This window comes from Corvus hawaiiensis, chromosome 24 (assembly GCF_020740725.1).
Source record: "Corvus hawaiiensis isolate bCorHaw1 chromosome 24, bCorHaw1.pri.cur, whole genome shotgun sequence".
Classification (NCBI taxonomy): Eukaryota; Metazoa; Chordata; class Aves; order Passeriformes; family Corvidae; genus Corvus; species Corvus hawaiiensis.
The window spans coordinates 1-253,535 of record NC_063236.1 but is presented as its reverse complement, the minus strand read 5'-3'; the positions used below and the strand labels follow the sequence as shown (position 1 = coordinate 253,535).

At 61.0% G+C, this 253,535-nt stretch overlaps 19 protein-coding genes and 3 long non-coding RNA genes across 27 annotated transcripts; 10 read left to right on the top strand and 12 right to left on the bottom strand.

Annotated features, from left to right (window-relative positions):
* Positions 1-4,825: 4,825 nt before the first annotated feature.
* ATP5MC2 (ATP synthase membrane subunit c locus 2) lies at positions 4,826-20,669 on the top strand. The gene is made up of 6 exons (XM_048328307.1): positions 4,826-5,079; positions 18,759-18,915; positions 19,479-19,574; positions 19,954-20,031; positions 20,154-20,314; positions 20,429-20,669. Exons 1-6 carry the CDS (start codon positions 4,826-4,828, stop codon positions 20,541-20,543), a joined length of 861 nt encoding a protein of 286 aa, XP_048184264.1. The 3' UTR covers positions 20,544-20,669.
* A 1,151-nt stretch (positions 20,670-21,820) lies between these two features.
* LOC125337801 (cyclic AMP-dependent transcription factor ATF-7-like) lies at positions 21,821-69,437 on the top strand. The gene is given in 13 exon segments (XM_048327945.1): positions 21,821-21,906; positions 34,417-34,477; positions 51,984-52,080; positions 54,431-54,549; positions 57,167-57,301; positions 57,978-58,135; positions 58,876-58,945; positions 58,947-58,976; positions 60,258-60,371; positions 61,346-61,492; positions 62,281-62,478; positions 63,414-63,522; positions 65,824-69,437. Coding segments are annotated over 12 exon segments (1,446 nt in total). The 5' UTR covers positions 21,821-21,906; positions 34,417-34,429; the 3' UTR covers positions 66,045-69,437.
* Positions 53,435-58,760, bottom strand: LOC125337803. The gene is made up of 2 exons (XR_007208133.1): positions 58,359-58,760; positions 53,435-54,724 (listed from the first exon to the last, which is right to left on the bottom strand). It is a non-coding gene; the product is annotated as an uncharacterized LOC125337803 (long non-coding RNA).
* An 819-nt stretch (positions 69,438-70,256) lies between the features above and the next one.
* NPFF (neuropeptide FF-amide peptide precursor) lies at positions 70,257-71,086 on the top strand. Its single transcript, XM_048328306.1, has 3 exons — positions 70,257-70,348; positions 70,505-70,591; positions 70,881-71,086. Exons 1-3 carry the CDS (start codon positions 70,257-70,259, stop codon positions 70,996-70,998), a joined length of 297 nt encoding a protein of 98 aa, XP_048184263.1. The 3' UTR covers positions 70,999-71,086.
* Positions 71,087-71,179: 93 nt separating this feature from the next.
* On the bottom strand, positions 71,180-74,823 carry TARBP2 (TARBP2 subunit of RISC loading complex). The gene is made up of 9 exons (XM_048327946.1): positions 74,771-74,823; positions 73,928-74,097; positions 73,517-73,616; positions 73,072-73,155; positions 72,913-72,985; positions 72,289-72,406; positions 72,082-72,209; positions 71,651-71,840; positions 71,180-71,546 (listed from the first exon to the last, which is right to left on the bottom strand). Exons 1-9 carry the CDS (start codon positions 74,821-74,823, stop codon positions 71,389-71,391), a joined length of 1,074 nt encoding a protein of 357 aa, XP_048183903.1. The 3' UTR covers positions 71,180-71,388.
* Positions 74,824-76,286: 1,463 nt separating this feature from the next.
* MAP3K12 (mitogen-activated protein kinase kinase kinase 12) lies at positions 76,287-83,421 on the top strand. Its single transcript, XM_048328356.1, is given in 18 exon segments — positions 76,287-76,356; positions 77,680-77,945; positions 77,948-78,016; positions 78,272-78,455; positions 78,855-79,046; positions 79,614-79,660; positions 79,663-79,771; positions 80,027-80,069; positions 80,071-80,134; positions 80,137-80,185; positions 80,494-80,602; positions 80,784-80,893; positions 81,091-81,207; positions 81,447-81,584; positions 81,973-82,411; positions 82,611-82,681; positions 82,786-83,038; positions 83,249-83,421. Coding segments are annotated over 17 exon segments (2,343 nt in total). The 5' UTR covers positions 76,287-76,356; positions 77,680-77,689; the 3' UTR covers positions 83,342-83,421.
* A 559-nt stretch (positions 83,422-83,980) lies between these two features.
* PCBP2 (poly(rC) binding protein 2) lies at positions 83,981-98,374 on the bottom strand. Its single transcript, XM_048327866.1, is given in 18 exon segments — positions 83,981-84,545; positions 86,756-86,925; positions 87,455-87,507; positions 88,409-88,447; positions 88,894-88,966; positions 89,943-89,984; positions 90,829-90,894; positions 91,069-91,155; positions 92,575-92,649; positions 93,056-93,184; positions 93,769-93,849; positions 93,851-93,901; positions 95,126-95,188; positions 95,190-95,243; positions 95,533-95,565; positions 95,674-95,697; positions 96,021-96,138; positions 98,293-98,374. Coding segments are annotated over 17 exon segments (1,146 nt in total). The 5' UTR covers positions 96,090-96,138; positions 98,293-98,374; the 3' UTR covers positions 83,981-84,508.
* Positions 98,375-99,007: 633 nt separating this feature from the next.
* On the bottom strand, positions 99,008-99,529 carry LOC125337765. Its single transcript, XR_007208131.1, has 2 exons — positions 99,344-99,529; positions 99,008-99,260 (listed from the first exon to the last, which is right to left on the bottom strand). It is a non-coding gene; the product is annotated as an uncharacterized LOC125337765 (long non-coding RNA).
* A 161-nt stretch (positions 99,530-99,690) lies between these two features.
* On the bottom strand, positions 99,691-104,951 carry AMHR2 (anti-Mullerian hormone receptor type 2). Its single transcript, XM_048327865.1, is given in 20 exon segments — positions 99,691-99,814; positions 100,305-100,409; positions 100,411-100,464; positions 100,939-100,967; positions 100,970-101,074; positions 101,143-101,238; positions 101,241-101,289; positions 101,624-101,784; positions 101,917-101,998; positions 102,000-102,032; positions 102,412-102,537; positions 102,539-102,604; positions 102,606-102,641; positions 102,907-102,956; positions 102,959-103,015; positions 103,406-103,453; positions 103,456-103,485; positions 103,782-103,970; positions 104,386-104,552; positions 104,643-104,951. Coding segments are annotated over 20 exon segments (1,566 nt in total). The 5' UTR covers positions 104,651-104,951; the 3' UTR covers positions 99,691-99,739.
* Positions 104,952-107,906: 2,955 nt separating this feature from the next.
* On the bottom strand, positions 107,907-119,812 carry SP1 (Sp1 transcription factor). 2 transcript variants are annotated; one of them, XM_048328104.1, is made up of 6 exons: positions 119,778-119,812; positions 118,614-118,708; positions 116,517-118,014; positions 109,336-109,504; positions 108,720-108,919; positions 107,907-108,343 (listed from the first exon to the last, which is right to left on the bottom strand). In XM_048328104.1, the coding sequence occupies exons 1-6, from the start codon at positions 119,782-119,784 to the stop codon at positions 108,027-108,029; spliced, it is 2,286 nt and encodes a 761-aa protein (XP_048184061.1). In that variant the 5' UTR covers positions 119,785-119,812; the 3' UTR covers positions 107,907-108,026. The 2 variants fall into 2 exon arrangements, with proteins under 2 accessions (XP_048184061.1, XP_048184062.1); XM_048328105.1 differs by lacking the exon at positions 119,778-119,812 and adding an exon at positions 119,145-119,333.
* Positions 119,813-126,643: 6,831 nt separating this feature from the next.
* On the top strand, positions 126,644-129,884 carry SP7 (Sp7 transcription factor). Its single transcript, XM_048328140.1, has 2 exons — positions 126,644-126,740; positions 128,447-129,884. The coding sequence occupies exon 2, from the start codon at positions 128,523-128,525 to the stop codon at positions 129,510-129,512; it is 990 nt and encodes a 329-aa protein (XP_048184097.1). The 5' UTR covers positions 126,644-126,740; positions 128,447-128,522; the 3' UTR covers positions 129,513-129,884.
* A 2,221-nt stretch (positions 129,885-132,105) lies between these two features.
* Positions 132,106-138,559, top strand: AAAS (aladin WD repeat nucleoporin). Its single transcript, XM_048328098.1, is given in 19 exon segments — positions 132,106-132,173; positions 132,475-132,610; positions 132,921-132,992; positions 132,994-133,049; positions 133,124-133,179; positions 133,302-133,393; positions 133,683-133,729; positions 134,131-134,200; positions 134,202-134,230; positions 134,844-134,987; positions 135,105-135,225; positions 135,379-135,503; positions 135,693-135,753; positions 136,137-136,227; positions 136,615-136,708; positions 136,834-136,901; positions 137,006-137,087; positions 137,479-137,563; positions 138,308-138,559. Coding segments are annotated over 18 exon segments (1,551 nt in total). The 5' UTR covers positions 132,106-132,173; positions 132,475-132,487; the 3' UTR covers positions 138,443-138,559.
* Positions 134,026-142,289, bottom strand: MYG1 (MYG1 exonuclease). Of its 4 annotated transcripts, XR_007208149.1 has the most exons (8): positions 142,075-142,289; positions 141,625-141,737; positions 141,375-141,534; positions 141,072-141,221; positions 140,865-140,996; positions 140,462-140,643; positions 135,987-136,540; positions 134,026-135,570 (listed from the first exon to the last, which is right to left on the bottom strand). XR_007208149.1 is itself a non-coding variant. In XM_048328102.1 (7 exons), exons 1-7 carry the CDS (start codon positions 142,264-142,266, stop codon positions 136,384-136,386), a joined length of 1,086 nt encoding a protein of 361 aa, XP_048184059.1. In that variant the 5' UTR covers positions 142,267-142,289; the 3' UTR covers positions 134,026-136,383. The 4 variants fall into 4 exon arrangements, 3 of the variants coding, with proteins under 3 accessions (XP_048184059.1, XP_048184056.1, XP_048184058.1); XM_048328102.1 differs by having other exon boundaries at positions 134,026-136,540; XM_048328099.1 differs by lacking the exons at positions 134,026-135,570; positions 135,987-136,540 and adding an exon at positions 139,911-140,384.
* A 1,027-nt stretch (positions 142,290-143,316) lies between these two features.
* On the bottom strand, positions 143,317-157,296 carry VDR (vitamin D receptor). The gene is made up of 10 exons (XM_048328446.1): positions 157,217-157,296; positions 156,293-156,347; positions 150,734-150,884; positions 148,822-148,952; positions 146,390-146,574; positions 146,162-146,285; positions 145,591-145,762; positions 145,001-145,152; positions 144,608-144,724; positions 143,317-144,390 (listed from the first exon to the last, which is right to left on the bottom strand). The coding sequence occupies exons 3-10, from the start codon at positions 150,880-150,882 to the stop codon at positions 144,131-144,133; spliced, it is 1,290 nt and encodes a 429-aa protein (XP_048184403.1). The 5' UTR covers positions 150,883-150,884; positions 156,293-156,347; positions 157,217-157,296; the 3' UTR covers positions 143,317-144,130.
* Positions 157,297-160,665: 3,369 nt separating this feature from the next.
* Positions 160,666-164,209, top strand: TMEM106C (transmembrane protein 106C). Of its 2 annotated transcripts, none has more exons than XM_048328451.1 (8): positions 160,666-160,764; positions 161,240-161,462; positions 161,560-161,623; positions 161,990-162,149; positions 162,230-162,370; positions 162,517-162,566; positions 162,816-162,869; positions 163,208-164,209. In XM_048328451.1, exons 2-8 carry the CDS (start codon positions 161,270-161,272, stop codon positions 163,329-163,331), a joined length of 786 nt encoding a protein of 261 aa, XP_048184408.1. In that variant the 5' UTR covers positions 160,666-160,764; positions 161,240-161,269; the 3' UTR covers positions 163,332-164,209. The 2 variants fall into 2 exon arrangements, with proteins under 2 accessions (XP_048184408.1, XP_048184409.1); XM_048328452.1 differs by having other exon boundaries at positions 160,666-160,798.
* Positions 164,210-165,927: 1,718 nt separating this feature from the next.
* On the bottom strand, positions 165,928-185,111 carry LOC125337951 (collagen alpha-1(II) chain-like). The gene is given in 56 exon segments (XM_048328234.1): positions 165,928-166,619; positions 166,951-167,193; positions 167,929-168,116; positions 168,375-168,624; positions 168,626-168,664; positions 169,214-169,321; positions 169,597-169,650; positions 169,839-169,910; positions 169,912-169,947; positions 170,054-170,107; positions 170,448-170,555; positions 170,695-170,748; positions 170,928-171,035; positions 171,944-172,051; positions 172,132-172,293; positions 172,769-172,822; positions 172,914-172,967; positions 173,086-173,193; positions 173,283-173,336; positions 173,452-173,505; positions 173,610-173,663; positions 173,854-173,907; positions 173,996-174,103; positions 174,190-174,288; positions 174,472-174,516; positions 174,608-174,661; positions 174,797-174,850; positions 175,143-175,196; positions 175,345-175,398; positions 175,489-175,587; positions 175,672-175,725; positions 176,263-176,361; positions 176,468-176,521; positions 176,751-176,858; positions 177,449-177,502; positions 177,990-178,087; positions 178,633-178,678; positions 178,807-178,906; positions 178,985-179,038; positions 179,157-179,201; positions 179,309-179,362; positions 179,463-179,507; positions 179,685-179,738; positions 179,827-179,879; positions 179,972-180,026; positions 180,141-180,197; positions 180,287-180,341; positions 180,425-180,470; positions 180,724-180,801; positions 181,228-181,330; positions 181,538-181,591; positions 181,712-181,743; positions 181,858-181,890; positions 182,164-182,180; positions 183,007-183,207; positions 184,935-185,111. Coding segments are annotated over 56 exon segments (4,536 nt in total). The 5' UTR covers positions 185,092-185,111; the 3' UTR covers positions 165,928-166,472.
* An 8,134-nt stretch (positions 185,112-193,245) lies between these two features.
* SENP1 (SUMO specific peptidase 1) lies at positions 193,246-204,044 on the bottom strand. Its single transcript, XM_048327973.1, has 16 exons — positions 203,482-204,044; positions 202,640-202,712; positions 202,431-202,530; positions 201,905-202,040; positions 201,353-201,456; positions 200,741-200,976; positions 200,444-200,498; positions 200,237-200,275; positions 200,041-200,125; positions 199,313-199,465; positions 197,621-197,752; positions 196,956-197,159; positions 196,148-196,227; positions 195,664-195,748; positions 194,990-195,085; positions 193,246-194,511 (listed from the first exon to the last, which is right to left on the bottom strand). Exons 1-16 carry the CDS (start codon positions 203,539-203,541, stop codon positions 194,449-194,451), a joined length of 1,701 nt encoding a protein of 566 aa, XP_048183930.1. The 5' UTR covers positions 203,542-204,044; the 3' UTR covers positions 193,246-194,448.
* Positions 204,045-205,971: 1,927 nt separating this feature from the next.
* PFKM (phosphofructokinase, muscle) lies at positions 205,972-214,275 on the top strand. The gene is made up of 22 exons (XM_048327972.1): positions 205,972-206,180; positions 207,082-207,155; positions 207,247-207,324; positions 207,675-207,864; positions 208,389-208,554; positions 208,834-208,878; positions 208,964-209,072; positions 209,187-209,282; positions 209,386-209,478; positions 209,562-209,687; positions 209,895-209,959; positions 210,041-210,104; positions 210,538-210,684; positions 211,413-211,483; positions 211,561-211,648; positions 211,735-211,887; positions 212,300-212,464; positions 212,643-212,704; positions 213,066-213,177; positions 213,344-213,443; positions 213,710-213,815; positions 213,936-214,275. The coding sequence occupies exons 1-22, from the start codon at positions 206,090-206,092 to the stop codon at positions 214,081-214,083; spliced, it is 2,349 nt and encodes a 782-aa protein (XP_048183929.1). The 5' UTR covers positions 205,972-206,089; the 3' UTR covers positions 214,084-214,275.
* Positions 214,276-214,878: 603 nt separating this feature from the next.
* On the bottom strand, positions 214,879-217,463 carry ASB8 (ankyrin repeat and SOCS box containing 8). Its single transcript, XM_048327975.1, has 3 exons — positions 217,101-217,463; positions 216,460-216,564; positions 214,879-215,864 (listed from the first exon to the last, which is right to left on the bottom strand). Exons 1-3 carry the CDS (start codon positions 217,215-217,217, stop codon positions 215,232-215,234), a joined length of 855 nt encoding a protein of 284 aa, XP_048183932.1. The 5' UTR covers positions 217,218-217,463; the 3' UTR covers positions 214,879-215,231.
* Positions 217,464-217,890: 427 nt separating this feature from the next.
* Positions 217,891-222,709, bottom strand: RNF212B (ring finger protein 212B). The gene is made up of 12 exons (XM_048328210.1): positions 222,048-222,709; positions 220,734-220,877; positions 220,299-220,351; positions 220,110-220,184; positions 219,898-220,013; positions 219,551-219,599; positions 219,403-219,466; positions 219,251-219,293; positions 219,112-219,163; positions 218,986-219,034; positions 218,541-218,572; positions 217,891-218,028 (listed from the first exon to the last, which is right to left on the bottom strand). Exons 2-12 carry the CDS (start codon positions 220,831-220,833, stop codon positions 217,966-217,968), a joined length of 696 nt encoding a protein of 231 aa, XP_048184167.1. The 5' UTR covers positions 220,834-220,877; positions 222,048-222,709; the 3' UTR covers positions 217,891-217,965.
* A 465-nt stretch (positions 222,710-223,174) lies between these two features.
* LOC125337938 (zinc finger protein 629-like) lies at positions 223,175-227,592 on the top strand. Its single transcript, XM_048328209.1, has 4 exons — positions 223,175-223,429; positions 224,511-224,568; positions 225,092-225,184; positions 225,528-227,592. Exons 1-4 carry the CDS (start codon positions 223,202-223,204, stop codon positions 226,238-226,240), a joined length of 1,092 nt encoding a protein of 363 aa, XP_048184166.1. The 5' UTR covers positions 223,175-223,201; the 3' UTR covers positions 226,241-227,592.
* Positions 227,593-235,370: 7,778 nt separating this feature from the next.
* LOC125338027 lies at positions 235,371-236,702 on the top strand. The gene is made up of 4 exons (XR_007208167.1): positions 235,371-235,461; positions 236,343-236,352; positions 236,551-236,610; positions 236,661-236,702. It is a non-coding gene; the product is annotated as an uncharacterized LOC125338027 (long non-coding RNA).
* Positions 236,703-253,535: the final 16,833 nt, after the last annotated feature.

The window sequence follows — 253,535 nt, the reverse complement described above, 5'->3', positions numbered from 1 at the left end:
CGCCCTGCCCCGAATTCCACCACTCGCTGTCCCTGCAGCTCCTCCATCCTCCCCGCCGAGCGTCTCCCCCAGCTCCATGAAATCCCCAAAATCCCAAAATTCGGATTGCTGGGCACCGGCTCCCCCCATCCCGAGGGGAAAATCCTGCTCGGAGCCACCGCCGGCCTCTGGCGCTGCCCAGTGACGCAAGCCCAGTTTATTTGTGTGACAACAGAGCGGTGATTACAGTAATCAGCATAATTAGCAGCAGCCAATTACCGTAATAACACCGTGCCCGGTTCCAGGGGACTTTGGGAAAAAACAGGTTTATTCGGGATTTTGGAGAAACAAATCAAAAATTGCTCAGCCGGACGCGGCCCTGGGGAACAAAGAGCGGCTCCTCCCGGGGCTTTGGGGTCATCGGCATCTCCAAAAAAAACCTTATCCCAAAAACCTTCTCCAGGCTGGCCCGGAGAAAGGGAAAACGTGCGGGATAACCTGGAAAAAGCATTCCAGCAGCATTTCCTGATGGATGCGGGATGTGCCACGGGCAGGTGATGTTCCTCCAGCAGCCCCCGGCCACCGCGGGGAGGAAAACATTAGGAAAACATTCCTGAAAAGCGATTCCTGAACGCATTCCGGAGGGGTCGGCGCTGGGGAAGATGCTGCAGGAAGCTCCGGCAGCGGCGGCGGCGGCAGCCGGGATTTATGGCAGGATAATGACAGCAGTTAAAAATCTGCTTTGTCTCGTTCCCAACCCACGCCCTTCGTGCGCAGGGAAGCTTCTCCGGGCGGCTCGATCGGCTCCGGAGGCTCCTCAAGGCCGAGCAGCTCTGGAAGGGCTCAGCTCCTCCTCCAGGGGCTTCAGGCCGGGTTTTAAACCCAAAACTGGTCTGGAAAGAGGCGCTGGTGCTGCCACTTCTCGTCCCCCAACGGCCCCGTTTGGGATGAGAACGTCGCTGGCGCTGGGCCTCGTGTCCCTCCACGGAGCTGCGGGTGGAAAACCTCGGAAACGGCCTCGTCCCCCTTCAGCCACCCCAAAAATCCTCCTCTGCTCGTTCTCAGTCCCAACGCCGTGGCTCTGTGGGATCTGCAGGACAATCCCTCACGTTTCCCTAAATCCACAAAATCTCCATGCGCAGCCCCGATCCGGAGCCTGTTCCCATCCCATCTCCTGGCCTGGAGCACAACCCCAGCCTGGGCCTTGGGATTTTGGAAGGAATCCTTTTATAAACCCACTTTAGGACCATTTTCCCCCCAGCCCTAAGATTTTCAGCTGCGGGGCAGCGTTGAACGCGCCGCAAACGCGGCCAACCCCGACCCCTTCCAGCCTGCAGCGGCGGCTTCGCCCTGGATTCCCTGGCGAGGACTCTCTGGAAAGGCCCCAGAACGCCTCCATGAAGGATTTTCCCCTTCCCAAGGCTGGCTCAGCCCGGAGTTTATGGGTGGAGAGGGGATAATGAAAATAACACGAGCTGGCATCGTAAACGGGCGGGGAGCCGAGCACGGCTTGGAAGCAGCTGCGGGATGGGATCCCTGCGATCCCTGCAGTCCTCCCGGCCAGGCAAGTGCCAGGAATTATCCATAAATAATCCCCAGGCCTCCTCGCAGCAGGTTAATCCCCCATAAACACGGAGCGAGCCGGAGGAATAACCTGAGGATGGAAAACGCTCCGGTGGCCAAGCGAGAAGTTCTGGAGCCGTTGCCAATTTTGAGCTGCTGGGTCGTAAACAGTTCCTTGGATCGTCCCAGGGCTGCTTGGCCATGGAGAATTCCTGGTTCCACGTGGAACTGGGGCTGCTCAGGGGCATCTGATGGCTCGTGGGGGTCCCAAAATCCCATGGGACGCAGTGGGGAGGGGAAAGGGGAGCCCTGCTGGGAATGTGTGGCCCAGGACCCGTCCAGATGGACCAAAACTCGGGAATTCACCTCCCTCCAGCCCAGATTCCAGCCTGGGATGAGCCTCAGGAGGCACCAAGTTCATCCTTTGATCCCCAGCCCCCCGAATTACCCAGTAATGGTGAAGGGAGAGCAGAGGGGGCTCCAAATTCCCATTTTTTGGCAGCTTTGTGATGGAAACCCAGCCCTGGGTGCCCGGAGGTGCCTGAGGCATCCCCAGGATGAGAATTCCGGTCTCTCGTGTCCCACCTCCCGACGGGGTCACCCAGGACGCTCCAGTTCCTCCTCGTGGGAGCTGCCAAAACCCAGAGCGAGGCCTGTGGGGTCAGGATTCCCATCCAGGCCCTCTCGGCCGCTGGTTTCCTTTTGGAAGAGCCGCTGCCGGCGTCAGAGCCGGGCGGGGAGCGCGGGGAGGGCTCCGGGGGCCCAGGAAAGGCTGGGATGGGCCTCTGGAGGGAGGGAGGGGTTGCAGGATGAGCCCGGAGCGCTCTGCAGATGCTCAGCCGAGGCGTTCGCTCCCCACTCGTTCTCATTCGCTCCCCACTCGTCTCATTCGCTCCCCACTCGTTCTCATTCGCTCCATGGGACTCTTTCTTCTTTTTTTCCCCCCTTTTCCCTTCCCAGATGCTTTTTCCCTCCTCCTTCCCTCTCTCTCCCCCTTCCCAGGGATAACCCCCGGGAAATCCCAGCCCCACCCCAGGACCAAATTCCACCTCTAAATGTCGTGGAGGGGTGGAAAAAAATTCAAACCCCAAAGCCACAGCCCCACAAAATCCCCCAGAGGCCCCTCCCAGTTGTTCCTCCCCCATCCCAGTCCCCCCAGTTTGGGTGGGCTGCTCAGGGCAGGGGAGGCAGCACCAAGAGTTGAATTTTTTAAGGGAAACCCCCCCTGAATTTCTCCCACTCTGGGGCTGCTTTTCTGATCTAAAGCAAAGAACTTTGTAGGGAAAAAGCTCCGGGAAGGGAATAAAGGGTGGGAAAGCTCCATCCTTGGGATCGAGGGGGTTCTCCACAGGCAGGGAAGGGATGTGGGGCTGGAAAAGGGGCCTGGGGGCGGCTGGAAGGTGAGGATGACACCTGGGAAGGTCCCCAAAGCTTCAGCTGCAGCGGTGAGAAGGGGCCAGGCCGTTTTTCTCCTAAAACAAATATTGGGATTCAGCCCTGGTGGGGGGAGCCGGGCAGGGGGGGAGCTGAAAAAAACCCATTTTCTGTCCTGACATAATTCCTCCTTGTCAGCCCCACCAGGAGCTGCATTCCAGCACCGCCAGCCGAGGCAAACTTTCCCAAAATATCCCTTTCCAGAGGAATTATGGCTTTGGGGCTTCCTCTCCTGGGGGCAAAAGCCCCATTCCCTCCCCCGCTCCCTCCATCCCGAGCCAGCGGGGGAACGAAATCCGGGATGTTTTGCCCCAGGTTTCTGGAGTTTCAGCCAAGAGCAGCCGCGGCTCCGCGGGAGCCGAGCGTGGCCCCGTTCCAGCTCCCATGAATGGGATGTTTGGAAACCAGGCCGGATTTTTTTTTGAGGGATTCTGGAAGAGCAGCAGGAGGGGCGGGAGGGTTCAGGGATTGGGGTTTGGGGTTTTTTTTTTATTATTTTTTACGGGGCGCCTCTGACGTCGTTTATTTTAACAGGAGAAAAAGGGGGGAACAAAGGGCTGGGGAATGGGGTTTTCACACCGGTTTGTTGTGGCGTCACCCCAAAACTTCCAAGCTGGAGGCCTGGGCTAAGGAACGATGCTCAAACCTCCGAAATTCCATGGATTCGGCAGAGAAAAGGGAGGACCCCCGATGCTTCGGTGACCGCAGAGAACCCACACCCCACAGCCACCCCGCCGCCACCGGAGCCTCCTCTTCCAGCCGGGATGGTTCTGCCCTTCCCAGAGAGCTCCCTCGGCCCGATCCCGCCGGGATTAGCCCCAAATCTGCCCCGTTTTGCGTCATCCAGGGCTGGGGGATGACGGCAGCGCCAATTAGCGCTCACGCGCTCCCAATTAAACGCGGCGGCCGTTGCGAAACCAAACGAAATAAAACCCCAGATATCAAATTATCCGCGCTAATTGGCCGGCGAGAGGGTGTAAGAACGGGGCTTTTAAGCCGGTGTTAATCTCCGCCGCAGACAAAGTGTTTGTTTTGCCCCTTTTTTAGGGGTTTCATGGCTCCTCCCCGCTCCCGGCGGGTCCTGACGGGCAGAGCGAAGGGCGGGGGCCGTAAAACGGCGGCTGGGAATTGCGGAACCCAGCCCCGGCCTCTGGAGCGCCGGCGGCTGAGGCGGCAGGGCCGGGGATTTATTCAATGCTCCAGGGCCAGCCATCCATCCTTATCAGCGATCCTTATCAGCGATCCTTATCAGCGAGCCTTATCAGCGAGCCTTATCAGCGAGCCTTCTCACACCCCGGCCGCTCCTGCTCATGCCCAGGCGCTGTTTTAGCCCTTTAGGCCCCGTTTTGTCCCCTAAACCCACGTGAAACGCCCCATTCTCCGAGGTCAGGGATTTTTGGGGCCGTCCCAAAGCCCCATCGATCCCGCTGGGGTGAGGGACGAGGATGAGGAGCCGGCGGAAGGGACGCGCTGGGACAACCCCTGTGGTGTCCCCAGTGCCACCAAATCCGCGGTGGTGGCTCGTGGTCACCCATCTGAGGGGACACCAGCGCTGGGCAGAGCAGCCGGGGGTGACGCGTGGGGCGATGACCGTGGTGCCACCACATCTGTGCCAGCAACGCCCTCGGCGGTGGCAGAGAGGCCACCCAGAACCGCAGCTCGGCCTCCAGAGCCTCTCCAGGGTTGTTTTTTCTGGGAAAAAGAATTTAAAAGGGTGCACGGGGGGAGCTGGAGGGATCGGCGGGGTCCTGGGGGTGCTCGGAGCAGCCGGGATGACCCCACAGCTGACCCCAGCAGGTTCCCCCCCGGCCGCCGGGGGAGCCGGGAGCCGGCAGCAGCTGCCAGGAAAATGAAATCCATCGGCTTGGAGCCGCTCCAAGGCCTTGACAGGGCCAGCAGTGACAAGGCCAGATGGGCCCCGGCCAAGCGGCGAGGGCCGGAGCCCCGCGGGGACACCGCTGCCAGCGGCCCCGAGGGCAGCAGGGGAACGGGGGCGCTGGGAAACCCCTCCCCCGCAACGGGATTCGGCTTCCGACGTCCCCCAGGAGCAGGGCTGGTGGCCACCAGCGGGGGTGGTGGCACCGTGGCCACCACGGGGTGGAGGTGACAGAGAAAAGCCCCCAGAACTGGTCAGTCTGGGGTCATTGGGGAGGTTCGATCCAGGCTGGGCAGGAAGGGACATTGTCCAAGCTCCAGGCTGGGTGTCACCTCCCTGACCTTCTCCCTGGTTTCTGGGTAGGGACATCCTCCAGCTTGTCCCCCTGCAGGGGTGACATCGAAGCCACCGGAGCCACCCTGAGGGTCCTTGGTGGCTCCAGTCCAGCTCGAGGCTGGCAGCCCTGGGGAGAGGGGACCGTCCCCATCCTCGGCATCCCCATCCTGGAGGTCTTCATGTCCTGGTCACCTCCAGCAGTCCAGAGAGCGCTCGAGGTCCCCTGCAGCTGTCACTGCTGTCCCTGCCACCCCAGCTGAGCCCTGTCCCACTGGGACACCTGAAAGTGTCACCCAACAGCCCAAATTCGTCTCCAGGTGGGCGTGGAGGACCCAGAGGTCCCTTCCCACCTCCAGCTCATCTCCGTTGGCCTTCGAAGCTCCTGAGGCAGAGCCAGAGCGAGGGGAGACCCTCCCCGCTCCTCTGCCGGAGCCCCGTCCGCGTTCCGGAGCTGCCGCTCCCGGCCCCGATTCCCTTTTTATTGCCCTTTTTATGGGAACTCCCGCCCGGGCAGCGAGCGGAGCCTCCCGGCAGCGGCCGCGGCCGCTCCTTCCCCTGCCGAGCCCCTCCTGGCTGCGTGCGGGGTGAAGCTGGGGGGTGCCCCGTTTTTGGGGGGGCTCCCGGCTGGGATTCCCGCCTGGAATCGCTGCTGGGAGCGGCTGCGGAGCCGGCGGAGCCGCGGCCAAGCCGTCCTCATCTCCCCATCTAGTGACCGCGCCGCGCGTAGCAGCGCTGCTCCGCTCGGGATGCTCCCGAGCCCTTCCCGGGGCCAATCCGCACCGGGCGGGACGGGAAAGAAATCCCCGTCCTAAATCAAAATCCATCAGCGGAGCCGGAGAGCGGCGGCGGCCTCGGCGCTGCCCCCGGGGAGGCCTCGGCGGCCGCTCCGCTTCTCCTCGGCCTCCCCCGCCCGCTGATTTACGGCTCTCGCCACGCGGCCGAGCTCCCGGGAGGGCCCCGCTGCGGCCCCCGGGATCCCGGGGGGAAGCACAAAGGGGATTTTTTGGTGTTTTCTTTAATCCCTTTTTAATTTTTTATTGCTGCTTTTTTTGGCTTGAAAGAGCGAAAAAGGGAAAAAAACCGCAAACCAAACCAAACAAGAAATTTGCTTGGCTTGCGTGGGATTGTTTGGGATTCCTTGGGATTCCTTGGGATCGGTTTGGGATTGCTTCTGGATCTGAAGGGGGCAGCAGGGCCTGGGGATGCCCCCGCCGATCCTGGGCACCCCAAAAACTGGGTGACTCCTGATTTTAGGCTCTTTCACCCCAATTTTTCCCTTTGAGGACGATTTGGGGATTGAGGAACCGTTTTTGTTGTGTGTTGGTCGATCCTAACCCAACCCTCAGGCCTGGCTTCCCCACCCCAAACCACCAGGGCCTCAAAACCCCTTTTTTCCCCCCAAAACCCATCCTGGTCTCTCTTTCCAGCCCAATCCCATCCTCCCAAACCCCACAGGACATTTCCCCTTTTCCCCCCAGGGGCACGAAGGTTCCGCCTCTCTGGGTGATTCACAAATCCCGTTTCTCCCGACACTTCCATAACTTTCCCAACCTTTCCAGAGGCCAAACGCAGCCCATTAATTGTTTTCCGTGCAAATTGCAGCCAATTAAAGCTGAGGCAGAGTTTACTGGGAGGTGAGACGGACTCGCCGAGCGAAACCTGTTTGGGATTTCATCAGGGAATTAATTGCAGGCCGATGTGGGGGTGACTGGGGGCTGATTTGTATTGGGATTTCAGGGATTTTTTTCATTTTACTGCCAAAAAAAAGAGCGAATTCCAGCCCTTCTTTCCCTGCCCAATCCAAGGGGCTCCATCCCAGCTGCCCCAGGGTTCAGGGAGGATCCAGCTTGGGGCAGGCAGGGAAATTTGGCGCCGCTTTTGGCAGGAATTCTGGAAAAGTGGGAGCGAGGAGGGAGCTCCAAGGGAGGCGGAACCTCCCTGGCACATCCCTGAGCTCCACGTGCTGGGAACAAGCTCCGGCAGAGCCTCCCGGTGCCCGGCACGGAGCGCGAGGAGGAGCCTGCCCTTCCCTTCCCACCATCTGCTCCTGCTTTTTTTTGGCATCCTTTTCCTTTTGGCCTCCCGGTGGAGCTCGGGGAGAGGTTGGGGTGAAGGGGACAGGACTGGGGTGAGGTTTGGGGGGGTCCCGCAGGAGCAAATCCCGAGTGGGAATGTCCAGGGGTGTGGGGTTAAAGCCCAGCCTGGGATGTTCCCCCAGTGGGATTGGGATGTCCTGGAGCAAGGCCAGGGATCCCCCAGGGATCTGGGAGTGGCCAGAGCCACAGGAGCAAGGCCAGGGATGTTCCCCCAGGGATTTGGGAATGGTCAGAGCCACAGGAGCAAGGCCAGGGATCCCCCAGGGATCTGGGAATGGTCAGAGCCACAGGAGCAAGGCCAGGGATGTTCCCCCAGGGATTTGGGAATGGCCAGAGCCACAGGAGCAAGGCCAGGGATGTTCCCCCAGGGATTTGGGAATGGCCAGAGCCACAGGAGCAAGGCCAGGGATCCCCCAGGGATTTGGGAATGGCCAGAGCCACAGGAGCAAGGCCAGGGATCCCCCAGGGATTTAGGAATGGCCAGAGCCACAGGAGCAAGGCCAGGGATCCCCCAGGGATTTGGGAATGGCCAGAGCCACAGGAGCAAGGCCAGGGATCCCCCAGGGATTTGGGAATGGCCAGAGCCACAGGAGCAAGGCCAGGGATCCCCCAGGGATTTGGGAATGGCCAGAGCCACAGGAGCAAGGCCAGGGATCCCCCAGGGATCTGGGAATGGCCAGAGCCACAGGAGCAAGGCCAGGGATCCCCCAGGGATTTGGGAATGGCCAGAGCCACAGGAGCAAGGCCAGGGATCCCCCAGGGATTTGGGAATGGCCAGAGCCACAGGAGCAAGGCCAGGGATCCCCCAGGGATCTGGGAATGGCCAGAGCCACAGGAGCAAGGCCAAGCCTGGGATGCTCCAGGGGCGTGGGATGAAAGCCCATCCTGGGATATTCCCCCGCAGCAAAACCCAAGAGGATCCAGGGGCGTTCCTGCGGTGCCGGAGGAATTCCTGGGCCTCTCCTGTGGTGCCGGAGGAATTCCTGGGCATCTCCTGTGGTGCAAAACCAGGAGAGAAACGAGGACGCGAAAACCCCCGGGCAGAGCGACCCCGGCCCGGCCCGGTCCCGGCGCTGCTCCCTCGCCCTGGAAGGCGCTCCAAGGAGCCCAACCCCGGCCGGCAACGAGCCGGGACTCGCAGGGAGCCCAGGCAGGAGGCGGCCGCCCGAAAAACGCTCCCTGGAGAGGCAAAAGCCTCCCGGAGGGAGCGAATCCCGCAGCTCCCGCTCCCCCGAGCGCCCTCCCCGCCCACCGCCGCTCGTTTTCCTGGGGATCAGCAAATAAAATAGAATTAGTTGGGTTTTTTTCTGCTCCCTTTCCCTTTTTTGTTCCATTTCCACGCTGTCAGCACCGAGCCCGGCAGGGCCATTTCAATCTTTTTCATTTTCATTCCTCTCTCCCCTCCCCCCTCGCCGCCTTTCTCGTCTCTTCTCCGCCCAAAATGGGCGCTGCTGCTCCGCCAGCAGAGCGAGATTTGGGGGCGAGCAGAGGATTTTGTGGGGTTTGGCTCTTCCTGGCAGGATTTCGGCCCTGGGATTGTCCCCCTGGGTGCCAGCGCCTTTTGGGGCCGTTTCTCCCCCAGCGTGGGATCCCTGCGTCCCCATTCCGGGTCCCATTTCACCCCTAACCACCAATTTCCCCTTTAATCGCTTTTTGGACCCCAAAAAAAACCCCACTGCCCGCCCCGCCGCTGCCACCACGCATGGCCGCGAGTCCCCTTTTCCCACCCCCGGCGGGATAATGCCATTTTCCACCACATTATCGCCAAAAAACCCCCGCCCCCCCCCAATTTTCCCGCAGGATCCGCGTTTTCCACGCCCCCGTCTCGTTTCCTGCCGGGATTTATTCACCTGCGGCTCCCGGGGCTATTTATAGCCCGGGATATTTATAAACAGCCCGGCAGTGCTGGGAATGGGTCGAAAATCCCATAAAAAGGGGGAGATTTGCGAGCGGGATGCGGGGAAAGGGAGGGGAGACCCCCCCGGGGTGGGGGGAAAGGGGGAGCGGCACCTCCGGCCCGCGGGGATTTGGGGGCTCCGGCTGGAAAATGAGCGGTTCCCACCCAAAAATGCGCCCGAGGGTCGGGGTGGCTCCTGGGGCTGCTGAAAGCGGCGATGTGGCCACCAAAATGCTCCTTCCTGCAGGGTCCCAGCCCCAAAAGGGCGAATTTCCCCCCAAAAAGGACAATTTTCCCCCAAAAGGACACCCCAGTGAGTGGTGGCCGAGCCTACACTGGGAATGAGCCCAGAAGGGGCACAAAATGGGGCAATTCCAGGGATTTTGGGGATGGATCCAAGGGCTAGATTTGTGCCTTAATTACCCCTCCCCCAATCATATCAGGGGCATAAAACCCCCCGTGGGGGTCACAAAATGGGGCAAAACCCAGGAATTTTGGGGGGGAAAAAATACAGAGCAGTGCAGGGAGCCACTGGGAATTTCAGAGCAGGAAAAAAAGGGGGGGAAATCTGATTTTTTCCCCCATTTCTTTTAAATTTTATTCTTTTTCCCCTAAAGCAGCGGATTTCCAGCAGCTCCTCCCGGGAGGAATAAATAAAGCGGGAATGAAACCTGAGGGAAGGAACATTTCCTGACCTTTTCAAAGGCGATTAAAATCCCGCTGGAAACGGGGTTTTTAAGGAGAAGAATCCAGGCTTTGCATGGAAAAAAATGGAGAAAAAAAATCAGATTATTTTTTATTTTTTATTTTTCCCTTTGCCAGCTGCAGCAGCGCCACTTTATGGGGGAATCAATGGGATTTTGGGGGTGTTTGCACCTGCTGGAAATGGGGTTTTTGAGGAGGATAATCCAAGCTGTGCATGGGAAAAACGGAGAAAAAATCAGATTTTTTTTTTTAATTTTTTTTTCCTTTTTCCAGCTGCACTTTATGGGGGAATCAATGGGGTTTTGGGGGTGTTTGCACCTGCCGGTGGTAATTGGAGACAGAGTTTTCCCCAGTGGTTTTTTTGAGGCAATAAAGGGGTTTTGGGGGGGGGAGGAAATTCTGCCCGGTGGCTTTTTCTCTCCCATCCCCGCAGCCCTGCTCGGGTTTATGGAGCCTCTCTGCGGTGCTCATTACCAGCTCTGCTTTTGGGCTATTTTAACTTATATTTTTTATTTTATTGTTGGGTTTTGTGGCTTTTTTTTTTCCTTTCCTAGGTAATACCAGAAAAAAAAAAAAAGGAAAAAACAAGGGGAAAAAAAGGAAAAAAAATCCCATCCCGCAGCCCCCTTTGCCTGAAGGGATCCGATATAAAATCCGGAACAATTTGTCAGTTACAGCAGGAAATAAAAATGATGGATTGGAGGGCCAGGGCCAACCTCGGCAGAGGCTTTGGGAGGTGCTGGAATGGGGAAAAGATGGAGAAAAATCGCATTTTGGGGGGGATTTTGGGGCGATATTTGGGGATTTTGGGGGGATTTTTGGGATTTTGGGGGGATTTTTTCGGGGTTCGGGGGCGCAAAGGCGTTTGGGATGGGGATTTTTTAGGATGGGGAGAAGGAGAGGGAACGGAAGGAAGGAAGGAAGGGAGGGAGGAAGGGGAAAAAAGGGGGGGGAAAAAGATTTCTCCCTCCTTGGGCATCTCCTTCCTCCCTGGCCTCTCTCTTCTTCCCCTTGGCCTCTCCCTGTCCCCGTTCCCATCCCCTTCCTCCCCACCGAGGAGGGCCCTAAATACCGGCGCCGCTCCCCCCGCGCCGTCCCGGTGCTCCGCGGGCTCCGCTCCCGCGTGCAAACGGCGCCGTTATCCCGAACGGACCAACCCAGGCGCGGGGTTTTCAGATTTTTTTTTTGTATTATTTTTTCCCCCCCTCCCGTTGCCATGGAAACCTTCCCTCGGCTGCTCTTCCCCTTCCCGAGCATCGTTCCCGCCCGCCCGGGGGCTGCAGGGGACGAACGGGACGTGCCCCGCGCTGGGGGACACCTGGGGACAGCCGCGACACCGCGGGGGCCTCGGGGGTCCCTCGGGGGACAGCGGGGATTTGGGGGGATTTTTGGGGACAGGGGGGATTTGGGGGATTTTTGGGGACAGCGGGGATTTGGGGGGATTTTTGGGGACAGGGGGGATTTGGGGGATTTTTGGGGACAGCGGGGATTTGGGGGGATTTTTGGGGACAGGGGGGATTTGGGGGATTTGGGGGATTTTTGGGGACGGGGGGATTTGGGGCCGCGGCGATCCTGCAGCGTCCCGGGAGGATGAACTCCCCCCACCCAGGGACCATTCCTGCCTGAAAGTGGGAGACGGCGGCTCCCTGTTTTCCCTGTTTTTACCCCAAAACGAGTCTCCATTTCCCAGCTCGGCTTCCCGCCCTGCATTGCCCCAAATCCCGGTGTTCAGCCCCAAAAAGCGGCCGCGGAGGAGCTGCGGCGTCACCGGGCTCAGGTGGCCCCTCGGCCCCGTGGCCTCGATTTGGGATTTTTGGGAGCCTTTTCCAGCCCCAGATCGCCCCAAACAGCTCCGCTTTCCCCTTTTCCCCCGGAATCTCACCCGGAAAAGCCGGCAGGGAGCGGGGAGGGCCCGCGGGGAAACTGAGGCACGGCGGGGTCACCGCGGGGCAGAGCTGGTGGCTGAATTTGTCCCCTCCGTGTCCCCTCCGCCCCTCCCGCAGCCGCGCTGGTTTAATGGGCTGGAATGAGAATGAAAACGGAGCCGCTTTTATGGGATTCCTTCTCTTTTCCATATTCATTTTCCAGCGCTTTCCCCCCGTGCTTTTGTGGCCGCCGCGGGTGGAACGAATCCCCTTTCCCAGCTGCTTCCAGAGGCGGCTCCGGGGTGGCCGAGGGACCCCCCCCGGCAGCCGCTGAGCCCCCAAAATCCTGCCCTGGAACCCCAAAACCTGCCCCAAAATCCTGCCCAGGAACCCCAAAACCTGCCCCAAAATCCTGCCCTGGCAGGAACCCCAAAACCTCTGCCCTGGATTTGGGATGCCCCAACAGGGCCCTGGAGGTGGCAGGAGCGGGGGGACCGCCCCACTGCACCCCAAATTTCAGCTTTTTCTCCCCATCACGATCCTTTGCTGAGGGCTGAGCCGGCGATCTTTGGGGGTTTTTTTGGGGTTTGGTGGGATTTGGGAGTTTTTGGGAGCCCGGGGGGGCAGGGGGGTGGTCCCAGGGCCCTGCGCTCCTGGGCCAGCCCTGCGGGTGGAGCAATTGCCCCGAGAATGGGGATGGCCGGACCCGCCTCCCCCGGCCCCCTGTGGGGACAGAGCCAGGGCCGGGGGTGGCCCCTGCTCGCCCCGGGGTGTCCCCGGGTCCCCTGGGCCCTGCCACTTCCCTGGGGGACACCCGGGGGTGGCACAGCCGCGTCCCACGGCCCCGCACTGTCCTGGGGATCCCCGTGCCAGCCTGGAATGTCGCTGCCCACCCCATCCCGGCTCTGGCTCTCCCTGTCCCCACCGCATCCCATCCCATCAATCCCATCAATGCCATCCCTTCTCCCATCCCATCCCCCCCATTCTCTCCCCCCTTTTCCCACCCCCCTCTTCCGGCGGGGGGGATCCAAAGGGAGTCAAAATCCCCCGCCCGGTTTGGGTGAAAACCCTGCAGGAACGGGAAAGGCTCAAATCCCGGGGGCCGCGGGCGCTGCCGCGGCCGGAGAACAAAGGAACGGCGGAAAATATTGGGAGAAAAGAGGCGGAATTGGTTCCCCCCTCCCCCCCCGGGGGTCTTTTGTTGCGGGTTCGTGGCTGGGGGGGGCTGTGGCCATAAATCACAGAGGGGGGATTGGGAATTTGGGATTGGGAATTGGGGCTGCAGGATGGGCGGGTGCGGGAACTGGGGGGTCCCGGTGGAGCCCTCCCCGTGCCGGGGGCAGCCTCTGGCTCCTGACCCCACAGAAGGGGGGAAATTGGGGATTTGGGATCCTGCACGATCGGGGGCGGGGGTGGCGGCAAGGACCCCGCGTGTCCCCACGGGGCTCTGCGGGAGCGGGTGACCTTTCCCGCTGTCCCCCCGCCCTCCCCGCCGCGCTCCCAGGTTTTATTCCCATTTTTTTTATGTTTCCCTGCTCGCGCTGCGGGATTGGATTTTCCCGTCGCAGTGCAGGGGAGGGGGAGCGCCGAGCCCCCGCCCCCTGTCCCTTGTCCCCCCCGCTCCGCGGGGACCCCCAAACCTCCGCTGTCCCCAAAAATAAGGGGAGCTGCAGCTGGGATGCGATTTTGGGGGGAAAATACTGGGATTTGGGGTTCAGCGGGAGAAGGGATCGGAAATGGTGAGGGCGGCGCTGGGGACAGAGCTGGGGGGTCCTCACACCTCGCGCCGCGTTGGGGACTGTCCCCGTGTGTCCCCAAAGGGGTGGGGACACCAGTGCGGGGCCCCTGCGTGTCCCCAGGGGCGAGGGACTGTCCCCAAGGGTGTGGGATTGTCCCCAAGGCTGAGGGGCCATCCCCGTTCTGCAGAAATGTCCCTCACCCGCGGTCCCAGGTCCCAGACACCGTCCCAGCTCTGTGACATTGTCCCCAAGCCCCGCCGCCATCCCCGTGTCCCAGTCGCTGTCCCTCGTGCCAGGACGTGTCCCCAGCTCCAGGTCACCCCCCACGCCGCCAGCCCGGGCCCGGCTTTGTCCCCAGCCTGCGGGGTCACCCCAAAACCTCAGACACAGCCCAGAGATTGTCACAGCTGCGGGACATCCGACCCTGCCCCGCGCCTGGCTGTGTCCCCAAACCCCAGGTGCTGTCCCCAGCCGGGAGCTGGATGGCAGCGAGGGGCCGCAGGGTGACCAAAAAATCCCAGAAATCCCATTTTCCACACCAAAACCCCTCCGGAGAGCAGCGGGGGCAGCTCAGCCTCGCATCTGCCACCGGAAAATCCCATGGGATCAGCCAGGATTTTGTCCCCTTCCTGCCTGCCCCACTCAGGGGGACCAAACCAGGCCCTGAATTCCTAAAAATCCGCTGTCCCCTGGCCCTGGCACGGCCCCGGCGATCCCGGGCGACATCCACAATCCTGCGGCGCTGTCGGAGTAAATCTCCCGGCTCCTCCAGCAGCGCCGAGACCCCAATAAATATCTCCATTTCCCCTGTCCTGGAGGGAAGATCTGATCAGCTTTTAAATGTCAAACGTAAAGTAAAGTTTGTCATAAAAGAGCGTGTAAAAAAAAAAATGGGAAAAAAAAACCCAGGGAAAGAAAATCCCGCGCTGAGGCGGCCGGAGCCTAGCGCGGCCACGGCCAAGGGCACTGCTGGGTTCAGGTGACCCCATCGCACCCCAAAAAGACTCCACGGATCCCCCATTCCTGGGGCGAGAGACCCCCCAATAGTGGGGTGAGAGACCCCCCCTTCCTGGGATAAGAACCCCCCCCTCCTGGGATGATGAATCCCCCATTCCCGGGATAACAGGAACACTGACCCCTTTTTGGGGGCGTTTAAGGGCTTTTCCCCAGCACAGTTTACTGCACTCCCCACGGATAAATCCCACACATCCCCCCCCTTCCCCCGGCACCAAAACCCCCTAAATTCCCCCCAACCCCCCCCGATTTTTTCCCCCTCCCCTCCCGGCTTTCCAGCCCTGATTCCCGGCGCTTCCCAGCCTCCCATGACGCCATCCCGGGCTGAATCATGTCGCTCCGTGTCCTGCTGAAGCCGCGAGACACAACAGGGCCGGATTTATGGCCCGTGATTCACGCGTGGCACCGGCTCCGCACCCCCGGGGGGGCTGCGGCACCCACGGGGACCCCGAGGTCCCGGCGGCCACCCCGGGGTCGCGGTGGCCACGCGGGAAGCCGCTCCAGGCTGGAGCTGGGGGTGGGGGGCACCCCAGGGTGGGGTGTGGGGGGCTCGGGGGCTTTGGGGGCCCCGCTGCCACCGTGTCCCGCGGGCTGGTGCCACCCCGGGGCCCGCGGGCGGGTGACAGTCCCTGCACCGCCTGTCGCCGGCCCTGCGGGGGCGGGGGATCCCCCCGAGACCCCCAAAACCTCCCCCGCCCCTCGGGGGGCTCCGGCGGGAGGCGTCCGGCCCCGTCTCCATCCTGTCCCCATCGTGTCCCGTCCCCATCCCCGTCCCCATCCCCGTCCCCATCCCCGTCCCCATCCCTGTCCCCATCCCTGTCCCCTCTCGTCGCCACCTCATTAAGATGCAACGCGGGCGGCGACTGCGCCAGAGCCGGGACCGGGACTGGGAGCGGGGCCGGTGGGGCGGCCCCCCCACCCCGATACCCCCATCCCGGCAGCCCCCATCCCCTTCACCCCCCCTCAGGCACGCGCGCGCGTCCTCCCACCTTGAAACCCCCCCCAAATCCCACCCCCCCCCAGCCCCTCCGGACCCTCCCACCCCCCAAATTCCCATCAGTCCTCACCGCTCCCCACTCGTGCCTCAGTTTCCCCCAACCCCAAGGCTCCAAAAGTGAGGGACCCCCCCCTCAAACCCCCTCCAGCCCCCCCAGCCGCCGTCACGCGGCGGCGGCTCCGCCGCTCCCCCCATTAATCGCAAGGTCAAAGCCATTACGGGGACATTAAACCCATCAGCGCGCTCGGGGGGGCCTGGGGGGGGCCGGGGGGATCGGGGGGGCTCCTCGCCACCCCCCCTCCCCTGCCCAGCTCGGGTTTTGATTCGAGCCGCTCAGGGCAGCAAATGGAGCCGCGGCTGAAATGGGGAACGAAACAATAAAACGGGAAAAGGAGGGAAAAAAAAGACGGCAAAGGGGGGAGGGGAAGGGGGGAGGAGAGGCTGCAGGTGGGTTTGGGGGGGATGCGGGGGATTTGGAGGGGCTGAGGGATTCGGGGGGTTTGGAAGATCTTGGGGGGCTGAGGGATTCGGGGGGGCCGGGGGCGCAAGGGGGGGACCGGAGGGGGTCGCGGGGTTAAAAGGGGGATTGGGGGCGCTGGGAAGGGTGCGCGGCCCCCCTGGGCTTGGGGGCTCCCCACCTGCCCTTCCCCCCCCGCCTCTGCCGGAGCCTCCCCCAGTCCCGGCTCCTCGTTATTGATTTCCCGTTAATGGCAGTTAATTATCGCCCTGATTTAATTAATGGCCCTGACGGCTCCCGCAGCAGCGGCGCTGCCCAGAAAGCCGCGGCCGGGGGGCGGGGGACAGCACCCGGAGGGGGACGCTGAGCTCACGGGGGACACAGGAACCGGGGGGGGACACAGGATCCGGAGGGGGGGGACACTGCACCCGGAGGGGGGGACACTGCACCTGGGGGTGACACAGGGCCCTGGGAGGGGGGGACACTGCACCTGGGGGTGACACAGAGCCCGGGGGGGGGACACAGGACCCGGAGGGGGGGGACACTGCACCCGGAGGGGGGACACTGCACCTGGGGGTGACACAGGGCCCTGGGAGGGGGGGACACTGCACCTGGGGGTGACACAGGACCCGGGGGGGTGACACAAGACCCGGAGGGGGGGGACACTGCACCTGGGGGTGACACAGGGCCCTGGGAGGGGGGGACACTGCACCTGGGGGTGACACAGAGCCCGGGGGGGGGACACAGGACCCGGAGGGGGGGGGACACTGCACCCGGAGGGGGGACACTGCACCTGGGGGTGACACAGGACCCGGGGGGGGGACACAGGACCCGGAGGGGGGGGACACTGCACCTGGGGGTGACACAGGGCCCTGGGAGGGGGGGACACTGCACCTGGGGGTGACACAGGACCCGGAGGGGGGGGACACAGGGCCCGGGGGGGGACACTGTGTCCTCCCTGCACCGGTGGGGACACGGTGGGGACACGGTGGGGACACGGGGGCACAGTGGAGCCCCTGAGCTCGCACACAGGTGCACACACAGGAACACACGTGCACACTCACAGGCACAGCCACACTCACTCTCACGCACACGCTCACACACACACATGCTCGCTCACACACACATGCTCACTCACTCTCACACTCACGCTCACACACATGCTCACTCACTCTCACACTCACGCTCACACACACGCTCTCTCGCTCTCACACTCACTGTCACGCTCACATGCTCACACACTCACACTCCCTCACTTTCACTCACGCTCTCTCACTCACTCTCTTGCTCTCTCACTCTCACGCTCTCATGCTCTCACTCTCACACTCGCTGTCTCACTGTCACTCACTCACTCTCACTCTCACACTCACTCACCCTCGCTCTCTCTCACTCTCATGCTCTCACTCTCCCACTCCCTCACTCACTCACACTCACACTCGCTCACTCTCACTCTCACTCACTCACTCCTCACTCCACACTCCCCTCACTCACTCTCTCACACCACCCACTCCTCACACCCCTCACACACTCACACTCACTCACACCCACACTCACCTCTCACACCACCCCACACACCCCACACACCCACACACTCACACTCACACCACTCTCCACCCACCCTCACACTCACACACTCCTCACTCCACACACCTCACTCACACACACCACACCTCACTCACACTCTCACCACCCACACACTCTCACTCTCACCTCACACCCTCTCACACTCACTCTCACTCACACTCTCCACTCATCACTCTCACTCACACTCACTCTCACCACCACACTCACTCTCACTCACTCTCACCTCACTCACCACACTCACTCCCAACTCACTCACTCCCTCACTCTCACTCACCCACTCACACTCACCTCACTCTCTCTCACACTCACTCTCACTCACTCTCACTCACTCTCACTCTCACTCTCACTCTCACTCACTCTCACTCACTCTCACTCACTCTCACTCTCACTCTCACTCTCACTCTCACTCTCACTCTCACTCACTCTCACTCTCACTCACTCTCACTCTCACTCTCACTCTCACTCTCACTCACTCTCACTCTCACTCACTCTCACACTCACTCTCACTCTCACTCACTCTCACACTCACTCTCACTCTCACTCTCACTCATTCTCACTCTCACTCACTCTCACTCTCACTCTCACTCATTCTCACTCTCATTCTCACTCTTATTCTCACACTCATTCTCACTCACTCTCACTCTCACTCTCACTCTCACTCTCACTCACTCTCACTCTCACTCACTCTCACACTCACTCTCACTCTCACACTCACTCTCACTCTCACTCATTCTCACTCTCACTCACTCTCACTCTCACTCACTCTCACTCTCACTCTCACTCATTCTCACTCTCATTCTCACTCTTATTCTCACACTCATTCTCACTCACTCTCACACTCACTCTCACTCTCACTCTCACTCATTCTCACTCTCACTCACTCTCACTCTCACTCTCACTCATTCTCACTCTCACTCTCACTCTCACTCATTCTCACTCTCACTCACTCTCACTCTCACTCTCACTCTCACTCACTCTCACTCTCACTCACTCTCACACTCACTCTCACTCTCACACTCACTCTCACTCTCACTCATTCTCACTCTCACTCACTCTCACTCTCACTCACTCTCACTCTCACTCTCACTCATTCTCACTCTCATTCTCACTCTTATTCTCACACTCATTCTCACTCACTCTCACACTCACTCTCACTCTCACCCCCTCCCTCTCCCTCTCTCGCTCCCACGCGCGCGCACCTCCGCTCCCCCTTTTTCCCGCCAGAGGGCGCGCGCGGCTCCGCCCCGCCCCCGCGCTTTTCCGAGTCCTCCCGGCCGACAGGGGGCGCCGCGCGCAGCCCCGCAGCCTCCCCGGCCGCGCTGCCGGCCGCGCCTGCGCACACGGAGCGGCCGCGACCTGCCCGGCGGAGCCCGGTGAGAGGGGGCGGCCGGAGCGGCCTGGGGCGGGACAGAGCCCCGGGGGACACTGAGAGCCCTGGGGGGGGACAGAACCGCGAGAGAGGGCAGCGAGGGGATCCAGAGCCCTTCGGGACGGGAGGCGAGTGGAGCCCCCCGCGCTGTGGGTGGGGACAAGGCTGGTGCCGCCCCCTGAGGACCCGGCTGGGGGGATCCCCCTCTTTGGGGGGCACGTTCCCTCACGCGGCCTTTTGGGGTTTCCTCCCCAGTCCCCGCGTCCAGGGCTGGGGGTCCCCAGGCCGTGCCCCACCCCAGGCTGTGCCCGAGACCCCCAGGGCCCGTCTCGGACCAGGGGCCTTGGGATCTCCTGTCCCTCACCGGGGGGTGACACCCCCAGGACTTGAACCAGCCCCTCGATCCCTGACCCCAAAGTGCCACTGCCGGGAGGTGCCACCTGGGTGACAGCGACATGTCCTGCCCCTCCCGTGTGTCCCCATGTCCCCTGTGTGCCCCCAGGCCCGGGGTCACCCCTGGGGCCGGACCCCTCAGCCCTTCACGCCTGCTGCCTGTGTCCCCTCCAGCCGTGTCCCACGTGTGTCCCTCCAGCCGTGTCCCGCACGTGTCCCTCCGTCCTCGCCATGTTCACCTGTGCAAAGTTCGTCTCCGCTCCTGCGCTTGTGAGTAGTGACAGCCCCTCCCCTGCCCCCCCTGTCCCTTGGCGGGACGGGTGTGGGGGTGACGTGTGGCCCCTCGAGGCCACGGGGAGGTTTGGGGACACCTGGGGCAGGTTTGAGCTCCGGAAGGTGAGTGCTGGCCGGGGCTCGGGTGACAAAGCCTTCAGCACCCGCCGGGGTCACCAATCACCTTGAGGGGGACCCAGCGCTGGCAGTGACACCCCCGGGGGCTCACCGGGGTCCCCTGAATCGGGGGATGCCAGCACAGCCCCCCTGTCCAGGTGCTGCTCAGGGGACAGCCCGAAGGGCTCAGCGTGTCCGGGGGGTGGCAGCGGTGGCCCTTGGGGTGCCCCCCAGGCTGAGCTCTGTGTGTGCCCCACAGGTGAGGAGGAGCTCACGGGTGCTGGGCCACCCCCTCTCGGCCGCGGCGCTGAGCAGCCCCGAGGCCCGGCCGGAGCAGGTAACACGCCTGGGCTGGGGGTCAGTGTCCTGGGGAGTGACCGTGCCCCCCAGGGGGAAAACTGAGGCCCGGGAGGGGCTGGGGTGAGGTTAACTCCACCTTCCCCCTGAACGTTCCCCCAGGTGTGGCCGGGAGCCCCGCGGGCCCTGCGGACAAGCGCTGCCCACCGGGACATCGACACGGCCGCCAAGTTCATCGGCGCTGGCGCTGCCACCGTGGGGGTGGCTGGGTCCGGGGCCGGCATTGGCACTGTGTTTGGGAGCCTCATCATCGGCTACGCCAGGTCAGGGAGCTCTGGGGGGCACCAGGGGGCTTGGGGTGGGACCAGCGGGCTCTGAGGGGGGGACAGGGACCAGGGCTGGCCGTGGCCCCCTGACCCCAGCCCTGCTCCCCGCAGGAACCCCTCGCTCAAGCAGCAGCTCTTCTCCTACGCCATCCTGGGATTCGCCCTCTCTGAGGCCATGGGGCTCTTCTGCCTCATGGTGGCCTTCCTCATCCTCTTCGCCATGTGACAGAGCGGCTGGCGGTGACAGCGACGGAGCCGTGACCAGGGACGGTGGCCCCGTGCCTGGCCAGGAATGCCGGGGGAGCCTCGGCCCCACCGCGGCCAGGCAGGGAATAAAGACGGTTTGGTGACAGCTCTGAGCTCCTCGTGTCTCCTTGGTGGCCCTGTCCAGTGTCACCTGTCTGCAGCTGGATTTGTCCCCACAGGGTCACTCCGGGGAGGTGGCGGTGTCCCCTCTGAGCTGAGCCCGGCTGCCACTCGGAGCTCAGCCGTGTCCCCAAAGGGACGGGGACATCACTGATCCCCGGGAGCACCTGTGGCTGCCGCCCCGGCTGTCACCTCCATCCATCCATCCATCCATCCATCCATCCATCCATCCATCCATCCATCCATCCATCCCTGCCGGGACACCTCAGCCGGGAGGGGCTGCCGGGCTGTCCGGGGCCAGGAGCGGCCTTTGGGGTGTCCCAGGGACAGCTCCAGGCGTGTCCAGGTTTGGGGTGAGCCAGGGGACCGGGACCGGCCGTGTCCGGAGTGCTGCGGCGTCCAGGGTGTCCCGAGGGCCGTGTCCCGGCCGTGCCCCGGCCGTGCCCCGGGGGATGTGGGGTGTCCCGGGGGATGCGGGCTGTCCCGGGGGATGCGGTGTCCCGGGGGATGTGGTGTCCCGGGGGATGCGGGCTGTCCCCGGGGATGCGGTGTCCCGGGGGATGCGGGCTGTCCCGGGGGATGCGGGCTGTCCCGGGGGATGCGGGCTGTCCCGGGGGTCCCGGTGTCCCGGGGGATGCGGGCTGTCCCGGGGGTCGCGGGCTGTCCCGGGGGTCGCGGGCTGTCCCGGGGGATGCGGTGTCCCGGGGGATGCGGGCTGTCCCGGGGGATGCGGTGTCCCGGGGATGCGGTGTCCCGGGGGATGCGGGCTGTCCCGGGGGTCCCGGTGTCCCGGGGGATGCGGGCTGTCCCGGGGGTCGCGGGCTGTCCCGGGGGTCGCGGGCTGTCCCGGGGGATGCGGTGTCCCGGGGGTCGCGGTGTCCCGGGGGATGCGGGCTGTCCCGGGGGATGCGGGCTGTCCCGGGGGTCCCGGTGTCCCGGGGGATGCGGGCTGTCCCGGGGGTCGCGGGCTGTCCCGGGGGTCGCGGGCTGTCCCGGGGGTCCCGGGGGTCGCGGTGCCCCCGCAGCGCGCGGGGCCTCCTGGGCGGGGCCTTTGTTTGGCCACGCCCCGAGGGCGGTGACGGCCACGCCCCTGGAGCGTCCCATTGGCCGCCGCGCCGTTACCTCTCCGCGGGTCTCGCGAGAGCCTGGCGCGCGGGGCGGGGGGGCGGCGGGAGCCCCAGCGTGAGCGGCGCCAGCGCGAGGCCCCGGCCCGGCTCCCTCAGGTAACGGCGGCACCGGGACGGCGGGAGCGGAGCCTCCCCGAGCGCTTCCGCGGCGGGGGAGCCCCGGGGAGCTCCGGGGGCGGTGGGAGCCCGGGTCGGCCCCTCCCCCCACAACTCTCCCCGAGTTTTCGTGAGGCAGCGGCTCCGCCCGCCCCGCCCTCGCGCTGAGTGACAGCGCGTGCCGGCCAATCGCATCGCGCGCAGCCCTTGAGCGGCGGGCGCGGTGGCCAATGGTGGGCGAGGGGGCGCCGCTATGAGGCCAAGCCCCGCCCTCGGGGGCGGGGCCGAGGAGCAGCGAGGGGCCCGGGCGGTGCCGGGGGGCCCCGGGGGGGAGCCCCGGAATGGGGGGCTGGGGGTGCACGGGGGGCTGGAGGGGGTCAGGGCTGAGAGCCCCGGGGGGGAGCCCCGGAATGGGGGGCTGGGGGTGCACGGGGGGCTGGAGGGGGTCAGGGCTGAGAGCCCCGGGGGGAAAGCCCGGAATGGGGGGCTGGGGGTGCACGGGGGGCTGGAGGGGGTCAGGGCTGAGAGCTCCGGGGGGAAAGCCCGGAATGGGGGGCTGGGGGTGCACGGGGGGCTGGAGGGGGTCAGGGCTGAGAGCCCCGGGGGGAAAGCCCGGAATGGGGGCTGGGGGTGCACGGGGGGCTGGAGGGGGTCAGGGCTGAGAGCACTGGGCGGGAGAACCCCGGAATTTCGGGGGCAGTCAGCGGGATTGGGGGGCCTGGAGGGAGCTTAAGGCTGGGGGGTTCCTGGGGGATATGAGGGGGTGCAAATGTGCGGGGAGTTAAAGGGAGAAGGATTCTGGAGGTAAGCCCTGGAGCGGCAGGAGGAGTCCTGAGGGGCTTGGGGGGGGAAGCTTTGGAAGGCGAGAGGGAATTTGGGGGTGGGGGGTGTCTTTGGAGGCCGTGGATGGGCGAGACCCTTCAGTGTGCAGGGCATGGGGGGCCCTGAAGAGATGTGGGTGGCAGATATGAGACCTCAGAGGTTGGAGGAGCCTTGGGGGGGGTCCTGTGCGGAACCCCTGAGGTGCTGAGGAACCCCATTAGTTGGACTCCGTGCTCTGGGATGGGGAGGGGTCTGTGCTCGTGGCTCTGCTGGGGGGTCCGGAGGGGCTGTGGGTGCCCGGGGGGAGCGTTTGGGGAGCTGGGGGTCGGTGACTCTCCTGGTGCTGCGTGAAGGGAGCAGCAGGAAGGTGCACTCCTCAGGAACTGGTGCGTTTAAGGAGTTTGTTCTGAAGTCAGGGGTTAATTCCCGCCGGGAATTGAGGGCTCTGACTCTGAACCTGCACCTGCTCACCTCTCCTGGCACAGTGGGATCCGACTGGGAGCCGTTCCCGCTGCCAGGAGCCCCCCAGCCCTGCTGAGGGCAGGGATTGTCTGGCTCAGGTGTGACCACACGAACTCCTTGTTCACACTCAGTTCTCCCCGTTTGGTTCTTCCTGCCCCTTTCTCTGTCACTCTCCCCTCATTCCGCTGTCATCCCTGTGGAGGTGCCACCTCTTTCCCTGCCCAGGTCCCTCTAAGGACAGTGTTCCAGTTTGTTAATGGTGAAAGTGGCACCGGCTGCAGTGAACTTCCCAGTTTATTCTGCCTGCTGGGACTTTATTCCTCTGGGGATGATCCAGAGGGGTTCTCCAGCTCTTGGCAAAATGCTGCACAAATAATTGTCCCTAAAGCAGCTCTGGAGAGGAATCCAGCAGCAATTCCAGCTTGGTTGGGGGGTTTTTGTTGCGTTGGGGTTTTCTCAGCAGCGACCAAGAATAGCTGCAGTGTGTAAACGCGGGGGAGAAGTCTGTGGGAGGTGGGCTGAGCAGCCAGATTCCCGTTTGGAGAGCAGGGGCAGGGTTAACATCCTCTTTTCCTTGAAGGCAGTGCCACGTTCAGCTCCTGTGGCAGGAGAGGGGTGAGCCCTGCTCCAGTTCCTCTGTGGGCTGGAAAACCTCTCAGAAAAGGGTTTTAATGCTGGTCCTATAAATTGGTTGGGATTTGAGTTGGGAGTCAGTCTCCCCTCGGCCTATCTGCTTTGAGAAGCTGAAACCAGCCTTTTCCTATGGAAAAATTCCTGGGTTTGGGTGCCAGCCCTGGGTGATCCCGAGCTGTGGGACACTGGACACTTCTCCTGGGGTTGTGTCCACCCTCCTCACTGCTCCACGTGCAGTTATTTCCATCTTTTCCCGGGAAATCAGCCCCTCTCCAGCTGTTATCCGTGTTTTCCTGAATCTCTCCCAATCTGCCGACATCCCAGCTCAGGGCTGGACGGGGTTTGCAGCAGAGCCCTGGGGATCGGGAATTCCTTCCCTCTGCTCGGAGCAGGAGGAGGAAAGGGCTTCACACAAACTTTGGGAATGTGTCAAACCTCCCTCTTGAGATTCCTCTTTTGCTCTGACTCAGCCCTGCTCTGCCCAGGGCTCCTTTCTGATGTGAATTTCTGCTTTATTTCTGCTTTCTTGGGGTTCCTTATTTCCCGGTCTTCTCCAGTGATTCCCAGCAGGTCCCTGGGGTGCTCTGGGTTTGTTGGGGTGAGCTGCAGGTGTCAGGGGCACGCGGAGGTGCTGAGCCCACCTGGGCAGCGCAGGAGCCCTTTCTGCTCGGGGCAGTTCGGGAAGTGCCGTGGGACCCGTGGCACAGCTGGGAGCGACATGGCAAAGTAAAAGGACGTGGCTTAAAACCAATTCCAGCTTCTCACTCACGTCTTTATTCCCATTTCTTCCAAAATGGCTCGGAGCTGGGCCAGAGGATGGATAACGGGGATTTGGGATGGGAATCCCCTCGCTTTGGAAAATGGGGAAGTTGGAGAGGGGAAGCGCCCGCGGGGGTGGGGGACAGCCAGGGCTTCGGGATGGTGTCCAGATGACCTTTAGTGTCCATCCTGAGGAAGGGAATCCTCCTTCCCTCCTCCTGGGAGCTGCTCTCAGCATCCCAGGGATGAGGCAGCCGGAGGATTGGGAGCTGCTCTGTGCTGGAGCCGAGCTTGGAAGGGCTCCCTGGAACAGGCTTCGTGCCCACGGGGTGGTTTGTGTGTGCTGGGGAAGGATTCTGGCTTGGATTTGGCTTTGGACTCGTTTTCTGCTGCATCCCACGTGATGCTGCTGCGCCTCTGCTTGGATTTATTTATCCTTCGGACTTTCTTGGGGCCTTCTTTTTCTTTTTTTTTTCCTTCTTTTTTTTTTTCCTCCTTTTTTTTTCTATTCCCCTTCCTGGCACTGAGAATCGAGGCCAGATTTCCCAAACTGCTCTTCCCCCCTCATTCAGCACCGAGCTGTGCTGCAGTCAGGGAGGAAATGCTGCCAGAAAAGAAACCTTTTGGTGAGAGGCCTTCAGCAGCGGGGACCTGTTGCTTCCTGGAATTCATCAATTATTTTCTCCGCGTTCCAAGTGATCTTGGAATTCACAGTTTGGGCTCTCAGGGATTTTAGGATCGTGGGCGAGAAGGGTGGGTTCACCCAGTGGCCTGGGCTGCCGTGGGGAGCCAGAGGTGGTTTTTCCTTGGGCTTGGGGTGTGGGAGAAGCTGCTTGGAGAGACTAAAAATGGATTCAGTCAGCCCTCCCAGCGCAGCATTCCCAGCTTTTGTCTGGATTCCTGCTTGGAATCCTCAGTGGATCTCCTGGTTCTCTCAGTCCTTCACCGTCTCCACTTCTTCAAATCTGCTTGGCCCAGACCCAAAAAGTTCTGGCTTAACCCAGGTTCTATGTGGAGTTTGAGCCTGGCCCAGCTGTGCCTGTGCCCAGGTGAGCCGTGAGAGCTCCAGCGTTCCAGCAAGGAGCTCCAGCGTTCCCAGTGCCCAGCCCTGGAGGTCCCCACAGAGCTTGGTGCTCGCTCGCAGGTTTTCCCCCTCCCCAGAGCCGGGATTTACGGCGTCTTTGGCTGCAGTTAGGCTTGGCTCACGGGAGCTTGGCTCAATTCCTTGCTCTGAAGTTCCATTTCCTCCTTTTCCAGGAGCTTCTTTCCCCTCACCTGGGGCAGAGTCGGCCCTGCTGTGGGTTTGGGAAGCTCCCAAACCTTGTTGAGTTTGGAGCCCCGGGAATTCGGGGCCTGCCCCAGCCCCAGCACAGGGGGCTTCACCTGGGCTAAGCCCAGGTTTAAAGTGTGGGGTTTTTGGCTCATCCCCCTTCCCTCCAAGCTTGGCTTGAAGGATTGGGAATGGCCCAGGACGGAGCTGGGCCTGGGGAGCCTGGAGTGCTGATGGCTGTTCCACCCCGGGGGGGCCAAACAAAGCTCCTGTGCCCGTGCCCAGGGTTTCTCTGAGCTCCCTTTGTGGCCTAAAACCTTCAAAGCACCGAGTCCTCTGACTTTTTCCTCCCCTTCTCCCAAAAAAATGACATTTGAGCTCTTTCAGTGGTGCCTGGAGTTGAGGAGAGAGCGCAGCTGGGAAGGAGCGGGGTCTGCGAGGTCCTTCCCAAGCCAAAGCATTCCAGGATTCCGAGGCCGCCCCTTGGGGGGCTCGGGGTGCCCCTGCCAGCAGAGCCCTGCCCAGCCCTGTGCCGCTGGAGAGCGTTCCCAGCCCTGCCTGGCAGCTCCCTGGCTCTGCTTGGAACACCAGTCCCGCTCCGAGAGCTGCCCTTGGCACGGGGGGCTCGGCCGTGCCCCTGCCCCCGGTGCTGTGTGTGTTTGTGCCCGTGCCCCCACGCTGCCCCAGCCCCTGCAGCCGCGTCCAGAGGGGCCCCAGAGCCCGGCGCGGCTTTGGGTGGCTGCCCAAGCCCTCGCCTTGGTGCGAGGCAGCAGCGGGGCTTTAATCGCTTGTAGCAATTAATGGTGGTAATTAGCGAGAGTCGATTGCTTCTGGAGGTCCGGTTGGTGCTGGAGAGCCCGAAAAGTTTGGGGAATGAGGGTGAACTTCTGCTGTGAGGAGGGAGAGCTTTGCTAATGAATATAATTCATGTGAAGTTTTCTTCTCCCCTGTTGTGGTGGGATCTGCAGTCAGGCTCGGAAGCCCATCCCGCTCTTCCAGCTGTAGGAATATTCCCTTTTTTTTGTCCTGGTGTTGGTAGAACAGAGCTGGGTGAGGAGCAAAGGCAGATTGTCACTGAGGCGACAGCTGGGTGCCAGGATTCCTGGGGTTGATTAATTAATTAATTAATTTTAGGTCCTAAAAATGTGAGGGCAGAGCTGCAGCAGAGCATGGGGGCAGATGGAAAGTGTGGGAGCAGAGCTGGGGAAATTTATCCACAAATTCCATTGGGTTTTGGAGTTTTTCCATGGCAGAGCTCCCAGTCTCCTACCTGGAGTGTCCAGATCCGGGCTCAGACAGGACCAAATGGGGTTTTTGTCGGGAAGATCCCAAGTGTGGCAGTGGTTTAATGAGCAGGACCTTGTCTGGTGGGGGTGGTGAGGAATTCCCAAGGGATGCTCGCCCTCCCTGGGGATGCCTCTCACCTTCCCAGCCCACTTTGCTTTGTTTTCCCATTTTTTTTTGGCACCTCCCTGTTCCCAAACCCTGCAGGAGCCCCTTTAGGATGCTTGTCCTTCATCCCATAAAGCTTCACCTGAGTTACTGTGAAGTCCTGCCTAGGAAATCACGGCTGTGCTCCCCCCTGAAACACAGCTCCACTTGAACAACTCGCTGCAGCGCCTGGGATTTCTCTGGAAATCCTTCTGCTTGGAACATTTCTCGCTCCCCTCTGAGTTTTAGGGCTCGTGCATCAAACAGTAAAAGCACAGGAGCCTCCGAAAGCTGAATAAAGGAAAGTGCCCGGGCGGGATAATAACAGGTGGGACGGAATATTTTTATTTTATGGGGAGAGCAGTGTGGGGTCCCTGTCCCTCCCTGTCCTGCCCTGGCTCCATTATTTCAATTCATGGGCAGGGTTTTTATCTGTAGGTGCTCCTTTCCATCGAGGCTCTCCCGCTCCTCGCTCTGGGCAGCCCTGGCTTTGCTCTTCCCTTCCAACCATCCCCACACGTTTGCAGGGAAGATATGTTCCAGCTCAGCTCAGGGCTCTTATGCCTCGTTTGCAGCAGCTTTCATTGAAACAAGGGCTCTGAAGTGGCGAAATAATTTCAGGAAATGGGACTCCAGTTTCTGGGTCACTCAGGCATTTCCGAGGTAAAATACTGCGCTCTCCCAGGCTCGCCGTGGCTGTCTCGTAATTACCCGGGCTGGGTGAGGAGCAGTGGCTCTCAGAGGCTTTTCCTTCCTTCCTTAAAGCTGAATTATTTCCCCGTGCTGCCGTAGATCTCCGGCACAGCCCCAGCTGGATCTCCCCTAACGAAGGGGCTGCTGGGGCCGTGCGAGTCCCCTGCCTGGGCTCTGCTTTGCGTTCGACAGCACTCTGGCAGTGCCCCCTGTCCCAGGGCCGCTCTGGGGCCTCCTCTGTCCCTTCCCAGGAGGTTTGACCCTTTTCCCACAGCCCGTGGAATTACTCTGCAGCCCATTTGCTCCTGGGGGAGCCGAGGAGGAGCTTTGGGAGTCCCTTTGTGGAGTCACTTTAGGGCTGGACACGAGAGGTTCTGACAGGAGCCGTGCCACTCCAGGGCTGGTTTAAGGCACTTCCAAGCAAGCAGTGAGGGTTTTGCACGTCTGGCACCCCTGAGGTGATGCTGTCCTGGCTTTTTGGGGATCCTCTCCGAGCTTGAACACCCAGAAAGGTCCAGCCCCGACGGAAATGCTTGGACTTGGCTGAGGTTTCGCTGTAAACGACTCGTTAAATACTCTGTGGCTGGGGGGGGATTCGTTTCCAGCGAATTCCCTGCCAATATTCCAGTTTACACAGTTGGGTTTGCTTTGCTGTATCAAGCCCACGAAGCGTGAGGGTGTTGTGCCTCCCGAGCAGCTTTTGTAGCCCGGGCTCTCGGCCTCCTTTCCCACACGACAATTTTAAGCTCTTACAGCTTTTGGTTACAAAGCAAACACTCTCCCTCCTTCCCTCACACCCCAAAATAACTTGAAAGTCCGAGTTTAGGCCTCAGAGCCACCTTGGGGGGGCCTCTCCCTGCAAAACTGAAAGTCTTTCGCAATTTCCATGGGTGGATCCCAGCTGGGAGAGGCAGGGAGAGCTCTGGGCACCAGAGGGGCAGGACGGGCCCTGTGCCCGGTGGCTGCAGGCTCCAGATTCACTCTGAGCTGCGGCAGCAGTGGGAGTGAGGTGCCGAACGGGCTCTACAAAGCAGGTTCGACCCCCATTCCTGCTTTCCTCCTGGCTTTTTTAAGGAAGAGCTTGACCTGTTTGTTTTTCCCTCACTTGAGGATGGACCTCGGTGCTCCCAGGCTGGCACAGGGAGGGGATACCGAGCCCTGCCGAGGACAGGGCTCTCCCCACGCGTTCTCCGGGTGACCCTGCTGATCCCAACCCGTCCAGAGCGTGCTGGACATTCATCCCAAGGCTCAGGGAGCTCAGAGCTGGCCACGGCTGCACTCAGAAAAACAACAAGGAGCCTTTCCTGGCCCGGCCTCAAAGCGCTCTGCTTCCTTCCTCGCATTTTCAGTGGGAAATCTCGGACTATTTTGGAGAGCCTGGGGGCAGCGCCTCGTGCTTCCTCCTCCCGGGCTGGAAATGGCAGCCAGGGCTGCCTCCCCTCCCCTCCTGCTCGCCCAGGAGCAGTTCTGGGTTGGGATTGCCACCGGCCCCTCTCTCCTGCAGAGCCTGCCAGGGTTTGTGTGTTCTTCTGGAAGCCAGAGGGTTCTCCAGCCCCGATCTGCAGCCATCCATAATAATCTCGTTTATTGTGGCTTTCTCTGCTCTCCCCCTGCCCGTCCTGGGGCTGGGCCGGTGCCTCGAGCACCATTTGTGTTTGAATGGGTTTGTTTGTGCTGGGCTGGGGTTTGTGGAGCTGCTCCTGGCGCAGCTCCCGGGGCTCAGCAGAGTTCCCCAGATGGAGCTGGGATGGCCTGGCCTCTCGTTAGGCTCTGGGAATTAATCCCAGGGAGCTCAGGCTCGTCAAGACTTTAACTCCTGCCTCGGTTTTACCTTTTGCATTGAACTGGGTGAGGAAAGCAGCGATGGTTCTGTGGAGGAGGAGAGAAGGAGCTCCACGTGCCGGAGGTGCGGTGGAACCCGGGCTGGGATGAAGGCTGCTTGCTTTTTTGGGGGGAATCTGTGCGTAAAACCCCATTTCTGCCTTTGCTCCTGCTGTCAGCCAGGTGCTGCAGTTTTCCTACAGAGCCCCAGCCCTCCCTGGATCCTCCCCCCTCCCCGAGGACTCTCTGCCCTGTTTAGTGGCCTGGCAGGGTTTTGGTGCTGCCTCTTGGCACAGGCACCTCACCTGCAGCTGCACCTTTGCTTGGGCTTGCTGCTGCAGGCCTGAGGGCCGCGGGGTTTGTGCCTGGGCTGTTCCTTTCAGGGTGAAGCTGTGGGGATCCGCGCCGTGCCTGTCCTGCCAACATTCGGGGCCGTGGCACTGAACCGTCCCATCCCGGGTGCCTCCCTCACCCCGGAGCCCCTGTAGGGCCCTTTTTAGGGTGCTGGGTGGCACCAATTCCAGCACCAGCAGTTGTTTACCCAGTCCTGTGTCTGCCTTTCCCTCACTCTGCTGCCATGGGACCCAGACACTCGGCACCGTTGTCAAACCGATGCTGAAGTGTCTCCAGTTGTCCCTTTTGCTCCATCCAGGCTTTGGAAGCTGCAGGTCTGAAGGGTGAGGGAGCCGCGGGAGCCTTGCCTGGGACCTGAACAGCTCCAGGAGCTCCTGCCCAGAGGCTCGATGGTCGCTGCCTCCCCTCCTGCCCCTCTCTGCCCCTCTCCTGGGCACAGCCTGTCCCTTGGTGTCCCTCTCTCCAGCGATTTCCTTCCTCCTGACTCATTTTGCAGCTCATTCCCCACTCGCCGCTGCCCAGACCTCAGCCCAGGGACCCTGTCAGCAGCGTGCTTTTGTGCCTCTTCAGTCTGAGCCTATTTTTAGGAGGTGGCTCTCGCAGCTCTGCTGGTTTTGGTTCAGGGTTGGTGCAGCCCTCAGCTTTAATTTTGTGGTCACATTAATGTAAAGTTTATCCTCATGATTTACGAGTATAACCCAGAAATGTGGTGGTGCTGGTGGAGGAGAGAGGGCTGGAGAGGGATCCCTGCTGGAGAGGGATCAGTGCTGGCAAACCCAACCCAGAACAGTGTCTGCATCTCCCCGAGTGTTTTTTGGGATCCGGAGCATTCCTGCCCATCCTGCAAGGCCCAGATGCAAGAGTTGGGCACCAGCATTCCTGCAGCAGCAAGTCACGTGCCAGGACAACAATAGAGCCTTATTTTTAGAGCATTTTTCACCCCAGCTCTATCCCCAGCATTCAGCAGAGTTAAGGATCAGGAGTTTCTTCCAGCTTCACGCTGAGGTTTAAGGAGAAGGTGATTTTTCAGTTGTTTTTTTTTGTTTTTCATGGGGATTTGAGGTGATGTAGAAACCCAAGGGGTTTGCAGCAGGCAGCTGGACACAGGAGCGTGGGAGCCCCCAGGGGACGAGGGCCCGGCTGCTCCTGACTTTGGCACATTGGAAGAGACTCAGATTCCCAAATCCCGGCTTGAGATGCTTCCGCCCTCAGGTCCTTCTCTAATCCAGCTGGAACAGCTCCGTGGGAGCTTCAGCAGCACAAAACCCGATCCCAAAACGTGTGAGGGCGGGCCAGGGCTGGGGTGGTTGTGGTGAAGGTGTGGCAGTGGCTGTGGTGACACAGCTGAGGCCAGCCCAGGGTCAGAGTGTGACCCTTCCCGTGTCACCAGGCTGTCACCACCCACAGCTCCACCTCCACAAGGCTCAGTTCGGGGGTGTGTGGAGCATCTTGGGGGAAAAGCTCCAGAAGTGCCAAAGGGGCTTTGGGAATGTCATCCTGCTTCTCCTGCCCCTTCTTCCCAGACTGTTTCTGAGCGGAGTTTTTTCAGCTGGCTTCCAGGAGGTGCCAGCGGGGTGTCCTGGGGCCACCCGTTCGGGAAGGCCGCTCTGGAGCGTTGTCACGGGGCTCGTTCCTTCCCGGGGACTCCCAGGTTCCCCCGTGGAATGTCTGGCCCAGGACCACGGGCTCTGCTTCTCCTGCGGCTTCGTTAACACGGCTGGGCACCACTCGGGCTTCATGGGCCGAGGCACCGTGGGGACAGCGGCAGCTGCGCTGGCAGGATCCAGCTTGGGAAGGAGGGGGAATTTGGGTTATTGAGGTGGGAAGAGCAGCTCAGGGTAAACAGAGGCTCTGGTGGGCAGCAGGGGAAGGGCTCGGAGGGGGAGGGAAGGTTCTGGTTTTCCTTGGATCCTGGGCAGCCTCTCCCCGGCTCCAGCTCCTGCCCCAAGAGCCCTTTTAGGTGGGTAAAACTCAGATTTTGATTTCAGAGAAGCTGCTGCTGTGGGGAGGAGTTAGAGCTGCTGCAGCTGAAGGTGGGAAGGAGATGCGGAGGGGATCAGAAGGTCCCTTGGGCGTCTGAAACCACAGCAGACACACAGCTCCTGCTCTGGGGAAGGGGCTGCAGGAGAGGGGCTCTGAGGGGGCTGGGACACGCTCTGGGTCATTTCCAGCGAGCTCCAGGTGATCTTTGTGGGTCAGGAGAGGGAAGAATCCCCATCCAGGCCTGCTTTGGGTGAAAATTCCCCTCAGCTCCCCCAACCCTGTCAGGGCCGTGTGACCAATCTGTCTGTGCGTTTCCTCCTTCCCCGGCTGTGTCCAATACGCTAAAACCCATCAAAACAGTGAAATATCGTCCCAGGGCTGCCGGAAGAGGGCCGGGAACGTGCTCCTGGCATCCAATCAGCTCCTCACCCGGCCTCTTCTTAAGGGCGGAATTTATGGACGCAATTTATCCTGGCTAAATGTGACATAAATCTGAGCGCCCGTGTGGACGCACCACTCGTACTCTGCAGCCAGCCAGCAGCTGAACCTCGCTTCAGGGGGTGAGAGGATCCTCCTGGCGCTCCAGCTCAAGGAAACCGAGCTTTTTGCCCTGTGTTTTGTCCCGGTTCTGGTTTTTGTCCTGTCTGGGAGGCAGCCGAGGTGCCATGGCTTGCAGGATGGTTTTCCTGCTGCTTGAATTCCTCAGAGGGCTTTGGCAAAAGTGTAAATACGAGGCAGGGAGAGCGCGGAGTTCTCATGCTGGTGGTGAGGACAGGTCTGTGCCCTGTGTCACTTTTGGGGCTTTTCTGGGGCCGTTCCTGATGTTTGGGTGCCTTTGTTACCCCTGGCCAGGCAGGGGTTCGGCTGCCAGCCCGTGCCACTGGTGACAGGGACGTTTGTCCCCATTCCTGCTGGTGACACGGACGTTTATCCCAGTTCCTGCTGGTGACAGGAACGTTTATCCCCATTCCTGTTTGCATGGGCCCCGGGGTTTGGCTCCGTAAATCCAGACACAAACCCAGCCCCAGCCCAGCGCCAGGGACGTCTCTGCCTCTGTTCCTGTGGGATCACAGCTCCTCTCTCACCACCCTTTGGGTCTTGCTGCTGGGGCTGAGGGGAGGGAATTCCTCCTGCAGTAGGAAAATAACCAATTTTTCTCATTCTAAGCAGCTCATTGATCCCTTTTCCCTGGCAGCAGGAGGGGCCGCTCCTGCCGCTCCCCCAGCCGCATTCTTGGAGCTCTTTCTCACACAGCTCCTAAAAATACCAGCCCTCCCTCCCCACCCTCGGGGCTGCCAGTGCAGAACCCTTCTCCCCCCAAGCTCCTCGTCCCTTCCTGGCATTCCAGCATCTCCCAGCATCTCCTAGCTGGGAGCAGGAGGTGCTGGGAGCCCCACGGAGCAGCCCCGAGCATGTTCCCACAGCAACCCCCCGACCAGGGAGCATTTGCTTTATTAGAGCTTCTTAAAATGCTGCTGTAAAAGTATCAGTGGGTGGAGGGAGCCGTTATTTCTTGAATTCGAGGTTGGAGAGGGAGGGTTTGCTTTATTTACTCTTATTTTTTATTAATAAGAACGGCTTCACTTGTAGCATAATAGGAGTGAGTGTTTTGTTATCCTTGGCTGTAATCCGTGATAAACTGCCCCTGCCATCAGCCTTGTAGTTTACCCACTGGGGAGCCCGATTATTGCCTTGTAAAACGGAGCACCACTCCTATAATCCCTTAATTAATTAAATGACAAATTTTAGTTCTCTCCCATTGAAAATATAACCGGTGCAGAGAGAGGCCGTGGATTTATTTGACGGCGGCTCGCTCGCACTTTGTTTTCCTGCGGATTGCCACTGTCGCTGCTGATTTGTTTGTGCGCGGGGATCCTCGGCCTTGGCCAGGGGCTGGGGTCGATGATCCTCGTGGATCCCAGGATGTTCCCTGATCCTGTAAATACCCCGGGAGGGCAGATCAGGCCGTGCTGGGGGGGTTTTGCTGCCGCTCCTCCTCAGGGGCTGAGCGTTGTCCCCACCTTGCAGGAGGTGACACCGAGCTGCAGAAGCTCCCGTAACCCTCTGGGCTGTGCTGGGAGCCCAGGGAAGCTCCCACACCTTTCCAGGTTCCCTTCCAGCTGTAAAACCCCCCCAGTCCCTCCCAAATCCTAAACTGGGGCTGGAGTAATTCCTATCCCAGGGCTGATAAACGACATCCCAGCAGAGGGGCAGCTCCTGCTGGTGCTGGTGGGGATTTTTGGGCTCGCTTAACAATTTCTCTCCCCTTCTCTGCCCTCCAGGCTGCTGTGAAGGATGGGTGACGACAGGCCCTTCGTGTGCGGCGCCCCGGGCTGCGGACAGGTACGATCCCGCGGGATTTGGGCCCTTCTGTCCCGGAGCCAGAGCGCTCCAAGGCACCGTTCTGTGGGGTCCCAGGAGGCAGTCAGATCCCGGGATCTGCAGGGTGTAAATCCTGGTTGTGAACTCTGAGCTCTCAGCAAACCCTGCGTGGTTTGGGGGCTGATTGTTGTGACTCGACCTCCCCTGGGCCTGCTCCGCTAATTCCGCTCCCAGAGGATGGATCCAAACCCCTCCAGGGCAAGGAGGCTCCAGAGTTGCTCCTCTGGAGCAGCTGGGAATGTGACAGGTGATGGGCTGTGGTAAATGGTCCCCAAAACGCTATTTTGGGATGGGGCTTTTTCCGTACCCGTTGTGACTTTCTCCTCCCTGGAGCCCCTGTGGAGTTCTCTGGATGAGGGAGGTGAAGGAGGCACATCCTCCTCCAGTCACTCCCCCCCATCCCGTTTTCCTCTCATTTCCAGGGAAAACGGTGCCGGCCCAAAACTGAGCTCAGGGGCTCTCTGGCCCTTGGTACTGGGAGGAACTGGGGGATCAGGGAATTCCTGCTGATTTAATGGGATCTGCTGGAAGCTGGGGCTGCCCTGGAAGTGCAGCCCCGTGCAGAGCCCAGCAGGATTTGGGGTTGTTCCCAAATCCCTGTTCTGAAGCACTGGGACCTCAAAATGCCTTTTTTTGGGGGGAAATTGTGGCTCTGAGTCAGGTGTTGAGTAATGTGCTCACCCTGCTTTCCTGGCTGCAAAACTGGGATTGGTTTGGGAACGATAATCAATCCCAAGGCCCCTGTGTGTGTCCAGTTCTTCACTTTGTTTAATTCCTCCGTGCCTCCTGTGGGGCTTTAACTGAAATTAAAGAGAATTCTGCATCCCCAGGGAGCATCCTGTGAGGGATCCGTGCTGCTCTTTCTTTTCACAGCACAAAAATGAGTCAAAACCCTCATCTGGGAACTCCTGAGGACTTCAAACCCACATATTTAGGGTTTCCCAGCTTTCTGGTTGTTCTGGCAGGAGCCTCACCCAGATCCTTCCCTCCCCTCTTGCAGGTGAACTTCCTCCTTTTGCCTTTTTTTTTCTTTTTTTTTGGAGGCTGCTTTTTATCTGAAACTTCTTTGCCTGTGAAATTGTGCAGGCCATTTATAAAATGTATTAGCTGTGTTTGAGCACTTAATGGTGTGAGCCCTTCAATCACACGGCCCTAAAACCGGCTTCAAACAAGCAATTAAGGCAAACAACAATGTATTTAAATTTAATCTCCCACAATCTCCCACAAATGACATCTAAAGGTGGCTGCTTCCTCCTCTGGCTGTTCCAGCCTGCTGCTTATGGGTAATTCTGACAATTCTTCATGTTAATATGGAAATGCTGGAATCCTGGTAATTCCGAGCGGGATGATTCATGGGGATCCAGCCTGACCTCGCAGACGCTTTTCCCGGAACGTCCTTCAGGACAGAGCAGGGATGGGACGGGATGATCCAGCCCGGCTCGATGGGAAGCTCTTCCAGGGGTGGAGAATCCGCCACAGCCCTGGCTGAGGTGGTTCTGAGGGTGGTTAATGGGTTTTGCTGGTTGGGGGAAAAGTGGGGCCTGATTTCCAGGCTGGGGATGGAGTTTCTGTTTGTTTGTAGGGCAGAGGATGCCCCCCACGGAATTCCAGGTGTTTCCTGGATCAGGTCATCCCTTAAGAACCCACAGAGCTCCCACTGGAAATCCCAGTGTCTCCCCAGTGTGGGGCTTTGTCCCCTGTGCTGCACCTGAGCCCCACCCCGAAGGTTTCAGAGCCTTGCCAAGCCCTGCTCACCCCTCAGACCCCATCCTAAGCTGATCCTGGCTGAGCTGAGCTTCCTGGGTGTTCCTTGTTTTTGAGGGGTTTTGGTGCCACCTGAGCAAACTGGGACGGGTCCCTGGGTGTCCCTTCGGCGGGGACAGCGGGACAAGGTGCCCAGTCCCTTTTTTGCTCCCTGGAATTTGGGATCAGCCTCCTCCAACGCTCGCTGGGATGGGAGGAGGAGAGGGACTGGCAGAACCAAACAGAGCTCTGTGAAACCAGCACCGATTCCCCCTTCAGTGTAAAGTATAAAATCAAATTATTTTGCTTCCCATTTAATCCTTTGCTGCAGCAGCTGCTTCCATCCCTCTATATCCGACACCAGCCCCATCTCTGAGGCCTCAAACCCTTTTTCCTCCCTTTTTTCCCTGTTTCCATGCAGGAAAAGCTGCCGAGGGCAGCGAGGAGGGGGAGAGGGCACCCAGAATAGCCGAGCAGATCTGTGTGCGTGAGCCCCGCATGGCCGGGGCTGCAGCGGGCTGTAAACATGTTTGGGGTTGCCAGGGCTGCAGGGGGGGTTATTTTGGGATTCTCCCAGCTATCACTTCCCAGCAGCCGGGCCGGGCTGGCGCAGCTGACTCGGAACGTGCCGTGGAAAAAGGCTCCGCGGCCAAGGTCGCGTGTCCGGCGCCTTCCCCGCAAGGACAGGTGGCGAAGTTCCCCTTTTGCAGCCCCCTGAGCGGAGGGAGTGGAGCTGTCCCTGCCCCTGGAAGGGCAGGAGGGAGCTGGAGCAGGCCCTGGAGCTGGAATGCCCCGGGAAGGCGCAGAGGGATGCCTGGAGCGAGGATTCCCTTGAATCCGTGTGCTGAAATCGATCCGGGCTGGCGTGTGCTGCTCATCACCCTCCGGACTGCGGCCGCTCCCGGTGCTGAGGGGCAGGGAGGGCTGGGGCTGGGAGTGTTCCCCAGGTTTGGGCACTGGGACAGCCCCACCTCATTAATTAGGGAATTAAACCTTCAGCTGGCTCATTAGGACACCCAGAGCGCAGCTCTGGAGCCAGAGGGGGCTCCAGCTGTTGCCTCAGGAGCCACAGGGAAGTTTCTCCACTGGCTCCATCTCCTCCCTTGGAAAACGGCCTCAAACCCTCTCGGGGACCCAGCAGACACCAGCCCTGAAGGCTTTGGGATGCTCCAGGCTCTCCAAAGCACCCTTGTGGAGGAATATCCTCCTTGATGAAACTGCGTGGCCGCTCCTGCTGCCCAAAGTACCGGCAGGACCAGAATATTGGGTATATTTAACAGGGAGCACCGCTTGCCCGGCCCTCCCCTCCCTCCCTGCGCAGCATTTCCCTTTTACAGGGCACACAAATCATCCCTCCGGCCCTCATTCCAGAGCTCCAGTTATCCAGGCCATTTCCTCAGACAATCGTTTGCTGTTTAAAGCCCCTTCATTTACCAGTTCATCCCCCCGGACCCTCGCACGGAGGTGATGCCTTGAGCAGCATCCAGGAAAGGCCGAGCCCAGAACTTTGCACCGGGCCAGAAAATGATTTTTTTTTTTCCCCTTCTCGCAGGTTTATTGTATCCTCTTATCTTGTCATATAATAGAAATAATGTTTATGGCGTCCAGGCCTCAGCATCACTTGGCATTTAACCAACCTCAGAAGCAGTTTATTGCTGTGTGTACGCTGCTGCCACGACCATTATCCCTTAAATCTCCATTGCCCAGTAATGGATGAGGCCCCAAACGCTCCTGCCATTGGCTGAGCTGGGGTTTGGGGCTTGTATAATCCAAACCAATATGGATTATTCCCTGTGTAGGGCATGGGGGGGGGGGGGGAAGCATGGCCTTTCCCCTTCCCAAGCAGCGGGGAGTTCACCCTGTCACCACTCCAGCTGTGGGGCAGCACCGTGTCCCCATGGCCTTGGCTGCTCCGGGGTTTCCAGCCTGGGATTTCCAGTTTGGGATTCCCAGCTGTGGCTCCTGAGCTGTGCCTGTACCTGGTCCAGCTTCGTCCCACTGCCAGCAAGGGCCCAGTTCCCGCAGTGCCAGGGACGATCCTGGCCCTGGGAGCCGATCAGAGCACCCATGAGGGAGGACACCACGGTGCTCTTGGCTCCGGGACCCCCAGGTGACCCGGACCCCACTCCACCTTGGGCTGGGTGCTCCGTGTCCCCAGGGACCCAAGCCCAGTGCCCATCCCACCTGCAGCCCTGGGAGGTGCCCCAGGCAGTGCCAAACCTCCCCCCACAAGCCCCGAAGTCCCTCCCGAGCCGCGCTGCTGCCCCTCCCTGTGCCAGCCCAATGTTAACTCAAAAACAGTGGAATTTAACGGTGGAGCAGTGATAAAATCCTCCTTTTTTCTGTGCTGGGCCACAGCTCCCCCTCGGCCGCGCTTGGCATGCGGGGACACGTCGCAGCCGTGTCCCTACAGCACCCAGGTGGGTCTGGAGGCTGATCCATAAACCTCCCGCTCCGTTGTTGAAACCCAGGGAAAACCTGGAGCTCTGTGCTCAGGAATTCCTCGCTGCCCACCCCCGGCTCCTTCCCAGCTGCAGCTTTTTATTGGGAGCTGATGGAAAACCCTGCCAAGGACCATCTCGTGTCCAGGTCTCCCGTGATTTCCCAGGAATGCAGGTTTCAGAGTTAATTATTGATGGCAGCCCAAGGCCCAGGCAGCTGCAGGACCTGCACCGAGTGGCAGATGCTGCACGAAGCTCCCGGCCTTGCAGGGCCGGAATGGCTCCGCGCGGGAGCGGGGCTGGCTCTAGGAACTCTTCAGTTGTTGGCAGGAAAAGGAGGGAATTAATTTGAGCCGTAACTCCTGGACTGTCAGCAGAGCCCAATGATCTCTCCCACCTCTCGCCCAAGGTATTTTTGGAGGTGGGGAGGGGGAAGGCTAATTTTGAATAATAATAAGCTTGAGAAGGCATCTGAAACCAGTAAACGTTTATTTTTTACACTCCTATAACTTAAAAACGGCCAAACCAATTTAAACCAAATTGGATAATAAAAAATATTGCTCCTAGGCTGAGCCCCTGTTTGCCAAGTTCCAGCCTAGAATGAATTTTTATGGCCAAATTATAAACCCCCTAGAAATGAAGGTTTAAAATGGAAATGTTGACAGACCTTTAACTACAAAAGCACCGTAATAGAACTTCTTTTTTTCTAAAATGGTTGGTTTAAAATATAATTAAGACTTAAATATTATTTAATAGCAGCATTTCCTGTAAGTTAAAATCTTTATCATTCCTCTGGCTGGGGTTCCTTGGCAGTTCTTGGAACGCCGGCGCTGCTCTGCAGTGGGAGCACGTGTGGGCCACAGACCCTCGTCTGTCACGCGGAGACGGGGCCGGACAGCTTTCCAAATTCCGACCAGGAGCCCGGGTGCCAGAGGAGCCGCTGGCTTCCCGCGGATCCTGCGGCTCTGGAAGGCACCAGACCCGGATTTCAGTGCCCGTTCCCTGCAGGAAAAGGGGTCTGGTCCCCCCGGGCTGACCCAGCGGCGATGAGGAGCCGTGGGATCGCTGCCCTGGTGTTCCCAGCACTGCCCCAGCCTTCAGGGCTCTTGGGAAACCGGGATGAGCCGGGAACGAGCCGGGATGAGCTGGGATGAGCCGGGAAGCTCCGCGCCTCAGTGTCCTTGCAGGAAAGGCTTTTCTGCTGCAGAGCCCTCGCTGGGCTTCTCCCTGCTCCCTTCCCGAGGGATGCGCGGCTCCGTCCTGACCCCGTGCTGGCCTCCGGGCAGGGCAGGGTGGCCCCCCTGGCCTCAGGGTGTCACTGCCCTCAGGCTGGCTCTGCCCTCAGGGTGGCTCAGGATCGAGGGAAGGGGCCGGGCCCTTTCCTGCTGTGCCAGGGGGACGTGCAGACTCGGCAGCCGTAAATAATCTGGGGAGAGGGGCCGGGAGCCAGCATGGGGCTCCAGAGGAGCAGCCAGGGATGTGAGCGTGGGTCTGTGTGCGTGGGGTGCTCCTGGGCACTTCCCGAGGGCAGCAGGAGGAGCGTTCCCTGCCCTGGCTGCAGGAGAGCATCCCAGGCGAGCATCCCAACCCTGCACTCATGGCTGTTACTCAGGGCTTTACTCAGGGCTTACTATTCATCCTTGTGCCCCTCGAGCTGGGTTTGGAGCTCCTCAGACCCCGCCAGGTTTTGAATGATTTAAATTTCTGATTTATTTGGGGTTTGTATTTTTCTGCTGAGCCTCGCTGTTCTCAGTTAATGGGATGGTCTCCACTTTCCGCAGCAGCAGGGAATGAGGAGAGAGGGTTTCTCTTTTATTTTGGGAACATGATCAGGGCTGCAAAAATCCCTGCAGAAGGAGCTCGGATGTGCCCTCACAGGGGGTGGCTCCTTGTTTGGCTTTAAGGGACTTCGACACCCACGGAGTCTCTGCTGTGAGCGGAGTGAGCTGGGCCCAGCCCTCACCTGGAGCTCTGTCCCAGAAATGCAAATTGTGCTGCCAGGAGCTGAGCCAGGCTCGGGCACTTCTGGTGCTCGTGGGCTCGGGGGGGGGGGGAGCAGAAAACTGCTCTGAACCAAAGCTGGAGGCTGAGCATGGCTCGGAGCTGGGCCTGGGCTGGTTTCTGCCAGGGACTGCAGAACCTGCGTGTTATCCCCCCTAAAACCCATGGAAATGGGGCTCTGAGTGGGGGGGACGGGAGGTTGCTGGGGGAGGGAGGGAGGGGTCTTAAAGTGCAACCAAAGCTGCCACCAAAGCTGCCAAATCCTCAGGGTTGGAGCTTTTCCTCCCTCCTCTGAGCTGGGGGTGTTTTCCTGGCAAATACAATATTTCCCGATGTTAAACGCGGTATTTTGAAGTCAAGGCTGTTTGGTTTTGAAGCCCCGCTCGCTCCCTGCCCGCTGCTCTGAGACAATTGTAAATCCTTTTTATTTTACTGCGAGAACAAATCACTTATTCCTCGGAGCAGCAGCTCTGACAAAGACCTCGTTATCAGCATCATGGATATCCCAGAATCAGCATCGCAGCAGGGATAAGGCTGGGAAGGAAAAGGATTTATCCAGCCCTCAAAAGGTGCCTGAATTTGCAGGATTTTCTGTAAACTTCTTGTGTAAAACCCAGCCAAGCTGTCACTTAAGGATTAAAAAAACCCAAGCTGGAGGTGGGGGAATGTGTCTGGGATTTTATCCCCTTCCCCGGTGGTGTCGAGGGGTTCTGTGAGATGGAGAAGGACTCGAAGGTTTCCCTTTGGACCCCGCCCTGTGCCCTGGTTTTATTTCAACACCCAAATAATCGGGGGTTTAAATCCTGAGCCGCTTCCCTGCTCGGTCCCAGCCCAGCCTGGGCTCGGCACGGCTCCGGCAGCTGAAATCCTCCCTTTTTCTCCAAAGGATGCTTTGTTGGCTGGCGGAGGCCGCTCCGCCCCTCTGCGGCAGCCGCGGGATCCATGCGGCTCTCCCGGCGCTGGCAGCGGGAATACTGGGAACACTGGGAATGCTGGAGCACGGGCAAACAGGACGCAGCGTGTCCTGAGCACCCGGAGCCCGGAAATGTTGGGAGCAGGGTGGAAAACCACCTTTAATTCCTGTGTTTCTAGAGAAAGATGTGGGATTCCTACTAAGGCGATTTTTTTACACTTCGGGGCGTTCTGGGCTCACATTTTCCCCCTCAGTTTCTCGCTGCTCTGTGTGAGAACCTTCCTCAGGGTCGGGATTCGGGTCGGGCTGTTGAGGGTCGATACAGGGGGCATGGAAGCACCGGGAGCAGCGGGGTGGATGCTCCGGGCTGGCGATGCTCCTCCACAAAGGGCTGGGCATGGAGGGGTCAGCAGAGGGAAAAAAGCGCCTTTGGGGCTTTTTCTTAAAGAGCAGCCCCGGCGCGTCCCGAAGGCGGCGAGCGGGGTCAGCCCCGCGCGGGTTCGGGTTGAATTTTGGCCGAAGCACGTTCGCGGTGAGCGGCAGAAAAGCGAAACGCGGAGCAGGAGAGGCTGAGCTCGGCTCGGGCTCATCCCGCCCCTCTCAAACCTCCCTAAATCTCGGAGCAGCAGCGCGTGTTTAACACCTGCTCAAGCACCGCGGCTTCCGAGCACTCGGCCCAGCTGTCGAGCTCAAGTGATTTTTTTTTTTTTTTTCTTTTTTTATGCCGGATTAAAACAATAAAAACATTAAAGTTCTAAAATTCCCCCTGGGAATAAAGATGCAGACAATAAAGAATTGTGCGAGCAGGGCTGAGCTGGGCTGGGCTGGGCTGGGCTGGGCTGTGCTGGGGGAGCTCTGCGGCAGCGCAGGACGAGCTGCGGGCGCATCTCAGCGCTGCCGAACAAAACCCTCGGGCGGGGGACGGGCTGGGATCGCCCCTGGGGCACCGGCTGAGGGTTTTGGCCGCTTCCCTCCGGGATATTTATAAACGGGGAATGTGTGCGTGGCTGCGGTTTGAGGCGGGAGGCGGGGGCGTGGCGGGGGCCGGGGTGGCCAGGAGGGTTTATGGTCACCGGAATAATCGTCGGGAATTCAGAGCGTCAGCCCTGGCTGCTCAAACCCCCTCAGCATCGGCTGCGGACGGGGGTGAGCGGTTCCGTCTCCAAAACCCCTCATTTGTGAGAATAAGCACCCAAAGGAGGGCTCTAAGTGATGCAGGCCAGGCTTGAATGGAAGGAGCCGCCGATCCCGCGACGGCTCTGCCCTTCCCTTGCCTTCCCTTTTGTTGTGAGGCTCCCGCCTGTCCCCGCTGCTGCTGCTGCCGCAGAGTCACCGCGGGAGGGGTTCCCGGTGCCACGGAGCGCCCGGGACTCGGTGTGGGCCCTTCCCGGTGTCCTGGAGTGCCAGGGATTTGGGAATGAGCCCTTCCCAGCTCCCTGCAGTGCCCAGGACTCGGCTGTGAGCTCTCCCTGCCCCGCAGCACTGCTGCAGTTCCCTTCTAACCCTGCTCCTGAGCCAGCCTGCTCATTCCCCACGGGAATGCGCCCTGGCCCGTGGCTCCGTGGCCGGGGGAGGCGATTCCTGCCCGTGGTTTGGTGTTAGAACCTCTGTGCCTCTCTTGTCTCCTTGTCCGAGGCTCGGCTGGCGTTTGCTGCAAACCGCGACGTTCGCAGAGCTCCGGAGGAGAATTTCAATGCGTTTTGCTCCGTGTGAGATTTTATTACCTGCAGCCCGAAACGTGGGCGGGAAAAATGGCTCAGACCCCTTAAGGATGCGATTTTGGTGACCTTGGCTTTGTGTTTCCACATCACTGAATCCTCACCTCGCCCTGGGATGTGGGGGAAGCTGCTGGGAAAGGTTTTCCGGGCACTTGAAGATTTTATCTGCTCGGTTTTGTCGGGGGCTGCAGGGGGAAGGGTTTGGGGTAGCCAGGGGGGGATTTGGGAGCAAAGTGCAGCTGGGAGGCTCCAGCTTTTGTTCGGAATTTTGTCGGGATCATGTCAGTGTTTGCTCCCCGAGCCTCATCCATCACAGGGTCAGCTCCATCCTCCCGGTGTGAGTCCCCTCATGGAAAAAAATGGGATAAAGGCAAACAGCCTCTGCCACAAAAACCTGACCCCACTGGCTGGGAAAACTCAGTCCCTTCTGCAAACTGATTTTGGGGGAAGAAAGAGCAATCCAGGAGCTGCAGGATGGAGTCGGGCATGGGAGTGTGCTGGGAGAAGTCATAAATCTCCAGGGAGAAGAGGGTCACTGAGAACCTCATCAGGGTGGGAGCAGCAGCTCCGCGTTAATGTGCCCATAAATCCCCGTTCCGATAAAACAGGTGGCTCTTCCGAGAGGCAAAAAGAGGCAAACGCCGATTTTTTTCTGCTGCTGCTGCTCCTCTCCTTTTTTAAAAGCTTTAATTACCGCAGTGCTGACGGCTCGGTGCAGGCAGGAGTCGGGAATGCGGCTGGATGTGGGAAGCAGGGGCAGGGAAGGAGGGAAGGGAACTGCAGGTTGGCCAAAATCTCCAGGGGGAGGCACGAAAATGAGTTTTCATACACGGATTGAGGACGGCACTGCCGGAAAATTTTTGGTGCTTTGGAAATGAGGAAAATGAAGGGAACTGCTGCAGGGTGGGAAATGGAGCTCTGGGAAAAGGTCTGGGAGCTCCATAAATAGGGCTGGGTGAGGAGGGGTGTGAGGACAGGACTTGTTCAGGGACAGGGACACTTTCCACCACCCCAGGTTGGCCTGGGACACTTCCAGGGATGGGACAGCCACAGCTCCCCTGGGCAGCTCGGAGGGAATCCCCTGGGATTTCTGCAGCTCCTTTCCAGAATATCCCTGTTGTTCCCAAGGACCCACAAATCTCAGTTTGCCCCCCCTGATTTGTCCCTCTCCCCCGGTGATCTCCCACTCTTCAGGAATTCCCTCTCCCCATTTCTGGGCTGTGTTTAAGCCGTGCCCGGGATCCGTGGGTCGGCACTTCCCTGCAGCTTTTCCCTCCGTGCCACCGATTAAAGGGGACAAACCCCAAAGCTCTGAGTGACCTGAATTCTCTTTGCATTTGACCTGCTGCCCTTCCCAGGCAGCTGCTGCTGCTGCTGGAGCTTCCCCGGGAGATAAATCCACAAAAACCCCTTTTCCAGGCGATAAAGCCATCAGCGGCGGCTCGTGCTCTGTGAATGGGTGGGCACATTCCCAATACTGCGCTGAATTGAAGGAAATCACCATTCCAGGGCCCTAAAAAGCTGAATGGGGCCGTGGCATCCTCCGTGTGATTGTGGTGGCGTTCCAAGGTCAAGGCTGAGTCACGCTGGCGCTTCCAGCGCGCACAGGCAGAGCCGGATCCCCTTGGAGCCGAGTTTTGTGTTAGGATTTGTTTTAGGGTCGTTTTTCGGGGAGCTCTGAGACAATGGTGAGTGCGGGGGGGTGGTGTGGGGCCTCTTCCGAGGGGAGAGCCACCAGATGGAACCTCCCCTCCACCAGCCCTGGGGAAATGGGGTTGGGAATGGCCAGGAAGGGGCTGGACTGGAGCTGAGGGAGCGGCTGGAGTCCCTTTGCCTGGCGCGGCAGCTCCCACAGCACCACCCGAGCCCCTTGTCCTGTCACACTGCCCTGGGCATCCCAAATCCAGCCTTTGGCTCTGTCCTGCCTCAGTTTCCCTTTTGTCCTTTTCCCTTTCCATGGCTCAGGTGCCCTGTGGGCTGCAGGGCTCTGCCCTCACCCCGAATTCCCACTGAATTCCAGGATGCCAGCCTGGCACGGAGCAGGGAATCGGAGCAGCTCATCCCAGGGTCCCACCCGCTGCCAAAGCCTCTCCCGGCTGTGCCCCCTTTCCAGAGGCGTTTTCCAATCCCTCCGCAGCCTCCTGGGGCACGGAGATGCGGCAAATTCATGGACTCTGGTTCGGATTTAATTATTTTTACACTTCCATTCTTGTTCCTGGGCTGTGCAGGGACAAGAGTTTCCTGGCATTCTTTCGCTCGCACTCTAAATCCCTCTCGTTTGTTTGTTTGCTGGGGGATAAAACTCTGGGAAAAGCTCCTTCAGGAGCTGTCGGGTGTCCAGGACAGGAGGGTGACACTGAATGAGCAGCAGGGGACAGCAGGAAGAGCTGAAGCCTTAGAGGGGGATTTGATTTTATTTTTATTTTTTTCTCTTTTTTCACCCGGTCTTTTGCACCAGGGGCTCACGAGTCTCTCCCCACATGAGCAGCGTCCCCCGAAAACCCACCAGCAGCTGCATAATTCCCGATAATTCCTAATTTTCCTCCTGCAACGCCGCGGAACTGCTCGGCCCGGCCGCTCTCTTCCCTAGGGCAGGAATTCCGCTCATCCCGCGCCTTCTCCTCGGTCCCTGTGCCCGGAGCCCGCAGGAGAGCGCCGAGCTGCCGTGCCTTGGTTACTGGGCTGCGGTCGCTCCGCTCGCAGCGGCCCGGGAGGACGGAGGCTCCGCGGGGATCGGTGGCTGCCCAAGGTCACAGCGAGAAGCTGCGGCGCTGCGGGGACTCGAGCGGGGCTGCGGTGATGATTCCCATCCAGAGCCGGCGATCCCGAGGGACGCGCCGGGCTCGGGCTCTGGAGCCGCTGACGCTCCCGCGGCCGCTCCACCCCCTCGCTCACCCCGTTAATTACCGCGGGGCCTCTCCCCTTAATTCCTGTGGCAGCGGTAATTAATACACGGCTTTTAATCACCCGCGCTCGCGTCGAAAGGAAAGCGGCGCTTCAGAATGCTCCACCGTGTGGAAAGCGGGGATCGCTGCATTCCCGGGACCCGGCGCTGCTCGGGCTTTGTCCCCGCCGGCTTTTAGGGATCTGCTCCGTGGGATGGGCTCCGTCTCCCCCGAGCGGGGTCGGTGCCGCAGGAAACCCTCCCTGCTCTCACGCAGTGGAGATTTGGGAACCAGTTCGGGTTTGTATCCCTGTGATTCCAGCCCGGAGGCAATTGGGGCTGCAATTCCCGCAGCCCTCCCGGGGCTCCTGGGCTGTGTGCCCAGGACAAAGCGCGGCGCCGTTCCCGTCCCAGGTGTTCCATAGCCCATCTCCCCCATCTGCTCCTTCCCTCCCTGCGCCCCTCTCCCGAAGCCCAGACCTCGGGAGGCTCCTTGGCTTTGGTGGTGAATGGTGCCCAACAACCCGGGTCAAACCCCACCGGGATAACCCCGTTCCTGGCATTTCTGTCCCGGCTCTGCTCCGTGGTGTTCGTGTCTGCTCCCACCTGGGAGATCTGACTGAAATCCAAGGGGAAAATAAAAAAAGGGACGTGGAATCCGGAGTTTCTGGAGGATTCTGCCCCGGACGTCCTTGGCTCCTCACGTACTCAGCCAGATGGTTCCTTCCCCCCCTGCCCAAACACCTGCATTCCAGGAGGGGCGCGTGCCTCAGAAGCCCTTTGGGATAAGCGAAGCCATAGAAATGTAAATGAAATTATTTACTTACTCCCAGTTAAATGCTCTGCCCTTCTGGCCAAGGAGGATTGGTGGGATGGGATGGGAACCAGAACCCGCTTAACTCTTTGTGTAAATTGCAGGGAAGTTTGGGGAGTATCCTACCAAAAAGAAAAAAAATTCTGAGCAAACAAGAAAAAAAGGGGGGAAATCCCAGTTTTGGTGCTTTGCACAATGTTCTGTGGGGCTGCTGGGCCGGGGATTCCTCACCCAGGGCTGCCCAGAGTTTCTGATTATTATTCTTATTCCTCCCTTTTTTTTTAACACAAGGAAGGACCGGGAATCAATCACGGGGCAGCAGGGAGCAGGGTTTTAAAGGGAAAGGCAGAGCCACAGGGTCCCTGGAGTCGCCAGAGCCAAAAATAACATTTCAGGGTTTAAATCTCGCTGCAGTTTTAGCTGGGGGCAGCTGCAGGGGGGGAAATGGCACAAAATGCACCGAGGGCTCCCTCCCTGCAGCTGCCTGGAGCCTTCCAGGTTTCACGGAGCCAGAGGGAATTGGCTTTTCCTGCGGCCCGTGGCTCGGGAAAGGCACGGGATGCTCGGGGTTGTGCATCCCGGTGTGGAGCAGGACCCAGCAGAGCTGCCGGGAGTGTGGGGGGTCACCGCTCCCAGCTTTTCCTCTCCTGCAGCTTTTCCCTGGATTGTGAAAAACGACCCCGCTGTGGAGCCCGAGCTCTCCAAGCGCAATTCCCGGTCTGGTTTTCCTTCCTGAGCTGATCCTTCTAAACCTTCCCCCCTCATCCTTCATCCTCCATCAGGACTGGGGATCGGGAGCCGCTTCCCGTCCCTGCTCCAGCTGCTGCCGGCACCTTCCAGAAGCGCTCGGTGACCTCGGCTGCTGCGTGGAAAACAACCACGAGCTTCCCAAGCAGGCTCCGAGCTCCTCTGGAAGCTGCTGGGCACCACCGGGGACCCTCCGGGGGGAGACGGCTCCCAAATCTGCGCCTCTTGTCTCCCGTGCTGGTGGAAACGAGACAATCTGTCCGTGCGTTGTTGAATTCTCCCAAACCACCAAGTCTTTGCCGTGTTCCCTCCTCATCCCGACACCTCCCTTCCCATGGAAATGGGCCTCGGATAATTGTGATGTTCCCCCCGGCCTTTCCAGCCGTGAATCACTCCTGAATCGGGGCACTTTAGGCACATTAGCGAATTAATCCGCGCAGCCAGGGATGGAATTATCCCAGCATTGCTCAGCTGGGAGATGGGGGAGATGGAGCCAGCACCGGGGGTCACATCACTCACCCTGGGACAGCCACCCTGGGGTCCCCGGGGCACCCCGGCCCCGCCTGAGCTACCCCGCGCTTGTGCCGAGCAAGCAGGGGGTGTCTGTGCAGCCTGGAAAGGGGCAGGGAATGTCTCTGCAGCCTGGAAATCCATGGCATCCGAGGGATGGGCCGTGGGCAGCGGGCCGGGAGCAGGGAGGACCGGCCGGGATGGGGCCAGGAGGTCCAACCCCCCCAGGGCCATGGCCTTGCCCTCCTCCCGGCCCCGTGGGTGCCCTGCCCCTCACCCCGGCTGGGCCAGCAGAGCCAGGCAGATCCCAGGACATCCCCAGACTCTCACCCCAGGCTGTGGGGAGCACAAGGATGGATTTTGGAAGCGAAACCCGGACCCAGAGGGTGGCTGCTTTTAAAGCCGGTGCCTTTGAGCTCAGCTCGTGCATGCACTGCATCATTTCCCTCCCGCTCCGCAGTGCGGGCTGCTGCTGCTCTTTGTGTCCCTGTGGGCACGGTGACCCCAGTGCTGGCTGCCGCTGGTCCCTTTTGTGTCCCCACCGTGTCAGGAGTGTCCCGGTGGGCACGGTGACTCCAGCCCGGTGGGCACGGTGCCTCCAGTGCTGGAGTTAAGCCGGAGCAGCGGCTCAGGCTCCCCGGTGCTGACAGCTCGTTAATTCCGCCCCGTGATGAGCGTGGGGGAGGCAGCGTTGGCTCCTCGCCCTTCCAGCCCTCCAGGCTGTCCGGCAGGGGACGGGGCACGTTTGCGCTGCTGCAGCTACACCCAGGCTGTTTCACAGGGAGCTCTGGCCAGGGGAGGGGCTCGGTGATGGGCTCCGAGCAGCATCGGCAAGGTTAAAAACCAGCTGGAGCTGCCGGGAGAGCTCCTGCTCCAGGATCCCCCATCCGGCACCACCTGACCCCCCCCTCTGCACCAAACACAGATTCTCCAAAAATCAGGACGAACCCCGAGCAATCAACCCCTTGTTCCCCACATTGTGCTTGTTAAACTGCTGGAAAAATCCCCTCCTGTCCGCCTGGGGGTCCGGGCCTCAGCCCCGCTGCGCCGGTGGGTCCAGCTGGAAGCGCTGTGTGCCATTAAATGAGGACTTTGAGCCGAGCACATTTATCCGCGGAGCTGTCACAGCCCGGCGGGTGCCGAGCGCTGAGGGGCCCTCGGGTGCATCCAGCCCGAACCCCGAACCCCGACGGCCGCGGCGGCTCCGGCTCCGCAGGGCCCTCGCGCTGGGGAGGGAAAATGCCAAATTTAGGGCTGCAGGAGGCAGTTCCAGCCTTTTTCCCGGGTGGAAAACCCCGAGGGCCGGCTGGCAGCGCATTCACCCTGCTCCTGTCCCTCGCCCCAAAGACTTTACAGCCAACATCTTCTTTTTAATTCCGACACCCGCAAAATAGCAGCTGAAATAACCCTGCTGGATGTCAGCTGCTGATGGAAGGAGATTAAATATTAAAGCCAGTGCTGTGGCTTTAACTCATTCCATTTTTTTTCCCTACTCTTCCCCCCCTCGTCTCCCCCCTCTGCTTCCCCTCTCCGTGTAAAATGACATGATTTAGAACCCAAGTGCCAGACTCAGCCTCTGGGTTTCGGCGTTTGGAAATGTGTGGAGAAAGATATATTGTGTCTGTGAGCATTTCTGCGCAGGGAAGGAGAGAGCTCCCGAGCTGTGAGCCCACATAAAGATGTTAAATAGAGCTGTAACGCGCGCCCGATGCACCGAAAGTGCCAGGGAAAAAAAAAAAAAATTAGGGAAAAAAAAAAATCCGGCAATGAAGGAAAATGAAAGATTAAAATAAACCCGGCATTGGTGAGGCTGGGCTGGGGCTGCTGGGAGAGACACGACCCCGCTCTGCACCTCTCACTCTTCCCTGCCTGACCTAAAAATGCCGTTTCTTTAGCACAAAACGGAGTGGGAGAATTGGGAATTATCATCTTGTTCATTTTTTTCCCCCCCTTGTCTCTGGTGTTCAGGATTTCCGACGCCGCCCGCCTGCTAAATATTCATCCCAACCCCGCCGCTCCGCACAAAACCCGGTTTATTTCCCTCGGTTCACCCCATCCCACTGATGTCCCACCGCGGGCAGCCGAATCCTATAAAAAACAGGGATTTTGGGACAAAACCATGGAAAAATGTGGGTGTCCCTTCCCTTCCAGGGCCCTCCACCGGCGCTTTCCAGGGTGATGCGGAACCGGTGCTGCCCATTCTCCCTCGCTCGCTTTCCCTTTGTTCGGGAGCCTTTCGGGGGTCACCGGATTTGTAAAAGCTCCTTGGAAAAAAAGAGTTTATGGCGAGGCTGGAGCAGAGCGGAGGGATCGGAAGCTGCGGGGAGGAAAAAAGCCCAGATCAGGCAGATTTTGGCTGAACCGTCAAGAAATTTTATTTCAGGTTTATTTAAGGTTTAGTTACGGAGCGGAGCTGGGAAAGACGGAGCTCAGTCTGTGCCTGGAGTTCCACAGGCAAAAACCTCTTGGCTTTTCTCCCACCAGCTCTGATTTCTTTAAATTCGAACCCAAATTATGAGCGGCGGCCAAAGCACCTTGTGAGCGGTGCTTTGAAGGTCACTTTGTGTGCCCCCCTCGTCCTTGAGCCGAGGGGAGGAGGGGCTGGGTGTGGAGGGGCCCCATGGCTTGGTGTCCCCTGCCACCGAGGCATCGTCCCCTGCCACCGAGGCATCGTCCCCTGCCTCCGAGGCATCGTCCCCTGCCTCCGCTCAGCTCGGAAAACGCAGATTTATTTGCTAAAACAACAGAGCCATAAATAAAGCCGGGAAAAGGCCCGAAGTGGGGTGTCACGCTCGAGCAGCCCCACAGGAACAGGTGGCTCTGGGTGGGTTTGGGTTGGGATGCTCGGGAGAGGGAGGGGAGGAAGGGGAAAAGGGCAGGAATGCGCTGCTGCTGCTGCCGCTGCCGCTGCTGCAGCGCTTTTCTAGAAGCAGCCCGGTGCTGCTGGGTGCATAAAAATGCTGCGGTGCCGTGCCCCGGCCGCCGTTTGTCGCAGTCTATTAGGAGAGACGCAATCCATCCTCGGGCTTTATGGGGCTGTGCTTTAACCCCGTCCCTGCCTCGCTCCCCCTCTCCTCAGCCCTCCCTCCCTCCCTCCCTTTGTCTGCCTTTCCCGTCCCCAAAGCCAGCCCCAAAGCTCTCAAGGGGGATTTTTACCCTCCCCAAACCCTCCCTAAAGGCTGGGGTTTACCCTGCGCATCTCCCCGCGGGTGGAATTCTGGGGTGGGGGAGATGCTCCCCCTCCCACGCGGGGTCGGCTCCGTCCTCACTCCGTAAAAATTCCGGAGTAGTGTTGCCAGGCAGGGGCTGGCTCTGCCTCACCCCACACGGGAAAAGTTGCCCCAGTTGCACCAAATTCCCCGGCTCCTCAGCCAGCAACAAAGTGGGAATTTTGGAATTTAGAATTCCGAGCGGCGCGGATCTGCACTTCCATCGCTGCCGCCGCCTCGCTCCATCGCTAAAAAACCTGGATCAGTAGAAATCCTCGCCCCCCACCCTCCAGAACCCCCACTGAAGGCCTTTCCCTTGGCACCCTGTGCTCCCACCGCCCTTTCGCAGCCGCCCACCCCCTCCGGCCCCGCGGAGCCCTCGCGGCGATCGCGCTCCAGCCGCGTCTCCCCCCACGCCCAGCGCAGGACGGGCCCCGTAAAACACAAAATGCATTTATTCCCCATTTTCTAAATTGTTTCATTTCAGAGGTTCACAAACGAGGACCACCTGGCGGTTCATAAACACAAGCATGAGATGACATTGAAATTCGGCCCCGCTCGCACCGACTCCGTCATCATCGCAGGTATGTGCCCGGCCAGCGCCCGGCAAGATTGATGCCAGGGACCAGATGCACTGCAAAACCCATAAAACCTCCTGTGATCTGCATTTAATCAGGGCGAAGGAAAGCCAGAGGCTTCCAAGTTTTTTCTGTTTTTATGGTAGTATCAGGTTTTGTGGGGTTTGGGGGTTTTTTAAATTTCTTTTTTTTTTTTTTTTAAGCTCTCGCCCTTTTTTATTAAAGGCTGGAGGATTTATGGCCAGAAGGGCTTTCACGTTTCTGCTTTGAGGACGATGAACCAAACCTGACAAAGCAGCTTCCCCTCTCAGCCCAGGTGTCAATTTTCCTGAGCTTTTAGGAAGCTGCAGTTCATAAATTAAAGCCCCACCGAGCTCTGCCTTTGTAAAGCTGGGGGGGGAAGCCCAAACCCCACAGATTTTTGTCCGGCAGGTTCCAGAGTCCCTCCTGTCCCATTTGTGTCGCTGCTGGGTGAGGAGGCTGTTGCTGAGAGCAAGGAGAGGGGAAACGCTTCCTGAAGGGTTTTTAAGGGAAAACAAAGCTGCTGCAGGAGCCTGGCGCCTTTTTCCCAGTTTGTGTCCAGCCCAAAGGCGGCGTTGAAGCAGGGAATGGGAATGCAGCTGGTTTCTGGAGGGTTTGGAGTGAGCTGTGGCTGTGGGTAGGAAGCTGCTCCCAGGGAAGGGCTCTCGCAGAGGGAGAATTCATTCCCAGTGGGATCATTCCCAGTGGGATCATTCCCAGTGGGATCATTCCGTGGGAGTGAGGGTGAGGAGCTGGAGCAGGAGCTGACAGAAACTCAGATTCCTGATGGTCACTTTTGTTTGGGTGCAGCCCTTTGCAGACAGGGAGCACAGCAGGAGGGTCGGTGCTGCTGGATCCGTTCGGGGGCACGTGGGGGTGTGGGACAGAAATGGGGCCAAAATCCCCCGTGAGCCCCACAGCTCCCAGAGCCAGAATTCCTCTCCCTGGTGAGGCATGAGGGGATGGAGCACGTCAGGAACACAAGGAACAGGCTCCGGCCCCTCTCCCAGCTCCCCAGGGCTGGTTCTCAAGGGGCTGCTCTGGGGTGAAACACAAAAAACCCCAAACAAAGCCAATTTAACCATGGCCAGTTCAGGACCAGCTAAACCCCCCCAACGAGTGCGGGCCCAGCGTGTCTGGCACAGGGAGGGGGGTGTGAGGGCTATAAACCCCTACCGGCTTTGAGCACTGAGATCCGGGCCCGTTATTGCCTGAAATTCCATCTGTCCTGGGGTTGCTTTAAGCCACCATTTTGTCTCTGGGATTTCTTGTCCCTCCCCGCTCCCGAGGCCGTGTGGCCGGAGCAGGACCTGGCCGCGGCATAAAGAATCCTTCTTCTGGCAGCAGGGAGAGGGATTTTTGTGGGAACGGGCGCTTGTGGGCGAGGCAGGAGCTGCTGCAGTTCCTGGGGTTCGGCTTGGGGAGGGACAGGACCACAGAGGTTCCAGGCTTTGTTTGTGCCGCCGTGGAAATCTGTGTGGCTCGGAAGGGCATTGCTGAGCAGGGAATGATCCCAAACGAGCCCTGAAAGCTGTTAAACCCCTGGAAAAACAACCTCCTGCAGAGAGATTCGGTTGATGAAGTTCCTGGATTTTATGGATTGGGATCTGGGGGGAAGAGAAGGATGCCCAGAGGGGGATTTTGCTTCAGTGGCAAACGCAGCAGAGGGAGGGTTTGGAGTCTGGCTGCTTCGTGCAGGTCAGGCTGAATCATCCCAGGGATGCTCCTTGTGCTGGAAAATCCTGGTGTTTTTGTTCGGGATGGATCCTTTGGTGGGATTCCAGGCAGAATTCGAGGCTGGCTGGAGCAGGGAGGTTTCCTTGTGCTTTTATGGGCTGGGTGGTGGCCAGAGATATCCTGACTCACCGTGTTAATGTGGTGAACGGTCCCGAGGGGATGGCTGCGGGGGCTGTGAGCATTCCCAGGGAATCTGCCCGGGATTCTGGGATGGGAGCAGGCACGGGGAGGGAGAAGGCTCTGCCTGGCCTGGGGCTGCTCCCGTCAGTTGCTTTCTCCTCTCATCACTCCCCGTTTCTATGATCTCAGGGAGATCAGACTCCCGGTTTTCCGTCCTTGTCCAGCAGAACCCCGGGCTGGGAGGGACGGGAATTCCGCATCCTGGAATTCACAGAAATCCTCGTGCTCCAGTGATTATTTCCATAAACGCCAGAGAAACAAAACCAGCAAGAAGTGACTCTCCCCATTCCAAACTGTCACTTGCTGTCCCCAAGATGACACACATGTGTCCCAGGGCTCCCAGTGAAGGGCTGGGGTGGGTAAAGCGGGGTTTTTTGGGCTCTCCCTGAGCAATTCTTGGTGTTCCAACCCAAACCAGATCAGACTCCGACCCCGACTCGGTTCCTGAAGAACTGTGAGGAGGTGGGACTCTTCAACGAGCTGGCGAGTTCCTTCGAGCACGAGTTCAAGAAAGCTGCTGAGGATGATGAAAAAAAGGCAAGAGGCCAAGGCCTGGGGCTGTGACGGCATTGGGAGCAAACTGGGAGGACTGGGAGGGACTGGGGGCTGCTCTCATGAAAGGCACAGCCCTTGGGTAGAGCTTGCCTGCATGTGTGGGGCTTTATTTTTGTAACTCGGGTGACTTTGGCTGCTTTTCCCACTGGTCCGAGGCCTGCAGAGAGCAGATTTAATAGTTTATTATTCCTCTGGCTTTTCACTTCAGAGAAAAGGGGGAAAAATAGGGAGGAGAATACCCAAAATACCTCACACCTTGGGAAGGAGCCGCGGGACACTGGGAGCGCTCGGGATGGGAGCAAAATCCCCTTTGGAGCCTCCCCGAGGGCCGAGATCCAAAGGGACGATGCCTTTGAGGGGCAGCTACAGGGAAAGGAGCGGACCTTGGGCATTTCCAGCGCGTCTGGAGCGAGGAGTCTCATGGAAAAGAGCAGCTTTTCCTAACAAAGAGCTCTCTCCTCCGCCAGCGCCATCGATCCCGGCTGCCCCCGCAGCCCGGCGAGCGCCAGGGGCTGAAGGACAACGGGATCTCATCAGAAAGCAGCTAATTAAGGACATTTCCAACCCCCGCGCCCCTCCCCGTGCCGTGCCGGGCTCCGAGCAGCAGCAGATGCGTGCTGGGCTCTCAGCCTGGCACACACATTTACTAAATTGATGTATGTCCGTACATACGCTCGCAGTCAGCGGCGCTGCTCGGAAATAAACTGCGGGAGCCGAGCCGCGTAAATCTTCCCGAGATGGGGAACGGAGGAATTCAGAATTAAAACTGAAACCTGGCTTCCCACCCGCGGCCCCCCCTCGCCAATAACAGGCTCTTTAAACCGAAATTGATCTCTCTCATTGGTATGCGGCGGCTGCTCGCCGCTCCTGCCCTTTGTTCTGGAGGCGCAGGGAACGGGGAAGGGGCTGCAAGGAAGGAGCGGCCACCGGGGGTTTTCAGACGTGGAATTGCCGAGCAGCCCCGGGGAGACCACCCAGCTCCTGGGCCCTCCTAAGCCGCAGCCGCCGCTGCAGCCCCTGGTGTGCTCCTGGGATTGGCTTTAGAATGGTTCAGCCTAAATATTCCTAAATATTCCTAAATATTCCTAAGTATTCCTTGCGCGTGCAGCTCGGGGGGTGTCGGCAGTTAGGGAAAGGATTATCCCTCCTCAAACCCCCTGTGCAGGCGAGATCAGCTGGTCACTGCCCGGCCCTGGCCGGAGCTGAGCTTCCAGCATCCAGTTCTGCGTTTGTCCTCCCTTTTCCAAGGGTGGTCTCGCACCAGCGCCGTTAATTAAAAACACCGGCGCAGCGGGAGCTTCCCCGGAGGCGCTTTAAGCGGTTTGAAACTTTCCTGCATGTTAATCCCGGCTCCTTTGTAATTGCCGGAGCGGCGTCCGTGCTTTAAAAGGGCAGGTAAATGGTTATTGCTGCGCCTACCGCGAGCGGAGCGCCCGCGGAAACCGGGGAAGGGCAGAGGGGCTGCGGCTGCAGCCCCCCCTGGAACACCCCAAACTGAGGGGCTGGAACTTCACCCCATTCTAAAACATCCCAAGTGGAGGCCCTGGAGCTTCAGCCCCATAAGAGACCCCAAACTGAGGGGCTGGGGTCTCACTCTGCTCTAAACCATCCACCTTTACCCTTTTACTGCAGTTTTGCTTCCCTGGGAGGACTCCCAGAGCAGCAGGAGGAGGTTTAGGGGCGATGCCAGGACAGAGCGTCCGTGGCCAGGCAGGGAAGAGGAGCACTGGGATGGATGGATGGATGGATGGATGGATGGATGGATGGATGGATGGATAGAGCAGGGATGGATGGAGCAGGGATGGATGGAGAACAGGCTGGACAAGCAGCTGTCAGGGCTGATTTAGGGACAGTTTCTCCTCCTGGACAGGAGGAGGGACCGGGTGATGTGCAGGGTCTGCTGCAGCATCCTTGCTCTGCCACTCTCCCTGCTCTCTCCCTGCTCTTCCTCCCCCCCGGCCTGGGACGGGGACAGACCCCTCAGTTCAGTTGTCCCCTGGCCTTGTCCCCCTGCCCTTTCCCTGTCCCCTGCAGGTTGCTAACTGGTTCCACTGGGGCACGTGGCGCTGCTGGATCCCAGGGTGGTGGCAAGTGGCCAAGTCCAGGCATATGGTTGGGTTTTATTTTAATGGGGCGCTCATAGATATTTAATAACTTGCATGGCTCTTTGTTTGCTTTTGATAATCGGGTAATAAAATAATTCAGGCTGATTTATACAATGTTTTACAGCTCTTCTGTGAATGAAAGTGCCTCCTGTAACTCGCAGGCATTTGGCTTGGGTACCTGTTCTCCTTAGCAGGGCCCTTTTTATACCAAAAAATCACAGTAACAACCCACGGAGAAGTCGTGTGTGTTACTGAGAACCCACAAACTGCTGCCATCTGGGGCTGCCTGTTGTTCCTGGGCCTCCATCTCCGTTTGCCGGGGCTGGAGCAGCCCCACTCTCTGCCTCGGGCTCCCAGATGCTGCTTCAGTACAAATTAATAATAATAATTTGGCAAGAGCTCGGAGCTGGAGCCTCTTCCTCGGGGGCAGCAGCCGAACATTTTGCGAACAACGCGAGCTGATTGTCCTTTGCATCCGTGCCCGCTTCCCGCAGAGCTCCGGAGCCCTGGACATGTCCCTGCCCTCCACTCCGGACATCAAGATCAAGGAGGAGGAGCCGGTGGAGGTGGACTCGTCCCCGCCGGACAGCCCCGCGTCCCGGCCGCGCTCGCCCCAGCACAAGGACAAGGTGGGGCTGTCCTCAGGGGGGTGGTGGAGCCCCTTTGCCGTGTGGGGCCGAGTGTGGGGCCAGCGCCTGAGCTGGGCTTTGTGAGGCCTGAGCTGGGCTTTTTAGGGGTCTGAGTTGGGCTTTTTTTGAGGCCTGAATTGGGCTTTTTTGGGGCCTGAGCTGAGCTCTTTGAGGCCTGATTTTCCCCTGGTTTGAGAAAGAAAGACCAAAGCTGGTTGGCCAAAATCCACCTAAAATCTCCTGGAGGGTTTGACTGGTGCACAAAGCCTTGCTCTTCCTCCTGGGAATGCTGTCCCACACCAGAACATCTCCCAGCCCAGCTCCCCGTGTCCCTGGGGACCGGGCATTCACAGCAGCTGAGTCCGGGTGACAATTCCAACACCTGAGTGACATCCCAGCCCGAAATTCAGAGAGGGGAATTATCCAGAGTGGGAACTCCTGTGCCCTGCTCCCTGCACCGACATCGGGGGAATCAGGGAAGGGCAGAGGGGCTGGAGCTTCATCCTGAGCTGAGGGGCTGGAGCTTCACCCCTCCAAAACCGTGTCGCTTGGGTGACGTGCTCCCCTCAGCTTCCGTGACAGAGATGCTGGAATTTTTTCAGGCTCCAGGAGGAAGAGTCATGACGGTGATGATGAGCTGGTAATTAACAGCCCCATTTTGTGTTCTGCCCCGCAGGAGGGCCCCTCCAAGCCCGTGATCCTTTCCACGCCCACCCCCACCATCGTGCGGCCCGGCTCGCTGCCGCTGCACCTGGGCTACGACCCCCTGCACCCCACGCTGCCGTCCCCCACCTCCGTCATCACCCAGGCCCCCCCCTCCAACCGACAGCTGGGGTGAGTACGGGCAGGGAGCATTCCCTGGGGCAGGAATTTGATCCCTGAACAAATTCCCTGAGCGCCAGAAGCGGAGGAGCCGCCGCGGCTGCAGCAGGGGCTCCTCACGGCTCCTCACGCTCCGTCTGCAGCAGCACCGTGGGGTGGGAGTGCAGGAGGCAGGAACTAATTGTCCTGGAGTAAGGAAACGAGGCAGAACTCAGTGAAACGAAGCAAAACTCACCGTGGGGAGAGATGAAAGCGCTCCCTGAGCTCGGCACGGCGCTGGCTGGCGGCGCCTGGCAGAGCCCGGCGAGCGGCGGCGGCAGGGAATTGTCTGGAGCTGGAATGGCTCCGGGATTGTCTGGGGCAGCTGCGTGGTGCCCCTGAAGTGTCACCTCTGAGCCGCTGGCCTTGCCTCGGGGGCTGTTTGCCCTGGCACGGCTCAGGATCTGCTCCTGGTGGCCCATGGGGCTCCGGAGGCTGCGGTTCTCAGCTGCCAGGACCCTGAACAGAAGGGAAGGGGCCTGAGGATGCAGGATCAGGGATCACATCACCCGGAGCCCTCAGGAGGTGCCTGTTGAGCCCTGCCTGTGTTTGCTGTCAGGCTGCTCCCCCTCCCTCTCCCCTCTGGCCCCCCCCCTTCGTACCCTGCTCAGAAATGGGGAAACAAACCCAAATCCACCAACTGGATTCCGTTCCTGGGGCTGCTGGGCCTCCGTAAACCTGGAAGATAACCCAGGCATTGTTTGTTGCTGCAGGTCTCCCACCGGCTCCCTCCCGCTCGTCGTGCAGCTCGCCAACGGCCAGACCATGCCCGTGCTCCCCGGCCCCCCCCGTGCAGATGCCTTCTGTCATTTCGGTGAGAGAAGCTTCCAGAGCTCCCAGCGCGTCCCTGCACGGAGCAGGAACGGGCCGTGCCCCCGCCAGGCACACACAGGCACTGCCATTCCGTGAACACTCCAATCTCTCCCCCTCCGAGCGAGATAAGGCTGCAGGAGGAGGAGGAGGAGGAGGAGGAGGGAGAGGAGGGGCAGCTCTGGCAGGGCAGCAATAACGTGCGGATCACACCAGAGGGCAATAAGTTTGGAAAAATCCAGCCCCGTGCCCGGACAGATGGCTGGCGCCGCCAGTCCGGGGCTGGAGCTGCAGGATCCCCGATTAGCTGCTTCCATTTGGAACAGGCTGCTCTGAAAGCAGCGGAGCTTGCAGGGAACATGTCCGGCTGTGCCGGCCAGGCCGGCCACCCCCGGCCAGGGCATGTCAGAGCCCAGCCCCGGGCCGGCCACCCCGGCCAGGGGATGTCAGAGCCCAGCCCCGGGCCGGCCACCCCGGCCAGGGGATGTCAGAGCCCAGCCCCGGGCCGGCCCCCCGCACGCCACACACTGAGGTTTCCGTGGGCAGAGCCGCTGCTGGGTGCTGGGTGCTGGGTGCTGGGTGTTAGCTCCCAGCTCTGCAGCTCCTGGGAATCCGTCCTGTCCTGTCCTGTCCTGTCCTTGGGGTTTTGAGGGAGCAGTGGCCAAAAGCCTTTGCCTCAGGCACAGGAGTGCTGGCTCAAAGCACAGCCCATGGGCGCAGGAACTTTGCACCCCTTCCCTCCCAGTTTGTAGGGTTTTGCCACCCGAGGGGGGTTAAAAACGTCCAAATTCTCCAAATTATAGTTTTCCCTCCCTTTTCTGAGGGAGAAGGCTCAAGAGGGGACACAGTGGCAGCTTTGCCATAGAACCAGAGGGGATTTGGTGCCTTTCCTCTCATCCATGGCTTGGACTGGTGGGGGAAGAGGGGAAGGGAAGGGAAGGGAAGGGAAGGGAAGGGAAGGGAAGGGAAGGGAAGGGAAGGGAAGGGAAGGGAAGGGAAGGGAAGGGAAGGGAAGGGAAGGGAAGGGAAGGGAAGGGAAGGGAAGGGAAGGGAAGGGAAGGGAAGGGAAGGGAAGGGAAGGGGGCTGCCCCTTCCCTGTGCTCCGTGCTGGGCGATTCCAGCACAGCTGCCGTGGCCACCACCGTGGCCGCCGGCCGTGGGCGACAGCAGGAATAACGGATGGCCGGAGTTGAAACATTTGTCAGGATTTACAGAGCTGCTCTGTCAGGGAGTTCCTGCAGAGCTGCTCCGCTTCCCAACCCTCCTGTCCCTCCTCCCCTCGCAGCTGGCCCGGCCGATGTCCATGGTGCCGAACATTCCCGGCATTCCCGGGCCTCCCATCAACAGCAGCGGGTCCATCTCGCCCTCAGGGCTCCCGGTGCACTCCGAAGCCAAAATGGTGAGTGGCAGGGAGGGGGTCATGGCCTCGGGGTTGTCCCTCAGCCTTCAGCACCTCCCGGCTGGAGGCTTTTCCCCCCTTCCCAAGGTGCCAGGGCTCCTGCAGAATCCTCCAAGCTGGAGATGCCACCAGGAACGTCAGAGCACCCGAGCTCTGTGCCCAGCCCAGTGTGGGGCTCCGATTCCCTGGGATGGAGCTGGGACTGGGGCAGGCAGAGCCCGGGGAGGAGAGGCTGGGCTGTAATTCAGAGATCCTGGGCCTGGCTCTCCTGTCGAATCCTTTAACTGGGACTTTGCAGAAGGATTTTTTGCCTCGTGGCTCCTCACGGTTCAGGCAGAGGGCGAAGCAGCCCCTGATGGATGTGGCACTCGGGGACACGGCTCAGTGGTGGCCACAGTGCTGCTGGGGGATGGATGGACTCGATGCTCTCAGAGGGCTTTTCCAGCCTCAGCAAGGCTCTGATTCCATGAACTCCCCGTTTTTTTTGGTGTTTGCCCCCCCACCTTCCCCGGCAGTGTTGTCCGCACTCCCCTCATGCCCTGGTTTGGGGTCTGCAGGATTCCTGGGCAGATCAGAGCCTCAAAATGGGGAGAGAAATTGTCAAGTAAGGCCCGAACATCTATTCTGGGTCTGCCTGCTGAGGGAAGGGATTCACCAGGCACCCGTGGCTCCCTCTCCACCCCAGGATCCCTCTGCGGGTGCTCGGGGACACTTGGGCTCTGCAGCCTGCTCGGTCCCTGGAGCTGCCAGCTGGGCAGGGAGTGGCCAGTGCCAGCAGCAGTTCCGGGCTATGACAGCGGCCCGCTGGGCTGGACACTGCTGTCCCTTCGGCGGCCCAGCTGGGGACGGCTTTGGCTGGACTCGAGTCAGCTGCGGTCCCCGCAGAGCCCACTGCCAGCAGGGTGGCTCCAGGGTGACGGGAGCTGCTGAGAGTCCTGGCAGCTCCCCTGATGGGCCTTTTGCTCCCCTGGCAGAGGCTGAAGGCCAGCCTGACAGCATCGTCCTCGCTGAACGGCGGCAGCCTCGTGGTGGGCTCAGCCAGCACCATGGTGACCGCGCGGCCGGAGCAGAGCCAGATCCTCGTCCAGCACCCTGACGCCCCCTCCCCGGCTCAGCCACAGGTCTGCTGCTGCTGCTGCTGCTGCCCCCTCCGCGCTGGGCTGGGGTGCTGGGGTGCTGGGGGTTTCCAGGGCTTGGCAAAGAGGAGGAAAATCTCCCAGCGTCCTTCCTGCTTCGCAGAATGGGTTAAAACCTTGTTTTTCTGGTGCTGCTCCAGCATTGAGGCACTCCCAGCCCACCAGGCACGAACTCCAGCCCCGCGTTCATCTGCCTGATGAGCTCTGCAGTTTGGAAGGAACATTTTCCCTCTCCTCTCCCCGCTCAGCTACGGGGGTTAAGCACTCCCCTCTCAGGCAATCAGCTCGGCTGGCTTGTGCCAGCCAGCCACACGCCAGCCCTCCATCAGGACGGCCACCTGCTCCGGCACTCGGATGGGCTTCCAGGAGTTTAATCTCCATATGCTGCCCCACAGCCAGAGCTGCCGTGGGGCTGCCGCAGGGCCGGGGCTGCGACCGCCCCCCGCAGTTTGTGGGGCCGGGGTTGCCTCGCTCTCAGCCCTTGCTGCTTTTCCTTTGTTCTCCCGAATAAAACTGGGAGGTGTGCGGCCCTACAAAACCTTGTGGTCCCTGTTACCTCCAAGAGCGTGTTTGGTTGAAGGTTTTGAGGGGAAAATTAATTTTTAAAGTAAATTGCCTGCTTAAAATCCGGGGTTTGCTGCGGGAGCTCCTGCCCCGAGAGGTGACGGTGCCTCATGGTGGCACCGAGCTCTGCTCTGCTCTGCAGTGCCACCGCTATGTCCTGCCTGTCCCCAGAGCTGCTGCTGAGCCTGTCCCCCCCGTCCCCTCCCCAGGTGTCCCCTGCCCAGCCCACGCCCAGCACGGGCGGGCGCCGCAAGCGGGCGGTGGACGAGGACCCGGACGAGCGGCGGCAGCGATTCCTGGAGCGGAACCGTGCGGCCGCCTCGCGCTGCCGCCAGAAACGCAAGCTCTGGGTGTCCTCCCTGGAGAAGAAAGCCGAGGAGCTCACGAGCCAGAACATCCAGCTGAGCGTGAGTATGTAACTGGGGCTGAGCGCAGCCCTTGGCACGGCCCTTGGCCCTTGGCCCGGCGCTGGCAGCGCGGCTGTGCCGGGATCAGCCGCTCCCCGCAGCGCCCGCTGCTCCCTGCCCGGGGCTCAGTGCTGCCTTCCCATCCCGAGGGCTCCAGAAGTTTCCATTTGTCTCCGTGCCGCCCCTGGAGAGGCCGTGAACCCCGGGAGTTTTTCCGGAGTGGGATTTCTTCTCCCTGCTCTCCTCCCTTCGCGCTGGGCCTGGCTGGGGGAGCAGGGAGGCTCTGCAGCTGCAGCTCGTGGCCACACTGGTTTTTCCCTGGAGAACTGGGTTTCCCTGGCTCTCCAGGCGTCCCGAGAGGTGCAGCACACCTGGAAATCCAGATTTCACTCCCAGTTCTCCCATTACTGCTCCCGGCACTAACCCGGGCGGTGACTCAGTCCCTGGAGCTCTGCTGCAGCTCTGACCGTGGTGTTTTCATTCCCTTCCCAGGGCAGTTACAGAAACTGCTTCCTTGGGCAGTTCTGGGATGCAGCTCTCTGGGTTTCAGCTGCTTCCCCACACATTTCAGAGAGAAAATCCGATCAGTTTCTTGGGAAGCAATCCTGGCTCATGGGAGCTCACAGAGCGTGGAAGAGCTGTGATGTCCCCACAGCCTGGGCTGGGCTGGGCTGGCTGGACACTCCCTGTGTCCCACCAGAGCCAGCAGCACTCCAGGTGTCCCTGGGGCAGGTGGCACTGGCAGGACGGCTCAGGAAAAGCTCAGTGACCACAGCCAGGCGCTGCTGCCACTTCCCCAAATCCCCCAAACCCAGGAACTTGGCTGGATATTCCTGGGCCAGGGGCTCCTTGGGTTGGACACCAGAGTGGGAGCTTGCTGGAAGTGTGAGCGTGGGGCTGCTGTGGGTGACGGGCTCGTGTGTTTGTCCCGTCAGAATGAGGTGACGCTGCTGAGGAACGAGGTGGCCCAGCTGAAGCAGCTGCTGCTGGCCCACAAGGACTGTCCGGTCACGGCCCTGCAGAAGAAGACTCAGGGCTACCTGGGTGAGTGAGGGCTCTGCTGCTGCCTGGAGCCTGGGGCCGCTCTGGGAGGGAGGGAGGGAGGGAATTGTCCCCTCAGACCGTGTCACCTCCTGGCTGGCGGCAGGGCTGCCACAGATGCAGGGACAGAGCAGGAGTGCACAGCCCCTGGCTTGGGAGGGACCCACAAGGCCTTCACAGGACACCCCAAAAACCCCACACATCTCCGAGGGCATTTCTGCCCATCCCCTGCTGAGGAGGATCCCCCACATTGTCCTTTTAACCTCAGGGGTGACACTTGCAGTGTGGGCAGAGCCCAGGGCAGAGGGTTTGTGTCCCTCTGCCTCTCCAGGGTGGGATATTGGATGTGGATCCACCTCTCCCTGCTCCCGGCAGCGAGCCAAGCCCTCCCTGATCCCTGTGAAATTCAAAATCTGCTGCTCCACGGCAGAGCCAGAGTCAGGAAAGGCCAGACTCTCTCAGTGACATCGCAGACCTCCACAGCTCATCCTCTGCAATTCCCATCGAGCTGCCTCGGCTCGGAAGTAAAAAAGAAAAAAAAAATCCTCTTTTTTATCTTCTTTTCTTCCCTTCTTTTTTTTTAATGCTCCCGATTTCATTTTAATCAGCCCAGGAGCTGAACACGATCTGGGTCCTCCTGCCCTCCCTGCAGTACCAATTCCAGGCTGTGCTGAGGCTTTGGGAGGACGCTGGAGTCCTCTAGTGTTCCTTGGAATAATGGGAGGAGAGGCAGGGACAGATGAGCTGCGAGAAGGGAAGGGCAAATAGCAAAAAACAAGGGAGAAAAACAAAAAAAATTTTTAAAAAATGAAAATTCAGCGCCCCTGGGGGCTGTGCCTTGATCCCATCTCCGGGTCTCTGGAGCTCTGCCCTGCCTGGTCAGGCACAGGGATGTGCCACTGTCACCCCCTGCAGTGACCTGGAGCCTGGGTGAGGAGCTCCTGGCTGTCCCCACGTCCCTGTGTCCCAGCCCCGCAGTGCCTCCCAGGTTTTCCCTGCTCATCCCAAAGTTCACAATTCCTCTCCCTGTTCCCCACACCGGCAGGAATTCACCACGCATCTGAATGCTGGAAATGAGATTTGCCCCCTACCCTCCGCCCCTTTTTATGGCCAAGATTTGTGGCCGGGCAGGTCCCTGACACAGCCCCAGGGTCCCTGATGGAATTGCAGCAGCCTCCTGGACACTCGGGAGGTTTATTTGCAGCACCTTGTAAATCTCCTGGCTTTGGGCTGCCACAGGAGGATATTGCTCTGCTCGACCTTCTCCAAGCCCAGGCCAAGGTTTTCCCAGGGAAAGGCAGAAGGAAAATGGAGCCTGAGCCCATTTTCCAGTGAGGTGTTAAACCCCAAATCTGATTTTTTAACCAGTATTAGGGGTTTTATGTGGAAGAAATATCCTAGCTCCTGCTTTATTTTGCTCTTTCAAAGGGAGGTGACCCCGTCCCACCTGGAATTTCCTCCTGGCACCTGTGGGTGCAGAGGGCTCTGGGTGCCCTCACCAGGTGTTTGAGAGCTCCCAAACTGTCCCCTGGGAGAGGAGCTCTGCCTGGACCTCGGGGGTTGTTTGGGGCAGAAAATCCAAAGCTCTGGAAGCCCCTGAACAAAGGGAGGAGGGGCTCTGCCTTCGTTTGCCCCCTTCAAATTCCCAAAACCACGGAGCCAGCAAAGGGTTGTGATGGGCTCTGACTGATTTTAGTATCTCGGGGAGTAATAAAGAGCAGAGCAGGTGATTTAGATAAAAAATGCCCCCACAAGCCCAGCCCTGGGCCCTGCTGAGGGGATCCTGCTCCCCCTGGCAGGTGGGGAAGGGGCTGCTCAGGCTCGGGGCTCGATGGCCTGGGGGGAAATTAATTCCGGTTAACGAGGAATGGACGGTCTGGGAATGGAGGGTTGGGATGAAGGTTATGGCAGTGCTGCCCTCCTCGGGAAGCTGTGCTGCTTCCTGCTTGGAATTCGGGAGGATTCCACGGCCTGGAATTCAGGAGGATTCGAGGCTGCTTCTCCACGGGATGGGGCCAGCCAGGGTGTCGTTATCTCCCAGCTTTTAATTAGTTCTGTCCCAGTCCTCGCTCGCCTCTGCCAAAGGGGGAGGGGGGGGTCTGATGGGAGCAGTGGGGTTCCATATTCCGTGCCCCAGGCTGGAAAGGGGAGTGTCCAGCCCATTCCTGAGGTGTCCCTGATCCCATCTGGGGCCAGCAGTGTTCCCACCCCAAACCAGCAGCATTCCCACCCCTCCTCTTGCCACCACCCCCACACCCTGAGCTGTCCCTAACGCGCTTCTCCTCTCTCCTGTTCCCGGAGCAGAGAGCCCCGAAGGAGAGCTCGGAGCCCACGGGCTCGCCCGCGCCGGTCCATCCAGCACAGCTCCACCTCGGCCGCGCCCCAACGGGCTCAGCGCGCGCTCGGCCGCCGAGGCCGTGGCCACCTCGGTGCTGGCCCAGATGGCCGGGCAAAGGACAGAGCTGGCCGTGCCCGTGGCCTCCCACGTCATCATGGCCCCACAGTCGCAGTCTGCCGGCAGATGATGGCCCTGGGGCCGAGGAGCGCCCGCTGCGGCCGCACGGACTGACCACGGCCCCGGCGCTGACCGGCGGGGGCCCGCCAGGAATTTTTCCTTTTTTTTTTTTTGGGTTTTATTCTTTTTTTTTTTTTTTTTTTTTTTGAGTTAAGGGCAGCTCTGGCGCTTCCCCACTGCACAGTCCGTGGAGCTCTCGGGCCCTCGGCCCCAGAGCCCCTGGAAAAGGCGGGTTCGGGGATCCGTGTGGTTAACACTAAAGCTCCGTGTGTGGGCACCGCTCCAGGCCTGGCCCTGTCCCCCCTCGGCAGGAGGCTGTGACGCTCCGTGCTGTCCCCGTGCTGCTCCCAGTGCTCGTCCCCGCTCCCACCCCTGAATCGTTGCACCTTCACCAGGAGCCTCCCGGAGCTCTGAGGTCACAGGGATCGAGGTCTCCTCCCTCCCCGATCCCAGCGATGGAGTTCGGACACCATGGGAAGCGGGCAGCTCTGGATTTGTGCCCCGGTGGCCGGGACGAGGGGCCAGCGTGGGGCTCTGGGGACAGAGTGACCCCGGGGCTGCTCCCGTGCCAGGGGCTGGGAAAGGTACGGCCTGGCCAGGGCTGCTCCCGCCTTCCCGACGGGAAAGGGGCTGCGAGTGGGCGCTGGGAGCCGGGATGGGGTGCGGGGCAGGGCCCAGCTGGCAGTGACACCGTGAGTCCCCAAACCCCCAAACCCGCCCGAGCAAACCCCGGGATCACCTCCCGCTCAGGCGACCTCGATGACCTCAACAATGGTGGCCTTAAATCATGGAATTGTTGCCTGTTCCGAGGGGAGGGCACAGGGAATTGGGCCGGTGTTCGCCCAGGGTTTTGCCTCTCCCTCATGGCTCTGGCACTTCCCAGCTGGAGCAAACAAAGGATCCATGGAGCTCCCGGCTCCAGGGTCCGATCCCATCCTCCTCAGCGAGGAACTCTTGGAGTCGGGTCCCTTTTCCTGCCGGGGTGGACACTGGGCTCCCCTGTGTCCGTGTGTGCCTGCCCGAGGTGCCACGGTCGGAGCCAGCAGCTGGGAATTGGGAAAGGTTATGCCTGGTTTTGGGATGGGGAAGGAATCTCGGCCTGCTCCATGGAGCTGCTCCAGCCCCTGGAATCCCTGCCCCTCCCAGGTCCCTCCTCAGCCAAGCCCTCCCCCCTCAGGTCGCACTTCGCCACTTTGGAGCCAGGCTGGTTTGTCCAGGTGATTTGTTTGGCTTCTCCACGCTTGGAAGGTTCCCAGGGACAGCAAAACCCAAAGCGAAGGCTGAGCAGGAGGCTGGGATCCCGGCACAGACGGGAAAGTCCAGAGATTTGGGGTTTTTCCAGGGATGGGATCTGGCTTCTCCCCCTCCTCTTTAGCAGCTCTTCCTCAACTGGGATCAGGATCGGGATCGGGATTGGGATTGAGATTGGGGTGGGTTTGTGTTGCTGCTCCTGCACTCCCCTTTTTCCTCTTGCTCATCCCAGCTCCTCCCCGTGCTCGGGGTCACATCCGGCCTCGGGAACCTCTTGTTGGGATCCCGCACATCCCCCAAATGTTGCTTTTCCTCCCTTAAAGCTGTTCCTGAAGCACAGTCCGTGGGTTCCCAGCTGTTTCCAGCATTCCCTATCCTGACCCGGGCTGTGTTTCTGCTGCAGGACGTGGCCAGGAGGGTCCGGGTGAGGCACAGGGAGGGCTCAGGCTGGTTTGGGGGATCCTGGGAGGGTTTGCAGGAGGTGCAGGATCTTTGCCCTGTCCAGCGGCTCATCCCGTGGTGTGGTGTGAGCCCTGGCGTCCGTCAGGGGCCATCCCAGCGTTCGGCCTCTGCAGGAAATCCCGAATCTCCGGGAAAAGTGCCGGTGGGAAGGGGAAGGGAAGGAGGAATTGAGCTCTGGGCTGGTTCCCCGTTTGCTGCAGGGTCTGGGGCAGCAGGGGAGGCCTCGCTGGGAGAACCAGGAGCGAGCGAAGGGTGGAGGGGCGGAAAATCCGGGATAGGTTTGGATTGAGGGCAGCACTTTCCTCAGCCTCTCTCGTTTTACCCTCGGGGCACTGACAGCGGCTGGGTTTTGTGTGACGGGGTTTTCCTGCCTCACTGCTCTTCCCGGGAATCCTCGTGGCCCCCTCGTCTCTCCGTTCCCATCCCTCCCACACCCCGAAGCTCCCCATTCCCACATCCCCATCGCCAGTGCCTTGAAAATCCTGCAAATCCGGGAAAAGACGGTGGGAACGCTGCAGACGTGGGCAGGGACAGGCAGGGAACGAGCTGAGTCCAGGTTCGGCTGTACCTGGATCTGTTGTTGCTTCACTCGCAGGGTTGGAGCTTCCCGTGCCCATTCCAGGTGTGTTTTACCCCAAAAGCAGCCACTTCCCACTTCGTGACCACCTTTGGGGCGAAAAACCCTGATTTCTGCTCCGTGGTGATTCCTCTCGCTTTTCCAATGTTTTCTCCCGCTTTTTCCGAGGCTCCCGGGGGTGGCAGCCCCTGGCCCCGCTCGGGCAGCGCCGGGCACCTGCACTTTGCTCTGCCAGCCCCGGTTCCCGGGATCCCAGCGGGTCCCGAGCCTTCCTCCCGTCCCTTCCTCAGTCCGTCCGTGCCGGGTTCGGATCGCCGGGATCTCCCTCCCTGAAATCGGGGGAGATACAGGAGCTCCTCACAGGAGCTCTGCGGGCTTGAAGGGGGCTCCTTTAGGGTCGGGTTGGGGGAACAGGGAGAGCGGGATCAGCTGGGTTTGGGGGTTTATGGATTTTATCCGAACTGTAACTTTGAATAGGAACAAGTGGCTGCAAACCGGCTCCCGGGGAGCCCCGCGGTGGGGGAGCTCCTTCCCTCCTCCTCCTCCCTTTTCAGCCTCCAAACCCCTCAGGGATGGGGCGGGGTGGGGAGGGTTGGTGCTGCTTTCCCGCCCCAGACTGCTCTTGTGTCCGGAATTCTTTGGCTCAGGTGGGAAATGTCATGTTGGGACTCGTGGACCCGTTCCTGCTCTGTTCGCCCCAGTCCCGCGCACACGGGGCCCCCAAAACGAGCCCGGGAGGTGCCGGAGGGATGCGGATCCTGGGCATGCTCCCCACCCCCCACGAGCTTTGACGATCAATAATGGAAGAAGCCAAAAAAGGACCCCCCGAGTACCTGTGTAGTATCTATCAGTCCATATCGACGCCTATACGCACCCATATATCGTAGATCGGCCGCCGCCGCGGGTCTGCCCCCACCCCCCCGCAGCCCCCGAGGGACCCCCAGCTCCGCCCGGGCTCCTGTGAGCCGGTCCTCACAGTCCCCGCGGGGGCCCGGGGCCGCGGGGGACCCGGGGGACACGTCCCAGCCTCCCCCAGCCCCCGGCCGTGTCATACCAAACATGTAACGTGCCTTTATTTATGCTGCAAATATAACATTAAAATATTACCCAGGAGCCGCTGGCTGCTGCCCTTTGCTTTGGGGGGGGGGGGGGGGGGGGGGCGGGGGGCGGGCTGGGGACAACCCCGGTGTCGCTTTGTCCCACGGACACCCCTGGGTGTCCCCGGGGGTTCACGGGGTGGGTGGCACCGGATGGAGGGTGGCACCGTCTGGACTCGGGACGGCGTGGGACTGTCACCCCTCCCGGGTGGCGCAGCGGACGAGCTGCTTGTGGGGACACCGCAGTGGCCTTGGGTCACGCACCCTCGGATGCGTTTTCTGGGGCGATTTCGGCTGGTTTGGGGTCGGGGGGAGCCGCGGCCGCGCCGTCGGTGCTGCAGGAGCGCGGAGCGGCCACCGGGCGGCGGCAGCGAGACGCGGCCGAGTGGGGAGGGGGCGCGGGGGTCCCGGGGGACCGAGGAGGGGTCCCTGGCTCAGGGGGTCCCGAGGAGGGGGGCTGGGGCAGGGAAGGGGGTGCGGGTCTCGGGAGGTTCTGGGCAGGTCGGGGGGCGGGGAGGGGTCCCGGTCTCGAGGGGCCCTGGTTTCGGGAGGTCCCGGTGCAGGCCGGGGGGTCCCGGGGCCGGGCCGGGGATCCAGCTCCGCAGCGGTGCCGGTTGCGGGGCCCGGGTGGGGCGGGGGATGCGGGGGCCTTCCCGTCCGTCCATCCGTCCGGCCGTCCCCGGGGGCTGCTGTCGCGGCTGCTAAATGTGTTTCATTAACGGCGGCGGGGCCGGGGCTGATCCCGCCGCCCCCCGCTCCCCCGGGACCCCCGGCCCGGCCCGGCCTGGCTATAAGAGGCGGCGGCGGCGGCGGGGCGGGGGCGATGGCGGGGGCGATGGCGGGGCGCCCGGTGCTGCTCCTGCTGCTGCTGCTGGCGGGGACCCCGCGCTCCGCCCGCGCCTGTCCCGGACCCCCAGCTCGGCCCCGGTGAGCCCCGGCCCGGCCGCGCCGTCGGAACAGGGGGTTCGGTTTGTGGGGAGATGCTCGGGCTTGGGGTCGGGGGGTCGCACTCCGGCCCTCTCCCGCCGTGACCCCCGGTCCTCTCCCGCCTCAGGCCGCCGCCGCCGCTCTGGGGCCGCCCCCCGCCGCCGCCGCCGCCGCCCTGGGAGCGCTGCTCCGGTCCCTGCAGCGCTCCGGCCGCGCCCCCGGGCCCCCCCTGCAGCCGCAGAGGTGAGCGGGGGATGGGGGTCCCGGGTGCTGTGGGGGGCATCGAGGGATGGGGTCGGGGGATCTGGGGACACCAGGGGGACACAGGAGGTGGGGCGGGACGCGGGTGGTTTGGGGGTGCCTGAGGGAGTGGTCAGTGGTGGGATGGGATCCCCGTTGTCCGTGCGTGTCCCTCAGCCCCTTCCATCCCTCCCTGTCTGTCCATTCCCATCCCATCCCACCCATCCCTGTCCATCTCATCTGTCCCCATCCTGTCCCCGCTGGGGATCAACGCTGCCCCGTCCCCCGGCAGGTCGGGCTGGGGGCCGCAGGGGGGGGCTCAGGCCCGGCTCAGCGCCCGCAGCTGGGACCCCCCAGTGGCCCCGTTCTGGACAATGGCGACTCCGCAGCGCTTTGGCCGCCGCCGCTGAGCGTCCGGCCCCGAGCCCGGCCCGGAGCCCATCCCGAGCCTGTCTGTGTGTCTGTCCGTCCCCCAATAAAGTGGTGCCCCCACTCCCAGCCCTTGCTCTGCCTTTGCTCCTGGGTGGGGGGGGATGTGGATCCTGCCCCTTTTCTGCTCCCCAGACCCCAAGCAGACGCCGACACGGGGAGTACAAACCCCCCCAGATTTATTCCTGGGGGGCCGATGGCACCTGGGGACTCCCCAGCATGGGGGGGGGGGCCAGGCCAGAGGGAGACCCGGGGCCCTGAGGTCCGTCTGTCCATCCACCATCCAGGGCGGCCGCGGGTGGGGGCCGTGTCCAGAGGTCCGAGCATTGGTCAGCGAGTCCTGGGGCACATCCTGGTGCCCGGGCGGGGGGTCACTTGCCCCCGGCCATGATGCGCAGGTACTGCAGGGCGTTGCGGGCGGCCTGGGCGCGGGCGCCGTCGCGGGACGGGGCAGCCCCGTGGCACACCGTGGTCGGCTGCGTGGACAGCTCCACCAGGCACTGGTGCAGCCCGCTGAGGCTCAGGGCATCTGAGGGGCACAGCGGGGTCACCCCCACGCCCCACCGCACCCTGAGGGCGGGCTGGGGATCTGGGGGGTGCCCGGGGCGGGGCTGAGGGGTGCCCGGCGCTCACCGATGTCGAGGTAGCTGATGGCGAAGCTCTGCTCCTCCGAGAGCTCCTGCAGGAGGGCGCAGGCTCCCCCCGGCGCGGGGGGCCCCCCCCGGCTCCGCAGCTGGCCCAGCTTCTCGCCCGCCGAGTTCCGCAGCGAGTCCCAGGTGCAGCCGGGGGCGCGGCCCCGCAGCCCCTCCAGCCGGGGGCACGTCTGAGGAGGGGGCACGGGGCACTCGGGGTCCTGCCGAGCCCCTGGGGGACCGTCCCGACCCCCCCGAGGCACGGGAATCCCCCCGGGAATGTGGGAACAGCAGGACACCCGCGGGGCCACGCTCAGCCGCTCACGGCCCCAAACCCAGAGGGTGCCCTCCCTACACCCATGGAGAGGGGCACTCTGGGGTGACTCCGGGGTGGCTTTGGGGTGCCCGTGTCCCCCCCAGTGTCCCCAGTACCATGTTGAACTGGTCCTCCTCGCCCTCGGCCTCGCTGCCGTCCCGCGGCTCCATGGGGACGTTGTGGATCCGCACGAGCATCTTGGCGGCTGCGTTGCGCTTCGCCAGCTTCTTGGAGGTGCCGCTGCCTGCGGAGGGGGCTGGGGGTGAGCCGGGACCCCCCAAAACCCCCCCCCAGTAGCCCCCGGGGGTCCCTTCCTCCCTCACCGATCTCCACGAATCTCTCCACGCGGCACGTCATGGTGAACTCCTTGCGGTGCGCCGGCCCCGACTCCTGCGTCACCGTGTACTCGGGCAGGCGCCAGCCCTTCTGCACCACCAGCTCCTGGGCACAGGGACAGCCCCACAACAGCCATCAGCGGCCCCACAAGGGGGGTAACGGGCCGCAAAATGGAGATAACTGGCCCAAAATGGGCATAACTGGCCCAAGATGGGGATAACCAGCCCCAAAAGGGCCATAACTGTCCCCAAAATAGTGATAACCAGCCCAAAGCAGGAATAACTGTCCCTTAAATGGGGATAACCGGCCCCAAAAGGGGAATAACTGTCCCTAAATGGGGATATTCAGCCCCAAAATGGGTAATGGGTCTGAAATGGGGATAACCATCCTCAAAATGGAGGTAACTGACCCCAAAACAAGAATAACTGTCCCAAAAAGGAGGAAGAGACCCCAAAGGCCATTGTCCCCTCCCCCCCAAATAGGTGAGGTCACCTCCCCAAGGGCCATGTCCCCTCCTGGCCAGGTCATCACCTCAAAATGGGAACAGCTCCCAAACCAGGGAAGGGAGGGGGGTTGGTGTCCCCTTGTGTCCCCTCCCTGGGGTCACCCACCTGCAGAGCCCCCACAGGGTTACACTCGGACTGGGGGGGGGACACCGGCGTCTTCATCTCCAGGGGGGGGCCCCTGCAGGGAACACTCCACGGCCCCCCTTGGGGGGCACAGAGGGGCCGAGGGGGATTTGGGGTGGGGACACGGTGGCCCCTCCTTACCTGGGCGAGGGGGGGGGCGCGGCGGGGGCTGGGGGGGGCGCGGCGGGACCGGGCTCAGCCGGGGGCTCCGGGGGGAAAGGAGAGCTGGGGGGAGGGGGAGGCGTCAACAGCCGAGCACCCCCTCAGGCCTTATGGGGACCCCAGACCCCCCTGGGCACCCACAGACCCCCCCGCTACCTTCACCCACCCTGGGCACCCTCAGACCCGCCTTGGATAGCCCCAGACCCCTTGGGTACCCCCAGCCCCCCCCCAGGCACCCCCAAACCCACCTGAGCTCACCAGACCCCTCCCAAATCCCACGGGATCGCCAAGCCCCCTTTGGGTATCCCCAAACTCCTCTGAATGCCCCCCTCCCCTCCCAAACCTGAGTGCCCCCCACTCCTGGGTACCCCCAGCCCGCCCAGCACCCCCCCAGATGCTCTCGGTGCCCCCCCCGGCCCCCCACCTGTGCTCCAGGGGCTCCAGCATGGCCCCCCCCCCTCTGAGCAGCCTCAGGGCCACCTCGGCCGCCTTGTGCTTCGCCGCCTTCTTGCTGGGACCCTGCCCTGGGGGACACCAGGGGGTCAGGAGACACCCAGGGGACACCCTGGGGACCCCTCCCCACCACCCACCTCCCACAGGCCCCAGGGACCCCCAGCAGCACCCAGGATTTTGGGGATCCCCCTCTGTGCCCCCCTCCTGCAGCATGGGGGGGACCCTTGGGGGTGACAAGGGGTTCCCAGTGTGGGGACGGGGCTTCGGGGTCCCACCGGTGCAGCCGATGTCCCCAAGGGGACACGGGGGACGCGGGTGGCCCAGGCTGGTTGTGGGGGCTCCCCAAGGGGACGGGGGGTCCCCGGGGGCTCTGGGGTCCCACCGGTGCAGCTGATGTCCCCGAGGGTGACGCGGAAGGTGAAGTTGGGCTGGTGGGCCTGGCCCTCGGCCTTGAGCAGGTCGTAGCCGGGGGTCCGTCCTAAGCGTGTCCCATACTCCTGCAGGAGGCTGATGGGCGTCTTCCCGGGGCTGGCGGCCACCATCTGCTCCAGGCTGGGGACACGGGGACACGGCTGTCACCAACCCCGGCTCAGAGAGGACATGGCAACAGGGGTGGCACTGCCACGTCCTGCAGGGACATGGGGACAGGGGTGCCATCTGCTCCAGGCTGCGGACAGGGCTGTCCCCAGGGCTCAGAGGGGACACAGGGACACGGGTGGTAGTGCCACAGGGCATTAGGACAGGAGGATGGAGGTGGCTGGCACCACTGGGGACACAGGGACATGGGGACGGGGTGGCACTGCCATGGAGTGTGGGAACACAGGGTGGCATTGGTGTGTAACGTGGTGACACGGGGACAGGGATGGAGCCCCCGCACCGCGTGGGGACAGCGGTGGCAGTGCCACACAGCGTGGGGACCCGGGGACAGCGGTGGCAGTGCCACCTGGGGACACGAGTGGCACCGCCGGGGATACGGACACAGGGATGCCACCGCCGCACCCCACAGGGACACCCCTGTCCCCCCTCCCCCGCCGCCACACGGGGACAACCCCGCGTCCCCCCCCGCCCCCTCCCCCGCCCCCGCGCCGAGGCCCGGCCTAGGCCGCCCCCTCCCCCTGCCCACCGCCGCCGCGGCGCGGAGGGGGGGCTGTGGCGGTGCCAGGGGAGCCCCGGGGAGCCCCGGGCGGTGCCGGGGGGTGCCGGGGGGCGCCGGGGGTCCCGGTACCTGGGGAAGGCGCCGCCGCTCCGCCGGGCCCCGCCCGCCCCCTCCTCGCTCATCCCCGCCGCTCCGGCCGCCGCCCGCGCCGCCAGGGGGCGCGCGGCATCACGGGAGCGCCGCGCCGCGCGGCGGGTTCCGGGACGTGTAGTCCGCCGAGCGCCGCCCGCAGCGCGCGCAGCCGCCGTTGCGTGCCCCCGGCGGACTACGCTTCCCACAAACCCCCGCGCGGAAGGGGGGGCGGGAGCGTGGAGGAGGCGGGAAGCGGGGTCACGTGGTGCTGGAGGGGCGAGGGGGGTCCTGCCTCAGTTTCCCCCCGATGGGGAGTTAGGGGACAATGGGGACAATGGGGACAATGGGGACAATGGGGCAGAGGTGGCACTGGTCAGAGTGGGAGCGCTGGGATCACACCGGGAGCACTGGGGACAGAGGGACACCTGTACTGGGAGCGCTGGGATGACACTGGGAGCGCTGGGATGTATGGGACACCCGCACTGGGATTGCACTGGGATTGCACTGGGAGCACTGCAGACAGCGGGACACCCATACTGGGAGCAGTGGGATCGCACCGGTGCCCCGTGTGCTGCTCGGCCGGGCGGTGCCGGCGGGGTCATGGGGGCACCGGTAGGGCCGGTCCTGGAGGTGCCGGTGCTGATGCCGGGGGGTCCCGGTCCGGTGCCGATCCGGGAAGGGGTCCCGGTGCTGGTGCCGGAGGGGCCCCGGTGCCTGTGCCGGTCTCTCCAGTACCGGGGGTGGTCCCAGTGCAGGATCGGGATCCCGGTACGGAACCGGGGGGGTCCCCGTGCCTGTGCCGGCCTCTCCCGGTGCCAGAGGGGTCCCGGTGCCGTATCGGGGTCCCGGTGCCGGTGCCGGTCCCTGCCGGTGCCGTGGAGGGGGGGGGGGGTCCTGATGCAGTATCGGGGTCCCGGTGCAGTTTCGGGGTCCCGGAGCACTGTCGGGGGGGTTCCGGCTGCCGGTGCCGGTCTCTCCCGGTGCCGAGGAGGGTCCCGATGTAGTATTTGGGTCCCGGTGCTGTTTCGGGGTCCCGGTGCAATTTCAGGGGGGCTCCCGGTGCCGGGGAGGGTCCCCGCACGGTACCGGGGTCCCGGTGCAGTGTCTGGGTCCCGCTGCGGTACCAGGGGGGTCCCGGTGCATTTTCGGGGTCCCGGTGCGCTGTAAGGGGGGGTCCCCGGTGCCGGTCTCTCCCGGTGCCGGGGGAGGGGTTCCGATGCAGTATCTGGGTCCCGGTCCCGGTCTCTCCGGTGCGGGGGTTCTCGGTGCAGTTTCGGGGTCCCGGTGCGGTATCGGGGGGGATCCCGGTGCAGTATCGGGGTCCCGGAGCGCTGCCGGGGGGGCTCCCGGTGCCCGTGTCGGTCTCTCCGGTGCGCGGGGCGGGGCCGGGGCGGGGCCGTTCCCGTCGGGCGGGGCCGTTCTCGCCGCTCGCCCCGACCGCGGCCCCGGCCCCGGTACCGGCCCCGCCCGCCGGGCCCAGCCCCACCAGCACCGGCACCGCCGGGACCCCCGGCACCGGAACCCCCCCGGAACCCCCCCGGCATCACCCGCATCCCCGGGCGAGGGGCCCGGAGCCCCCTCAGGTACCGGCACCGGCGCGGGGAGGCCGAGGCGGGGGGGGGGGGGGGGGGGGGGGGGGGATGCACCGGGATGGGGATGAGGGCGGGGGCAGGACCGGGGATGCGCCGGGATGGGGAGGGGGTAGCGGGGCTGCGGCGGGGGATGGGGGGGCTCACGGCCCCCCCCCCCCTCCATCGCCGGGTCCCCCGAGGCCCGGGGGGCCGCGCCCTCCCCTCCCCCCCCTCGGACGCGGGGTCCCCGCGGGGGGGCGAGGGGGGAGGGGAGGGGACACGAGCGGCCCCTTGCACACGCGCGTGCACGGCCGTGACCCCCCGCCCCCCCTCCCCCCGCAGCCGTGCCCGCACCCCGGGCACGCGCTCGTGACCTCTTGCACACGCGCGTGCAAGCGGCGGCAGGTGCGTGTGGCGTGTCCGTGCGCGTGTCCGTGCGCGTGTCCGTGCGCGTGTCCGTGTGTCCCCCCCCCCCAGTGTGTCCCTGTGTCCCCCCATGTGTGCGACACCCCCCCCCTTGCACGCGCGCGCCCCTCCCGTGGGTGCGGACCGCCCCCCTTTGCACGCGCGTGTGCCCCCCCCCCCCCCCCCCGCGCCTCTGCGCCTCCCTCCCCCCGTCACGCAACGTCCCCCCGCACCCTCCCTATGTCGCGACAGGGCGCCTTGTCCCGACATGACGCGCCGGCGGGGGCGCTGTGTCGCCCCCGCTCCCCTCCTCCAGCACTGCGCTGTCGCGACATGGGGCCCGCGCTGTCGCATGTCGCAAATGTCACCTCCGTCCCCCCTTTGTCCCAAGCCCCCCCCCGGGTCGCTGCTCCCCCGCTCCTGCCTCAGTTTCCCTGGGGGAGGGGAGGGGGGGAGTCTCCATCCCTTACCGGGATGACGTCACCGTGTGACGTGATGTCACCACGGGGGGACACACGCGACACCTGGAGGGGCGGGTCGTGCCCCCCTCCCCCGCGGGGTCTCTCGGGGTGACGTTAAGCCCCTCCCCCGCCCCCCCGTGACTCACCCCCCCCAATTTTAGTGATGACATCATCGCCGGGCGCGCTGTTGCCATGGTGACTATCCCCCCCCCCCCCCCCCGGGGACCCCTCGTGCCTCAGTTTACCCTGACACGTTTGCGCGTGGCCGTGCGGGGCCTGGCACACGCGCAGGAGGGATTTGCACACTCGTGGGCACTCTGGGGGCACCCGGGGGGAGGGGGCGAGGGTGCGGGGGGGGCTCACCCGTGTGCAAAGGGGTCACACCCGTGTCCGGGGGTGCCGCAGGGTGCTGGGGGTCACCCCCAAGTCCGGGGGTGCCCGAGGGCCCCGCTGACCGCTCGCCCCGCAGAGCTGTGGCCATGGCCTGCCTGCACGAGACCCGCACGCCGTCCCCCTCGCTGGCGCTGCCGTCGGACGGGACCCCCGAGCAGGAGCTGACCCCCACCCAGTGCGTCCTGCGCGATGTCCTGCCCGCCCCCAGCGCCCCCCCCGAGGCCTGGCCCCGCCGGGGGGGGGCCCGGCCCCCAGAGCTCGGCCCCGAGGCCGCGGGGCCGCTGGCGGCCGATGCCGCCCACCTGCGCTGCCAGGCCGGGGGGGGGTTCCTGGAGGGGCTCTTCGGTGCCTGAAGCCCGTGTGGACCATGATCGGCAAAGCCTACGCGGCCGAGCACAAACACCCCCCCGAGGGTGAGCGGGGGGACGGGGAGAGGGGGAAACAGGGGGTGAGTGGGCAGAGAATGGGCTGAAGGGGGCAGAGAATGGGTGAGGGGGTAAAGAAGGGGGTGAAGGGCAAAGGAGGGGGCAAGGGAGCAAAAGGGAGTGAAGGGGCAAAGGGCGATGCTTGTGGGTTTGTGGGTGCAGCAGGGGTACCATGAGATGGGGGTGTTCTGGAGGTGCTGGGGTTGCTGGGAGTGCCGGTGCCATGTCCACGGGTGCCCGCAGACCCCTGGGAGGTGCCGTTCGAGGAGATCCTGGACCTGCAGTGGGTGGGCAGCGGGGCGCAGGGCGCCGTGTTCCTGGGCCGCTTCCACGGCGAGGAGGTGGCCGTGAAGAAGGTGCGGGACCTCAAGGAGACCGACATCAAACACCTGCGCAAGCTCAAGCACCCCAACATCATCACCTTCAAGTGAGCAGGGGGCTGCTGGCACCGGCGGGGGCACAGGGACACCGCGGGCACAGGGACACCGCGGGCATGGGGCATGGACACGGTGTGGGGCACGGAACATGCTGGAACATGGACATGGCAGGGGGCATGGACGATGCTAGAACATGGATGGGGGCATGGAGCATGCTGGAACATGGACACAGCATGGGCATGGACACAGCATGGGCCTGGCATGGGCACGGACACAGCATGGGCATGGACACGCCACGGGCATGGCGACCCCCGGCATGGCACGGACCAAGGTGGGCAGGACACAGCGAGGACTCCGGGCATGGACACGCCGAGGGCTCGGGGCACCCTGGGGGTGTCCTGGAGGCAGCGATGGCCCCGGCGGGCGCTGAGGTGCCGCTGTGCCCGCAGGGGCGTGTGCACCCAGGCCCCCTGTTACTGCATCATCATGGAGTTCTGCGCCCAGGGGCAGCTCTACGAGGTGCTGCGCGCCGGCCGCAAGGTCACCCCCTCGCTGCTGGTCGACTGGTCCATGGGCATCGCCGGCGGCATGAACTACCTGCACCTGCACAAGATCATCCACCGGGACCTCAAGTCGCCCAAGTGAGCCGGGGACGGGGCTCGGAGCACCCCTTGGTGCCCCCGGGCGTGGGGATGTGCGTGGGGTGGGTGCCTGAGCGCGGCGGTGCTGTGCCAGGACGGTGGCGTGTCCTCGGTGGTGCCGTGCCCCTGCCGGTGCTGTGCCCATGGTGCTGTGTGTCCGTGAGTTGTGTGACTGTGGCAGTGCCACACCTGGTGGCTTCATGCCCTGTGGCAGTGCCGTGCTCATGGTGGTGGCCGAGCTGTGCACGTGGTCCCCTCAACAGGACCACACTCATGGCATTGCATGTCCGTGGCAGGGCCATGCCCATGTTGGTGTCCCACGCCGGTGCCATGTCCATGTCAGTGTTGTCCCCTGCCCTGTCTGTGTGGTGTTGTCCCATGTGGGTGAAACGTCCGTGTCAGTGCCCTGTCCGTGTGGCTGTTGTCCCCTGCCCTGTCCGTGTCCACGTTGTCCCCGCCGGTGCCGTGCTGTGACCCGATGGTGCTCGCAGCAGTTGCATGCCCGTGGCGGTGCCGTGCCCGTGCCGGTGGCGTGTCATTGGCGTGGCGCTGAGCGCGTGTCCCCAGCATGCTCATCACCTACGACGATGTGGTGAAGATCTCGGACTTCGGCACTCCAAGGAACTCATCGACAAGAGCACCAAGATGTCCTTTGCTGGCACCGTGGCCTGGATGGCCCCCGAGGTCATCCGCAACGAGCCTGTGTCTGAGAAGGTGGACATCTGGTGAGGCCACAGGGACATCGGGGACATCGGGGACACTGGGCAGCTGTGGTGGCACTGCAGACCAGCAGCAGCAGGCTATGGGGACAGGAGACGTTGTGGGGACACCAGGGATACTGGGAGTGACACTGGGACTGGGGGACATCAGGGACCGCAGGAGCGGGGGACACTGGGACACCGGAGCGGGGAGGGTGAGGGGACAGCAGGAGGCCACAGGGGTGCCCCGCCGTGGGTGATGGGGGCTGCGGGTGCCCGTAGGTCCTTCGGGGTGGTGCTGTGGGAGCTGCTGACGGGCGAGATCCCCTGACAAGGACGTGGACTCGTCGGCCATAATCTGGGGCGTGGGCAGCAACAGCCTCCACCTGCCCGTCCCTCCAGCTGCCCCGACGGCTTCAAGGTGCTGCTGCGCCAGTGCTGGTGAGTGCCCGCGGGGACACCCCAAGGGACACCCTGGGGACACACCGTGGGCACCCGCGGCACGCGGGACCCCACCATGGGGGGTGCTGTGGGACCAGCACGAGGGACCTCCCCCTGTGGGCAGGGCAGGGGGGACCCCTGGTTGTAGCCCTGGTGCCCCCCGTGTGTCCTGTGCACCCTTCTCTGGCCTGGTCCCCAAAGCCCTCAGGACCCCCCAGCACTCCCAGACCCCCCCAGCACCCCCAGGACTCCCCCAACCCCTCCCAGTTCCCCCCAGCCTGCCCTCAGTGCTGTGTCCTTTCTCCCAGGAACAGCAAACCCCGGAACCGGCCGTCCTTCCGCCAGATCCTGCTGCACCTCGACATCGCCTCGGCTGATGTACTCTCCACCCCCCAGGAGACCTACTTCAAATCCCAGGTACCCAGATCCCAGCATCCCAGGATCCCATTTTTCCAGCACCACAGGGCCCCAGCACCCAGTGCCTGCAGTGGGCAGTAGCCCAGTGCCCAGTACCGCTGGTGCCCTGGATGCCCAGGCTGACCAATGCCTGTGCTGGCCGGAGCCCGGTGGCAGTGACAGCGCTGTCCCTGTGCCGCAGGCCGAGTGGCGAGAGGAGGTGAAGCTGCACTTCGAGAAGATCAAGTCGGAAGGGACGTGTCTGCACCGGCTGGAGGAGGAGCTGATCAACCGCCGGCGCGAGGAGCTGCGGTGGGGCCCTGCTGGGAGGCACTGGGAGCACTGGGAAGGGACAGGGGGAACCAGGGGAGAGGGCACCAGGGGGTGGTGGGGCACAGGGAGGGTCTCTGTCCCTGGTGCGGGGCCATGGGTGCCTGTCCCTGTTCCTGGCGGGTGCCGTGGGTGTCCCCGGGCTCCGTGTTCGACGCCACGTGTGTCGCCGGCGCCAGGCACGCGCTGGACATCCGGGAGCACTACGAGCGGAAGCTGGAGCGGGCCAACAACCTCTACATGGAGCTCAGCGCGCTCATGCTGCAGCTGGAGCTCAAGGAGAAGGAGCTGCTCAGGTGGGTGGGCAGCACCCCCAAGTAACACCCCCAAAAGCACCCAGACGGCACCCCCAGCACCCTGTGTGCCCATCCCATGGCCACCCCTGGCCATGGCCAGCCCTTTGTCCACCCCATGGTCATCCCTTACCCCGTGGCCACTCCCCCCCGGCCATGGCCGCTTGCCCCCGGCCATGGGCACCCGCCAGGCCCCGCTTGGCACGGGCAGGGTGCGGGTGCCCACGCGTGGCCCGTGGCAGGCGGGAGCAGGCGCTGGAGAAGCGCTACCCCGGGCTCTTCAAGCCGCGGGTGCCGCGGGGGCTCCTGCACGGCAACGCTGTCGAGACCCTCATCAAGAAACGCAACGTCCCCCAGAAGCTCTCGCCCCATGGCAAGCGGTGAGCGGGGGCTGGGATCCCTCGGGGGGGTCACCTTGGGGCGTTTGGGGTGGGGCACATGGGGGGAAAATGGGGGTGCTGGTGATTTGGGTTGCGGGGGGGGCACGGATGTGTGGGTCCGGCACAGTGGGGCGGTCTGGGGACCTGAATTTGGGGTCCTTTAGAGCCCTGGGGGCATCTGGGTTCCTGGGGGCGGGGAGAAAATATCTGGGTGTGCAGATGTTTGGGGACCTCGGGGTGCGAGTCCGGGGTCCTTTGGGGGAGTTTTGGGGCTGCAGACGCCGGTGTCCCTTGGAGGGGGGGTGGTTCTTTGGGGCCGTGGATATTCCAGGGGTCCCGGTGCCTGGATCCCCACCCACAGCCCTTCCCCGTGTCCCTCCGTGTCCAGCCCCGACATCCTGAAGCCGGAGGTGCTGCTGCCCAAGCTGGACGCGGCCATGGCGCAGGTGGCCCTGCCGGGGTGTCCCAAGGGCCCCCCGTCCCCCGGGCGCAGCCGCCGGGCCAAGGGCCGCCACCGCAAAGCGGGACCCCGAGGGGGCTGCGGGGAGCCGGGACCCGAGGCCGGAACCCCCCGGGGTCCCCCTGCCACCGCCGCCAGCCCCGACATCCTCGGGGGCACCCTGGAGGCCGCGGGTGCCCCCCCGGCCACGGTACCTGATGCGGGACCCGAGGGGGCAACGGGCACCCAAGGGTCCCCCCCGCCGCAGCCCCCCACTCCCGGGGAGCCTGAACGAGAGAGCGGGGCCGGCCGGGGGGGGAAAGGGGGGGCCGGGCAGCACCTCACCCCCGCGGCTCTGCTGTACCGGGCGGCCGTCACCCGCGGGCAGGTGAGACCCCCAGACCCCCGGCGCCTTTTGGGGGGGGGTGGGGGGGGGCGAGGACACGGGGAGACCCCGGGGCCACCCCAGAAGTGGGAGAGGGGATGGATTCCTTCCGGGGAGGGGTTCAGGGAGGGGGCTCAGGACTCCTGGGTCCCTCGCGAGGGGCATCAGGAGGACCCCAACACCCCCTGCCCTCTACCCCCAGAAACGGGGGGTCTCGTCGGAGGAGGAGGAGGGTGAAGTGGACAGCGAGGTGGAGCTGCCGCTGCGGCAGAGGTGGGTACTGACCCCTCCATGGGTGCCTGGGGACACCTGGGAGGGGTCCAGGTGTGCTCGGACCCCCGTGTCCTCACCCCCTGCCCCCCTCGCCCCCTGCCCAGGTGGCCCCCGGGGATGAGCAAGCGCCAGTCGCTGTCGACCTTCAGCTCGGAGAACTTCTCGGACGGGGACGGCGACGAGGGCCACACGAGCGAGCCGTCGCACAGTGCCACCCCCGACGTGGGCAGCACCAACACGGACGAGCGTCCCGATGACCGCTCCGAGGACCTGCTGTCCCAGGGCTCTGAGATCCCGCTGGACGCGGCCCCACCCGAGGGGCCCGGCCGCCGGCACGGGGGACTCAGCCCCACCAAGGTGATGCCCCCACCCAGGGGCAGTCACTGCAGGGTGGGGGTCCCCATGTCCCCCCAGCTTGGGCTGGCAAAGGAAAGGGGGTCCCCAGGGATATCCCAGGGATGGTCACGGTGGGGGTCTCTGCTGGGGTTGGCCAAGGGAAGGGGGTGCCCAGGTCCCCCCAGATTAAGGGTGGCAGGGGATGTTTCACCCCCATTTGTGTCCCCCCAGGTCTCCGAGGACTCGGACTGTGACAGTGCAGAGCTCGACCACTCAGGCAGCGGCGAGGGGCCCCCCCGGCCCACAGCCCCCCCGGGCCTGTGACCTGTGTGCCCCCCACACCCCCCCTGCACCCCCTCACTTGTACAGCCCCAAATATTTATATAAATATCTATCGCTCTCTACTGCTGCTGCTGGCTCGGGGCAAGGGGGGAAAGGGGAGGGGGGCAGCGCCCTGCGGGGTTGATGTAGGTCCTACTGAAACCACCCCAGCGGGCAGAAGGGACCTCACCCCCTCCTTCAGAGCAGGGGATAATGGGGGGTTGAGGGGCCGAGTCCCCCCCTTTACTGGTGGCACTGGGAGGGGGGTGCATCACTCAGGGGCCAGGGAGGGGGACTTCTGTCACCCCCGGATGTCCCAGGGGGATTGTGGGGGGAAAAGGGGGGAAAGCAGAGAGGGAACAGAACCAACAGTGGTTCCATTAAAGACCAGTTTGGAGGCAAATGGGAAAGACCCTCTGAAAATTCATCTGGAGGGTCCAAGTTCCCTCCCCAGGACTGGCTTATCCCATTCCAGTGGGACCCCAAGACCCAACTGGGCCATACTGGGAGCACTGGGTTGGTTCTCCACCCTCTGGAAGGATCCCAAACACCAGCTGAGGTCTCCAGAACCAAACTGGGTCATACTGGGAGCACTAGGAAGAGCCAGGGGGGGGGGTTCAAATAAAGACTGAGACAGGCAGATCCATTAACCAAAATATCCTGCAGGTTCTATTCACAAGGAAAAGCTCCAGTCCATCTTTTTATTCAGTTTTTTTTTGAAAAATTTCCTGACGTTACAGAACTAAACTGAAATATTTTTTTGTTGTTTTTTTTTGCTTTTTTTTCGTTTTTCTTCCACTCTTACATTTAATGACAAAAACAGAAACTTCATGAGCCGAAAAAACGGGGAGAGGAGGGGAGAAGGTGCTGGGGAGGGTGGGGAGAGGAGAGAGAAGCTTTATAAAACTAAGATTTGGGGTTCAGCAGTTTTAAGAGCTGAACGAAGGAATTAAAATGCTTTTAATTCAAGAGGAGAAAAAAAAAAAAATATAACCCCGAGAAACAGAACAAAAACAAAAAACCAAAAAAAAAAAAATTGTTTTGAAACAAACTGAACCTGGTGAGTGGCGCGAGGCTGGAGGAACCGAAAATGTACAAACTAGTTTTAAAACCTGGGTCGGTGCTAAGGGGCCGCAGATGGATGGCGAGGCGGGGGGGTCCGGGGCCCCCCTAACTGCTGCCCATGCCCCCGGTCTCCGAGGAGAGCCTGCAACGAGAAAAGGGCGTCAGAGGGACCCCCACGGCGGGAAGGGCGGCACAGGGACCCCCCAGCACCGCAACGGGGACGGGGCGCGCCCTCGGACAGGCGACAGCCCCTGGGGGAGCGGGCAGGGGGGCGGCCCCGCAGGGGACCCCCCCTCAGGACGGGTTTGGGGGTTTGCACAAGCAGCCAGGAAAGGGAGGTGCCCTCCCGCCCCAAAACGGCGCTGGAAGGGTCCGGGGGGGGGGGGTCTGGGCTGAGCGTGGCGGGCTCTGCTCCCAGGGTTTGGGGAGGGGGAGAGCCCAGGGACTCCCCCCAGGTGGGGCAGGGAGGAGGCAGCAGAGGAAGAGGAGCGCGGGGAAAGGGGGGGACCTCAGCAGGGCCCTCCGGGGGGGCGGGGGGTGCAGGGGACACACAGACACTGCACAGGGGCCCTGAGCCAGCAGGGCCCCCCCCGGGGCAGCCCACCCTCCAGCCCCGCCGGCCACGCCCGTGGCGGCTCCGGGCTCGTCCCTCACTGCGGGTTTGGGGGCTGTGGGTGGCGGGAGAGACCCCCCTCAGGCAGGGGGACCCCCGGGCCGGGCCCCCGCTGTGGCACAGATCTACCAGATCAGATTCTCACCGTGGCAACTTTATTACAGGTACAGACAGTTAAGAGAGGACAGGTGAGGCCCCCAGGGCACCGGGGATGCAGTTCCCCCTCCCCCCAAAAAAATCAGAGTCCCTTCCCTCCCTCCACCCCCCCATCCCACCCCACAACTGCGCCCCAACTACTCAAAAAAAAAAAAAAAATGGGAAAAGGAGGAGAAATGGAAAAAAAAAAAAAAAAAAAAAGGTAACAAGCAACAACTACAGGCAGGCAGAGAAGGAGTTGTGACCATCACAGGACAAAGGGACACAGTCTCTCGGCCGGCAAGAAAAACTCTGCTGCTGCCAGGGCAGCATGAGCTGAGTAAAAAGGAAAACTTAAAAAACCCAAAAAAATAATAAAAAAAAAAAAAAAAAAAAAAAGGAAAAAATAGAGAAAAAAATTGCTGTTCCAAGTCTCCTCTACGGGGTCCCGGTGCTGCCACCCCCTGGAGCAGCCTCAGTACGGGGAAAACCTTTGCTTCTCCGCTTTGAGTTTGTTAGTGACACAGGGCACGGCGGGCGCCGCGGCGCCTTTGGCCGCAGACACGACATTTAGCGCCAGGAGAGGGACAGGTTTCATGCCAAGCAGACTGGAGACACAAGGGGCGGTCGGAAGAGGGTTGGGGAGGCTGGAGGGTGCGTCGGAGGCCCCCGCGGTGGCGAGCGAGGGGGTGGTGGTGGAGGAGGAAGAAGAAGAAGGGGTGGAGGGTTGAGAGAGGTTGATGCTGAGGTGGTCAGGGATCGTGACGGAGGCTGCCTGGGAGGAGGGTTTAGCGCTTTCTAAACTGTAACAGAGGAGAAAAGGAAAACAACAACAAAAAAAAAAAAAAGAAAAAAAAAAAAAAAAAAAGAAAAAAAGGGAAAAAAAAAACACGGGTGTGGGTGGGAGGGAAGGAACAGCACAAAATGCGAAAAAAAAGCACAGGACAAACAGCGCAAAACGGCGCAGGAGCCGAGCTGGGGGAGAAGGAGGAGGGAGGGAGGGAGGGAAGGAGCAGGGAGGGAGGGAGGGAAGGGATGGTGCTGCCAGGCCTGGCCCAGCCACACATGGGACCCCCACACCCCCCGGGAGGAGCCCAGCTTGGCCCCCAAGGTCCCCCCCTGTGCCAGAAGGAGCCAAAATCCAGAGAAAACCATGGGCAGCTGCTGCTCTGCAGAGCAGGGACACAGCCCCAGGACCTCCAGCCCCTCTCAGCCAGGGGACGCACTCCCCGCTGCAGGCAGTGAACAGGGGACACAGGGATACCAACGGGGCAGCCCGAGCCATGCCAGGCCCCCCACGGCCCCAGGGCAGAGCCAGGTGCTGCCAGCAGCACCGGCAGCTCTCTGGGATGGCAGCATCCCACTGGGACAGGGCTGGGCAGCCCCTCCTGCCACCCCTCAGGAGGTTCTGCAGGGCTGGGCTCCCCCCAGCCCCATCCGTCACCCTGCAGCGTTCCTGGAGGCGATGGCAGCGGGGACCACCGGGACAGCAGGCACGGGGAGGGGACAGGGGACGGGGGACACACGGGGGAGAGGAAACCCCTTCCCCTCATGCAGGGCACGGGGAGGGAGGGGACCCCGGGAGGTCGTCAGCGGGGACTCACCTGACATTAATTAGATACTGGGCCAGGCTGATGCTCGCTGCAGATCCAGTTATGGTCACCTGCCTGTCAGTAGAGCCTTCCACGGGGTTGGCAATCTTGATCTGAGCCCCGGACATCTGGCGGATCTCGTTGATCTTGGCACCCTGACGTCCGATGATGCAGCCAATCAGCTGGGAAGAGACACAAAGGGGTTAACTCGGCCTCATCCCTGCCCTGGCACCTCCCTCAGGGTGGGATATGGGGGGGGGGGAAAGGGCTGTGCCAGCCCCACAGGCTGCCCAGGGCAGGAGGGGAGGGAGGGCACGTTCTTGGAGGCGTCCAAAATGGTGTGGGATGTGGCCCCTGGGGACAGTTCAGTGGGGGGGACAGTTGGACTTAGTGGCCTTAAAGGCCTTTTCCAGCCTTAATAGTTCCATGATTGTGGGACTCCTGGGGCTGTGGCATTAAGGAGCTGGAAAAGGGGAGTTTAAGGGATTGAGAAAGGGCTTTTTTTGCCTTGAAGATCACTGGAACAGGGAGCAGGGATGTGGCAGCAGCCAGAGCAGCCCCAGGAGGTGGTTTGGGATGCAGCCACGAGCCCAGCGCAGCCTTAAAGCCAAGGACAGGCACCCCACAGCCCCTGTGAGAGGGGCAGACCCCAGGGACCCTCAGAGTCGAGGAACAGCCGCCCCCCACCCCCAAACCCCACAGGATACTCACATCATTTGGAATGGTGAGTTCATGGGAGGTGGTTTGGGCAGAGGCATCCAAACCTGCTCGGAGACAGAGAGGGGGCCCAGGTGAGGGCAGGGGCAGCCGGGGGGTGCAGCACCCCAAGTGCTGCCAGGTTCAGGCTGCCTGGGAGGGCTCCGAGCAGGCAGGGAGGGCACAGCAGGCTGGGAGGTTACTCCGAATCCCGCTGCTCCCCACCCCAGCTTCCCTCTCTCCTTGCTCACCCAGGAGTTCTCCTCTCTTTGTCCCCTCCCCGCGTGGATTCTCCATCAAGGTGGGACAATCCCAGAGCAGGAGGCTGCACTGGGGGGCTCCAGCCGGGCACTCGGCTCCACTCCTGCTCCGGCTTCCAAAGGCTACATTACCCCAACTCCTCCTCCTCCTCCTCCTCCCTGCAGCCCGGCAGGGCCGTGCTATGCCAGCGGGCGCTGGGAGGCTGCTCACACCCCACGCAGGGCTGAGCTCGTGTGCCAGGGGCGTTTTGAACACATTTTTCCACTTTTCCCCCCCTTCCCAGCTCACTCCCTGTGAGAGGGAGCGGCGGCAGCCTCGAGGCCTTGCGCCAGGGCTGTGCAGGGGGACAAAGCAGGTGACACCCGGTGCTGTCCCCCCACTCCCGGGGCAGCTCCGGCTCCTGACAGCTCCAGCACCTCCTCAGCTGGGGGTTGCTCCCCTCTGTGTGTTTTTTGGGGTGGGGGGGTTAAAGCTCAGGGCCCACAGCTCGCTGGGACAGCCGAGCCTCCACCCAGACCTGCTGCTCTCCACTATCCAGCTGTGCTCCAGGGCCCGGCCAGCCGAGCCAGGCTGCACCTCCAGCCCTTCTGGGGCTCCCCTCGACCCCCTCTCCCCCCCCATCCAGGCAGCATCTATCAGAGAGAACGAGACCCCGGGCAGCATCAATACACAACAGAGTAACTACAGATCGTGTGTTTGGATCATTACCCCAATAGCCTTTCACCTCTGGAGAGCTGGAGTCAATGCCTGTTAAGATACAAGTCACAATGAGTTTGGCTGTCTTAAGTTTAGAGCCCCAAATGGGTAACTTTTTTCTTTTTTTAGGTGGTTTTGTGTTTTTTAGCCATCTTAGCAAATCTACAGCGAATTTGGTACAACTCGGCAGTTGCCTGCTTTAGGCCTGGAGTAGCCAGAGGGGAGAGAGCGGGTGCTGCGGGCCGGGTGTCTCCCAGTGTGCTGGCAGAGCTGCGGAGGACGAGGGGCATGAGGGAGGGAGGGAAGCAGCGTGGATGGATGGAGGCCCTACCCCTGCGGCCCCCAGACACATCACAACAGCAGCAGTTACCTGGCCGGGCCCGGGGCAGCGTTTGGGTTTAGGTTTTTGTGAGCACAGCCCCACACAGGAGCCGGGAGCGGCCCGGGCTGGGCTCCGGCCCCACGCGAACGCACACAGAGAGAAGGAGTTTCCATACCACTGAATCCAGTGTTGCCATGAGACATTGGAAAGTGTGACTGTTGCATTGCCAACTGGTGCAGCTTGGTCAGCTAAAGGAGGGAGAAGGGAGAGAGAGGAAGAGAGAAAGAGAGAGGCTGGCGTTAGCCATTTCCCAAGGCCAGGGCCCAGAACTCGCCACGCGCGCCCACGCGGACACAGCCCCGCCGCCCGCCCTGGCCCCTCCGTGCTGCCCCGGCCCGGCTACGGTGAGCTGGGGGCTGTGCCCACCCCCCTCGGTGCAGCAGGGGCTGGAGGAGCGCAGGAACAGAAGCAGAGAGGAGCGGGAGGAGGGAGCAGGTGCCGGTGGCACCGTGGGGAGCGCAGGGAACGGGCACGGAGCGCTTGGCTCGGCTCTGCCGTGCCAGCCCGGCTTCCTCAGAGCCCCTGTCCCCCCAGCCTGGTGCGTCAGACTCCCCTCGCTGCCCTACAGGTGCCAGGAGCAGAGATCAGCCCCTACGGGATGAGGATGGGTGCCAGAGGATGGAGGTGTCCGACAGCTCCGGCCGCTGCCGGGATGGTCCCTCCGCTCCCGACCGGCCCCGCCAGGCTGGGCCGGGTCCAACCCCCCGCCCCGACTGCCACCTGCGCCTGCTCGCTGGGCCAGCTGTCCCCTGCCCCGGGAGAGCCACTGTGACAGAGCCACCGTGTGCTGGCTGGGGGGTGGTTCTCGTGCCAAATTGAGGGAGGAGGAGGAGGGGGGGCAAAGGAAAAGCCAGAGCTGGTGTGAAATGCCAAGCCAGGGAGAGGTGGGTTTGGAAAAAAAATATAAGGAGGAGGGAAGTGTCAGAGAGGAGGTGGGGGAGGATCCAAGGAGAGATCTGAGGCCGGCTGAAGCTGGCTGCAGGAGGGCCAACTGAGGGGGGGCGAGTTTTTTTTTGGGGGGGGAGGTGCTGGGGAGCTCAGATCAGATCGAGTATTCAGCCCCAAGCTGAGCCAGCTTGAGTGGAGAAAGCACGGAGAAAATTTTGGAAGGTGGGGGAGGAAAAGGGTGGATTTCAAGACAAGAAGTTGTAAATAAAAACTTACATCTGGCTGTGGAATGGCATACTGTCCTTGAATGGTATAGGCCTACAAAAGGAGGAAAACAGTCCTATTAACAACCATCGGACAGCCACCCAGGGACAGACAGATTTCAACTAGCCAGGAAGTCAGAGAGCCAAGGTGGAGAGTTCTCCGGGGCGAGGGAAGTGGGGCAGGAGAGGCGGGGACGGATAAATGCTGTCACAAGCAGTTTCTAGGCTGGCGGTTACTCGAATTGGCCTGACGTGGCGGGTACGGGGAGGGGGTGGGCAGAATCGGTGCCGTCCCCCCCCCAAAAAAAAGGTGGCAGACAAAAAAAAAAAAAGAAAAAAAAAAAGAAAAAGTAAAAAACCAAAAAAAAAAAAAAAACCAACAAGAGAACGGCTGGGATCTTGATGAAGATGTTATGGTGTGGTGAGTCCGACAATGCTGCTATCCCTGCGCCCCCGCGCAGGCAGGGAGGATCCAACGCCCCCGCCGGCCCTGCTGCTGCTCCTGGCCCCTCTCTGCCCCGGCCCGGCAGCTCCCCCGCCTCCCCTCCCACCCCCAAAAAAAAAGTTTGCCCCGTTCCGAGTCCTCTCGTCACTCCGCACGCCTAGGACAACGTCGCCGGGCAAGCTACAGGTCAGTGCTGGCGCTGGCTACCACTGCTCGACACGGCCCAGTGCTCGGAGGGGAACGAGGCGAGGGCCTGACCTGCCACAACTCCGTGTCCCCGAGGTTACAAGGGACAGCCACAGACTTCAGATTCCTCCTGAAGCTACCCAGAAAGGGCGAGGCACTGGCTGGGGCCTGGCTGGCTAAGGTTTGGGGAGGTCTGGGGGGGCCGGGCAGGTGGGGTGGGTGGGAGAGGAAGGGGAGAGGGGGGTACACAGCCTCACTTCCAGGTCACCGGAAGAACTGCAGCCCAGGCTGGAATTGGCCCAAGTTCGTTGCCATGCAGTGGCTGCCGGGTGGCCTGCGTGAGGAGAGGTTGGTGGGCTCAGAGTCCAGTTCCCAGTGGACAGGAGTCCACAGCACAAAAAGCCACCGTTGTCGGTTTTGGGGGACGGGGACGGGGATGCCACCCTTGTTGGCAGTCTCAGAGAGGCCAAGGATTGAACGGGCCGTGGAGACTGAACTCCCCTCTCACCTCCTGAGGTGGTCCCTCCAAGTCAGAGTTGAGGCACATGGATGGGGCGGTGTGGGGGTAGCTCGCACTGCCGCTGCTGTACCTGTCCTGTGGATAAATTAGAGGACTTCAGTCTCCAGGGCTGTCAATCCGAAACCTTTCGCTAACACCAAACTCAACATCCACATTAGCTCAGTGCTGATCGAGGGCTCGCCCTGCTCTACGCACGACTCTGAGCTGCGAAGACAGAGAGCGCAAGGCCCACCGGGAGCGGGGCCCGGGCGGCTGCTGCGGGCCTGGGCCAGGGAGAGGGGCGGAAAGAAGGAAGGGGAAGAAGAAGGGCAAGGGGAGGGAAGAGATGCGTGGCTGTGGGCAGCCTGCTCCTCACTGCTCTAACGGGGAAGGCGGCCGGCTCCCGCCTCGGGGGTCCGCACGCTGCGGCCCCACTGCTGGCCAGGGGCGCGGGGGCTCCGCGCCGGCCAGGCCGGGCGCTTCCCCCGGGGTGCAGAGCGGCGGGAGAAGCTGTCGGAGAGGCGGGAGGGGGGGGGCTGACCGGGTTCAGGTGGGGAGGAAGAGGCAGGGAGAGGGGCGGGGGGGGGAGGAAGGGGATGGCGGCAGGTCCGTCCCCAGAACAAGCGTGGCAGGGTTGGGAGGGGGGGAGAGCAGAGTCAGACCTGGCTCTCGGGGAGGCCGGCGGCAGCTACACCCCTTCCCTGACCCCCTTTCCCTGCCTACCGAGGCCCCCACTGACAAAGCCAGGCCCTGCCCACCCCGAGGGGCTCCCTGGCAGCAGGAAGGCAGCGGATGCGTTGTCGCCGTGGTTTCTCCGAGCGTTGGGGCAGCCCCGGGGGCCGCAGGGTGAGAGCAGCTGACCCGCACCTGGGCCCCGCCAGCCCAGGGGCTCTGGGCATTACAGTGGACAGAGTCCCATGGGAGACCTGTCCCCTGTAAGGGGGCTCAGGCCAGGGCTCGGGCCACTCCCCAGCTCAGCACAAGAGGGAGTAAAGCCTGGTCACCTGACGCTACTCCTATCTGACACCCTCCCCTCGTGCGAGACGAAGCCTTTGCGCACCCCAACCCTACCCACGGCACAGGCTGAGCCTTTGCACCCCGAGAACCAGTGGCAGAGAACAGAGAACCCCCAACCTCCGGGCCAGTCACCCACAGGAGGTCACAGCGAGTCCTTGGAGCCAGCCTGAGGCAGAGGGGCAGAGCCTGGGTTTGGCAGCTCAGCCCGATTCAAAGCCCTACTGCCGCCACCACGCTGGCAAACGTTTTTTGGCTGGTTAATTCCAGAAGTGTTTTCCAGTACCCTCTCCTCCCAAATTGGCCCTTTCCCCTGCTGCCATCCCTCAGCAGGGATGGCTGGAGCTAGCTCTGGGAGGGCGAGGCCCAGCAGAGCTGCTCGGGGCCGAGGGCCCAGTGTGGGTGACGGGCACATGGAGCGGCCGGGGCGCGCTGGCAGCTTGGTACGACACCCCCCGCCCCTCCCCACCCCGCACCCCAGGAGCAGAGGAGAGGCCTTACCTGGCCGCCTGCAAAGATGACGGGAGAGCTGGATGGCTTGGGTCGGTACGGGATGGTGACACCCTTCGGGGGAGACTGGGTGACAGGCAGAGAGGGCAGGTCAGACACTGAGTGCCGCTAGCACGAGGCCCCCTCCCTGCACCCCACACCCCCACGGCTCTGCTCTGCATGTCCAGCTAGCCCTTTGGGGGACCCAGGGCAGGGCTATTTCTTCCCCATCTCAGGCACAGGGCCGAGGGAGGACACCCAGGAGAATGGCAGGGCCATGGGTGACACCGTGAGCAGCTCTCGAGGCCCCGCACGACCCTGGCTTTAAGCGGCTCCAAGCCTCACCTGGATGAGGCTGTAATCCCCAGCTATCCCTTTGTCCACCAGCAGCTGTGTTTTTTTCTCCCCCCTCAGCATTTCCACCCCTCCAAGGGCAGCGGGATCCCCTGCAGCACCGGCCTCCCCAGGGCACGGGCCCGAGGAGGGGCCCTACCTCAAGCATGACGACGCAGATCTGTTTGACGCACTCGATGATGGACTGTGGGATCCCAGCGATGGTGATGGCTCGCTCAGTCGAGTTGGGCAGCATGTCCCCTGCCACCTGGACCTGTGCCCCCGTGCTCTGCCAAGCCGAGGGTTAAAAATAGCCCATCAGACCCCGGGCAGGGCTGAGACCTCAGCGACGAACCCTGCGCATGGTTATACATAGCCAAAACTGCCCCCCCTCCACTCCTCCTTTCCCCCAAAATAAAGTCCTTTAATCCCAGCTGGATACAATTCGGTCACCAGGAGCCTGAGGCAGCAGAGGGGGACCTGGACTTAGCCTGTCCCTGTAACCCAAGCCAAGCCAGTCCCCATGCCACCAGAGCCGGGCAGAGTTAATCCAACAGCACCCAGTGCTAAATGACACGGCCGAGGGCAGCGCTGCCAGCGCATCTCCCTCTCCAAAATCTCGGAAAAGGCCGGTGAGGAGGCAGTCAGGAGCCATGGGAAGGGGGGAGCAAGAACCCAGGCATCCAGCTGTGAGGGACAGCACCAGGCAGAGAAGGGTCTGCCCTGACTCTCAGCCTGCCAAGCACTAAAAATACAGGGAGCTCCAAAAAAATCCCAGTGATGTCACATCCCTGGGGCAGGGACAGCGCAGGGATTTGCCCTTGGGGACACCTGAACCCCACCGTGGGCCCCCCCGGGCTGGGCACCACGCACCTCTCGGATCTCCTTGATCTTGCAGCCTCCTTTGCCAATGAGGGACCCGCACTGGCTGGCGGGGACCACAAGCCGGAGGGTGGACCGGGGGCCGGCTGGCAGCTGTGCTGTTGGTCATGGAGCTGCTGATGTCCTGCGAGGAAGAGGAGGTGTTGAGGGCTCGGCCCTGCTGGGGACGGCACGCGCTGGGGACGTGCCCGGCACAGGGACGGGGAGGTGACGCTGGCACCAGTGGCCCAGGCCAAGGTGACCTCGGGGCTTTCCCAGTCCCCGTTTCCCAGGACTTCCTCAGCAGCCCAGAAAAAACAGAGCCGTATTTTGGGGAAGCAGCAGCCAAACTCTCTGCCTCACTGGAAATGGGTTGTAAGCACTGCCTCAGGCCGGGTCCCACCTCAGCCAAGCAGGAATCGGTGCTGGAGGGGAACAAGGGACTGAGGGGGGGCCCGGGGACTCCGCAGCTCCAGGGTCAGCACAGAGCCTCCCACTGCACCAGGGATCAAGGCAGCAGCTCTGGGAAAAACAATCCCGGCGCCGATTACAGCGGTCATGTGCTGGCAGGGGGAGGGGAGGCACAAGGCCAGGGCTCAACTGACCTACTAAAAGCAAAGCTTCAGCTCCAAGGCCGGTGCCCAGAGCACTGCAGAGCCGTGCAGCCCTTGGAGGACTCTGGCTCCCAGCACACGGCACTAACAGCTCCAAGCTCTGCAGCCTTTAAGGCTGTGGTGAGAGCAGGGGGATTTGGGGACAGAGCTGCCAGCACAGGATTGTTTCTCCCATGGTAGTGTCCCAAATCCAAAGGGCAACAGGATTTGTACCCCCACAGGTGAGGTGGGGGCCACAGAACTCTGTCCCACACCAGGTGAGGAACACTCTCAACTCCTGCTCTCTCCAAAGTGGAGCAGGATGAAAATGTCAACATCACAGCCCTGAGGACACACGTTATCCAGCAGCAAAATCCCCCCTGGAAGTCCCTGATTTAACAGGACCAGGGACACGAGGCAGCCCCTCCAGCCCCACATGGCTGCACCCCCAGCTCCTCCTTGGCAGGGCTGGGGACCAGAGCTGAGCCCTGGGCTGTGCTGCGGGAAGTGGCATCAGCACGAGCAGAGCCAGGGGGATTCCAAGCCCTGTTCTGTCCCACGCTGTGGGCGGGAAGTCCCTGCGGGGCTCTGGCTCCAGAGCTGCCTGGACCTTGCCCCAGCGCAGGTGCCGGGCAAAGATCGGGGGCCAGGCAGGGAAACGCTGGCTGCCCGTGCGGAACGACAGCCCTGGGCCCCCCGGGGCTCATCCCGGGGGTCAGCTCATCCAGAGAGAAGGGATAAACAGAGGCAGTGACTGCAGGGGGCCGCGGACACACCTCTTCCAGTTTGTCAATGATCATCGCAAAGGCTTTGAAGATGGCGTTGGTGGGTCCCGCGAGGGGTGATGATCCGCTCGGGGCAGTTCCCTTCCGAGATGTTGATGCGAGCTCCGCTCTGCGGGGAGGCAAACGCCACCTCAGTGCTCCGGCAGCCCGGAGTTCCTCGGGATTTCTCCGGATCCCCCCGCTGCCACCGCCAGGGACAGAGCCCTCCCTCCTCCTCCTCCTCCTCCCCTCCCTCGGCTCGGGCAGCCATCTTCTCCTCCTCGGCTTCCTGCCGCGCCTGCCCACACCTCCCGGCATTCCCCGCGCCGCCGCTCCGGCCGCCGCCGCCGCGCTGCCTGCGGAGCCCTCGCAAGGCCCCGCGGAGCCTCCCCCTCCTCCCGCAGCCCCCCAGGACTCACCTCCTCACGCATCTTCTTCACGGACTCCCCTTTCTGTGAGGGAGGAGAGAAGGGAAAGAGGCGTCAGCACGGCTGCGGGAGGGAGGGGGGATGAGGGGAGAAGGGGGAAGGCAGGGCTAGGGGAGTTTGCTCCTCACTTACCTTCCCAATGATGCTTCCCACCTCCTGGGATGGAAACAAAAGCACCATTAGTCAGCGTTTTAAAAACTCCTGGAGCCCCATGCCTACACTCGGCTCTTTTCACAGTCAAAACAAGCTTCTGAGTGCTTGAGATCTGCCCCTCAGATAACTGGGGTTTACCCCAGTTGTGCTGGTCCTTCCCCCCACCCCATAATTATTTTCTTCGCTAGCTGCACCCCAGGATCTGTCTGGGCGCCAGCAGCACATTTCTGACCCCACGGCAGCGCCAGGGGATCCCGCGGCCATGGAAGCACCCAGCCCACCCTGTGCCAGGCCGGGGGTCAGCACAGAGGACTGGGGACACGAACCTTTCCGTGCATGAGTAGCCGGATGGTGAGTGTGACATTGAGACCCCCTTCGATGACTCCGGTGTCCATGGTGGGCAGCGCGGGGTCAGCTCAGGCTGCGGCAGCACTCGGGCCTCGACTGGGGGCGAGAGGGGGCTGGGTGAGTGAGGGGCTCTGCCACCCCCCAGCCCATCCAGGCAGGATTCCAGCCTCCCTGCGCTGCTTCTCCCCTCAAATCGCCCCCGGAAGCACTGGGCTGATCCACGGTGGTTTGGCTACTCCTCCTATGAATTTCCAGGGCCGCACTGGCCTGATCCCACCTGGATCCCGCAACTCTTGGGGCCATGAGGGTCCTGCTCAGCCCCTGCCTCCTCCCAGCCCCAATTCTTGCAGGGGCTTCCCTGAGGGACAACTGAGAACTATAGGGTGACCCCCAGGTAGCACTGGGGACACAAACGGTCCCTGGACACAACCAGGGATCCCAAGGGGGCAGTGAGGACTAATTGTGGTCCCTACAGGTCCGGGGAACCTGCCTCTCCCTGCGAGCCCCACACTTTCCCCAGCCCAAGTCTTCTCAAAGCTGCCCGATGGGAGCGGGCGCCCCAATCCCAGGGCTTTGACCCACTGGGAAGCCAGGATTAGGGAGAAAATAAACCCCACCCGCTTCCCTGAGCCCTGCGCCCGCGCGGGGCCTCCCGGAGCAGGTTCCGAGGCGATTCCCTCAGACCCAGATAAGGCCACATGAGCGCACGATCAGGTTTTCAAACCACCTGAGTCGGCAGCGGTTGCAAAACAGCCCGGCTGGCCCCAGCCGAACGTTTCATGCGAATCTGGTAAATAAAACTCCCATTTCGGCCAGCGCTTCTGCCCCATCAAAGTTTAACCGCGGCGGGGCAGGGCCGGGGCCGCGCTGCCTCGCTGGCACCGGAGAGTATTGCCGCAGCCTCCATGAGCTCAGGCCGACATCTCCCCCGCATCCAACCCGGTTCAGGGAGCAGAGCTCGGGATCAGAGCCCCGGCAGCGGGGCGAGGGGCAGAGCCGGGCCCCGAGCCCGCCCGGCCGCGCCTGGGCCCGTCCCGGGGACAAAAGGGGCCAAGGGGGCCCCGCCGGGGGTGACGCGGGCCCGAGCCGGGCTCCCGGCGACGCTCTTCGCAGGGAAACTTTCCCCAGCCGCCGCTCGGCCCCTGCGCCGGATCCCCCCCGCCTAACACCGGGAACGCGGCTACTGGGCTTGGGACGTGGCTCCGAATCGAGCCCGTCCCTGAGGCGGGGACGCGGCTCCAGAGCCAGCTCAGCCCCGCGCGGTGGGGGGGGAACCAGGCCGGGGCCGCGGGAGCGGAGCGGCTGTCACGGAGCGACCCCCGGAGCCGCGATGGAGCCCCCGGATGGGGCCCGATCACAAAGCGGGTGAGGGGGATCCCCGGCCGGCGGCTCCGAACAGGACCCGGAGCCCAGCGAGGGGGGGAACCGGCCGAGTGCTGGGAGAGCGGGGGGGGGGGGGGGGGCCGCGGGGAGGAAGGGGCCTCTGGATCCCGGACCGAGCGGCACCGGCCCCGGTGCTCCGAGCCCCCCCTGGACCGGGGGGGGGACGATACCCCCGGGCGGGAATCGCGGCTCCCCTCGGGGCAGCCCCGGGTGGGTTCCCGGATCGCCCGGGGGGGGGCGGCGGCTCCGCGCGGGCCCGTCCGTGCCCTCCCTTCCCGCTTCGGCGGGGGGAAAACAACAGCGCGGGATGGCGGAAAAAACCGGGCCCCGGGCGGGAAAAAAAAAAACCCTCCTCAAATAAAAAAAAAAACTAAAACAACGACAAAAAAAAATTAAAAAATAAACTCCAAGAAAACGGGAGTAGAAAGAAAGAAAGAAAAAAAAAAAAAAAAATCTCCCCACGCCCCTCGGGGCCCCCCCCGCACCCGGCCCGGGCGGGGGGCGGCGGCGCCATGTGACGCACGCGGCGCCCCGAACCCCCCCGGGCCGGTTCCGGGGGGGGGGGGAGGAGCGGGGGGGGGACGGCGGGAGGGGGGGCAGCGGCGGCCCCCGGTCGCCCCAAGCCCGTTTCCTCCCCCCCGGCCGGCGGCGCGGGGCGCGCGGGCCGCACAGGGCCGCGCAGGCCGCGGGCGCCGTGAGGGCGCGGCCGGCGGGGGGGGCGGCGGGGGGGCCGCGCGAGGGCCCGGCCCGGGGGGGGGGGTCGGACCCGGATGGGGCGGCCGGGGGGGGGGGGGCCCGCGAGGAGGGCCGGGGGGCGGCGGGGGGGGGGGGCGATGGGGGGGGGGGGGGCGGGGGGGTCGGGCCTACCTGCGTCGGCGCCGGGTAACGGCGTTGGGCGAAGGGCGCTCCGGGCGGAGCGGGAGGAGGGAGGGCGGGAGGGAGGGGGGGGGGAGGCGGGGAGGGAGCGCGGCGGGCGGGCGCGCGGGATGGCGGCGGCGGCGGCGCGGGGCGCGGCTGCTCCGGCTGCGGCGGCCGCGGGTCTGGGAGGGGGCGGCGGGCGCGGCCCGATTTACACCCGCCCCGACCCGGAAACGCACCGCGCGCGCGGGGCGGGACAGAGCGGCCGCCGCCCTGCAGTGCGCCCCGGGCGGCGCGGAGGTCCGAGAGGGGAACGGGGGCGGGATGGGGGCGAGGGGCGAAGGGAGAGTGGGGAGAACTGGGGGGGGGGTGGACCTGAGAGGAATGGGGGCATTGGGGAGTAAGGAGGTGTAGTGAGGAGTAATGGGGGCACTGAGGGAGCTCTGGGGAAATTGGGGGGTAAACGGGCGAATGGGGGCAATGGTGTGTAATGGGGGGCACAGCAGGGGCTAACGGGGGCAATGGAGGGGAATGGGGGGTAAATGGGGGGCCCTGGGGGGGAACTGGGGAGTGATTAATGGTGGGGTAGAATTGTGTATGGCGAGCATGGGGCACTGGGGGCAATAGGGGCACGGGAGCAGCCCCCCTCTCTCAAGGAGCTTTGGGGGTTTGTGTCCCCCCCAACCCCAGCCCCCCATCGGCGCGAAGGAGGCGCTGACACACATTGGGGTGTCCCAGGGCTTTATTGGGGGACAGCAGGAGCACTCTTGGGACCCCCCGGGACCACGGGGACAGGATGGGAGCCTGGCTGCTCCCAGGTGGGTCCTGGTTGTCCTGGGGGGTCCCGAGTGGTCCTGGGGGTCCCAGGGGTTCCAGGAGGTCCTCGGGGGTCCCAGGTGATTCTGGGGGGTCTGGGAGGTCCCAGGAGCCTCAGTCGGAGCTGCTGGAGGAGACGAGGACGAGGACGACGAAGAGCGCTGGGGGGAGGACAGCAGAGCCATGAGCCCCCGAGGGGGGGCTGGGGGTCACCCCCTGTGCCCCCCCCCCGCGTCCCCCCCACCTTGTGCCTCTTCTGAGCCTTCTTCATCCTCTTCTTCATCTTCTTCGCCGCCTTCTTGTCCAGCCCGGGGGGGAACGAGGGGAGCACCCCCGGCTGGGGGAGCACCCCCGGCTGGGGGAGCACCCCGGGTGGGGGGGCTGCGGCAGGGGGGGGCCCAAGGGGGGGACCAGAGGCGGCCCCGGGGGGTACGGGGGAGCGCCAGCGGGGTACGGGGGCTGCCCGGGTCCCACCAGCGGGCCGGGGGGTGCCGCGGGGGGGGGGTACACGGGGTTGGGCGGTGGGACCTGGGGGGGGTACGTGGGGTTCGGGGGGTACGCGGGGTTGGGGGGGGGGCGGCTGTCCTGAGGGGGAGAAAAGAGGAGATTGAGGGGGGGGGAGGGGCTGACCCCGGGGGTGTCAAGGCAGCCCCCCCAGTCTGGGGTGTCCCCCTGTACCTGCACCAGGATTCCACATGGTGGGAGGCTCCAGGACCTGGGGGGGGGGGGGGGGGGCACAGGGGGGGTGAACAGGGACCCCCCCCCCCAAACCCCCCCACTGCCGTGGGGATCCCCCCCCTGCACCCAGAGGAAACTGAGTCACGGAAGCTTTGGGGGTCCCCCCGGGACTGGATCGAGGGAGCAGAGCAATAGGGAGGGTACGGGGGGGGCTCTGGGGGAGTCGGAGTGTTTGGGGGTGAAGAGGATTTGGGGTTTGGGGTGCAGAAGGGGCTGCAGGCTGAGTTTGGCGCCCAGGGGGGATTTGGGGGTGCGCGGGGATTGCAGGGGAGCTCTGGGGTGTGCGCAGGGGGGTTCGGCGGTGAGGGGGGTGCTGGGGCTCCGCTCCCACCTTCGCTCCGGCCGCGGCCCCTCCGGGCAGGAAGCGGGGCCGGGGCCCCACCCAGGGGAGGGGCCTGACCGCGGCCCCTCCCCCGCCCGGTTCCCGTTGTTCCCCCGCCTGCCCCGTGCCTCAGTTTCCCCCGCACGCACCTGGCGGGGGGGGGCCCCGGGCCGGGGTCCCCCGGGGTCGGTGCGGGCCCCGCGGCCAAGCGCTGGAGCCGCTGCAGCGCCCGCTCGGCCGAGAGCCGCGCCCTCGGGGTCCGGGTCCCAGCAATCCTCCAGCAGCTCCGGCAGAGCCCCCCCGGGCTGTGGGACCCCCCCCCCCCCCCCCCCCCCCCCGGGCTCAGCGGGAACCCCCGGGCGGGGGAAACACCCGGGGACACCCCTGAACGGGGACACCCCTGAACGGGGACACCTCCCGGTACCCTCAGCGGCATCGCTGGGCAGCTGCGAGGGGACCCCTGGGCAGCGACCCCCCCCCCCCCCCCCCCCAGACACCCCCGGGCACCCAGGCAGGGACCTCCCCTCGGGCCCCCTGAGTCGCCCGGCACCCCCTGAGACCCTCTGGGGACCCCCGGGGTAACGCCCCAGAACAGGGACAACCCCCGGGCAAGGGTCAGCATCTTTGGGCAGCTGGGAGGCGACACCGCGGGCACCCCAAACACCCCGGGGCACCCAGGCAGGGATCCCCCCCTCGGACCCCCTGCACCCCCCTGGGACCCCCGCGGGTCACGCCCGGCCACCCTCGGCCCCCCGGTCAGGGGTCCCCGGGGGTCTGACCTGGGGCACGCAGTGCCAGGCCGGGGGATGAGCGGCCGCCGCCTCTCGTCCGCAGCCAAGCGCCGGAGCTGAGCCCCGGTGGGGCTGGAGCCCAGCTCGGCCTCGTACGCCAGCCGGAACGGCGGCACCGGGGCTCCTGCAGGGCGGCCGGGCTCAGTGGGGCCGGGGCGCCGCGGGTAGCGCGGGAGGACCCCCGGGACTCACCGGGGCTCAGGGCCTGGCAGCGGGACAGGATCTCCCAGAGCAGCAGGGCCAGGGCGTAGACGTCGGCCTGGCGCAGGGCCCGGCCCCAGGCCCGCAGTCCAGGCTCTCGTCCAGAATTTCGGGTGCCAGGTACCGCTGGGTGCCCGCCTGTACCCAGTGGGGTCCTGAGCTCGGGGGACAGGGCCACCAGGGCCACCAGGGGCCCCCCGTGCCAGGGATGGGCTCATGAAGGAGTGAGGGCTCAGCTGGCACCCACAGCCGACACTGCCAGTGGCATCTGGGGTGCCATCCCCATCCCAGGGCTGTCACCTCTCCTTCCCATGCCATTCCCATTCCTGTCACATCTCACTCCATCCCCATTCCCATCCAAATCCCATCCTATCCCCATCCCATTCCATCCCCTCCACTCCCCCATTCCCCATCCCACCTCCTATCCTCTCTCCATCCCAATCCGATCTCCATCCCACCCCACCCCTGTCACCTTCCGGATGGTCACAGCGTGCCGGGCGCCGGTGCTGTCCTGGGCGCGCGGTGGCAGCGCCAGCGCCAGCCCGAAGTCGCCGATGGCGCAGGTGCCGTCCTCCCGCACCAGCACATTCTGGCTGCTCAGGTCCCGGTGCACCACGCTGGGCTTGTACAGCCCTGGGGGCACCGGAGTCACGGGGGGACAGGGCAGGGGAGCCCAGGCTAGGGGACAGGGCAAAGGGGACCCCCGGGCAGAGTTCAGGGAGGGGGGGAACAGGGCAGGGGACACTCCGGGGGTGCCACCCTCACCGTCACGCCACAGCTCCTGGTGCAGGAAGGCCAGGCCGCGGGCCAGGGACAGCGCCAGGCGCACGCTGCCCGCCCAGGTCCCCCACGTGCTGCCCCAGGAAGTGGCGCAGGGAGCCCTGGGGACACGCGAGGGACACGGGCGGGGATGTGGGGCGCCCAGCCAGTATCTCCCACACATCTCCGCCCCCAGCCCCCCGTCCCCACCCCTGTGCTCCCCGAGTGTCCCGCGCACCTCCCGAGCCCCCCTTAACCCCCAGTACCCCCCTGAGCCCCTGGAGCTTCCCGAGCCCCCCATTGCCCCCCATTGCCCCCCCTTACCTCCTGCACACCCTGAGCCCCACAATCCCCCGAGCCCCCCCAGCCCCTCGCACCCCTCGAGCCCCCAGAGCCTTCATGCTCCCCTGTACCCCCCGAGCCCCCCAAGTCCCCCCAGCCCCTGTTACCCCCCAAGCCCCTTTACCCCCCCCCCGACCCCCCTGAGCCCCCCGAGGTGACCCACGGCGGGTAGAGCTGCAGGACCAGGAGCCCCCCTCGGGCGCGGGGTCCGGCTGCCCTGGTGTCCAGCAGCCTGGCCACGTTCTCGTGCTCCATCAGCGGCAGCGCGTGCACGGCGCGTTCGGCCCGCGAACCGCCGGCCAGCCCCGGCCGCGAACGCCTTGATGGCCACGGGCCGCTGGCGCAGCGTCCCCCCGCCACACGGCCGAGAACCGCCCCGACTGCAGCACCTGCCCGCGTGGACAACGGGACACAGCTGGCACCGGGTGTCCCCAACCCCCGGCACCCCCCGCGCACGGGAACCCCCATGGCCGGGCACCCTTTGCGGTGTCCCCGGGTAGCGCTGCTGTGCCACCCCCTGGACTGATGCCCACTCTGTCGTGGGTGTCCCCTCATCCCCCCCTCCCAGCATCACCTCCTTATGTGCCCTCCCACTTGGGTGCCCCCCGTGGGTGTACCCCCCTTGTGTGCCCCTTGTCCCGCGGGTGCCCGCACCTGCAAGAAGCGCAGCACAGGCAGGTCCGGGCTGGGGGGCTCCGGGGGGGCCCGATTCTCCGGCCCCCCCGCAGTGGCTGCCCCGTGTGGGCCCTTGTCCGTCGCAGTCCTGGATGGGGGACACGGGGGGACGCCCCCATCCAGGCACCCCCCCCGCAGGAAGCCCCCCAAATCAGGGACACGGGACCTGGGGACACCAGGGACCACCAGCCCCCCCCGCACCAAGCAGGGGACATGGGGAACGTGGCAGCCCGGGATCCCCGGGACACTGGGGACACCCCACCCCGGGACACCCCACCCGAGGGTCACTAGGACACCAGGGACCCCCCCCGCCCCAGGGACAGAGTGACACAACACTTGGGGACTCCCCCCCTCCATTCCGGGAGACCCGCACTCTGGGAACACCAGGAATGTGGCATTTGGGGACACCCAGTGGACATCGGGTTGGGAGTGGCTGTGCCCGCTGGTCCCCCCGACCCCGCCGTGTCCCTGTCCCTACCGAGGATGCCCAGACAGGTGAGGAGGATGAGGAGGAGGGGGCCGGCACCCACAGCCACAGGGTCCCCGCCCGGCCGGGCACTGGGGACAGAGACTGCGGTGACACGGGGCCCCCTGGCCCCCAGGTCTCCGGGGTGGTGATGGGGGACCCCTTTTGGGGATCCCATGGCTTCCCCAGCCCCCCGTGAGTCCCGGGTTCCCCTCACGGACCCCCCCAGTCCCCCACGGGTCCCCCGTGAGTCCCAGGTCCCCCCCAGCCCCCCCTCGAGTCCCTTCTGGGTCCCACCCTCCCCACTTGGGGGTCCATCCCCCGTGGGTCCCCTCTGTGTGTCCATCCCCGAGTGTCCCCCAAAACGGGCCGCCCGGCCCCCCCGTACCTGGGCCCTGGCGGGCCCCCCCCAGCCCCACGGCCGTGCCTGTCCCCGTCGCCGTCGCTGTCCCCGTGGCGTTGCCGTTGCAGAGGTGGCCGTGGCACAGGCACAGGAGCACGGAGCCACCGGGGATCCCCGCGGGGCTGGGGGAGCAGGTGGCCGAGGGGCAGGCGTCCCCCTCGCCTCCCCAGCAGCCTAGGGACAGCGGGACGGTCACCCCGGGGTGCCGGGTGACCGGGAGGGGGGCAGGGGGGACAGGTGGGACCCCCCGGTGCGGGTCCCCCCCGCAGCTGCTCCTCCCCAGCACTGCCGCAGCCGCTGCTCAAGGCCAAGGTCAAGTGCAGCCGCTGGGAGGGACCAGAACTTCCCCAAATCCCCCCCGGACAGGACCAGCCCCCACTCCGTGACCCCCCTCGGCCAGGATCAGGCCCCCTTTGCCTCCCCAAGACCCCCCAGGGCAGAACCGACCTCTCCATCCTGCCCCAAAACCCCCCCCGGGGCAGGACCAAACCTCTCCATCCTCCCCCATCCCCTTCCGGCCCTCCAAAATCCTCCCGGGGTAGGCTCAGACCGCAGCCCCCCTTTCCCCCTCCCTAAACCCCCCCGGTGCCGGGGTCTCACCCTGCGACCAGAGCGTGGCTGCGGTTCCAGATGCCGATGCAGCACTGGCCGGGGGGGCAGCGAACGGCGCCTGCCGCCGCCCCCCCCGCGTCCCCCAGCTCGCCCCGCACGCTCGGGTGCTTGTTGGACACGCAGGTCAGGTTGTGGGGGCCTGGGGGGGGGACACACACGCCCCAGGGGGTGGCTGTTAACCCCCCCAAAATGCCCCCAAGCCCCGTCTGGGCCCCCCCCAGCACCCACCTGGGGCGCCCCATGGAAGCCTCCGCGGGGCCGGTGGGAGAGGAGCCGAGCGAGAGCAGGACAAGGAAGAAGAGGAGGAGGAGGAGGAGGAGGAGGAGGAGGAGGAAGGTGCTGCCCCCCGCATCAGGGAGGAGAGAGCCGGGGTATCCGGGGGGGCAGCCAGGCCTGGTCCCCTGCCCTGCATCACCCCGAAGGGAGCTCAGTGTCCCCTGTCCCTGCTGGTGCCACTCTCGGGCCAAACTGCACCCCCCAAAAGCGGCCCGTGAACCCCCCAAATGGAGCTCAGTGTCCCCGGGCCCCACTCTGGACCGACTGCCCCCCTGCCACCCCCCCAAAACCCCGTCCGTGCCCCCCTCAAAGGACCCCCCCCGCAGACTTCCAGACAACGCCAGCGACTCGTGTTTATTACAAAAAGAACTCGTCGTTCCCCATTTACAAAGGAGCCCCCCAAAACTAACAGTTTCATCTAAGTCTTTTTGTACAAAAAAATAGCACTTTGGGACCCAAAAAAAAAAAATCATCCACCCCCTTCCCCCCAAAAAAATCGCCTTTGGGGGGTTTATGACATCAGCCACTGGATTTGTAAAAACCAACCCCCCTCCCCTCCCCTTCCCCAAATTAAAACAGAACAGAGACAGGACGAGATCAAACAGGGAGAGAATTATTGCCAGTTTGGGGGGCTGGACCCCCCAGGACCCCCCCGCTGCATAGAGAACTGGCCCCGGCCCCCCCAGAATGAAGGGGTGACAGTGGATTAAAGCTGGGAGGTGGGGGCAGCCTCGGGGACAGCCCCAAGAGCCCCCCCCAGACCCTCTGCGGGCTGTGGGGGGCGGGAGGGAGCAGGGGGGGCTCATGCCCAGCCCGTCACCCCCTTGTCAAGGCACGTTCGTGTTTTGTGTCCCGGGAATGGCTGGGGGGGTTGGAGTGGGGACCCTGGTGCCAACAGAGCCAAAATGGGGGTGATGGGATCCAGCTGCCCCCCCGGCACTGGGAGCAGCGCTGGTGGTGTGAACCCCCCAAAATGCTCTGATTTCACCCCAAATCTTCTGTCGTCCCCCCCCCAAAAAAACTGCAGGGGAGCAGCCCAGGCTCTGAACAGGACCCCCCCCCGGGGGTCCCCCTCCCTCCCGGCTGCGCTTCCTTAGGAAAGGCAAGCTCCTTCATCCATGGGGACATCCTGGGGAGGGACACCGGGGGACATCCCAACACCGGATCCGGGATCGGGTTTGGCACTTGATCCCCGCTGGGGATGGAGTTGGGCTTGGGGGGATTCGGGGTGGGGGCAAAATCATCCAATTGACCATTAAATTAAGAAACCTCCTGTTTTTTCTCCCAATCCTTTGTGGGTTTGGGGCTGGGGGGGGGGTTTGGGGGGAGCTCATAGTGCTTCACAGGGTTATTAAAATACAAACGCTTAAAGTTTCCTATATAAAAATATACAAATGCAAAAATAGATATCGAGAGAGAGAGAGCCAGGGCTTGGGGGGGCCGGGCCCTGCGCCCCCTCCCCGGGGAGCTTCTGACGCCTTTCCTTTTTTTTGTGTGTTTTTTACAAAAGAAAAACCCCAAATAAAACAAGATTCCCGCTTCCCGCTGCCTCCCGGAGCTCCCGAGCGCGGAAGAACTCGGGGATGGAGGTGGGGCAGCTGGTTTAGTTCCTCTCCAGAGGCTTTCCCGAGGGGTTTTGGCACCTCCGCAGCGCCTGCCCCGCGGTCTCGGCTCTGCCAGAGCTTCTCCCGGGAAAAAGGGAGCGGGAAAGGCTGGGGGTCTCCAGACTGGGAAGCACTGGGGGGTGGCGGTGGGGTGGCCGCTCTCCGCGTGCCCTGGCAGGGAAAACGCCCCATTCATTTGTGGGACCGGCCCAGGGCAGGTGGGATTCGTGGCTCAGCGGCGATCCGGGGGGCCTCCCCTCTGCACCCCTGGAGAGGGGGGGGTCCCGCCCCGACCCCCAAAACTGGGAGCAGGTAAGTTCTCCGGTCCGCCCCCTCCCTGAGCTCAACTCCTCCTTCCCCTGCTCGGTTCCACACCCTGAGGTCATTGCAGGACCCCACCCCAGTCAGACCCCGCTTGGCTCACCCCGAAGCTGCTGCCTGGGAACAATCCCAGATTTGCCCTTTTGGGGGGATCCACACCCCACACCCCCGTTTTGGGATGGAAGCCGGGCAGGGCAGCCCGGATGTGTCTGGGGCAGGAAGAGGAGGGTGTGGGAGGAAGAACGGAAAGGACCGAGCCCTCCCACGGCGGGAAGAGCAGGATCCTGGAAAACCCTTTCTGGGTATTTTTTTCCAAGCTGTCCCTATTTCCAACACACTTTTTTTTGTTTTTTTCAGGAGCCACCTCCAAGCGGTGCCACAACAAAACCTCGAGTGTCCCTCGTGTCCCTGCGGTGCTTCCCCCCTCGCTCCAGGCCGGCTGAGCTCCGCAGATTCTCCTTTTTCCCAATTATTATTATTATTATTATTTCCAACACTGCTGTAATAAAAAAAATCAACTTTTCCCCCCCAAGGAGGCTTCAGTTGTCCCCCCAGGGCTGCGTCCCTCTGTCCATGACCTTCCCACGGAGCGACTCCACTCCCACGGGACAGGGAGCCTTGCCAAGAAAACGGCTGGGAAAAACCAAGATCAAAGGAAAAAATAAGAACAACACCTGCCAAGGTCCAGTGGCAGCAGGGGAGGGCAGTGGGAGTCCAAGGGTGAAAATCCAGCGGGATCTCCCCCCAAGAATGCCAAAGGAATTACAGAATCACCTCAAAGCAAAGCATCCGACAGCCCGGGGAGGATGGGGGTTTTTAGGGATTCTGGTGGAAAATGGGATCCAGGAAGGGAGGGAGAGTTCGGGCATCGTCCGACCCGCCCCAGAGGGGCCGACCTGCTCCGGGATAAGGCATCAAAGGGACCACGCCATGGTCGCAGCAACACCTCTCCTCTCTCAAACGAACACATTTTATATTTTTATATATATAATAATAATATAGAATCTTTCCTCTTTTTTTTTTTTTTTGTGTTTTTTTCTTTTTTGTTTTTTTGTGTTTGGTTTTTTTTTTTTTTGCGTTGTTTTCTTGGTATTTCTGTCGTTGGGGTTTGGTTTGTTTTTTATTTTTTTTTTTTTTGTTTTTTTGTTTTTTGTTGGGCTTTTTTCTCCTAAAAGGACCAAGGCATGATGATGCCGAGGGACCTCGGGCAGGGAGGGAGACGGGAGGGGTGGGGAGGAAAAAGGGACAGAAAGGGACCAAAAAAAAAAAAAAAAAAAAAAAAAGAATCAAGCTGAAATTAAAAAATATATATATATAGCTCTGGCCTTCGAGTGGAGGTGGCAGCGGTGCCGGGCTGGGTTAGTGCTGGAGGTGCCGACGCCGCGGCGCCGTCGCCGTCTCCGTGCTGGCCGCGGGCTCAGAAGCCGTTGCCGCTGATGTTGATGGACTGCAGGTCGGCCACCTGCATGACGTTGATGCCGCTGCTGGCCAGGCGGGCGATGCCCTCGGGGCAGATGGCCTCCATGGCCACCATGTTGGTGGCGATGAGCGCCGAGGGCGTGGCGCCGCCGTTGCCCTCGGCCGCGGCCGCTGTGTCCATGGGGACGGCCGAGACGTTCATGGCCACGTTGGTGGCACCTCCCTTCTTGTTCTGGTGGGTCTTGATGTGCTTGGAGAGGTGGTCGCTGCGCATGAAGCGTTTGGGGCACTCCGGGCAGGCAAACTTCTTCTCTCCTGGAGGACAGGGAGACGGGCGTGAGGGATGGCGGAACGGGGTGGAGATGGGGAGGTGGGATTGGGGGAAAAGGTTGGGATTTGGGGAAAAGGTTCCTTTGGAGAGGCTCCCCTGGGATGCGGTTTTGGCCCCAAGAGCTAAAGGACAAGGACAATGCTCCAGCGTGTTGGATTTTGGGAAAATGTTCCTCCTCCTGAGAATGATCAGGCTCTGGAGAGGCTCTCAGCCCCAAGAGCTCAAGGCCAATGCTCCAAAACACGTTGGCACTTCAGACTCGGGGGAATCCCTGGCGCTGCCCTGTGCAGCACCACGAGTCAGACCGGACATCCCCGTGAATTCCCAAACTTCCCGGGATGCCAGGACCCTCATCCCTACCTGTGTGCGTGCGCTTGTGCCGCTGCAGCTCGTCGGAGCGGGTGAAGCGCTTCCCGCACAGCACCCAGGTGCAGATGAAGGGCCTCTCCCCCGTGTGCCACCGCAGGTGCGCCCGCAGGTGCGAGGTCTTCCCGTACACCTTTCCACAGCCCGGCACGTGGCAGATATGCTGCTTTTTTTTCCCTGGATCCCCAGAGCTCCTGCGAGAAGGGAAAGGTTAAACCCCAAGGGAATCTCGGTGTGCAGGTGACACAGCCTGGGGGGTGTGGATATGCGGGACTGAGATTGGCTGGACCTGTGGCGTTGGTGGGTTTAGGGTTCGGGGTGAGGTGAGGTTCAGCCAGGCTGAGAGCCAGGTCCTGCCCCTGGGTCACAACACTCCCATGGGACATTCCAGGCACGGGGAACTGGGGCTGGAAAGCTGGGAAAGGACCTAGGGGTACTCAGGTGGCCACGTGGATGTGGCCGCTGGGGACGTGGGCAGTGGTGGCCTGGGCAGCACTGGGACTCGATGACCCTCAGAGGGACCCTTTCCAACCCAAATAATCCCATAAAATGAGGCGCTTTGGGGGTGCCAGAGCGTTCCCAGCGCTGGGTCCGTGGGGAGCAGCCTCACCTGCCCTCTCCTTCCTTGCAGTAGGGACAGGTGCAGGCTTCCCTCCGTGTTTTCCGGCCCTGCTGGGGCTGGGGGTCGGGGCTGGTCTCCCCCTCCTCCACGGCCGCGCTCTCGTCCCCCAGCCCGTCCCCACTGCCGCTGTGCAGCCCCAGCTGGGCCCCGTGGTCACCTGGAACAGAACATGCAGGTTAGGGAAGGTTCCTCACCTGGAGGGGAGGGTCTCTGCTGGATGGAGTTGTGAATCCCACCCTTCTCCCTTGGCTTTCCTGACATTCCCCACCCTGGGGCTCTCCCTGCCCTCCCAACGATGGGAAGGTCAGTGGGGGTGTCTGGGGGGTGCTGGTCACTCACTGCATCCCCTCTGCCCAGCACTTTGGAAGCTGCACTTTCCAAAGCTGGCATTCCCAAACCCCAGCCCACGATTCTTCTGGGAAGCCCTGCTGGGACCAGCACTTCGGCCAAGCTGGGAAATTTCCTTTGCAATCCCGGTTTTCCGTAGGAGCTCCGAGGCAGGAGCCAGAGGCGGCTGGAGGAGGAGAAATTTCAAATCCCCCAAGAGGCGCCGGCTGGGCTCTCCTGGAGGTGCCAGGAGGGATTTCACAACCCAGGGACGGCATTGGGAATGAGGAAGAATTCCTGGCAGGAACAACCTCCCTGGTCCCTGGCGGTGCCAGTGCCAGCAGGCGTCAGTGGTGCCCGGACAAAGCTGCACCGAGGAGCCAGGCCCATGCTCAGGAGGGACAGGAGCCACCAGGAATGCATCCCTGTCACTCAGGAAAGGACAAAAACCACCAGAAAAGTGAAGAAATCTTCCCAAAAATCCAAGCTTAAGCTTCCCAGCACAGCCTGAGGCCGTTTCCCCTGGTCCTGTCACTTGGGACAGCAGTGTCCCTGTCACATGGTGGTACATGGCAGGAGCAGCCAGGATGACACCTGGGGCTGTCACCTGGCACACAAACACCAGATATCCCTGAGCATGGTCCCTTCATCCAGCCTGGGACCAACCCCCATCGTCCTGGGAGCACGGGAATGTTGTCCCAGCCAGGCCCGGAGGAAATTACCCCCTCCAAAGGTGACACAATTTGAAGCTGGCCCTCGGCTGCCACATTCCCGAGCTCCCTGTGAAATGGAGCGACTTCAGGAGCGTCCCAGTCCCTCCCTGCAGCTCCAGTGACGTGAGCGCAGTCACAGCCCCGCACGGAGAGAGCCAGGGAGGGGTTTTTAAGCTTCCTAAGCCAGCACCGACAGCTTTGTGCTCCAGCCATGGATTAGAGATTTCCCCGGATGGGAAGAGCTGCTGGAAAAAAAAAAGCCAGAAGAAAACACAGCTTCTCTCTCCCCCCAAAAAAACCCCCAAACCAGGAGGAAACACAAGTTTTCTCCCCAAAAATACTCCAGGGAGGGGCAGAATCCAGCCAGGATGTCTCAGAATGGCTTCAGTCCTCCAAGAGGCAAAAGCCCACGCGGCATTCTCCAGCCTTTTGGCACGGGGGGAAACAAACCCAAATCCTGCTGCTGGAGATCTGTGGCTGCCTCTCAGCAAGGTAGAAATCCCGGACCTGCAGGCATCATCTCACCCCAAGCAGGAGCTCTGAAATCCCTGGGATGTGACAGGTTCAGGGGAAAAGTGGGCAGAGAAGATAATTCACATTTATTATCCCCGCTAACACATGTCCCTGCTACGACTAAAACTTCCCTGGAGGCTCCGCACTCGGGTCAGCAAAGCTCTGGAAAAATATATTATTAATAGAGCAAGAGGGGGTTTAATCCTTGGAAAAAGCCTGGGGAGAAAGAGGGATTTGGGGAAAGCAGGGGAGGGGAGCTGCCCCTGGCCCTGCTCCACCAGCAGGGACCTCTGAGACCCCCCAGGAACGGGGCAGTTTCTGGTGTCCCACTAAAAACGCCAAGCCCCGGAATCCTGGCTTGGGAACTCTCTGCAGACAAGGTGCTCCTTGTGCAGGAAGAAGCTTGGGGTTGTTTGCTTTATTTAGCAAATGAACAGGAGGTGAGAAATGCCCGGCAGGGAGGAGAGAGGAGCTCTCACACCCACCCCGGCCGACCTCGGGATGGGGGAACAGACCCCGTGTTCATTTTTAGGGGAAGAGCTGGAAATAAAACCCAAAACAAACAAACCGGGGCTGCTTGTGCAAACTCTGCACCTCTGGCAGCAGAGGGTGAGGGGGGAGAGCTGGCACTAGGCACACGTGGCTTCCAGGCAGAGGAAGTTTTAAAGGTGAAAAGAAAGAAAAGCAAAACCTGGGGACACGCAGCCCCGATCTCTCAAGGTGTGTTCCTGAAAAAACCTCCAAAATCCACATTTTCTAGCTCACAGCTCGAGCTCTCCCCATTTCCTGCCCGGTTTTTGGGGTCACTGCCCTGCCCAGAACAAACCCCAGCTGCTCCAGACACACCAAAGCGCTGCACAAAGGGACAAAGTGGCTTTGGAACCACGTCCCCTTGGTTTTTTCTGTCTGATTCCCTCGCTGATTTGCAAAATGAGTTAATCTGCACCAGGAGCTCATCCATGTAAATGAGCCAAGCTCTGGCTCAGCAATTCCTTGGGGATCGGGGCGGCAGAGAGGGAACCAGGGGATGGGGCAGGCTGGAGGTCTGCAGCCCAGCGAGTAATTGTGCTTTAATTTGGACCCTGATGGCTCCAGAAGCCACTCCTTGGGCAGCTCCTGTAATTGCTGGAGGTTTCTGTGTGTCAGGATGAGCACAGAAACCTTTGGACAGGGATAAATCGGGATGGAGCTGATGGAATGAGTGAGGTGGGCTGCGATGGGGGACACAGCTGAGGCAGGGAATCACCTCATCATCTGCTCTGCCAGATCCCTGCATCCCCCAGGATTTGCCAAACACCTCAGTCGTGCTGCAGACGGACAGACAGAGCTCCTTTGCCCTGTAAATCCCCATCTGGATTGTCACAAAACCGGGATGAAGCCTCCGGTCCTGCCTTGCTTTTGTTGGGGTGAAAGCACCCAGAGCACCTCCCCCTGCAGCAAGGCAGGTCCCACCACATCACCCCGTAACATCCAGGCAGAAATCCCTGAGCAAGGGCTGTGGAAGGAGGAAAATGCCTGGATGAGACAGGGAAGGGCAATTCCCAAGGTGGGGAACCCCAGCAGGCATCTCCCACGTCACCCAAACCTCCGTGTGCCTCTCGCCCACCGCAGCCAAGGGTGGCTGCTTTCCCAAGCCACAAATCCCAAGTTTTCAATCCCAGAGGAGGAATTTCTGCCTGTATCACTCCCAGGATCTAACCCAGGCGTCTTGGGATGGGGTGGGAAGGGATGAGGAGCCGTCTGGATGCTACCAGCCGCGCTAAGGTGGGAGCCAATGCTCTGGAAAGGAGCCACATGGAAACTCCCCCAACCCTGGGAGCTGGGATGCGTCTCCTGTGTGGGGTGATAAGGACGGTGCTGCAGCAGGGCTGGGGCCAGCCCAGATAAAAGGGAGAGGCAGATCAGGGCCAGGCAGACGGGTCTGGAGCCGGGACCTGTCCTGGGAGGAGTCACGGGGTGGGTGCCGCATGCCCGACCCGTCCGACTGGCGCGGCTGCCAACGCACTCCCAGCCCTGCCGAGCCCTGGCCTGGAGCAGCAGCAGGGAGAGGAGAAGGAGGAGGAGCAGGGCTGCCCCACGGAGCCCAGGAGCCACGGGGTTGTGCCCCACAGGGACTCGGTGTGGGCACAATCTCACCCAGACAAAGCTGTGCTCACGCAGGCTCTGCCGGGGTCACTCCCTTTCTTCCCAGGCGAAGCCCAGGGTCTCTTAAAGATTCGCGTCAGTCCCCAGCGAAGGGCACGGACAGAGGTCAGCCAAGGAATCCAGAGGGGATGTAAAGTCCAGCCTGGCTGGGGTTCAGAGCAGGAAGTTTCACAATGTGCTGTTTTCTGCCGTGATGTCACGGGCGCAGCGAGACAAACAAGGGCCGCATCACGGGCGGGTCCTGCCGCGGCTGATCCCTGTCCTGCTCTCCCTGCCACACTCAATGCCGTGGGGATGGCTCATCCAGGCCCTGCTACAAAGCTGCCCTTAAAAACCAGCAAACAGGACACAATCGGGGCTTTGTGCCGCTGCCCCAGCGCCGGGAAGGGCCCTGGAAGGAGAAGTGGGAGCAGGGGGCCGGGAGAGGTTTGCTGAACGCATCTCCAAGGGTTCCTGCACCCACCAGGGGTTTTTCCTTTCAGGATGGTCCTGAGGTCCCACTGCTCCATTCCCCCTCATCCTCCATCCAAGGAGCTGGAAGGGAGCTCGTACTGCCAAGAAAAACCCCAATCCCACCAGTGCTCCCAACAGCTCTATCCAGCCCCGCAATCAAACACCCCAAAACAAGGAGGGGTTTAACTCCAGCGCTGACCTCCCTGCTGGTCACCTGTTTGCACAGCACATTCCTCAGCCAGGTAGGGCTGGGACATGGACATGGGGACAGCAGGGCTCTGCCAGGGACATGGGGACAGAGCCACTCTAAGGACACCGAGCTCAGAACAGTCCCTCTCCTCCTCCCTACGGCAAAAGAGGAAGAGAAACCCTGACGTCACAAAATCCCTGCCATCACCCCCCTCACACAGGATGTCCCCTCCCTGAGCGGGCTGGGGTGACACCGAGGCGACTCTCAGACCCCACGGAGGTGTCACAGGCCCCACCTGAGCCCCCTGTCCCTCACGTCACAGCCCCGGGAGGGTTTTGGGGCACTGTCAGCTGAGGAAATCCTCCCTCCCTGGCTCTGGGGGTGCCCTCCCTGGGGGCAGAGCTGGCGGCAGGGCCTGTTTGCCCACATGCCACCCCTGGTGGTCACAGACCTGCCCCTGCCTCGGCTCCTTCCCAGCCCGGCTGAGGAGGAGGAGGGAACAGCCTTCGAGCCATCCCATTAACAGAGACGCTGAGTTAAACCTGTACATGGCACTAGGCTCTGCCTCACACCCAGCAGCAAAAAAATCCGAGTTTTAAACACCTTTTCGGGCGTTGTTTTCTCCCCAGGGGATTTTTCCCCCTGCCAAAAAAAAGGAGAAAACCTCACTGGCAACGGGCCCGAGGGGCAGGAGCCACAGCCCCCTGTCCATGGGGGTCAGGAGGGGACACAGAACCCCCCAGGAGGCCGAGCTGAGCTCTGGAAGGGGCAGGACATGCAGCTCTGTCAGCCCAGGTGGCAGCCGGGGCCACCACAGCCCTGGCTGCTAGGCACCTCCTTCTCCTTCCCCACCACGCTGGAACACGCAGCAGGATCCAAGGAAAACCAGCTGCAGTCTCCTCCTCACCAAGGGTTTGTTTTCCACTCACCTCTCTGGGAAGCAGAGGAGCTTTCTCAGCTCCAAAAATCCCTCCCAACTCCCTGCCTGGAGCAGAAAGTTCCAGCACACGTGGAGGCTTGGAAAATGCTCAGGGATTTGGGCAGTGTTGGGAACAAACCCCTCCCTCAAATTCCCATCGGAGAGCTCAGATCTGGAGGGACGCAGGTCTGGGGGGGCTCAGCACCCCCTGGAGAGGGGCTGGTGGGGGACAAAGGGACTCATTGCCACGTCTGAGGGACATGGCTGGAGAAAAACTCCTCCAGCCTGGAGTCAAATCCTGCCACTGGATCGGTGCCAGGAAGCTCTGTCCTGGCCACAGCTTTCCCCATTTCATCCCAGGAGCCTCCCGGACCATCCCATGGAGCTGGGGCTCCCCAAAAAAGCTGCTCTGAACCCTGCTTTGGCTTTTCAAATGCCACCATGTCATGGCGACAGTGCCAGCGTCACATCCTGGGGCTGGGGCCAGAGTGAGGAGGCCCCGCTGCTGCCGCTGCCACCGCTCGCGGGGAATTCATCACCGTGGATCAAGGGCTGAGAGCTGCTGAGCTAAAAAAAAGGAGAGGAGGAGGAGAAAGAGGAGGAGGAGGAGGCGGCGGCTTTGCAGCGTGAGCGCGGTGGATGGGTGGGCTCTAGAATGTTCCTCCCTGTCCCACCTCCAAGGGCAGAGCCAGGCATGAATACAGGAACTGGGGCTCGCCCATGCCTTTCTCCAGCGCCTTCAAAACAAGGAACGAGCCAGGGAACACACAGGGAACGAGCCCCGGCCCTGGCGGGAGCGGCCCCAGGCACAGGGATCGCAGCGAGGGGACCCCACAGGGATCCCACACACCGGGGCCATGCATGTCCCCCCCTCCAGGTGTAAACCCCAGCCTGTGGGAGCCCCCGCGGGTCCCTGCGCTCGGGGAAATCCAAGGATCAGGCTAATCCCGAGGATGGAGTGACCCGTGGTTCGCCTGAGAGCCAAGCTGCTGTAGCAACAGCCCAAAATAATGCTGCAAAACAAGCCCGGGGGAGCGGCCGCCGCCTCTCGCGAGAGGGAAGCTCGGGGTGGATTGAGCAACATTTTCTGCTGCCTCTCAACTGTGACTAAATCCAGCAACAGCCCCTTTTAGCCAGAGCCAGAACACAAAAAAAAAAAAAAAAACAACCCAAAAAAAACCACCAAAAAAAACCCAAAAAACCCCCCGAGGAAAACAGTGGAAAAGCAAGTGCAGAGCACTCCCACAACCGATCCCTTCCGAGGCGGAAGCTGAGCAGGCTCCAGCTCAGCTCCCACATCCACGTATCCCGCTGTTCTCAGGCTGTGGAGACGGCGGGATGGATCCAGGGGAGCTGAGCAGGGTGCCCCATGCCCACGGGACCGTCTGGGCCACGCTGAGGTCACGCTGTCCCGTGCCAGCACCCAGACACTTAATGAGCCCTTTCTTCTGCCCCTGTGAGGAACTCCCCGCGGCTCCGTGACTGTGTTTGTTTTCATGGGGTTTTCAGTTAATCCCTGTGTTTTATGGCTGTGACTCTTTACAGACTCAGCCAAGGAGCTGAGCTGGACTTGGCTCCTCACCCCAGCCCTGACCCGAGACCCCTGGGTGCCCACCAGGGCAGGACAGTGGTACAAAACCAGGTGTCCCCCTTCTTCTCCACTTTCCCCCCACAGTCATCTCCTCCCTTTCTTTCTAAGATTTAAATCCCCCAAAAAGACCTTTTGTGTCTTCTGGTGACCAACACAGGTTCCACACTCCCTCCCCAGGGCCAGCACAAGCCCCACCCCACTCGCCAACACCACTTGACACCAACCACGCCCAGCCCAGCCCCGGCCCGGCCCTGCAGGGTCCAGCGTTTCGCCTTCCCGTGCCTGGCTACGAAACGGGAACTGGACCCGAGCACTCACCGGGGGCGTTGGCGATGGCCAGGGGCAGCCCCTGCAGCTGATGCACCTGGATCCCGGACGCTCCCAAGGCACTGAGGTTAATAGTCTGGAGGCCCGGCACGGAGGAGAGCTGGGCGGCGTTGACGGTGACGGTGCCGCTGGGCAGGGAGGCGATGGGGGTCAGCGTGGTGCTGGTGCTGCCCGTCTGGCCCAGCGACACGCCCTGCATGGGGGCCAGCGTGATTGTCTGCGCCTGGGGGTTCTGCACCTGCAGGTTCTGCAGCTGGATGGTCTGCCAGCTCACCTGCCCGTTGGGACCCACTGTGGGCGTGCGGATGATGATGGGACCCGAGTTGGGCACGGCTTGGAGCTGCAGGTTCTGCAAGGTGTCTTGGGAGATGGCTTGAGTGGCAAAGGTCTGGCCAGACAGCGGGGTGGTCTGGAGGGCTTGGATCGTCTGCCCTCCTTGGACCAGCTGGGGCTGGATCAGGATCTGCTGCTGCTGCTGCGACTGCTGACTCTGATCCCCTTCCTTCTGCTGCCCCGGCTGCAGGGCCACCCCGGACACTGGGGTCTGCAGAGAGTCCGAGCTGGGGACGCTGCTGGCCCTCTGGGGGGTCTGCGCCTGCACGTTGGTGCCCACTGTGGCGCTGGTGGAGAAATTCATGACGCCCACGTTACTGGTGGTGGTGGTGGTGGTGGAGTAGCTGTTGGCATTGGTGAAGAAGGCGCCCGAGCTAGCTTGGGACGTGGCCGTGCTGCCCGAGCTGCTGGCAGCCCCCGAGGTGGCCGGCTGGGAGCTGCTGTCTGGCGAGCCCGAGCTGCTCAGGGTGCCCGTCTGGGATGTGGGGGCCAGGCTGGCAGCCACGCTGTTGACCGGCAGCAGGGTGATGTTGCCGTTCAGGGCCACGGGCACATTGGCCACGTACTGGGTCTGCCCGGAGAGACTGTTGTTGGCCAGTCCCACGCCCTGGATGGGCACAGCCTGCTGCAGCAGGTTGGGCATGGCGATGAGGTTGCTGCCGCCCGCGCGGCTCGTGATGATCTGCTGGTTGGAGCCGGGGATGATCTGCAGCTGCCCTGACGCATCCTGCTGCACGTTCACCTGCGCTGGGGTGGTGGCAAACTGCAGCTGCTGCCCGTCGATGGTCTGGAACTGGGGGATCACCTGGTACTGGATGTTGGGGATGACGCCCGGCAGGCCCGTGAGCACCTGCTGGTTCTGCAGGCCGGACGCCGAGGTGACCACGTAGGGCCCAGCACTGACCGGGCGGCTCTTGGAGGCGTCGCCGCCGTTGCTGCCATTGCTGCCCGGCTCCTTGGAGCCCGTGGGGGTGCTGGAGCCCGCCGAGATGATCTGCCAGCCGTTGGCTGACTGGGTGAGCTGGGCGGCGGCCGCGTTCAGGTCCAGCTCGCCACTCCCGCCCTGCTGGCCCTGGGAACTGTTGGAGTTCTCATTGGGAGACTCGATGCGACTACAGGTGGCTGCCAGCAGGGCCAGCGGGGACGGCTGTGACTCCTGGGGATGAGAGGAGGAGTTATGGGGTGGGAGGAGACCCGAGGGGCAGGCCCAGAGTGAAAAAAAAACAACGGGGAAACAAAAAAAAAAAAGAGAAAACAGGGAGGAGCGTACTCGGAAAAGATAAACACTCCTTCCTGAACAAACCCACCCACAGCCGGAAAAATACAACTGCCAGGCACAGGGCTGTCAGGCCAGGACAGCCTGAACCCACAGGGAAAAGCCCTTTGGGAGAGAGGAAAGGGGAGGGAGCCTGCCTGGGAAAGTCGAGGGGAGAGGGCTCCTCCACCCCGAAGCCGGGGAATCCCCCTGTGGCACAACGAACCCCCAGGAAGGAGGGTCATTCCTGGGCACCCCGAGCTGGAGAAGGGCCAGTGGGGGCCGTGGTGTCACTGGGAGCAGGGGAACTGCGTGTTTCCAAGGAGAGCCGGGGAGGAGGGGAAGCCATGGGCGCTGCTTGGCAGTGCTCACCCTCCTCTTCCTGCCTGCGCTGAAATGCTCGCCTGGGCCCAGCAAACAGCTCGGCCCGGCCCTGGACTTTGCCACGAGTTCCCCGGGGCCAGCGGGGCCGGGTGGGGGCCGATCCTCCCCCCACTCACCTGGGCCTCCCCACCGCCGGCGCTGCTGGTGCTGCTGGCGTCGCCTTCACCCTTGTCGGGCTTCACAGCCGACATCTCCTCGGGGCTCTCCTGGTCTGCGCGGGAGGGAAGCGACAGCCCCGGTTAGGGACATTTTGGGGCAGGACAGCGGCACGAGGCTCGGGAAGGCCGGGCAGGGCCCTAAGGGGACACGGCGGGCTGGCTCCGGGGGGACCATGTGCTCCTGGCGCAGCCGGGAAGGGGCTGGGAAGCGCAGGGAGCTGCCAAAGGGGCGCTGGCAGCGGGACAGGGGGGGAGGACCCGGCCCTGCTCCAGGCTCCAGCTCCTCCCCGCCCGCTCGGGACACTCCCTGGCCCCCGCCGAGGTCCTCCCCGGGCCTCCCCCTTGCCTTGCCCGCCGGCCCGGGCACACACCTCCCGCCCCGGGCCCGCGGATCCACCCCGGGATTCCCCCCCTTGGTCCGGCCCGCGGGATCCCCTGCCCGGGGCTGCCCCACCCGCGACCCCCCCAGCGCGGAGTCCCCGCTCCCACCAAATCCTTCCTCTCCCAGCGCTCGGCAGCCTCCTCATCCTCCGCCGGCCACGGGGCTGCGGCTCCCGGTCCTGCCCTCATCCCCAGCACCCCTCACCAGGGTTCACATGGGGGTGGGGGGGACGCTGAACACCCCTCCGAGCCCCCCCGGCCGCTCGCACCTTCCCACGGCCCTCCCGCACGGCCCCCCCCGCCCTCGGCTCCCGCATCCGCCCCCGCAGGGCGCCTTGCCCGGGAATGGGGGAAAGCCCCCCGGTCCCTGCGCTCGCAGCCGCCCACCCCCACGGCCCCCCCCGCCATCTCCGCGCGCGATCCCCCGGGATCCCTTCCTCCCTCGCCCCCCCCCGCCCCCAGCCCCGATGCCCGGGGCCTCCCCATCATTCCCCGCCGCCCCCTCCTCCGCTCCAGCCCTGCCAGGCGCGGCCGCCGGTCCCTCCCCCGAGGCCTTCCCCCCTCCCCCGGGTCCCTCCCCCGGCAGGTCCCCCCGGCGCGGCGCGGCGAGGCCCGGCCCGGCGGGGCCCGGCCCGGCCCGGCGGGGCGGGGCCGCCTCTGGCCCCTCCGAGCGGGCGGGCGCCACCGCCTCTGCGTGTGCCCGGAGCCCCGCGCGGCGCTCGGCCCCGGCCCCGTCCTTACCGCTCATGGTGCCGGGGCCGGGCCGTGCGCGCGGGGCGGGGCGGGGGCGCGGGCGGGCGAGCGGCCGAACCCGCCGGTGCCGCCGAGGGGCTGCCGAGGGAGGGGCCGCGCGCCGCGGCCGCAGCCCCGCGCCCCGCCCCCGCCGCCCCCCGCAGCCAATGGGCGCCGCGCGGGCGGCGGAACGACGGGCCGCGCGGCCAATGGGGAGCGAGGGCGCCGCGGCGCGGGGGGGGGGGGGGGAGGAGGGCGGGCGGGCCCCGCCCCCGCCGCCCCGCCCCGTGGGGGAGGGGGAGCGCGGCGGGGCGGCGGCCAATGGGGACGCGGGGGGGAGGGGGCGGGCGGCGGCACAGCCAATCAGCGCCCGCGCGGGCTCGCAGGGAGACCCCGTATGGGCGCGGCCGCGGCGGCGCGGGCAGCGGAGTGACGGGCGTGCGCCGCGGCCAACGGGGCGCGGGAGGCGGGGCGCGGGGGTAGCTGGCAGCGGGGGCCGCCAACCGGCCCCGCCGGCCGCGCTGCGGGGAGGGCGGGGCGCAGCTATTGACGGGACTGCTGACCAATCCAAAGGCGGAGGCGGCTGCCGCGGCGCGCCGCGGAGCCAATCAGAGTGCCGGTCGCTCTCAAACGGGCCAATGGGCGCCGCGGAAGGGCGGGGCCAGCGGCCCGGCTGCGCCCTTGGGGGGACGGCGCGGCGCATGGCGGAGCCGGCGCCATGTTGTGTTGGGGCTCGGCCGGGCTCCGCTGGCAGCGCCGAGGCCCCCTCCGCCGGCGGTACCGCGGGTTACGTGCGGCTCTTCCCTCCCTGAGTCCCTGTTCCGCGCCACGAGCTTGCTCAGCCCTGTCGCGACAGCCGCCATGGCGCTGCGACACGTCTTCACGGGCCCGCGGCGCTGTGTGAACACCCCCAGCGCCCTGTCACGACATAGCTCATCCCTGTCCCGACACAGCGGGCGCCACAGCGGGGATCCCGGACTGCCCTTGCACTGGGAACGCAGCTTGGGGAGTTTTGGGGGGTTAGGGGTTGTTTATTTTACAGAAAAGCGAGCGGTTTGGTGGCAAACGGGGCGGGCGGGGCGCGGCGGGAGGAGATCGCAGCCAGCGACACAGCGGCGAGGGGACAGCAAGGGACACGGAATGGCTTTGGCTTCGCTTTCCAGTATCAAAACCGCCCTCCGTCCGTGACCTTCCCATTTCCCGGTGTTTTCGGCCCAATTCCCGCCCCGCAGCCCGGGAAGGCCCCGCGGCCTCGCCCCCGCACCCGGTGGGGCTTGGGGACGACCTGTCCCTGCTCCATCCCCCCGGACCACTGGGGCCGCTCAGTGTCCCCTCCTGGCCCGCAGTGGCGGCACCTGGGGGCAAAAGGTCCCGCCAGGCCCTGCCCCAGTGTTTTGGGGAGGGACACCGGGACTGTCCCCATCCGGACCTGAGCCCCGGGGGGCTGGGGATGGGATCGGCTGGGGGGCTCGAGGGAGCCACGGCAGGACCTGCCCCCATTACACCCCCCCTTTTAATGCCCCTAATTAGCCCCTCATTTCCCCCCATCGAGCCCCCCCCCCAATTAACTCCCCAGTGCCCGCCATTGGGACCCCCCCCAATTAACCCCTCAATGCCCCCCACGAGGACCCCCCCCTCAATTAACCCCTCATTGCCCCCCATGAGGACCCCCCCTCAATTAACCCCTCAATGCCCCCCATGAGGACCCCCCCCTCAATTAACCCCTCATTGCCCCCCATGAGGACCCCGCCCCAGTGTCCCCAGTGCCCCCACGCCCCCTGGTGGTCGCGGCCAGGCGGTGCCACCCCCGAGCCCGAGGCTTTGCTGCCGCCTGGCGGGGGCGCCACAGCGGGACCCGGGCACCGACTGTCACCGACAGTGTCACCGATAGTGTCACCGACAGTGTCCTGTCACCCGCCACAGCGGGACCCGGGCACCGACTGTCACCGACAGTGTCACCGATAGTGTCACCGACAGTGTCACCGACAGTGTCCTGTCACCCGCCACAGCGGGACCCGGGCACCGACTGTCACCGACAGTGTCACCGACAGTGTCACCGATAGTGTCCTGTCACCCGCCACAGCGGGACCCGGGCACCGACTGTCACCGACAGTGTCACCGATAGTGTCACCGACAGTGTCACCGACAGTGTCCTGTCACCCGCCACAGCGGGACCCGGGCACCGACTGTCACCGACAGTGTCACCGACAGTGTCACCGATAGTGTCCTGTCACCCGCCACAGCGGGACCCGGGCACCGACTGTCACCGACAGTGTCACCGACAGTGTCACCGATAGTGTCCTGTCACCCGCCACAGCGGGACCCGGGCACCGACTGTCACCGACAGTGTCACCGACAGTGTCACCGACAGTGTCCTGTCACCCGCCACAGCGGGACCCGGGCACCGACTGTCACCGACAGTGTCACCGACAGTGTCACCGATAGTGTCCTGTCACCCGCCACAGCGGGACCCGGGCACCGACTGTCACCGACAGTGTCACCGACAATGGGACCAAGAAACAGTGTCACAAACCCTGCCCTGTCACCGACAGTGCCCCCAACCCTGTCCTGTCCCCAGTGGGGTTCTCAAACCAGGGTCCTGTCCTGTCCCCAACCCTGTCACTGTCCCTGCGCTCCCTCTGCTTCTGTCCCCATGCCTGTCCTGTCCCCATCCGTGTCCTTGTCCCCACCTCCCAATGGCCACGTGAGCTCAGGGGACACGGGACGGGGACAGAGGAACCCTCAGTCTTGGACTGGGGGCAAACTGGGAGCACTGGGGCGAGCCGGGGGGGGCGGCTGGAGCAGCCTGGGGTGCCCCACCCCCCCCGCCCCCCCCCCGATTGTCCTCCCGGGTCCCCCCCCCCCCGCAGGTCGCGGCCGCGGAGGAATCAGGGCGACGCCGGGCGACTCCCAGCAATTTTGGGTTGGGAACCGCAGAAATGCAGCGCGGCGCGAGCCAGGGCAGCCCGGCCCGGGGACAGCGACGGGCGGGGGCGCCGGGGGGGTCACAGGCCCCGGGGCAACCGGGGGGGAAACACGGGGAACCGGGGGGGGGGGGGATACACCCAGGCCAGTTTGGGGGGCTCAGAAATGGGGAGGGGTCGCTGGCAGCTGGGGGGTCCCTGGGCCGGGGGGGTCCCTGGCAGCTTGGGGGGGGGGTATCTTAGGACAACTTGCGGCGGTCCCAGGGCTTGGGGGACAGGTAGTGTACCCCAGATTTGCACGGGAGGGTGTCTTTGGCAACTTGGGGGGGGACACGGGGCACGGTGGCAGCTTGGGGGGGTCCTCTCGGCAACCTGGGGGGGTCCTTCGGCAGCGGAGGAAGGGTCAGGCCCCCGGTGCCGCCCCCGCGGCTGCTGCCGCCGCCGCTCTGATGTGGCTTCGGCACCGCAGTGCGATGGGAACCACATGGCGGGGGGGGGGACACACACGGAGAGGGGGGGCAGGCTTGGGGTCCCCGCAGCGCTGGGGGCCACCCCTGAACCCCCAGGGGTCACCTCTGTCCCCCCAGGGGCCACTGCTGTCTCCCCGGGGTCTGTCCGGCTGTCCCAGGCTCTGTCTGTCCCTGCCGGGGATCCGTCTCTGCCCCCCCCGGCTCGGTGCCCCCCCCCGCGGCCCCCGCAGTTATTTCCAGGGATAATTCCCGGGATAATTGAAGGGTGGGAGGTAACATCGGGGCCGTGGGCACCGCTCAGCCCCGGGGCCGCCCTGCTCCGGCTTCCCTGTGGGTGGGAACCCCCCAGCCCCACTCCGGGTCCCCCTCTGTCCCTGCAGGTCCCTCCTCATCCTCAGTGTCCCCTTGGGTCCCTCCAGATGCTCCCAGGTCCCCCTGGGTTCCCTGATGTCCCCCTGGGCGCCTCATGATCCCATGGAATCCCCCAGCTCCCCCAGGGTCCTATATGGGACCCCCAACCTCCTCCATGACCCCCTGCACCTCCCTTCACCCTCCCATGTCCCGACATGTCCCGTGGCTCCTCCTGGCCCCCCCACATTCCCCCTACTCTCCTCTTGTCCCCCAGACCCTCCCTGTCCCCCACCTCGCGGGGATCACTGGGATGCCGGCGGGGCTGCGAACACCGGGGTGCCCCCCGTGGCTGGTGCTGGGGGGGGCCTCAGCCCCGTTTCGGGCCCTCGGAGCCTCCCCTGGCCCCCCCCGGTCCCGCAGGGCCCGTGGGCGGCCGTGGCCGGCGCACCCAGCGCGGGGGCTGTGCTATTTCGGGGCCTCCGACCGCAAGGGAAACATCCGGGGGCCGGAGAGGGCGGACGGGGCCGGGCCGGGCTGGGGGGCACACGGGGGAACACCGCGCCGGGGGGGGTGGGGGGACGCGGGGGTCACCCCCGGTGTCCCCCGGGTGGGGGCAGAACGGAGGGGGGGCTTGGGAACACCGGGGTGGTGAGACACGGCGCTGTGTGTGCGCATTCCCGGTGCCCTCAGTGCCACATTCCCAGTGCCCATTCCCGGTCTCTTCCCTCCCAGTGCCCGCAGTGCCCCCCGCACACACATGGAAGTGATTCGGGGCTGGTTCCGCTTCCCCCCGCCCCAGCCCAACCCCCAGCGACACCGAGGGAAGCGGGGGGGGGGGGACGACACTGCCGGCACCCCCGCACTGGGGACCGGGATGGGGACACGGACAACCTCTGTCCTGCTGAGAACCCCCAAACTCATCTCAGGGGGCTGAGACCCCCCGAACTCGTGTCATGACGGGGCTGAGACCCCCCAAATTTGGGGCAGGGGGACTGAGCCCCCTCAAACTCGTTCCTGAGCCAAGGCTGATAAGTGGGGGTGAAAGAGGCAGAGGAGGGAAGGAGAGATGGGAAGGAGAGATGGAGAGGAGGAGGGATGGAGGGATGGATGGATGGACAGACGGACGGTGGCTGGCCGGCTGCCCGGGGACGGAGCCCCCCCGCTCCGTGTCCCCCCCGCCCCGGCGAGCTCCCGGCGTCCGGCCGGGGTATAAATACCGGGTAATTGCGGGGGCCCGGCGCGGCCGCGGGGCCGTGGGCGGCCGAGCCCGGCGCCGCCCTGTAATCAGCCCCCGCCGCCGCCCCCCCCGCGCGGCCGCCGCGCTTTGAAGGGTCCCGGGGCACACGGGGGGGTCCCCACCGCCCCCGAGCCGGGGAGAGACCCCCACCCCAACTGACACCCCCATCGCAGCCCCGGCCGCTCGGGCAGTGCCGGACCCCTCCCCCAATGAACCAGACCCTGGTGGGCGATGCTGGTGGGAGTGAAACCCCCCCCAAAATCCATGAGGTGGCCCCCCCCATCCCTGGCTGAGGAGGAGGAGGGCTGGAGTGGCCGTCCCAGTTTGCTCCCAGTTTGTGGGCAGTGGAAGCCCCAGCGAGGGGGGGAGGGGCGGTGGTTGTGGCCTTCGGCGGCGCCGACGGCTGCGGAGTGGAAAGCCCTGAGTCAGGGCTGGGAAAGGGCCCCGCTGGCTCCCGACCGGCCCCGCGGGGGAAACAGGGAAGGGGAGAAGCGAAAAGAAAATGGGAAGGACGGAGGAGTAAAACAATAAAAAAAAAAGAGGAAAAAAAGAGCGGTTGGAACAATTCCTCTACGGGGGAAACCGAGGCACAGGGGGGTTCCGAGCCCCATCTCCAGAGGCACGTGTGTCCCTGTCGTCCTGCACATGTCCCCTGTCCTTTTCCCCAGCTCTGTCCTTGACCCCCATCCCCGTTCCCTCCAGCCCCATCTCCCCTCCATCCCCAGCCCATCCCTGACTCCTGTCCCCATCCCCAGACCTCTGACCCCATCCCTGGTACCTGAAGCTCCAACCCAGCTCCCTCTCATCCCCATCCCTTGTCCCTTGCTGTCCCCATCCCTGATCCCATCCCCATCCCTTGTCCACCCATCCCCATTCCTGGTCCAGTTTTGTCCCCATCTCTGCTCCATTCCCATCCCTGGTACCTCCAAGTTCATCCTTGGTCCCCGTCCCTGCTTGGTCCCCATCCCTGGTCTCTTCCAGCCCCATCCCAGCCCCTCATCCCTCTCCCTGCATCATCCTGGTACCTTTTCGGGTGACAAGCCCCAGGGTGCCCCAGCTGTCCCCTCCTCCTTTGTCCCTTTCTCCCCTTTCCCCTCCCCATCCATCTATTTCTTCTTTCCTTTGCTCCTTTCCAGCACTTTTCCAATTCATCCACTTCCCCTTCCTCCTTTTCCTGCTGTCCACCCCTTTCTCCTCCTCTCCTTCCTTTCCCTCCCCATTTTCCTCCCCTTATTTCCTCTCTCTTCTCCTTTCCTTTTCCCTCCTTTCCCTTCCTTCCCTCTCCCCACTCTTCTCCTTTCCTTCTCCCCACACTGGTCCCCGTCTCCCATCTCCCCTCCTTCCTCCAGCTCTCAGCCTCCTCATCTTCCTCCCTTCACAACTTTTTCTGTCTCCTTTCATTTTCCGTCCATTTCCTCATACATTTTTTCTTTATTCTTCCATCTCCTTTTTAATTTCCTTTTTACCTTTTCCTTTCCCTTTTCCTTTCCCCTTTCCTCTATTTTCCTTTTTTTCCTCGTCTCTTTTCTTTCTCTCTTTTTCTCCCTAACTTCTTTTCCTCTTTTAATTCCTCGTGCTTTTTCTCTTTCTTCTTTCCCTTCTTTTCCCCTTTCCCTTCTTCCCCCCCCCCCACCCCCCGCCCTTTCTCTTCTTTTCCCCTCTCTCTTCTTTTCCTTCCTCTTTTCCTTTTCCTCTTCCCCTTCCCCTGCCCCCTTCCCGCGGTCCCCCCGAGCCCCCCCGGCGGGGGCGGTTCGGGGCCGGGCTCCCGCTCCCGGCCCCGGTCCCGGCCCGGCCCAGCCCCGCCGCAGCGGCACAGCGGGGCGGGCGGTGGCCACGGTGCTCCCTCCCTCCCTCTCCCTCCCTCTCCCTCCGTCCCTCCCTCCGCACCGAGCCCCGGCATCCCGGGACACCGGCATCCCGGGACACCGGCACCGCGACACCGCGGGCGGGAGCGGGACCCACCCCTGGCATCCCCGGACCCCAGAGCGCGGTAAGGACCCCCGGGACCAGCACCCTTCGGGACGAGGGACACTGCCCCGGGACAGGGACCCCAGGATAAAGGACTACGGGGTGGGGGGTTCCCTTCTGGGGATGGGGGGTCCCCCCCTTGGGGACAGGGACCCCAGGATTTGGGACCCGCGGGGTGGGGGATGTGCTCCAGGATGGGGGAGATTCCCGGAATATGGGACCCCCCAGGGACAGGGACCTATGCGGGCCCTGAGCATCCCCCGCAGTCCCTGTGCCGGGGGACACGTGTGTCCCCTGCCCCAGCAGGAGCTGCGCCCAGGGAGGGAACAGGGGCGGGAGGACGGTGCCGAGTGCCACTGTCACCCTGAACTGTCCCTCTGGCTGGGGACAGCGCCACTGCACCGGAGGAGCCAGGCCCGGGTGTCCTCCGGTTCAGGGGACAGAGTGTGGCACTGGCAGGGTGGGGGAAACTGAGGCAAGGGCTGTGGGGACACTGGGGGCCAGAGACCGGGGACTGCGGACCGGGGACGGGGATTGGGACTGGGAACAAGGACTCGGTTTAGGGGACCAAGAAACTGCGGATTTAGGGGACCAGGGACTGGGGGATGAGGGGTCAGGGAATGGGGAACTGGAACTGGGGACCAAGGACTGGACACTGGTGATCAAGGGACAAGGGACTAGGAATTCAGGACCGGGAATTTGGGACCGGGGACCCCCAGTCCAGACCCCCGGCTGGACCCCTCCCACACCAGGAGGGGACACAGGAGGGGTCAGGATCCCTGACCCAGCAGGAGCCCCCGAGGGACTGTCACCCCCAGCAGTGGCCACTCGTGCAGCGAGCTCATGCCGTGCTCAGCCCGCAGCTCCCGGGGCTCCTTCCCTGCTCCTTAATTTCCCGGCGCAAGCGGAGCTGATTTATGGGAGTTTGACACTATTTTAAGCGTGCGCCTCCGTTTGCCGCTCGCCCTGGTTTTAATTACCTCGGCTCTCGCGGCAGGGCAGCGTTCCCGGGGCACAGGCCTGGCCCTTGTTATACTTGGAAAACCGGGAGCGCGCTTGCGGCCACGGCCGGGGCCGGCATAAAAATAGGCGCAAAAACCACGAAAAAAAAAAGAAAGGGGAGTGTCGGGGGGGACACCCTAAAAACAAACCGACCAAAAAAAAAAATCCCAACGTGGAAATACCCCAAAGTGGGTGAAGAGATTAATAAAAAAAAAAAAAAAAAATAAAAGGAACGCTGGGGGTGATGGAGGCGAGGGACAGCTTGTGACACCCCGGCCCAGCCGGCGCAGCTGAAAGCCATGACGGGCATAAAAGCAGAGGAAGTCGCCCGGGGAGGGGGGAGGCCACAGCATAATTCGATTAAAAGGCCATAAAGGCAGAAGGAGCCGAGATTGGGGGTGGGGGGGAAGCCCTGCCACCAGCTCAACCCCACAGCAGCCCCCAGAGAAGCCCCTTGCAGGGGATGCTGGGCTGGGGGGGTGATGGGGTGGCCTCAGCTCTGTGGGGCAAAACTGAGGCAAAAGGGATGGGGAGTGTTGGGGGGTGGGTGGGTGGCACCGTGGGGCTGGGGGTGCTGCTGGGTGCCCCTGCAAGGGGTGTCCAGCGGGGCTGACACCCCAATACAGCTGCCCTCAGTGCTGGGGGTTCCCTGGCACTGGGTGACCCCCAGGACCGGTCACCCCGTGGCACACGGTGCCCCTCATGCCCCGTCCCCCTTTTCCACAGGCTGCCGAGTGCCATGGCCGCAAGCCCCCGCTGACATCGCCCCACACCTCGGGGTGCCCCCGCCGCCGCCGCAGCCATGGGTGACTCCTATGCCGCCGCCTTCCCCAGCGCCCCGGGGCTGCTGTCGCCGTCCGCCAGTCCCCAGGCCTCCCCCGGCCCCTACGGCCCCGACTACGGCCCCTTCGGCCACCCATTCCCAGCCCCGTCCGGCGCCCAGGAGGTGCTGGGGGCCCCCGTGGTGGTGGCGGCCAAGGGCCATCCCCCGAGCGAGTGCCTGCCGGGGGTGTACCCCTCGCTGGAGATGCCGCACCCCTACGGCTCCTGGTACAAGGGCGGCATCGGCGGGGGGCTGCCGGGGGGCTCGGGGCCCGCGGCCCCGTCCTGGTGGGATGTGCACCCCAACGGGGGCTGGCTGGGGGGGCCGGCGGGCGCCGAGGGGCTGCAGGGCTCGCTGCAGGGCCAGCCCACCCTCAGCCCCCCTCTGCCCACCTACGGCTCCGATTTCGGCGCTCTGAACCCCCCTCCGTACACCAACACCCCCGCGGCGCCCCCCACCCCGAAACCCACGCCGGGCGAGACCCCGAAGGGTCCCCGCGGCGGCTCCTTGGGGGGACGCCCGGCGTGCGATTGTCCCAACTGCCAGGAGCTGGAGCGGCTCGGGGGCCCGGGCGGGTCGCGGCGGAAGCCGGTGCACAGCTGCCACATCCCGGGCTGCGGGAAGGTGTACGGCAAAGCCTCGCACCTGAAGGCGCACCTGCGCTGGCACACGGGGGAGCGACCCTTCGTGTGCAACTGGCTCTTCTGCGGGAAGCGCTTCACCCGCTCCGACGAGCTGGAGCGCCACGTCCGGACCCACACGCGCGAGAAGAAGTTCACCTGCCTGCTGTGCAGCAAGCGCTTCACCCGCAGCGACCACCTCAGCAAGCACCAGAAGACCCACGCCGACCCCGGTCCCCCCAAGCCGACCCCCGGCTCCGAGCAGCCCCCCGCGTCCCCCCGGCCGCCGCCCGCCTCGCCCGGCAAGGACGGCGGCAGTCCCGAAGCCGGGAGTTTGTTGGAGATTTGAGCCTTTCAAGTCTTCGTCTTCATCCTCCTCCTCCTCCACGCCGCTGGGGATATTTATTACGGGGTGCTGCCCCCCACTCCCCCCCAATTCCCCAGCTCCTCGTTAGCCATTCTAATTTATGTCTTAAATTATGGGGGGGCTCTCCAAGCGCTCTGGGGCTCACAGGGGGTGTCAAGGTGATACCCCCCCTTTTCTGTCTTCCCCTCCACCCTCTTAAACCTTCTTGCCCCCCAAGCCTCGCCCCCCGCACTCAGGGACAGGGTTTGCCCCCCTCCCCCAGCCTGGTTCATCAGTGCTATTGTAACGTGTCCCCCCCCTCTCTTTAGCTGCCTGCCCCTCCTGGAAAAAAGCAATAAAAGGATTGAGAGTGGAGCTGGGCCCCCCTTCTGCAGCTGAGGCCGGGGGGCTTCATCACAGGGATGGGCTCAGCTTCCCCCTCCCTGCAGGGCTCCGAGGGAAACTGAGGCACAGAGGGAGGACGGACGTGGCCCTGCTCGGGGCTGCTGTGTCCCCCCTCTCTGGGGGTAGCGGGAGCTGAGCGGGGTTGGGGACAAGCTGTGCTGTCCCCTTGTCCTCAACCCCTAGGGCGCCGTATCCCCATGGTCCCCTGTCCCTCTCCCCTTTCCCAGGACCCCAGCCGTGTCCCCCGGACCCTGTAGGGACGTGTCCTGTGGTCCCCACAGTCCCACATCTCCCTGTCCCCCATGTCCCCCCCGGTCCCATACTGCTCTGTCCCCATGTCCCCAACCTCAGGGACCCTCAGACCGCTTTTGGGGAGCCCGATGGGACTTGTCCCCCTGCCAGCCTCATCCTGCACATGTGTGTCCCCAACAGCTGCGTCCCCACTCCCAGGGACATCAGACACACGTGTGCATGGGAACACGTGTGTGCACAGCCCTGTGCCTCAGTTTCCCCCCGGCCACATCCCAGGGCCCACGTGGCAGCACTGGGCACGCAGCGGGGCCACGTGTCCCCGAGGACACCCCAATTTTGGGCGCTGTGGGCTGGCGGGGACCCCGCTTCGCTCCCCCCGAGCTCCCCCTCCCCCATGCCCTGGGCTCCTGCCAGCCCTTTGATGTGCTCAGCCCTGGTTTGGGGCTTTTCCTGAAAAAAAAGCCCCAAAAAGCCACGGAAAAAGGCAAAAGGAGGCGGAAAAGAGCCCCGGTGCCAGCACGAAGCAGGGGGGCAGCTGCTGGCACCCATGGCCCCGGAGGGGACAGGGATGGCAGAAGGTTCCCGTGCCAGCCCCCGCGTGAGTCACCGTGGCCACGACCTGGCCGGGACCCAGCTGTCCCCAGGGAAAGGGGGGACACAGGGTGGGGAAACTGAGGCACGGAGGCATCAATGGAGTGGCCGGAGCTCAGTGCCACCACACAGAGCGTGGCAGAGCTGTCCCCAGGGTGGCTCCTGGGGGAATTCAGAGTAGCAGTGCCACCTTTTCTCGTAGCCCCCAAGCCAGCCACACTCTCCCCGACACCAATTTGCCCGTTTTGGGGGGTTTTTCCCCCCCAAACCGCCAGCCGTGCTGCCGCTCGCCGTGGGTGGGCCGGTGCCAAGCAGGGCACCGAGCCACGTCCCCGAGCCAAACCCCGGCCCGGCGGCCACCGAGGGCTCGACCGCCCGGAGCCTCCCAAACCACAGAGCCCAGCCCCATCCAGCAACCCCCCCCCCAACCCCACCGGGGACCCCCCCCCCGCCACCATCGGCTTTTTTCCTGTCTCGCTGCCCCACCAGGGCCGGGTTTGGGGCGGTCCGGGGGACGCCACGAGGCCACGCCAGCCCTGCGGTGCCTCTGATGTCGGCGCCGTCCCAAATCGTCGTCTCCGATCGAACCCCGCTCGCTCCGTAACGGACGAGGAATGTGGGGCCCCCCGCCGCAGCTCCCCCCGCCGCCTTTATTTAATATCCTGAGAAAATTAAAATAACTCTTGCGGCCGCTAAGGAAAACACGGAGATAAACACCAGAAAAGCGGGAGCCCCGGGAGAGGGGCTGGGGGCGAGCCAAGGAGGGGGCACGCGGCGGGAGCGGCACCCAGGGGACACGGGGAGAAGGGACACGGGCACCCGCGAGAGGGGACACCAGGGGAGGCAGCACTGCGGCCACGGCAGCGCAGGACACCGGGATGCCCCGGGAACCCGCGAGGGGGGGCGGGACCGGGGGTACCCGCAGGACAGCGGGGTGCGGGACACGGGGGGTGCCCGCGGGACCCGGGGGTGTCGCGGGGGTGTCGCGGGGGTGTCGCGGGGGTGCCCGCAGGACCCGGGGGTGTCGCGGGGGTCCCGCTCCCGTCCCCGCTCCCGGTCCCGGAGCAGCCCCGCTCGGCCACCACGTGACCCGCCGGCCGCACGGGCCGCCGCCCCGCCCCTCCAGGGGAGGGGCCTTTCTTAAAGGGGCAACGACAGCAATGTGGTCCTCACTTTTATCAGTCCCCATTACAACCGGAGAGCCACTAAGGCACCGGAGGAGAGCATATTTTCAGGGCACGCTAAGATTCCCTCTCCCCCGCGGAGGAAAAGCGCGGAGGGCGGCGCCTTCCCCCAGTGAGGGCTCCGCGCTTTTCCTCCGCGAGCCTCGGCCCTTTTAATTCCCCCCCCCCCACGCTCCCACGGCCACGAGGGTGGTGCGCGGCGGCGATTGGCGCGAACCGGGAGCGGGCAGGGGTGAGGGGAACCAAGATGGCGGCGCCGGGGGCTCAGGGCGGGGAGCGGGTGAGGGGGAGCCAGGGTCACCGGGGGGAAACCGCGGGGCACCGGGGGCTGTGAGCGGGTGAGGGGGAGCCGGGGTCACCGGGGGGAAACCGCGGGGCACCGGGGGCTGTGAGCGGGTGAGGGGGAGCCGGGGTCACCGGGGGGAAACCGCGGGGCACCGGGGCCAGCGGAGGGGCCGCCGGCCTGGAGCCAGCGCATCCCGAGGACACTGGAGATTTCAGCTGTCGTCCCCCCACCCCGGTTTCGCCCCCAGGCTCGGCACCGTCATGTGCTCCTTGGGGCTGTTCCCGCCGCCGCCTCCCCCTGGGGATGTCACCCTGTACGAGTTCAACAACGCCCTGGTCTGCGGCCGCCTCAGCGAGCAGCTCCCGCTGGCCTTCCAGAGCCAGGTGAGACTCCCAGGGCCGGGCGAACCCCTCCTTCCCATTCATCCCCTCCTCAGAGCCAGCTGAGACCCCCAAGCCAGGGAAGTCCCCTTTGCTACCAGAGCCGTGCCAGCCTTGGGGGTGCCACATTTGTCCCCCGCAGCTGTGTCTGGAGCTCGCTCCCCTCTGCCGGGGTCTGTCCTCCTCCAGGCACCCTCAGGCTGTTCCTTCGCCCCTCCTTGTGCCCCTTCTTTCCTCCCATCGCCGTTTGCCCCTTGCCCTGGGGCAGGGGTCCCTTTGTCCCCGGGGCTCAGGGGTGCTGTGGGTGCTGCAGGTGCCCGACCTGCCCGTGCTGAGCCTGCCCAAGGAGCCCCTCAAGGCTCACGGCCGCCTGGAGCCCAGCGCCCCGCCCGCCATTCATCCACCACCGCGAGTCCCTCTGGAAGCGCTGCCTCAGCGCCTGGTGAGTCCCCCGCTGTCCCCAGATCTGCCCCCAAAACGGGCAGGGGGACAGGAGGTGATCACGCTCTCCCACAGGCGCGATGCCGGGCTCTGTGGGCTGCTCAGGGAGCTCGCCAGTGCCGAGGAGGAGGGTGAGTGTGGGCTGCCTGGAGATCTCCCGGGTCTCGCTGGGGTGCTTTGGCTGTGCTATGCTGTCCCTGCCCGTGTCGCCTGTAGTGCTGGCAGGGACGCTGAGGGTCCTTTGTCCCCCCAGGGCTGCAGTGGCTGCGGACGGGCTCGAGCCACGCGCTGGCCGTGTGCCGCTGGCTGTCCTCGCTGCACGGATCTCTGTTCCCACACCTCTCCGTGAGTCCTTCCAGCCTGATCCCTGCTGCTGGGGGAGGCAGGGGCAAGGGGAGCAGCGGTTTGGGGTGGACGGTGGTCCCTTCCCCACTGAAAACCTTCCCACGATGCTCCTCCTGGTGATGCCCAGCTCCAGATGCTACTCCTTCCTCCACCGGTGGAAAATGGACACTGGGAAGGTGTTTGAGCAGCAAAGTGCTCCAAGAGGGGCCCAAATACAGGTGGGGGGAGAGGGAAAAAGGGCTGCACACTGGGGATGCTTGCTGCCAGCTCAGTGCTCTCTCCCCTGCAGCTGACCAGTGAGGACATGATCGCAGCCTTCTCCCAGGCCGTGGACTGGTGAGTCCTGGGTGTCCAAAAATCACCGTGCTGGGGTCTGGGACCCCTCCTGGGGATGGGGGTACAAGGACAGGATGGCCCCATTTGGGTGGGCTCAGCCATTAAAGGCAAATACTTCCCCACTGGCTCTGGCTGCCCTGGTTTGTGTGCCCTGGTCAGAGAGAGATCAGGGTTAGAAGAGATCAGATCCTGGAAAATTCCTTCCAATTCCAGCCCCAGGCTGTGGTCACTATCCCCTCAGCAGAGCCCTGTAAAGAATTCCCAGAAGTGGGGAATTTCTCAAGAAAATGGTCCTGTTTGAGCAGCAAAAAAGAAGTTTTATTTCTCTGGGAACTCTGAGAAGGGTCTTTGCCAGCCCAGGGGGTGCTGGGGGGTCTCACCCTGCCCTGTCCCCCCTCCAGGGCTGGCTGCACCGTCCGGGCCTTCGCCTGGCACCCTCACACCAACAAGTTCGCCGTAGCTCTTCTGGACTGATTCCATCCGTGTCTATAACTCCAACAGGTGGGGTTTTGTCCCGGGGTTTGGGTAGCCCAGGGTGGGCACTGCCCTGGTCCTGCTGCCCGTGGCCTCCTGGCACACCTGGGCACACCTGGGCTCCCGTCCAGCTCTCCCTGCTCCTTCCCCGCTCTCCCCCAAGCATGAAGAGCTTTGCCTTTCCTTTCCCTTCCCTGCCTACTCTGTAGCTCTGGGGACATCCTGGGGGTCACCCAGCCTTGGGGGTGGTGACAGAGCCGGGGGGACACGGGCTGAGTGTCCTCTCTCCCCCAGGTCTCCCTGCTCCCCCAGGGAATGCCAGTCCCTGCTCAGGAGAAGACTCTGCCGGCTGCTCCTGCAGCCCCCCCAGGTGTCCCCAAGCTGGGATTTCCGGCCAGCCCGGGCCCTGTCCGGGCTGGGGACAGCTCGGCTCAGTCACACCAGGTGTGCCCTGGCTCGCTCCGGTGTCACCTGGCTGGGAATTCCTGTCCCCTCCTTGAGAAGTAGGGCACAGCAGGGCACCCTCCTCCCCACCCTGCTGTCCCCCCTCACTGTGGTCAGAGCTGGCAGGGGACACTGTGGCTGCACCAGGGCTGTCACCCCCACATGTCCCTCTGTGCCACCTGTCTCCTCTCGGCAGTGCCACCGTGCCCTCGCTGAAGCACCGCCTGCAGAGGAACGTGGCCGCCATGGCCTGGAAGCCGCTCTGCGCCTCCATCCTGGCTGTGGCCTGCCAGAGCTGCGTCCTTGTGTGGCACCTGGACCCCACCTCCCTCTCCACGAGGTGACAGCCCCCCACCACCCCTTCCTGGCTGTTGTCACCTCGCCAGGTGGCTTTGGGACACCACCACCCATCCTGCCAGAAAATCCCAAATCCTGGTGGCTTCTCCCTCTTTTCCAGACCCTCCTCTGGCTGCGCCCAGGTGCTGTCCTACCCCGGGCACAGCCCTGTCACCAGCCTGGCCTGGGCGCCCAGCGGGGAGCGGCTGCTCTCGGCATCACCGGTGGACACGGCCATGCTGGTGAGGGCTCTCCTGGGGACACCAAGGGACGCTCGGGCTGGACGTCAGTGGTGTTCCCCAGAGGCAGCTCTGGGATTTCACCTGGACCTGAAATCATCACACTGTGTTCCCTAATCCCTGTGTCACCACCGTCCTCCTTGTTCCCTCTTCCAGGTGTGGGATGTGTCCACCGAGAGCTGTGTCCAGCTGCAGTGGTTTGGGGGTGGTGGTGTCACCTACTTGGCCTGGTCCCCCGATGGCAGCAAGGTGCTGGCAGCCACCCCCTCAGCTGTGTTCCGGTGAGCTTCTCATCCTCACTCCAAAAAATCTGGATCTGGATCCCAAATCTCCTCCCTGCTCCCATTCCTGTTGTGGGGACAGAGCGGGGGAGTTGGGTGGGTGATGGGGTTGGACATCGTGGATTCCCAGAGCAGCAGGATTGGAGCAAGTTCCCAGGAATTCTGCTCCCTAAATCCCGTCTCCTGCAGGGTGTGGGAGGCCCAGAAGTGGACGTGTGAGCGCTGGCCCACGATCAGGGGACGCTGCCAGGTAGGATGGGATGTTCCCCACCCAGGGAATCGTTTAGGCTGGAAAAGCCCTCTGGGACCACCCAGTCCAACCCCTGGCCCTGCCAAGGCCTCCACTGACCTGTGTCCCCAAGTGCCACATCCTCGTGGCTTTTAAATCCCTCCATGAGCGGGGACTCCACTTCAGCCCAAGGAAATTGTGGAAATTTTCCCTAATTATGTGGAAATCTTCCCAATATCCAACCTGAACCTCACCGTGCAGAGCAGATGTCACCTCCTGGGGACACCTTGGGGTCTTTATTAAAATCCTCCATTCCCAGCTGGTTCCAGGAGATGCCATGGCAGCTGTGCCCTCCCTGGGCTGGCTGTGGGGGCTGGGGTGACAGGGGTGACACTGTCCCACAGACTGGGTGCTGGAGCCCCGATGGCAGCCGGCTGCTCTTCACTGTGCTGGGCGAGTCCGTCATCTACTCCTTGTCCTTCTCCGAGTACCGGGGTGAGTTTGTCCACCTGGAGCTTCCCAAGGGCTGGGAGAGGGTTCCCAAATGACCCCACAGCTCTGGGGTGAGGAGCTGGGACAGTGGCAGAGAGCTGGGACACGGTGGGGGTGTTTTGGGGGTCTCCAAGCATGGGTTCTGGAATTCCGGTTTTTTTACTCCTCATGTTGCTCCTCACTCTCAGTCACAGTTGTGGGGTCTTGAAGGGATTTCAGGGAGACTCCACGGGGTCCAGGGCCAGCTTGGGGGTCCCGGTGCTTGCTGTCCCTTGTCCTCCATCCCAGCCACTCCTGGGACACCAGCACAGCTGCTCTGAGGAATGGATAAATTAATGACAACCTGGGAAATCCAGTGGGATTTATGGAGTGTGGATTTATCCCTTTCAGGGGAGATGCAGGGCCAAGTGGGAGGCTCCAAAACGGCCTCAATCGTGGCAGACCTGTCCGAGACCACCTTCGAGACCCTCTACGGGGAGGAGAGGTGGGTCTGGCTGGGACACCCAGGGGGCACGGGGGGGTCCCTGCACCTCCTGGCAGCTGCCCCTTGCTGCTGGGGACACCCTGGGGGTCTCTGCCCCCTGATTCTGGGGACCTGTGCTGTTCCAGGATTGGAGGAGAGGTCCATTCCATGGTGTGGGACCCCACTGGGGAGAGGCTGGCAGTGATCATCAGAGGTCAGTCCTGCCCCATTCCCGGGTTGTGCCTGGGAATCCTGCTGCCAGCAGGGAAAAGGGACACAGGGACAAGGGAGAGCCTCCCTGCTGCTGTGCCCCCACAGGACACCCCGAGGGTCCCGGCAGCCAGACGGCCATCGCCGTGTTCCGCACCCGCAACAGCCCCGTCTTCGAGCTCCTGCCCTGGTGCGCTGGGTGGGGCTCGGGGTGGGTTTGGGTTCATTGCAGGGGGTTTTGGGCGGGTTTTGGTTCAGTGCAGGGGGGTTTGGGTTCATTGCGATGTATTTGGGGTGGGTTTGGGGCTCACTGCAGCAGATCTGGGATAGGTTTGGGTTCACTGAATCCCATTAACCCCCAGGATGTGATGGGGAGCAGCTCTTCTGCCGTGCTCCTCCTTCAGTCCCAGTCACTGCTTCACCCCCAAATGTGCTTTGGCCACACTGTCCCCTCCCCGCCTCACCCCCTTGGCTTTGGGTTGTCCTTTCCCAGTGCATCCTTTTGGATCCCAAACATCCCCAGTTCCCTGGGAATGTGGTGTTTTCTCATCCATAACCCCGGCTGTTCCCTCACCCCACAGCGGCTTCGTGCGGGGCGAGCGCGGTGCCCGGCCCCAACTCATCTCCTTCCACCCCTGCTTCCCTCGGGGCGCCCTCCTGACTGTGGTGAGTCCCTCCCAGTCCCAGGGGACACTGGTGGCACTGGGAAGGGGCTGGGATCGGGGTGAGCCATGGGAGGGTTCCAAGGATTGGGTTCCGACTTTGGGGACAACAACCCCCTGCAGCACCCCAGAGGGGCTGAACAGTGGCCAGGCAGAAAGGGACCTGGAAGGACTGAGGGACAGCAGCTGGACATGAGCCAGGAGTGCCCAGGTGGCCAAGAAGTCCAGTAGGATCCTGGCCTGGCTGAGGGATGGTGTGGCCAGCAGGACCAGGAGATTGTTTCTCTCCCTCGCCACACCTCGAGTGCTGTGTCCAGGTCTGGATCCCCCAATTTAGGAAGGATTTTGGGATCTAGGGCATGTCCAGGGAAAGGAACAGAACTGGGGAAGGGTCTGGAGCTCAGGGGGGCTGAGGGAGCTGGGGAAGGGGCTCAGCCTGGGGAAAAGGAGCCTCAGGGGCTCCCTGATAGGAGGGAGCAGCCTGGGGAGGTCTCTGCTCCCAGTAGCAGGACAAGGGGACACAGCCAGGGGAGGTTTGGGGTGGGTTTTAGGAAGAAATTCTTCCCAGAAAGGGGGACTGGACATTGCAATGGGCTGGCAGGGGAGTCCCCATCGCTGGGGGCATTAAAGCAGAGCCTGGACGTGGCAGCACTTGATGACAAGGCCTGGGTGACTCGATCCCAAAGGATTTTTCCCATTTCTGTGCTGTTTGGACACTCACCCCTGCCCTGCCCTCTCTCCCCTGCAGTGCTGGTCCTCGGGGAGGATCTCCCACATCCCCTTTTTCTTCGTCAGCGCCCTGGAGCCCCGTGCCAGCCCCCGCCGCAGCCCCGTGCCCGTGGTGGGCAGTGTGAGGGAGCAGCCGCTCTTCTCTGAGCTCTGACCCCGGCCCGGGGCCTCCTCTCCCTCCCTCTCAGCCTCCTCTCCCTCCAGGAGCCCCCACATCTGCTCGGGGTCTCATGGTGCTGCTCCTGCCCTGATTAAAGGTGAATTTTCCCTCTGTCGCCTCTCCTCGCCCCGACGGGGGGCGTTTTCAGGAAGTCCTGTGGGTCTGGGGGGGCTCCAGAGTTGGTTTTTGGGGTCACAAACAGGTCAGAGTGAACTCGCAGAACCTATTGGTGTGATCCCAACTGCAGCCCATGGACCAGGGCTACTCTTTTGGGGTCAAAGAGCCCCGTTTTGGGGAATGGTGTTGGCTGAAGGGGTTGGGGGGGTTTTTGGCCACACATGCAATCCCCATGCTTTGCCCTGAGGCTGGACAAAAGCAAACTAAAACTCCCCAAAGTGAACCAAACCCTCTGTGGGTCCCCAAACCCCCAGCCCTGGGGGCCCCGGGGTGCTTGTGCTGCCCCACGTGAGCCCCCCCCCCAGCCCTGCAGGGTGGGGGCAGCAGCCGGACCCCCCCGAGAGAGGATTAATGGGAATGCTGGGGTGGCAGCACATAAATCCTGGGATTACACACCCTTAATCCCAGGATTACGCTGTGCTGGCAGGGAGGATGGGCAATGTGTGGGGTCGCTGCTCCCCCCCACCCCAACAGCCCCAGGACCTCCAAAACCCTCCCCTGAACAAGGGGGAGACCCTCCCCTCCCCCAGCAGCGTCTAGCCCCTCCCTGGGGCCGGGCAGGATCCCGGAGTGACCCTGGGGACATCCAGGGGGGTCCAGGGTGACTCAGGGGGATCCAGGGACGATCCAGGGGTCCCGCGGGTTCCAAACCCACCGCAGCTGCTGGGGCAGGCCTGGGGGGCTTCACCCCTCGGGCCGGCCCGGTTGGCTCCCGGTGCCACCTCCGGGGCCGCTGCTGAGCGGCTCCTCCTCCTCCTCCTCCTCGCGTCGCCGTTCCCCGGGGCGGGGCAGTGCCCGCAGGTACCGCAGGTGCAGCCGCGTCTCCTCCCGGCTCCGCCGCACGAAGCGGCGCACGCAGAGAAGAAGAGCCCCCAGCCACCCCCCCACGGCCACCAGCACGGCCACGTCGGGGGCCCGCGGGGTCCCCACGCCCCTCCCCAGCGTCTCGTTGCGGCCGCCGGGGGGGGCCGGCGCCGGCAGAGCCTCCCCGGGGCACCGGGAACCCCCCCGGAGGTGCTGGGGCAGCCCCAGCAGCAGCAGGAGCAGCCCGGCCGCCCGCATGGCCCCGGGAATAACGGGGGTGGGAGGGGACGCGCCGTGACCCCCCCTCGGTGCTGGTGACAAGAGGGATCATGGTGGTGGCAGCGGGGGGGTGGCACGGCTGCTGTCCCCGTGCTGGGGGGGGGGGGGGGGGGGGGGTCGCGGCTGTCCCTGACTCACAGCAACCCCTCAGTGTCACATGCAGACCCCCCCGGGACCCCCTGAATCCCCCCAACAGCGAATCCACTGGGCACGCACTGGATTTTACTGGTGCTGGCAGCGCCTCGGCGCAGGGATGTGACAGGAACGGGGAGAAACTCCCGAGAAACAAAGCCAAAAAGTCTCTGGCTGGGCTGGCACCTGCCCAGCACACGCAGTGGGGGCTCTGAGACCCCCGGGAGGGGCTGCTCCCCCCCACCAGCACAGCAGATCCCTCGGACAGTCCGGGATCCGAACAGGAATGGTCCCTGCCGCATCCCTGGGACCCCATACTGGGCCAGGAGGTCCCTTTCGGGGTGCCCCCACTGGGGAGGGGGCTCATGTGCTCTCTGTGCCCCCCCCAAGCTCCAGTGCCCTCCGGGCCATCTCCAAGGCCCCCTCCCGGGTGCAGTTCCCCCCGATGAAGCCACTGGCATGAACAAAGACGCAGCCGGGAATTCCGGCCAGCTCGGACAGCACCTCGTCCCGGAGTCCCCGCCAGGCCTCGGGCAAGGGGAGCCTGTGGGGGAACAGGGCGGGTTGAGAGTGACCCCAGCCCCACGGGGGGCAGTGGCAGGGTCAGGGGAGGAGTCTCACCGGCTCTGGAAGCTGTGGGGGGCTGTGGGGACACTCTGCACCCGCCACTGCCCGCCCCGGTCGAGGAACAGCACGAGCTGGAGTGGCCTGGGCAGCGCCAGCTCCCGCTCCAGCTGGAAGAGGTGCTCCTTCCAGGGACAGCCACCCTGGGACAGCTCCAGGATCTGCCCGCTGGCGTCCACCTGTGGGGGGGGACATGCTGGGGACATGGGGGGTGACTCCCAAAACCACCCTGGACTCGGTGTCCCCAAAAGCTCAGAGTCCCCTCCTGCAGGGACACAGGGGCCACGCAGGGTATGGGGTGCAAAGGCCCCCCGGGAGGTTTCCACCGAGGGGATTTGGCCTCCCCACACCCCAATTTCCCCCAAAATTCCAGACTCCCCCCGGACTGGCTCAGCGTTACCTCAAAGCGGCGACAGATGGCCTCTTCCACCAGTGCCCGCGCGGGCAGCCAGGCCCGGTGGTAGAAGTCCAGCCGCTCCAGGAACTCACTGCCCACCAGCTCCATGGCTCGCCTGAACCCCGCCTGGGGACACTGGGGGTCAGCGCTGTCCCTGAGTGGGGTGTTCCCAAGCTGGGTGTCCCCAGGGGCCGCAGGGGCTGTACCCACCTCGGTGTCCTGGTCGGGGTCATTCCAGCGGGGGTTCAGGTGCCCCACGCGCACGCTCAGGGTGGTGCTCAGGGCATAGCGCGGCTCCCCCGCTGCCGGCGCGATCCCGTTGTCTATGGCATCGATCTCCTCCACGAAGTTCTCGTATAGCTGGGGACAGCAGTGACAGTGAGGGGACAGCAGAGCTCAGCCTGGCTGAAAGCCCAACTGCTCCAGCATCTACCACAAACTGTCCCCTTTCCCCACCGAGGACAAGCCCTGGGCAGAGCTGTGACCCTGGCAGGGTGACAGACCCGCTGTCACCTTGTCATAGAGCGCTGTGACCACGGGCCCGTCCTCGGGCTGCCCCAGGAGCCCCGCGAGGATCTGCGACCCGAAGTGACAATAGACGAGCCCGGCGCTGCTCAGCTTCGTGCTCCAGGGCTTGTCCGGCCGCAGGCTCCGCATGGACTCTGTGAAGGACCTGCGGGGGCCACGCCGTCACCCCAGGGACCCCCAGGGACCCCGAGGGACGCCGCTGTCCTCGGCGGGGGGGGGGGGGGGGGGGGCTCACCTCTGATGGTGGTCGTAGCGGTGCCGCCCCGGGTCGTACTCGCCCCCCACGTCCACCACCACGTCACAGCGGGCCAGGAGCTGCGGGTCCCGCGTCCGCACGATCTCCGCGTCCTGCGGGGGACAGCGGGGTGAGGATCCCCAGCGCCACCGGGGACCCGCCGGGAGAGGCTCCTGGTGTCGAGGGACCCCGAGGAGGGGGTGGGGAAGATAAGGGTGACCCCCCCAGGTGGGACCCCGAGAGGGGACTGAGGACAGAACAGTGACCCCGAGATGGGACCGGGGACAGAAGGGCGGCCGCTGGGTGGGCTCGAGTGTCCCCAGATGGCTCCGGGGTCTCAAAGGTGGCCCCATGTGGGACAGTGCCCCTGTCCCGTCCATGCCCCAGGCGGGATCCCGAGCCGGGCGCGCTCCCGGTGCCGCCGGCACGCGGGGCGCGGCGGAGCCGTACCCGGTAGCGGGGCAGGAGGCGCAGCAGGAAGCACGCCAGCGCCTCGTCGCAGTGGAAGGTGCCGTCGTGGGTGCCGATGCGGGCGGCGGGCTCGGGATGCGGCCGCTTGTGCCCGGTCCCTGTCCCGGTCCCTGTCCCGGTCCCGGTAGCGGCCATGCCCACGAGCCGGGCGGCGCGCGCCGCACTGCGCATGGTGGCGGGGAGGCCACGCCCCAGCAGGCCACGCCCCCACCGGGGCCACGCCCACGCCCGCCCGCGCCTTTCCCGCCAATTTCTTCCCGCGCTTGCCCGGGTTCGGCCCCGCCCCTCGCGGTTGGGTGTGGCGAACGCCCCCTGGCGGCCGGGACCGGGACAGCGGGACGGGGCCACGGACACGGACACACGGACACACGGACACGGACACACGGACACACGGACGCACGGACGCACGGACACACGGACACACGGACACGGACACACAGACGCACGGACACACGGACACACACACACGGACACGGACACACGGACACACGGACACACGGACACACGGACACACGGACACGGACACACGGACACACGGACACACGGACGCACGGACACACGGACACACGGACACGGACACACAGACGCACGGACACACGGACACACACACACGGACACGGACACACGGACACACGGACACACGGACACACGGACGCACGGACACACGGACGCACGGACACGGACACACGGACACACGGACACGGACACACGGACGCACGGACACACGGACACACGGACGCACGGACACGGACACACGGACACGGACACGGACACACGGACGCACGGACGCACGGACGCGGACGCACGGACACACGGACGCACGGACACACGGACGCACGGACACACGGACACGGACACGGACACACGGACACACGGACACGGACACACGGACACACGGACGCACGGACACACGGACGCACGGACGCACGGACGCACGGACACGGACACACGGACGCACGGGCACGGACACACGGACACACGGACACGGACACGGACACACGGACGCACGGACGCACGGCCACACGGCCACACGGCCACGGACGCACGGACGCACGGACGCACGGACAGACGGACGCACGGACAGACGGACGCACGGACACGGACACCTCCCCCCACCTCTGGGACAGACACACACGGGCTTTCCCGGCCCCCCTGGGGCGCGATGGATGGACAGAGACACAGGGATGGGCACACGGACGGACGGACACAGGAGCCTGCGGCTGAGTTGATTTGCCCAAGCAGGAGTTTATTAGCCAGAGCCAGGGACCTTCTGGACACTGATGAGGGCCCGCGGGGTTTGTGACGGTTCTTCCCGGGGGTCCGGAGCCCCCCAGCTCTCAAATCCCCCTTCCCAGGGTTTTCTCTGGGTGGGGACTGGGGCCTGGAGCTGCCTCCAGAACACGGCAGGAGGAGGAAGCCAAGCTGGAATTGGGGTCCCTGCCCCAGCCCAGGGGTCATCACCCCATCCCTCAGAGGGGTCCAGCTCCAAAGTCGGGGTGGCTCCTGGAGATCCCCCTGCTCCCTAATTCCCAGGGAATGCAAACAAAGTTTGTCCTGCTCTTCCCTTTGAGGTTCGAGGACAAAATTTCCCCTCTTGGGGCTTTCTCGGCTGCCTCTGGCTCATCCCAGTCCAGCAGCAGCAGCACCCGGGACGTGTTGGAGCTGTGGGGACACTGTCCGTGGCAGCTCCTGGCTGGGATTTGGGGTGTCCAAGCCCACGGGCCCTGTGGCGATTCAGGGGGAGCAGAACACGGCACCCACAGCAGCGCCCTGAGTTCATCTCGTGCTGCTTCCCCTTCCCAGCGTTCGAAGAAAGAAGGGAGTTGAGGCAGCCTGGCCCCAAAACATCCACGGAGAGATCAACCAGTTCACGGGGAAGCGGGGAAGCTGCTCCTGGAAGGGGAAGAACCCGAGCAGCGATGCCAAAACCCAACCCCTGCTCGGGCTCAGTCCCCTCCTCGTCCTGCCACAACCAAGGCTGGCTTCTCCCTTTTTCCCGAGGCACGCAGGGCGGATTTTCCCCTTTCCCAGGCCGTCAGGAGATCTCGTTGCCGAACACCTCGAGCACCAGCGGCGTGAGCTGCATGCTGTGCTCGGGCTGGAAGGAGAGGCAGCGGTACTGCCGCGAGTGCTCCTCGTTGAGGCTGCGCAGGTCCGCGAGCTTCTGGATCATCTTGGCGTAGAGCAGGCGGCTCCCGGGCGCGGCGTGCCGGGCGCGGATGTAGCTCTGCAGCACCTCCGAGAGCCGCTCCTGCAGGGCCTCCACCCGCGCCGGCTCCCGCACGCCCGGCCGGTCTGGGGAAGAGACGGCGCTGAGGGGATCCCCTGCTTTTGGGGCTTTTTAGGGCTTGGGGTGATCCACTCCCTTTTCTCCTAATCCCTCCCTTTTTGTCCCTTTTTAGGGCCAGCCGTGCTTGGGGTTTTTTCCCCTCCCTTTTGTGGGATTTCAGGGCTCACGGTTTCTTCCCTCGCTTCTGTGGGTTTTTAGGGTTCAAGGTGGGTTTGTCCCTACCTGGGGACAGGATACAGATGGCCATGAGCAGCACGTGCTCCTCCTCATGCAGGTTCAGCTTCTTCAGCCCCACCTGGAATTTCACCAGCGGCTCCAGCAGTTCCATGCTGTGCCCAGCTGTGGAGAGAACAGAACCTTAGAAGGCTCTGGAAAAGGATCTTTTCCTCTGGGAGGGGATTTTTCCTGTGGGAGAGGCTTTATTCCTCTGGAAGAGGATTTTTCTGAGATACTGAGGTGGCACTGGAGACATTGAAGGACCACTTATTGCCCCCAAGCCCCCCAAACTCGGGGCAGAACCCACTCCCTTTCCCAGCACAAAACCGGGCACAGAGGGAAGCCACAACAGTGGGAAAACCCACGGAATTTCTGGATTTGGGGCTGGGATTCCCTTACCTTGAGTGACATCGCTGACCCTGTACTTGAAGTCGCTGCTGCCGCAGGTCCAGGACATGTCCTCGAGGGTGAAGGACTGGTTGGAGCGCAGCATGATCACCTCGATGGCGCTGCACTTGAGCAGAATGATCTGGTCCTCGGCCGACAGGTCCCTGCAAGAGGAATTTCCCCCAGGAGGGGATCAGGATGCTCAGGGGACAGAGGGGATGTGGGACAGGGCCAGGAGGAGCTGCCACCCCCCAGGGTGGTCACCGGGCCCTCAGCTGGGGCTCCCTCCCCAGAAATTCCCATTCCAGGTTTTTTTTTCAGGTGGGTTTTTGCCCCAAATCTGGAGTGAACAGGGCCTGAGGCCCCTCACGAACCCCTCGAGTGCTGCAGCAGCTCCAGGTGTTTCCCTGATGGAATTTGGGTGCATTTTCCAAGGTTTTGGGAAAAGAGGAGAACCCCAGGAAGGGGGAAGAGACAGAAAATGGAGCTGGGAAGGGAACAGAGCCAAGGGACACCTGGGAAGAGGAAACAGGGAAGGCTGTGAAGGGCAGGATGGGATTCCTGGGAGTGGGAGATGCTGGATTTGGGATCCAAGGCCTCACCTGAATCCTGGGATCATCTTGGCAAAGCCGATCACCTTCTGGATGCTGTAGCTGACCAGGTCAGCCAGGTGTGGGAGCATGGAGAGCTGCGAGAACTCCAGGTTCATGGAGGAGCTCTCGTCCTGCTCCTCCGACAGCACCAGGCTGGAAAACGGCGGCGGCTCCACGGAATCTGTGCAGAGGGAAATGCTCTGAGGGGACCCCAGGGCGGTTTGCACCTGGATGAGCCCCCACAGGGAGTAATAAAAAGGTCTGGGATGGCAAATTCGGGTGAAACTGCTGCAATTCTGTCCCTGTCTCCTCTGGAGGGGTGAGAGAAGGGAACTGGGAAGGTTTTGAGGCCCTGTTTTCCAATGGGATCCAGGGCCAGTTTGGGATTCAGGCCTGGGGATGGGGATGAAGAGGAGGAGGAGAAACAGGGCTCTGGTGGTGGGGTTAATCTGGGCTCTGGCCAGCCCCAGAATTTGGGGTTTGGGGTGGTTTGAGGCGTCACCTCCAGCCCAAACGGAGCCCTGGGGTCCTTCCCCACGCTCCCAATCCTGTTTTAGGGCCGGGAGGAGCCGAGGCACACCTGGGAATGTGCTGAAGGCCTCAGAGCTGAAGAGATCCGAGGAATCCTCGGACGACAGGTCCTGGGTGAGGAGGGACGAGGATTTTGCGGCCCCTCTGCTGCTGGGCTGGCTCCTCACGGGGGGCTGGAGAAGACAGAGAAAACTCCCTGAGGAGCCTGGCCGGCAGAGGGATTTGGGGGTTTTGCAGGGGGAATTTGAGGGATAAAAGGGATTTTTTGGGGTTGTACCCGGAATTTGGTGAAGTCAGCATAGGTGGGGTCGTAGGTTTTGCGATGGGCCTCGAGCAGGACATCGATGACTTTTTGCTGCTCCTCCGAGAGTTTGGGTTTGAGGCTTTCCCTGAGCGCTTCCTCCTCCTTCCTCTTCAGGATCATCTCCCGCTTCCTCTGCACCTCCTCGTCCGTCAGGATGACTGGGAAAAGGAAAAGGGGAGGAATTAGGGATTGAAATGACCCCTGGGTGCCATGCCCAGCACCTGAAAAATCGCTTTTTCCACCTGCAACCCCTTGGCCCCGGTTTCCTGCTGTGCCCAGGAGGTTTCTGGTGCTTTTAGGGAAGAATTTGGGGGCACTAAGGCCATGCCAGCCATGCCCCGTGCCCGCTCTGCTCCCTCCCTGTTTGCTCTGTGCTCCCAAATCCCAATTCTGAAACCCTCAGGGCCGCCAGGTTCACCCAGCTCCAGCTCCTCTCGGCTCCCAGCTGCCACCCAGGGGTGTCCAGCACTGCTTCAGGGCACTTTTAATCTGATTTTTAAGGTCAAGGCACAGCTGAGCCCCCCCCGCCCGCAGGGTTGGGGATTTATGACTTTTATTGGGGTGGCAGCGCTCGGCAGCGGCCAAAGGTCGGGCTCCACGCAAGGCTGGGCCTGTTTATTTAGGGAAAAGGAGCAGCCAGGGGCAATTTGGGCTCAAATAGTCACTTTTTTTATCAAGAACTCCAAGCCCTAAGTAGCCTTAGAGGGGCTGGAAGAGAAGAAAAAGCTATTTTTTTGCAACCAGGGAGCTGCACAAATCTCTGGGGATCACAATTCCCGAGAGCACCAGGTGGGACAGATCCCCCCAAAAGCAGGAATTCCCTTCCTCAGCCTTTTCTCCAGGGATTGGAGATCCTCCCCCCCCCTCCCAGGGTTGTTTTTAAATTCCTTGGGTGCAGAGATTGGATTCTGGGAGAGTCAAGGTGGAATTTAGGGCGAGAGGTCAGCAGGAGGAGCTCAAGGTGAGGAGCCCTCGGCCTCCCCTGTTCCTTTGGCCAAGGGCGATTTTCCATTTTCCATTCTCCATTTTCCAGCCTTGCACAATCTCAGAGGGGCCTGGCAGAGCTCTGAAGGTCTGGTTGGGGCTGAAAACTCACTCCCACCTCCCCCACTGGCAGCTCCGTGGCTGCCAGAGCCCAAATCACCCCCGGCACGAGGGTCTGCCCTGCTCATCTTCCTCCTCCTCGTGCCCATCCCACACTCCCAGACCTGAATCCCAAACTGGCCCTGGATCCCAACACCTTGTGGAAAACAGGGCCTCAAAACCTCCCAGATTCCCTTTTTCCACCTAAAAATAACCCCAACCCCTGGTTCTCCCTCATTTTTCCGGTGGCAAAGTCCATTTTTAGCTATTTTTAGCCTCTCTGGGTCAGTTTTGGTTAATCCAGGCAGGAGTTGCTAACGGGGCTGTTTACATGTTAACTCCTGTGGGGAAAACATGGAGAAAACCTGGAGAAAACCCCCTGGAATTGCTGCCCAGGAACTTCCCAGCCTTTCCTGGGTAATTAATTGGCTGCTGGTGCAAATTAAAGCATTTCCCTCATTAGGGGCTCCCCAAAAAACAGGGACAGCCCCCAAAATCTGGGGACAGCCAGTGTGGGGTGTGGCCTTTTCTGCCCTCACCAAGCTGCCAATCCCAAAGAATAAAATCCAGGGATTTCCATCAGGATCGTTGAAAATTTGAGCATTTTTTTCCCACAAACACCTCCAAATTTTGATTTTACGGAAGCCCCGGGGTGACATCAGGCTCTGTTTGCTCCCTGTGCAGCACATCAGGGAAAGGGCCTTGCTTCCACATCCCAAGTTTCCAGCTCCATGGACACCCTGGCCACAATCTCCCAGCAGAAAATGTTTGGTTGGAGCTCTCCAGGAGGCCTTGCACACCTCAAACACATTTATTTTTAAAAGCCACTTATCTCTAAATACACCTGGAGAAAACAAACATTTGGGCCACATTTGTGTGTTTGGACTGGGCTTAAAAACTGCTTTAATTCCCTCTGCTGTTGACTTAAGTCCCAGCTTTATCCCACATGGAAAAAAGGCTCGGAAAAAAAAAATCCCAGAGGGAGAGGAGGAAAACCCAACCTGGCTCCACGGGGATGGGGAAGCTCCTCCAGCTCTCCCTGTAGAGCATGGAAAATACTGGAAAAGAGGATTTTCAGAGCTGCTGGGAGCCACGGAGCTGATTTTCACAAAAACCCCAGGAAAATCCATGAGAAAAACAAGTCCAGAGTGGGAAGGAATCATTAAACCAGCTCCTCTCAATCATTACCCGCTGCTTCCCCTGCCCTTTGCATCCCCCTGGGATGTTCCAAATCCCAGCCCTGGCACCAGGCACACGGAAAAGGGACCGGACACGGCCCCTGGAGCATTCCCAGGGGTCATTCCCGGGAGCTGGACACTCACATTCCTTCATCATCCCGATGTCCACGCAGCGCTTGAGCCGGCAGGCCTGGCAGTGCCGCCGGTTGTCCTTGGTGATGTGGCAGTCCCCGCTGAAGGGACAGGTGAACATGGCCTTCCTCTTCATGCTTCTCCTGGAATAAGCAGGAAAAGGGGAAAACCCCACCTTTTTGGACTGAATTCCCACTGGTTTGGCTGACACTGCAAACATCAGCTGAGTTGGGAGCTGCAGGCACTGCTGGAAAAAGGAAATTTCCCCCAGGGAAACATCCGAGGGGTTCAGCCACGGGTTAATCCTAAAATGATTTGGGAGAAAATGACCTTAAACCCGGCTTGAGCTCCTTCCACTCAACCAGGCCGCTCTAAGCCCAGCCCAACCTGCTGGGTTTAAGCAGATTTTTGGGTCTAAACCAAAAGGGTTTAGGGTGAGGGATTTTTAAGGCCAGGAGGGTGGAAGGGTGGAAGGATTGCAGAGAAACCCCCCCCGGCAGCAAATAAACCCGAGCTGGGGCCGTGTGGTTTAAACTGAGCTGCCCTAAGCCCGGCTTTGCTGGCAGAACTGGCCTGAGCACATTTTGGGTGTGCAGGGAGAGGAATTCTCGCTGCAGGACATGAGAGGAAGGAGCCTGAAATGACAGCCCTGAGCTGCAGCAAAACCACAGCCGGAACGGGAACGCCGAGCCTCGGGACAAAGCTGGCCAAGGGTAAAGGGTCAGAGCCAGACTCGTCCAAAGGAAAAGGGTCTGAGCCAGAATATTCCAAGGCTAAAGGGGTTGGTGGGATTTTGGGAAGGAATTCCTCCCTGTGAGGCCCTGGAATGGAATTCCCAGGGAAGCTGTGGCTAAAAATATGGGTAAAAAAAAAAAATCTCCAATATGGATAAAAATCCCCAATATTTCCTCAGGCTGCAGCCCCAGGAATCAAAAGCTGGTTTTAGGAACAGAGATATCAACAAAGCAGCTTCACTCTGCCCTTACTTGCCAGGAATTTGGGATTTTTGGGAATTCATCCTGGAAAAATGGATGGCAGGGTCCTGTTTTCCCCCATTCCTCCAAAACCTTTGGAATTTTGCTGTCCCCAATGGGGACAAACAATCCCAGCACTCGGAATTCAGCCATGGACACCCCAAAATTCACAATTTTGGTGCACAAAAAGCTCCTTGTTTCCCAAAAAAACCCAGGGAAAGGCTGGGAATGTGCAAACAACGGGGCCTTGGAGCAGGGAAAAACACTCCGGGGGCTCAGGGCAGGCCAAAATTCCAGGTTGGGAATGAAAATTGCAGCTTGGGTGGCTCCAGAGGCTCCCAGGGTGACACTGGAGCCGGGCTTGGCTGGAATTCCATGAAAACCTTCCCAAGTCGCCCATTCCCAGGAGGATTTGGGATCCCAGAGGCTAAAAATAGTGGATTCCAGGCCTCATTCCCGGCCTGGAATGTGGGAATTGGGTTGGGAGGTTGGGAGGGCTCCAGGTGAAAGTGGGAATGGGGCAGGATTCCCAAGGGACGGAATTCCCAAGGGGGGTCAGCAGAATTCCCTGGAAACACCGGATTTTGGGAAGAGCCGCTCCAGGGGATCCCCTGCCCATCCACATCCCCCAATCCCAGAGTTTTTGAGGAGATTTTACGACTTTTTGGCTCGGGAAAAACCCCAATTTGTGACGCCAGAGTTTTCCCACACTCCCCCCTTTCCCTGGAGCTCTGCAAGGCTCCCAGCTCCATGGAAAACCCTGGAAAAACAGGGAAAAACCCATCCCAAGGTTCCAAAACCACCAAAAAAACCAAAACATTTCCCCCCCTTAAACCCTGGGAAGGCAGAACCGCCTGGAATTCCAGGCCTGTTCCGGGATCCCATTGGATTCCCATTGGGAATCCCAAGTTTTTTCTGGGATGGGGACATTCCTGAGGATCCAGGCCCACCTGAAGAAGCCCTTGCAGCCCTCGCAGGTCATGGCGTTGAAGTGGAAGCCGGTGGCTCTGTCCCCGCAGACCCCGCAGATCCTGGGAATGTTCCGCTCGGAGTCTCCGGCGGGATCGGGCAGGGAGGTGCTGGAAGTGCCCGGATCCATGGCTGGGAGGGGGAAAAAGCTGGGATTTGTCATGAAAATTCGGGATTTTTCTTTTAATTCCCTCTGATTTGGGGCAAAACCAGGTGTTTATTCCTAAAATTATTTCCAAAATTTAGGATTTTTCCTTGGATTCCCACTGATTTGGGCAAGGAATTTTTATTCTCATTGGCTCTGGGCATTAAAACCTCCCAAAAAAATCCAGTTTTTGGGATTCTGGAATGCCGGGAAAGCTCTGGGAGAGGCTCAATTAACGCCTCACTAATGAGGCAAAACAACCCCGAGGCTCCTTAAAAATTCCCGGTGCCTCTGGCAAGGAATTTGCCTTTTTTCCATTCCAAATCCATCCGTTCCCAAATTCCAGCGGCAGCAAGCGCTGGAATCCTTTAAATCCGTTCAAATCCCGTTAAATCCCAATTCAATAATATCCTCTGCTTTGGGACTGTTTTCCAGGGATTCCTGAGGGGGATTTTGAGAGGGAGTTTTGGGATTCCTGAGGGAGATTTTGGGTCAAGAGCCAGATTTTGGGGCTTTCCCTGGAATTCCCTGGGACAGCATTCCCAGCTCTCCTCTCCCGCCATTCCCAACAAAAGCCTGGAGTTTCACCTTCATTCCTTTAATTCCTTCAGAATTTTGCTTTCATTTGGATTTTCCCAGCCGGGCCTTGGGGGTGGGGGTGGGCTGAAAGATCCCTGGGGATCCCTTCCCGTATTTTGTGAAGGTCCCATGGAATCCTCTCCCAAAACCGATCCCAAACAAAGAACTCCCGAAATCCCACAGGAGCTGCTCCATGAGGACGTTCCAGATAAACAAAATCCCGAGGAAAACCGGGACGGGGAAGGGGTGAAAGTTTCCCAACGGAATCGGAGCAAAGAGCAGGGGCAGATGCAACGCCCCGGGAATTCCAGCTGGGAAAAACGAGCCCGGCAACTCCGGAGCTCCTGGCCCTGACACGGGAGGGAACTCTGGGATGAGGAATTTGGGATCCATAGATCCCAGTTTTCTCTGTATCCCATAAAAAATTGGGAATACTCCACTTTCACAGGTTCCCCCTGGAGCTGGCACTTCTGGTCCCATAAAAATGTGGGAATGTTCCAGGTTAAACCCTCGGAGTGACATTCCCTGTGTCCCAAATGCATCCCACTGCTCCTTTTAAGTGGGAAAATCCAGGGAAGGCTGTCAGGGAGAAGCTGCTCCTGCTTGTGGCAAATTCCAAAACTCCTCCAGAGCTTCTCCCTGATTTCGAAATATTCCCAAACAGGTTCTGGCTCCGTCACCCTCCAGAGAGAGAAAACCACCCTGGTAAAATGCAATTCCCAGGAATTTTCATCCGGGATTCTTTTTTTTTATAATTTCCAGCCTCCCTTGGGCTTTTTTTTTTTTTTGCTCCAGAGGGAGGGAAAATTCCAGCAAAATGCTCCTGAAATCTGCCCCAAAAACAGGGACTGGGGAGAGGAGCTGGAATTTGGGGAATTCCAGCCTTAATTCCCTGGATTGGAGCAAAGATTGTCTGATCTTCCTGGTACAGGAACCCTAGGAATGGCCAGGGGAGGTTTAGGGTGGATATTAGGGAAAATTCATCATCCAGAGGGTGGTCAAGCACTGGAAAAATCTTCCCAGGGAAAGGGCACGGCCCTGAGGCTGCCAGAGCCCAAGGAATTTTTGGAAAATGCTCTTGAATATTTGGGATTTTTGCGTCCAGTGCAGGGCCAGGAGTGGGACTGGACGATCCCAAGTTGGAATTTTCCAGGATTCCAGCTCCTTCCTGCAAAGAAGAGTCAGGAACCCGCGGCCTTGGGATCCCACGTGGGATCGGGCCCTGCCCCACAGGAAACTCATTTCCCAACTTTCCCAGTGGGTAAAGGCCAATACCCAACCCCATTCCCAGCAGGAGAAACCCCATGGATTTGGCTGAGGGGGATTTTTGGTGTGGGACGTCCAAAATTCGTCCAAAATCCACCCAAAATCCACCTCAAATCCTCTCTTTCCAGAGGCCCAGAACTCCTAAAGCACCGAATTCCCTGCACCTGCTCCACTTCCGACTTTTCCAGCTGCTTCAATTGCTAATTAATGGATTATTTAATCCATGAAGGTGGGGAAATACCCATGCGGAGAAAGGAGCAGCGGGAAGAGGGAGAAGGGGACAAGGACGAGCTGGATCCCAAATCCTGGCTTTTCCCACCTGTCTGGACAAGCCAGGAAGAAAATTCCAACTGATCCCAGCACGTGACAGGGCCAGGCCCTGCCCTGCTCCTTCCCTGGCAATTTTCCTGCTGCTGGAGTTGCTCAGAAATTGAGAGGGAATTCCACTTTTCCCCTTCCTGAGAGGAGCTGCAGCATTCCCAGTCCAGCTGCAGTGGGAATTGCTCTTCCCAGCTGTTCCTGGGCTGCAAAAAGACCCTAAAATGACATTTTTTTGTGCTGGAAAAGGACCCTAAAATGACATTTGTTTGTGCTGTGAGCAAAGCTCTGCCCTGGACCTGCTCCCCCTCCTTCAAGGATCTCAAATCCCCCTTGGATTTGGGAATCAGATCCCACCTCAGCCTTTTCCCTGCCAGCTTTGGGACATAGCCATTCCCAGACATTTTGTCCCCAACTCTCCTGGTTGGAATTGTCACCCCTGGGGAGCAGCAGGAAGAGTTTCTGGGAGTGGGAATTTCCCACGAATGAAACAGCCCCAAAATCCCAATTTTTGGGTAGGGCAGGGGCCACCCTGGGCAGCAGCAGGACACAAATCCAGGTTTTTCCCATGGAATTCTTGGAGTGTCCCAGCCCCTCAGGAACGGACTGTGGAGCTCAGGACTCCTCCAGACACAGGAATTGCACCACAAGGCCAGGAGAAAATGGGGGGAAAAAGCAAAATTCCAGGAAAACTGTGCTGGGAAGGGCTCTCCGTATGGAAAAATTCCCAAAGCAGAAGTGGAAGGGCAGCACCAGCCCCGTGCTGTGGAATAAAATCTCTTTTTGTGCTGGAAACAGCCCCAGAAGAGCCCCGGGAAGGTGTGGAGGGACACAAGTGGTTCCCAGCTGTGGCGATTCCCAGGAAATCTGGGATTTGCTGTCCCCTCCCAGGTGAGCCAGGGGACACATCCTGGTCTTACAATAGAGCTGGGCCTTGTCAGACTCTGGAGCAGGGGATTTATGGAGCTGGGAGGGATTTTTTGGGAGGAGGGGTCGTTTTTAGGGAGCTCTCTGGGGCAGCAGGGACAGGAGACCCCAAATTCCTGTCCCTCCCCTGGGATGTGCCTGGAGGAAAAGGGAATTCTCACTGCAGCTTCTCCTCCTTACAGCTGGGAGCCTTTAGAGACCCCAAAATCCTGTGTTTTCCCCGGATAAAGGTGGAACCAGGATGTGCCTGGACGCCCAGATTCCTGTCCCTTCCCTGGGATGTGCCTGAGGGAAAAGGGAATTTTCACTTCGGGAGACCCCCAAATCTCTGTCCGTTCCCTGTACCTGGGATATGCCAGGTGAAAAAGGGAATTCTCGTTCCCCAGAGCCTCATCTTGCCCAAGGAAAGAGGAGGACGAGTGGGAATGATGAAGCAGCCGGAGCTGTTGCAGCCTGGAATTGGGAAATTGGAGCAGCAGCCACGCCTGGGGCATGGAGAAGGTGGGAAAACCCTCAGGAAACGGCTCAAACTTTTCCAGAGAAAAATCAGGAAGGCCTCATGTGCCAAAAATCTCCTTTTCCAGCCCACTTGCCTCCAGCAAAACTCTCTGGGAGTTACAAAACCGCTCAGGAATCGCTCCAGGAAAGGAGAATCCCTCCCCAGCGTTGCTGTTCCACTGCCCAGGAGAACCTGGAGCAGCTCCCTGGGATTCCCGGGAACGAGGAAACGCCTTTGGATGCCCGGATAAAGATTCCAGGTATTGTTTTCCACCCTTTTCCCATTTATTAGCGGCAGAAAAGGGCGAGGGTTGAGCTGATAAGAGCCGAGATAAGAGAAATGGGCCCGAGGAGGAGCTGAATCAGCAGCGGCTGGAGATGAAGTGGCACCGGGGGTGGCACCGGGGACATCCGGGCAGTGCCACCCCAGGCCCTGGCACGAGGAGGAGGAGGAGGCGCCGTCCCCATCAGCTCCCCCCGTTTCAGAGCCTCGGAGAGCCCTGGACCTTCCTCGGCCTTTCCCGGGATTTTTGTTCCATTCTCACCTCGGTTCAATCGTCATTTCCCTGGATTTTTGCTGCCCTGGTTTCCCTGGATTTTTGCTCCCCTCGCTTTCCCCATCATCTCCCTGATTTATTTTTATTTTTAATTCCCAGAACCGTTCCCCTTCCCATTTCTCTCCTTTTTAGGTTCCTATTTCCACCCCAGCCCATCTTGAACTGGGATTTTCCCTGTCCCAATGCCTGACAATTCCAGAATTTCCCCTCCGAGAGCTTGGGCCAGGCTGGCTCTGCTTTGGCTCGGCCACAGGAGGTTAAAAATTATTCCTGGAGCAGGGTTAGCCATTAAATGGGAAAAAAAAACCCCCTGGATTTTCTATTTATTCCATTTATTTCTCCCTAAACACAGCAGGATTCAGGGAAACAACCCCCAGCAACGACCCCAGGGGTATTTCCAGCGCGGGAAAATTCTGATTTTGGGGATTTTTGTTATTGCTGGGACATCTCAGCCCTGATCTGGTCACGCCCTGGAGATCTGGGGCAGACATCTCCCATCATCATCATCGTCGTCGTCATATCCCAGACTTTCCTTGCTCCAGGATTCCAGAGAGAACCCAACCTCACCCTGGCATTTTCCCCCCTTTATTTCACCCCGTTTCCACCAGATCCAGCCCGATCCCGGGGCTTTTTAAACTTTATTTAACTTCATTTATGCCATTTTTGGTCCCCTTGGTTTCAATCTTCAGTTCCCTGGATTTTTGATGCCCTCGCGAATTGGTTTAACCCCAATTTCCCTCGATTTTGGCTCCCCTCATTTCCCTGGAGTTTTGCTCCATTCACACCTTGGTTTAATCTTAATTTCCCTGGATTTTTCTCCCCTCACCCCGGCTTTAATCTTAATTTCCGTGGATTTTTGCTGCCCTCACCCCTGGGTTTAACCCGAATTTCCGTGGATTTTTGCTGCCCTCACCCCTGGGTTTAACCCAAACTTCCCCGGATTTAATCCCAGTCTCCCGGGATTTTCGCTCCCCCCGCGTGTCCCGCCGCGGCCGCGGCTCCTTCCCCGAGCCGGAGGAAGATGAGTCACGGGCTGCTCCGGGGGAGGAGGAGACGCCGCAAAAACGTCGCTTCTCCCGAAAACCTCTTTCCGAGAAAAAAAAAACCCCCAACTTTTCTCAAAGCTCCAGCCTTGAAAACGAGAGGAAGGAGCGGCTCAGCCGCCTCTGCTGGCCCCAAACCACCCCAAAAACGTTTAGAGTGCCATGGGGAGGATCCCCCAATTGTGGTGCAGAAAACCCCCCCCGTACCTTTATTTTCCTGGTCCTGGCACGGCTCGGGATCGCTCCAAAATATAGGAAGGCTCTGAGGAATTAAAAAGGAGGGGGATTAATGCCGTGCCGGGGGCTCAGCCCCCAAAAAACCCCGCTTTGGGACCTTGAACGTGGGTTTGAATCGGACGCTGAATCAAGAGAGCAGACAGAAACCCTAAAATCACCTTCCAGGAAACCCTAAAATCACATCAATACCCCCGACAGCACCCAGGAACCCCAAAATAACATTACAAGAGAGCCTAAAATCTCATGAACACCCCCAAAGCCCCCAGAAATTCTCCGGTTTCGAAGTCCCCCCCAGAAAGGGGGAAGCCCAGAGAGCGGGGAGGGACAGCGGTGCCTTTCCGGGATGTGGGGACGCCCCGGAGCACCCCAAAACTCCGGGGTGAACTCACATTTCTGGGGGTAGTCAGGGCTGAGACTGGGTAGTCCATGACCACCCCAAAACCAGGAGCCACCCCCAGAGAGGCTGAGAGGGACCGGGACACCCCCAACCCTAAGGGGGATCCTAATTTTCGCAGGGAAAGCCCCAAGAGCCTCCAGCTGAGGGGGGACACGGAGGTGAGGGGGTCTCACCGGGGACCCCCAAGCGCTCCCAGGGCACCGGGGGGTTCAAACTCACACGGGAAAAAAACCCAAACCAGAACGGGAAAACCGCGAGCCCAAACCAGGAAGCACCGGCAGCACCGGGGAGCCTCCACGCCCTCCTCCCCGTGCCCCTCCTGCCGGCGGGGACATCCTGGGAGTACCCCGTGCCCGCGTCCCTCCACCCCCACGGTACCCCACGGCCCCCGCACCCCCCGGTGCCCACGGGAACGGCCGTCCCCGGTTTGCCGCAGCGGGCACCCCCTGTATCCCAAGGAGCGCCAGAGCCCCGGCGAGCACTAAGAGGGTGTTGACCTGGTCCCGCTGTCCCCAGCCCGGTATCCCGGTGCTCGCCGTGTTCCGGTACCTGCGCTCCGACCCCGCCGCCCCCCCGGCCCCGGCCGCTGCCGCCTTTTGACGGGAACCGGAGCCCCCGGCCCCGCCCCCTCAGCTCAGACCACGCCCCCGCGGGCTCCACCCGCCAATGCCAGCGCGGCACCGCCTCAGCCCCGCCCACCCGCGCCACATAAGGGCAGCTGGGGGCGTGGCCACGCCCACGGGGGCGTGGCGGGAAAATCGCACGTGGCTGCGCCCGGTAGCGCGGGGGCTCCCCCGAGGGTCTCCGGCCCGCCCGGTGCCCACCGGACCTCCGCTGCCCACCCGGTTCTCCGCTGCCCGCTCGGTGCCCACCGGTTCTCTGCTGCCCGCACGGCCTTCGCTGCCCACCCTCTCTTCGCTGCTCACTCGATCCCGCTGCCCAGTCGGGAGCACCCAGGTGGGCAGGGGACTCTTGGGGTGCCAGAGCTCAGCGCTTCGGGGGCTGCCACCCCTCCAGAAAGCCCAGTGGGTTCGGGCAGCCGATCCAGCTCCCAGTGAGTGCCCAGTGCTGTACTGAGACAGGAAAAAAGCCACCAGCGCCAGAGTGCCACCCCCAGCACTCCTGGCTCTTTGCAAACTACAGCTGCTCCCCACAGAGCCCCGGCCTCCACATCAGGAGCCTGAACCGAGCCCGGGGAACCGCAGGACACCTGGATTTGGCTGCTCCTAAAGCATCTGATGGTGTTTGGGACAAAGCAAGAACCGACCCTGACCACCCAAAATCCCATTATTGGGGTCTTGGAATGTGGGGATTTCGGCAGAGCCAGCTCAGCCCAGTCTGGGCACGCTGCACCCCAGTCTAAAAAAAATCGGCATATTCGGCAATTTTCCACTTTCCAAATTTCCATCCTCATCCCCTTCTCGCCCTCCCCCCCCTCCCCCCCGCCTCCGGGACGCAGCCACCCGCAACACCGAACAGAGCAGCGAGAAAGGCTCCCAGAAAACCGCTCCTGCTGCTCCCAGGTTTTATTGGATGTTCCCTAAACCCAAAATCCCGAGAGCAAACGAGCCCGCGGTGCAGAGGAGCCCCCGCAGCCGCGGGCACCGGGTTCAGCCGCCGCGATTTGCGTGGGGAAAACGCTTCGAAATAGCCTTTAAATTGATTTAATGAGACTGATGAGGGGAAAACAACGTCTGGGAAGAAATGGGAGCTCATCAGAGGCAATTTCGTGGCGCGGAAGGATTTCGGGAGGGTGCAGAGTGGTGGAAGCTGCTCATCCCCATCCCGGCGTTTCTGGGATCGCAGCTCTTTCCATGCCCAAAAAATGTCCCAAAATCTCCCAAGGCTTTTCCCCACTGACCCGGCCGCGCCCAGAGCAGCGTGACACCTTTTCCATAAGAATTTGCCACCATTCCCACCTCTTTCCCACCGGGAATTTGTGCCCCCCGAGCTCTGGGGAAAGTTTGTGGCCGATGAAGGTTTGAATTCCCTGCCTTTCTCCCGATTTCCTGCTGCTCTTCCACCCTCAATCCGAAGGGGTTTGGGGCCAAATCCCGGCTCTGTTCCGCATCCCTGGGACAGCCAGGGATGTGCAGGGATTCGGGAGGATTTAATTCCTGCACGGAAATTCCGAGAGCTGTGAGCCGGAGCCGCAGTTTTTGTGCTGCTCCAGCCTGGAAAACGGGATCGGCGGGGCTGGGAGAGGAGGATGAGGGCTCAGGGATGTGGAGCGGCAGGAATTGGGAATTACGAGACCTCCCCAGATCATCGTGGAATGGTTTGGGGTGGGAAGGGACCTTAAGGATCGTCATTCTCACCCCTGGAATTGTCCCTGGACGGGGCTTGGAGCCACCCGGGAGAGCGGCAGGTGTGGGATAAACGGGGCTGGATGAGCTCGAAAGTCCCTCCCAAAAAACTCCGCGATTCCATGATCCCGTTCCAGGGCTCAGAAATCCCTGAGGGATGCACGGAAAAGCGGAATAAAAGTCCAAATCCGATATTTCGCGTGTAGCAGTGATCTCTCATCCCGGAGCCCCTCCCAGGACGGATTCGGGCTCCCCCCATCCCAGGGGAGCGGAGATTTCCCGGGAAATGCTTTCACAATCCCACCTGGCGGCTGCAAAAGGAGCTTCACCCCCCCCCCCCCCCCCCCTCTTTCCGCCCATTTCCCCTGGATTTGGGGCAGAAAAAACTGGGGGAAAAAAATGGGATTAAACCCAAGACGTGACAGGAGCCGAGTGGAGGCTGCGGGGGAATTTTGGGTTCTCTCCCTGCTGTGGGAATTCTCTGCAGGGTTGAGCTCATCCCAAGGGATTGGCAGGGATTCTCCCTTTCCCAATCCCCCTCCATGCTCCTTTTCCCGGGATGCCACAACCCTCGGGAAGGCGCAGGAAGGAGCCGGGGGAAGGAAAGAGAGCCGGGAATTCTCCTCCCCGCCTGGAATTTCGCTCCTGGGAAGGAGAGGAGAAATGATCCATAAAATTTCCTTGGGATACAGCTCCCGCGGCCGGGCAGGAGGTGCCTCTGGAGCTCACAAATAGTTTAATGTTTTTCCGTGAATTTTATTTTGATGGTTTGGGTTTTGATGATGGGGAGAGGGAGGAATTTAATTTTCCATCGGTTTTCCCGTCGGAAAAAAATCCCACGGGAGCGAATTTATTGAAGGGAAATGGGCCCGGGAGCGGGAGAGGAAGGAAAGGCTGGGGGGGGGATTTTTCCCAAAAAATTGAGAGGTCCTGGCGGTGATGCTGGGCTGAACTGAGACGGGTGGGACTAGTCCTTACTGGGACAGACGCCTTCAAACTGGTGTGGGAGTGCTCCTTACTGGGAGTGGAGCCCTCAGACTGGTGTGGGACCGCTCCGTACTGGGAGTGGAGCCCTCAGACTGGTGTGGGACCGCTCCGTACTGGGAGTGGAGCCCTCAGACTGGTGTGGGACCGCTCCGTACTGGGAGGGCTCTCACCAGTCTGTGCTGCTGTGAGGGGACCCCTACTGGGACAGGGCTCTCCAAACTGGGGGGTGTGGGCTCCGTACTGGTCCCACCCCCCCCCCCCCCCCCCGCATGCGCGCTCCGGCCGGGACGCCCCCGCTGTGCGCACGCGCGATTTGCGTCACGCCGCGCCCTGCCACGCCCTGCCACGCCCACCGGAACAACGCGTGGGTTCTACGCGTGCGCAGCTCTGACCACGCCCACCACATGCAAACGAAGGGCGTGGTCACCGGCTCCGCCCCCGGGGATTGGCGCATGCGCTTTAGGTGAACGACGGGGCGTGGCTCACCGAGCCCCGCCCACCCCTTGTGACGCAATAGCGCGCCCAGGGGGCGTGGTCTAGGTAACCCCGCCCACCGCCGCTGAGGGGCGCTGGGCGGGGCGATGGCGAGGCCACGCCCACCTCCGGCTGGCGCCGTTGCTATGGCGACGGCGGCTGCGCGCGGGAACGGGGGGCGGGGCTGCGGCCGTGCCGAGCCCGGGGCGCGCGCTCGTGGCGGGAACGTGGCGCCCCCTGCCGGAGGGCGCTGAGGGAAGGGATCCTTGCGGCAAGGGGTCCGTGAGGGCGGGGGGGTCTCCAAAGGGGGAGGTTTGTGAGGGAGGGGGTCTGTGAGGGATGGGGTCTCTGAGGGAGGGAGTTTCTGAGGGGAGGGGGTCTTACAAGGGGGTTTCTTGAGGGGAGAGGGTCCCTGAGGATGAGGGGGGGGGTCTCTGAGGTGGGGGTCTGGGGGGTCCATAGCGGGGCCTGTTCCTCTCGTGGGGTCTCAGGGGCTCTGGGGGTGGTTCTGAGGGGTTGTGCACAAGCCTGGGACCTGTTTTTTGGGGTGGAGGCCGCCTGAGGAGATGCTGCTCTCAGTGGAGGGGAGGGGCTGGAGACGAACCCCATCAAGGTGTCCCTTTCTCCAGGGAAGCCCCTTGGGGATGGGGACACTTTGTGGTGGGTTTGGGACCCCTGAGAGGGGCGCTGGAGCTTAGAAATGGCTCCAAAACCCCTTTAACTCCCCTGAGCTGCTCCTGCCACCTCTCGCAGGTGACAGAACTGTCCCCATCAGCCGCCACCATGGGCTCTGTGCTGTCCCTGTCTGCTGCCAGCGCTGCCTCGAGCCAGAGGAAGGCTGAGGATGAGGAGGATGAGGATTTATCGGACAGCCAGGAGCCCGTGGAGGACGTGGCCAAGATTCCCTACATGGAATTCACGGGCCAGGACAGTGTCACCTGTCCCACCTGCCAAGGCACTGGCCGCATCCCCACAGGTGGCTGCTCCTCTGGGGCCTAAACATCCCAAAAACCAGCTTTAAACAGCAAAAAAAGGTCACTTTTTTAATGTGTTGTTCCCATTTTGCCTCCCAGAGCAGGTGAACGAGTTGGTGGCTCTGATCCCCTACAGTGACCAACGGCTTCGTCCTCAGAGAACGTAAGAGAGGAGCTCTTAAATCACTTATTGCTGCATTTAGGGGTTGTTTTCACCCCAAAAAACAGGATTTAAAGCATGATTTTAAATATTTCCGCTGTGGGCACAACGATCCCACTCCCACCTTCCATCCCCATGCTGGAGTTTTGGGAGCAACTGCAAAAAAAACCCCAAAATGCTGCTTTGGTTGCTCATTACCCAACTCCAAATGTGTAAAAAGGGAGGATTTTGAGCATTTCTGGTGTTAAAAATGTGAGAGCAGCTCTTGGGTGCCTCTTCCAATGAAACCAAATATGAGGTGGGATTTTTTAGGTTTTTTAGGATCCGAATCTTGCAGAGGAGGTGAAGAATTCCCTGTTTTTTTCCCAGGAAACTCTATGTCCTGCTCTCAGTGCTGCTCTGCCTGCTGCTGTCTGGCCTGGGCGTTTTCTTCCTCTTCCCCCACTCAGTCCTGGTGGATGATGATGGCATTAAGGTGGTCCAGGTGTGGTTTGACAGGAAAAACTCTGCTGTCCTCCTGGCCATCACGGTAAATTTTCCATGGATTTGGGAAAATAAATCAGCAGGGGAATGAGCCAGCAAGGTCAGGGTTGTTTTTGTCCCCTCCAGGCCACCCTGAGGATCAGGAATTCCAACTTCTACTCGGTGGCAGTGAGCAGCCTGAGCAGCCAGGTGCAGTACATGAACACCGTGGTGGGCAGCCAGCAGCTCACCAACGTCTCCAGCATCCAGCCCCTGAGGGACAAACTGGTACTGACTGGGAGTTCTGGGAGCTGCACCTTGGGATTTCAGTGTCCGGTGGCCACAGCAGCTTTTGCTCTGTCCACTCCTTCCAAAAATGGGGTTGAAGGGTGATCAAATTGCACTGAAATCTGGTTTTTTTTGCTCTGTTCCAGGTGAATTTCACCGTGAAGGCAGAGCTGGGTGGATCCCTGTCCTATGTGTAGTAAGGATTTACTGCTCCTTGTAGATACCTGGGGGGCAGAGAGGGTTGAAGCCACTTTGATTAAAATTTGGGAAATTAATCTGGAAATCACTCACTTTTCCTGCTCAATTACTTTGCCAGGAATTTTCTTGAGCTGCTGTGAGATGGTTTTGTTAACACCAAAGTGAAAAATACCAGCAGGAGCTGCCAAAAAAACCCAAATTCCTCAAGTTTTCCCCCCTGCTGACTGATTTCCGTGATCTTTTCCAGTTTTTTCTGCACTTTGCCCAAGGTGAAGGTCCACAACATCGTGATCCTCATGAGGTAGGTGCTGCTCCTGCTTTGGGTTCTTGGGCCTCTTTTCCCACCTCAAAGATTCTGTTCTGGGGTTCCTGAATCCCAAGGGAATTGCAGCCACGGGTTTGGGCTCCAGGGAGAAAATCCTGCTTGGATTTCCCCCAAATTCACCCCAAATCCACCTCAGGGCCAGGTTTTAATCCAGCCCAGGAGTGTGAAACATGGGCTAGAGCACACAACTCCCTCCAGGTGCTGCAATTCCCACTTTTTCACCAAAACCCTCAGGAATTTGGGGGGTTTCTTTTGGGAAAAGAGGAGTTGTGTGATGAATACCGACCTGCTGGGTTGTTCCTTTGTCCTGCCAGGACCTCGGTGAAGCTCTCCTACATTGGCCACAGCGCCCAGAGCTCTCTGGAGACTTTCCACTACCTGGACTGCAGCTCCAACTCCACGGCCCCGCTGCTCCCCCTGGCACGAGGGGCACCCTGACGGCGCCCGGGGGCACAGAGGGGCCTGAAGCCACCTCAGACTGGCAGCAGAGGGACCGTGAGTGGCTCTGCAGGGACAAACCCGGCAGCTCTGGGGCCTTTTGGAGCCCTGCTGGGGGTTGTTCCTTCCCTTCCTTTTTGGGAAGGAGTCTGGAGCTTTCCCTCCTGAATTAGGGGCTGAAATCCCGAAGGTTTCCAGTGGTTTGCACCTGTTTTGGAAGCTGGGCACTGTCAGGGTGTTTTGGGGGAAATGAATTTATTTTTTTTTCAGGGTAAATAAATTTATTTTCTTGTTCTTGAGTGGTGGCAGCACCTCAGGACCTCAAAAAGGGACAATTCCCACTGGGAATGTGCCTCTGTCACACCCTGGAAGGAGGCAGAGGAACCCAAATCTTTGGAATGAGCTTTTTCCTCCTTTTCTCCCGTGGCTCTGACCTGTCTGGCATCCAGAGGCTCTTCCCTGGGGTTTGAGATCTGGGAATTGGCTGCTTTTTGTGCTCCACTTCCCAAATCAGCAGTGATTTGAGGGAGTTCTGTGGGAGGCTGGGATTCCAAGGCCTCCCTGCCGGGAGCTGGACATTCCTGCCGGCTGCTATCCCGAGGAAAATCCAGCTGGCAGCTCGGCCCCCGCAGCCCTTTGGCATTTTGCCCCTTTTTGGGAGGTTTCTGCTGGAATTTCAGCCCTCGTTTCCCATGGGATTTGAGAGCCAGGCACAGCCACAGGTGAGGGAATCCTTCCTCAGTGGAAAAATCCCCTGATTTTTGGGTGACAGTGACATAAAATCCACACTTTGCTCCCTTTTCCAATGAGAGATTCCTGCCGCAGGAATCAGCGTTTTTAGGGCTGAATTATTCATTAAACCTGATTTGGATCTTTCAGTGTGCTGTCCTTCGTTTCTTTTTAAGGAAATTTAAGGACAAATCTGGATTTGTCCTAAATCCAATGCTCTGTTGGGGTTGTTCCTTTGGTGGTTTTTTCCCAAAAATCCTTGTTTTGCTGATGGGTTTCCGTGGAATCCCAGAATGGGTTGGGAGGAACCCTGAAGCTCATCCCATTTCACCTCCCACCATCCCAGGGATGGGGAATCCTCTGGGAATTCCATCCCAGGGCCTCCCTGCCCTCACAGGGAGGGAATTCCTTCCCAAAATCCCACCTAAACCTCCAAATTCCAGTGGGAAGCCACTCCCTGTGTCCTGTCCCTTGTCCCAAATCCATTCCCAGCTCTCCTGAAAGGTCTTCCCTTCTCCAGGCTGAAAAATCCCAATTTTCACAGCTTTTCCCAGGATTTCTGGGGGAAAAAAACTCAACCAGGTGCCCATTCCCAGCTGGGACTAGTGCCCAGAATCCCAATCCCAACCCCCTTCCCTGGTGACCCCAAACTTCTCCCACAAATCCCCCAATTCCTGCTGAGTTTTCCTTTCATTTTTTTAAGGAAAAAGAAGAAATCCCAAACTTTGCTTTTCCTCCATTTTCTTCCCCTCCTGGCTGGGTTCAATCCTGATTTTTTGTGGCTCTCCCCACATTCCCCTTCCCCCTCTTTACCCCCAGCCCCATCCCACTTTTCCAAGAATCCTGGAGGATTTTTTTGGGGGAGAGGGGGGGCTGCCCACAGCAGGGACCCCCAAATTTGCCGCTTGGCTGAGCCAGGAGGGGAAAGGTTTGACCCGAAATCCTTTGTGCAGAGTCCTCATCATTAGGAGAGCCTTTTAAAGGGCACTTTTAGGTGGAAAATCCTCTTTAATCCCCCAATCCTCCTTAATTAATGTCCCCTGCCAGTGTTTTGGTGCTTGGCCACAGTTGGCAGCTGCTGTGCTCAAGGCTGGGGAAGGTTTAAAACATAAATTGTGCCCCAAAATGGCTTTTAAAAAGTTGTTTCTTAAAATCTTTTCCAGTTATAATTTCTCCAAGCAAAGTTTCGCCATCCGCAGAGGCAAAAAGAGGAGATTTGACCCAAAAGAATTGGGATGAAACTCAGGAATTCCTCACTTAGGAGCTGCCTGGGGCCTCCTGCATGTGAAATCCAAGCAAGTTTGGGGCTCTTCGGGGTCACTGGGCTGATTTTCTTCAAGATCATTAAAAAAAATCCCATTTCTGAGCTTTTCCCCTCTAATGAACAGTGTGGGGAGGAGAGGAATTTCCATACGGGATTTTTTACGGCAGGACAAGAGGTGAGGGCCACGGAGTCTCCCACTTCCAGTGCTGCAAAACAGCCCAAAATTGAGCTTTTGCAGGTAAAAAATAGGATAAAATCCGTGGGGAGGAGGGGACAGCCACCCCCTGCCCTGGTGACACCAGGATTGTCCCCATCCTAATTATGGGACAAGAGTTCCACAATTAAACCTCTTGCTTTTCCAAGATTTTCCACTTCAAAATTTTCACTTTCAAAATTTTCTCTTTTTTGGCTTTTTTTTAATTTATTTTTTCCCCTTTTCCCCCTTAGTTTGAAGTATCTCAACCAAAAAAAATTTGCAGTTTTAACCCAAACTGAGGATTTAAAAGGGATTTTTTCCTAACCTAAGCAATTTTACAATAGTTGAAATGGGGAGGAAAGATTTTAATTGCTGCAAACACACCCGAAAAGAAAAACCAACTCAACTTTTACTTTCCACCAAAAGTTTTTTTTTTAGATTTTTTTTTCATTTTATACCAACGGATGTTAAAAAATACAGACTTGTTTTACAAGAATAGCACCATTTTTTGAATTTTTTTGTGTGTTTTTTAAACTCATATTATACATGAACACTCCTGCTTGGGGGAAGGGGAAAATTTGGGACAGGGAGGGGATTTTTGATACCTGGACTGGCGAAATCCCATTTTTTTCCAGGAAAAAGGGATCACTGACATTCCCACCTCCACCTGACCTCAAAAACAGGTCTTCCAGGAAGAGAATAAATAAATATTAATGGGTTTTTCCTTCGAATCTGGTGTTGGCACGAGGTGGTTGCTCCCTGATTCGGGGTGAGCCCTTTCAGTGCAGAACTTCTCAGCTCCTTTTTGGGGTGGATCCCATTTCTTGTGGTTTTTTTTTTTTTTTTAAGGAATCGGGCTGGGCTTTTTAAAAAAAAACAAAAACCAAACCAACAACAAACAAAAACCACGACAACCAAAACCAAACAACCACACCAAAAAAATCCATTTTTTTTACAAGAAGCAGACGGGGCCGAGGTCGACCCCAAACTCCTGCTCGGGTCCCCCAATGTCCATAGGTGCAATGTCCACGATGGGCAGGCGCGAGGTCTTCTGCGAGCGGTACTCGATGACTGTCTTGCCCCACTTCCCGGTGTGTTTCTGAGGGAAAAACGGGCAAAAAAGGTGTTATTTAATTTTCTAAAACCTTCTAAATCTCAGTTTGAACCCCAATTTATTGTCAGGCACTGAGGGGCCCCACTTCCCGGTGTGTTTCTGAGGGAAAAACATCGGAAAATGGGGTTTGGAGGATCCCTGGAACGCCATCGCCAGCTGGGGGTGTTTAAGCAAAGCCTGGAGCGGCAGCACTTGGTGACAAGGTGGCATCGGCTCACAAACTGCCCTCGCTGACCTCAGAGGTCTCTTCCAACCTCGTTAATCCCACGACTTAAGGATTCTGCCCCGATTTCCTCCCTCCTGCCCCGGCACGCACCGTGCAGCCATCCTCCAGCACGCTGTAGGTGAACCTGCTGTTGCCCTCGGCGCGGATCTCAACGTCGTTGGAGCCCTGGATGAGCAGGGCCTTCCTCAGGCTGCCCGACTCCTCGTCCAGGTAGGCCACGCTGTTGCGGCAGTGGTAGGTGACGTTCTGGGAGCCCTCGGTGGACAGCAGCCTCAGGAAGGTCATCTGGATGTTGGCCGTGTTGGGTGCCAGGTCCTCGGCACCGTAGCTGAACTGCAAGGGGGAAGGGAGGCTTTCAGCCAGCTTTTTTTTTGGGAATTTTGGGGGGATTCCCAGAGTTTGCTTTCCCAGAGGGGTGTAGGTGTCACGGCCTGATGCCAAGATTTCCATAAAAGCCTCTAAATCAACCAGTTCTGATCCGACGACCACCAATTCCACCCCAAGGACGGACATCAACTGCAAGATTTCCATATAATCCTCAAGATCACCCAGTATCTGATAGAACCACCAAAAATTTCACCCCAAAGAAGGACGTAACTCCAAACTTTACATAAAATCCTCAAGATCACCCAACAGCTGATCCAGCCACCACCAATTCCACCCCAAGGAAGGACATCAACCCCAAACTTCCAACATAAACCTCTAAATCAACCAGTTCTGATCCAACAATCATGAATTTGACCCTAAGGAAGGTCATAACTCCAAGTTTTCCCATAAAATTCTCTGGACCAACCAGTTCTGGTACAAAACCCATCAACCCCACCCCAAAGAAGGACATCAACTCCAAACTTTCTATAAAATCTCTAAATCAGCCAATATGTGATCCAAAACCCATCAATTCTACCCCAAGGATGGACATCAACTCCAAGATTTCCTTAAAATCCTCAAATCACCCAGTATCTGATAGAACAGCCAAAAATTTCACCCCAAAGAAGGACATAACTCCAACTTTTCCATAAAACTCCACCGCCAGCCCTTTCCCTGACCCCATCTCGGCTGGACACCCACGTGGAAGCCACCATTGATGGTGTCGGCGAACCAGACGTGCTTTTTCTCCTTGGCCTTGCTGCTCCACCAGTTCTTCCTGGGGATGCTGCCGGGGCTGGGGTACACGCATGTCTCCCCCGTGGCCATGTTGCAGAAGACCTTGATGGCGTCCAGGGTGCAGCCCTGGTTGGGGTCGATCCAGTAATCGCCTGCGGCCGGAGGGCACCGAGTGAGTGACCGCCAGGTGGTGGGGGTCAGTGAGAAGGTCAGCGCCATCCTGGGTGTCCACTTGGGTGGTGGAGGGGAGGAGGAGGAAGGGGTGGAGGCGGGGATAGAGGCAGGGATGGACACGGACGGCCAAAGGGGTGGACACAAGGATGGAGGAGGGATGGAGACAGGGGTGGACAGAGGGACGGAGGCAGGGATTGGCCGCAGGGATGGACACAGGGCCGGAGCCTCTCTCTCACCACTCTTCCAGTCGGGGTGGCAGAGTTTGATGTCGCGGCAGGTCCTGGCCGGGTTCTTGCGGGAGCCCTCGGGGCTGCGGATGCTCTCGATCTGGTTGTTGAGGGCCTTGAGGGTGGCGTCCACCTCAGCGTCGTGCGGCCGCAGCCCCGGCGCCGCCTCGTCCGCCCGCATGTAGCGCCCGGGGTCGGGGCCCTTCTCGGGCTGCCCCAGCCCCGCGAACGCCGACATGTCGATGCCGGTGCCGGGGGGGTCCGGGGGGGCCGGGCGGGCCGGGGTTCCCGGGGGGACCCTGCGGGAGGGAGGGAGGGGGTGAGCTCATGGCAGGGTGGGCTGGGGGTTGGATCCCTTTGTCCAGCTGGATCCCCCTGCCCCTAATCCTGACCATAACCCCCTGCCCTGCTGGATCCCTTTGTTCTCTGGATCCCTTTGTTCTCTGGATCCCTTTGTTCTCTGGATCCCTCCCCTGCAGGATCCCTCTGCCCAGCTGGATCCCCTGCCCCTAATCCTGACCATAACCCCCTGCCCTGCTGGATCCCTTTGTTCTCTGGATCCCCCTATCCTACTGGATCCCTCCCCCGCAGGATCCCTCTGCCCCGCTGGATCCCCTGCCCCTAATTCTAACCCTAATCCCCTCTCCTCGTGGATCCCCCTGCTCTTCTGGATCCCTTCATCCTTCTGGATCCTTCTCCTCTGCTGGATCCCTTTGTTCTGCTGGATCCCCCTCCCCTCATCCTAACCCTGACCCCTTGGCCACCTGGATCTGCCTCCTCTGCTGGATCACCCTGCCCTACTGGATCCCTGCCCCGCTGGATCCGCTCCCGCGCGGTTCCCCGCTCACCGCTGGGCCGGGCTCGCCGCTCCTCCCGCGGGGCCCGGGGGGGCCGATGGGCCCGGGCATCCCATTGGAGCCATCCTTGCCCGAGGGGCCCACAGGGCCGGGGGGACCCTGAAAAACACCAAAAGGGGCTCGGGGTGTGTCAGGGACGGAGCTGCCACCCCTGGGCGTGGCACCGAGCCAGGGGGTGCCGCCTTTTCCGCTTTTCCCCAAAATTCCAGGATTTACCCTGCACCCAGGGGGGGCTTAGAGGTGCCCCTTTTTCTGCTTTTCCCTCCTTTTCTGTTTTCCCCCCAAAATTCCAGGATCAGGCGGGGCTCAGAGGTGGCTCCTTTTATGTTTTCCCCCACTTTTTTCTGTTTTTCCCCCAAAATCCCAGGACTTACCCTGGGCCCGGAGGGACCCGCAGGCCCGGCAGCGCCTTGGTCTCCAGAAGGACCCTGGGAAGGATGGGAAGGTGGAAGGTTTTGGATCCCATGGGAGATGTGGGATTTGGGGTGTGGGAATGTGGGATTTGGGATGTGAGATTCAGGATTTGGGGTGCTGGGATGTGAGATGTGGGGTTTGGGGTGTAGAATGGGGGATTTGGGATCCATGGGAGGCTGTGATCCCAAATCCTGGGACTTACGGGGGGCCCGGGCAGCCCCTGGAGCCCGGTGAAGCCCCGGTGCCCCTTCAGGCCACGCTCACCGGCCTCTCCCCGCCTCGCCTTTGTCACCGCGCGGGCCCTGGGGACCCTGCAAGGGGGACACAGCGGCTCAGGAGCAGGGCCGATCCCAAACTGGGACCCCAAACCGGGATCCCAAGTGGGAATTCCGGGCGGGATGTGCGGGAATCACTCACCGGCATCCCCCGAGCGCCAGCGGGGCCGGAGGGACCCATGGGACCCTGAGCACCCTGTGGGAGAAAGGAGCAGAGTTCTTTCTGGGATTCCCAGGCACTGCAGATATTCCCAGATTTAATTCCTGGCATTCCCGGCTCATTCCCAGTTTTATCTCCTGGGATTCCCAGGCACTGCAGATATTCCAATTTCCAACTCCTGGAGCTCCCAGTTCATTCCAAGTTTTATCTCCTGGAGCTCCCAGGCAGATCCCAAACCAGGATCCCGGGAATCCTCGGGAATCCTCAGGAGCTGTTCCCGGTGCCATTCCCGGATGATCTCGAACAGCTCCATGCCCTGGATTCGGGATGATTCCCGATAATTCCCTCTCCCCCGATCCCGTCATGTCCCGCTCACCGTCTCTCCTCTGTCTCCCTGTTTTCCAGTGGGTCCCACGGGGCCGGGAGCTCCTGGAGCGCCGGGAGCACCGGGAGCACCCACGGGGCCGGTCTCGCCACGATCGCCCTGGGAACAGGGAATGGGATCAGGAATCCCGGGAATCCCGGCTCTGGGATTGGGGAACACACAGATAACGGGAGAGATCCGGGACCAGGGTCAGGAATCCCGGGAATTCGGGCTCTTGAGAAATCCGGGATGAGCTCACCTTCACTCCGGCCGCCCCATCCCTGCCCGGGGGTCCGTCAGAGCCGGGACTTCCCTGGGAAAAGGGGAGAAATTCAGCTTTTGCCTTTGGGATGGGGGAAAACTGTTTTTTCCAAGCAAAATCCCACGGCAAAAACGCGCCGGCATTTTCCGGGAGCACCCTTAGGGCTGTCCCCGCCCCAGGATCAGCCAGGGATCCATCCTGGATATTCCAGACATTCCCGATTTTCCTACCTCCCGTCCGGGCTCTCCGGCCGGCCCGGTCAGCCCGGGGGGTCCCACAGGGCCGGGGGGTCCGCGGTCTCCAGCAGATCCAGGCGCTCCCTGTTTTCCAGGCTCTCCCTAAAAATAACCGGGAAAACCCCCGCGGGAGTGAGTCCGGGATGAGAGATCACTGCTCAAGGGGCTGGGAAATATCGGATTTGGGCCTTTATTCCACTTTTCCGTGCATCCCTCAGGGATTTCTGAGCCCTGGAACGGGATCATGGAATCGCGGAGTTTTTTGGGAGGGACTTTCGAGCTCATCCAGCCCCGTTTATCCCACACCTGCTGCTCTCCCGGGTGGCTCCAAGCCCCGTCCAGGGACAATTCCAGGGGTGAGAATGACGATCCTTAAGGTCCCTTCCCACCCCAAACCATTCCACGATGATCTGGGGAGGTCTCGTAATTCCCAATTCCTGCCGCTCCACATCCCTGAGCCCTCATCCTCCTCTCCCAGCCCCGCCGATCCCGTTTTCCAGGCTGGAGCAGCACAAAAACTGCGGCTCCGGCTCACAGCTCTCGGAATTTCCGTGCAGGAATTAAATCCTCCCGAATCCCTGCACATCCCTGGCTGTCCCAGGGATGCGGAACAGAGCCGGGATTTGGCCCCAAACCCCTTCGGATTGAGGGTGGAAGAGCAGCAGGAAATCGGGAGAAAGGCAGGGAATTCAAACCTTCATCGGCCACAAACTTTCCCCAGAGCTCGGGGGGGCACAAATTCCCGGTGGGAAAGAGGTGGGAATGGTGGCAAATTCTTATGGAAAAGGTGTCATGCTGCTCTGGGCGCGGCCGGGTCAGTGGGGAAAAGCCTTGGGAGATTTTGGGACATTTTTTGGGCATGGAAAGAGCTGCGATCCCAGAAACGCCGGGATGGGGATGAGCAGCTTCCACCACTCTGCACCCTCCCGAAATCCTTCCGCGCCACGAAATTGCCTCTGATGAGCTCCCATTTCTTCCTGGACTGTGGGGTTTTTTGGGGTTCCGCTCACCGAGGGCCCGGGCAGCCCCGGGAATCCACGCTCGCCACGCTGCCCCGGCAGCCCCACGATGCCGCGCTGTCCTGCCAGCCCTTGGGGACCGGGGGGGCCGTCCGGACCCTGCGGGGACACAGAGAGGGGTCAGCGCCACTCGGGGGGGTGGCAGAGGGTCCGGGGGGGTGTCCCCAAATCCCAAATACCGCGGGGCCGTCCTCGCCGGGCTCGCCCTTCTCGCCGGGGGGGCCAGCGGGGCCCTGCAGCCCCGGGTCCCCCGCCCGGCCCGGGGGTCCTGCGTCGCCCCGTGCGCCCTTGGGGCCGTCCTTGCCCGCGGAGCCGGGGGGGCCAGGGGGGCCGGGGTTACCCTGGGGGGAGAGATCAGGGTTAGAGCGAACACAGGAGAGGTTTCCATGTTCCTGATCCATCCCTGAGACATTCCTGATCCCAGTCCTGATCCATCCCTGAGCCATTCCTGATCCCAGTCCTGGCGCTGCCCAGGGGTTGGAGAGCGCTGGGAACTGTCCCTTTGGAAGGTGGGTGGCACCCGGGGGTGGCTTTGGTTCGGGGACATCGTGGGGAGTGGCGGCTGCCCAGCCCCAGAGCTGGGGGTCGGCGATCCCGGCTGATCCCAACTGTCCCAAGTGATCCCAGAGCTTCCTGAGGGATCCTGGCTGCCCCCAGATGATCCCAACTGTCCCCAAATGAGCTGTTCCCAAACGATCCCAGTTTTCCCCCAGTGATCCCAACTATCCTGAGTGATCCCAGATCTTCCCAAGAGATCTTGGCTGCTTCGAGTGATCCCAGCTTCCCCTCAGTGATCCCAGTTTCCCCCACACTCACATTGGGGCCAGGGGGTCCAACGCGTCCGGCAGCTCCGGGGAATCCGGTGGCTCCCTGGGGATGGAGGCGAGAGCAGCTCAGATCCCGCCCCTCCCCCATCCCCTAATTCCCACCCCCATCCCCTCCCCCATCCCCCCACACTCACCGGGGGACCCTGAGCGCCCCGGGCTCCTTTGGGGCCGGTGACACCAGTGGGACCCTGGGAAGAAGCAGAAAAAGGGTGAGGACAGTCAGGATGCGGCGATTCCTGGAACTCCTGGGATGAGGGACCCCCGGAAGGGCTCAGCCCCAATTTGGGGGGTCCCAGCTGGACCCACCTGCGGGCCTGGAGCCCCGGAGGGACCCTGGGGCCCGGGGGCGCCGGCGTCGCCCTTCTGGCCGGGCTCCCCCTGCTCGCCCTTGGCTCCGGGTTGTCCATCAGCACCCTGGGAAAGGGTCAGCAGTCAGCAGCCGGAGCCAGACTGAGGTCACAGGGATGGACCGGGGACACGGACAGAGCGGGGACAGAACTCACCGGGGGTCCGGCGAATCCAGCGGGGCCGGGGGCCCCGGGCTCTCCACGCTCTCCCTGTGGGGGTAATGGGGGGAAAATTGAGGGAATGGGGCAAATGTTGCACTGTCAGCACCGGAGTGGGGACAGGTGGCACCGGCAGCACCGGGGGGGGGGGACAGGTGGCACTTACAGGGGCACCGCGGGCACCCGCGGCTCCAGATGGGCCGGGGGGGCCGGACTCGCCCTGGAAAAGAAGGAGGGATAGTTGTGGGGTCAGGGTGGGATCTGCCCCAGGGATCCGCTGGGGTCTATCCAGGCGGGAGCAGCGTGGGGCCACCCTGGTCTCACCTTCTCGCCGTTGGGGCCAGCAGGGCCGGGGGGGCCGATGGGACCGGTCAGACCCTGTGGGGACAGAGGGGATGGTGATGCCACCGGGAGGGGCCCTGGGTGGCCACCATGAGGATGAGGCCACTAAGAGTGTTCCTCACTGGCCACCATGAACATCCCTGACTGGCCACCATGAGTGTCCCAGGCTGGCCACCATGAGTGTCCCTGCCCGGCCCCCTCCTCCCCCTGTCCCCGTCTCACTCACGCGAGCTCCGTCCTTTCCGGGGGCTCCCTCAGGTCCCTTCTCTCCGACGTCTCCCTGCGGGGCACGACAGGGCCAGCGTGAGCCCAGCTGAGCCCTGGTGGCCCTGGTGACACCTTGTGACCCCCATGTCACCTTCACTCACCCTGTCCCCCTTGGGACCGGCGATTCCGGCTGCTCCTCTCTCCCCGGGCATCCCCTGCAGCCCTGGGGGTCCCTGGGCGCCGTTGGGGCCGGCGGGGCCAGTGGCGCCCTAAAGCAGCAAAGGGACATTATTGGGGTGCCACCCCCACCGTGCTGGCACTGAGCCCCCCGGCGCTGCCCCATCGGTTCACCCACCTTGGGTCCGTCGGTGCCGGGGGTGCCGGGGAGGCCGCGGGGCCCCTGCAGGCCCTGGGCGCCGGGAGAGCCGCGCTCACCGGGGAAGCCGCGCTCGCCCTGGGGACAGCGGGGACAGCTCAGGAGGGGACACCGGGATGGGTGGCACCGGGGGGTGGGATGGGGACAGAACCAGCACGGAGCTGGTGGCCCTGGGTGGGGACAACCATGCCCTGGGACCCCCCCTGCACCCCTCACAGGTGACACTGTGGGACCCCTGCACCCCTCACAGGTGACACTTACCCTGGGACCCACGAGCCCGGGGGCTCCAGCTTCTCCGGGAACACCCTGTGGGAAGGGGACAAACGGGTTTGGGGTCAGGCCTGGCAGATTTGGGGGTCCCGACCCCACCTGGGGGGGGAAAGGGGGGGGGTCTCACCTGATCTCCAGGTTTGCCGCTCTCGCCGGGGGGACCTGGTGGCCCTGGCAGCCCCTGGGAGGGGACAGGAGCCACGTGAAGGCAGTGACAGTGAGACTCCGGGGTTGGGGTGGCACCACCCCCACCCCAAACCCCAAATAATCCCGAATCCCAAACCCCAAATACCAAATCCCAAATCCCAGTGCTCACCTGGAAGCCAGAGGGGCCGGGGGCTCCTTGCTCTCCCCTCTCCCCTGCGGGGCCCTGTGGGATGGATGCTGCTCAAGGACCCCAAAAACCTTTTCAGGCTTCTCCCACCCCAAAATTTTGGGGACCCCCAAAATCCACAAGAGACAGAGCTCAAGGACCCCCAAACCTTTGGGGTTTCAGGCTTCCCACCTCCCCCCCACCCCCAGGATTTTGGGGATCCCAAAAGCCCCAGGACCATGTGGGCCGGGGATTTGTGGGTTTTGGGATCCCCCAGCAGATCTGGGGGGTGTTTAGCCCAAATTTGGGATTTTTAGCCCCAATCCCACGCTTGCCCTGTTTCACTCACAGCAGGTCCTGGGGGCCCAGCAGCTCCAGTCTCTCCGTCCTTGCCGGGAAGTCCCTACAGAGAAGGGAAACCCCGCTGAGCCCCAAATCCCATAAATCCCATTTCCCCCCTTCCCACGCCTCAGTTTCCCCCTCGGGGGCTTTTAGGGTGGAGCAGCACCAAAATGGGACTTTTTGGGGTTTGTGGGGACAGAAAACCTCACCCTCAGCCCCGGCGCTCCAGGAAGTCCTTTTTCCCCGGCTTTTCCAGGCTCACCCTAAAAAAGGATGGAGGATCTGGGGTTCCAGGCACCGGGGAGAATTCCAGGGTTTTTTTTTTTTAGGGGTAAAAAAGGGCCCATACTCACGTTGGCACCTTTGGGACCAGGGAACCCCATAACGCCAGGCTGGCCCCGAGCCCCCTGCGGGCCGGGGGGTCCGGGGCGCCCGTCCTCACCGGGGGCACCCTGTGGGGACAGAGGGGTCAGGACCCCACCCCAAACCCCAAAAAACCTCAAACAACCCCAAACCCCTTATGGGGTGTCACTCACCGTGGGGCCGACTTTGCCTTGGGGTCCGGCATCCCCAGGGCGGCCAGTGAGACCCTGTGGGGACAAAAAGGGTTTGGGGACATCCCTTGGTGTGGGGGGCCTGACCCCATGGCCATGGGGTGACCCCAAAGGGCAGCTGTGCTCCGCACAAGGAGTGGGGAACCCCAGAGGGGATTTTTGGAAACTCCAAATACACCTTGGGAATCCCAAAGAGCGTTGGAATTAGCAGAGCGCGTCTTAAATAACCCCAAATGGTCTTAATTAGCGCAAAAGAGCACCAGACGAAACCCCAAAAAAGGTCTTGATGCCAAAGGGTGTCTTGGCTAACCCCAAAAGGACCTTAGTGACCCAAAAGCACCTTATCGACCCCAAAATCACCTTTACCAACCTCAAAATCACCTTAAACCAACCCCAAAATCGCTTTATTGACCTGAAAAACACCCTAACCAAACCCAAAACCCCCTCACCGACCCCGAAGTCACATTTAGCCCCCCCAAAACCAGCTTACCAACCTCAAGCCCCCTCACCCACCCTCCAGACCCCACAGGTGCCACCCCCGTCCCCGTTTTTGGGGTCACTGCTGTCCCTCACCCTGGCTCCGGGCAGGCCGGGCTCTCCGGGGCGTCCGGGGTCGCCGGTGGCTCCTTTGGGGCCGGCCAGGCCAGCGGGGCCACGCTCACCTGGGGCCCCCTGCGGGATGGGGGGATTTGGGGTCAGTCTGGGGGGATCTGGGGGCATTTGGGGTGGATTCGGGGTTGTCACCCCTGGGACACCCCTAGTGTCCCCAAAGTCCCACCTTGGGGCCGGCCAGCCCGTCCTGCCCGGGGAAGCCGCGGTTGCCGGGAGCGCCCTGTGGGGGAAGACGAGGATTTGTGGGGTCAAGGGAGTTGTTTTGAGATCTGCGGAATATTTTTGGGATCCGGGGTTGGTTTTTGGGGTCTGGGAAGGTTTTTTGGGGTTGCCGGGAGTGCCCTGAGGAGGAAGAGGAGGAGGATTTTGGCGTCAGGGGAGTTTTTTTGGGATTGGGGTCAGTTTTTGGGGATCAGGGTCCATGTTTTGGGATCAGGGTGACCACAGACCCTCTCTCCAGGTGGCCCCAAAGGTCCGGCAGCTCCGGGCTCTCCGCGGGCTCCTCTCTTCCCTTCCTCCCCGGCCGGTCCAGGGGCACCTTGGGGTCCTGCGGGGCCCTGAGGACAAGGAGGAAAACGGGTCACGAGGAGCCTTCGTCCCCTCCCCAACCCCTCTGGGGACAAATCCCATAAACCCGAGTCCCCCTCGCGTCCCCCCTCATGTCCCTGCTGGCGCCGGGCTCGGCGGGGCCCCATTGAGGGTGGTTAATGAGGCGAGGGGAAAATGTCCCCAAGGCGGAGGGATGTCCCCAAGGGGGGACACGCGAACACTGCGGCCATTGTCCCATCAACCCCCGCCACTGTCCCCCCGCGGGGAGGGGGACGCTGCCCCTCGAGGGGCCTCGTTAGGGGAATGAACTCATTAGGGCCGAGGCGGTGACGGTGGGGACAGAGGGGCTGAGGATGGACACGGGGCTGAGGACGGACACTGGGATGGGGAGGGAGGGGTCAGGGATGGACACTCGAGTGGGCAATGAGGGGCTGGGACTGGACCTCCGGGTGGGCAGCGAGGGGTCGGGGATGGACCTTGGGCGGGGGCTGGACCCTTGGAGGGGCAGTGATGGGGCTGGGGCTGGACACTCAGGTGGTCAGTGAGGGGTCAGGGCTGGACCCTGGCCGGGGGCTCTGGGTGCCCCCCCCACACTCACCGTCTCTCCCTTGGGTCCCTGCTCGCCTTTGAAGCCCGCGATGCCGGGTTCGCCCTGGGGAGGGGGACGACAAAGTCACAGCGTCCTTAGGGCTGTCCCCACCCCAACCCCGGCCTGGCCTCCAGGCCCTCGTCCCCATTCCCATCCCATCCATGTCCCCACTTCTGATCCCATTCCTGTCCCCATCCCTGTCCCCATTCCCACCCCTTTCCCCCTCCCTCCCCCCCCCCCCCAGTGTCCCCTCAGGGGTCAGGGCCGGGTGCCCGGGGAGTGACCCGGGAGTGACCCTGGAGTGACCCGAGTGTGGCTTTGGGGAGGGGACACCCAAAAGGGGAAGGTGTTAAGGGGGCGTGGCCTGGGGCAGAAGGGGCGTGTTCATCCCCTGGCTGGGGTGTGGTCAGTGGGCGTGGCGTGGGCGGTGCCAGGGGCGTGGTCACGGGGCGTGGTCAGTGTCCGGGGCGCGGTCACTGGGCGTGGTCAGTGTCCGGGGTGCGGTCAGCGGGCGTGGTCGGGTCCCCGGGGGCCATCGGGGGTCTCTCACCGTCTGTCCCTTAGGGCCCAGCGGGCCGGTGGCTCCCTGAGGTCCGGGCGGGCCGCGGGGGCCGGGGAATCCTGGAGCGCCAGCGATGCCCGGGGCGCCCTGCGGACACCGGGGGACATCAGGGACCCCGAACCGTCCCCATGCTCCCCTCAGTGTCCCCAGTGTCCCCTGTGTCCCCCCCCTCCGCCAGCAGCTCCTGTCCCCCAGCAGCTCAAATCCCACCTTGTCCCTGCAGCCCCAGTGTCCCCCAGCGTCCCACTGGTGTCTCCGCACATTTCCATGTCACCCAGTGTCCCCCACTGTCCCCTTGGTGTCCCCCAGCGTCCCCCCAATATGCCCCCTCATCTCCGTGTCCCCCAGTGTCCCTCAGCACTCTCACTGTCCCCCCAATACTCCCCAGTGGCCCCCATCCCCCATCCCTCAGTGCCCCCCCAGGGGACTCAAATGTCTCCAAATCCCAGCGCAGCTGCTCCTCACCCTGGGCCAGTCCCCTCCCAGTCCCAGGGACTCGCTGGGACACCCCATCCCTGTCTCTGTCCCTGTCCCCATCCCCATCCCTGTCCTCATCCCCGTCCCCATTCCCATCCCTGTTCCCAACCCCATTCCCACGCCTGTCCCCATCCCTGTCCCCGTCCCCGCTCACCCGCCGATCCCTTCGCTCCGGGGATGCCATCGGTACCTGGGTTCCCCTACGAGCAGACCCCGCTGAGCTCCGTGCCTCAGTTTCCCCGGATCCGGCCCCGTCCCCGCCTCTCCCAGCTCAGGGGACAACACGGCGGGGACAGAGCCACCAGGGCGAGGGGACACAGGGACTTACGGGGGCGCCGGCGGGGGCCGGGCGAGCCGGGGGTCCCGGATTCTCCGCGGGGCCCCTGGGCACCCTCGGGTCCCCGCGCTCCTGTGGGACCTGCTTCACCCTAGGGGGAGGTGACAAAGAGGGTCAGGGTGACACCGCGACCCTCTTGTCCCCACCGGGATCGTCCCTCTCCCCTCACCTTGGAGCCAGGGGCACCGGGGAAGCCGGGGGCTCCTGCTGGGCCGACGGGACCCTGGGGGCGAGAGGAGCGTGAGGGTCCCCCCGGGCTCGGGGGTGTCCTGGGGGACCCCGCTGTCTCCTCGGGGGGGTGACGCAAGGTCCGGGGATGTGCCAAACCCCCCTGGACTTACGGGGGGTCCGGCTGGGCCAGGGAGGCCGTCGTTGCCACGAGCGCCCTGCAGGGAGAGGGTGACAGCGGTCACAGGGGGTCTCCACGGGGGGGGGACAGGTCCCCCCTGCTACCCCCAGGTGCCACCAGGGCCGCGGGTGACACCGCACTTACCGCAGCGCCCGAGGGGCCGGGGCGTCCTCGCTCTCCAGGCAGCCCACGGGGACCCTGCGGGGACAGAGGGTGACAGGTGAGGCCCGGGGGTGCTGCCCCTTCCCGAGCACTCCCCGGGCGTGCCTCAGTTTCCCTCTCCCAGCGCCGGACTCACCATGGGGCCGGGGGAGCCGTTCTCACCCGGGGAGCCGGACTCGCCCTGCGGGGAGGAGCAGCGGTGAGCGCGGCACGGGGACGGTCCCCTGGTGTCACTGGGACGGTCACCGGAGCCAGGGGACGGTCACCGGGTGTCACAGGGATGCTCACCGGGCCCATGGGGACGGTCACCAGAGCCGGGGAATTGTCCCCAGCCCCAGGAACTGTCACCCCTTCTCACCTTGGCTCCGGGCGCTCCCGCCTCTCCTTTGGCACCGTCCAGGCCCGGGTAGCCCTGGGGACAGGGACACAGCAGGGGTGGGACAGTGACAGAGCCACTCCGGGGGTGACACGGGGGACACAGGGAGGGGACACGCACTCACCCGGTGGCCTTTGACTCCAGGCAGGCCGGGGTCCCGGGGAAGCCACGAGCGCCCTGCGGGCAGGAGAGGGGCGAGTTGGGCACAGGGAGAGGACAGCGAGGGGACAGCGGTGGCTTTGTCGCAGGGCCACCGGTGCCACGCTCACCTGGGGGCCGGGGGGGGCCGCGCTCGCCGGATTTCCCGGGTTTGCCGGTCTCACCCTGCGGGAAAATGGGATTTGAGAGGGTTGGGGACACAAAAATGTCACTTTTTGTCCCTTCTCAGCTCAGCTTCGGCAGCTGCCACCACAGCTGAATGTCACAAATGTCACTCACGTCGTCACCCCCCGGGTTTTCCAGGAGGTCCTGGAGGTCCCCGGGGACCCATCGGACCTAAAGGGACAGAGAGGTGGAGATGAGTGGCGCTGAGGGGTGGCAGTGCCCTGATTTGAGGGGGTTTGGGGACATTTGGGGACACTCACCAGCAGCGCCAGGCTCGCCGGGTTCGCCGGGGTTGCCTTGGAATCCTTGGGGACCCTGTGGGGACAAGGTGACATCAGTGGGGGTGGCACCAGCCAGCCTGGACTCCCCAAAATTTGGGGGGGGTGGGCAATACTCACAGGGGAGCCGGAGGGGCCCGGGGGGGCCGCGGGGTCCCATGGGGCCCTGGGAGGACACAGCGATGTCACACGGGGGGGGACACCCCCAAAGCCACCAAAATTGGGGAGACCCCCCAGAACTGGGGATCCTGGAGTGGGGTCCCGAATGGGATCAGTCTGCACAGGGGTGGGGAGGGGTTTGGAGGGGGATTTGGGGGGAATTGAGGGGAATTTGGGGAGGTTTTGTGGGGATTTGGGGGGGATTGAGGGGGTCTGGGGGGATTTTGAGGGGATTTGGGGGGATTTTGGGGGGATGTTACCATGGGTCCCTGCATGACGCCCATCTGAGCCCCTCCAGCCTTCTCGTCGAAGCCCCCGGCCATCTGAGCCGCAAAGTTCTGCCACGGAAAGGGGGCTCAGCACCCCAGACACCCCCAAAAAAAACCCTAAATTCCCCTCAAAAAAACCCAATTACCATCAAACCTCCGCAACTGCGCTCAAAACCCACCCAAATTCCCTCAAAAACCACCCCAAATTCCCTCAAGTCCCCCAAACCCCCCTCAAAACTCTTCAAAATCCCCCCAATTCCCCTCAAAACGCCTCAAATCATCCCAACCCCCCCCTCAGAACCTCCCTAGGTCTCCTCAATCCCCCCCAAATCATCTCAAAACCTCCCAAAATCCCCTCCAAATCCCCCTCAAGTTTCCCCAAATTTCCATGAAAACACCCTCAAATTCCCCTCAAAACCCCCCCCAATCCCCCCCCAAATCCCATCTACCCCCCAACCTAACCCCCTAACCCTAACCCCTCCCACAAATACTCACCCCGCCCAGGCCAGGAGGTCCCGGGGGTCCGGGGGGGGCCGGGGGGGCCGGGATTTCCTGGAGTTCCGGGTTCCCCATCCCTGCCCCGGGGACCGGGGGCACCCTGGGGTGGGGGGGCACAAAAAAAAGGGATTTTTGGGTATTTTGGGTGGGACAAAAAAAGGGATTTTTTGGGTTTTTGGGGAGGTCACAGGGGGTTTTGAGGTGTTCCCAGTGGATTTTTAGGGATTTTTGGGGGGTCGCAGAGGATTTTTGGGGATTTGGGGGTTTCACAGAGGATTTTTAGGGATTTGAGGGGAGTCCCTCTCACCTTCTCCCCCTTCTCGCCGCGGTCTCCTCGCTGTCCCTGCTCACCTGCGGGGCCCTGCAGGGGGAGGGGAGGAGCAGGATGGGAGGGGGGGTCAGGAATCCCCTCCCCCCCCCCGCCCCAGATCCCCCCTCCCCCAAAAATTCCAGAAATTTCCCAGCCCGGAGCCACTCCCACCTGTGGGCCGGGGGTCCTCGGGGTCCTACAACCTGTGAGGACACAAAGGGGGGACGACATCAGGGCTGGGAGGGTCCCAGCCCCTTTTTGGGATGTCTCAACCCCGCCCCCCCCCAGCCCTTTTTTGGGGTGTCCCCCCCACTCACATCTTTGATGTCACCGGGTTCACCTTTTTGTCCCTGCGGGGCAAAGCAAAGGGTGAGACCCCAAAACCGCCCCAAAATTCCTTTCTCTGACCCCTCCCTCCCCCAAGGCCCCAAAACTGTCCCAAAATTCCTTTCTCTGACCCCCCCCCCCAAGGCCCCAAAACCACCCCAAAATTCCTCTTGCTGACCCCCTCAGGAATGAACCCAGAGACCCCAAAACCGCCCCAAAATTCTCCCCGAAACCCCGCAAAGCCCCAAAATCACCCACCCCAAAATTCAGGGCAAACGCCCCCAAAATTTGCTCACCTTGGGGCCGGGCTGCCCTGTAGGGTACCCCAAAGAAAAGAAAAATAAAGAGAAATTAATGAGGGGAGAAGACACGAATTTGGGGCAGGGACGACACAAGGTGGCTCCATCCTGGGGGGGGCTGTGGGGCCAAACTGGGGGGGCACTGGGGGCTCCCCCAAAGCGGGGCCAGCAGCGAGGGGGCTTTTTTGGGGTGGTTTGGAGGCTTTTGGGGGACGCTCAACCCTTTAATCCCCCCCTGGCTGGGGCAGGGAAGGGTTAAAAAAAGGCAACTTTCGGGGTTTTGGAGGAAGTGGGGTAGGGGTTTTCCTTCATTCTGGGGTGAAATCCCACAATTTCAGGGGATTTCCACCAAACCCCTTTGCCGGGGGTGTAAATCCCCTCCTGCCTCTCCTCCATTTTTTTCTGTCTAAAATCCCCAAACCCTCCATATTCTCAACCAGGGCTAAAAACCTCAATGATTTTTTCCCCGGGGGCCGATTTTTTCAGTTTTTTTGGGGGTGAAGTTTCCTTTTCCACGTGTTGCCGCATGGATGCTGCCATCCATGTCTAGGTAATTAATTAAGGAATTAAGGGGAAATAAATAAATTAGAACTACCGGGCTGCCCCCGGGGCCGATTTCCCCCCATTTTTTTTCTATCTAAAAAACCTCAAAACCTCCAAATTTTCAACCCCACCATCTCCAGGGGGTAAAAACTGATTTTTTTTCCCCTGGGGACGATTTTCCCCCAGTTGTTTTGGGTGAAGTTGCCTTTTCCCTGTGTTGCCGCATGGATGCCACCATCCATGGCCGCGTAATTTATTTATTAATTAACTAATTAGGGGGAATAAATAAATTACAACCGCTGGGCTGCTCGCTGGGGCAAATGGGGCAGCACTCTCCGAAGGGGATCTCGGGGCTGGGGCAGTCCCGCAGCTCCTCGCAGGTGATTTCGTCGCACAGAACTGTCCCCGTGTCGCACACGCAGATCCGGCACGGCTCCGGCTTCCACACGTCCTTGTCGCTGTAGCGGTGCCCGTCCTGCAGGCAGCTGCCAGCCTCGGCTGCGGGGACAGCGCGGGGACAGCGCGGGGACAGCGCGGGGTAAGGGGGGTGGCACTGCCAGCCCCGTTCTGCGGGCAGCTGCCAGCCTCGGCTGCGGGGACAGCGCGGGGACAGCGCGGGGACAGCGCGGGGACAGCCAGGAGGGGGGTGGCGGCAGTGCCTGCCCTGCCTGAGCACGGGGAGCAGGAGGAAGGGGACACCAATGGGGCCCCAAGCCCCGGTGAGTGGGACAGCGCGGGGACAGCGCGGGGACAGCGCGGGGACAGCCAGGAGGGAGGTGGTGGCACTGCCAGCCCCGTCCTGCAGGCAGCTGCCAGCCTCGGCTGCGGGGACAGCGCGGGGACAGCCGGCAGGGGGGTGGTGGCAGTGCCAGCCCCGCTCTGAGCCCCCGAGGAGGCCCCGAAGCAGCGAAGGGGACGCAGCCTCGAGCAGCGCCCACCCCCCCGCCCCTTCCCCGGGTCCCCCCGGATGTCCCCGAGGTCCCCGCGGCTCTGGTGGCACACGGGCCGTGGCACCGGTGTCCCCACAGGTTCGGGGACAAGGGGGGTTGATGTCCCCAGGCTGAACTCACAGGTGGCCCAGAGGTACCCGGGTACTCCTGGGGGGTCGCCAGGAGGTGCCTTGGTGTTCCCAGGCTGCACACCGGGGTCCCCAGGTGTCCCCAGGGTCTGTGGAATGTCCCCCAGGTGTCCCCGGGTATCCAAAGGGTCCCCGGAGTGCCCCTCAGGGTCCCTGGGATGTGTCCCAGTGTCCCCGGAGGTGCCCCAGGGTCCCCAGGTGTCCCCTGGGACCCCAGGTTGTACCTCAGTGTCCCATGGGATGTCCCCAGGACATAGCCTAGGGCTGGCCCTCAGTGCACCCCCTGTCCCAGCCGGACCCTGTGACCCCAACCAGACCCTGCTGTCCCCAGGCTGTCCCCCCACTATCCCAGGGAGTCCCCCATGCCCCCAGCCTGTCCCCCACTGTCTCTGCCAATCCCCCTGCCCCAGCTCATCTCCTACACCCCTGGCTGTCCCTCTGTCCCCTCACTGTCACCTGCTGTCCTCATGTCCCACCTGTGCCCCCCCGGCCATCCCAGGCTGTCCCTGTCCCTCCCCACCGTCCCTAAACTCCATCCACGCCACACACCTGGATCCCAGACTGTCCCCCAGCGTTCCCACGGTGTCCTCACCTGCCTTGTGCCATCCTCCAGTGTCCCACTCTGGCTGTCCCTCCCTGCCCCACCTTGTCCTCCCACTGTCCCCCAGGCTGTCCCTCCCTGTTCCACTTCATTTCCCATTGTCCCCCGTTGTCCCCAACTCTCCTCGTGCTGTCCCCCCGTGTCCCTCCCTGTCCCCCACTGCCCCCCCTGCGCCCACATTCCCCTGGCACTTTCCCCGATGTCCCCACAGTGTCCCCCACTCTCCTCCCGCTGTCCCCTGGTGTCCCCACGCTCCGAGCTGTCCTCCCCTGCCACTCTGAAACTCTCCCCGTCCATCCCACACCGTCCTACGCTGTCCCACGATGTCCCCATGGTGTCCCCCGCTGTCCCCCGTCCCCTTTCCGCTCCCTGTCCCCTCTGTCCCCATTGTTCCCCGGTGTCCCCGCGCTGTCCCCCTCTCCCCTCCTCCAGCTTTCCCTCAACGTGTCCCCCTCGCCCCCCCCGGCGCTGCCCCAAAACTTTCCCCTGCTCCCCCCTTTCTGTCCCCGCTCCGTCCCCTCCCTGTCCCCATCCCCGGCCACTCACGGAGGTCCCGGTCCTGCGCGGCGGCGGCGGCGGCGAGGCAGAGGAGGAGGAGGAGCAGGAGGGGCGGCCGGGGGGCGGCCCCGGTGGCTGCGGGGACCCGGCCGGTGGCGACGGGCTCGGAGCGGCGGCCGCCTGGGGCCGGGCGGTGTCCGGGCATGGCGAGGCGGCTGCGCCCGATCCGCGCCCGGGGCCGGCAGTGCCCGCTCGGCCCCGCGGCCCCGTTTAAGTCCCGGCCCCGCCGCCCCCCGGGCGCTGTAACCCGAGCCGGGACGGCCCTCCCCGCGAGCCCCCCGAGCCCTCCCCCGGGCCCCCCGGACCCTCCCTCGGCCCCTCCGGACCCTCCCCCGGTGGCCCCGAGCCCTCCCCCGTCCACTCCGGACCCCCCCGCCCGGCCGCCACCGGGGCCAGCGCGGGCGGAGGGACCGGGCCGGGCCCCCGCGGGGACACCCCCGGTACGGCCCCGCAGCGGAGGGGGGGATGCAGGGTTTGGGGGATGCAGGGTTTGGGGGGATGCAGGGTTTGGGGGGATGCAGGGTTTGGGGGGGTGCAGGGTTTGGGGGGGTGCAGGGTTTGGGGGGATGCAGGGTTTGGGGGATGCGAGGGGTGAGGCGGCGCAGCCCAGCCCATTCTAGCCCACCCCATTCTCCACCACATCCCACCCCATCCCAGCCCATTTTTACCCCATCCCACCCATCCTACTCCATTTTTACCCCATCCTGCCCCATTCCCATTCCCATTCCCATTCCCATTCCCATTCCCATTCCCATTCCCACCCCATCCCATCCCATCCCATCCCATCCCCATCCCCATCACCATCCCCATCCCCACCCCGGCTCCTGGGAACATCGGAATACCCCCGACACCCCCCCTCCCCTCCCCCCGCGGTGTGAGACGCCCCAAATCCATGCTGGGGCGTCCTGGAAAAACTGGGATATCCCCGGGATGAGACACCCCCCCCGCCCAAATCCATCCCGGGGGTCACTCTGTCCTCCCCCCTGCTCCCCCCCCGTGCTGTCCCCAAATCCCCGCCCCCCTCTGGGGCCCCCCTGGGGCCCAGCCCGACCCCTCCCCCTTTCGTTGTCCCCATTCCCGGCGGAATTCCCGGCAGGAATTGTGGGATCAGGGCGGGGGACACGGGGAGCATCCCCCCCGACCCCAAACCCAGCGCAGTCCCCTCCCCAAATTGCCCTGCCTGGATCGGGGCCCGGGACCGCCCCCTCCCCAACCCTCCCGCCCCCCAAATTCCCCCAAATGCCCCTCAAAACTCTCCCGAATTTGTGGGAGTTTGGAGGGGTTTTGGGGAGGATTCGAGGGAATTTTGCGGGGGATTTGAAGGGGGATTTAAGGGGGTTTGGGGGGATTTGATGGCTTTTTTTTGGGAGGGATCTGGGTGAGTTTTTGGGGGATTTAGGGGGTTTTGAGGGGAATTTGGGGGGATTTAAGGATGATTTGAGGAAGTTTTTGGGGGCATTTTGGAGGCGATTTGGGGGGATTTTTTGGGGGGATTTTGAGGGGTTTGGGGGAGGTCTTGGGGGTGATTTGAGCGTGATTTGGGGGATTTCGGGGTTCCCACCCCCAGCAGGTGGAAGAGCGCTCGGCGTGGCCGGATCTAGCCGGGATCGGGGCCAGGCCTTGGCTCCGGCTGCCGCTTTCCGATGGAACAGAAAATTTGGGAATAAATCAAACGGCCAAGCAGGCGCTGCCCGACCCTTCCCCAGTTTTTGGGGGGCTCCGCCGCTGTCCCCGGGGTGACAGAGCCGGGACGGGGACTGCTCAAATCCCCCTCAAATCCTCCACAAATCCCCCCAAAAACTCCTCTCAAATTCACCCCAAATCCCCAGCAAAGCCCCTCAATTCCCCTCAAAAACTCCCTCAAAGCCAAGGTGGGGACAACCGAGAGCTGGAGGGGACAGCGGGTGGGGACAGCCCGGCCACGGGGTGGGGACATCGCTCCCCGTTCTCCGCGGAGCGCAGACAGGCAGGTGGCACTGGTGCCACTGGTGCCACTGGTGCCAGTGAGGACAGATACTGGTGGCACTGGTGGCACTGGTGGCAGTGATGGCAGATACTGATGCCACTGGTGCCACTGGTGCCAGTGATGACAGATACTGGTGCCACTGGTGGCAGTGATGGCAGATACTGATGCCACTGGTGCCACTGGTGCCACTGGTGCCAGTGATGACAGATACTGGTGACACTGGTGGCACTGGTGGCACTGGTGCCAGTGATGACAGACACTGGTGCCACTGGTGCCACTGGTGCCAGTGATGACAGATACTGGTGCCACTGGTGGCAGTGATGGCAGATACTGATGCCACTGGTGCCACTGGTGCCACTGGTGCCAGTGATGACAGATACTGGTGCCACTGGTGGCACTGGTGCCACTGGTGCCAGTGATGACAGATACTGGTGACACTGGTGTCACTGGTGCCAGTGATGGCAGATACTGGTGCCACTGGTGCCACTGGTGCCACTGGTGCCAGTGATGGCAGATACTGGTGACACTGGTGCCAGTGATGGCAGATACTGGTGCCACTGGTGCCACTGGTGCCACTGGTGCCAGTGATGGCAGATACTGGCGGCACCGGTGCCAGTGGCGATGACAGAGTTTAGGCCGGGCCCCCCCGGTTCTGTCCCTTGGCCCCGGTCCCTGATGGCCTCTACAGAGCCCGGGGACAGGAGGGGACAGGGAGGGACAGGGAGGGGACAGGAGGGGACAGGAGGGGACAGGGAGGGACAGGGAGGGACAGGAGGGACAGGAGGGACAGGAGGGACAGGGAGCGACAGGAGGGACAGGGAGGGACAGGGAGGGACAGGGAGGGACAGGAGGGACAGGGAGGGACAGGAGGGACAGGAGGGGACAGGAGGGACAGGAGGGGACAGGAGGGGACAGGGAGGGACAGGGAGGGACAGGAGGGACAGGAGGGACAGGAGGGGACAGGAGGGGACAGGAGGGGACAGGGAGGGACAGGAGGGGACAGGAGGGGACAGGAGGGACAGGGAGGGACAGGAGGGACAGGAGGGGACAGGAGGGGACAGGGAGGGACAGGGAGGGACAGGAGCGACAGGAGGGACAGGGAGGGACAGGAGGGACAGGAGGGGACAGGAGGGGACAGGGAGGGACAGGGAGGGACAGGGAGGGACAGGAGCGACAGGAGGGACAGGGAGGGACAGGAGGGACAGGAGGGGACAGGAGGGGACAGGGAGGGACAGGGAGGGACAGGAGGGACAGGAGGGACAGGAGGGGACAGGAGGGGACAGGAGGGACAGGGAGGGACAGGGAGGGACAGGGAGGGACAGCAGGGACAGGGAGGGCCAGGAGGGGACAGGAGGGACAGGAGGGGACAGGGAGGGGACAGGAGGGACAGGAGGGGACAGGGAGGGACAGGAGGGGACAGGAGGGGACAGGGAGGGACAGGAGGGGACAGGAGGGACAGGAGGGGACAGGGAGGGGGACAGGGAGGGACAGGGAGGGACAGGAGGGACAGGGAGGGACAGGAGGGGTTCAGGAGGGGACAGGGAGGGACAGGAGGGACAGGGAGGGACAGGGAGGGACAGGAGGGACAGGAGGGGACAGGAGGGACAGGAGGGGACAGGGAGGGACAGGAGGGGACAGGAGGGACAGGAGGGGACAGGGAGGGACAGGAGGGGACAGGAGGGACAGGGAGGGACAGGAGGGGACAGGAGGGACAGGGAGCGACAGGAGGGGACAGGAGGGACAGGAGGGGACAGGAGGGACAGGAGGGGACAGGAGGGGACAGGGAGGGACAGGAGGGGACAGGAGGGGACAGGAGGGACAGGAGGGGACAGGGAGGGACAGGAGGGGACGGGAGGGGACAGGAGGGACAGGAGGGACAGGGAGGGACAGGAGGGACAGGAGGGACAGGGAGCGACAGGAGGGACAGGGAGGGACAGGAGGGGACAGGGAGGGACAGGGAGGGACAGGAGGGGACAGGAGGGGACAGGAGGGGACAGGGAGGGACAGGGAGGGACAGGAGGGGACAGGAGGGGACAGGGAGGGACAGGGAGGGACAGGAGGGGACAGGGAGGGGACAGGAGGGACAGGAGGGGACAGGAGGGGACAGGGAGGGGGTGGCACGGCCGGGAGGTTGGGATTGACCAAACCCAGTTTGGGGTGAAATCATCCCAAAAGGGGCCGCCGGCTCCATCCCGAGCTGGGACGGGGGCAGCGAGGGGACGCCGGGGTGGGGGAGGGGCGTGGTTTGGGGCCGAACCGTCCCCGGGGTGGGACGAGCCCCCCGCGGTCCCCGCCGCAGCTCGGCTGTCCCGGCCCCGCGGCTTCGGCACCAAATTTTCCCACCCCAAATCTCCCAATTTAGGCTCAAAACTGCTCTGAAAGCAGAGAGGGAATTCAGTTTTTCCCATTTCCCCCATTTTTTCCCCATTCTCCCCCCCATTTTTGTCCTATTTTTATCCCATTGTCCCCAGTTTTTCCTCATTTTTATCCCATTTTTGCCCCATTTTTACTCCAATTTCGCCCGATTTTTGTCCCATTTTTGCTCCATTTTTTCCTCCGTTTCTGCTCAAATTTTGCCCCCGTTTTCACCCAATTTAAGCCTCATTTGTTCCCCATTTTTAACCCAATTTGCCCCATTTAAATCCCATTTTTCCCCCATTTCTGCTCCATCTCTGCCCCATTCCCCCCATTTTTACCCAAATTTTGCCCCATTTTAACCCCCCTTCCCTCCCCATTTTTACCCCAATTTTCCCCCCATTTCAGCCCCATTATTCCTCCACTTCTGCCCCATTTTTACCCAATTTTTTCCTCATTTTCCCCCAATTTCCCTCGATTTCCCCCCCCTTTTTTCCCATTTCCCCACATTTTCCCCCATTTTTTTTCCCCATTTTCCCCCTTCCCTCCCAATTTTTCCCACTCTCCCAAACCCCCCAATCCCACAAAAATCCCGAATCCCATAAAACTCCCAAACCCAGAGAGGGAATTCCTCACTGGGGGGGGAGCCAGGAATTTGGTTTTCCCTTCAAAAAGGGCTTTTTTTCCACCCAAACACTCCCCAAATATCGTTTTTTCCCTCTGGCACCTCTCAATAACCTCAGATCTGGCCCCAAATATTTCCCGGGATCCTTTTGGGATTGTGGAGCAGAAAAAAGATCTTTGCTCCCCCCCCCCCCCCAATTTTCAATTTTTACTTTTTCCTCCGCATTTTGCAGCCGCTTCGCTCCATATTTTTAATTATCCCATAAAATTTCCTACTAAAAATTAATATTTAATAATATAAAAATGAAATGATTTTTTGAGCCCCAAACTGATTATTTTAGGGGACGAAAAACTCCAGTAATCCCCAATTTTGGGGCGAATTCATGTGAAAAAAGCGAATTTGAAGGCCCCAAACCCCACAGAAATCCCAATTTTGAGGCGAATTTACCCCCTAAAAATTTTAGGGACGTAAAATCTGCTTCTAATCCCTATAAAAATCCCAAACTCCCAAATCCCGGACCTAAATCCCATTTTTCCATTTAGGATTCTTCCTTCTCCTCCTTTTCCTGGTGGGGAAAATCCCCCAAATTCCCGTTTTTTCCCCATTTTCGGGGGGTTTGGTGGCACAGAGCCCCTTTGTCCCTTTTTTCCCCCTGGAAAGGTGGGAAGGGGCCCGAAATGGGGAAAAAAACCGGGAATTTTTGTGGGATGAGGTCAAACCCTTCCCCTCCCCGAGCGCGGCCTCTTCCTCCTCCTCCTCCTTACCCTCCTCCCCCTTTTTTGGGATGAAAAGGCGATTTTTAGGGAAAGGTACAAAGGGATCCTTTCAGGCAGCAGGGGGGGAGCTCAGGGCCCTGCCGGCGAATTTTTTGGGGCTTTTATTTTGATTTATTTTGATTTCTTTTTAAATTGTTTATGGTTTATTTTTATTTTTTTTTAGTTTTTTGGTATTTTTTAGATATTTTTTGTTGTTTTCTCTCTATTTTTGGGGTATTTTTTTGCATGATTTTAATTTTTGGGGGGGGGTTGTATTTTTTTAATGTTTTGGGGGTAACTTTTTTGTCTTTTTAAAATTTTTTTGGGGTATTTTTAATATATTTTTCGTGTATTCTTTTATATTTTTGTGTATCTTTTAATTTAAAAAAAAATTTAATATTTTTTTTGGGGCAAGACCATGGGAATTTGAGGTGAAACCCCAGGAATTTGGGGAGAAATTCTGGGATTTTGGGGTGAAATGTTGGGAATTCAGTGAATGGGTTTGGGGCATTCTTTGGGGTTTTTTTGGGTCTTTTTAGGGATTTTTCCCCTGGACTTCCCGAATTTTTTCCCCCAGGGTCGCTCTGAGCAGGGCGGAGTTGCTTCACCCTTTAATTTTTTAGGATCCTTCCCCAAAATTTGGGATTTTTTGCCCCCTAAATGCCTGAAATTCAGGATTTTCATCCAGCTCCAAACCTTAAAAGTTCCTTTATTTTTTTTCCCGGCTGGAGTGAGGAAGAGGTGAAAAAAAAAGGGATTTAGGAGCCTTTGATGGCGAATTCTCCCATCCCCCCATCCCAAAAAAAACCTATTTGGGGTGGCACTGAGCCAGGGCCCCAAAAGCCACGGGGACAAAGCCACCCCTGTGTCCCAGAACCGGAAAAATCCCCAAAAATAAATAAATCCAGGGGAGAAAAATTAAAAAAAACATCAAAACCACCAAAAATCCCAAAAAACCCTTGACCCTAGAAGGGATTTTTTGATGGGGGCTGGGCTGAGGGTCCCAAGGTTTGAAGGGAGATTGGGTTCAGGGATTTTTTTTATTATTATTTTTGGGGTTTTTTGGGCTTTTTTTTTGGGAAAAAGCAGAAAAAAGCCCAGCGGGGCTGCAGGTTAATTAATTAATTAATGAAGGCTCAGGCCTGCAGGGGATTAATGGGGTCAGGAGGAGTCATTAGGAGCAATTAGGATCAGGAGGCTCCTGGAGTGTGAGGACCCTGCCCCTGCTTGGGGTTAAAAATGACCCCAAATGACCCCAAAATAGGGGTTTTGAGGAGCAGCCCCGACCTGGAGGGTTTGGGGTCAAAAATGACCCAAAATTACCTGAAAGTTCCCCCAAAATGACCGCAAAGTTACTCCAACGAGTTAAAAATGACCCAAAATTACCCCAAAATTGGGGTTTGGATGGTTAAAAATGACCCCAAAATGACCCAAATTGGGGTTTGCAGGGGTAGCTCTGCCCCAAGCCTGGTTTGGGGTTAAAATTGACCCAGAATTACCCAAAACTATGCCAAAAATTACCCCAAACTGGGGGTTTGAAGGGGCAGCTCTGAATTTTGGGGTCTCCCAGCTCAGAATTTGGGCTCCCAACCCTGAATTTCGGGGAATCTGATTTTTTGGGGGCATCTTTCCAGGTTTTGATGCATCTATCGCAGATTTTGGGGCATCTTTCCTGGATTTGAGGCATCTTTGTCTGATTTTGGGGAAGGTATCCCTGGGTTTGGGGCATCTTTTTGTCTTCTGGGGCACTTTCCTGCTTTCCAGGCAGCACAAGGGGCTCCGTGGCCCGGATTTTTTGGGATCTCGGGGATTCCCAGGAGAGCTGGAGTTTACCTGACGTGGCCGCTGCCAAGCCCAGCTGCAGCCCCACAAAGGGCTCCTTCATCCCAAATCCTGGCTTTTTCTGGGAATTTTTGTAAAAATAGCAACGGATCCAGAGGGGGGGAGAGGACAAGAAGGGACTTTTGTCACCTGGGGGGGGGAATTCCTGCCAGGATTTGGGGGATTCCTGTGGAATTTGGGCTCATTTTCTGATGGAATTTGGGGCATCCTCTTGGGTTTTGGGGCATTTTTCCCGGGTTTCGGGACATCTTGCCTGGATTTTGGGGCGTTTTTCCCAGATTTTGGGCATCATTCCCAGGTTTTGGGGCATTTTTCCTAAGTTCCCCCCATCCCGGGTGATTCCTGCCTTCCCAAAAATGCCCAGGAGCGGCTGAAGGGGGGCACTGAGAGCCAGGAGGTTTTTAAGGAGTTCCAGAGACTTTTTTTGGGACAAACCGGGCCAAAATCCAGGAATGAGGATCCGGAAAAGAGGAAGAAAAGCCAAGGTGACCTGAAAATCCCTGGAATAGGGCGATTGATCCCAAAAATTGGGTGGCAATAAATGATCCCTGGAATTTTCTGGTGGCCACGGAGCCACTTGCCAGGATTTTGGGGCATTTTTCCTGAATTTTGAATCATTTTTTCTGGATTTTGGAGCATTCTTCCGAAATGTCGGGGCACTTTCCCTGATTTCTCTGGCTGAGGATGAACGACCCCAACCCCTTTTCCCGGGATTCCCACCCAAGGAGAACAAAAAGCAGGAAAATTCCACAATTCTAGGTTTTTTTCCCAGAGCTTTAATTCCAATAAAAGATAAAAAAAGTAGGAAACGAATCCGGTATAAAACGGGCGGGAATTTAGGATCTGTCCTGGTTTGAGACAAAGGGACACAAAGGGCCAGGAAAAACCAGGAAAAAGGGCTCCAAAAATTTGGGAATTCAGTACAAAACTTCGGCTCCCAGCTTGGGAAAAATAGAAAAAATTCCCTGCTCCCATGGGAGAGGGAAAATACAAAAATTTGGGATTTTTTCCCACTTTTCTTCTTAAAAATCTTCTTTTCCACCAGGAACAGCAGATCCAGAGGCTTGGGAAGCTCCAAAAAAAAAATCAGGAATAAATTAATCCAGGGAAAGGCCTCAAAATCCCTTTTTTTTTTTTTTGGAAAAGCTCCCCAGATAAATCCTGGTTTTTTGGGGAAAAATTGAAGGAATTCCCAGGATTTTGGAGCTTTTCCTGTCGTTGCTGCAGTTCCTGGGATTTGGGAAGGTTTTTTTCCAGGAAAAAGTGGGAAAAGCAGCTGGAAAAAGCAACGGGAGCTGCGGGCATGAAGCAGCTCCAAAGGGAGGCGAAAATTCTCAAAAATTCCCCAAAAATCCAGGATTTTGCTCAGGTTTTGGGGTTTATCCCTCGGAAATGCGAAATTTGGGAATAAATCCGGAGGAATTCCAGCATTCCGGAGCTTCATCCCAGAAAAAAACTGTGCTGAAAAGAGGGAATTTGGGAAGAAAAATTGGGAAAAAATGGGATTTAAGCAGGACTTATTCCCAGGGTTCCCAATCCAGGTTTTCCCATGGATAAAATCCCCAAACTTTGGGAATGAGGTGGAAAAAAATGGGAATGATTTCCAGAAGTTCCCTTCAGAACCAAAGCCTTCCCTCGCTTTTCCCAAATCCGGATTTTCCCAACCCAAATCCACGGAAGCGCCTCCCTTTTCCCAAAAATCTAGCTCCAAAAAGCCCAAAATTCCCAAATCTCCCCCATCCCAGCAGCCAGAAAGGTGGGAAAATCCATCCTGGAATCGCAAAAAAGAGGGAAAAAACCTCCAAAAAATCCCAACTGTGCTTCCAAACTTTTCTATTCCCCCCAAACCCAGGGGGTTTTTTTGGGAAGAGCAGGACCCGGAGTTCCTTGGCTGCGTCCCGAGGAGAATCCCGGGATTTTTCTGATCCAAATCCGTGGAATTTCAGGATTTTTCCAGCATCAGAGGAGCTTCCTGTGCAGGATTTCCCAGGCCATCCTCTTCCGGAAGTAGGGCATGTGTTGCTTCGGGAATTTGGGGAGGAAAAATGGGAATTTCAGTCAGGGTTCGCTCAGCTAGGGACAGATTCCTGCTCTTTTTCCATGGAAAACTGGGGAAAATGGGGGAAATTTGGGGCTTTGGGGTTGTGAGAGTGGGGGAAAAAGTGGGAATTTCTTGGGATTCAGGCAAAACATGGTGGAATGTATCCCAGATTTTGCTGGGATTTTGGGGTTTTCCTGGCCCTGGGGGGTGGGAGTGGAGGGAATTTGGGAATGTTGGGATCTGGGAATGCTGTCCCACAATCAGGAGCCATTTGGGATCTTCCCGGGGGAAAGACCACAGGAACTGGGGGCGAAATTTCGGATTTCCCCAAAATCTTGCTGGAATTCCAGGGGTTCGGGGGATTTTTCCTGGCGCTGGGGGCGCCTGGGAGCCGCGGGAACGGGGCTGTGGGAAGGGGCAGCCCCTGGGAGTCGGGCAGCGGTTGGGAATGGGCGGTACCTGGGTGAAGTTGATGGGTTTGTCCTTGGAGATGCACTCGGCGTAGCGGCAGGCGAACATCCCGCAGTCGCTGCCGTTCATCTGCTGCGGGATCTCCTGCGGGAAACGGGACTCAGCATTCCCAAATTCCCACAGCGCCCCAACTGCCAGGCCCCCAGGGCTGGGAGAATCCCCATAATCCCCGAAATTCCAGCGGAATCTGGGGAAACCTCAGCCAAATTTATCCCATTTCTCTCCCCCCCCCCGCCCCCCCCCCAAGGAATTCCCGCTTTTTTTCGGATTCCCAGCCTCCAGGAATAACCTCGATTATGGGACAGCATTCCCAAATTCCCAACATTCCCAAGTTCTCGCAGCTCCCAAACCCCCAGGGCCAGGGCAATCCCAAAAATCCCTGAAATTCCAGTGAAATCTGAGGGAAATTCCGGTGGAATCTCCTGCTGGAAAAACTGGAAAGGTCCCAGAATTCCAGGATTTTTTGTGTTCCAACCTTCCCCAAATCCCACCTAAACCCTTCCTTCCCCTTGATCCCATCCCTGTGGAAAACACCCTCTCCCAAGATTTGGGATTTGCTGCCTCCTTTTCTCCCCAGGAATCCCTGAAGAAAAAAGGGCCCGGAAAGGGTGGGGAATCCAAGGAAATCCCATGTTTTTTTGGGAATTTTGGGGTGTCCAAACCTGGCTCTTCTTGCTTAGCAGGGCCCATCCATTGGTGTCGAATTCCTTCCTTTTCTTATCCAAACTTTCCTGTTTCAGGTACTGCCTGCGGGAAAGGGAGCAGGAAAAGCTGGAATTCATGGAAAACCAGGAATTCTGAGGTTTTTTTCTCTGTCTGGCCCATTCCCAAAGATTCCGGGTTGGGATTTACAGATGAATCCCCAAAGAATCTAAAATTGTATCAGGAGAGGCCAAATCTCATGGAAAAAAAAAAAAAGGGAGAGAATTCCTGGGATTTGTGGGCCAGAATTCCAGGGAAGAGCAGGAATTTTCCAGGTCCTGGAAGGGGAGAATGAGTCTGAAAAACGGAGCAAAAATGGCCCTAAAAGGGGCCAAAAATGACCCCAACGGGAGCCGAAGATGGGCCCAGTGGTTCCTTCCAAGGCCAGGGAAGCAGGACTGGGATTCTCTCCGGGAACAGCCCCGAGGGGAGGATTCCACTCACAGCAGGATCCTGCAGGCCTCGCTGTTGATCCCCCCCATGGAATCGTAGTAGGTGATGGTTTTTTTCCTGAAGTCCACCACCTGCACAGAGAAAAACTCCTGAAAAAGGGCAAAAAAATTTCCAGAATTCTCCCTGCCAGCAAAAAAAAATTCAGATTCTTTCCCACCAGAGGATTTCCCCCCAAAAATCCCCGTTTCCTGCTGTGTTTTTTACCCCCTGAATGTCTCAATCAGCCTCCAATATTTTTTTTCTGTTATTTATAGTTATTATTATTCATTAAGTACTATTTTTTTTACAAAGCTTTGCCCACCTCTGAAGGCCCCAAACCTGGATGGTTTTTGGTGTTTTCCTTCCCCATTCCCACCCCATTTCTGGTGGGAATTAACTCTTTTCCATGGAACTCACTAATAATTTCAGCAGCAATTCATAAAGCGAGGAGGTTTTTGCTAAAGGAGCTGAAAATCCCTGCAGGATCCCAGGAGCCAGGGGGAGGGGAGGGGACAAAGGAGGGGGGAAAAGTGAAATATCTGTGGCCTAAATCTCTTTTTAAAAAGATCCTGTGGCAGCAGGAGTTGGTGGGAACGGGGAAATCAGATCTTCCCAAGGGAATCAATTCCCTAAAATGACCTTCAAGCTGAATTTAAGGTCTAAAAGCCCCACACAAAACTACTCCCACCTTTGTATTTCACTTTAGGGCTTTCATCTGAACCACAAGTTCAAATTTTTCCCCTCAGCATCCCTCAAAACCAAGAAATTTTGGGCCTCAAATCCCGAAGCGAGGATTTTCAGGGATAATCCAAGCACTCACGGCCAGGCACCAGTGCACTCCCAGGTGGATGGGCACCAGGAGAAGATCCACGGAGAAGATATCCACTTTTTTTGTCCATCTTTTCACAGCCTGGTACCCTGCAGTCTTTAATTTGGTGAAGAAAAAGGTGTTGAAGGCGTGGACTGCAGGCAAATCCTTCTCCTTGCTCCTCTCCATCAGCAAATTCATGTAGAAATTGATGATCTGGGACAAAAAAAGGGAAAAACAGCCAGGATTTTAAATTTTTTCTAGATATTTTTGAATTTTTTTTATGGGAAGTTGGGATTTGTGGCCCTGTGTAAAATTAGGGAATAAATCCCCCAAAAAAGGGGGATTTGCAGTAAAACCTTCAAAAATTCCAGCTCTAAGGCATTAAAACCTTCCAAAAATCCAAGGATTTTTAGGAATCTGCCTTTGTTTAAGTCTGCATTTAAGAGTCACTTGCTGTTTTCCCTGCTCACGTCAATCCCATCCTCCCACCAGCATTCATTCCCCACAGAAATATCAATTCTTTTCATTTTTCAGAACTTTCCCCTCTGAAATGGAGTTTTTGCTCCGGGGTGGGAATCCCAACCCACAAATCCACTCCCAGCACCAAACCCATCCATTTTCCTGCTCCAAGCTGCCGGAAATGGGTGGCAAATGGGAATTTTGGGGGTTTTTACCTCATCGTTGAGCCAGTTGAGGTTGTTGAGGGTCTGGATGTCCTTCCTGGTGATGGTGAGCCGGAAAGCCTCGCTCAGCACCTCGTCCTGGTTCCCTCCTCGGAAAAGGCTCTTGATTTCCTTCTCCATTTCCTGCCCGAAGGGGAAGGAAAATTCCTGCTTTTCCTGACCCCAAATCCCCAAGGGTTTAACCCCCAAATTCATCCTTTCCTCCTTGAAAATCAACTCCCTACAAAAGGATAGGACAGGTTGATCCTTTGCCCCTTGAAGGAAAAATTCCCGACAAAAATTGAATGGGAAGAGGGAGCAGGGCTCGATTTCCTTCTCCGCTTCCTGCAGGAAGGGCAAAGAAAATTCCTGCTCTTCCTCATCCCCAAATCCCCAAGGATGTAACCCCAAATCCCCAAGGATGCAACCCCAAATTCCTCAGGATGTAACCCCAAATCCCCAAGGATGTAACCCCAAATTCCTCAGGATGTAACCCCCAAATCCCCAAGGATGTAACCCGAAATCCCCAAGGATGTAACCCCAAATTCCTCAGGATGTAACCCCAAATTCCTCAGGATGTAACCCCAAATCCCCAAGGATGTAACCCCAAATCCCTCAGGATGTAACCCCAAATCCCCAAGGATGTAACCCCAAATCCCTCAGGATGTAACCCCAAATTCCTCAGGATGTAACCCCCAAATCCCCAAGGATGTAACCCGAAATCCCCAAGGATGTAACCCCAAATTCCTCAGGATGTAACCCCAAAGCCCCAAGGATGCAACCCCAAATCCCTCAGGATGCAACCCCAAATCCCCAAGGATGTAACCCCAAATTCCCAAGGATGTAACCCCAAATTCCTCAGGATGTAACCCCAAATCCCCAAGGATGTAACCCCAAATTCCTCAGGATGTAACCCCAAATTCCCAAGGATGTAACCCCAAATTCCTCAGGATGTAACCCCAAATTCCTCAGGATGTAACCCCAAATCCCCAAGGATGTAACCCCAAATTCCTCAGGATGTAACCCCAAATCCCCAAGGATGTAACCCGAAATCCCCAAGGATGTAACCCCAAATCCCCAAGGATGTAACCCCAAATCCCCAAGGATGTAACCCCCAAATTCCTCAGGATGTAACCCCAAATCCCCAAGGATGTAACCCCAAATTCCTCAGGATGTAACCCCAAATCCCCAAGGATGTAACCCCAAATTCCTCAGGATGTAACCCCAAATTCCCAAGGATGTAACCCCAAATCCCCAAGGATGTAACCCCAAATCCCTCAGGATGTAACCCCAAATTCCCAAGGATGTAACCCCAAATCCCCAAGGATGTAACCCCAAATTCCCAAGGATGTAACCCCAAATCCCTCAGGATGTAACCCCAAATTCCTCAGGATGTAACCCCAAATCCCCAAGGATGTAACCCCAAATCCCTCAGGATGTAACCCCAAATCCCCAAGGATGTAACCCCAAATTCCCAAGGATGCAACCCCAAATCCCTCAGGATGTAACCCCAAATTCCTCAGGATGTAACCCCAAATCCCCAAGGATGTAACCCCAAATCCCCAAGGATGTAACCCCAAATTCCCTTCTTGCGCCATGAATTCCCTACAAGAACCCAGTGGGAAGGGGGAGCACAGCCCTGCTCCCGTGCCCCAATCCCAGGAATTCCCGGAACGCTCCGGTTTCTCAGGATCCTGGCCCCACCTCGGTGATCTCCGGGAATTCCTCGTCGCCCTCGGGCTCCCGGCCGCGCTCGGGCCCCTGCGGCGCCGCCGTCACCGGGATCTCCTTCTCCAGGGGCACCCGCAGCTGCAGCTCCACCAGCTCCTGCCCCGAGCGCTGCCGCTCCTGGAGGCGCTGGGGGACGGCACATTTGGGATTGGGGATGTGGGATCAGAGCCCAGCCATCCTCCTCACAGGCTCATCTCGGATCGGGGAAAAGAAGCGTTTAGGAGCAATCGGGGTTTTGGGGTTCTGGCAGGTTTTGAGACTTGAGCAGGTCTTTGGGGATTTTCTGGGGTTTGGGCAGGGATTTGGGGATTTGGGGAGATGTTTGCAGGGATTTGGGAAGAGCTTCTGGAGAGTTTCTGGGGGTTTGGGATTTGTACAGGGATTTGGGGATTCTTTGAGACTCGGGGATTGTTTTGGGACGTTCTGGACTCACAGGTGGAAGGGGAGCAGGGGGGAGGGTTTGGAGCTGGAGAATCTCTTCCCGGTCACCATCTGCAGGATCAGCTAATTAATCCTTCCAGAGCCACGTGACCCTGTCCCCAAGGGCCACATCCCCCTTTTTTCCCCATTTCCATGGATTCTGAGCCCTTTTCCAAGCCCTCACCACCCTCCCGGTGCCAAGATTTTCCATCATTTCCAATCTGGAACATTTCCTCCTTTTCCTGGTTGCTTATCCCAAGAAATTTCCATGGAATTCTCACCTGGCTCTGGAGCTGCAGGGCCAGAGCTTTCTGCTCCTCGATTTGCCTCCACCTCTCCCTGGCTCGGGAATCGTAGACGCTGGTCCTGGGAAAAGCCAGAATTTTTATGGGAAAAAATCGATTAAAAAAAAATAAAGATTTTCATTTTTCCACCCCCAAAATTCCCAGGAAAAGGCAGCAGGGAATATTGACTCACAGCTCTTTGATCCATAGCTCAGCCTGGAAAAAGGGGAGGCTGGAAAAAGGGGAGAAAGGAGGGTTGGAAGCGACCAAAAATCCCGGAATTTCCCCAGAATTCCCTCATGTCCCAAATTCTCACCCCATCCCTCTCCATTGTCACCTCCCCAAAAATCTGCAAAATCCCCAAATTCCCACCAAAATCCCCCCATTTCCTGCCCCTCACCTCGGGGCTGGAGTCCTGGAATCCTTGACCTTGAGCAAAATGACGGAATCCGACCCTAAAAGTGGGAAAAATTCCTGGAATTTTGTTCCCCTCGATTCCCACCCCAAATCCTGCCCGATCCCAAATAAAAACCTTGGATTGGCTGTGAAATTTAAATCCCTTTCCCAAAGGTTTGGGTTATTTGGGATTTGGTTTTTTTCTCTTTGGGATTTGGGGGATCTTTGGGGGGTTTTATTTGGGATTTTGGGGGTTTTTGGGGACTTTCTGGGATTTTTCTGGTGCTGTGGGAATTTTTACCTTCAGTGTGTGCACTGGATGCCGCCTGCTCCTCCTGCTGCTCTTGGACTGTGGAATTTTGGGGCTGGAACCCCCCGGGATACCCTGGAGAGGGGCCCAGGGGGGGATTTTGGGAATTCCGGGGTGGCTCTGGGGGACGTGGGAGTGGACCTGAAATTTTGGGAATTTCCAGCGCCTCGGGATCATCCCTGGGAGCCTCCTGGGGCAAGGAGGGGCCGGAACGGGGACAGCGGGAGCTGCAAAACAAAAACCCAGTCAGGGAAATTCCTGAGGAAAAAAATGGGAGATTTGGGATTTGGGGAGAGGTTTTGGGGGACTGGGAAGGGTTTTTGGGATTAGGGAGGAGTTTTTGGGATTTGGGCAGGGGGTTTTAGGAGTTTTTAGGATTTGGGAAGGGTTTTTCGGGGTTCTGGCAGTTTTTGAGACTTGAGCAGGTCTTTGGAGATTTTCTGGGGTTTGGGCAGGGATTTGGGGATTTGGGGAGATGTTTGCAGGGATTTGGGAAGAGCTTCTGGAGAGTTTCTGGGGGTTTGGGCAGGGATTTTGGGATTTGTACAGGGATTTGGGGATTCTTTGGGACTTGGGGATTGTTTTGGGACGTTCTGGACTCACAGGTGGAAGGGGAGCAGGGGGGAGGGTTTGGAGCTGGAGAATCTCTTGCCGGTCACCATCTGCAGCAGCTGCCGGTAAATCTCCCGCTCCTCTTCCCGCACCGTCTGCGGGGAAAAACCACGGAAAAAACTCCACTCAAAACCTTGGAATTTGCTGATCCCGAGGGATTTCCCCCAAATTCAGGGATCTGGTGGGACCCCACAAAGGCAACGCTGAGAAAAATCGCAAAAAAATCGGGATTTAGGGGTGGGAAAGGCCCGGAATTCTGAGTTTAACCCCACCCGAGCACCCAGAGCCGCCTCAATCTCTCCTGTTCCCAAAAAATTAGGATTTAGGCCTGTACAAACCCAGGAATTTTCAGTTTAACCCCACCAAGATCCCAAATATTTGGGATCTAAGGGTGAAAATCGGGATTTAGGGCTGGAAAACGCCAGGAATTTCCCGTTTAACCCCAGCAGCGCCCCCAGCTCCGCCTCCCCCCCGCCCCCATCCCACAAATCCCTGGGATTTTCCCGGATTTTCCCGGATTCTCCCCATTCTCAGCCCTGTCACCTCCTCGGCTGCGCTCAGGAAGCGCCGCGGGGCCTTCTTGGGGCTGCGGCGGCTCCAGGAGGGGCTCGGGGCCGGCTTGAGGGGAAAAGAAGCTCCATGGAGGGCGGATTTTCCCACAAAAGTGCCGGAATTCCCGCTGAAAGGAGGGAGAAACACCTCAGATTTGTTGTAAATCTTGAAAATCGGCTTCAAATCCCAAATGAAATCACAAAAAACTTCAAAAGGAGAGATGAAATGCCCAAAATTCCAACTAAAACCCCCTAAAGCTCCCAAATAAATCCCCCCAAAAAGAAAAATAATCCCCAAGAATCCCAGCCCCCCCGCGAAAAATATCCAAAATCCTCCCCAAAGAAACCAAAATCCCAAATAAAACCCAAAAAACCCACCAAACTCTCCAAAAAATCCCAAAGTAAAACCCCCCAAAAATCCCCAAATCCCAAAGAAAATCCCAAAATCCCAAATACCCCCCCCCAAATCTCCCAAAATATAAAACAAAACATGGAAATTTGGGATCTGCCACACGCACCTGGAAGTTTTCCGGGTTTCCAGGAAGGAGGCTCGGCTCCCCCGGGGCTTGGAGCTCCTCCACTGCCCGTTGGCTCCCGGGAATCTCTCACCAGGAGTTTCTGAGGGGAAAACCACCGGGAATTCCCAAAAAACCCCAGATTTCCCCTCTCCAGGGGTTGTTTTTAGGGAAAACAGCCCCAAATCCCAAATTCCAAAGGGAAAACTCACCTGGGGCGTAGCTGAGAGAGCAGGAGGAGTTCCCAGCTGGGCAGGAGAAGCTGCTGAGTTTGGGGGGGAAAAACTGGGGAAAAAAGATGGGAAAAATTCTCATTTTTTGGTTGGAAGTGGGAAAATGTCACGGAGGAATCCAGGAAAATTACTGGGAAAAGGGGAGGGTGCTCCCAGGGTTGGGTTGGGAATGGTGGCAGGAATTCACAATTCCTAAAGTTCATACTTCCCAAAATTCACAATTCCTAAAATTAATAATTCCCCAAATTCCCAGCTCCCTAAAACTCACCGTTCCCGAAGTTCATCATTTCTAAAATTCACAATTCCCAAAATTCACGATTCCCAAAGTTTACAGCTCCCAAAGGTCACAATTCCTGAAACTCATAACTCCCAAATCCGCAATTCCTGAAGTTCACAACTCCCAGAACTCACAACTCCCAAATTTTACGGAACGAATTAATGGAGCAGGAAGAACCCAAAAACTGTTGGGCAAATCCTGAATTTCCCAGCTCTGCCGGCAGCTCCGGGCCCGGGCTGGATCCCCCACTTGGGCTCCCCATTCCCGGCAAATTCCACGCGCAATTCCCACGCCAGAAACCGGGAAAGCTCAAAAACGGGTTTAGGATTTGACTTTTGGGGTCTTCAGGCTGAGTTTTCCCAGAGAAACCGCGGCTGCGAGTGTCCGAGGAGCACCCTGGGGCGGGCAATCGTCCCAGACACTCCGAAAATATTCTCGCCCAAAAACTCCTTCTGCAATTCCGTGAGGAAAGGAGCCGGGGCAGCTCCAGCCCCGCTGGAAAAGGGAGCAGGGAGCCCCCGGAGCCCCCAGAACCGCTCCGCACCTTGCTCGGGAAGGCCGGGCCGGGCCGGGCCCGCACCGCCTCCCGGGCCTCCATCCTCATCGGGGGCTTCGCCTCCGGGCACCGGCACGACCGGCGGCAATGGGCACCGGGAAAGGCCCGGCGGCGGCGGGGTCCGGCGGGAGGGCAACGGGAGGGAGAGGAGCAGGGTCCGGGAGCCGTTCAGGCCCCGGAGCCGCCGCCGCTGCCCTCAGCCGGCCCCGGGCTCGGTCCAGGTCCCGGAGCCGCCGCCGCCGCTTCGCTCCCCTCAGCCGGCCCCGGCTGCCCCACCGGAAGCGGAAGTGGGACCGGAAGCGTCCCGAGCGCGCGCGGTTTTCCCGGCCTCGGCGGCGGCAGCGAAAAAGAGACGCCGGAAGCGGAAATGAGCGGCGGGGGTGAGGCGCCGCCGGAAGTGGAGCAGAGACCAGGGGAGGAAGAAGAGCGTTTCGGGGAGAAGAGAGTGCCCCCTAGCGGGGAGGAGGTCCATGGTGGCCGCGCAGAGAGGAGGGGTCACCGTGGACGGGGGTGTGACCCTACAGGGGGTCACCCTGTGTGTGGGGTCACCCTTTGGGAGGGTGCCACCCCAGAGGGCATCACCCTGTGAGGATGTCATCCTGTAGGGCGTCACTCTGTGTGTGTGTATCCCATTACAGCGGATCCCACTACAGCCGATCCCATTCCAGTTTATCCCATCATGGTTTATCCCTACAGTCGATCCCATTCCAGTTTCTCCTTATAGTCAGTCCTGTTATAGCTGGTCCCTACATCCAATCCCATTACAGCCGATCCCATAATACCTGATCCTATTAGAGCCGATCCCGTTACAGTCGATCCCATAATAGCCGGACCCTACAGCCGATCCTATTACCCCGATCCCATTACAGTCAATTCCATCAGAGCCGATCCCGTAATAGCTGATCCCATAATAGCCGGTCCCTGCCGCCGATCCCATTACCCCGATCCCATTACACCGCTCCCCGCGGCCAATCCCGGCTTCCAGCCCGTGTCCCGGAGCGGTCCCGGAGCGGTCCCGGAGCGGTCCCGGAGCGGTCCCGGCGCTGTCCCGGAGCGGTCCCGGAGCGGTCCCGGCGCTGTCCCGGCGCTGTCCCGGAGCGGTCCCGGCGCTGTCCCGGTGCTGTCCCGGCGCTGTCCCGGCGCTGTCCCGGCGCTGTCCCGGTGCTGTCCCGGCGCGGTCCCGGAGCGGTCCCGGAGCGGTCCCGGAGCGGTCCCGGCGCTGTCCCGGTGCTGTCCCGGCGCTGTCCCGGCGCTGTCCCGGCGCTGTCCCGGAGCGGTCCCGGCGCTGTCCCGGCGCTGTCCCGGAGCGGTCCCGGAGCGGTCCCGGCGCTGTCCCGGCGCTGTCCCGGAGCGGTCCCGGAGCGGTCCCGGCGCTGTCCCCGGGCCATGGCGGCGGTGCTGGTGCCGGGACTGTCCCGGTTCCTGGCCTCGGCCGCGCTCTCCTTGGCCGCGCTCCTCCTCCTCCTCTTGTCCTTCCTTCCCCCCGCTCCGAGCCGGGGGCGCCCCGCAGGTCAGTGCTCCCAGCGGGCAGTGGGGACTGGCACCAGTAACGGCCCCGCACTGGCACCAGTAACGGCCCCGCAGCGGGGCCGGCGCTGAACTGGAGCCGGGAGCGGCACCGGCAGGGAACGGGAACTGGGACCAGTAAGGAAAGCAGAGCAGATCCCTCTGGGAACAGCGACCGGGACCAGTAACGGCCCCGGACTGGCACCAGTAACGCCCCCGCACCGGGACCGGCGATGTACTGGAACCGGTCAGGGAGAGGTACTGGAATCAGCAGGGAACAGAGACTGGGACCAGTAAGGAAAGCAGAGCAGATCCCACCGGGAACACAGACTGGGACCAGTAAAGAGGGCAGAGCAAGCCCCACAGGGAATGGGGACTGGAACTAATAAGGAAAGCAGACTGGGACCACTAATGCCCCCGTACCGGGGCCGGCAGCCAGCCGGAACCGGGAGAGGCACCGGCAGGGAATGGGGACGGGGACCACTAAGGAAAGGAGACTGGAACCAGTGAGCAGTGCAGAGCAGATCCCACAGGGAACAGCGACTGGGACTGGTAAGGACGGACTGGGACCAGTAAGGAGGATAAACTGGCACCAGTAAGGCATGCAGACCAGTAACCACAGAGAATGCAGACTGGGACCAGTAAGGACGGACTGGGACCAGAAAGGAGGACAGAGCAGCTCCCACTGGGAACAGGGACTGGGACCAGAGAGGACAGACTGGCCTTACAGACCAGTAAGGACACAAAACTGGCACCAGTAAGAAGAGCAGAGTAGCTCCCACAGGGAGAACAAACTGGGACCGGTAGGGACAGACTGGAACCTGTAAGGACAGATGGCACCAGTAGGGAATAGAGACCGGCACCAGTAAAGAGAACAAACGGGCCCCAGTAAGGAGCCCCCGGGGGGGAGTGTCCCGGCGGTGGCAGCGGGGCTGTCCCGGTGTCCCCGTGTCTCTGTCCCTGTCCCTCCCCCAGCGGTGCCACTCTGCGCTGGCAGCGCCGCCCGGGGGGACAGAGCCGTCCTTCCGCCCTTCCCGCCTTGGGATCTGCCCGAATTTCCCGTTTTTCCCGATTTTTTCCAGGCAGGAAAATGCCCCAGAGCCCCGCGGGACCCCGGCACCCCGAGACCCTGGGGGTCGGCAAAGCCATCGCCGTCCTCACCTCTGGGGGGGACGCGCAGGGTAAGGGACCCCAAAACCCCAAACCCCGGGATCCCAAAGCCCACGACCCCAAGACCTCCGGAATCCAAAGCCACGCCCCAAATTCCCCCAAATTCCTAAAAATCCCCCCAAGTCCCCTGCAAATTCCCCCCAAAACTCCCCAAATCCCCCGGGATCCCAAAACCCCCGCCACCCCAAATCCCTCCAAATCCCTAAAAATCCCCCTTCAAATCCCCTCAAAACTCCCCAAATCCCCCAGGATCCCAAATCCCCTGCCATGCCAAAACCCCGCGGACCACAAAATTTGGGGGCGGGTGAGAGGCGGGAGGCTCCTCTTGGGGTAAAAATCGGGATTCTGATCCCACAACCATCGAGGTTTTCCCTGGACTGGGGTTTTGGGAATGACCTTGGGGGGATTTTGGGGTCGGGCGCAGCTCGGGGGGAGTTTTAGGGTGCCGGGGGGGGGGAACGACGGTGACAAAATTCGGGGAGGGGACTCCAAGGGGACACCGGTGGCGCTTTGGCACAGAGGCAAAAAAATCGGGATTGCCCAAAATTCCAAGGATTCATCCCAAAATTTGGGGTTTTCCCGGGGGTCCCATGGGTGGGGGGGGGGGGGGGGGGGGGGAGGGACGGGACGGACATGGCGGGGGGGTGCCACGCCAGGGGGGCCCCCCCGGAGTGTCCCCTCCCCCCCCATGTTTGTCAGCCGGGCGCTGCCACCAAAGGTCACCGGGGCAAAAATAACCCGGGGGACGGCAGCTGCGAGGGGGGGAACCGTGGGGGGGCGGAGGGGACGGATTTGGGGTGTCCCCAAGGGAGGGGCAGCTGGGGGGTCGGTGACAGGAGGTGACAGCTTTGGGGGTGTCTGGGGGGTGCCAGGTGTCGGGGGGGGTGGCAGAGTGCCTGTGGCGTCCCGCAGGGATGAACGCGGCTGTGCGCGCTGTGGTGCGTGTGGGCATCTACACCGGGGCCAAGGTGTTCTTTGTGTATGAGGTCAGTGCCAGCCCCAGTCCCAAAATCTCACATTCTCACCCCAAAATGTGGGAAAAGGTGTCATTTAACCATTGTCCCTTCTGCCCCCCAGGGCTACCAGGGGCTGGTGGATGGTGGCGACCACATCAAGGAGGCCACGTGGGAGAGCGTGTCCATGATGCTGCAGCTGGTGAGGGACACGGACAGGGACGGGGGGACACTGGGGGTCCCCTCCTGGCCTCATCCCAGTTTGTCCCTTACTGGTCCCAGTCTGAGCTGAGACTCAGTTGAAAATGACCCAAAACCAGAGCTGGGATGGGGGGGGAGGGAAGGAGGGAGGGAAGGGTGGACACAGGGATGGACGGAGGGATGGACGGAGGGATGGACGGACGGAGGGATGGACGGACGGAGGGATGGACGGACAGAGGGGTGGATGGACAGAGGGGTGGACGGACAGAGGGGTGGATGGACAGAGGGGTGGATGGATGGACAGAGGGGTGGATGGACGGGACCAAGGCCAGCCGCTCCCTTTGTCCCCAGGGCGGCACGGTGATCGGCAGCGCGCGCTGCCAGGATTTCCGCACGCGCGAGGGGCGGCTCCGCGCCGCGCGGAACTTGGCCAAGCACGGCATCACCAACCTGTGCGTGATCGGCGGCGACGGCAGCCTCACCGGCGCTGACACCTTCCGGGCTGAGTGGAGCGGGCTCGTGGCAGAGCTGGTCAAAACTGGTAGGGGGGACACCGGGGGAGCCGTGAAATCACCTGGGCTGGGGGAGGGGGGGGGGGGGGCAAGAGGGAAAGGGTTGGGCTCGAAAGCACACAAAAATTTGGGGTTTTGGCACACAAAAACGTGAGTTTTTTCCCTAATGCTGGAGGCTTGGGGCACTGTTGGAGATGGCTTAAGGGGGCACACAGAGGGAAAAAGGGGTGTGGTTCAAAAAACCACGGTGTGGCCACCCAAAAATTCCGGGTTTTCCCCCAAAACGGAGCTTTGGGGAACCTCTGCCGCCAAAGGGGACATTTCGGGGAGGGACCTTACATTGGGAACAGGGGGTCTGTAAAGGTTTGATTCCAAAAGAGAAAGGTTTGGTTCCAAAATCCAGGCGTCCAACACAAAATATGGGGTTTTGTCACCCATAACCGCGCTTTTGATCACCCAAAGCCATGTCTTTTCCCCCCAACAACCTCTGTGACACCTCTACCCCCAAGTGACCATTGGGGGTGATGTGCCCCTCCTGCCCACCGTTCCCCAGGTGGCATCACGGCAGAGGAGGCGCAGCGCTCGAGCCACCTGAACATTGTGGGCATGGTGGGCTCCATCGACAACGACTTCTGCGGCACCGACATGACCATCGGTACCGACTCGGCACTGCACCGCATCATGGAGATCGTGGATGCCATCACCACCACGGCCCAGAGGTGACGGGGTGGAGACCCTAAACCTTACCCTAATACTAACCCTAAATCGCCAACACCACCAGAGTGCAGAGCTGACAAGGAGGTGACCCTAAATCCTAAACCTAACACTGACCCTAACCCTAACACTGACCATTACTCTGACCCTAACCCAAACACAAACCCTAACAGAGATTGTGGGCACCATCACCACCACGGCACAGAGGTGGCAGGGACACCCTCATTGTCCCCAAGCCCCTGGTGTCCCCATTTTGGGTGGGTGATGCTTTCTTGTCCCCACAGCCACCAGAGGACTTTCGTGCTGGAGGTGATGGGGCGGCACTGCGGGTACGTCCTGGTGGCACCTGGGGGGCTTTTGTCACCCCAAAAATTGGGGGAAGTGGCTCAAAAGGCGTTTTTGGCCCCGTTTCAGGTATCTGGCGCTGATCACGGCCCTGGCCTCCGGCGCCGATTGGGTTTTCATCCCCGAGTCACCCCCTGAGGACGACTGGGAGGAGCACCTGTGCAGGAGGCTGGCCGAGGTGGGACGGAGGGATGGACATGGGGTGGACACAGGGATGCACAGTAGACACAGGGAGGGATGGAGGGATGGCCGCAGGGATGTCCCTCGGTGCCCATCCCCGTTGTCACCCCAGACCCGTGACGGCGGCTCCAGGCTCAACATCATCATTGTGGCCGAGGGTGCCATCGACAAGCACGGCAAGGCCATCACCTCGGACAACATCAAGGATGTGAGTGGGAAGGGGGGGCACAGGGGACAGGAGGGACACAGGGGACAATCCCCTTCTCCCCCCTTTTGGGGCTGGTCACGGGGCTCTCCCGGTGTCCCCACAGCTGGTGGTGAAACGTCTGGGGTACGACACCAGAGTGACCATCCTGGGCCACGTCCAGCGCGGGGGGACCCCCTCAGCCTTCGACCGCATCCTGGTGGGCACCTCCTTCCTCACCCCGACCCCAAACGAGGGGACCCCAGAGGTGACACCCCCCCCCCCCCCCCCATATCCCCTCAGGGCAGCAGGATGGGCGTGGAAGCCGTGATGGCGCTGCTGGAGGGGACGCCAGACACGCCTGCCTGCGTGGTCAGTCTGTCCGGCAACCAGGCTGTGCGCCTGCCCCTCATGGAGTGCGTGCAGGTGGTGAGTGCGGACGGGGGGACACCGGGAGTGGCCCCAGACCCAGCCCAGGGATGGATCCCATACCAGGACACCCAATCTCACCCGAGGGACAGATCCCACCTCATTCCACCCCGATCCCACCCTGATCCCACCCTAATCCCACCCAGGACACCCTGGTCCCACCCCAGGACACCCCAATCCCACCCCAACCCCCCTCTGTGCCCCTAGACCAAGGACGTCACCACGGCCATGAATGAGGGACGTTTCGAGGACGCGCTGAAGCTGCGGGGCCGGTGGGTGGCACCTCCCTGTCCCCATCCCTGCACCCCAATGTCCCCAAAATGTCCCCAAACCCCAATTTCCCCAATTTTTAGGAGCTTCCAGAACAACTGGGACGTCTACAAGCTGCTGGCTCACATCCGCCCGCCCACCACCAAGGTAGGGGACACTGGGGAGGGCACGGGGAGGGGCCCAACCAGGGACACCCTGATCCCACCCCAATCCCAGGACACCCCAGTTCCATCCCAGGACACCCCAGGGACAGATCCCAGCCCAGGACACCCCAATCTCAGCCAGGGATGCATCCCACTCCCATCCCATCCCAATCCAAACCCAATCCCTCCCCAGGACACCCCAATCCCACCGAGGACACCCCAATCCTGCCACTGTCCCCAAGGCCACCTCAGCTGTGTCCGCTGTCCCCGCAGAGCGGTCACACCATTGTCCCCAAAGTCACTCCAGGCTACCCCAATCCCATCACTGTCCCTGAGGCCACCTGACCTGCGTCCCCAATCCCCAAGGCCACCCAAGACACGTCCCCTGTCCCCAAGGCCCCCTGTCCCCGTGTGCCCAACCCTGTCCCTGTCCCCAGAGCGGGTACACGTTGGCCGTGCTGAACGTGGGCGCTCCGGCCGCGGGGATGAACGCGGCCGTTCGGGCAACCGTCCGGATCGGCCTCATCCACGGCCACCGCGTGCTCGCCGTGCACGACGGCTTCGAGGGGCTGGCATTCGGCATGGTGAGGGTCTGCAGGGGAATGGGGGTGGGATGCAGTTTGGGATGGATTCAAGGGGCTGGTGTTTGGCATGGTGAGGGTCCAGAGGAGAACGGGGTGGGAAAAGGGTGGGGAAAGTGTTTGGGATGGTGAGATTCCTATAGAGAACGGGGTTTGGGATGGATTTGAGGGGCTGGCATTTGGGATGGTGAGAATCCTATGGGAGAGAGGGGTTGGGATGAGGAGATCCCTGTGGGATAAAGGAGTGCCCAGGGCATTTGGAGGGTTTGATTTTGGGGAGAGGGAGATACCTATACAGAAAAGGGGTGGGAAAAGGGGGGTGGTAAGTGCTGGATGGGTTTGAGGGGTTGGAGATGGATTTGAAGGGTTGGGTTTTTGAATGGGAGATCCCAGTGGGAAAATAGGGTGGGGAAAGAGTTTGGGAAGTGCAGGATGGATTTGAGGGGTTGGATTTTGGGATGGGGAGATCCCTGTGGGAAAAGGGTGTGAGAAAAGGGCCTAGAACAAGCAGCTGTGCCCTGCAGGGATGGGGATGCCTCGGGAATTCCTCAGGATGGGGGTGTTTAACCCCTGTCCAAACCCCAGCCCCACTGTGGGTCTGATCTGCTGCTGTCCCCAAGCCAGGGGACATCGTGTAACCCCCTGAGAGGGCTGAGGGGACATTTTGTGACCCCAAACCCTTCTCCCACCCCATTAACCCCTTGTTTCCCTCCCCCCCCCCCCCCCCCCAGGTGGAGGAGATCAGCTGGAACGCCGTGGGCAGCTGGACGGGGCTGGGAGGATCCAAACTGGGCACCAAGAGGTGACTCCCCCCCCGTGTGGGGTCATTTGGAGTCCCCACCCTGGCCAGGCTCATCCAGGGGGGTTTCCCCTTCCCAGGACTCTGCCCAAGAAATATTTCGAGGAGATCAGCGCCAACATCAGCAAATTCGGGATCCACGCGCTCATTATCATCGGTGGCTTCGAGGTCAGTGGGGCGTGGTCAGGATGTGGCCAGGGGGCTGTGGTCAGGATGTGGTCAGGACGTGGTCAGTGTCCCCTGCTGTCCCCCAGGCGTTCACGGGCGGGCTGGAGCTGGTGGAGGGCCGTGCACGCTTTGAGGAGCTCTGCATCCCCCTGTGCATCATCCCCGCCACCGTCTCCAACAACGTCCCTGGCTCTGACTTCAGCATTGGCGCCGACACCGCCCTCAACACCATCACCACGGTCAGACCCCGATCCTATAGCCCAATCCCACATCCCCAACACCATCACCACGGTCAGACCCCGATCCTATAGCCCAATCCCACATCCCCAACACCATCACCACGGTCAGACCCCGATCCTATAGCCCAATCCCACATCCCCAACACCATCACCACGGTCAGACCCCGATCCTATAGCCCAATCCCACATCCCCAACACCATCACCACGGTCAGACCCCGATCCTATAGCCCAATCCCACATCCCCAACACCATCACCACGGTCAGACCCCGATCCTATAGCCCAATCCCACATCCCCAACACCATCACCACGGTCAGACCCCAAACCCTGCCCCATTCCAGACTTGTGACCTGATCAAATGGTCGGGGTGGGCACCCCAAATCCCCTGACCCCAAACCCTGCCGCATTCCAGACTTGTGACCTGATCAAACAGTCGGCTGCAGGCACCAAGCGCCGTGTGTTCATCATCGAGACCATGGGCGGCTTCTGTGGCTACCTGGCCACCATGGCCGGGCTGGCGGCCGGCGCTGACGCCGCCTATATCTACGAGGAGCCCTTCAGCAGCCGCGACCTGCAGGTGGGGACAGCCCTGTCCCCAGTGCCACCAGGGTGGTATGGGATGAGTGGGTTCCATTCCCGACCCCATTCCCAACTCCACTCCTCACCCCACTCCCACCCCCATTCCCAAGCCTGTTCCAGCCTCCATTCCTACTCCATTCGTGACCCCATTCCCCACCCCACTCCCGACCCCGCAGGCCAACGTGGATCACCTGATCGAGAAGATGAAGACCACGGTGAAGAGGGGGCTCGTGCTCAGGTGGGCCCTGGCTTAGGGGTGGGGACACCTGGGGGGGACCTCATGTCACTCCCGTGGGGGTTGGGTTTGGGATCAGGGGAATTGGGGTGTTTGGGGTCAGCAGAACCGGGGGGTCTCACTGTGGTGATGGGGTCGGGAAAAGGGTTTTGGGATCGGGGAAATGGGGAACTCCCATCGGGGTCTCACTACAGTGATGTGGTTTGGGATCTGAGGAGTTGCATTTGGGATTGGGAGAACTGTGTTTGGGATCCAGGGAACTGGAGGATTTGGGGTCTCACCGTGGTGACTGCGTTTGGGATCAGGGAATTTTTTGGGATGGGGTGAATTGTGGGATTTGGCCCCGATCCCACCCCCGCTGTAGGAATGAGCGCTGCAATGAGAACTACACCACGGATTTCATCTACAACCTCTACTCCGAGGAGGGCAAAGGGGTCTTCGACTGCCGGAAGAACATCCTGGGGCACATGCAGCAGGTCGGAATTCCCTGGGAATGGGGTGAGGGTTTGGGAATTCCCCCGGGGGCGGGATCGGGGTTTGGGAGATTTCCCTGGGAATGGGATCAGGGTTTGGGGGATCCCCCTAGAAACGGGATCAGGTTCAGGGGATGTCCCCAGCTCATCTCAGACTCTCCTGGCACAGGGAGGCAGCCCCACCCCCTTCGACCGGAATTTCGGCACCAAGATGGGCGCCAAGGCCGTGGCCTGGATCACCGGGAAGATCAAGGAGTGCTCCCGGCACGGTGGGTGCTGCCGGAGGGGGGATTCCCAAAGGGAGACCAGAGTGACCCCACATTCCCAAACGTTCCCAAAAGGGCCCTCACGCAGATTTTGGCAGGAGTTCCCCGCTTCTGGAAGGTCCCAAACACTCTCCACCTCCCTTCCTGCGGGTTTTCCCCTCCTGGAGGACCCTAAACATTCCCAACTTCCCCTCTCACATCCCTGAAGGTTCCCCAAACATTCCTAACTCGCCTCCAGGAGGTTCCCAAACATTCCAACCCCCTCCCAGGGCGGATCTTCGCCAACACGGCTGACTCGGCGTGCCTGCTGGGGATGCGCAAGCGCAGCCTGGTGTTCCAGCCCATCACCGAGCTGCGGCAGCAGACGGATTTCGAGTGCGTGCCCCTCCCTTCCCTCCCTTCCCTCCCTTTCTCACCAAAAGTGGGAAAGTGGGACCAAGCTTGGGATCCTCCCTGGAGATGTCCCCAGCTGTCCCTGTCCCCATGTCCCCTCAGGCACCGCATCCCCAAGGAGCAGTGGTGGCTGAGGCTGCGGCCCATCCTCAAAATCCTGGCCAAGTACAACATCGAGCTGGACACGTCGGAGACGGCGCACCTGGAGCACCTGACCCGCAAGGTCCTGGTCCCCGAGGCCACCCTGTGACAAGGACAGCGGCCACCCCCAGGGAACCCCAAAAACCCTCTTCTCCTGCAGGCTTTTGGGGCTGGTTTGGCAATTTTAGGGGATTTTGAGAAGCGATGTTGTCATGAGTTGAGGGTGGGTGGTGGAGGTTGAGGGTTTTAGGGTTAAAAGTCACAAAATGGAGATGTTTCAATAAATTCAGCATTCATCCAAGTGCTCCAGGTCTCTGTGAATCCGTGGAAAGGCAAACCTGGATCCCACTGACCCCAAATCCCTCCTGATCCTCAGGATTCCACTGCCCAGCACAACAGGGAGAGATAAAAGAGGCAAAATTTGAGTTTTCATCCCCACGTTCCTCGCAGAAAACAATGGTGGTTTTTAGCTGCTTGGTTTCACCTTGGAGAGCTGCTCTTCCACTGGATCCTGGAACAGATTCCAAAAAAAACCCCAAGACCAACACCAAAGGGTGAATTCCTGGCGGGAAACCTCAGGAAGAGCTTGGGGAGATGGGAGGGAAGCCCTCAGCTCCACATGGAGCTCTCTGGGAATTTCCTTGGCCCACAAGAATTCCAGCCCTGCAAAACTTTGGTTTTTGAGGTGGTTTCACCTTTGATGCAGCATAAAAATTATGGATAAACAGGGAAAACTTCACTCTCCATGCTGGAGAAACACCTGGACCTTTTGATTTCCAGCCAATACTTCCCACAGGATTTCTCTGCATCCCAGCCCTTCATTTCCTGCCTCGGGCCCTTCCTAAAAGGTGAATTTTCCTCAAAATCCTTCCTTTCTCAAGGCTAAAAAAGGGGAAAGACCAGATTAATCCAACAGCTGGGATATAATTTACCATCAGAGGGTGATTGTTCATTGCAGGAGGGTGAATGGGGGGGAGAGGGGAAGGAATGGAGAGGACAAAACGGACGGGATGGGAGAGAAATGGAGGGGACAGGGAGAAAGTGGAGAGAGTGTGAGGGGACAGGGGAAAGAAGTGGAGGGGACAGAGGCAGGAAATGGAGGGAACAGAGAGGAAAAAATGGAGGCAGCGTGAGGGGCCAGCAGGGTCCCAAGTGGCCGAGGAGAACAAAAACCACAGAGAGGAACCCGGCGGGTCCCGAAGTGAGCGGGGAACCTCTCCCAGGAGCGAGAAGCGATCTGGGGAAGGGCTCCCTCCCTCAGGTGAGCAGCAGCAGGTACTCCTTGAGGCAGGCGGGCAGCGGCAGCTGCTGCACGGCCTGGGGCAGGAAGCGCAGGCCGAGCGAGCGGCGCACGGCGTAGCGCGACAGCGCCTGCAGCGTGCCCGGCGCCGAGCACAGCCTCGTCAGCCGCTGGCACAGCTGTGGGTCCCGGGCCACCTCCCAGGGCAGGCTCCCGTTCTTGCGCAGCTCGAAGTGTCCCGTGGCCCTGTGCAGCAGATCCAAGCAGGAATCCTCGCGCTCCGTGCCCAGGCCTCGCACCAGCAACGCCACCAGGCGCGAGATGGGGCTCTGGCCCTTCAGGTTGACCACGCGCACCTCGGCGCCGAAGTCCAGCAGGACGCTGACGCTCTCCAGGTTGCCCTTCATGGCCGCCCAGCTCAGGGGGGTGTCGTTGTTGTAGTCCAGGGCGTTGACCAGGGCGCCGTTGGCCAGCAGGGCCCGCACGCACTCGGCGTTGTTCTTGAAGGCCGCCCAGTGCAGCGGCGTGTCCTTGTTGCCGTCCAGGGCATTGGGGTTGGCTCCGTACTCCAATAAAATCTCAACGCAGGTTTCGTCCTTTTCTGCTGCGTAGTGAAGGGCTGTGCGGTTGTAACCGTCCAGGGCGTTCACCTGGGGGGAAAAATAAAGATTTCGGGGTCAGGGAGCTGCCCCAGCTCAGCCCGGCAACAAGGGAAGAGCCACAGGTCCCAAATCCCAAATTTAGGGGAAAATGAGGGGTTTGGGGTGGGAGCTGCCCAGCAGCCAGAGGAAAGTGGGGAAAAAACCCCAGCAAATTTAGGGTCTAATTCTTGCTTCCCATCCTCCAAAATTTTAGCATGAAAATTTAGTTTCAATCCTTCCTCCACTCCCAAAATCTCAGCCGAAAAATTCCCTCCCTGCTGGGACAATGAACTTTCCCCTGGTGCCACTTTGTGAGCGGACACAAACCCACGGAATATCCTGAGCTGGAAAAGACCCACAAAGGTCATCCAATCCAAGCCCTGGCCCTGCACAGAACACTCAAAAATCCTGCCCTGTGCTGGGAGCGTTGTCCAAACCCCAATCCCTGGGGCTTGTGCCCCGTGACCCTCTGGAGGAAGAACTTTTTCCCAAAATCCAACTTAAACCCATCAGCTCAAACCCCAGCTGTTTATCAGCTCCTCCCTACTTCTCAGCCTCTTTTCTCGGCGTTTTTCACCGGTTTTTGGTTTTTCCAAAGCTTTACCTCGGCTCCTTTTTGCAGCAGCAGCTCCACGCAGTCGGCATCAGCCACCATGCAGGCGCAGTGCAGGGGTTTGAGGGTGCCGTGCAGGCAGTTCACATCGGCGCCCTGGGGAGCACAGGAACCCCCCCGGGGTTAGAAATTCACCCCTCCCATCCCTTCAGAAAGTGTCAACCCACACAAATCCCGGGGGTTTGTTTGCAGGAACTGCCGAGGGCAGGAACCGCATCGGGGTCAGGAATTCCCCCTTCCCATCCCTTCAGAAAGGGTTAATTCAGAGAAATCCCGGGGGTTCGTTCGCAGGAACGCTCCCGATCTCAGTCCCACCTGCCGGCTGCGTTTCACCAATTCATTCTCACCAAACGGTGCCCGCAGACCCCCGAAGACCGCCCCCCCCCCCCCAGTCCCAGGGGTCCGGAGGGGAGAAGGAAAAGCCTGGAGTCTCTAAACCAACCGGAGGTGCCCCAATCTTCCCGTATCGGGACCCAGAACTCCTCCAGGGAATCCTCACGGAGGATCCGCAGGGACCGGAGCACCCGGGAGCAGCTCGGCAGTGCCCGTCAGAGGGACCCGCAGCCCTTGGGGGAGTTAAGCGGCACGGCCCGGCCGCGGAACGTGTTCGGCGTCCCGACCCCGGGGCTCACCCGGCCGATCAGATCCTCTACGTTGTCCCGGGGAAAAGAGCGGATGGCGGCGATGGTGCGGATGAGGCGCTCGGACAGCGAGTACTTGCTCTGGATGCTCTGCATGATGTACCACATGGCGCGGGCCGCGCCGCGGCATCCCCGGCCGGCCCCGGGGCGGGGCGGGGAGCGGCCCGGGCCGGGCCGAGGCGCAGGAGAGTCCGCGGGTGGAGCCGCGGCGGTTCCGGAGGAATCCGGAGCGGTTGCGGAGCGGTTCCGAGGCGCCTCTGGGGGTCCCGGGCCGCTCCCGGAGCGTTCCTGGAACCGCAGCGCCCGCGGGCCCGGCGCGACGCGGAAATGGCGCTACCGGAATGACGTCATTGCCAGTGAGGCCGCGTCCGCACCAATCCGGGTCCGGCGCTCCCGCTGGTCCCGACCCCTCCGTTCCTTCCGTCCAATCGCCAGCGCCGGCCGCCCTTGAGCCACGCCCCCGGACGGATTCCCGCCAATCCGCGCTCTCCCGAATCACGAAGCCCCTCCTCCATAGACTCTCCCGTGACCCCACCCCCTCTTTTTCCCCAATTTCCCCCCTTTTTTCCCCAATTTTCCCCATTTTTCCCCACTTCCCTCCCTTTCCTCCCACACCCCGCCTTCCCCTCGGGCCACGCCCCCACCGCCCCACCAACCAATAGGAACGCAGCACCGCAACACGGGGCGGGGCTACGCGGGAGAGGCCACGCCCCCGCCCCAGAAACGGACCCCAAATGGCCCCAAAATTGGCATTTTTTTTACTAATTTTAAACTTCTCCTCCCCCCGGCCATCTCCAGGGCCAGTGGGAAGCCCCGGAGCTCCTGTCCGGGAGCCGCGGGTCCCTTCTTTTGTCATTTATGGCTGTGGGTTGGGATCCCACTGGGAGCGCTCGCCCCTCGCCGGCCGCAGAGCAGAGCCCTAAATAAAGGAAAATGGTCCCTGGCTACCGAATTTTGGGGGTGGCTACCGAATTTGGGGGTCTTGTCTTGATTTAGGGAGAAAAGAGGCGGGATAAGGGAGGGGGTGGAGCTGGGGTCCTCCCAGTGCTCCCAGTAACCCCAACCTTCCCTCCCAGTAACCCACCCCCCCTTCCAGTCTCTCCCAGTAACCCCCTCCCAGTGCCCCCAAGTCCCTCCTAGGGCTCCCCATATCCCCTCCCAGTCCCTCCCCGTTTATCCCAGTCCCCCCAAATCCCCCTCTCTGCGTCTCCCAGTTTATCCTAAAGCCCCCAGTCCCCTCCCAATCCCTCCCAGTTTATCCCAGTTCCCCCAAATCCCCCTCTCCGCGTCTCCCAGTTTATCCCAAAGCCCCCAGTCCCCTCCCAATCCCTCCCAGTTTATCCCAGTCCCCCCAAATCCCCCTCTCCGCATCTCCCAGTTTATCCCAAAGCCCCTAGTCCCCTCCCTGTCACCTCCCAGTGTCCCCAGTACCTGCCCCTCTCTTCTCCCAGCCAGGGGGGGCACTAAGGGGAGAAAGGGGCGTTAGGGGGAGTTTGGGGTCACCCCATAGATGGCGGTCAGCTCTGAGGGGCTTCTTGGGGGGGGGCCTGGGGTGCTGCGGGAGGTTAGGGGGGCTCTGGGCACCTTCCGCGGGGCTTGGGGTTCGTATAGGGGGAGATCGGGGGTTGGGAATCCCACCCTGGGGCTTTGGGGTCCCTGTGAGGAGAGATCAGTGGTTTGGGGTCCCTATAGGGACAGATCAGGAGTTTGGGGTCCCACGGGGGGGTTTTGGGGTTCTTGTTGGGAGGGATCAGGGGTTTTGGGGTCACACCGTGGTCCTATATGAGCTTTCGGGGTGCCTCCTTGGAGGTAAAGAAAGGGGGTGGGGCTTGGGGCAGTATTTTGGGGTAAATCCCGTAGGATTTGGGTCACTCACCCACGCTGGAGGCCAGAGGGGTCCCTGCATCCCTGTAGGCTACACCCACCTGTGGGGGGGGGGGGAAAGCATTACAGGAAACACTCCCAAGTTTTGGGGTGCCCCCAATTTCGGGAGAGGTCTCACCTGCCATCTTGGGGTGCTGCGAGACCGGGGGGGCTCCAGTGGGGCAGAGCGGCTGCAAAAAGAGGGGTGGGAGGTTTTGGGGGCCCCCCCTGTGCAATTGGGGGACCCCCACCCCAAATTTAGGGCGCCCACCCCTTACCTGACCACTTGGCTGCTGAGCTGCTGGCGGGGCTGGGGGGTGACTGGAAGGGAGAGGGGAAAATTTGGGGGGACCCCATGAGCAAGGAGGGGATGGGGAGGGGCTTTAAGGTTTGGAAGACCCCCCCCCTAATAATTTGGGGGAGCCCTTACCTGACTGTGTGGGGGAGGGACGGGCAGTGCTGCTGTGGCTGCTCCAGCGCCAGCCCGGGGAGAGCTGTGGGGAGATTTGGGGGGCAGTTTTGGGGCTTGGGAGGGCAGTTTGGGGGTGAGGGAAGGGGAAGAGGGCTTTGGGGGTCACCTGAATGCGGCGCAGCTCCGCGTTCTCCCGACGAAGTGACTCCAGCTCCCTGGGAAGGGAGAGGATTTTATGGGGGGTGGGAATTCCCCCCTTTTGGAGTGGGGATCCCCCAAAAGGGCAGCTGAGGGGGCCAGAGCAAAGGGGTGGAAGCTCACCAAGATGGCAGCGAATGGCAGAACATGCTGTCACCAACCTGGCAGCCAAGGGGGGGTAAGACCCTCCCAAGAAAGTGGCCAGAAAGACGAGGATTCTCACCAAGATGTTGCCCAAGGATGTGCTGCCTCACCCACATGCCCAGAGGAGCCCAAGAGGGAGGAGCGAACCCCCTCCCATGGCATCCCCCTCACCTCCTCCTCTCCCCCAGCTCCTCTCTGGCCTTCTCCAGCTCCGCCTGCGCCCACCGAGCTCGGTCCCGTTGCAAGTCCAGCAGCAGCTGCGCCTGTGCCAGCTGGAACCGCCACACCTGGAAGACGTGGGTCACCCCCTTGTCCCTCTCACCTGCATGTGGGGCCGGGGCCAGCGGTGGAACCTCATCCCCTGTCACCTGCGTCCTCCTCACCTGCGTGACGTGGGCAAGGTGCTTGAGGGCGATGGCCACCGGGCTCTTGAAGAAAACCTTCTCCTGCGGGCGCATCTGTTGGGGACGGGGGCTTCAAAATGATGGGAAGAGGGTTGGGAAGTGGGAGAGGAAAAGGGTGGGAAGGGGTGAGGGTGAGGGGACACAGGGCACAACATGGCGGGCACTGGCCTGCTGGGATAGGGGCAGGTAGCGGCAGGCGGTGGCACAGACGGGGCAGGGACCTGTGGGAGGGGGAGAAAAAAGTGAGAAAAGTGAGAGAAAAAGATGTCCAAAAGCCCCGAAAATGGGTGTTCCTTGAGGGAAATGGACCATTTCCCCTCATTTTATGGTTTTAAATTGAGGCAGGGTCCTCCATTTTCACCATTGCAAGGGTTTAAACAGAGGGAAAATCCTCCTTTTTCCATCATTTGAGAGAGAAAAATTGAGGGGAAACCCTCTTTTCCCGATATTTTAGGGGTTTAAATAGAGGGCAGAGCCCATTTTATTCGCTTAAGTTGAGGTGACCCCTCTTTTTCCCCTCATTTAAAGGGGTTAAATTGAAGGAAATTCTCCCTTTCTCAGCATTTTAAAAGGGCTTAAATTGGGGGTTTGCCTCAATTTTACCTGTGCCCCCACAGCCCTCGCACAGGATGTGGCCGCAGTTGGTGATGGCGAACCGGGCGCCATCCTGGCGGAAGCAGCGGCTGCAGTGGAACCAGTCCATGGCGGGGGTGAGGAGCCGCCTGCGATGCCTCCACACGCGAGGGCCTGGCAGAGAACGAGGGGGAAAGGTGAGAGGAAAAGGGTGGGAAAAGGTGAGGGGGAAAAAGGAAGGGAAATGTGAGGGGGAAAGGGCCGGAAATGCGAGAGAAGCAGGGCTGGGAGCGTGAGGTGAAAAAGGGCGGGGAAAGTTGAAGGGGGGGGGAAAGGGCGGTAAAAGAGAGAAAAAAGGCGGGAAATGTGAGGGGAAAAGGGTGGGAAAAGGGAGGGGAAAAAGGACCACATGGATGGGGACAGGGAAACCAGAATGGGGACACCAGAATGGGGACAGCAACACCTGGGCCTGTGGGGACTCTTATGAGGATGGGGAAATTGGGATGGGACACCAAAATGGAGATGCCATGAGGGGACAGGGCCACCAGGATGGGTACGTTTGGGGTGGGGATACTGGGATGGGGACACCGGGATGGGGACACTGATGGGGACACTGTGACGGGGATGGGGACATTGGGCATGAACATGCTGGGATAGGGACCCCAGGGTGGGGACAGGAACTCCAGGACAGAGATGGGGAGCCCAGGATGGGAATCCTGAGAGTTGGGCACACAGTCTGCTGATGCCATCAATAAAAGGTCCCCGAGAAGTGTCATCCCACCATGCGGATTTGGGGACACCACCCGGGGGGGTGACAACGACATTGTCCCACTGTGAGACTTTGGGGTCACCCCCAGTGATCCCAGTGTGGCCACAGGGAGCTTTTCCCATCGTCCAGGATCCAGTGCCTGGGGTGGCAGAAGGAGATGGGGACCCCCCACTCTGACCCCAGCACCCCCAAACCCTCCGGGGGGATCTGGAGGTGTGGGTGCAGGAGGAGCACCCCAAAACCCCAATCCCGCAATCCCAAAATCTCGCGATCCTCTGGCCTCGTGTAACTCCAACCATTTTTAATTCTTGGGGGGGGGGGGGTCAGGAAAAGCACCCCCAGAACACTGGGGGAGATCAGACATTTGAGGGGGTCCAGGGGGAGACCCCAAAACCCTGATCCTGCTATTCCATGCTCCCAGACTCCCAAAATCCCGCTAAATCTTTGGCCTGGTTGCATAATTCCAACAGTTTTTAATTTGCGGGGGGCAGGAAAAGCACCCCTAGAATATTGGATGAGGGGCTCAGGGTTTGGAGGGTGCAGGAGGCACCCCAAAACCTCAATCCTACTATTACCTGATCCCAAAATTCCTCGATCCCACTGTTGAACCCCCCCGGCCTCATTGTGTAATTCCGACTACTTGTAATTCTCGGGGTGGGGGAAAGCAGGAAACGCCCCAATAAAACCCTAAGCGGGGAAACTCAGTGAGGTGGGGGGTACAGGGGGCACCCCAACCCCACAATCCCGGAATCCCGTGATCTCTCGTTGTGCAATTCCAGCCATTTTTAATTCGGGGGGCGGGGGGCAGAAATGCACTCCCACACCGTCGTGAGGGGGAATCTGGGGGGGCACGGGGGCCACCCCAAAACCCCGATCCCGCTACCCACCGATCCCGCTATCCCGGGATCCCGTGATCCCTCATTGTGTAATTCCAACCATTTTTAATCCCTGGGGGCGGGGGGGGGGCAGGAAACGCCCCAATAAATCCCTCTGAGGGGGGGGGCCAATAAGGGATTTGGAGGGGACGCAGGGGACACCCCGAAGCCGGCCCGGATTCCGCCTTTCCGGAATCCCTGGATGCCGCTGCCGAACCCTCCGCCCTCGTTGCGTAATTCCAACCATTTTTAATTCCCGGGGGGGGCAGGAAACGCGTCGCTGCCGTTACACAAAGCAGGAAGGGGGGGAGGACTTTGGGGGGGCCCCCTGTCTTTAATCTCCCCAAACCCACCCTGTCCCACCCCCCCCCCCCCCCCCCCAAATCCATTTCCCGCTTGGAAAACACCCCCCTTCCAAAATAATAAAAAACCCCAACAATTCGGGCAATTCTCTCAATTCCCCCCCACTCAAAATCGGGCGCTTCGGGGGTGTCCCTGCCGGGACCCTCCCTTTTTTTACCCCCAAGGTGTTCCCCCCGCCCAAATTCCCGTTTTTCCCAAGGGTTTCCCCCCGCTTTTCCCCAGCGTTTTTTCTCCGCTTTTTTCCCAGTGGCGCATCCGGCGGGGAATGGGATGACGGGACCTTCCTGTTCCCGGCCCCGCGCCCGCCTCGCGCCCGGGGGACGCCCCCGCCACGACCCCCCTGCACCCCCGAGCCCGACGGGACTCCCGGAGCCACCCCCGGGCCCCCCCGGAACCCCCTCGGTCCCCCCCACGCCGCGGAGCCGCCGTGGTGAGTCGGGGGGCGCAGGGGGAGGGGAGGGAAACGCCGGTTTTGGGGGGGGGGGGGGGGGATGGGACGGAGAGAGCGGGGACCCCCCCTAAGGAAATTGGGAGACCCTCCCCCCAATTTGGGATATCCCCGGTCTTGGATTTGGGATGGGGGAGGAGATGACGGCGATGGATTGGGGGGGAGGCGGCGGCTTTGGGGGGGGAGGGGCGAGGAGAGAGCGGGGACTCCCCCTCAAAAAATTTGGGAGGCTCCCCCCCCCCAATTTGGGATACCCCCGGGTTTGGATTTGGTATGGGGGAGGCGATGGCGGATGGGTGGCAAAAGGTTTGGGGTGGGGGGGGATGTGGATGAACGGCGGGTTTTGGGGGTGGAAAGGGGAGGGAAGAGAGCGGGGACCCCCCACCCCCCAGAAGAAATTTGGGAGACCCCCCTACAACTGGGGATACCCCCGATGTTGGATTTGGGATGGAGGGGAACGATGGATTCCCCCTGTGCCGGGGAGGCAGACGGGAACGAGGCGCCGTTTTGAGGATTGGAAAAGATGGAAAAAGGAGAGTGGGGACCACCCCCCCAAATTTTGGAGACCCCTCCCCGACTGGGGATACCCCCAGTCTTGGATTTGGGATGGGGAGATGGCGGGGGGAGCAGCTATGGATTTGGGGGCGGGGGCGGATTTTTCCAACCGTTTTTGGGTTTGGAAAGGAGAGGGAAGAGAGCGGCGACCCCTCCCGAAAAACTGGACACCCTGCCTCCCCCCTGCTTGGGGATAACCCTGATCTTGGATTTGGGATGGGGGCGGCTGTGGATTGGGGGCCGGGGCGGGGGTGAGGCACCGTTTTTAGGGTTGGAAGAGGGGGGAAAAAGAGAGCGGGACCACCCCCCCCCCCGCAGTTGGGGATAAGTGCGGTCTTGGATTTGGGATGGGGGGTGGGAGGGACCAGGCGCTGGTTTTGAGGGCAGAAGGGGGGGAATGAGAGGGACACCCACCAAAAAATTTGGGAGAACCCCCCTCCCAAAAAAATTTGGGATACTCCTGTGTTGGATTTAGAGGGGGGGATGTGGATGAACCATTCTTGGGGAGGGGGGGACAGGAGAGTGGGGACCCCTCAAGAAAACCTGGGAGCCCTCCCCAGTGTTGGATCTGGCTTGGGGGGTGAATTTCGGGGGGGGGGGTCCCTGGGGCTCCATCGTTCTTTTGTACCCCCTCCCCAAAATTAAATGGGGTGGGGAGCAAAATGGGGGGGACTGGGGGTAATTGGGGGGGACCCCTGGGTGATTTGGAGGGCCCCAGGTAATTTTGGGGGGGGCACTGGGTGACCCCCTCCTTTGCGACCCCCTGTCCATGTCGCTCCATTTACCCCCCCTCCCAGATTTTGGGGGCTGAGTCCGGAGCAGCTGCGCGACCCCCCGAGATCCCCCCGAGAGCAGGTGGGGGGGAATTGGGGGGCACAGGGGGATTTGGCAGGGCACAAAGGGATTTGGGGGGAGAACAAAGGGATTTTGGGGAGAACAGGAAAATTTGGGGGGGCACAGAGAGATTTGAGGTCACATGGGGGAGTTTGGGGTTACACTGAGGGATTGGGGGGGACACAAAGGAATTTTGGGAGGAACATGGATTGGGGGGCACAGAGGTTTCTGGAAGGATGAGACTTAGGGGGGCATGAGGGGATTTGGGGTTGTACTGAGGGGTTTGGGTGGGTAACACAGAAGGATTTGCGGGGGTACAGGGAAATTGAGGGGGGCACAAAGGGATTTGGGGTCACACAGAGGGATTTGGGGTCAGAGGGAGGATTTTGGGGTCACGGAGGATTTTAGGGTCACACTGAGAAATTGGAGGGGCACAGCAGGAACCAGGATGCAACTGGAATTTGGAGGGGGGCTGGTTCTGTGGGCTGGGGGGGTCCTGGGGGGGGGGGGGGTGGGGTGCTCAGGGCTCCCCCTGACTCCACAGTCCCCCTGGAAGCCCCCATGGAGCAGGAGGAGCCGGACGTGGTGGAGCTGCAGGACTCGGACGAGGGGGACGTGGTCCGGAGGGTCTTCATTGGTGAGGGGGACCCTAAAACTGGGGGGGAGGGGGGGGGGTGGCCTTGGTAACCCAGGTAACTCCAGGTAAGCCAAAAAGGGGATAAAAAAGGAAATTTGGAGGGGGGTGTCAGGCAAATTTCGGGGGCTCCAGACACCCCAAGAAGGGGATACAGGCAATTTGGGGGTGCTCCAGACACACCAAGAAGGGGGGTAGAGGCATTTGGGAGGGGCTCAAAACACTTTTGAGGGGGTTCCAGACACCCCAAGAAGGGCCCAGCCCCTTTTCAAGGTACAACAAACATTTGGGTCGGGGGGTCCAGCCCCTTCTGTGCCCTCACCCCCCTCCTCGTGTCCCCCCCCAGCTGACGACGGCATCGTGAGCGATGGCGAGGCCGAGGTGCTGCCGCACGAGATCATCCGCACGGTGATCCCGCACAGCCCCCTGCGGCCGCCGCCGCCCCGCAGCACCCCCGGCCCGGCCCCGGGGGGCTCTGAGGAGGGCGGGGGGGCGGCGGGGTGGGGGGCCGCCAGCGCCCCTTCATCTGCAACGAGTGCGGCAAGAGCTTCAGCCACTGGTCCAAGCTGCTGCTGGCACCAGCGCACGCACACAGGCGAGCGGCCCAGCACCTGCGGCGAGTGCGGCAAGAGCTTCTCGCAGAACTCGCACCTGGTGCAGCACCGCCGCACGCACACGGGGGAGAAGCCGTACCGCTGTGGCCACTGCGGCAAGAGCTTCTCCTGGAGCTCCAACCTCATCCAACACCAGCGCATCCACACCGGGGAGCGCCCGTACGGCTGCGCCGAGTGCGGCAAGAGCTTCACGCAGAGCAAGAACCTCATCAAGCACCAGCGCACCCACGCCGGGCCAGGGGCAGCGCGGGCCGCGGCGCTGTGCCCACCCCACGGGCGCCCCGAGGGCGCTGAAGGGGCCGCGGGCCGAGGGCGAGGGGCCCGCAGGGGGCGAGGGCCGCGGACAGGAGCCTCTGATCTGCGTGGAGTGCGGGGGAGAGCTTCGCGAGGAGTGCCGCGCTCAGGAGACACCGCCGGGGGGCACCGCCCGCTCTTCGTGCCGTGAGGGGACGGTGTGGGGACAATGGCACTGGGGCACAGGGACTGTGACAATGCCCTGGCACCACCCGGGGCACCGCCCACTCTTCATGCCCTGAGGAGACAATGGCACCGAGATGTGGAGAGACAGTGGGAAGATGCCCCAGCACCACCTGCTCTTCCTGCCCTGAGGGGACATGGGGACACTGCAGAGAGGGCACGGGGATAGTGGGACAATGCCCTGGTACCGGCGGGGACACTGCCTGCTCTTTGTGCCCTGAGGGGACATGGGGACAGTGGCACCGGGATGTGGGGACAGTGGGACAATGCCCTGGCACCACCTGCTCTTCATGGCCTGAGAGGACAATGTGGGGACACTGTGGAGGGACACATGGACAGTGGGACGCTGCCATGGCACCGCCCAGGACACCACCTGCTCTTCGTGCTCTCAGGGGATCTGGGGACACCCGCGGAGGGGACACACGGACCATGGGACAATGCCCTGGCACCGGCAGGGATTCCGCTCTCGCTCTTCGTGCCCTGATGAGATGCGGGGACTGTGACACAGGGACAGCATTGTGAAGGAACAGCGGGACACTGCCCACTCTTCATGCCCTGAGGGGACATGGGGACACTGTGGAGGGGACAAACTGGCAGCGGGACACTGCCCCGGCATTGCCTGCTCTTTGTGCCCTGAGAGGACATGGGGACAGCGGGACAATGCCCTGGCACCAGAGGGGGCACAACCCTGCTCTTTGTGCCCTCAGGGGATGCGGGTACACTGTCATGGGGACATTGTGGAGGGACACACAGGCTTTTCATGCCCTGAGGGGACATGGGGACATTGCAAAGGGTCACTGGGGAGAGCAGGACAATGCCCTGGCACCATCCGTTCTTTGTGCCCTGAAGGGATGTGGGGACAATGTCATGGGGACACACAGGCAGTGGGACACTGCCTTGGCACTGCCCGCTCTTGGTGCCTTGAGGGGACACACGGACAGTGGGACACTGCCCTGGCACCACCCACTCTTCAGGCCCTGAGGGGACGCAGGGGATCGTGCTGTGGGCGGGGGACACATGGGGACACATGGACACTGTCCTGGCACCAGTGGGGACACCGCCCACTCTTCATGCCCTGACGGGACATGGGGACACATGGATAGTGGGACACCCCAGTGGGGGACACATGGGACAGGGGGCATGGTGCCACCATGCCAGGGGACACAGGGAGCGTGCCATAGGCAGGACATGGTAATAGAGATGGGGACACACGAGTTGTGCCACGGGTGAAGGGACATGGTGACACCAAGCTGGGAGACAGTGGGGGACACCTGGACTGGGACAGGGGCAGGACACGGTGACACCAAGGGGGAGGACACATGGACAGGACAGAGTGACACAGAGCTGATGTCCCCAAGCCCTCCTCTGCCTCTGCCCCATGTCACCCTTGGTGCCCCTCGCTGTCCGCTACGGTGCCACATCCCAGAGCTGTAAATAGGGGACGGGGGTGAGGTGAAACCGGGAGCCCTGTGGGGGGAGGGAGGTAACACCGGGACCCCCCTGTGGGGTGGGGAGGGGGCGGGGCTGGGGCTGGGCTGTGAATAAAGTTGTGTTTTGGGGGACCTGGGGGTTGTTTTTGGGGGGGGTGACAAAAATTTGGGGGGGCAAAAGTGCCCCAAGAAGGGGTAGGGATAACCCCGGGAGGGGGGGGGGGGGATTGAGAACTCCTGGGGGAGGGGGGAAAAGCCCCCGGGTGGGAGTTTGGGGGGTTCAGGGGGTCCCAGCTCAGTCCCTGCAAAGCCCAAAAGGGGGGGGGGGGGAGGTGACAGAGGGGTTTTGAGGGGCAAAAAATGGATCTCAAAACTGGGCCCAAAAACCAGGCAGGAGTCAAGGGAAACATGGGGGTTAGGGGGCCCCAAAGTGGGGTGGGCACCCCAAAACATGGGAGGGGTTGGGGGGGTGGGGCAAAACAGGGTCAGGGGGTCTGCAACATAGGGAAGAGTCAGGGGAGAGCAGGGATACGTGGGGGCTCAGAGGGGAGCCCCCTAAAATTGCGAACGGCACGGGATTTCTCCCAGACCAAAGCTGCCAGCAACTGGCTGCCCTTGGAGTGCCAAGCGCCACCTCCAAACTGACAGCAAGAACCTGGGGGGCTGAGTTTTGTTTCCCATGGAAAAGGGCCAGCGTTCGCCTCCAGGGGAAATCCCTTGGGGATTTGCTACAGGGACCAACGATCCATTTTCTGAAGGGAGTCCTTGAAACAGAGCTGTGAGAAATGAGGATGCTGCAGCCAGAACAATGGGAATGGAGAGTCCGTAGTGAATGTCATCTGCTGAGTCTCTCGATATCTCCGATCTAATGCTGTGCTGTCACCAAGTGACCTCATTCTCATTTAAACTGTCCCAGTGTGCTGAAAGCACACACTGAAGTACAAAATGCCCGTGGGAACCTTCATGCTCCCAAGGGATTGGTTTAGGGATGTGCAGCTTCTGAACTGCACAAATAATTCAGACTACCACAGAAACCTGCTGGGCCGTGGTTCTGGGCCAGGAGTATCAGGAAAGCGGCATCTTCACTGCCAGCTCAATAGTTCTTTTCCTTGGAGCTATCAAGATCAGAACAAAACTGTGTTCATGCCCCACTTGCAAGCCACAGAGCAGGATAAATGGTGTAACAGTGTGGTTTTTTCCTGCTCTCTGCACTCTCTCAAGGATGCCCTGAAGTGCTCTGGCTCACGGCAATATAATCTGTGTGTAACAGCTTCCCGTGCCCGTCTGTGCACTGTCTTAGGAGACGGTGAGTAGCGGAATTGTTGGGTTGTGGCTGACGTGCCACTAAGTTCACGTACTGATGTTTGGTTGTCTTTGTTGTAGCTGACTAGGAGATGGCAGGAACTTCCCGGACAGCGAGGCAGCCTTGTTTTGCACCCGAGGTGGATTCACATCCTGGACGTTTGAGAATTAAGTCGAGGGTTATGACCCACAGAGGGGATGAAAGCAGGGTGCCAGGTCGGGCCTCGCCGGGAGGGATTTTTGAGTTGGCTTTGAAGGCGGGAATGTCCAAGAAGGGGCCCCTTAGCCCACATAAAGGCCAAGTCTCACTTTTGATCACAATGCCGAGGCGGGCAGAGCAGTCCCGGTGTGTGTTGTGTCACCTGTCTATTGTATGTTCTGTGTCTTTTGGGCATCTTGTGTCTTAGGTCTTTTTCCTTAGCCCTTCGAGGGGCCAGCTTATCAGAAATGCTGGGCATCATCCTTAGCATCCTTGGCCGGGTGCCGATACCGTCGGACTTTTGACCGACGAGCACGGATGCACATCAGAATCGCATCTCCCTTTAGAAGCATTGAGCCAGAGGTCCTTTATGGTCTTGTTCTGAGCTGTATTCACAGCTGTGAACCGCAGTGATCCATTACAGAGGATTAGGACTTGTCAGAATGTAAGGAGCAGTAGAGGATTCTGACCGTACGATTCTCGGGCACCCATCTTTGTGGTTCTCGGAATGAGCCCTTCCGTTAGCATCTTCTTCGAGCCTCGTCGGTCTCGCTGAGATCATCTTGCTCCGCATTCTCTCGGTCCTTGCGGTCATTTCTCTTGCCAGAGTTTTATCTCTTCATTGCATCTCCTCGTTTGTCATTTCCTGTGTCACAGATGCCTACGTGGGTTTGGCCCGGAGCTGCTCTGCCCTGCTGTGTAGTCTGGTGTATGGGTGTGGTAGGACAAGTCCCAAGGCCTTGAAATCTCTAATGTAGGGTGTAGTTTGGCCTCTAGCTGGTGTTCCTAGATTGACACAGGATGCCTGGAGCTGTTAAGTTCTCATGCAGGACTCTGACTTTTGTCATCGCTTTCTTTCGTGTTAAACCAGGTTTCTTTAAAAGCAGTTTTGAGTAAGTGAAATTCAGGCACTTGAATTACTTTGGGAAATGGTCCATTTAGGATAGATCCACACTGACAGAAGCTGTTTATCTGAGGTCAGTACATGCTTTGATCAGTGCAGGGCCTTCCCCTCAAGAAATGCATGAGCCAAGCCCAGCAAGGTAGAGGAAAAGACACAAGTTCAGCTTAGGGAGCTGCACAGGTGAAATCCCATGGATGTGCCTGGAGCATGGCCCTCCCCAGCAGCTTTTCTTACAGTTAAATTCTTAAAAAAGCTAAAAGCTGATGCTCAGGACTTTGGGATCTGGCTCAAAACTGTGGAGAGGATAAACTGCCTTACTGGAACTCAGGCGGTGGAGTGCTCACAAGCCAGCAGCCAGATTGCTTCTTGTTCAGTTTCAATTCAACGTTGGCTTTTTGTTGTTGTTTTGGTTGGTTGGCTGGTTTTAAGGTATTCTTAGAGATGCTACAAGTGGAAGAAGAGAACAGAAATAGAGTGGAGCACCACTGGCACAGTAACTGATATTTTACTGTTCCTCTTTTTCTTTTAAAAATTTATGTAGATAACATGAACTTTTAAACTCTGTGATTTGGGAGAAACACTCTTTTTTCTCCCTCTCTTTGGAAGAGATATGCAAGTCCTGAGCCGTTGGGCCAATGCTTGCTGCATTTTGTTTACGTTTTTACAATCAAACAAGGGGCTGGTAAGATTGACAAGGAAGATACAACTCAGGAGCTCACTAGGCAGCAGCCTCCAAACTCTTTGGGTGATGCAGTAGAGTATGAAGACTGTTTTCCAGTGCGAGATTAATCCATAATAACATGCTCACTGACATAAAAGTCACTTCTTTTAAGCCACTTCTTATTCCCTGAAGTGCAGGAGCTGAGGTGTTTGACAAAGCCTTGGCAGAATGATGCAGTATATCCCTGTCAGATTTCTCCTTCTCGTGCTAGCAAGAGCAATCCATCTTCTTTAAGGGTTTTGTTCCTTTGGGATTGTGTGTAGTTTAGAGGGAGAACAGTACCCAGAAGCATTAATTATTTAATCTGCACTGCTTTTTTCCTCGACGTGTGAGGTCTGAGTATTGTGCTGGGAAGTGGGGCCAATAAAATTTCTGGGAGTCAGACTTGGAGCTTGAAAGTTTTAGAATTAACACTGGAGACTCAGCTCCCTCTATGGTCAGAAGAGGGGGAGACACCTTCCTTCAGGATGTCTCTCCAGGGAATGCTTTTGCAAAGTTTTCTCTCGTAACGGCTGAAGTCTTGCCTCTCCCTGAAATTGCGGTGTAGATCCCACTGGAGGCAGTAAATCTCTCAAATGTATGAGCTTGGGCCTACACACCTGCTAAGGTGTGACTAGAGGTGTGAGAGCTTTTGCAAATGAATTTGGAATAATGAGAATCACAGAACCACTGAGGTTGGAAAAGCCCTCTAAGGTCATCGAGTCCACCCTGTGCCCAATCCCTACCTTGTCACCCAGCCCAGAGCACTGAGTGCCATGTCCAGGTGTTCCTCGGACACCTCCAGGAACGGGGACTCCAAACCTCCCTGGGCAGCCCCTGCCAAGGCCTGACCACCCTTTCCAGGAAGAAAGTCCTCTTGGTGTCCAACCCTGGTGCGGCTTGAGGCCATTTCCTCTTGTCCTGTTCCTGGTTGCTTGGGAGAAGCTACACCCTCCTGTCAGGGAGTTGTAGAGAGCAAGGTCTTCTCTGGGCCTGTTCTTCTTAGGACTGGTATGGAATCACTATTTTGCATTAAAGGACAAGAAGCAGATGTTTTGAAAAAATACTTTGAAATGTTTTTGCATTGCCCTGGAAATCTGCCAAGAAATGGAGTTGCTTACCAGGTTAGGTGTTCTTGCCTGCAACTTCCCAGGGGCTGCTGGAGGTGGGATGAGGCTGTTGCAGAGGAATTACAAGTACGTGGTTTCTCACTCAGGAGACTCTGGGTTTACTGTAGTTATGGGACTGGTTTTCCAGACTAGAGGAACCCCTTAAAGGACTGCAGAGGGAGGTGGAGATGGGATTTGGGGTTTGCATCCCCACCTCCTGAGCACACATGGGGTTAGATGCCCCTTGGCAGAGCTGTAAGGTGTAATGTGGGCAGCAGCTCCTCTCTTTGGGGGCCTAAATGGAAACACTCAGGAGCCAAATCACCTCTGAGCTGCTCTGTTGTGAGCAGGAGAGGAAGGGACACCTCCAAAGGCCACATAGCTCACTCATAGTCAGAAAAATCCTACTGCTGAACCTGGAAACCCCCAAGGACGCCCGGGACCCCCCGGGCCCCTCTGTGATCCTCGACAATGCACCCCCCCCATCATCAGACCATGCAGTGTCCCCCAGTGTTCTGCCAGTGGGAGCACTGGAAGAGATACTGGGAACACTGGGAGGGAACTGGGAGGAAACTTCCCACCACTCTCCAACGTGCAGCAGCCCCAAGTGCGACCAGTGAGGAGGAGGAAGTGCTCCCAGTGCCCCGCCTCCCCCCGCCCCAAAAAAAGGGGGGGGGGGGTTACGAGAAGAAAAAGGATTTAAATGGAGGGGAAAACACTCAGTTTCTGTAATTGTGTTTGAACTTAGGAGGATCCCACTTCATCTACGATTTGGAGAGTCTCAGTTGAAGGAACACACAACGTTTTCATGATTTTGTATCTCAATTGGCAGGGAATCACCGTTTTCCATTATTTTCGTATCTAAATGGAAGAAGAAAGCCTTTATGGTGCTGTTTGATGGATTTGAATTGAGGGAAACTGCCCCATTTTCATCATCTTAAGGTTAAAATTGAGGTCAAAACACCACCGTCCCTGGTTTTAAAGGGCTTCCCTTGAGAAGAACCTCTTTATGTGCCATTATAAGAGTTCCATCGAGGGGGGACCCTCATTTGAAGGGACCTTCATAGAGGAAAAATGTGTCCAAAAGCCCCCAAAATGGTGTTTCTTGAGGGAAATTGAAGAGGAAGCTGCATTTCCCCTCATTTTAGGAGGCTAAATTGAGCAAAACTCCCCCTTGATTCACTTTTTATTTGGGTTTAAATTTAGGGGAGACCCTCCTTATGCATCAATTACGGGTCTAAATTGAGAGGGAACCTCCATTTTCCCCTTGATTCAAGGCTTTGAAATGGTGACTAAAGGGAGTTTTCCCTTAATTCATTAAGAAATTGAAAAAGAACAGTAAAGATGAGCTGGCGCTGCCGGTTTGGACTCAATTTATCTGTCGGGATTGCAAACTCCGACAGACACCGAGCGCCGACGGACGCCCAGCAGTGACTGTGTCACGCCCTGACAGATCAAACAGGGGCTGGAAGCTCCATGGAGCAGCTCAGCGCCTGCTCCACTCTTGCCCCCCAAAGCCCGGGATGGACCGGCGGGTCTGGACACATCCCCATTGAGGGGGGCAGAGCCGCTGCTCGGGGGCCCTGGGGGATCCTTTATCCCCCTCGTGCAGCTGCGAGCTGCTGAGGAAAAAGTCCTCGTTCCTAGGCTTGAACCCCTGCAGGTTTACCTCTCATTCTCTTGCTCTGATTTGTTTGACAATAAATTCAATTTATTCCCCCCAGTCGTGTCTCTTACTCCAGTGACCCGTGAGCGATCTCTCTGTGCCCTTTTCCCAATCCTCAAGTCTTTCCTGATGTGTTCTGTTCCCTGCCCAGGGTGAGGAGGAGAGGGACAGAGCGGTTTTGCTGCCACCAGGCACCTGGCCAGGCCCAGCCCACCCCAGTAATCCCTGCGATAATTCACGCCACCATTACCCAGGCGCGCGGCGGGTCCGGCTCCGCGGGCAGGCGGCTACAGTAGTTCAAAGCAAACTGGGACGGAGTGAGAGGAAGCAGGTGGTGCCGGTGGGTGAAATGTCTCTGCTGCGAGCTGCCTGGGAAAGGAGGAGGGAGAACCTGGTGCAAAGTAAAAGGGACAGAAAGAGGGACAAGGCTGGAGCTGTGGAAGGAAGCGGAGATGGCCAAGGGGCAGCTGAGCATTTTGCTTTCCAACTCTGTGGGGGGAAAGAAAGCGCTGTCAAATCCATCCAGGAAAACAGAGGAGAAATAGCAGGTGGTGGAAATCGCCGGCAATTTGGATTCAATTTGTCTGAACTGCAAACGCCGACAGACACCGAGCACCGCTGGACGCCTGCTGGCGTTGCGGTGTGTCCTGCTCCGGCTGCAGCCCGCCTGGCGAGACCCCCAGCAGCAGCTGCCCGGGGGCTGCGGATCGGGCAGCAGCCAATCGGAACCGTCGCAGCGTGCGGCAGCCAATAGGAGCCCTGGCTACTCCGGCAGCCAATGGAAAGCGTCGTTTCCTGAGGGACCAGGCAAAGCTCGAAGCCCCTCACAGCGGCTTCGTGTTTTGGGACATTTGTGGAAAGCTCGGAGTTCAGTTTTTTTTTCTTTAGCGTACCTTTTCCAGGACAGGAGGGATTCCGGCGCGGGGGATATCCCGCCTCGGGCGCTTCTGGGCGGTTTTGAGGCGGGGGGAGCCCACCGCGGCAGTGGTGGGAAAAGGGGGTGCGGAGGATAAAAAGGGGCGCCGGCGTCGCGGCCCCTCAGTCGGGGGGCGGCGGCGGCGGCGGCGGCGGCAGGAGCTCCGCGGGCTGGCCCGGGTGCGGGGACGCCGCCCTGTGCGGCCGAAGGCGCCGGCCCTGAGGCGCGGGGAAAGCGGCGTGGCAGCCGCGCATCGGCTCCGTCATCGGCAGCGCCGCTTCGTGCCGGTAGGGAGCGGGAGAACGCGGCGGCGGGCGGTGGGTGGTGAGTGCCGTCGGCGAGACGGGGCTTGGGCCGCCTGCGGTGTGCGATATCCCGAGAGCAGCGGGGAGGCCCCCGGGGAGCGGCGGCGGGCGGGGCGCTGTGGGAGCCGGCGCATGTCCCCGAATGAGCCGCCCGGCGCAACGCGCGAGGTGCCAATGAAATAAAATAGAACACGGTAAAGTGCCAGAGAGGAGCCGCACCGAGAGGGCTCTCCGCCCCTGCCCCGTGTCACTAAGGGAGCTGCACCGCGGGACCCACGGCGGGACGGCGCTGGTAAAAAGAGTCACGGGAACGGCTGGGCAAGTGTGAGCGGAATAAAATGTTGACAATGGTCGAAGAAATATTGTAAAAGTACTGCTGCAGTAGTGGCCCCTGCCCCGTGTCACTAAAAGACCTGCACCGCGGGACCGTCGGGGCAGCGCTGCTGGTTAAAAAGAGCAGCACGGGAAAGGCTGCGAGGTCGATAGGGAATAAAATGCTGAGCATTGGGTTCTATGGGGCTGCAGAAGGTTCTATGGGGCTCTGTGGAGTCCTAGAAGGTTCTGTGGGGCTCTATGGGGTTCTATGGGGCTCCAGAAGGTTCTATGAGGCGCTGTGGGGGTCTATGGGATCCCATTGGGTTCTGTGGAGATCTAGAAGGTTCTGTGAGGCGCTGTGGGGCTCCAGAAGGGTCTGGGGGGCTCTGTGGGGTTTTATGGGGCTCCAGAAGGTTCTATGGGGTCCCAATGGGTTCCGTGGGGTTCTAGAAGGCTCTATAGGGCGCTGTGGGGCGCTGTGGTGCTCCAGAAGATTCCATAGGGTCCCATTGTGTTCTATGGGGCTCCATTGGGTTCTATGGAGCTCTGGAAGATTCTATGGGGCTCTATGGGGCTGTATGGAGATTTATGGGGCACTGTGTGGTTCTAGAAAGTTCTGTGGGGTCCCATTGGGTCCTATGGGGCTCCAGAAGGTTCTGTAGGGTCCCATTGGGTTCTATGGGGCTCCAGAAGGGTCGGGGGGGCTCTGTGGGACTCTAGAAGGTTCTATGAGGTACCACTGGGTTCTATGGGGCTCCAAAAGACTCTATGGGGTCCCATTGGCTTCTGTGGGGCACTGTGGGGCTCTATGGGGCTCCAGAAGGTTCTGTGGGGTCCCATTGGGTTCTATGGGCTTCCAGAAGGTTCTGTGGGGTCCCATTGGGTTTTATGGGGGGGTTCCAGAAGGTTCTGTGGGGCTCTGGGAGGCTGCTATGGGGCACTGTCGGGTTCTAGAAGGTTCTGTAGGGATTCCATTGGGTTCTATGGGGCTCCAGAAGGTTCTGTGGGTTCTTGGGTTCTATGGGGCTCCATTGGGTTCTATGGGGCTCTGGAAGATTGTATGGGGCTCTATGGGGCTCTATGGGTTCTGTGGGGCTCTGTGGGGTTCTAGAAAGTTCTGTGGGGTCCCATTGGGTTCTATGGGGCTCCAGAAGGTTCTGTGGGGGTCTATGGGGCTCTATGGGGCTCCAGAAGGGACTGGAGGGCTCTGTGGGGTTCTGTGAGGTTCTATGGAGTTCTATGGGGCTCTACGGGGTCCTAGAAGACTCTGTGGGGCTCTATGGGGTTCTGTGGGGTTCTATGGGGTCCCATTGGCTTCTATGGGGCTCCAGAATGTTCTATGGGTCCCATTGGATTCTCTGGAGCTCTGTGGGGTCCCATTGGGTTCTGTGGGGTTCTAGAAGGTTCTATGGGGTGCTGTGGGGCTCTAAAGGTTCTATGGGGTTCTGTGGGGGTCTATGGGGCACTGTGGGGTCCTATGGTGCACTAGAAGGTTCTGTGGGGCTCCAGAAAGTTCTGTGGGGCTGTATGGGGCTCTATAAGATTCTGTGGGGTCCCATTGGGTTCTGTGGGGCTCTATGGGGTTCTAGAAGGTTCTGTGGGGTCCTGTGGGGGTCTCTGGGGGGCTGCAGGGCTCCAGAAGGTTCTGTGGGGTCCTGTGGGGTTCTATGGGGCTCCATTGGGTTCTATGGAGCTCTGGAAGATTCTATGGGGCTCTATGGGGATCTATGGGGTTCTATGGGGATCTATGGGGCACTGGGGGGTTCTATGGGGCTCTGTGGGGTTCTATGGGGGTCTGTGGGGCTCCAGAATGTTCTATGGGGTGCTGTGGGGCTCTAGAAGATTCTATGGGATTCTGTGGGGCTCTAGAAGATTCTATGGGGCTCTGTGGGGCTCTAGAAGCTTCTATGGGGTCCCATTGGGTTCTATGGGGCTCCAGAAGATTCCTTGGGATCCCATTGGGTTCTATGGAGCTCTAGAAGATTCTATGGGGATATATGGGGATCTGTGGGGTGTTGTGGGGCACTGTGGGGCTGCTATGGGGCACTGTGGGGCTCTAGAAGGTTCTATGGGGTTCTGTGGGGTCTGTGGAGTCCTAGAAGGTTCTGTGGGGCTCTGTGGGGTTCTATGGGGCTCCAGAAGGTTCTATGAGGCGCTGTGGGGGTCTATGGGATGTCACTGGGTTCTATGGAGATCTAGAAGGTTCTGTGGGGTTCTATGGAGCTCTGTGGGGTTTTAGAAAGCTCTATGGGGTTCCGTTGGGTTCTGTGGGGTTCCGTTGGGTTCTGTGGAGCTCTGGAAGATTCTATGGGGCACTGTGGGAATCTATGGGGATCTATGGGGCGCTGTGGGGCTCCAGAAGCTTCTGTGGGGTGTTGTGGGACTCTGTGGGGTTCTAGAAGGTTCTGTAGCGTTCTATGGGGCGTTGTAGAGCTCCAGAAGGTTCTACGGGGTTCCATTGGGTTCTATGGGGCTCTATGGGTTTCTAGAAGGTTCTGTGGGGTCCCATTGGGCTCTGTGGGGCGCTGTGGTGTTCGAGAAGATTCTATGGGGTCCCATTGGGTTCTGTGGAGCTCTGGAAGATTCTATGGGGCTCTGTGGGAATCTATGGGGATCTATGGGGCTCTGTGGGGCTCCAGAAGGTTCTGTGCGGCTCTGCGGGGCTCCAGAATGTTCTATGGGGTGCTGTGGGGTCCCATTGGGTTCTATGGGGGTCTGTGGGGCTCTCTGGGGCACTGTGGGGCTCTAGAAGGTTCTATGTGCCTGTTATGGGTTTCTAGAAGGTTCTATGGGGTCCCATTGAGTTCTATGGGGCTCCAGAAGGTTCTATGAGGCCCCATTGGGTTCTATGGGGTTCTGTGGAGCTCTGTGGGGTTCTAGAAGGTTCTGTGGGGTTCTGTGGGGCTCCATTGGGTTCTACGGGGCTCCAGAAGGTTTTGTGGGGCTCCGGAAGGTTCTATGGGGAATTTTGGGTGTTTTTTTGGGAATTTGGGGGGAAATTGGGTTTTTTTGGGGGCGTCCTGAGGGGATTTTGGGTTTTTGTGTTTTTTGGGAATTTTGGAGGAATTTGGGGCTTTTGGTGGGTTTTTTTTTGGGTCCTGAGGGGATTTTTGGTTTTTTGGGTTTTTTTGGGGGTTATTTTGAGGGTATTTTTCGGGGGGGTTTTGATTTTTTTGGGAGGATTTTGGGGAATTTTTGGGGAAATGCGGGGGGATGTTGATGGAATTCAGGGAACTTTGGGGGAATTTGGGCAATTTGGGTAATTTTGGATGATTTTTATTGGATTTAGGGGAACTTGGGGGGGATTTTTTTTGGAATTTGAGGTTTTTTTGGGGGCCCTAAGGAATTCAGGGGACTTTGGGGAAATTTGGGTGATTTGGGGAATTTTGGGGGATTTTTATTGGATTTAGGGGGACTTGGGGGGATTTTTTTGGAATTTAAGGTTTTTGGGGTGCCCTGAGGCCCTGAGGGGATTTTGGGGCTTTATGGGGTTTTTGGGGGGATTTTGGGGTTTTTTTGGATTTCTTGGGGTTTTTTTTGGTTTTTTTTTTTCTCGTTTTTTGGGTTTATTTTGGGGTTTTTTTTGGATTTAGAGGGGTCCTGAAGGGATTTTGGGAGTTTGGGGGGTTTTTTTTTGGCAATTTTGGGGTTTTTGGGGTTTTTTAGGGGATCCTGATGGGATTGTGGGGCGATTTTGGGTTTTTTGGGGGATTTTGGGGGATTTTTGGGGTTGGGTTGGTGTTTAGGGTTTAGGGTTAGGGGTTAGGGGTTTTGGGTTAGGGGTTTTGGATTAGGCATTAGGGGTTAGGGTTAGGGTTGGGGCTTAAGGGTTAGCGGTTAGGCTTAGGGGTTGGGGGTTCGGGTTAGGGTTCGGGTTAGGGTTAGGGTTTGGGTTAGGGTTAGGGTTGGTTAGGGTTCGGGTTTGGGTTAGGGTTAGGGTGGGTTAGGGTTAGGGTTAGGGTTGGGTTGGGGTTAGGATTGGGTTAGGGTTAGGGTTAGGGTTGGGGTTAGGGTTAGGGTTAGGGTTTGGGGGTTAGGGTTAGGGAGGGTTAGGGTTCGGGTTGGGTTAGGGTTAGGGTTTTTGTTAGGGTTAGGGTTCGGTGGTTACGGTTAAGGTTAGGGTTAGAGGGTTAGGGTTAGGGAGGGTTAGGGTTAGGGTTGGGTTAGGGTCAGGGTTAGGTTAGGGTTAGGGTTTGGGTTGGGGTTGGGGTTTGGTTTAGGGTTAGGGTTCAGGCGTTAGGGTTAGGGTTAGGGTTAGTGTTCGGGGTTAGGTTTCGGGTTTTGGGTTAGGGTTAGGGTTAGGGTTAGGGTTGGGTTAGGGTTATGGTCAGGGTCAGGGTTAGGGTTAGGGGTTAGGGTTAGGGTTAGGGTTTGGGTCAGGGTTCGGGGGTTAGGGTTAGAGTTAGGGTTAGGTTTAGGTTTAGGGTGAGGGTTAGGGTTAGGGGTTAGGGTTAGGGTTGGGTTAGGGTTATGGTCAGGGTCAGGGTTAGGGTTAGGGGTTAGTGTTAGGGTTAGGGTTTGGGGTTAGGGTTAGGGGTTAGGGTTAGGGTTAGGTTTAGGGTTAGGGTGACAGGGTTAGGGTTAGGGTTAGGGTTAGGGTGACGGTTAGGGTTAGGGTTAAGCTTAGGGGGTTAGGGTTCGGGTTAGGGTTAGGGGTTAGGGTTAGGGTTAGGGTTAGGGTTAGGTTTAGGGTTAGGGTGACGGTTAGGGTTAGGGTGACGGTTAGGGTTAGGGTTAAGGTTAGGGGGTTAGGGTTAGGGTTAGGGTTAGGGGTTAGGGTTAGTTTTAAGGTTAGGGTGACGGTTAGGGTTAGGGTGATGGTTAGGGTTAGGGTTACGGTTAGGGGGTTAGGGTTCGGGTTGTGTTAGGGTTGGGTTAGCGTTTGGGTTCGGGTTGGTTTCAGGTTAGGGTTAGGTTTTATGGTTGGGGTTTGGGGTTAGGGTGTGGGTTAGGTTTAGGTTTAGGGTTAGGGTTAGGGCTTTGGGTTAGATTTAGGGTTAGTGTTAGGGTTATGGTTTGTTTAGGGTTAGGTTGGGGTTAGGGTTGGGGTAAGGGTTAGGGTTAGGGGTTAGCGTTAGGGTTTGGGGGTTAGGGTTAGGTTTAGGGTTACGGTTAGGGCTTTGGGTTAGATTTAGGGTTAGGGTTAGTGTTTGCTTAGAGTTAGGTTGGGCTTATGTTTGGGGTTATGGTTAGGGTTAGGGTTACGGTGTGGGTTAGGGTTGCGTAGGGTTAGTGTTAGGGGTTAGGGTTAGGGTTTGTGTGTAGGGTTAAGGTTAGGGTCACGACTTATGGTATCGGGTTAAGGTTAGTGGTCACGTGTTAGGGTTAGGTTTAGGGTTAGGCTTAGGTTTAGGGTTACGCCTAGCATGCGGTTTGAGAAAGCCACAAAGCCAGGAGCTCCGGGGATACTCACCATGCAAAGGGCAGGCCAATTTTAGCAGGGCAACGCCGAAACCTTGCTCCCTCATGTTCTTTCTGCTTTGAATTCACCACAGCACATTGCTCGATTTCTGTCTCAAACTAGGTTTAGGGTTTGCACTAGGGTTATGCCTAGGTTTAGAGTTTAGAAGACCACAAAGCCAGGAGCTCCAGGCACACTGACCATATGAAAGGCATGCCATGGTGAGCGCAGCACAGCCCAAACCTTCCTGCCTCGTCTTCTTTCTGCTCGGAACTCGCCACAGCCCAATGCCTGATTTCTGGCTCAAACTAGGGTTAGGTTTAGGGTTAGCAGTAGGGTTACGCCTTGGATTAGGTCTGCGAAAACCACAAAGCCTGTAGCTCCAGGGACACTGACCATGCGAAAGGCAGGCCAAATTTAGCACGGCACAGCCCAAACCTTGCTCCCTCGTCTTCTTTCTGCTTGGAACTCCCCGCAGCCCAATGCAGGATTTCTGACTCAAGCTTGAGTAAGGGTTAGGGTTAGGGTTACGCGTAGGGTTAGGGTTGAGAAAACCACAAATCCAGGAGCGCATGGGATACTCACCGTGCAAAAGGCATGCCAAAGTGAGCACAGCACATTCAAAACCTTGCTGCCTTTTCTTCTTTCTGCTCGGAATTCTTCACCGCGCAATGCAGGATTTCTGACTCGAGCTTGCCTTAGGGTTAAAGTTAGGGTTACGCCTAGGGTTAGGATTGAGAAAACCACAAAGCCAAGTGGTCCAGGGATACTCACTACACGAAAGGCATACCGAGGTGACTGCAGCACATCCAAAACCTTGCTCCCTCTTCGTCATTCTGCTCAGAACTCGCCACAGCCCAGTGCTCGATTTCTGGCTCAAACTGGGGTCAGGGTTAGCGTTAGGATTATGCCTAGAGTTAGAGTTCAGAAGACCCCAAAGCCAGGAGCTCCAGGGACACTGACCATGCGAGAGGCATGCCAAGATGGGCGCAGCACAGCCCAAGCCTTGCTCCCTCTTCTTCTTCTTTCTTGGAACTCGCCACAGCTCAATGCCGGATTTCTGGCTAAAACTAGTGTTAGGGTTATGGTTAGGGTTACGCCTAGGGTTAGAGTTTAGAAAATCACAAAGCCAGGCGCTCCAGGGACACTGAGTGTGCAGAAGGAAGGCCAAGTTGAGCACAGCACATCAAAACCTTTCTCTGTCTTCTTCTTTCTGCTTGGAACTCGCCACAGCTCACTGCCGGTTTTCTGCCTCAATCTAGGGTTGGGCTTAGGGTGACAGTTATGCGTAGGGTTAAGGTATAGAAAACCACCATGCCAGGAGCTCCAGGGACACTGACCATGCAAAAGGCCGGCCAAATTGCACATGGCACAGCCAAAACCTTGCTCCCTAGTCTTCTTTCTGCTTGGAACTCGCCACAGCCCAATGCAGGATTTCTAACTCAAACTAGGGATAGGTTTGGGGTGACACCGAGGGTTAGGGTTGAGAAAACCACAAAGCCGGGAGCTCCAGGGATAGTCACCATGCGAAAGGCATGCCAAGGTGGGCGCAGCACATCCAAAACCTTGCTCCCTCTTCGTCATTCTGTTTAGAACTCGCCACAGCCCAATGCTCATTTTCTGGCTCAAACTAGGGTTAGGGTTAGCATTAGGGTTAGGGTTACGTGAAGGGATAGAGTTTAGAAAACCACAAAGCCTGGTGCTCCAGGGACACTCACTATGTGACAGGCATGCCTAGATGAGCACAGCACAGTCAAAACCTTGCTCTCTTTTCTTCTCTCTCCTTGGAACTCGTAACAGCCCAGTGCGGGATTTCTGGCTCAAGCTAGATTTAGGGTTAGGGATAGGGTTACACCTAGGGTTAGGATTGAGAAAAGCGCAAAGCCAGGAGACCCCGGGACACTGGCCATGCAAAAGTTAAGCTCGGCACATCAAAACCTTCCTCCCTCTTCCTCTTTCTGCTCGGAACTCGCCACAGCTGTATGCCCGATTACTGGCTCTTGCTAGGTTTAAAACTTGGGTTAGGGTTATGCCTCGGATTAGGGTTGATAAATCCAGAAAGCCAGAAGCCCCAGGGACACTCACCACGTAAAAGGCAGGCCAAGATGAGCACAGCACAGCCCAAGCCGTGCTCCCTCTTCTTTCTTCTCGGAACTCGCCACAGCTCAATGCCAGATTTCTGGCTCAGTCTAGGGTTAGGGTTCGGTTTAGGGTTAGGCCTAGGATTCTGGTTGAGAAAACCACAAAGCCAGGAGGAAAAACCACAAAGCTCCAAGGATACTCACCATGCGAAAGGCATGAAAAATGAGCACAGCCCAGCCCAAACCTTGCTCCTTCTTCTTCTTTCTGCTTGGAACTCGCCACAGCCGAATGCCCGATTCCTGGCTCAAACTAGGGTTAGGGTTGGAGTTACGCCTAGAATCTAGAAGGTTCTATGGGAGTGTATGGGGTCCCATTGGGTCCTATGTGGTTCTAGAAGGCTCTGTGGGGTTCTGTGGGGTCCTGTGGTGCATTATGGGGTTTCAGAAAATTCTGTGGTGTTCCACTGGGTTCTATGGGGGTCGATAAGGCTCTATGGGGCGCTGTGGGGTTCCAGAAGGTTCTATGGGGTTCTATGGACCTCTGTGAGGTTCTAGAAAGTTCTGTGGGGTCCCATTGGGTTCTATGGGGCTTTACAAGGTTTGTGGGGTTTCATGGGATCCAGAAGCTTCTATGGGATCCCATTGGGTTCTATGGGGCTCCAGAAGGTTCTATGGGGCTCTGTGGGGTTCTTGAAGGTTCTATGAGGTTCTATGGGGTTCCCTTGGGTTCTATGGGGCTCTAGAAGGTTCTATGGGGTTCCATTAGGTACTGTCGTTCTCTGTCGGGCTCCAGAAAATTCTGTGGGGGTCCCATTGGGTTCTGTGGGGTTGCAGAAGGTTCTGTGGGGTTTTACAGTGGTCTGTGGGGTTCTAGAAGGTTCTATGGGGCGCTGTGGGGTGCTGTGGGGCTCCAGAAGCTTCTACGGAGTTCCATTGGGTTCTATGGGGCTCTGTGGGGCTCCAGAAGGTTCTGTGGGGCTCTGTGGGGGTCAGTGGGGTCCCATTGGGTTCTATGGGGCTCTGTGGGGCTCCAGAAGCTTCTACGGAGTTCCACTGGGTTCTATGGGGCTCTGTGGGGCTCTAGAAGGCTTTGTGGGGTCCCATTGCATTTTATAGGGCTCTAGAAGGTTCTATGGGGAGCTGTGAGGCTCTAGAAGGTTCTATGGAGTTCTATGGGGCTTTATAAGGTTCTGTGGGGCTCTGTGGGGCTGTTATGGGGGGCTGCAGGGCTCTAGAAGGTTCTGCGGGGTCCCATTGGGCTCTATGGGGCCCTGTGGGGTTCTGGAAGCTTCTATGGGATCCTATTGGGTTCTATGGAGCTCTGGAAGATTCTATGAGGCTTTGTGGGGCTCCAGAAGGTTCTGTGCAGCTCTGCAGGGCTCCAGAAAGTTCTATGGGGCTGTGTGGGGGTCCCATTGGGTTCTATGGGGGTCTATGGGGCTCTCTGGGGCACTGTGGGGCTCTAGAAGGTTCTATGGGGCACTATGGGTTTCTGGAAGGTTCTGGGGGGCTGCTATGGGGCTTGATGGGTTTCTAGAAGGTTCTATGGGGTCCCATTGAGTTCTATGGAGCTCCAGAATGTTCTATGGAGGTCCAGAAGGTTCTAGGAGGCCCTTTTGGGTTCAATGGTGTTCTATGGAGCTCTGTGGGGTTCTAGAAGGTTCTGTGTGGTTCTGTGGGGTTCCATTGATTTCTATGGGGCTCTGTGGGGCTCTAGAAGGTTCTATGGGGCTCTATGGGGCTCCCGAAGGTTCTATGGGGTCCCATTAGGTTCTATGGGGCTCTAAGAATGTTCTATGGGGGCCTATGGGGCACTGTGGGGCTCTAGAAAGTTCTATGGGGTCCCATTGGGTTCTATGGGGCTCTATAAGATTCTGTGGGGTTCCATTGGGTTCTGTGGGGTCCCATTGGGCTCTATGGGGCGCTGTGGGGCTCCAGAAGGTTCTGTGGGGTTCTGTGGGGTCCTGTGGGGCTCTATGGGGCTCCAGAAAGTTCTGTGGGGCTCTGTGGAGTCCTAGAAGGTTCTGTAGGGCTCTATGGGGTTCTATGGGGCTCCAGAAGGTTCTATGAGGCGCTGTGGGGGTCTATGGGATCCCATTGAGTTCTATGGAGATCTAGAAGGTTCTGTGGGGGTTCTATGGGGTTCTACAGGGCTCTGTGAGGCTCTAGAAGGTTCTGTGGGGTGCCATTGGGTTCTATGGGGCTCCAGAAGGTTCTGGGGGGCTCTGTGGGGTTCTGTAAGGTTCTATGAGGTTCTATGGAGTTCTATGGGGCTCTGCGGGGTCCTAGAAGACTCTGTGGGGCTCTATGGGGTTCGATGGGGTTCTATGGGGCCCCCTTGGGTTCTATGGGGTCCCAGAATGTTCTGTGGGGTCCCATTGGATTTTCTGGAGCTCTGTGGGGTCCCATTGGGTTCTGTCAGTCTCTGGAAGATTCTATGGGGCACTGTGGGAATCTATGGGGATCTATGGGGCGCTGTGGGGCTCCAGAAGCTTCTGTGGGGTGTTGTGGGACTCTGTGGGGTTCTAGAAGGTTCTGTAGCGTTCTATGGGGCGTTGTAGAGCTCCAGAAGATTCTACGTGGACCCATTGTGTTCTATGGAGCTCCAGAAGGTTCTATGGAGCTCCAGAAGGTTCTAAGAGGCCCTTTTGGGTTCGATGGGGTTCTATGGAGCTTTGTGGGGTTCTAGAAGGTTCTGTGGTGTTCCGTGGGGTTCCATTGGGTTCTATGGGGCTCTGTGGGGCTCTAGAAGGTTCTGTGGGGCTCCATGGGGCTCCCGAAGGTTTTACGGGGTCCCATTGGGTTCTATGGGGCTCTAAGAAGGTTCTATGGGGTTCTATGGGGCTCCATGGGGCTCCAGAAGGTTCTGTGGGGCTCTGTGGGGTTCTTGAAGGTTCTATGAGGTTCTATGAGGTTCTATGGGGCTCTAGAAGGTTCTATGGGGCTCCATTAGGTACTGTGGGTCTCTGTCAGGCTCCAGAAAGTTCTATGGGGGTCCCATTGGGTTCTATGGGGTTGCAGAAGGTTCTGTGGGGTTTTACGGTGGTCTGTGGGGTTCTAGAAGGTTCTATGGGGCACTGTGGGGTGCTGTGGGGCTCCAGAAGCTTCTACGGAGTTCCATTGGGTTCTATGGGGCTCTGTGGGGCTCCAGAAGGTTCTGTGGGGCTCTGTGGGGGTTAGTGGGGTCCCATTGGGTTCTATGGGGGTGTGTGGGGCTCCAGAAGCTTCTACGGAGTTCCACTGGGTTCTATGGGGCTCTGTGGGGCTCCAGAAGGTTCTGTGGGGCTCTGTGGGGGTCAGTGCGGTCTCATTGGGTTCTATGGGGGTCTGTGGGGCTCTAGAAGGCTCTGTAGGGTCCCATTGCGTTCTATGGGGCTCTAGAAGGTTCTATGGGGAGCTGTGAGGCTCTAGAAGGTTCTATGGAGTTCTATGGGGCTTTATAAGGTTCTGTGGGGCTCTGTGGGGCTGTTATGGGGGGCTGCAGGGCTCTAGAAGGTTCTACGGGCTCCCATTGGGTTCTATGGGGCTCCACTGGATTCTATGGAGCTCTGGAAGATACTATGGGGCTCTATGGGGTTCTATTGGGATCTTTGGGGCGCTGTGGGGCTCCAGAAAGTTCTGTGGGGTCCCATTGGGTCCTATGAGGCTCTAGAAGTTTGTATGGGGCCCTGTGAGACTCTAGAAGATTCTATGGAGTCCAATGGGGCTTTAGAAGGTTCTGTGGGGTACTAGAAGGTTCTATGGGGCTCTATGGGGCTGCTATGGGGCACTGTGTGGCTCCAGAAGATTCCGTGGGGTCCCATTGGGTTCTATGGGGCTCCATTGGGTTCTATGGAGCTTTGGAAGATTCTATTGGGCTCTGTGGGGTTCTATGGGGATCTATGGGGCGCTGTGGGGCTCCAGAAGGTTCAGTGGGGCGCTGTGGGACTCTGTGGGGTTCTTGAAAGTTCGATGGTGTTCATAGAACCCCCTGAAATAACCCAAAAAGTACCCCAAAGGACCGCAAAAAACCACCCAAAAATAACCCCAAAAATACTCCAAAACCCCCAAAACTACCCCCAAAATTACCCCCAAAAAACTTCCAAAAAAACCCCCCAAAATAACCCCAAAAAACTCAAAAAAGCCACCCCCAAAACTGGGAAAGCTAGCCCAGAACTGCTGATGAACACTGGGGGAGAAGTAAGGTGATAAAAAACACCCCAAAACCCAGGAAAAATACCCCGAAAATACCCTAAACCCCCACCCAAAACCACAAAATGACCCCAAAAAATACCGCAAAAAACCCCAAAAAATACCCCCGAAAAAAACCACAAAAACCTCCAGAAAAACCTCAAAGAAAACCCCAAAACCAGCAAAATGAAAACCAAACAAGCCCCGCCCACAACAGCCAAAGCCCCGCCCACACAGCCAGAAGACCAGCTCAATCTACAATTTAGCCCCGCCCATTCTGCCTTTAGCCGCCCCCATCCCGCCTTTAGCCACACCCATTCCCCATTTAGCCCTGCCCATACACTATTCAGCCTCGCCCATGGCCCCTAGAGCCCAGGCAATCTCCCCTTTAGCCCCGCCCATCTCCCGTTTAGCCCTGCCCATTCCCCCTTTAGCCGTGCCCGTTCCCCCTTTAGCCACGCCCACTCCCCATTTAGCCCTGCCCATACACGATTCTGCCTCGCCCATTCCCCTTTTAGCCTCGCCCATGGCCCCTAGAGCCCCGGCAAGCTCCCCTTTAGCCCCGCCCCTTCCGCCTTTAGCCCCGCCCACTCCGCCCTTAGCCCCGCCCACTCCGCCCTTAGCCGTGCCCATCCCCCCTTTAGCCATGCCCGTTCCGCCTTCAGCCACGGCCTTTCCCCCTTTAGCCCTGCCCATACACGATTCTGCCGCGCCCATTCCCCTTTTAGCCTCCCCCCTACGGCCCCTAGAGCCCCGGCAAGCCCCCCCCCTTTAGCCCCGCCCCTTCCGGCTTTAGCCCCGCCCACTCCGCCCTTAGCCCCGCCCACCCCGCCCTTGGCCCCGCCCATTCCCCCTTTAGCCACGCCCATTCTGCCTTCAGCCACAGCCTTTCCCCCCTTTAGCCCTGCCCATACACGAGTCTGCCTCGCCCATTCCCCTTTTAGCCTCCCCCATGGCCCCTAGAGCCCTGGCAAGCTCCCCTTTAGCCCCGCCCCTTCCGGATTTAGCCCCGCCCACTCCGCCTTTATCCCCGCCCACTCCGCACTTAGCCGTTCCCATTCCCCCTTTAGCCACGCCCATTCCGCCTTTCGCCATGACCTTTCCCCCTTTTAGCCCTGCCCATACACGATTCTGCCTCGCCCATTCCCCTTTTAGCCTCCTCCATGGCCCCTAGAGCCCCGGCAATCTCCCCTATTAGCCCCGCCCCTTCCGCCTTTAGCCCCGCCCCTTCCGGCTTTAGCCCCGCCCACCCCGCCCTTGGCCCCGCCCACCCCGCCCTTGGCCCCGCCCATTCCCCCTTTAGCCACGCCCATTCCGCCTTCAGCCACGGCCTTTCCCCCCTTTAGCCCTGCCCATACACGAGTCTGCCTCGCCCATTCCCCTTTTAGCCTCCCCCATGGCCCCTAGAGCCCTGGCAAGCTCCCCTTTAGCCCTGCCCCTTCCGGATTTAGCCCCGCCCACTCCGCCCTTAGCCCCGCCCACTCCGCCCTTGGCCCCGCCCATTCCCCCTTTAGCCACGCCCATTCCGCCTTTAGCCACGGCCTTTCCCCCTTTTAGCCCTGCCGATACACGATTCTGCCTCGCCCATTCCCCTTTTAGCCTCCCCCATGGCCCCTAGAGCCCTGGCAATCTCCCCTATTAGCCCCGCCCCTTCCGCCTTTAGCCCCGCCCCTTCCGCCTTTAGCCCCGCCCACTCCGCCCTTAGCCCCGCCCACCCCGACCTTGGCCCCGCCCATTCCCCCTTTAGCCACGCCCATTCCGCCTTCAGCCACGGCCTTTCCCCCTTTAGCCCTGCCCATACACGATTCTGCCTCGCCCATTCCCCTTTTAGCCTCCCCCCTACGGCCCCTAGAGCCCCGGCAAGCCTCCCCCCCTTTAGCCCCGCCCCTTCCGGCTTTAGCCCCGCCCACTCCGCCCTCGGCCCCGCCCACCCCGCCCTTGGCCCCGCCCATTCCCCCTTTAGCCACGCCCCTTCCGTGTTCAGCCACGGCCTTTCCCCCTTTAGCCCTGCCCATACACGATTCTGCCTCGCCCATTCCCCTTTTAGCCTCCCCCCTACGGCCCCTAGAGCCCCGGCAACCCCCCCCCCTTTAGCCCCGCCCACTCCGCCCTTGGCCCCGCCCATTCCCCCTTTAGCCACGCCCATTCCGCCTTCAGCCACGGCCTTTCCCCCTTTAGCCCTGCCCATACACGATTCTGCCTCACCCATTCCCCTTTTAGCCTCCCCCCTACGGCCCCTAGAGCCCCGGCAATCCCCCCCCTTTAGCCCCGCCCCTTCCGGCTTTAGCCCCGCCCACTCCGCCCTTGGCCCCGCCCACCCCGCCCTTGGCCCCGCCCATTCCCCCTTTAGCCACGCCCATTCCGCCTTCCGCCACGGCCTTTCCCCCTTTAGCCCTGCCCATACACGATTCTGCCTCGCCCATTCCCATTTTAGCCTCCCCCCTACGGCCCCTAGAGCCCCGGCAAGCCCCCCCCCTTTAGCCCCGCCCCTTCCGGCTTTAGCCCCGCCCACTCCGCCCTTAGCCCCGCCCACCCCGCCCTTGGCCCCGCCCATTCCCCCTTTAGCCACGCCCATTCCGCCTTCAGCCACGGCCTTTCCCCCTTTAGCCCTGCCCATACACGATTCTGCCTCGCCCATTCCCCTTTTAGCCTCCCCCCCTACGGCCCCTAGAGCCCCGGCAAGCCCCCCCCTTTAGCCCCGCCCCTTCCGGCTTTAGCCCCGCCCCTTCCGGCTTTAGCCCCGCCCACTCCGCCCTTAGCCCCGCCCACCCCGCCCTTGGCCCCGCCCATTCCCCCTTTAGCCACGCCCATTCCGCCTTCAGCCACGGCCTTTCCCCCTTTAGCCCTGCCCATACACGATTCTGCCTCGCCCATTCCCCTTTTAGCCTCCCCCCTACGGCCCCTAGAGCCCCGGCAAGCCCCAGCCCCCTTTAGCCCCGCCCACTCCGCCCTTGGCCCCGCCCATTCCCCGTTTAGCCACGCCCATTCCGCCTTCAGCCACGGCCTTTCCCCCTTTAGCCCTGCCCATACACGATTCTGCCTCGCCCATTCCCCTTTTAGCCTCCCCCCTACGGCCCCTAGAGCCCCGGCAAGCCCCTTCCCTTTAGCCCCGCCCCTTCCGGCTTTACCCCCGCCCACTCTGCCCTTAGCCCCGCCCACCCCGCCCTTGGCCCCGCCCATTCCCCCTTTAGCCACGCCCATTCCGCCTTCAGCCACGGCCTTTCCCCCTTTAGCCCTGCCCATACACGATTCTGCCTCACCCATTCCCCTTTTAGCCTCCCCCCTACAGCCCCTAGAGCCCCGGCAAGCCCCCCCCCTTAGCCCCGCCCCTTCCGGCTTTAGCCCCGCCCACTCCGCCCTTAGCCCCGCCCACCCCGCCCTTGGCCCCGCCCATTCCCCCTTTAGCCACGCCCATTCCGCCTTCAGCCACGGCCTTTCCCCCTTTAGCCCTGCCCATACACGATTCTGCCTAGCCCATTCCCCTTTTAGCCTCCCCCCTACGGCCCCTAGAGCCCCGGCAAGCCCCCCCCGTTAGTCCCGCCCCTTCCGGCTTTAGCCCCGCCCCTTCCGGCTTTAGCCCCGCCCACTCCGCCCTTAGCCCCGCCCACCCCGCCCTTGGCCCCGCCCACCCCGCCCTTGACCCCGCCCATTCCCCCTTTAGCCACGCCCATTCCGCCTTCAGCCACGGCCTTTCCCCCTTTAGCCCTGCCCATACACGATTCTGCCTCGCCCATTCCCCTTTTAGCCTCCCCCCTACGGCCCCTAGAGCCCCGGCAAGCCCCCCCCTTTAGCCCCGCCCCTTCCGGCTTTAGCCCCGCCCACTCCGCCCTTAGCCCCGCCCACCCCGCCCTTGGCCCCGCCCATTCCCCCTTTAGCCACGCCCATTCCGCCTTCAGCCACGGCCTTTCCCCCTTTAGCCCTGCCCATACACGATTCTGCCTCGCCCATTCCCCTTTTAGCCTCCCCCCTACGGCCCCTAGAGCCCCGGCAAGCCCCCCCCCTTACGGCCCCGCCCCTTCCGGCTTTAGCCCCGCCCACTCCGCCCTTAGCCCCGCCCACCCCGCCCTTGGCCCCGCCCACCCCGCCATTGGCCCCGCCCATTCCCCCTTTATCCACGCCCATTCCGCCTTCAGCCACGGCCTTTCCCTCTTTAGCCCTGCCCATACACGATTCTGCCTCGCCCATTCCCCTTTTAGCCCCCCCCCTACGGCCCCTAGAACCCCGGCAAGCCCCAGCCCCCTTTAGCCCCGCCCCTTCCGGCTTAGCCCCCCGCCCCTTCCGGCTTTAGCCCCCGCCCACTCCGCCCTTAGCCCCGCCCACCCCCGCCCTTGGCCCCGCCCATTCCCCCTTTAGCCACGCCCATTCCGCCTTCAGCCACGGCCTTTCCCCCTTTAGCCCTGCCCATACACGATTCTGCCTCGCCCATTCCCCTTTTAGCCTCCCCCCTACGGCCCCTAGAGCCCCGGCAAGCCCCCCCCTTTAGCCCCGCCCCTTCCGGCTTTAGCCCCGCCCACTCCGCCCTTAGCCCCGCCCACCCCGCCCTTGGCCCCGCCCATTCCCCCCTTTAGCCACGCCATTCCCCCCTTCAGCCACGGCCTTTCCCCCTTTAGCCCTGCCCATACACGATTCTGCCTCGCCCATTCCCCTTTTGGCCTCCCCCCTACGGCCCCTAGAGCCCCGGCAAAGCCCCCCCTTTAGCCCCGCCCCTTCCGGCTTTAGCCCCGCCCCTCCGGCTTTAGCCCCGCCCACTCCGCCCTTAGCCCCGCCCGCCCCGCCCTTGGCCCCGCCCATTCCCCCTTTAGCCACGCCCATTCCGCCTTCAGCCACGGCCTTTCCCTCTTTAGCCCTGCCCATACACGATTCTGCCTCGCCCATTCCCCTTTTAGCCTCCCCCCTACGGCCCCTAGAGCCCCGGCAAGCCCCCCCTTTAGCCCTGCCCCTTCCGGCTTTAGCCCCGCCCCTTCCGGCTTTAGCCCCGCCCACTCCGCCCTTAGCCCCGCCCACCCCGCCCTTGGCCCCGCCCATTTTCCCTTTAGCCACGCCCATTCCGCCTTCAGCCACGGCCTTTCCCCTTTAGCCCTGCCCATACACGATTCTGCCTCGCCCATTCCCCTTTTAGCCTCCCCCCTACGGCCCCTAGAGCCCCGGCAAGCGCCCCCCTTTAGCCCCGCCCCTTCCGGCTTTAGCCCCGCCCCTTCCGGCTTTAGCCCCGCCCACTCCGCCCTTGGCCCCGCCCATCCCCCTTTAGCCACGCCCATTCCGCCTTCAGCCACGGCCTTTCCCCCTTTAGCCCTGCCCATACACGATTCTGCCTCGCCCATTCCCCTTTTAGCCTCCCCCCTACGGCCCCTAGAGCCCCGGCAAGCCCCCCCCTTTAGCCCCGCCCCTTCCGGCTTTAGCCCCGCCCACTCCGCCCTTAGCCCCGCCCGCCCCGCCCTTGGCCCCGCCCATTCCCCCTTTAGCCACGCCCATTCCGCCTTCAGCCACGGCCTTTCCCCCTTTAGCCCTGCCCATACACGATTCTGCCTCGCCCATTCCCCTTTTGGCCTCCCCCCTACGGCCCATAGAGCCCCGGCAAGCCCCCCCCTTTAGCCCCGCCCCTTCCGGCTTTAGCCCCGCCCCTTCCGGCTTTAGCCCCGCCCGCCCCGCCCTTGGCCCCGCCCCGCCCCGCCCTTGGCCCCGCCCATTCCCCCTTTAGCCACGCCCATTCCGCCTTCAGCCACGGCCTTTCCCTCTTTAGCCCTGCCCATACACGATTCTGCCTCGCCCATTCCCCTTTTAGCCTCCCCCCTACGGCCCCTAGAGCCCCGGCAAGCCCCCCCTTTAGCCCTGCCCCCTTCCGGCTTTAGCCCCGCCCCTTCCGGCTTTAGCCCCGCCCACTCCGCCCTTAGCCCCGCCCACTCCGCCCTTGGCCCCGCCCACCCCGCCCTTGGCCCGCCCATTCCCCCTTTAGCCACGCCCATTCCCGCCTTCAGCCACGGCCTTTCCCCCTTTAGCCCTGCCCATACACGATTCTGCCTCGCCCATTCCCCTTTTTAGCCTCCCCCCTATGGCCCCTAGAGCCCCGGCAAGCCCCCCCCCTTTAGCCCCGCCCCTTCCGGCTTTAGCCCCGCCCCTTCCGGCTTTAGCCCCGCCCACCCCGCCCTTGGCCCCGCCCATTCCCCCCTTTAGCCACGCCCATTCCGCCTTCAGCCACGACCTTTCCCCTTTAGCCCTGCCCATACACGATTCTGCCTCGCCCATTCCCCTTTTAGCCTCCCCCCTACGGCCCCTAGAGCCCCGGCAAGCCCCCCCCCTTTAGCCCCGCCCCCTTCCGGCTTTAGCCCCGCCCACTCCGCCCTTAGCCCCGCCCACCCCGCCCTTGGCCCGCCCATTCCCCGTTTAGCCACGCCCATTCCCCCTTCAGCCACGGCCTTTCCCCCTTTAGCCCTGCCCATACACGATTCTGCCTCGCCCATTCCCCTTTTGGCCTCCCCCCTACGGCCCCTAGAGCCCCGGCAAGCCCCCCCCTTTAGCCCCGCCCCTTCCGGCTTTAGCCCCGCCCACTCCGCCCTTGGCCCCGCCCACCCCCGCCCTTGGCCCCGCCCATTCCCCCTTTAGCCACGCCCATTCCGCCTTCAGCCACGGCCTTTCCCTCTTTAGCCCTGCCCATACACGATTCTGCCTCGCCCATTCCCCTTTTAGCCTCCCCCCTACGGCCCCTAGAGCCCCCGGCAAGCCCCCCCCTTTAGCCCTGCCCCTTCCGGCTTTAGCCCCGCCCCTTCC

Coding starts and splice junctions, on each gene's coding strand:
- ATP5MC2 (XM_048328307.1), top strand. CDS start 4,826: ATGAAATCCATCGGCTTGGAGCCGCTCCAAGGCCTTGACAGGGCCAGC. Junction 19,575..19,953: donor TCGTCTCCGCTCCTGCGCTT/GTGAGTAGTGAC, acceptor TGTGCCCCACAG/GTGAGGAGGAGCTCACGGGT. Junction 20,032..20,153: donor CCGAGGCCCGGCCGGAGCAG/GTAACACGCCTG, acceptor ACGTTCCCCCAG/GTGTGGCCGGGAGCCCCGCG.
- NPFF (XM_048328306.1), top strand. CDS start 70,257: ATGGCGGGGCGCCCGGTGCTGCTCCTGCTGCTGCTGCTGGCGGGGACC. Junction 70,349..70,504: donor GGACCCCCAGCTCGGCCCCG/GTGAGCCCCGGC, acceptor GGGGCCGCCCCC/CGCCGCCGCCGCCGCCGCCC. Junction 70,592..70,880: donor CCCCCCCTGCAGCCGCAGAG/GTGAGCGGGGGA, acceptor GTCCCCCGGCAG/GTCGGGCTGGGGGCCGCAGG.
- TARBP2 (XM_048327946.1), bottom strand. CDS start 74,823: ATGAGCGAGGAGGGGGCGGGCGGGGCCCGGCGGAGCGGCGGCGCCTTC. Junction 74,098..74,770: donor AGCGGCGGCGCCTTCCCCAG/GTACCGGGACCC, acceptor CCGTGTCCCCAG/CCTGGAGCAGATGGTGGCCG. Junction 71,841..72,081: donor AGGAGGACCAGTTCAACATG/GTACTGGGGACA, acceptor CCCCCTCCTCAG/ACGTGCCCCCGGCTGGAGGG.
- SP1 (XM_048328104.1), bottom strand. Junction 118,015..118,613: donor CCGGCGGTGGGGAGGCCCAG/GTGAGTGGGGGG, acceptor TCTCATCCCCAG/GAGTCACAGCCGTCCCCGCT. Junction 108,344..108,719: donor GCACAAGCGCACGCACACAG/GTAGGGATGAGG, acceptor CCTGTCCTCCAG/GAGAGAAGAAGTTTGCCTGC.
- SP7 (XM_048328140.1), top strand. CDS start 128,523: ATGGGTGACTCCTATGCCGCCGCCTTCCCCAGCGCCCCGGGGCTGCTG.
- MYG1 (XM_048328099.1), bottom strand. CDS start 142,266: ATGCGCAGTGCGGCGCGCGCCGCCCGGCTCGTGGGCATGGCCGCTACC. Junction 141,738..142,074: donor GCCTCCTGCCCCGCTACCGG/GTACGGCTCCGC, acceptor TGTCCCCCGCAG/GACGCGGAGATCGTGCGGAC. Junction 140,997..141,071: donor ACCCCGACCAGGACACCGAG/GTGGGTACAGCC, acceptor GCTGACCCCCAG/TGTCCCCAGGCGGGGTTCAG.
- VDR (XM_048328446.1), bottom strand. CDS start 150,882: ATGGATCCGGGCACTTCCAGCACCTCCCTGCCCGATCCCGCCGGAGAC. Junction 148,953..150,733: donor GGCTGCAAGGGCTTCTTCAG/GTGGGCCTGGAT, acceptor TGCTTATTCCAG/GAGAAGCATGAAGAGGAAGG. Junction 145,763..146,161: donor GGCCTTCAGCACATTCCCAG/GTGTGCCTCGGC, acceptor CCCTCTGCACAG/ATTCCGTGGAGCCGCCGCCG.
- TMEM106C (XM_048328451.1), top strand. CDS start 161,270: ATGGGCTCTGTGCTGTCCCTGTCTGCTGCCAGCGCTGCCTCGAGCCAG. Junction 162,567..162,815: donor GGATCCCTGTCCTATGTGTA/GTAAGGATTTAC, acceptor GATCTTTTCCAG/TTTTTTCTGCACTTTGCCCA. Junction 162,870..163,207: donor AACATCGTGATCCTCATGAG/GTAGGTGCTGCT, acceptor TTGTCCTGCCAG/GACCTCGGTGAAGCTCTCCT.
- SENP1 (XM_048327973.1), bottom strand. CDS start 203,541: ATGAGGATGGAGGCCCGGGAGGCGGTGCGGGCCCGGCCCGGCCCGGCC. Junction 202,713..203,481: donor GCCCGGCCTTCCCGAGCAAG/GTGCGGAGCGGT, acceptor TTTTTTCCCCAG/TTTTTCCCCCCCAAACTCAG. Junction 197,753..199,312: donor AATTCCCGGAGATCACCGAG/GTGGGGCCAGGA, acceptor CCCTTCGGGCAG/GAAATGGAGAAGGAAATCAA.
- PFKM (XM_048327972.1), top strand. CDS start 206,090: ATGCCCCAGAGCCCCGCGGGACCCCGGCACCCCGAGACCCTGGGGGTC. Junction 207,156..207,246: donor AGGTGTTCTTTGTGTATGAG/GTCAGTGCCAGC, acceptor TCTGCCCCCCAG/GGCTACCAGGGGCTGGTGGA. Junction 209,479..209,561: donor CAGCCTTCGACCGCATCCTG/GTGGGCACCTCC, acceptor ATATCCCCTCAG/GGCAGCAGGATGGGCGTGGA.
- ASB8 (XM_048327975.1), bottom strand. CDS start 217,217: ATGTGGTACATCATGCAGAGCATCCAGAGCAAGTACTCGCTGTCCGAG. Junction 216,565..217,100: donor TAGAGGATCTGATCGGCCGG/GTGAGCCCCGGG, acceptor TGTGCTCCCCAG/GGCGCCGATGTGAACTGCCT. Junction 215,865..216,459: donor TGCTGCAAAAAGGAGCCGAG/GTAAAGCTTTGG, acceptor TTTTCCCCCCAG/GTGAACGCCCTGGACGGTTA.
- RNF212B (XM_048328210.1), bottom strand. CDS start 220,833: ATGGACTGGTTCCACTGCAGCCGCTGCTTCCGCCAGGATGGCGCCCGG. Junction 220,185..220,298: donor ACCTGCCCCTATCCCAGCAG/GCCAGTGCCCGC, acceptor CGTCCCCAACAG/ATGCGCCCGCAGGAGAAGGT. Junction 218,573..218,985: donor CCCTCTGGCCTCCAGCGTGG/GTGAGTGACCCA, acceptor TTCTCCCCTTAG/TGCCCCCCCTGGCTGGGAGA.
- LOC125337938 (XM_048328209.1), top strand. CDS start 223,202: ATGGGACGGAGAGAGCGGGGACCCCCCCTAAGGAAATTGGGAGACCCT. Junction 223,430..224,510: donor TACCCCCGGGTTTGGATTTG/GTATGGGGGAGG, acceptor CCCCCCTCCCAG/ATTTTGGGGGCTGAGTCCGG. Junction 225,185..225,527: donor GGTCCGGAGGGTCTTCATTG/GTGAGGGGGACC, acceptor GTCCCCCCCCAG/CTGACGACGGCATCGTGAGC.